The 227,500-nt window shown below is 44.1% G+C and overlaps 3 protein-coding genes, 6 long non-coding RNA genes and 3 other non-coding genes across 23 annotated transcripts in view; 9 read left to right on the top strand and 3 right to left on the bottom strand.

The window, feature by feature from the left end:
• The window catches only part of mylka (myosin, light chain kinase a), a 45,793-nt gene extending 42,256 nt beyond the window's left edge, over nucleotides 1-3,537 (bottom strand). For 2 of the 3 annotated variants that reach the window (XM_037109235.1, XM_037109236.1), the window contains exon 1: nucleotides 3,410-3,536. The gene's annotated coding sequence lies outside the window, so the exon portion shown is untranslated. Of the gene's footprint in view, nucleotides 1-3,409 lie in introns of all 3 variants that reach the window. The other variant, XM_037109234.1, reaches the window with a different exon arrangement.
• Nucleotides 3,538-4,944: 1,407 nt separating this feature from the next.
• On the top strand, nucleotides 4,945-23,419 carry LOC119026050 (bone morphogenetic protein receptor type-2-like). Of its 3 annotated transcripts, XM_037110137.1 has the most exons (19): nucleotides 4,945-5,320; nucleotides 6,425-6,586; nucleotides 10,780-10,968; nucleotides 11,438-11,647; nucleotides 13,039-13,146; nucleotides 13,262-13,353; nucleotides 14,271-14,504; nucleotides 17,946-18,060; nucleotides 19,151-19,311; nucleotides 19,390-19,537; nucleotides 19,665-19,801; nucleotides 19,881-20,017; nucleotides 20,514-20,706; nucleotides 20,787-20,865; nucleotides 21,192-21,271; nucleotides 21,364-21,480; nucleotides 21,565-21,744; nucleotides 21,853-22,969; nucleotides 23,071-23,419. In XM_037110137.1, exons 2-19 carry the CDS (start codon nucleotides 6,520-6,522, stop codon nucleotides 23,382-23,384), a joined length of 3,678 nt encoding a protein of 1,225 aa, XP_036966032.1. In that variant the 5' UTR covers nucleotides 4,945-5,320; nucleotides 6,425-6,519; the 3' UTR covers nucleotides 23,385-23,419. The 3 variants fall into 3 exon arrangements, with proteins under 3 accessions (XP_036966032.1, XP_036966033.1, XP_036966034.1); XM_037110138.1 differs by lacking the exon at nucleotides 14,271-14,504; XM_037110139.1 differs by lacking the exons at nucleotides 4,945-5,320; nucleotides 6,425-6,586; nucleotides 10,780-10,968 and adding an exon at nucleotides 11,043-11,177.
• Nucleotides 23,420-27,977: 4,558 nt separating this feature from the next.
• On the top strand, nucleotides 27,978-31,978 carry LOC119025242. Of its 8 annotated transcripts, XR_005076742.1 has the most exons (7): nucleotides 28,071-29,097; nucleotides 29,426-29,519; nucleotides 30,380-30,489; nucleotides 30,587-30,722; nucleotides 30,914-31,005; nucleotides 31,093-31,306; nucleotides 31,653-31,978. It is a non-coding gene; the product is annotated as an uncharacterized LOC119025242 (long non-coding RNA). The 8 variants fall into 8 exon arrangements; XR_005076747.1 differs by lacking the exon at nucleotides 28,071-29,097 and adding an exon at nucleotides 27,978-28,060 and having other exon boundaries at nucleotides 31,093-31,978; XR_005076746.1 differs by having other exon boundaries at nucleotides 28,010-28,146; nucleotides 31,093-31,978.
• A 2,248-nt stretch (nucleotides 31,979-34,226) lies between these two features.
• On the top strand, nucleotides 34,227-102,304 carry LOC119025426. The gene is made up of 17 exons (XR_005076818.1): nucleotides 34,227-34,644; nucleotides 39,630-39,677; nucleotides 49,388-49,580; nucleotides 50,070-50,246; nucleotides 51,179-51,302; nucleotides 51,749-51,836; nucleotides 55,052-55,176; nucleotides 86,875-87,085; nucleotides 87,894-88,021; nucleotides 88,537-88,642; nucleotides 91,662-91,761; nucleotides 97,431-97,669; nucleotides 97,956-98,089; nucleotides 98,596-98,752; nucleotides 101,738-101,811; nucleotides 101,905-102,033; nucleotides 102,148-102,304. It is a non-coding gene; the product is annotated as an uncharacterized LOC119025426 (long non-coding RNA).
• On the bottom strand, nucleotides 39,495-212,309 carry ttn.1 (titin, tandem duplicate 1). The gene is made up of 226 exons (XM_037108979.1): nucleotides 211,882-212,309; nucleotides 211,201-211,293; nucleotides 203,625-203,728; nucleotides 203,304-203,507; nucleotides 202,897-203,184; nucleotides 202,581-202,666; nucleotides 202,212-202,420; nucleotides 201,596-201,722; nucleotides 198,538-198,780; nucleotides 198,103-198,216; nucleotides 196,467-196,727; nucleotides 195,704-195,766; nucleotides 195,362-195,620; nucleotides 195,163-195,217; nucleotides 194,835-195,038; nucleotides 194,352-194,494; nucleotides 194,049-194,176; nucleotides 193,616-193,843; nucleotides 193,290-193,531; nucleotides 192,970-193,202; nucleotides 192,714-192,878; nucleotides 192,452-192,620; nucleotides 190,446-192,145; nucleotides 190,073-190,351; nucleotides 189,657-189,923; nucleotides 188,961-189,233; nucleotides 188,611-188,874; nucleotides 187,725-187,985; nucleotides 187,372-187,632; nucleotides 186,489-186,752; nucleotides 186,086-186,346; nucleotides 185,689-185,949; nucleotides 185,247-185,507; nucleotides 184,988-185,129; nucleotides 184,697-184,865; nucleotides 184,337-184,568; nucleotides 183,824-184,108; nucleotides 183,066-183,182; nucleotides 182,771-182,959; nucleotides 179,683-179,733; nucleotides 175,488-179,180; nucleotides 174,657-174,935; nucleotides 173,829-174,395; nucleotides 173,362-173,643; nucleotides 173,004-173,282; nucleotides 172,632-172,913; nucleotides 172,267-172,545; nucleotides 171,898-172,185; nucleotides 171,506-171,784; nucleotides 171,123-171,404; nucleotides 169,813-170,091; nucleotides 169,340-169,618; nucleotides 156,370-156,660; nucleotides 154,890-155,177; nucleotides 154,586-154,714; nucleotides 154,109-154,391; nucleotides 153,824-154,007; nucleotides 153,488-153,568; nucleotides 153,059-153,326; nucleotides 152,475-152,684; nucleotides 151,444-151,521; nucleotides 151,332-151,358; nucleotides 151,174-151,227; nucleotides 151,029-151,073; nucleotides 149,942-150,010; nucleotides 149,510-149,581; nucleotides 149,231-149,308; nucleotides 148,060-148,293; nucleotides 147,640-147,729; nucleotides 147,323-147,412; nucleotides 147,126-147,215; nucleotides 146,182-146,862; nucleotides 143,956-145,557; nucleotides 143,496-143,585; nucleotides 143,212-143,295; nucleotides 142,910-142,999; nucleotides 142,623-142,697; nucleotides 142,363-142,452; nucleotides 142,031-142,066; nucleotides 139,808-141,826; nucleotides 139,256-139,306; nucleotides 138,156-138,554; nucleotides 137,685-137,963; nucleotides 137,272-137,541; nucleotides 137,041-137,180; nucleotides 136,677-136,803; nucleotides 136,241-136,507; nucleotides 135,849-136,115; nucleotides 134,739-135,002; nucleotides 134,180-134,319; nucleotides 133,919-134,045; nucleotides 133,040-133,306; nucleotides 132,389-132,655; nucleotides 131,838-132,104; nucleotides 131,091-131,230; nucleotides 130,632-130,758; nucleotides 129,273-129,415; nucleotides 127,312-127,435; nucleotides 126,925-127,191; nucleotides 126,024-126,121; nucleotides 125,757-125,925; nucleotides 125,282-125,551; nucleotides 124,758-125,024; nucleotides 124,390-124,668; nucleotides 123,830-124,238; nucleotides 123,553-123,677; nucleotides 123,189-123,455; nucleotides 122,683-122,952; nucleotides 122,296-122,595; nucleotides 121,901-122,203; nucleotides 121,617-121,804; nucleotides 121,267-121,381; nucleotides 120,382-120,669; nucleotides 120,041-120,192; nucleotides 119,615-119,762; nucleotides 119,271-119,448; nucleotides 118,998-119,119; nucleotides 118,433-118,720; nucleotides 118,046-118,342; nucleotides 117,737-117,923; nucleotides 117,498-117,613; nucleotides 117,100-117,399; nucleotides 116,268-116,567; nucleotides 116,012-116,117; nucleotides 115,313-115,509; nucleotides 114,911-115,219; nucleotides 114,546-114,824; nucleotides 114,050-114,349; nucleotides 113,478-113,780; nucleotides 113,183-113,379; nucleotides 112,907-113,090; nucleotides 112,526-112,828; nucleotides 112,003-112,302; nucleotides 111,195-111,313; nucleotides 110,906-111,083; nucleotides 110,485-110,769; nucleotides 109,991-110,284; nucleotides 109,161-109,460; nucleotides 108,887-109,068; nucleotides 108,568-108,697; nucleotides 108,248-108,438; nucleotides 107,418-107,847; nucleotides 107,005-107,310; nucleotides 106,712-106,893; nucleotides 106,335-106,464; nucleotides 106,045-106,196; nucleotides 105,796-105,943; nucleotides 105,242-105,407; nucleotides 104,842-104,993; nucleotides 104,100-104,396; nucleotides 103,540-103,839; nucleotides 103,022-103,336; nucleotides 102,787-102,935; nucleotides 102,517-102,667; nucleotides 102,106-102,387; nucleotides 101,711-102,013; nucleotides 101,102-101,404; nucleotides 100,558-100,839; nucleotides 99,934-100,121; nucleotides 99,690-99,801; nucleotides 99,047-99,349; nucleotides 98,554-98,862; nucleotides 97,914-98,195; nucleotides 97,429-97,728; nucleotides 96,995-97,288; nucleotides 93,916-96,885; nucleotides 93,471-93,791; nucleotides 93,071-93,355; nucleotides 92,660-92,965; nucleotides 92,353-92,516; nucleotides 91,983-92,223; nucleotides 91,480-91,755; nucleotides 91,063-91,362; nucleotides 90,659-90,961; nucleotides 90,267-90,566; nucleotides 89,830-90,117; nucleotides 89,337-89,639; nucleotides 88,820-89,122; nucleotides 88,401-88,706; nucleotides 87,718-88,005; nucleotides 87,152-87,442; nucleotides 86,775-87,062; nucleotides 86,392-86,674; nucleotides 85,929-86,236; nucleotides 85,720-85,824; nucleotides 85,364-85,561; nucleotides 84,981-85,277; nucleotides 84,290-84,877; nucleotides 83,851-84,153; nucleotides 66,411-83,732; nucleotides 66,003-66,299; nucleotides 65,221-65,808; nucleotides 64,787-65,089; nucleotides 64,391-64,687; nucleotides 64,010-64,297; nucleotides 63,567-63,872; nucleotides 63,040-63,342; nucleotides 62,653-62,958; nucleotides 60,769-62,532; nucleotides 60,318-60,611; nucleotides 59,839-60,123; nucleotides 59,436-59,735; nucleotides 57,270-59,336; nucleotides 56,827-57,129; nucleotides 56,430-56,735; nucleotides 55,932-56,222; nucleotides 55,307-55,606; nucleotides 54,856-55,161; nucleotides 54,459-54,761; nucleotides 54,094-54,375; nucleotides 53,290-53,883; nucleotides 52,827-53,114; nucleotides 52,376-52,675; nucleotides 51,980-52,282; nucleotides 51,521-51,823; nucleotides 50,824-51,408; nucleotides 50,430-50,732; nucleotides 49,912-50,211; nucleotides 49,231-49,806; nucleotides 48,824-49,129; nucleotides 48,077-48,682; nucleotides 43,012-47,976; nucleotides 42,424-42,905; nucleotides 42,142-42,295; nucleotides 41,558-41,878; nucleotides 39,495-40,842 (listed from the first exon to the last, which is right to left on the bottom strand). The coding sequence occupies exons 3-226, from the start codon at nucleotides 203,713-203,715 to the stop codon at nucleotides 40,550-40,552; spliced, it is 90,012 nt and encodes a 30,003-aa protein (XP_036964874.1). The 5' UTR covers nucleotides 203,716-203,728; nucleotides 211,201-211,293; nucleotides 211,882-212,309; the 3' UTR covers nucleotides 39,495-40,549.
• LOC119025427 lies at nucleotides 102,968-103,644 on the top strand. Its single transcript, XR_005076819.1, has 3 exons — nucleotides 102,968-103,106; nucleotides 103,224-103,353; nucleotides 103,504-103,644. It is a non-coding gene; the product is annotated as an uncharacterized LOC119025427 (long non-coding RNA).
• On the top strand, nucleotides 110,995-112,844 carry LOC119025428. The gene is made up of 4 exons (XR_005076820.1): nucleotides 110,995-111,122; nucleotides 111,216-111,329; nucleotides 111,960-112,091; nucleotides 112,716-112,844. It is a non-coding gene; the product is annotated as an uncharacterized LOC119025428 (long non-coding RNA).
• LOC119025429 lies at nucleotides 166,873-183,057 on the top strand. The gene is made up of 3 exons (XR_005076821.1): nucleotides 166,873-166,983; nucleotides 173,180-173,326; nucleotides 182,940-183,057. It is a non-coding gene; the product is annotated as an uncharacterized LOC119025429 (long non-coding RNA).
• Nucleotides 212,310-215,865: 3,556 nt separating the features above from the next.
• Nucleotides 215,866-215,939, top strand: trnan-guu. Its single transcript has one exon. It is a non-coding gene; the product is annotated as a tRNA-Asn (tRNA).
• Nucleotides 215,940-216,269: 330 nt separating this feature from the next.
• trnat-agu lies at nucleotides 216,270-216,343 on the top strand. Its single transcript has one exon. It is a non-coding gene; the product is annotated as a tRNA-Thr (tRNA).
• Nucleotides 216,344-216,477: 134 nt separating this feature from the next.
• On the top strand, nucleotides 216,478-216,551 carry trnan-guu. The gene has a single exon. It is a non-coding gene; the product is annotated as a tRNA-Asn (tRNA).
• Nucleotides 216,552-224,428: 7,877 nt separating this feature from the next.
• LOC119025247 lies at nucleotides 224,429-224,952 on the bottom strand. Its single transcript, XR_005076750.1, has 2 exons — nucleotides 224,917-224,952; nucleotides 224,429-224,817 (listed from the first exon to the last, which is right to left on the bottom strand). It is a non-coding gene; the product is annotated as an uncharacterized LOC119025247 (long non-coding RNA).
• Between the last annotated feature and the right edge of the window lie 2,548 nt (nucleotides 224,953-227,500).

Genomic DNA, 227,500 nt, shown 5'->3' with positions numbered 1-227,500 from the left:
ACCACAGTGTCCCACCAGTGTCCCACTACAGTGTCCCACCAGTGTCCCACAGTGTCCCACTACAGTGTCCCACAGTGTCCCACCAGTGTCCCACAGTGTCCCACCACAGTGTCCCACTACAGTGTCCCACAGTGTCCCACTACAGTGTCCCACCACAGTGTCCCACCAGTGTCCCACTACAGTGTCCCACCAGTGTCCCACAGTGTCCCACTACAGTGTCCCACAGTGTCCCACCAGTGTCCCACAGTGTCCCACCACAGTGTCCCACTACAGTGTCCCACAGTGTCCCACAGTGTCCCACCACAGTGTCCCACCAGTGTCCCACAGTGTCCCACCAGTGTCCCACAGTGTCCCACTACAGTGTCCCACCAGTGTCCCACCAGTGTCCCACAGTGTCCCACCAGTGTCCCACCACAGTGTCCCACCAGTGTCCCACCACAGTGTCCCACAGTGTCCCACCAGTGTCCCACAGTGTCCCACCACAGTGTCCCACCACAGTGTCCCACTACAGTGTCCCACCAGTGTCCCACAGTGTCCCACCACAGTGTCCCACCACAGTGTCCCACTATGTCCCACAACCTAATGTTGATCAAATATTCATATAATATAATTACTTACTTCCTGTCACTGCTAGCAGAGTGACATAGATTGTTTTAACTTGTTTATTCCTTACAGTAACTTTTCGGCATGTTTGTGCTGAAAGGGTCGTTGTTCTTCCCTCAGTACTTTGTTAACTCAGTGTGTCACAGTTGTTTTTGCTTTATAATTTGTACTGAATGGTTCGTTGTGTTTGACTCTCAGACTGAAACTTGTTCAGGGACAGCAAGTGTGTTTGTATTGATCAGTGACTGTGGGAGCAGCTGGAGTCATGGTCAAATACTTCTGTTCTCACTGTCCTCGTCCTCGCCTGAAGCACTTTAATGAATCCTGGTGTATTTATCTTCATCTTTCTTCAAATTAAACTTCATCAACATCACATGATTGCTCAGAATTTCGTTTTCCAACAATAATAATTGTCTCAGCTCATAAGCAGACATCGATTGACAACATTAGGCAGCTTTTAATGCTTTAAAGCTAAATGATCCAATTTGTTTGAGTCATACCTTAAAGTTCAGTCACATTCACAATAATCCAGCCTGTTACATTAAACTGCCTCTGTGACATCTTTATACTTCAGTGACTGGAAGTATATTTATTGCTGTTGATGCTTCAGCACTTCAGATTTCTCCACCACAATTCACTACGTTTACTGCAGTTTACCACATGTACACAGTGACAGCAGGACTGTGGATTCATTAAGAGAGCTGTGTGTGAATCAGGAAACAGGAAGAACTCAGTGCTGACAGCTGACAGCAGCTGATCGACGATCAATAAAACAAACAGGCTGTACAGAAACAGATAACAGACGAGCTCAAACACAGAGCAGAGAGAGTCAGAGTGATGGGAATGTTTCAGTCAGCAGCTCAGTTGTCTCACACACACACACACACACACACACACACACACACACACACACACACACAGGTCATGACGCTCTCTCGTCTGTATTAGTCGTTAGTGGATCATCAGGAGGAAACTCTGCAGTTTGTCTCTGAGCTTCTGCTCAGAGTAAACAAACATCGTCCTCTCTGTGATTGGTCCGTTACAGTTCACCTGTTGGTCCTGTCAGCAGCTGATTTAACATCAAAATTCACAATGAATGTTTAATAACTAGTTTGTCTCTGACAGGTTTTACCAGCAGAGCTATGTAGCTAACATTAGCACCTGTTAGCGTTAGCCTCAGTCTGTTAGCATGAAACCAGACATGTTTATGATTATGATCATTACAAACAAATCTTGTGTCACATGTACAGCACAAATACAGGTGTCGAATTAAAGAAGAAGAATTAGATATTATACTGTTTCTGGTCAGAATCATCCAACTGAATCTCTGATCAATAATCAATAAACACTTTGGACACACAGCAGAAATTCACACTGCATTAACACAAGGGTCAAAATGATCAAATTAAAGCAAGATACAGTCAGAAACTATTGATATCTTATTTGAATCATTATGAAAAATAAATGTATAGTTCTTTTAGTTTTTCAAAATAAAACAAGAACCAACAGAAGATTAGCGGTGATAGGAATATGAAACATGGAAATGTGAAGTAGTGAAGTGAAGAAGACAGAGGAGTTTCAACTTCAAAGGTAAGTTACAGAAAAGTTCCCAGCATGCACCAGAGTTCATCTACAGCTGAATCTTTTGATCTGTAGAGATTCCTTCACGTCAGTCGAGCGTTTCATAAACATCCTTAAAGTCTGTTTCCCACATTCACACACCAGCCCACAGAAACCAGTTCACACACCAGCCCACAGGAACCAGTTCACACACCAGCCCACAGGAACCAGTTCACACACCAGCCCACAGGAACCAGTTCACACACCAGCCCACAGCAACCAGTTCACACACCAGCCCACAGGAACCAGTTCACACACCAGCCCACAGAAACCAGTTCACACACCAGCCCACAGGAACCAGTTCACACACCAGCCCACAGGAACCAGTTCACACACCAGCCCACAGGAACCAGTTCACACACCAGCCCACAGGAACCAGTTCACACACCAGCCCACAGGAACCAGTTCACACACCAGCCCACAGGAACCAGTTAAATGCATGTAAATTATATTTCATATCTATTTTATTTTAATCACCAAATAAACAACGAAAAAAGATTATAATAATTATATTATGATAATGATATAATAATAACATAATCATAATAGTATAATAATATAATTATAATATCACTACAACTACATTATATTGTAATTATATTATTATATTCATGATTTAAAAAATACTAAATACCTCAAACAAAGTTATAAAATCAGATTTGTGTTGATAAAATGTTTCAGTCAAACAGATTTGAAGGAATTTTAGAATTGATCCAAACTTTGTTGTAAATGAACTATGAACTAGGGAACTTTTAAATATCATAATTCAGACTTTTATTGTTTTTTTTTTAGATGTTTGTGTAAATTATTAGTTTTATGGGACCGAACCATGACATCATTCAGATTTACACAAAGACACACATGCTGACGGAACCGTCAACGTCACTCATCAGCCTGGTCGGACCCTCTGCAGTCATCGATCAGGATGGATCGATCAGGATGGATCGATCAGGATGGATCGATGACTGCAGCAGCTGTTTGTTTTGTGAGGCGGGAGAGCCGGCGGGAGTCGCGTGCGGCCGCTGACTCCGCCCCCCTGAGAGAGAGGGTCCGTCTGTTTACACAGAGAACTTTTCAAAGTTCAGTTAAAACGAACAGAACATGTGACAGAACCGACCCGCTGAGCAGACTGAGCCCGTCACAGTGAAGAGCAGCAGAAACAAACAGACATAAAGTCCAGACTTACTCAGGAAGGTTCCGAGCACCGACACACTGACGACTTCAGCCTCACAGCAGCTCCCGGTCCTGGTCCCGGTCCCGGTCCTGGTCCTGCACCTGAACAACCAGCACATTCATCACCGGCTGTCCTGCTCCTCCTCCTCCCGCTGCTGCTGCTGCTCCTCCTCCTGCTCCTCCTCCTGCTCCACCTCCTGCTCCTCCCCTGAAATCACTGAGCTGCAGCAGGAGGACGAGGAGAGCAGGGGAGGACTGACTGAGACCGGGCCCCCGAGGCCCCCGAGGCCCCCGAGGCCCCCTGAGGGCCCCCAAGGCCCCTGATCTGAGGAGGCCATATTTATTTATGTGTTTAGCTCGGGCTAGCTCGTTAGCTCAGCTGCTACAGAGAAGATGTTCATATCTTCTTTCAAATCAATCAGTCAATATCAGTTATTGGAGGGACGCAGCAAGAACCAGAAGAAAGACAAGAACTTAGATAAATGTGTGAAGCCTGACAGATGACAGAGAGATGATACAGAGATTGTTGATAGATTGATTATAGGTAGATTGATTGATTATAGATAGACATGTCAGATAAATCCACATTTTGATTTGATTCAAATCATTTTTAAAGGACTTTAATGTGGAAGTTGCTCTCTGGCCTCAGCAGACGGTCTGCAGCCATCAGACACTGTTACTGGTGACTCACTGAGGTTCTGTTGTACCACATGTAATCCATGCTGTGGTTCTGACCCAACAGCAATGTGTGAACGTGATGACGTTGTGTCTCACTGTCACCAGCAGAGGGCGCACTCAGCCTGCGGTACCAGGTCCAATCACCTTCAACCTGCAGAACACTGTAAATCACAGTCAAGGTGAAGCAGCTCCGTCACAGTGTGATCTGATGTGTGACTGCAGATGATCATTTACGGTACAAAATAAACAGTGTATAATTCAAATGTAAGAAATAAATATAATAAACTCTGATATACATATGAACATAATATTGTTATGTATTGTTATACATGAATGATAAACAGTGTGGCAGTGAATTGTTATTTACAGATAATGATAAATATGGATATTTATAAAAAAATGACCAGATGTGTGCTGGAGCAGAGCTGGTTCTACAGTCTGACTGCAGGACGGACCTGCGGTACCTCTCCATCACACACCTGGACCTGCGGTGTGTATATATATATATATGTATATATATATATATGTATATATATATATATATATACATATATATATATATATATATATATATATATATATATATATATATATATATATATATATATATATATATATATATATATAGTTAGTTAGTTAGTTAGTTAGTTAGTTAGTTAGTTAGTTAGTAGTTAGTTAGTTAATACATCTTGTGTGACCTCCACCAGACACCTTCTGACACAGTACTATGATCATTAAAACCATTTTATTACTAAAAGCACCAAAAGTACAAATTTTTGCATAATGTGTCATACAGATATAAATACAATAAATCTTTATTAGAGTATGAAACTTGTAATAAATGCACAGTAAGATAAGGAGCTCCTCCTCTTTGTTCCCTCCATTAAACACTCATGCTTTTGCCTTGTCGTCACGAGCCACAAGGCATTTTATTTTGAAGGCGTCGTCGTAGGCCTTTATTCTGAAGCTGTGAACCGGAAGCTGCGTGTGCGATGGTCTCCAACAGCTGACAGTCTGAGAGGCTGCAGAGAACCGGAGCCGCTCCAGTTCTGCGGATTTTCTGCTTCTGCTGAAGAAACCTGCTGCTGGATCCGGATCCACCCTGACCAGGAGAGTCCGAACGGAGCCGAACCGAGCTGAGCCGGATCAGAACAAACCCGGATACAGAGAGACAGACAGACAGAGAGACAGACAGGCTGCTTCATCTCCTCCTGCAGAGCCGGCCGGAGTCATCCTCATCCTCCCGGTAACACACACACACACACACACACACACACACACACACACCGTTACCGTGTGGCTGACGAGTTTGTGTGCGCGCGCGCGCGCGTGTGTGTGTGTGTGCCACTCCCATCCGTCCATCCTCAGCTCTGATGACGCCGCCGTCAAATTCACCTGCAGACGATCATCACAGGTGATCGATAAACTGATATCTGTCATGTGATCAGTCACAGCACACACACACACACACACACGCATAATGTATACTGCGTGTGTGTGTGTGATCATGCAGGTGTGTGACAGACAGGTGTGTGAGAGTCTGAAGGTCACACACACCATGAAACATGATCAATCACAGTAACTGGAGCTGTGACGTCAGTAATGTCGAGGTGTATTATGATGTCACTGATGCGTCACCTCAGCTGATCAAACACATCCATAATTACACACAACTTTAATAATTTGAATATTCAGTTCCAGCATGTCATACTCAGTAGATTATTACAGGCATTAAAATAAAACAAAAAACAACTGTTAGATATCATTTATATTTCACCTGACGTCACCTGACGTCACCTGATGTCACTGATCATCGCACTGCTGTATCAATAACTGTATCAGCTGAGTATGTATTCCTTGAGGTATAAATGCTCTAAAGTCATACTGATCATATTGTTTTTTAATTAAATATTTAAGAACAGGAACATGTTCATCTGCAGGTGACTGACAGCTGCCATAGTGTCAGAGTGATGTCATACGTGTCTGTGATGATGTGATAATCATACAGGAATGTGTTGTGATGATGCGTCTCACACAGACACAGTGAGAATATTGAACCACACAACAACATCAGGAATCAATACCTGTGCCGCTGTGTGAATAATACAGCAGGTTAAACACCGTCGGCCTCCTACATGAATACAAGATTACTAAATGCATAATCTTGTACATTGAGCTCCACTGTTCACGTATCAAACGCGATCGTTTACAGTTTATGTGTATGTATGGTGTCACATGACGTCGCAGCTCTGACACAGTAAATGTCACCAGGATCCAGGAAGTAGAAGGTGTGCTCGAATTTGAAAAGTATGAGTGACAATCAAAGTGTATTTTGTGTTTGTCTGTCCAGAGGAGGAGATGCTGTCAGGATAATCTGACCCAGGATCAGTGATGCTGGCCTCTGTTTCACAGCCTCCGGACTCGAACCTGTGAGGTGGATCCAACATGGCCGCTGTGTGTGGAGCTTCATTAACAGTGTGTGTGTGTGTCCTGCTGCTGCCTTCTGTCACCGGTCAGTAAAACATCTTATTATCACATGATGTCATATACTGTCCAGACTCAGTTAGCTTAGCTTAGCACAAAGACTGGAAACAGAGGGCTACTGTTAGCCTAGCTTTAGCTCACATGTTGGTGGTTTGTGTTAGTGGAAATAAAAGTAAGGTATTCATTTCCCACGATGCACTGCTATCAGCTCCCAAACATGAGAGAGTGGAGTCTGTTACAGCTCACATTCCTGACTGTTCAGATAACAAATCATTTCTGCAATTAACTCATGACACACACACACACACACACACACACACACACACACACACACACACACACACACACACACACACACACAGTCGTCAGCCAGTCTGTGTCAGTTTTTTGTGTTATTGTTGTGATGTAGTTGATAACACACACACACATGCTCCACCTTCCTCTCATTGTGTGTGTGTGTGTGTGTTTACAATAGACTAAACACAGTGACTCCTCCTGGCTCCAGCTCAGTTTGGGGGGGTCAGTCAGATTCCTGTGAGGTGACGCCAGCCAACACACACACACACACACACACACACACACACACACACACACACACACACACTGTGAAGACTCAGCAGCTCCTCGTGAATCCTTGAGTCTCATCTTCAATTTCAGATCAGCTGAATCTTTTTGCAGCATGAACACTGTCTCAGTGAAGAACCAATCACAACACAGATCAATATCTCAGGTAGAAAACACCTGCCTCAAGTTACTTAAATACTAATTGATTTTGCCATTATTTAAATTGTATGTATGTAAAACTCTTCCAGCTGGACGTCTCTGTCAGTGTCACACTGTCGGCCATGTTGTTTTAAACACACTGGCAGCTTTGATTTGGTGTACTCACCCTTTAATCACAGCTCAGCTCCCTCTGCTTACACCAGCTGATGTGAGAAAGTGTGTGTGTACACATCGGCTGTACACTTAGTATTGATCCCAACAGCACACACACACACACACACACAGCTGGTCTCTGCAGCTGTAACACACTCGGCTTGTCGCTGCTTTGTTGTAGTTCATCAAACAGAATGTGTGCTGAGCAGCTGCTGCTGTTGCTACGGCAACATGAAACCTCAGACATCTTGGATTATTCAAATAAAAGTGACTCAGCTGGTTTTAAAATCTAAAGACAACTGTCAGTGTATTGTGTGATGCTAACGTGATGCTAACGTAGCTTATTATCTGTATGGGAACACAGCTTGGCCATGATTAGCCCTGGTCTAACAACAGTCCTGAGCTAACTGAGCCCCTTCCCACACACACATGGTTAACCCAGGGGTAAGTGCTGTGTGCTTCGAAGCTAAGTTGAACATTTCACATTATGTTACTACTCTTCTGTACTTCAGCCCTGTTTCATGCTGACACCTCTGAGCCCTGGCTATTCTGGGCATAACCCCACAAAGTCAGAGCTAACCTGCTCTTGAGAAGGGCCAGCCAGGCTAAAGTCTGGGTTAGATTACTTTGGACAGCTAACAGTATCCTTAGCCCTGAGCTAACAGCTCCCTTAGCCTTGAGCTAACAGCTCCCTTATCCCTGAGCTAACAGCTCCCTTAGCCCTGAGCTAACAGCTCCCTTAGCCTTGAGCTAACAGCTCCCTTATCCCTGAGCTAACAGCTCCCTTAGCCCTGAGCTAACAGCTCCCTTAGCCTTGAGCTAACAGCTCCCTTAGCCCTGAGCTAACAGCTCCCTTAGCCTTGAGCTAACAGCTCCCTTAGCCCTGAGCTAACAGCTCCCTTAGCCCTGAGCTAACAGCTCCCTTAGCCTTGAGCTAACAGCTCCCTTAGCCCTGAGCTAACAGCTCCCTTAGCCCTGAGCTAACAGCTCCCTTAGCCTTGAGCTAACAGCTCCCTTAGCCCTGAGCTAACAGCTCCCCTTGACTGGAGCTGAAATGTGAAAAGCACTGTGCAGTTTGCTAAAGCTCCTCTGTCTGTTGTACTGTTGGCTACTAAGCTAACAAGTGTTCTCACTGACTGCTAACAGGTTGTCTAGCTCAGACAGCAACATCCATGTTCAGTGTTGGACAGTTGGACTCAGAACCAAACCAGTTTCATTTAATACAGCTTCTTAGTTCATTGTGTTTGCTGAGAACGTTGATAGCTGCTGTGAGGAGATTTAGTTCTCTGAACTCCAACTCAGTCCAAACTTGAGTGAGGAGACACGAGGAGTTAAGAGACGTGATGTTGGGACATTGGACTAATGGAGCTTCTATAACAGGACACCAGCAGCCCGAGGCGACTCGCACACTGTCACTCTGTTGTTCTCCGACTGCACAAAATGACAAAATGCATCATTATTTGTTGCTGTCAGACTTTCCTCAGCGAGGCCTGTGTGTTTGTGTGCATGTGTGTGTGTTGACTTTTCTGCTCAGAACAACTCTCTCTACACAGAAGGCAGGACTGAATACAAAGGATCATTAACATTAATGTGCAGTGGTGCCTATCAGAACTGGTCCTTCTGTCCCCCCAAAACAAATAACAAACGACAAATACATTTACTGCTCCATCTTCAAGATTGTGTTGTTCTAGTTACGCACATAGCCACACACACACACACACATAGCCACACACACACACACACACACACACACACAGCCACACACACAGCCACACGCACACACACACACACACACACACACACAGCCACACACACACACACACACACACACACACAGCCACACACACACAGCCACACACACACACACACACACACACACACACAGCCACACACACGCACACACACTATCAAACATCAGGTAGACAGTTACTTTATGAACAATCATTTAACAAGTGTGTGGAAACAAAATGCAACCAGTTCAACGAGATGCAAGACTGTGGCAAAACCAGCAATAAAAAATCAGTTCCACTCACCGAGCCTGTGAGCCAGCTGTATGTTCCCAGTTACGAGCTAAAGTGGAGCACATAACCTGCTTTTGTAGGTTGATTGAGCTCGAGGTGTTCGAGCGTTGGGCGGCCTTTTTTAACAATGTCCATCTTTTCATTAAATGGTCGTCTTGAAAAGGGCACTGATAATAAATCTGCTATAATATCATCTCCACCTGCTGTATCAATATCATCTCCACCTGCTGTATCAATATCATCTCCACCTGCTGTATCAATATCATCTCCACCTGCTGTATCAATATCATCTCCACCTGCTGTATCAATATCATCTCCACCTGCTGTATCAATATAATCTCCACCTGCTGTATCAATATCATCTCCACCTGCTGTATCAATATCATCTCCACCTGCTGTATCAATATCATCTCCACCTGCTGTTATGAGTGAGATGAGAGTTTACTGATGGACTCAGTGTTACAGTCACATGGTCACGAGGAGTCGGACTGATGACGCTCTGCTGCAGCGGTCACCAAACCTTCACTGAGAGCAGGTCGATACTGGAGACACGCCTTCATTTCCACTTCAGTCTGTTTGATGAGTGCTCGCTCACTGATCCTGTGACATTATTGTCACTGCATTAAGCTGTTTATACAAAGTCACTTCTGTTTGTTTCAATCTAAAGACTCTTCCGCCTCACAGTGAAGACGATTCCTCTTCTCTCCTTTCCCTCACAGGACTTTTATTTTGAAACATTTGCATCAGTGTGATGAAGAAGATTCAGTGATTTTCTCTGTTTCATTACATGTGAACATGTTTGTTTCGACAACATGCAGTAAAGCAGAGACGTTAGCACACATCATGTAGTATGACTGCGTGACTGAATACACTGAGGTTGTGATGCTGTTTGTCTCGGCTGGTACAGCAGCGTCCCAGGTGCTGGGTCTGAGTCCGGGCCTGGGTCCTCTGCTGCACGTCACTCCCCCTCTCATCCTGTTTCCTGTCTGTCTCCAGCTCCTCTATCAATGATAACGCTGATAAAAGGCCAAAAATATGTTGTTCCCCTCGTCTGTGTTCATGAACGTGATCTGTTGATCTCCGTCAGGTTGCTTACTGAAGTCTTGGTTTTCCTTCTTTACAGTTCAGAGGTGAATCACAGCAGTGAAGTAATTCAGCTATATTAAAACCTGTTGACGTCACTGCAGGGTCCACATCAGCAACACACCAGTCACATCTTTAGAGTGATGGAGGTTAACGACAGATTAATCACCTATGAATTTATTAATAATAATGATTGTTGACATTGATGACAACATGTGTCCTGTGTGACGTCTCTCTGCAGCGTTTCAGTTGAGGAACATCGAGTGCGCCTTCACCGACAACCTGCCGGACTCAGAACCTCACAGCGGGCTGACCAATGAGCTGCGAGGAGTGGTGCGAGAAAACAACACGATCCGCTGCATCCGCGGCTCGCGCTGCTATGGATTGTGGGAAAAGAGACCAGACGGGGAAATACACCTGGTCAAGCAAGGTGAGACACACACACACACACACACACACACACACACACACACACACACACACACTAGAGTTCTGAAAATTATGACCCGACCCGGCCCGCGGGTTTTTCAGCCCGACCCCCCCGCACCTGCATTGTTTCCCTGACACACCTGTTATCATGGTCAGACAGACAGCAGAAGGACATTCAACAGGCGTGAGGACGTCACGCAGCGGCGTCAGGTGCGTCTGAAGCAGCAGCCAGACTTACCTCACCACACGTCAACACGATGATCCACAACAAACAATATAGAATTTACAACCTGCAAGAAATGTGTTTAGAAAAAAGGAAGCCGAGGCCCGACCGGACCCGGCTCATTTGCATATTTTTTCAGGCCGAACCTGCGGGTCCGGTCGGGTTTGTCGGGCCGGCCACACACACACACACACACAGTTCACACAGGTTGAATCTTCATGTGTGGTTCAACCTCTTCGTCATCCAGGTTGCTGGATTAGCATCGGTAACGAGCAGGAGTGTCATGGCGACCGTTGCCTGGTAACAACCACGCCCTCTCAGATCCAGAACGGCAGCTACAGATACTGCTGCTGCAACCGAGACCTTTGCAACGCCAACTTCACCGAGGCTCCGCCCACCGCCGACACCCCCGCCCTGAGGCTGATGAAGCCGGATGGGTGGGACGACAGACAGACAGGTGAGCGTCACTCTGTCCCGACCAATCAAAGGCCTTGTAATTATTGTTGCTTATTTTCCTCTGGTATGGCAAGCCCTTTTAACATTTAATAGCTAGACTGGATATTTATTGCAGATATCTGTAATTCAATTCTTCCTAGTCAAAAAGAACATTTCAGATATCCACTATGACAATCTTCCTAGGACAAACGACGTCACTTTTGCCATTCATGTGTATTGGGCTTTCAGTTTCAGATATCCACAATTACATTCTGGATATCTGCAATAGAATTCTTACTAGGAAAATCTCCCATTTCAGATATCTTCAATCCAGTTGTTACTAGTCATAATTTTCATTTCAGATATCCTTAATGAAGAACTATTCCAGATATCCAGAATGTAATTTTGAATATCCAAAAATACTTTGTGACTAGTAAAAATGTCGTCATGGATATCCACAGTGTATTTACAGATGTCCACAACTGCACTTTTACTGGTCATAATACAGATTGTGGATTTCCATAATGACATTTTTACTAGTCACAATGTATTTTTGGATATTCAAAATTACATAGTTATGCATTTTTGACTAGTAAGAACTGAATTAAAGATATCGGCAATACATATCCATTCTAGCTATTAAATGTTAAACGGCCACTTAAACTTTTTAAGGATTTTTAGATATTTTAAATTTAGTTTTGACTCGTACAATCAAAGTTGTAGATATCTTGAACTAACATTTCTACTAGTAAGAATGTTATTGCGGATATCTTTAATTACTATTCTGACTAGTGAGAATACAATTTTGACTGGGAGAAATGCTATTATGGCTCTAAAATGTAATTACAGAGAGGATACTCTGGACTCTCAGATGTCCTCCATGTTGTTCGCGAAGTGACGTGGCTGAATGTAACTAAGTAACTTTACTTTATTAGCACCTCCATGACACACGACTTCTCTACAGCACCCTGGAAGTCTCTCTGTTCATTTAGTAATCAGCAGCTCGTTAACTCAGCAGACATGAAGCGGAGCAGCAGCTGGAGGCGCCCACACGGTGTGACATCACACAACGTGTCATCACACAGTGTGGCATCACACGCTGTGACATCACACTGCTCCGTCAGTTTGTTTATTTGTTTGTTAGTTTACGTCACTGGTAGTGACAACAACAACAGACAAGCAGGCAGCAGGAGGAGCGACGAAGAGCAGCTGAAACCTTCAGTCGTCTCGAGTCGTGATGTCACAGTGATCTTTTTTTTCCCACTTTTTTTATTGGGTTTTGCAGATTTATACAATTGTATTACGGGTTAGGGAGTATAAGGAGTTAAGTAAACAACAGAAAGAGGAAGTGGTCACTGAGGTATTGCTGTATGATGTCACAGTGATCTTAATGATGACATCATCATCCCACAGCTCACCAGCCACTGAGGCGGGAGGAGACAGCACTCATCGCGCTGGTAACCGTCGCCATAGCAGCCATTGTCATCATAGCGTTGTTCCTGGGATACCGCATGATGAGAGGTGCACACACACACACACACACACACACACACGCACAGGACATACATGATTAATAATAATTAGTATTAACTCTGTGTGTGTGTGTGTGTGTGTGTGTGTGTGTGTGTGGATGAAGGGAAGAAGAAACACAGTCTGTCTGCTCTGGATGTGATGGAGGCAGCAAACACAGACGCTGCTGTCGACCTGGATAACCTGAAACTACTGGAGGTACACACACACACACGCACACACACACACACCTTCACTCTGCTTTGTTATTTAGGCTCAAATTTTGTGACCTGAAGTCCTGATGACATCACTATGACATCATCAGAGTTACTTTCTCAGCCTTGACCACAACAACTGTTCTCGTTATCATCGTCTAATAACCATTTTGGTTTATAAAATGTCAAACAATGGTGAAAGATACTCATCAGAACCAGACCAGAACCCAGATGCTTCATTTACTGTCTGGTAAATGTTTGGCGGACATGTTTGTTTGAAGAGTGACTGAAGCTACAGAAGATGGTTTCACAGGACGATGACAGAGTTTGGTAGATTGACACGTTACATTGGTGGACTGTCCCTTTAAGAAGAGGTGGGACCATTAAACCACCCAACAGCACAGAACCAGCCAGCAGCACAGAACCAGCCAGCAGCACAGAACCACTCAGCAGCACAGAACCAGCCAGCAGCACAGAACCACTCAGCAGCACAGAACCAGCCAGCAGCACAGAACCACTCAGCAGCACAGAACCACTCAGCAGCACAGAACTACTCAGCAGCACAGAACCAGCCAGCAGCACAGAACCACTCAGCAGCACAGAACCACTCAGCAGCACAGAACCAGCCAGCAGCACAGAACCACTCAGCAGCACAGAACCAGCCAGCAGCACAGAACCACTCAGCAGCACAGAACCAGCCAGCAGCACAGAACCACTCAGCAGCACAGAACCACTCAGCAGCACAGAACCAGCCAGCAGCACAGAACCAGCCAGCAGCACAGACCCGACAGTTCTGGAAGGTCACTATGAGTGTTTCAGTGTGTTCAGGTTGGACATGGAGCGTGAACGTCAGCGGGCCGACACTTGAGCCCTGATGAACTCCACATGAGTCTCTTGTTTCTGTCTCCTCCTTCCCGGCAGCTGATTGGTCGGGGGCGTTATGGCACAGTGTTTCGCGGCAGTCTTAACGAGCGCTGCATGGCGGTCAAACTCTTCAGCTCGGCCAACCGGCAGAACTACGCCAACGAGCGCTCCATCTACTGCCTGCCGCTGCTGCAGCAGCACGACAACATCGCCCGCTTCCTGTCGGCTGACGAGAGGACGACGGCTGACGGGCGGCCGGAGTTCCTGATCCTGATGGAGTTCTACCCACATGTAAGAGAACCACGCTGCTCGTTAGCTGCTCATGCTAATGCTAATGCTTCTCTCTCCATGACATCGTTAGTAGTTGTTGTTTCCAACTCAGTTCATTATTTCATGTTGGTTGTTTCCTGTTTGTTTTCTAAACCTGTGTCACAGAGCCGACACCACCGAGTGTTCACATCTGTGACTCCTATTATTTTCTCATTAACACTTTTCATGTGTTTTCATTCTGGTTTGTTTGAAGATTCGAGCCGTCAATGATCCCTCGTTAAATAAATGTTCAAAACTGATGTTCTGTTCTGAAAACTGCCAAAATTAAAAAATATTCAAATAAATAAATAAACATTTTAATAAACAAGTAAATATGTCATTAATGCACCAACGATAATGTTCAATTAAATTAACAAATTGATGAAATGTGATTTAAGTTTCTATATTTGTACTTGTATTTATTTATAATACTAGTGCAGTGCCCATAGGAAGCATGTATTCCTATAGAAAAGTGGGAGGTCAAGCAGCTTTTTCATGGAGGCCAAATGAGGTTGTGTTTGAACGTGTCAGGTCATCAGGGATATAATTGGCTGTTTTTGACCACTTTCGATTTTACCATTATATTTCACCTTAAAACCTATTTACCTTGCCTTGTTTGGTGTCATTATTTTCAGCACAACCTCACATGTGTGACTGTACAGTTATTTTTTTCATTTTGACATACTGTATTAACACTATGGACCTAAAATCACAAAGTAACATAAAATCAGAGGAAAAAGTTAGATTTTTTACTGTAAAAAACACAAATACGTTAAATGAACCAATTGCATTAGTTGTAATGCAAATATTAATTGTTGTTTGCTAAATTTGTGCATAAGTTTTTGAAACTTACAAAGTTATATGTAACTATTTACATTTAAATGCAGGCGATGGGGTAGGGTTAGGGGTTAGGGGGATTCCATGTTGTTGTCCACGCGTCTCCAGATCTCCTCAGACCGGAACAGACTCGGTCCGGACTCGTTTAGTCTCATTAATCCACAACAGTCAGTATAAATGCACAGAACAGAACTGGACCGAACCGCCGGCAAAATCCCGGTCCAGCTCGCACCGCTGCAGGTATAAATCTGCTTGTTGTCGTGGGTTTGAGCTCTGCAGTGATTGGCTCTGGTGCGCACGTGACTGTGGTGGCTATGAGTGACAATGCTAGTGGAACTGGTAAATCATTTATGAAATCATTTATTAACGGTATCCTTGCAGTCCAAACAAATCCGACCAAACAGCAGCCATGTTGAAACTCTCAGGTCAGTCTGATCCTGATCTGCAGAGATATTTGAGGAACACACACACACACACACACACACACACACACACACACACACACACAGATTCCTTGCTTATATAGAGAGATAACTTTACTATTATTTTGCCAAATAATGGAATAAAACAAATTAAGGAATAAATACATTTTAAAAATATATAAATTACATGATTAAACAAATGGAAACGAATAAAAACAGGGATTAATACCAAGTTAGATAAATAAAGAACGCTGAACAGAAATAAACATTAATCTCACATTTTATAAGTGAATTACTGCCTTCATTTATTTATTTTTTTGTTTTTGTTCCGTGACATGTTGACTCGTTTATTGAGACATTTATTTATTTATTTTGTTTAGTTTGTTTATTATTCTGGCAGATCCATCAACAGGAAGTCACTGTAGCATCATGAGCGAGCACAGTGTGTGTGTGTGTGTGTGTGTGTGTGTGTGTGTGTGTGTGTGTGTGTGTGTGATGATGAAGATCAGATGATGCTAAGCTAACAGATGCTATTAACTAGTTCAGTGTTATTAGCAGAAAGTAATCAGAGTACTTTGTGTGAGTGTGGTGGAGTGATCACAGCAGGAACTCACTGAGGCGTCGCTCTGACTCCACATTAGTCTTGTTATTGTGCTGGAAGACGGCGCCGTCACTCCTACTTCCTGTCTGGAGCCACTGACCACACACACACACACACACACACACACACACACACACACACACACACTGCAGCAGATCCTTATTATCACTATCTCTCATTCACAAACTTACACATAAACAGTTTTGCTTCTTGTTTATAACCACACACTGTTTGCACTCATTGTCTAACACACACACCTATTATATAACACACACACACACACACACACACACACACACACACTGTAATGTGCGGTTGGTTGGTTTACTGCATTCCTCTGCAGCAGTCAGACAGTAATTACCGGCTTAACTGTCTGTACACACACACACACACACACACACACACACACACACACACACACAGGCACACACGCACGCACACACACACACAGCATATGTTTATTATTTTATTAAAAGCGTCCTCTGAATATAAAACTTTATAGATCCCAGCTTGTCTTCACAGCCTCACAGTGGAAACCAGCCTGACTGTCTCTCTGCTGGTTTTAAATAAAGTTTTAAAATGATCCTCTTCCTGTCGGCCGTCTACGCGGTCACAAGTTTCATTTTCAGGATGTGTTCAGTTCAGTTCAGTTCAGAATTTTCACTAAAGTATATTAATGAAGTCACCAAACTGCAGCATTAAGTCACTAATGAGCTGAACTGTGTTAGCTGGAGAGCTAACGTCATTTAGCTGACATGTTAGCTTGCTAGCTGCTAAGAATCACATTAAAGGGACATTTTAAAATTTAGAGGAACAGAGATCGATCAGGAGGAAACTGCACGCCAAATATAATAAGTTTCAGCCAGAATTATGATTCACCACAACAGTCACATGATACTAATGTTAGATAGCAAGCAGATGCTAATTTTAGAATCACAACTTTATTGTTTTTTCAGCTGCTCAAAATTAATTTACTTCTCAATGATCACTCAGACATTGGATGCTAATGAGCTTAAATGTATTAGCTTGAGTGCTAACATTTCAGTATATAGCAGATATGTTGTGTTGCTAGCTGAGGGTAACATTAAAGCAACATGACGTAAACCCAGTTAGCTTTATTCTGCATGTAAAATTGACATTAATTAAAGGAGCAACATGTAAAAATCTGTCACCGGTTGAAATCATGCTTCAAAAAATGTGTCACATCACATCAACAGAGTAGCTGCTAACTGTTGCTAACTGTAGCTGATAACTAGCTGTTTGGCGTTTACACAACAAGCACAAGAGCTCTGGACTCATCCAGGCCCGTGTTAGCTGGTTAGCATGCTAACGTCAGTAGATATCTCTGTAATAAAATACACATCCTCACACCAAGACTGTTTCTTCTTCACATTCTGATCATTTCAGATATTTTGACTGTTTTCTTAACTAAACTCTGACATAATGCACCTTTAATGAAATAAACTCAGATGTGCTTTGCTTTATAACACAGGTGGAAGCTGAGCTTTAAAGAATACAAAAGAAAAACAGAAAATAAGTCTCTCCCCTCATGCTGTCTGTCAGGGCTGCCTGTCTCACTACCTGTCTCTCCACACGGTGGACTGGACCACCTGCTGCAGGATGACCCACGGTGTCACCAGAGGACTGGCCTTCCTGCACACTGAGCTCTACAGAGGAGGTATCCTATCTGTGTTTGCACTAATCTATACTCTTTCAGTGCATTTGTTGGGGACTATTTTCAGTCAGGGATTAATCCGCTTCTGGGGTTCTGGAGGGTTCTGGGGCAGCAGGACGGTGTGAACCTTTCAATTGTAATTAGTTTCTAGTGCCTGAGCTCGTTGCTGAAGCCCAGCGGCGTCTCTGCAGCCACTCAGTGGTCAGACTGCACTGGTTGGAACTGTGGGTTGTCGGTCCAGAGGGTGTTCAGCTGGTATCATCTGACCCAGTTCCAACAGAGCTAACACCAGCCCTCATTATTCAGCCAGGATCCTGTTCTGTTAGGATCTGCACAGATGTTGATGCTAAGCTAACGGTTCTTTATCAGTGACTGGAGATGTCTGACTGAACAGTTTGTCTTTGTGGTCCAAAACAAACCAACAGTGACTATTTATAAAGACGACTTTCTACAAAATAAAAGCTCCAAAGACACACACACACACACACACACACACACACACACACACACACACACACACTAAAGATCATTAATTGTCTCAGGTCATTGTAACACAGCGGGGAGTCCAGGCTCATGTCACTGCGCCCCCTGGTGGTGACTCACAGGACTGTCTTCAGTGTTGTCATCAGTGTTTTACTCTTCTCACTGATTGTTGTGTTCATTGTGTGTTTATTGTGTTGCTGTTATTCAGTAACATCAGTCCGTTATTCTGTAGCTGCAGAACTTTGGTCACAGGAGAATATTTAAGACCTCCTGGTTTCTCTTGGAGAAGAGATAAACGTGTTGTTACCTGGAGAAAACAGGCTTTTGTTTTCTAATGACATCAATAAAAGTCATGTGTTCAGTTTAAACAGTCATTTACACTGAATGATATTAAACTTTCCTGTTTTAACATTTATTTACTCAGGTGAGTTTCAATGACTGAGGATGTCTCAGTTTTTAGATTTTATGTTTTAAAATTTGTGCTGGTGAAGAAACGCTGAAACCCTCCACGTTATAGAAGAAAAAGAAAAGAGGAGAGGACGGTGAGTCAGTGGTGAAGGTGGGGTGTGATCCAACAGAACCAGACCTGTGTCTCTCTGTCTCCTCTCAGACCAGTACAAACCAGCGGTGGCCCACAGAGACGTCACCAGCAGGAACGTTCTGGTCCGAGCCGATCTGTCCTGCGTCCTCGCCGACTTCGGTCTGTCCATGAGGCTGACAGGAAGCAGACCCTGTTGCCCCGGAGACGACGACACCATGGCCATTTCTGAGGTGAGGTCATGTGATGGTGGATGGAAGATGAAGATGAGTCACAGGTGTTAGCGTGTGTGTGTGTGTGTGTGTTTGCAGGTGGGGACGGTGCGGTACATGGCTCCAGAGGTTCTGGGTGGAGCTCTGAACCTCCGGGACTGCGAGTCGGCGCTGAAGCAGGTGGATGTTTACGCTCTGGGTCTGCTCTACTGGGAGAGCTTCAGGAGGTGTTCACACCTGTTCCCAGGTGAGACAACACTGTGACACAACACACAGCTAATTATATCATGCTAACAGACTGAGGCTAAAGCTAACAGGTCTCAGGTCATGATACTATGCTAACAGATCAGCTACACTCGATGCTATGTGTTCAGGTGAATCAGTACCAGAGTACCAGCTTGCGTTCCAGGCTGAGTTGGGGAATCATCCGACCTTCGAGGAGATGCAGATCCTCGTCGCCAGAGAGAAATTCAGGCCCAGATTCCCTGAAGCCTGGAAGGAGAACAGCCTGGTGAGTGTTTGTTCCGCCTGTCAGCAGAGTTTCAGCTCAGACATAAACAAACCTGTTAACGTCCTGAAACCACCTGCAGGCGCTACGCTCCCTGAAGGAGACGATGGAGGACTGCTGGGACCAGGACGCTGAAGCTCGGCTCACCGCTCAGTGTGCCGAGGAGAGGCTGTCTGAACTCACACTGCTGAGTACACACACTGCAGTACACAACCACAGGTACACACTCACACACTGCAGTACACAACCACAGGTAGCCACACACACTGCAGTACACAACCACAGGTACACACACTGCAGTACACAACCACAGGTACACACACACACTGCAGTACACAACCACAGGTAGACACACACACACTGCAGTACACAACCACAGGTACACACACTGCAGTACACAACCACAGGTACACACACACACTGCAGTACACAACCACAGGTACACACACTGCAGTACACAACCACAGGTACACACACACACTGCAGTACACAACCACAGGTACACACACACACTGCAGTACACAACCACAGGTAGACACACACACTGCAGTACACAACCACAGGTACACACACACACTGCAGTACACAACCACAGGTACACACACACACTGCAGTACACAACCACAGGTACACACACACACTGCAGTACACAACCACAGGTACACACACGGTGAGGAAAGGACTACACATCACCTGTTTCCTGTCTCTCTCACAGGAACCTGTCTCATGGCTGCTGGCCTGCTCAGGTTGGCTCCGCCTCCTCCTACATTGAAGATCTGCAGGTGGGCGTGGTCAAGAATCTCCAGGGAGACGGCCATCAAGCATCTCTTGTCAAAACGACTGCGATCGGAGCTGAAGGTGGAGAAAAGAACAGAAACTCCATCAACTATGAACGACAGCAGGCTCAGGTAGATGTTCCAGGTGAGAGAGTCGACATGATCAGCTTGTTCATGATGTTTAACCTTCCGTCTCTCTCTCTGTCTGTCAGACTCGGTCGTCCGGATCAGACGGCGCCGCCCAGACGCCTTCTAACATCCTGTCCAGCCTCTCTGAGTGTGAACACTCGGGTCAGTCGCACACAAACACTGAACACACAGTAAATGTCGAGACCAGAGAAGTGTTTTTGTGCCAAAACAAGATTCAACATTTGGATCCATCCTGCTGTTAAGCTTTTAGTGCTCTCATAAAATATATGCTAGCAGGCTAGGCTAACTAGCTGTTATTTGAAAAGTGAAAGTTAGTCAGCCTAGCTAGCTGCATGTAGTGTCCTGCATTACAGGAAGGATGGAGGCTCACTACTATGAGCTGAAATCACAGACAAGACCAACAAGATTTTGCACCAATCAGATTCCAGTTCTGGATGAGTCCTGTAACTGTCCCTGCTGTCCACCAGGTGGCGCTGTGTTCAGGGTCCCGGTCTGCCTGCAGCTGACAGAAGAAGACCTGGAGGCCAACAAACTGGACCCCAAAGAGGTTTTTACTTATAATTCTGTCTGTTTTTTGCGGTTTCTGCTCATCAGTTTCTGCACACTTCCACATCTGTCCACATCTGTCTGTCTCTGCAGGTTGACAAGAACTTGAGAGAAAGTTCTGATGAGAACTTGATGGAACATTCACAGAAACCGTTTGGCTCAACAGAGCAGAACACGCTGCTGTACCACCAGATACTGCAAACTGCTGAGGTACTTCTACTGTCACTACACAGTAATGAGGTGTTAGTACTGCTGAAGAGCGTCTGATAACATCTGCTGGTGTTGTTCCTCTAGGCGAGTCGTTCCACTCCTCAGGGTGAACCGGGGGAACCTCACTCCTCCACCCACCCCCTCCCCAAACAGCAGAACCTGCCCCAGAGGCCCACCAGCCTCCACCTGCTGCACAAAACCAAGGAGAACACTTCAGCTGCGTCTCGACTGAAGCTGGGAAAGCTCAAGTCAAACCACCGACAGGTACAACACCATGTGACCAAAGTTTTGGTTAGCCACGTGCTAACATCAGCTGTTACTGTTAGCCAACCAACTGATCAGGTCACTAATCCAGACCATAATATGTTTCAGGTGGAGACCGGCGTTGCTAAGATGAACACTGTAACAGTGGCCTCGGCTGTAGAGCCTCACACAGTGACCAACAGCACCAGCACTAGAGGCGGTGTCACCACTGGGAACCGAGCCCAACCAGTGATGGTGGTCGCTAACGGCTACAGCGCGGGCGTCCCCACCCTGGTGACGAATGGCATCGTAGGCGGAGGTCGGACCAATCCGGCAGGGCCACAGCTGGAGGACGAGGACAAGCTGGAGAGAGGCATGATGGGAGGAGAGGACAACTGTATGAACCCGCTCAACTTCAGCCCCGATGAACATGAACCATTGCTGAGGAGAGAACAGCCGCCGGCTGAGAGCGAACCTCCTCCTCCTCCTCCTCCTCATCATCATCATCATCATCAGTCCCGACCCGGAAGCATCCAGTCAGGACGAGGCTCCAACTCCAACAACAACAACAACAGGATACCGGTGGGATCAGACGTCAAGATCCAGAGTTTAGAGGTGGAACCCAAACCTGAGCAACACCTGGTGGGTCAGCAGATCAGTGGACCCACAGTTACGGCTCCAATATTAAATCAGGAGGAGCAAGTTCTGCCTTCTGGTCCAGCAGGAGGTGCTGACCAAACAGCTGAGGCCCCTCCCACCTGCCAAGATGGAGGTCAAGACTCAGGAACAGGTCCATGTGTCCAGAGAGACCTTTCTTCAGAACCACTATCTACCAGAAGCCCAAAATCTCATCTGGACCCCGGCTGCAGAGGTCCAGATCCTAGCTTTACTCCGAGCTCAGCAAGTTCAGCTTCAAAAGCACAAGAACTGGACACCAAAACCTCAAAATCTTCCTCAGAAACCCTGGACCCCCAGACCTGTGGTCCAGAAATTCAAGCCCTGAAACCTGCAGATCCAGAAGCTTCACCTTTAGAGGTTCCAGATTCTGAAACTCCAGCTTTGAAATGTCAAGAGTCAGAAGCCGCAGCTGGTTCAGGAGCTTCTGTTCCAGAACCAGTGGCTCTACGAGGTCCAGTGTCAGATCCACAAAGAGCAGCTCTGTTACGACCCCAGATAGGACCGGCCAAGGCCAAGAGGCCTGAGCGTCCCTGTTCTCTGGACCTGTCTTCATCCTGTGTCTCCTCAGGTGAGCAAAGATTAATACTCAGATTTATGTTTCTGGTCACTTAAGTTTTTTAGTTCCTCCGGATGAAATATTCTCCTCTTTCTTCCCTCTTCCTGCCTCAGACGATGTTTCTCTGACGGGCAGTCTGAGCGCTTCAGGAGAGAAAATAAAACGTCGAGTCAAGACTCCGTACACCCTGAAGAAATGGCGTCCGGCCTCATGGGTCGTTTCCACGGACACGGCTCTCGATGTGGACTTCGACTTCAACAACAGTGGTAGTAGCAGCAGCCAGACCCAGTTCTCTGGTCCCCAAAGAGCAGGAAGCTTCAGCACCCCCAAAATCAATCAGTCCAAATCCAGCATGGCTGTGTTTTTAGTTGGAAGCGGAGCGACGGAGACCACGACGTCTGAGCCCGACGGACTGACCTGCTTCTAAAGCTTTCCATTGTTAAAGAGCAGATTTATGTTTCACTTCTTTTGTCTTCCTCTCCTTTTGTTGTGATGATTTTTACTGTGTGCGCCGAAATTCAGCCCGATGAACTCCAAACCGAACCTTATTCTGGATCTGAGGACCAGGAGACGAACCACAAGAGTGAAGTCACGGCCATGAAGTCAAGCAAACTACAGGAACTGTTGGAAAGCAGAGAGTTGGAGTTCAGATTAATTGTTGCATCTGAGCTTTCATGACTCAGCTGTTCTGACGGACAGTCACTGAGGTCCAAAATATCTTTGTGTTGATGGTGAAGTTCAGAACCTCTTTAAAGGTGTTATTGCTTGGAAACTGTGATGCTGCTAATGCTAGCTAGCTGATGTTAAGGTTGCTAACACTGGCTAACGTTAACGCTGCGAACACTAGCTAGCTAACATCATGCTGTAGAAATCAGACATTTTACTGTTTGTCACAAACGTTGTTAACAAACTGAACCAACTGATAAACAAAACAATCACTTTGGGCCCAACAACATTTTAAAATGATCATTTCACAATCAGAATAATGTTTTTGTTCTTTAACTCTGCAGCTTTTCCCATGAGGTCAGAATCAATGTTAGAGTGTTTTTATTTCAAGTCCTCTCTAGATTTCACCTTTAGATCAGAATCAGGCCAAAAGTTTTTAATTTCCTAGAAAACATTTAAAAAATGTTGGTGAAAACTTTCTGAGAAGAGGCGGACATGAGCTTCTGTATATATATATATATATATATATATATATATATATATATATATATATATATATATATATATATATATATACATATTATAAATAATTACTGCACAAAATCAAATCTTTATAACTTTTTTCACTGACTGAGTAGGTGCTGGAGAAAGTGTATCCTTGTTTTGTGAAAAAGCTGCAGTGGACCCGACCGGGTCAGTTACAGCACAGAGGTAGTTTCATGATGGACGTTAGCTTTGTTGCTAATGTAGCCGCTAACTGCTGCTACTGTTGTTGCTGTTGTTAGTTTGGCTAACTGTGCAGCTGTTAGCGTTCCTGTTTGCCGACCCCAGGAGCCACAACGGACATAAAACCACGTCTGCGCTTTGTTTCCTGTTGTGTTCTCAGACGCTTTGTTGTTCTGATCCGGTCCGGCCGTGAGCAGACAGTTAGCTCTGTGCCACGTCCCTCACGAGCCTCCTGTTTTTACAGGAAACACATTAAAGTAGCACAAAGCACTTGGTCTCTGTTTCATGGGAGCTTCAACAGAGTTCTGGAGGATCCGTTTTGATGTTTGAGATTCTGCTGTGACTCAGCGGGTCACTGATGTCAGTGTGACATCACAGACTGAGTCCAGTCGGACATGTTGTTTAAAGCACTTTAAGCAGCGTTAGTGTTTTAAAGAACTAACAAACCATATAAAGAAACCTCGTCCCGTTGGAATAGTGACAGTGATGCTTCTGTAGTGACTCTGTGTCTCTGTACAGTTTTCCAATGATTCAAAGGCGTTTTTGCTTTAAATCTTTTCTCCAGCTATGCAGTCAGCTCCTGATGCCTCCTGCTGACGATCCTTATTCTTCTGATTTGCACTTTGTTTTGTGAAGTAGTCTCAACTGCCTTGTGAGATCTGCTGTGACCCCCGTGTTTGGGCTGGAAGGGAAGAGAAAGTCGAACAGATAAAGAACATTTAGAGGAAAGAGAAAAGCCACGTTCCTGCCGAGTTCATCCAGCCATCAGCCTCGTGACCTGCGCGACCTCGGCCATACAACCTGCTCAGGTACCTTTACAACACTAATGTAGAACCAGCCATCGCAGTTTCACTCTTACTGAAAGATGAGCAGAAGATCAAGAAGAGTTTTTGATCCAACGGACAAAACTAAAACTGCCCGTCAGACATCTGTGACGCCGTTTTATCGACATGTTGAGTGACATCACAGTTACCTGTTTATCAGGTAACGAGGTCTGAAAGTGTTGGAACGTAACTGATGTTGTGAATTAAAGATGCTCTTTGGACGTTCCTGTAAACCCTCTCATTATAACGACCCTCGTCAGCAGCAGTGTCGACTCATAATGATTCGCAGCACTTTATTTCAGTTGAACTACGTTTATTTAAGCTGCTCTCCGTCCACCAGGTGGGGAAGAAAATGTCTTTAAGTTCAAATTAATGAAATCCAAACACGTGAAAACCTCTGAGAGATGCTGTTTAAAATGTGTTTCATTACAACAAGTTTAGATTTTCATGTTATTCTTCACAAGGTCTCTGCATTAATAAGCTGTTGTAAAAAAAAAGTTTAAATGTCCAATTTTCTGAATGGAGTTTGGTGTGTTGTTTTTGAAACAAACAGTGATATTGGTGTGAGAAAGAACCAGAACTGAAGAAATTAACTTTAGCTCCATTTCTTCCTTTTTTAATGTCACTTTTTCATTTTGAATTTTCAAGTGACACGAATGTGTAACTGCTCCTTTAAATGTGCAATTTAACTTATGAAGTCCTCAGTGAGCCTCTCACTCTTTATCTGTCCTGTCTGCTGTTTATTTAACATTAACTCTCACCGACGACGTAAATATCATCCTGATTTACTTCTATTGAATTTGTAGATGCCTTCTGAACTGTATTTCTTTTTGTGATTTTTGTATTTTCTACTGTTTCTACTGTTTTTAGATATGCTGATGTGAACACATCGCTGTGATCTGATGATTATTTGTTTTAAAAGAAATGTGTGAAGACGTGAACATGTACAGATTAACAGTCCAGGAGGCTAACAGCAGCAGAATCACTGTTTTCTGGAACAAAGGCTGAACTATATGAATTATTACAACAGAGAAATGACACAATAGTTATTTACCACACACACACATAACTGAGGCCTGGTTGTTAGCTAGCTCTGGTTACCTGCTCTGGTCTATCTGCTTTTGCCTTAGCTAGTTCTAGTTTAGCTAGTTCTAGGTTAGCTAGCCTACTTATTCAATCTGAGCACATTTTCATCCACTCGTCTTTGTTTTGACTTTATTCAATCACATCTCCTTAAAAATAACTTCACCTAACGTCTGGATTCAGATTTAGCCTTCCTCTAACTGGCTGAGGGTGAAAAATAACATTTTAAAGCTAACACTGAACTGAAGATGTGACAGAAAGTGTCACACACCGGTGGTTATCCCTTTAAAGTCATTTATTGTAGCTTATATCGATGTCATAATGCTCAGTGAAAGCATCTACATGTCTACATTTATCCTCCTGCATGAAATCTCACACCACTGAAATGTTATTTACATGATTTCTGATGCTGGCGACGCTCATCAGCTGTAGATCTGTTTTTTGTAACGCTGCCCGATCATATCCAAGTGACTGTACGAGGTTTGGACAGTACAGATGCAGTATACAGACACAGGTGAGAAGGAGTCTCTGCCACAGCTAACATGTATATTGTAGATAAAACATTATAGTGACTGGCTGTATCCGTCTGGGTCCTGACTAAATCCTGGGATGTTTGAATTTCCCTGTTGTTGAATATATTGTGTATTTCTTTGGTTATTCATGTGTATTTATGTACGATAGTTTTCCTGTAGTGTAAATACTCTGATTACATTATTACACATTGTATACTTTCATATGGGACCAAGTAGCACCACTGTATCCTGTCAGTGTTGTATTCTCAGCTCAAAGACAAACAGCCTGTACTGTTCACACACAGCATGCTGTACAAGCCTGCAGATTATAAATCAACTGTGGTGGTTCATATAAAGAGATTCATCCAAACATGTTGTTAATCCATGTAGAGGAAATATAGAATATCATAAGCTTAATTCATCATTAAAGTGCAAAGCATTCAGTGTGTCAATGTGTTTATTCATGACAATAAATCATTTTCTTCCCTATTAAAGTTGTGTTGTGGTGATTATAGTCAGGTGTTTACTGACAGTTTAGCAGCAGATGTAGTGGTAGAATAGTGCCAGCAGCAACACAGACTGATGCTGAATTACAGACTGGATCCTCATTATTGATCACCTATTAGCATTAGTTAAACAGAAGGTGGATACATTTGGTGGGAAGCAGGAGAAATTAAACCTACAGATTTTTTTAGGGAGTTTGGTGTGACATGCCTTCAAACATCACTGTGAGGGATACAAAGGAGTCCTGTTCATTAGTTATAATATCTGAGAGCAATATTAACTATGAATGTACATATCTGATGCTGAATGAGAACAACGTTAAAGTGGCAGATTATTAAATGGAGTTTTGAATGGTATTCTCAACGCTCATAATTCATTTGGTACTGGGGTGATATTTCCTTCCCAACACAAACACAGATGTGAAATCAGTCTCCACGTCACAGGTCCAATGCTGTCACAGTTAGTTTCTCTGACACCGGTGCCTGAGAAAAAAAGTCCAAATTCCATTTTCTAAAACTGCATAATGAGCAAAGCGAACGCCGAACTCAAGAATCCATCCTCCCGATCAGGGAAACTCTTCCACGTTAACATCTATAAAGGCTGTAGATGTTGAGGCAGGGAAATATTAAAAATGCCAGATTTTTTTAATGGAGTTTGGTTTGAAGCGTAACACGAGACTGTAGATGCTTTTATTTGAAGCGACAACAGCGCCGCTCAGTGGCGCCAAACAGACAGTACAGCTGTTCTCTTCTGACGGTGTCCTCAGAGGGTCAAACAGGCGCCTTAAGGTCCTGCAGGGGAAAAACGCGATGAGTGTTTGTTGTGAGCGGAACCGGAGGGCAGGACAGACGGAAGACTCGGTCCAGTAGACTCGGTCTCATGTTCCTCACTGATTTACATGTTTGAGCCGCTGAGTGGATCTCAGTCTGCGGACGGCACCGAGCAGCTAGCGGCTGTTAGCATGTAGCAACCAGAGCTTTTACCTGGGCGACGCCGTACAGCTGTTAGCTTCATGCTAACATGTCAGTGCATCACAGCCGAATAACAACGTGATTTAATATCCTGAAATTAAAATGTTCTGGTCCACTGAGAGGAGAGCAGGTCGTCCTCTCCGACACACTCATTGATCAGTATCGAACAATTTCAGGATATAATCGATTTTGACGTGACTGTAGAGAAATTTGTACCATTATCAGACCATTAGCAGCGGTCAGGTGAGAAGTGTTGTAGTTGTGGTTTTTAATACACACAGACTGATGCTGAATTACAGACTGGATCCTCATTATTGATCACCTGTTCACAGAAGGTGGATACATTTGGTGGGAAGCAGGAGAAATTAAACCTACAGATTTTTACAGGGAGTTTGGTGTGACATGCCTTCAAACATCACTGTGAGGGATACAAAGGAGTCCTGTTCATTAGTTATAATATCTCAGAGCAATATTATCCACGAGATGTACATATCTGATGCTGAATGAGAACAATGTTAAAGTGGCAGATTATTAAATGCAGTTTTGAATGATGTTCTCAATGATAATTGTTTATTCAATTATTGACAAAAAGCCAAAATGTGCTGAATCTTTCAGGGTATAATTGATTTATTCAGTTAAAATAAATCACTTCCTCTCTGACGGTGGAATTCTGACAGATGTGGGTCTGTTGTTGTTGTTGTTGTTGTTATGAGACTTCACGGGGTTCAGAGGTCGAGGGGCGGGGCGATGGCGTCATCGTTTCGGAAAGTATGCTGATTCGCTGTCCACATGAAAACTGGAGGGCTGCGTTTTCAGGATCCGTGTGGACGGTCGACCACAACGATGCAATACGTGTGCGTTTTCACAAAAGAGCGTTTTTGTGTGGACGGCCCCTGAATGACACCAGTGATTTAATAATATTTACTATCTTTTGTTTACGTCTCGTATGAATTCATTTGAGCTTCAAAACAGTTTGATTTGTTTTGTGGTAGATTTTCCTCTTTCTCAGAGAGTTAAAGTGTCTGAACACTCAGAACAGTGACGTGTTATTGATCAGTGATCTGAACATGATAGATAGTCTCAATTCTTATTTATCCGATAAGCGTAATTTGTTATCTGGATGAGATTTATTTTTGCATTTTGTATCCCAGACTGAAGATCATCTCTGTGTTTTGAATGAAGGAGGTGGTGATGTCACACAGGTGACTCCAGGGCTGTTACCGTGGAGATGGATGCAGACGGAGAGAGTGACATCTGCTGTCCTGAACCTGAGCAGGTGAGTCAGAGTTATTATAACATTAAGTCTGTGATCGTCTTCTCTTATAAATGTTGAGTATAAATACGACTGAGACACTTTTGGTTCTGGTCCGGCTCAGACTGCCTCAGGAGACCCGACCCGTGATTTACACAGGGGTGGTTATAAAATGAAAAAAGTGAAACCTGACTTCAGAATATGTTGCTGAAGGTTTGACGGTCCAGCTCTCTTACCTCAGGTTCATCGATACAAGAGGAGCTTTAACCACAAATTAAATCTTATCTTCAGTCCTTCCACAAAAATTGTTTTTTTTGTGACTGTCGCAGCACGTTTTCTTAAAAAATGCAATCGAATATGCAAGATATTTATGCAATTTTATGCCATGAAATTGCAGGAATATGCAAAAATTGCAGTTTGATGAATAAGAAAAAAAAAGTGATTCCCTGAACACCCTGTTCTCACGAGGCTACTACCTCAATGTAAAGAGTCATTTCTAATGACTTCCTATGATAAGCAAGCATACTATAGAGAGTGCTGGGAATAATTAAGTTCTCATCTTGATTTAGTTCAGACCTTAATAAACACACGGCTCAAACTTACAAAATGCTGATGAGTCAAACAAGTTCTGTAGCTTCACAAAAAGAACAGCTACAACTTCTGGGGTTTGCAGCTTTCTGATGATGTCACTTCATAACGTTCCCAAGGCAACAGGAGGAAAATGGCTGCTCTAGTGTGAAGTAAACGCAGCATTTTTCAACTGTCTGTGGAAGCTGCGGTTCATTTTGTTCTATTTCAACCCGCTAATGTTTCTTCCAACAGACACCTTCATGAAGCTAAACGAGTGTTTTGAAATAACGCTGAGCCATCGCTGTTTGTTCCAGGCAGCAGTGCGTTTGTGATGGAGTATCAGTTCAGACCTCACAGGACTGCAGCCACACAGGACCTGTGGACACACACCTGAGCTCCCATACAGAGCTACCTGTCCCGCCAGGTGAACTACACACTACAAGTAAAGACACAGAGCAGCGCACACGTGTGGGGACCTCTCTGAGTGTTGAGCGTCATGCAGTGACTGTCGTCTGTTTCAGGATCTACATAAAGAAAGTTTCCGGCATTCAGAGTTCCCACGGAGCCGACAGCCAACAGGAGGACGGTGAGGCAGGAGCAGGACAAGTCCTTCCAGAGTCTGAAGAACTAGAACCTGGAGGACGGAGGAGTCATCAGGTCCGACTTGAACTTCTCCAGCTCCACCTTTGTTTATTGTTCTTCACCATGTTTGAATCTGTCTCTGCCTCTGTAGGTTCTACCTGCAGCTCCCCACAGAGAGAGCTCACCTGTATCACACACACACACACACACACACACACACACACACACACACACAGCTCCATCCTCATGTCTCTGTCTGTCTCCAGCTGTGGACGGCAGTGATTCTCTGTCTCCTGAAGCTGTTCAGCTGCTCAGTTCTCTGTCATCTCTGCAGCCGAAGATCTTCGCTTAGCTGCAGGTCAGAATCAGCAGCACTATTCAATAATCAGTCCCACTGGAGATGAAGTTTAAAAAGTATAAGTATAAAAAGTCTTTCTTCTGACAGGGAATCCTGCAGCCTCCTCCTCCTCCTTCTCCTCCTCCTCCTCCTCCTCTGCCTCTCTCCACCTTCCATCCATCCTCCTTCTTCCAGACTCCTGTAGGGGAGTCAGTGTGGGTTTCATGCCCAGAGGAGGTGCTCGACGTTGGGCAGCAGCTCAGTGGAGAAGCCCAGCAGCTGGTTGTACCGACAGTGCAGATCATTAGCTCTGCTGCCAGCAGTGAGGAGGATAATTAATCTGACTGCTCACTAAGCCCCGCCCCTGAGTTACAGTTGCTGCCCTGTCATCTTTACATTCTAGAATGTTCCATCCATCACCAAACTCCATTTAAGAAACGATCAATTGTTGATTTCAACCAGCTAGCTAGTTAAGCTAATATTAGCGCCATTTGGGGTTGAAATGTTAATCTGTAGTTGACTTTTAAAGTTTTAGGATGACATTTTAAAGTACTTGATGTTGACATGATACCTAAAGCTAAAGCTAACAGGTCATGATACCATACTAACGGACTGAGGCTAAATTGAACAGGTCTTGCCATCATGCTAACAGACTGTTTGGTTGTCAGCCTCTCAGCTTCAGGTGGAGGTGAAAGAAGAAGCGGAGGAGGCAATGAAGGATCTGCAGGACTCCACTGCTTCATATTGACTCAGACTCGTCACTTCACTGCTCAGAGTTCATTTAATTCCAGTCGCTTCAGTCGCTTTGCAGTTTTTATCAGCTGCTTTATCATCTCACATTAGATACTCTCCTGAAAAGGACGTTAACTGTGAAACATCTGAACTGTGTTCACTGAAGCAAATTAATAATGTTCAGTTCTTATTGTCTAAATGTTTCACTGTCATTCAAATAAATAATTTTTGTATGTGACGCTGTATAAAGTTTGTGACTCAGCCTGTGTTCACGGAGAGTTGTTCATGTAAATAATTTCCTGTGTTAACAGTTGATAGTGTTTTATTTTGTCTGAACTGCATCAGTTGTGTTTGTTCACACAATAGAAAAACACCAGCATTGATAAAAGCATGATTTCACTATGTACTTCATCATGACGCAGGCATGTCCTTAAATGTCATGCTGAAGCACGAGCGTCATGTCATCTTTCTCATCTCAATGCAGACAGTTCAGTTCTGCACTGACACCCCTGCACTGATTGAACTACTGCAGACAGATTATATTTAATAATCTTCATCAGTGCATTCAACTCGTCTGTCACCTGAATGTGTGTCATTTACATTTTTACATTTAGGACATTTAGCAACTGACATTAATAACCTTTGTCACAAGAAATAAAGAATGTCGTGATAATCACAATATTTCTCTTCTGACATGAACTCAAATTTGTAAACTGCAGTAAATGTACTGTGTTTATTATGTAGCATTTAATGGTGACGTCAGTGCTTGTGATTGTCGTTAGAGTAAGACACGCCTTCTGTGTGACATCATGCTGTGTTTGGGTTCCCTCGTGCATGCTGTCGTTTCTGATGTGCGGCGGCATATGGCAAGCCGTTTTTTAGAGCCATAATAGCATTTCTCCCAGTCAAAATTGTATTCTCACTAGTCAGAATAGTAATTAAAGATATCCGCAATAACATTCTTACTAGTAGAAATGTTATTTCAAGATATCTACAACTTTGACTGTACGAGTCAAAACTAAATTTAAAATATCTAAAAATCCTTAAAAAGTTTAAGTGGCCGTTTAACATTTAATAGCTAGAATGGATATGTATTGCCGATATCTTTAATTCAGTTCTTACTAGTCAAAAAGAACATTTCAGATATCCACTATGACAATCTTCCTAGGACAAACGACGTCACTTTTGCCATTCATGTGTATTGGGCTTTCAATTTCAGATATCCACAATTACATTCTGGATATCTGCAATAGAATTCTTACTAGGAAAAACTCCCATTTCAGATATCTTCAATCCAGTTGTTACTAGTCATAATTTTCATTTCAGATATCCTTAATGAAGAACTATTCCAGATATCCAGAATGTAATTTTGAATATCCAAAAATACTTTGTGACTAGTAAAAATGTCATTGTGGATACCCACAATATATATATAGATGTCCACAATCACATTTTTACTAGTCATAATACAGATTGTGGATATCTGTAACGACATTTTTACTAGTCACAATGTATTTTTGGATATTCAAAATTACATTCTTACATTCATTTTGGATTTAGGATTTCTGATTCTGATTCTGATATATATATATATATATATATATATATATATATATATATATATATATATATATATATATATATATGAATCATATTGAGACTCTACATGATTTATATATTTTTCATTTTCTCGGATATATAAATGTATCTATTACCTATATGGATAGATATATATGATTTATATATTTTTTCATATTCTCTGATATATAAATGTATATATAATATATATATGAACATATTGATACTCTACATGATTTATATATTTTTAATTTTCTCTGATATATAAACGTATCTATAATATGTGTGTGTGTGTGTGTGTGTGTAAATATATGTATATATGTATATATATATATATATATATATATATATATATATATATATATATATATATATATAGAGAGAGAGAGAGAGAGAGAGAGAGAGAGAGAGCCTATATGATTTCTGTTGTGTTTATAGTGTTTGCAAAATACCTATCATACATAACATATATCATACATCAGAATATTCTATTACTGTTAATCCATTTATACGCCGGCCCATGTGTCCTGTGTCATAGCTATAATGTATGACGTTTACAGCAAAAAAAAAAAAACTCGTGAAAATCAGTTTCTATATCAGAGTTACGATTGATTAAATGCGCTGACACCTAATCGCGCCTGCTGAACAGATTACACTGAGTGGAACGGGTGACCGCCCCAAGATGGCCGCCCCAATTCTCATCAGCGCCAACAGGCAGCAGCGTTCGACGCGGCGTCTACTCTTTATATGTCTATGGTTAAAACAGCTTGCCATAGCGGCAGGGGCTCCTATGTTCCCACCAGGGGCGGACTTACCATTAGGCAAACACAGGCAATTGCATGGGGCCCCCAAACTCATAATTTCACCACTCATAATCTCATAAAAACTGATTAATACAGTTGTCTTCAATTTAAAGCAATTATTATTGTTCTAGTCTTAATTTACCCGCTTAAAAATACATAAAAATGCTTAATCTATCATGGTCGTTTCGACTGCTCCCCCCTCCCTTCTCATGCAATGGACTATTCCATGTTACTGCGCATGTGCAGTCTTGGTTCAGGAAGACGTTAGCAAAACAAACTTTGGCGCGGTTTTGAGCTGAGAAAACTGAAGCGGAGTTACGCTAGTGGAGCGGAGAAGAGGAGAAGAGGAGAAGGAGAGAGGACAGCAAACTGTTTTTTATCAAAACTACCAAAAGAGTCAACTTTGTTTCCCAGTGACACTGAATGTAGCCGCAGGTCCCCGACAACAGCAAGAGCCAGAAGCTGCTGTCAGTAGCACCGCTGTCAGTGTCAGCCGAGGAGGAGATGAAGCGGAGAGAGACACAGGGACGCTTTTCATCACAAACATGTGAGTATTAAAGCTGTCGACATGGTAAACTATATTAAATATTGATTCATGTTCTTATCAATTACAGTAAAAGTGTTGAGATGATTCATGTGTTAGATAATAATCCTCAAGAAGGATTTTAACACTAGAACGGCCAAGACGACCATTTTGAAAATGTGCAGTGCTGCTGTTAACTTACCTGACTTTCCCTAAAAGTGTCTGTATTTGAATTCAGAATGGTTTTTTATATAAATTACACAAAACACAAAGAAAATATTATATGTTTTACCTATTTCGGCCATAAACAGTCATATTGGCCGCACATCGTTTCGGGCGGTTTGCTGCTTTCTTTGTCTCTCTCGTCTCTTACCGTGTTTGCGGTCTGCAGCTGCGCTTCTCTGTGAATTTACTTGTAAGTTAATTATTATTATATAGTTTTTTTTTATTATATCACCTGGTTGGCACCATGGGCAAACAGAAACGGGAGTTCCCCTCTGTGAAACAGCAGCGGAGCTGTTGAACACAGTGCGGTGACGCGACTCTGACTGTGTACCAGGGAAAGCCGAGGAACAATGTCTGTGTGGCACCCATGGGATGGCCACAATTTAATAAGAGTAAATGTATTATTTTTTTTATTATTATACTAAGTGTACACATTTATTTATTATTGTCTGAAGGCACACATTCACTACTAATTTTTCTAAATTTTATTTATTTAGCACATAGAAATGAGAGAGGAGAATATGTGTGTTTGGTCAGGTGGAACCTTTTTGTTTTCATCGTTGCGGTGGGGTACCTGTGGGGAGCACCTGAGGGAGGGGCGTTTCCGCTGTCTCCCCAGAAGCGATCTGGAGAGAGAGCAAGACGCATCCTGATCATTCTTCTCTTCTTTACCTGCTTTGTACAGGTCAGTAAATGGTGAATGTGTCTTAGAAATGTATTTTATGAGGTCGGGAAGTGTTTATGATTGTGTTTAGTAAGAGTTTGTGTTGCTATGAGAACTTTAAATATGTTAAAAAAGTCAGTAAAAGTAAATTGATTCTGACGGAGTTCACGTGCAGCGGCGCCATTTTGGGTGTGTTACTGGCATCATTTGAGTCAATCAACAGCGTCAATGTATCTGTAAAAGGCTACGTTCGGACTTAAATAATTTCTGGTTAATTAAAATGCCATTTGAGTACATATATATTTATATTTCAAGGCATCCTGTATATTTCAGTATCCTGTAATTATTACAGAGTGTATTTTGTAGTGTGTATTTTATACAGAGAGTGTACGTTGTATTTTGCAAGGATAGCAAAAAGGGAAATGGGTTATCTCATTGTATTTTATTTTCACTAAAAGTGAGAGTTAAAAAACAGGAAGCTGCCTGTGGAAAGAGAATTTGTTAAAAACATAAATATTGTTTATATGATAAAAAAAAGTGTATTTTGAAGTATGAAGAGATTACAGAGACCAAAGAGACAGATAACATGTTGTATTGAACCATTTGAGTTATTATGAGTACATGGACTTGCATAAAGAAGACAACTGAAATTTAAAGAAACAGGAATGTATTGAAATTCATGATTTTGATTGTTGTGAATAAAAACACCAGAAGTGATCTGAAGAGAGAGCAAGACGCATCCTGATCATTCTTCTCTTCTTTACCTGCTTTGTACAGGTTACGTTATTTGTCCACGTGGCCTGCTTCACTGAGGCCCGTAACATCTGCATCCTGAGCACCTGCACACAGGTGTGCACACCTTTAGTGGGGCGAAGGCAAAACCAGAGTCTGTGATTTACTACAACAACACCAAGTACGGCGAGTCCGTCCAAGGCGGAGGAACATGACCAGTGTCTTCTGTAACATCCTCGGCCTGGCTGGGATCAATGTCCGCATGTTATTCACGGAGCAGCAGCAGCAGGAGACCCGGAGGAAAGTCCCGCAGCAGCTGCAGAGGAGCTGAGGGCAGAATACATGGAGGGGAAAGGAGCCGCTGCAGGCGGCACAAGCTGGGCAGCAGCGGAACCAACCACCGCTGCAGCAGCAGACACGGACACGGAGGCGGTGCCGGTTCGAAAGAGCTGCAAACGGAACCAAACGCCGGACACTTGAAATGCCACAAGCCGTGTGTGGTAACTGTGAGGAGAGCGGAGGATCTGCAGACTGTGACCAGTGATCACAACAGCTCTTTGTTTTTGTTTTAGATCAGCTCGTTTACAGCTTTTTCAATTATTATTTATTTTATTATATAATAATTATTGAAATAAAATGTTTCATAAATATGTATAAATATATGTGTAAATATGCAGTAATTGCGGTTCACAATGTACAATGATATGAATATTGATGAATGTATAATTAAACTTGTTAAAATGTACATTTTGGTATTATTTCGTGAGTGTTTTTAAATATCCTGACACAATGAATGCATTCATCACTCAGTTGGGTGTTTACATGAGAGATTACAGAGTTTAAAATCTAGCAGTCAAAATGACTTACAGCCGTTCTAGTAGTGTTGGAGTTCCATGTCTTCTAGTGTTAAGGACTTCATCTAGCTCAACTAAGTAGTAACACAAGTGTGTTGAGGTGAGAATAAACCTTTTTTCAGTGCAGTATGTGGACGTGGAGGGCCTCAATGACTGGATTTGACTTGGGCCCCCAAATGACTAAATACGCCCCTGGTTCCCAGATTTCTAGAACATTTTCAAAATGAGGTTTCCCTTCAATTTAAGGGTCAGGGGTGAGGGTGAGGGCTAGCCTACCCTTACCCTTACCCTAAGGAAATGTGAGAACATAGGGCCTAATTTTGGAAAAAAAAACTTGAATTGTGGGAACAGAGGCACGCTCCCAGTGGCAGAGAGAGGACAACACATACAGAGAGCTGCTAGCTGCTGCTGCTAATGTGTTCATTCAACCAGCACAAGAAGACATGTCAGTGTTGGTTCCGAGTCGATGGGTCAGATGTCATCTTATCTTCATCATCTGTCAGAACTGGCTACATCTAGAGTTGCTGCTATAGCTACCATTAGCTAATTAGCCATGTGGCTAGTAGGCTGGATTGGGAGCTAGCACCATCAGGAGAGTGTTTGTTAGCCATGGAACGAGCTAACTACTGAGCTACCGTCTGGCAGCTTCTTAAAGGAATTCCATTTCCAGATGATGACACACCTGAACAGGTAAAACATACAGACTGATGCAGGACTACAGTTAGGTATCCTGTTCTGACCTCTGGGACCCAACCAGAGGTCAGCTGGTGTTCAGGAACAGTATTCTGTGTCATTTCAGACCTTCGTCACATCCATCACACACAAAACAGAACATTTAGTTAGGTTGGGTCTACCAGTAGAAATACCAATCATTCTGTTGACCAGAAGAAGAAAAGTATCTGATAAAGATTTGTTTTTACCTGCTCATACTTTAGTTTTTACATCAGAAACTGTAGAAGACGCAGCAGCTGAGAATCCAGATGATCTGATCTGAAATATCAACACTGAATATTCTCCTTCTTTGAAACCTGTTTGTATCTGACCTGTCTGATCAGCTGATGGAGGACCAGGTCTGGATGGAGGATCAGGTTTGGATGTAGTTTCTTCAGGACACGTAATGGAGAATAATGACTCATCACCTGATCCATGCTCATGGTCACTGACATGCGAGCTGTTTCTATTCTGTTGAATGACAGAATTTCTTTATATTAGAGTCATATTTTCTTTTAAATCACCACTTTGGAGTTGTTACGACAGAAGAGTTCATATTAATGTAATCAGATTACATTTCCCTGGATGAGCGTTCACTGACTGAAGCTGTTTAAGAAGTTCAACATGATGATTTATGGAGTTTGAGACGTTGAGTATTTTGTATAAAGGGGTGTTTGTTTTTTCTGTGACTGAACAGTTTCTAGATTTAAATCAGACTGAAGCTTGACACATGAGCTGTAACTCTGGATCTGTTCAGAGTCGATCCGCTGTATGTGTGAACAGTGTCGTCTTTATCTGCCTCAGTCGACAACATGAAATCTTCGTGATAGCTCTGCTTGAATCAACTGGAACAGATACTCAACCTTCTCATCATCAAAGTTCTGCAAAACATCTGGCCAGAATATTCCGCCCTGTCGCCCAAACCCCACAAAGTATTTCCAACATGTGCAAACACATCTGTGACGGACGATCTCGTGTTGTGTGCTGCATGTCAACAAATAAGTGGAGAAAAAAATCCTCATCTGATTCTCTGGATCGTGTCCGGAGTTCTTCTGTAGAAGTGACTACAGAGCCTGCAGTCATGTATCAGCTCTGTGAGGCTGAGCACTCACACACTGGTGCTTTGAGCTAAATGCTAACATGCTGATGGTTAGCTGGTATAATGTTTGTCCAAATGCTAACATGCATGTTGCTAACTAAGTGTTGCTAACTTTAATCAATCATAGTCATAGCGCTTGTGATCTCTGCTGTTGTTTCTGCTGAGTAATGTGGACAATAAGTTCTGTAAATGGTGAATGTCTCAAAATCTTGTGTTCAAAGAGCTTAGTCAGTTTTGTCTGCAGCAGTCACACATTAACTGAGGGGAAGTGAGGTTTGGATGCCAACAAACACCAGAATTAGTTTTACTGTTACTACCTGTGAGTAAACCTAATTCTTAGTTGTATAGTTAATGACATAACACACATGGTGACAGTTTGCACCTTTATCCTGTAACATCTGAACCAACGTTCTACTGTTTTATAGTTTGATAGGTGATCACAGATATATTAGATACATGTGGTGCAGTTAAACATACAAGATTTCACTGAATTGTAGCGAAGAAGAATAAAGTAAAAGGAAATACACGAGTGTTTCAAAACTGCAGTTTAGTACAGTTACTAGGAAACAGACACAATAAGGAGGCGAGATCATGTAGTGCTGAAATCATGCTTTATTAAATCAGTAATGCATAAAACTCGAGGAGGATCAAATATAGTTCTACATCGACAGATCACTTAACTCAAAGTGCAGGGTAACACGTCTGCTTGTCTTTCCTCTCACAGGAGATGGAGTCACTGTGGTGAAAGAAGGAGACCCTGACTACTGACAAGGTGAAACGACTAAAGCTACGAGCACTCACACTCAAAAACACAAACACATCAGCTATCTATCCTCCAAGAGATGGCGCTGCTTCTGCACAGCAGAGCCGGCATTGACTTCCTGTTTGTTTATGGCCAGGAGATGTTAAGCTTTAAGAAGCCAGTCCGGCCGTCCTGTGTCAGAAACAGCGCTCTTAATTAAAATGATCTATACGCTGAGAGTGCAGGCCGCTCGCACTCTGAGCAGGTCATCAAATCATGGTGGTATGACACAGTCAGTCTGAGCACAAGGCCGGTTCATGCTGCTTACATGAGGGTAATGCAAACAGCACTCAGGGTCTTACACTCATGGTACAACTCATAGGAAACTGTAATATCTCACGCATGGACGCGTGTCCAAAACAATAACTTTGTCTTTCTGTTTGTGGTTCATAACATCAACAGGGAGCCTCTCTACCTGTTGAGGCAATCTTAAAGACTTCAACTTATCGTTGAGGCACAGAGTTTAGTTTCGAAGTTTGACAGGGTATTCGTTTCAGGTGAAACTTTCTCCTGTAAAAACTTTTGTTCTTCTGTTATTATTGTCATAAATAACAATGCATACATTTCCCATAACCGTTAAATTCGGCTATATACATTATGTACATGTCACAGAAAAGTGGTTCAAAAATCCTAAGTCATAATTGTCCAATATGGCACATTTTATAACAACTTTAGACTTTAGTCTAGTTTGGCATAAATTAATGTCAAGTTTGGTACAAAAATAGTTCATATTTACAAGAACAGAAATCCAGATCTTTATCAAGTATTAATGTTGCTAATTCACTAAATAAAAAGGTTCTGGATGAGGGAAACAGGGGAAATAAATTATTATTTTTTTCTTTTTACATGGACCGAATGTGAACATTGACAGTGGCAGTGTCAGAGCCAAACTCGTTGGACAGTCGGAGGGTGTACGCTCCGGCATCGCCCTCTTTCACTGCAGAGATCATGAGAGTGCAGTGGTCAGCAGTGTTCTCCACATGATACCGCTCATCCCCGTTGGGGAGGGTCCGACCAGAGCGGACCCACTGGATGGAAGGCACAGGATCTCCGGAGAACACCCCCGCCACAGTGAGGGACTTCCCCGCCTCAGCACTGACGTTATCTGGAAGAGCTTCTATCTTTGGTGGAACGCCTGTTGAAGAGGAAAACAAGATCAGAGGCGAAGGTTGTTACATCTGTGAAATGATGATCATGATATCTGATAACATTACAGTCAAAGAAATAAGCCACAATTTTCAGGGAGATGGTTTGAAATCAGTGAAATAATGTCTGTCATTTTTTGCCACATATTAAAATAATCAGAGACTGGTTGCTAAAGCCTTGTTTCCATTACATGGCACAACTCGGCCCAGCTCATTTTTGTTACCCAGTAGTTCTGATCAATTTTAGGCAGCAAATGTAGGCAGCATTCTCAGCCTCAGACCATCATAGCAACACAAGATGTGCTGGTGCTACACAGCTAATAACATGACTCCTTTCACTGTCATCTCAGCACTGTCGACAAGACGGCCTGCAGTTAGAGAACATTTTCATGTAAAGATTGACTCTGCTAGGAAGTCCTATATGAAGAAATGATTTCAGTCAAATTACAACATAATTGTGTAACTGGTTTATTCAGAAAAATAATTTTACTTTCATTCATGGCTTATTTTTTTTTTCTGATTGGGATGTAAACACCAGTGGGAAAGTCTCAAATGTCAACTGATGATTACATGAGAAGAACTGACTACTTTAAACAAGCAGGATTCTCCTCTATCACATTCATCTTTACTTACAAAGATGCTGCAATCATTCAGGTTGAAGTGCAGGTTACAGACAGATTCAGGCAACTTGTAAATGCATCTCACCTCTTTTGACCCCTGTCGTGAGGGCCCTCAATGAGGAGGAGACCTCGGCATGCGAGTGAGCAGACATTTCCATCATTTGGCTGCTGGAGCTCATGGAAACCATTGACTGAGCCATCATGGCAGACATGCTAGTTGCAGACGTGCTCTCAAACGAATACTCTGTAGTAGCAGAACGGGAACTGCTGCTGTAACTGCTGGCCTGCAAGGAAGCTGCCTCCATACGAAGAGACGAGGCAGATAACATTTTCTGCATGCTGGCAGCAGCATCAGTAGAAGCTCTTTGCTCCACAACTATCATTTTTGCTGGTTCTTCAACAAGAGCTGTGAGAATGCAAATAACAAGCAAATGGCTCATATCACAATGTGCACAAGTACAGTAGACTGTATGCATACAGTGAGTGTAAGCTGGGATGCCCAAGTGCCTTTGATTTCCATGTAGGTTTCTCAATGTTAAAATAAGTTTAAAGATGTTTTTTGGTGAAATCAAAGTCTTAATATTACATTGCGAGCTTTAGTATCCAAGCCAATTAAATACACTGAAACACAGTGTGTTTAATTGTGTCAGAAAAGCAGTGGCAACTTACTGAGAACATTGAGGGAAGATGTTGCAGAGCACTGTCCAAGCTGATTTTTGGCTTTTATTGTGTATTTCCCACTGTCTTCAATGGTGGCTTCACATATCTCCAGAGTGTACACATTCTTAGAGCGGCTCAGTCTAATGTTTGATGTGACAGATATCTGTGAAGAAGAGTGTTGTGGTAAGTCAGCTGCACAGGCTTCTATTTATTAATTTAAATATATTTTGAAGGCCAACCTATACATTTCATCTCTTACAAAACAAGAAACTTCATGAAGACACTACTCACAATCACGTTGTCTTTTAACCACTCCACTTCAGGGGAAGGCTCTCCTGCGATTTCACATGTGAATTTGACATTTTGTCCCTCGTTCACATTCTGAGACCTGGGCTGCACCAGGAAGTACGGTGTACCTGGGCGCTTGGTTGTGACCATGGTGTCAAACTGACACTGGACTATGCCTCGCTCTGTGTGAGCCTGACATGTGATGACCCCCTGCTCTCGCTGACTGACCGACTGTATGGTCAGGGTCTGCTCGTTTCCAGACACTCCGTATCTGTACTGCTCCGAGTTCACCAGTTCGACCCCGTTTAAGATCCACCTGATGCCAGAGGCCCCAGGGATGCTAGCCCTTAGAGTTAGAGACTGCCCCTCTGTAATGGACATCTGGCTGTGAGAGGACTTGACCTCTTTCACAGACGACTGGACCTCCTTGTGGACCATTTCCTTTTTCATGACTTCCTCAGAGATTTCAGCTTTTGTTTTGGAGCCTAAAATAAAAACAGATGTAAGATTTTGAGATAGGAAGCAAGTCTGAATGTTTGTAGCTACAGATTAATGTAGGACATCGGCTTTCAGAAGCAGGTTTTGTCTTACCTTGAATTGGTGACATCACTCTCTTTGGTGACTTGATTGGAGAAGTCACTCGTTCCTTCTCAGATGGGGTTGGGGATTTGGGAGTAGGTGACTTTGGCGTTGGGGATTTTGGTGTTGGGGATTTCGGTGAGACTGGAGACTTGACTCTTTGAGGTGATTTGATTGGCTCAGGGGATTTGACTCTCTGGGGAGATTTGACTGGTTCAGGGGACTTGGCAAGCGGGGACTTAGCCTCAGGAGAAGTGACTCTGGGAGGGGCGACTACTCCCTCCTTTGTCTCAGACTTGCGGATGGTCAAAGTGAAATAGGCCTCTTGTTTGCCTCCAGCATTTTCAACCAACACAGTGTAGCTGCCTTCATCTGACATCTCAACAGCAGAGATCTCAAAGGTTGAGTTGTACTGACTAGAGACTATGTGGTGACGGGCAGAGGAGCCGACAACTGCTCCTTCATGCAGCCAGGTGACAGAAGGTGCTGGCTCACCATCCACATCACATTCAAATCTTACAGAACCTCCCTCATCAACAGTCAGGGACTGTGGCTTGGTCAGGATCTTGGCAGGAAATCTAGGTTTCTCCCTTGGCTTTTCAACAACAGTGGTGGATGTTTTCTCAGTTTTAGCATCAGTTTCCTTCATTGTTGCTTTAGAGGAGACATGATACACCTCTGTCCTGGTCATCTCTGGTAGATGGGAGGAAGGAGGCTCTTCATCTTTGCGGAATGAAGAGAAGGCAGCATATTCTGCTCCTGCTACATCCAACGTAGCATAGTCGGAAGTCTCTCCTTTGGTGTTCCTGCAGACGACACGGTAAGTGCCGGCATCTTCAGTCACACAGTTAATGATCTGGAGAGTCAGAACCCCACTGATATTGGTTATGTGATATTTTCTACTCTGATTAATCTCTTTTCCATTGTGGAACCACTTGACTTCAGGCTCAGGTTTGGCCTGGACATTCAAGCTGAAACTTGTGTTAGAGCCATAGGGTACGCGATGAGATCGCATCCTGATGGTAATACGTGGGGTGTGGTCAAGGCTGAATTGAGCCTGTGTCACCACTTCAACTGTCCTTTCCACTGATCTTCTCTCTGATCTGATGGCCTGCTTTCTTTCCTCATACCTGGATGCAAAGTCAACTTTTGGGAGCGTCACTTCTGCCTTGGCAACTTTTCCTGGAGTAGATCTCTCGGATTCAGGCATTGTGGGCTTCTTGATTGGTTTTGGAATATATTCTGATGTAAAACCTGTTAGGTGCTCAGATTCAACGCCCTCAGAGACCTTTGTAACAGTGACAGTTGTTTCCTTTTTTGAGGTTCGAGTTTTCTCTTCAAACTCAATGCGTTTGAGTTGACTCTTGTAGGAGGAGATTCTTTCAGCAGTTTTGTGTGGGCGCAACAGCTCCTGATCTTCTCTCTCTTCATACACCCTCTGCTTCTGTCTTGGAGCTTTGTAAGTAGCTTTGTCATGACGTTGACGGAGGTCAACAAAACTGGGGCCAGCCTCATATTTGGATGGAATTTTGTAGGAATCATATCTATGAATTTCTTTTCCCTCTTCATCATCACTGTAGGCTCTTCTAGGAGATGAGGGACGCAGGGCAGACAGTTCAAAGCGAACTGGGCTGAGACTAGGTGGAGAAGCAGAGTAGCCAAGCTCCAGCTCTTCCTCCAGACGAAGCCTCTCCTCCTCAGTTCTCTTCATTGACAGGTACTCATTCACAGGCAGCAGCAGCTCCTCATCTGACAGGTCACCCAGGGACCTTCTCCTGATCCTGTGGTAGGCCTCCATCTCAGGAGAAGGTGTGCGATGCCTTGCAGGCCTCACAGTCTCCAAGTCATCCTGAGTCATGGATGAGATGCGCCACTTAGGCTTATAGTGATCCTTGATCCTGATAGGCACCTCATAGAACTGTTCCCACCTGGAGAGACGAATGCGCTTCATTCTTTTCTGCTTGATTTTATCCATAGGCTCAGGGAACTCATACTGATCGCGCAGCGTCTTATACCATTTCATGTCAGAGAGTGGCTGGAAATGTTTAATTTCCACATCCTCCTCAAGAACGGCTGGATTAATGACACGAGGTGTGGGGACGACATAGGGCATACGCAGCCTCTTCTCATCTGCCCGCTTCTTCCTCTCTTCTTTTTCTTTCTGTATCTCAGCTTCAGTCTTCTCACCCTTCTTAGTTGTCACAGCAGGTTTGAACATGGTGGCTGCCTCCCTGACAGCTTGTACGGCTACAGGTGGTAGAGGTGCAATAACAGTGCCAGACAAAATCTGAGACAGCCTCACCTTTTTGTCTAATTCCTCCTTTCCTGATAATTTTCCCTTCTCCTTTTCACTGGTCTCATATTCCTTCTTCACGTGAGTGACACGCTCTACCTTTAGTGTGGCCTGGCAACTGGCAGATCCAGCAGAGTTTGTTGCAGTAACTCTGTACACACCAGAGTCCTCAGGGAGAGTGTCTCTTACATGAAGGATGAAGTAATCCAGACCTTCATGGACAACCTCAATAGATGGTCCAAAGGCTAAAGGCGTGCCATCCTTCTCCCACTTCAGTGTGGGATGGCCAGATACTCTGATCTCAAATCGCACATTCTGGCCCTCCCTGCACTCAACATTTGCGAGTAGGCGTTTGAACATGGGCCTCAAGGTAAGATCTGCTGGTTTAGGTCGGGGAACAACAGTAAGACGAGCCTTACAGCTGTCATCACCGTACCTGTTGCGGGCCACAACACTGTATTCAGCATCATCCTCTTCTTCCAGGTTGCGGATTATCAGCTGGTACAGGCCCTTGTCACTAATGAACGTGTATTTCCTGTCATCTTGTCCTGGGATGAGCTTCTGTCCAGATTTGTGCCAAATTACACGAGGCTCGGGGTGAACAGTGATTGTTACACCAAAGCGCGTATCCTCACCTATGTAGGCTGTTCGGTTGACCAGAGGAAGTGTGAACTCTGGTGGCTTCTGAAGCATTCTGGCAGTGTCAACTCTGCGCTTTGTTTTCTTGACCACACGGGTGGTGAAGAAGTCACGGTAAGATCTCACACTGTTGATAAACAGCTCTGCATAGGCACTGTCCTCACCATACTCATTTACAATCTTGCATCTGTAAGTGCCGTCATCTGCTCTTGTGACCTTGTTGATAGTGATTATAGCCAGGCCATCATCATATTCAATTTCATACTTGTCACCAGCTTCAAGTTGCCTGACACCACAGTACCATGTCACTTCTGTAGAGCTATCATAGTTTTCAATGTTGCAGATGAATTTCACATTGTCGCCCTCGTTCACCACAGCATGGCCAATCTGTCCTCCAACAGGACCATTTTCAAATGGAGCAATCTTCACCTTGGCGACAAAGACTCCACGCTGGGACCTGATGGAGCCGCCGCTGGCCACACGGGCTGCTGACACGACAGTGTTCCACTCTTTCTTCGCCATTGTCTGGTAGTATCTCTTATGCCTGCCAGTTGGGATCACTCTAGCGCTAATTTCCTCCTCAGGCTTGCTCAGCCAAGGATGAGCCAGAGCCTCGGCGGCAGTCATACGGTGCTTACGTTCCTTTGTCATTAGGCGGTCTGTAAAGTCCAGTGATTCAACACTGACCTGCTTGAAGGACTCATCATCATAGGTGTAGGCTGCATTGGAGATGTTGTCAATCATTTGTTGGTTGGTTTCTGCTGTGAATGGATTAAGTCCACTGAGGAGGACATAGGCAAGGACACCAACTGCCCACATATCAGTGACACTGCTAACCATGTCACACTGGTGGATTTCAGGGGCAGCATACTCTGCAGTGGTATACTGGATCTTGATTTGTTCTCCAGGAGTTAGATGTCTAGACTGGCCCAGCTCAATAATCTTAACATTAGAACTGGTTCTAGTTGTGTACACAATGTTCTCAGGTCTGATATCAAAGTGTCCATAGCTCTCACCATGCAGGAACTCAAGAGCTGAGCAGATCTGCCTGATGTAGTTGACAATCTCACGCTCATTAAGCTCAAACTCAGCTGTGTTGAGGCGCTCAAAGATGTCAGCGCCAGAAATGAAGTCATAGATCATCACCAGCTCCTCAGGACTGTCGAAAGACTCTTGGAGGAGAAGGAAGTTGGTGTGTTTGGCCAGATTCAGTGTTGCAATTTCCTTCTTAACTATTGCTTGATCAGCGCCTCTCACTTTGACAAACTTAGCCATGTATGTCTTCTCAGAGCTGGTTTCAACACAGCGGTGGACTATGCCGAACTGACCTCTACTCAACTCCTCTGCAATGGCATATTTGTTATGCAGATTCTTGGTTTCAGAGTGTGGAGCCTTGCCCCTCCGTACATGTCCAGTATCGTCAACCTCCCTGTCATACAGCAGAACTCTTGATTTGTCCTCCTTGGTCATTACAGGTCCGCTGGTCTCAGATGGAGCACTCTGTCCAAACTTGTTCTCAGCGATGACTCTGAACTGATAGCCAGTTCCTCCAAACAAATTGATAACGGTGTAGTGTGTGTCACGAGACTGGGCAACACGCTGCCACCTTTCAGCAGTGGTGGGGCACTTTTCAATGATGTAGCTGATGACCCTGCTGCCACCATCATTTGCTGGGGCCACCCAGTTCAGTGTGACTGAGTCTCTAGAGATATCGCTTGCTTTGACACCACGTGGAGGATCAGGCACGTCAGCTACATCAAGCTCAACTGTCTGCTGGTCAATACCAAATCTGTTCTTTGCACAGACAATATAGAAACCAGCATCCTTCTTCTCCACTCCATTGGGGAATACCAAAGAAGTGAAAGATCTGGTGACGATGACCTGGTAGTGGCCATTACTGTCAATGAGATCTTGTCCCTTCTGCCATGTGATGACAGGATCTGGTTTGCCACCGAAAGGAATCTTGATATTGACCACTTCTCCACGCAGGGCAGGGATGGCTTCCTTGTCCTTCAGGTTCTTCGGCAGGTGGATCTTGGCAGGGACTGAAAATAAAAGACAGTGGTAAGATATAATGTTTTATTTGAATTTAAGAAATAGTTTAATATGTTAATATTGCGCAAAAAGAGTGGTCTGTAAGCTTACTTTCAACATCCAGTGAGACCGTAGCACAAATGGAGCCTCCCTGGTTGGTAGCCCTGATCTGGTACACAGTTGAATCTTCATCATCAGCCTCGGTGATGACCAGCTGGTGGTAACCTCCCTTGAACTCCTGGATCTTGATCTTCTTTCCATCAGACTGAATTTCCTTTCCTCGTCGGAACCATTTAATCACTGGCTTGGGCTGTCCTGTGATCTTGCAGACAAGTGTTGCGTTGCTCTTGTACTTGACACTCATGTTCCTCAGCTCTTCCTTGAAGGCAGGAGCACGGATCTCAGTGGCTATGGCTGGAACAATGGGAGCAGTTTCCTCACTGTAGTCACTCTGTCCTCCAAGATTCTCACACTTCAGTCGGAAGATGTACTCAATGCCCTCGGTGAGACGCTTCACTGAGAAGACAGTCTGTTTGATCTCGTCTGTGGTCACTGGAGTCCAATCACTCCATTCCTTCTTGTCTTTCTTGTGCTTCTGCTCAAGGCAATAGCTCTTGATCTTGGAGCCACCATCGCTAAGTGGAGGCTTCCAGGAAACCACACAAGAGTCCTTGGTGATTCCAGAAACAAGTGGTGACAGAGGTGGTGATGGTTTCTCTGTGGACAGGAATAATCAGAAACCATTGTTAGATCTTTCGCACAGTGAACCTGTGTACACCATTGATACGGTGCACTGCAGTATCTTGATTACATTGTTAGACATTACTTCATAGAGTACTTGAAACATTTTAAATTTACCCAGTTGGCTCTTGATAAGTATTGGTGATGTGAGCTCCAGTGGTTCGCTGTTGCCATAGCGATTCTGAGCACAGACACGGAAGAAGTATCCGGCGCTGTCAATGAGGTTGGGCACACGGCAAGATGTGCCATTGATGGATGATGACACCAGTTCCCACTCAGTGCCGTCCTTGTCTTCACGCTTCTCCACAATGTAGTTGGTTATCATGCAGCCTCCATCATCCTTAGGAGCTTTCCAGCTGATGATTACAGAGTTCTTCAGGAGGGCATCCAGCACAATCGGACCCTGGGGCATGTCAGGTTTGTCTGTAAAGGGAGATATTAGGTGTTGATTATAAATTTATGAATGTCACCTTTGAAAAATCAGACTTTGTTGGACTCAATGAAGAAAATTTATATGAACATACCATAAATCTCAACATTGAATGCCGTGTCAGCCCTGCCGAAGTGGTTGTGCAGTCTGATCCTGTATTTGCCTCCATGGACTCTGCGTTTCACATTCTTGATGATCAGATGTGTGTAGTGCTCAGTGGTCTCAATGCTGATGTCCTCTGTGTTCTCCAGGGTCTTTGCTCCATGCAGCCACATGATCTTGGGCTCAGGACGGCCGATGTAGACGGCATGGATGCGCAGAGTGGTCCCCAGGCCGGCATAGTATGTTTCCTTCAGTGGGTAGTCTGGATGGAAGGATGGAGCAGCCTCCAACACCAGGACACCTGTGGTTTCAGCCTCTCCAGCATCGTTGATGGCCTTGCAGGTGTACTCTCCCTCATCTTCCTGTTGGTCGGTCATGATAGATAGGGAGTTGTTGCGGCCATCTGAGCTCATCTCATACTTGCGAGACTCAACAACCTCCCTTCCAGCATGATACCACTTAATGTCAGGGACTGGTCTGCCAATAATCTGGCATTTCATGACAGCAGGCTGGCCAAGCTTGGCAGTTACTTCATCCATTTCCTTTCTCAGGCTTGGTTTACTTTCAACTGTGTGGACGAATTTAGAAGGTACATTTAGGAGGTATAAATGGCTTACATGCAATTGAATAAATGTCTGCAAAGAGTTTACACAGTATATTTCACTGTACTCACCACTCAGTTTGGTCTTTATGCATGTGGCAGTCCTGCGAGGTCTACTCATTCCTGTTTCATTCTCAGCAAAGACTCTAAACTCATACTCTGTGGCTTCAGCCAGTCCAGGCATGGTTAACTCTTTTTCCTTCTGCCTTTGCTTGTTGCACTTCTTCCAGGTACTCTCGAAGGACTTCCTGTACTCTACCCAGTAGCCCAGGACCTCTTTTCCACCGTCACACTCTGGAGCTTGCCAGCGGATGGTAATGAAGTTGTTTGACACGTTTACTGTGTCAATCTCGCCTGGTTGGCTTGGCTTGTCTGTGAAGGAAGACACAAAAATCTTGTTATAACAGGTCAGTTAACAGTTGTTTTTAGGACCTAAAAATATCCACTTCATCATCCCTGCTTTTTTAAATTATCACCGATTGACTGAATTATCACTGGTTTGACTCCTGCCCACCAAAATTCAATCGACTATAACAATTACAATGCCATTGATTATCAGTAATCTTATAATATTAGGAAAGGACACTCACCGAATGGATCTTTGCATGTGACTGGGTCAGACACAGGACCAGCCTCGCTCTCACCAATGTTATTGACAGCAACAATGCGGAAATGGTACTCTGCATCAGGGGTGAGTCCAGGCAGAGTAAACATGGTGGAGCCAATCTTGGTCTCATGCCGAGACCATGTTTCAGAGGACACCAGCTTGTACTCAATAAAGTACCCGGTGATGGCAGATCCACCGTCGTCCTTTGGTCTGGACCATGCCAATGCCACAGAGCTCTTCGTGACATCCATAATCTCTGGTGGGGTGCTTGAAGGTTCAGGGGGACCTTGTTTGAAAAACAGATCATACTTTTAAGCATTACTCATACTATTCAAAGAGGCTTAGAATGGGACTTGAACAAGAAAAGGAATTCTTACAGAGAGGAGTCATGGGCACCAGTGGCTGCTCCGACTTCAGAGAAGAGCTGACACCAAAGGAGTTTTCAGCAGTGACCTTAAAGTGGTACTCTGTTCCCTCCCTCAGTCCTTTAACAACCAATTGAGTGTCAGTCACTCTAGAGTCAATGGTGTACCACGCATTTCTGGCTGCCTCACGTCTCTCTACAATGTAACCCAAGATCTCTGAGCCACCATCCTCTGTGGGTGCGTTCCAGGACACCTTGACAGAGTTGGCCTGGATCTCCTCAAAGACTAAGGGTCCCTCTGGGGCACTTGGGCGACCGATGACCTTCACCTTTATTTGTGCTTTTTTCTTGCCAACCTTATTCTCCAGCAGGAGGTCGTACATGCCAGAGTCACTCCTCTCAGCTTCCTTGATCACCAGCTCGCTGGCATCCTCATTGGAGGCAATCATGGCTTTATCGGAGACTTCACCACCATCCTTCAGCCACTTGCAGGTTGGTTGTGGTTTACCCTTGATGGGTACAGAGAGTCTAACCACTCCTCCCTGGCGGACCACGTACACATCTTTGTATTTGAGCTCCAAGTCATAGTTAGGAGATTCTGTAGAACAATAATAGTGATAAAGGCCAAATGTATAATATATTGATTCTTAACACATACAAATGAATTAACACATCTGCAATCTTAGTTAATGTAACCTCTGTCTCCTTACCAAGCATCTCAGTAACAATGACCGTTCCAGGCACTTCAGCAGGCTCTCCAGAGCCACCGGCATTACAGGCCATCACACGGAATTTGAACTCCTCTCCTTGTGGCATCTTGGTCAGCGTGTACTCACAGATTAGAGATGGTGTGGTGTTGCACTTGATCCAGGCCAAGGTGCCCACCTTCTGCATCTCAATCAGGTAACCGTCCACCCTTGCATCTCCCTCATCGTCAGGAGGACTCCAAGCAAGTGAGACAGAGGATTTGGTGGTATCAATGATCCTTGGATTCTGAGGACAGCCAGGTGGATCTGAGTGGAGAAGGTAATCAGTAATGTCAGTATTACTCATCGCTGCTTCACAAGATGCAATGAGCCTTTACTATCTCTTGTAATACTTTCAGTGCCACCCATTTTATCTATGAATTCTGAGTTTTATCAAAAATCTTTTCCAAATTGTTCTCTTACCAATGGGATCTGTTGCCACTGCTGGTTTAGATACCAGACTTGGTTTGCTTAGTCCTCTGGCATTGATGGCTGTGATTCTGTGCTCATACTCCAGGCCCTCAATCAGCTCTGTTGACCTGTATCTGGTCATGGTAATGGGGTTCTTGTTGGCACGCACCCATCTATCAGACCTGACTTCTTTGCGCTCAATTATATATCCAGAAACCTCAAGGCCGCCGTCTTCATCTGGCGGGTTCCAGGCCACGGTCATGCCGTCACGAGAAACATCAAAGATGGTTGGACGACCAGGTGGTCCAGGCACATCTGTGGAGGTGGCAAAACACATGAATATACTTCTGTCTACATCGTTACTTAAGTAAAATCTGCTGTTTAACATAAAAAAGCTTGAGATCTTACTTTTCAAGCTCCTGCACATGACGATGTCAGACTGCAAGAAGTCACCTGTGCCAAAGCGATTTATGGATGCTACACGGAAGACATACTCATCACCCTCAATCAAGTTTTCGAACTTGAATGTTGATCGGCTAACAGAGTCACAGACAGGCACCCAGCCAGGTCTGTGGGCATCGCGCTGCTCCACTGCATAGCCACTAATAGGAGCTCCACCATCTCTGACTGGAGGATCCCAGCTGCAGGTGACAGTGGTGGCATCAACTTCATCAAACCTAATGGGTCCCTTTGGTTCATCAGGTTTAGCTGGTAAAAAGGCATAACGAAAGTCATTGATTACAGCCAACTTGATTGGCTAATATACTTTGATTCCCTGCAATATTGGTAATCAATCAACTTTTGTTTTTTGACAAGCATAAGCAAAAAATAATGACTCATAGGAAAGATGGTTTCTTACAGAGGATGACGACCTTGATGACCTCTCTGATAACACCAACAGCGTTCTTGACCTCCAGGGTGTAGTCACCAGTGTCGTCGATGGTGGTGTTAGACATGGTCAATTTTGAGTACTTGCCGGTGCTCTTGATATTGACACGGTCTGTGATTTTTATCTTGTTATCATGGAAATACCAGGAGCAGACAGGAGGGGGCCTGCCAACGATGGGCAGGTCCAGTTCTAGAGTCTTGCCAGCTAGGACGTTGACAACCTTTTGAGGGATACTGGAGAAGTCCACCACAGGCATTACTGAAAGGAAAAAGAAAGACACAACTGTGAACTGAACTGTGATATTGTACTTAATGGTGCTGCAGGGCAGAAAGTCTTCAACATGCACCAGTCTTAAATTCCTTATAATCAAAACGACATACATGCTTTTGTCTAAAACAATGAAATGTGTTTGAATGCATATTGTGTTTGTTACCTCTTTGCTCCTGTACAGTGACGGCTGTCAGAAGCTCTTTGGGCTCACTGGCTCCTCTGCTGTTGACTGCTCTGATTCTAAACAAGTACTGCTCGCCCTCGTTCAGCTTCTCCATGGTGAACTCGAAGTCTGTGGTCTTAAGTGTGGCCACCTTCATCCATTTGTCTGTGCCAAATTTGCAGGCCTCAATGATGTAGCCTGTCAATCTGCTGCCACCATCATGTTCTGGCTTCTCCCAGCCAAGGATCACTGTGCTCTTGGTGACATCGATCACCTCCAGCTTGTGTGGTGGCAGAGGCACTTCACAAACCAGGATGATATCAGGAGTCTCGCAGGGCTCGCCTATACCATAGATGTTCTCAGGGAGCACCCGGAAGTAGTAAAGCATACCCTCCATCAGGCCATCAATCTTGTAGGATGTCTTATTGCACTTGGAGGTGACAGTCTTGTAGGCTCTCATGGAGGCCTCACGCCTCTCTATGATGTAGTTGTTGACAGGAGCACCGCCATCGACAGCTGAGGCTTCCCAAGAGATGGTAATAGAATCCTTGGTCAGCTCTTTGATCTTTATTGGTCCGGGTGGTCCAGGAGTATCTGACAATGGAAATACCTTTTGTTAAAACATAACTTCCAAAAGCTACTGTTTTACATAAAAATCATTGAAAAATAAATCAACCAAGTTTCTTCAAGTTGAGCAGCCTTTTTTGTTATATCAGTCAGTGTTCATTGATGTCTGTACATGGCACGTCTGCTCTACCAGCTGAGCTAGTGGGCGCCCTTCAATACTCATTTTTGTCAACTTACCGTAGACCTTGACCAGAATATTGACTTCCTGTTTCCCAGCAGAGTTCTCTGCCACCAATGTGTATTTGCCAGCATCATAGCGGTGGACCTTGTCGATGATGAGTGTGGTAGACTTGTTTGTGACTTCAATGAATCCTCTGTTCTGGAGGTCAACACCAGGCTTACTCCAAGTGAGGGCAGGAACGGGACGACCAGTGACCTTTACAAACAGGCGGAGGGAGCCACCAGCACGCAGGCAGATGGTCTTTTTCAGGTCATCATGAAGCTCAAAGTCAGGAGTTTCTGTGTGAGCATAGGGAGAGTTAATATAATATACCATACATGTACTGTATTTACAATCACTGAATCTTTTTCAAGATACTTACCAATTCTCTCCACTGGCTCAGTCTCAGCACATGGTTCACTGAAGTCTCCTGTGCCATTGATGTTGATGCCAGCCACTCTGAAGCAGTACTTCTTCCCTGCAGAGAGACCGGTCACTATGTACTCTGTACCACGCAGCGTCTTTTCATGGGCTTTCTTCCATTCCTCTGCTCCGGCCTCCTGCATCTCCAGGATGTAGCCGATCACATCAGCTCCTCCATCCTCCACAGGGCGGGACCAGGCTAGGCTGATGCTGTCAGCGTGGGTGTCAGTGATACGAGGAATAGAGGGAGAAGCAGGTGTGCCTGAGAAGAGAGGATGCCAGAATGAAGATCTATGGATATGTAGAGGCTTTACAGTCAAATCTTCAGTTTAGCATTTATCAAAAACCAGACTTACATGTTGGCACTCTGCAGACAACATACAGAGAAACATCGCTGGCTTCACTCTCTCCCGCCTTGTTGATGGCTGTCACTCTGAACTGGTAGATGTTGCCTTCAGTCAAACTAGACACCTTCAGCGTTGTGTCCAGGTGAGCTCCGTCCCTGTTCACCTTCACCCAGCGTGCACTCTTTCTCTCACGCCTCTCCACCAGGTAGTGGATCAACGGGCTACCACCATCACTCTCTGGCTTCAGCCATTCAATGGTGGCAAAGTCCTTTCCTGATGCCAGGATCTCGGGAGCACCAGGAGGCGTGGGCACAGCTGGAGGATAGAAAGGTAATTTAGTGATCCTGTTTAAAATGATTTAATTTGTTGTCTTATTTTTAAGTTGTTCTGGGGGCTCTCAGATTGATTTGATAAGTGAGGGATATTATGATTGTTAACCATTATTTTTAGTTACACTTACTGAAAGTGTTTCTGGCAACCATCGGGTCTGACTGGAGGTAGACTCCAGGTCCGTATTTGTTGACTCCACAGACTCTGAACAGATATTCAGTATTCTTAAACAGCCTGGTGATGTCACAGGTCAGCTCCTTGCACTCTGCGTGCATGATGACCCAGTTGAGTCTGTTGGTGTCACGCCTTGCCACAATGTAGTGGGAGATCTCATCCCCACCATCCTCAAGAGGAGGCTTCCAACTCAGTGTGCATGATTCCTCTGTGATCTTGCTGATCTCAATGCTGCCTTCACATACACCAGGGGTATCTGGAAAATGTATGTTTGTATCGTTAACACTTCAATCATAGCACTTATGCACTTAAAGAATCGCTGATAAATAGCAGTTACAATCCTCAGATGAGGGCTTGACAGTTTTTTCTATATTACTTTTTGTTCTATTGTTGGTGATATGTCGTGGTTTCTCTCTTGAAACAAATGTACTTATTGTAAGTCGATTTGGAAAATGCTAAATGTAAATGAAAACAGTTACTCATTGTAATTCACTTTGGATCACAATGACTAATTATTCAAGAATAATCTGTCAATCAAAAAAATGCTTGAAATGCTTGAAAAACAAAGCACTTCCACTTACCAAGCACTTTGACATTGACCTCAGCAGTCTTGGTTCCGCTTACGTTCCTGACCGAGAGGATGTACTTTCCTGTGTCATCTCTGTCACAGAACTTGATGATGGCCATGGCCTTGGTGGGGGTGTACTGCAGGTGGTACTTCTCACACAACTCTAGCTCCCTGTTGCCCTTGGACCAGGATGCCTTGGGGTCAGGCCTGCCTCCCACTGCAGCATCCAGTACCAGATCTGAACCGGCTCTGACCATCACAGTTTCAGACAGCAGTTTACTATCCAGCTGGGCCTTTGGCGGCTCTGTTGGGTGGAGAAAAGTGGACACTTATGAACCAATTTATGGGTCAAGAACTTCTGTATTGGAACTGTAATACACTGTATACACATTGAATTAGGATAAATAAAGCAGTTTTATCTTGAGGTAATTTTATTAATAATTGTTAGTCAGAAGTGTGAGAGTTTGCTCTATTAGTAGTATTGCATCATGATTAGAGATGTTGATCATACCAAAGTCAGTCTTGCACTGCACAGAGCCGGTGGACTCTGAGGGTCTACTGAAGACCTGGTTGGCATTCTTGGCGATGACTCTGAACTCGTAGGGCTCTCCCTCTCCCAAGGCGGTAACAGTGTAGAAAGTGTCAATCACATTGGTGTAGTTACACTTGAGCCAGCGGCCCTCACCAGTCAGAGTGTAAGGCTTACGCTCGATGATGTAGCCCACAATGGGACTGCCACCGTCATTCAATGGGGCTGACCATTTCAGTGAGACAGTGGTTCTTGTAACATTTGTGACTTCTGGCTTACTTGGTGGATCTGAAAATTACATTAAAATGGATCAGACGTGTCAGAGGAATGGAGCGTTAAATAAAAGGATAGTGTGATTCCAAACTGTATTAAAACTCACCAACTGGATCTTGAGCAACTGCTCCCTTGGAGGCCTCACTGGCTTTACTCAGCCCAGCGCTGTTCATGGCATAAACCCTGAACTGGTATTCCAAGCCTTCGACAAGACCCTCCATTTTGCTGTAGCACTCAAAGCAAGGGATCTTGTTCTCTCTCACCCACAGAATATTATTTCTCTCCTTCTTCTCAATCCAGTAACCAGTCACCTTGCTTCCACCATCATGATAAGGTTCCTCCCATTTCAGGGTCATTGAGTTGGCAGAGATGTTGCAGACTGTAGGCCTTGTTGGTGGGCCAGGAGGTGCTGTGATTAAAAAAAAAAAAGATTTTGTATTGAGCACAGTCAACTTAAAATTACTCAGTAAGGGGGTGTTTTTACAGAAGTCAACGATCCAGATGCACAACAAATGTGTAATTAAATAAAGTTTATGGAGTAATACTTACTGAAAGGATGCTCTGCAACGATAGTCTCCGACTCAGTGTGTTTGCTGACACCAAATCTGTTCTCAGCAGAGACCCTGAATGTGTACTGCATGTACTTGGTCAGGTGACTGACGTGAAGAGACGTGTGCTTTACGCTGGAGTTGATCAGTTGCCAGGCGGTGGAGCCAGACTCACGCTTCTCCACAATGTAGTTGGTGATGTCAGTGCCACCATCATCCTCTGGTGGTTGCCATGCAATGACACAGGACTCAGAGGTGATGGATGAGATTTCGATGGGTCCGGTTGGAGGACTTGGTCTACCTGTGACATTAACTTCAATAGTGAAGGTCCTGGTGCCTGCAACGTTTTCCAGCGTTAGGTAGTATTTACCACCATCTCCTCTCATGGCCTCCTTGACCGTGATGCTGGTTCTGTCCTTAGTTTCAATGATGGACACTCTGTCTGTACTCTTCAGCTTCATCTCTTCCAGTTTCCAGGAAACCTTTGGAGCAGGTCTACCACTGATAGGAACATCAATGGTAAAGGAACTGCCAGACCTGCTTGTGACCAGCTGGTTGGCGATCTCACTAAGGTCAGCAGCTGGTTCAATGTGAGGCTCTTTAACCAGCACAGGAGCCAGAGTTTCCCGGGGCTTGCTGTAGCCTGATTCATTCTTGGCCTTCACACAGAAGTCATACTCATCACCCTTGTTAAGCTTTTCAACCACATATGTGAGGTTAGTGGTGTTGCCAACCACGTGCCATTTGTCAGTACCCTTTGGCTTAGCCTCAATGACATAACACTGGATGCGGCTGCCACCATCATGCTCTGGCTTCAGCCAGCCCAGAACCACAGAGCTGTCTGTGGTATCCAGAATGTCCAGTCTCTTTGGAGCTGCTGGCTCTGCGGTGGCGATGACAGGTTCGGTCAGCTCAAATGCCTCACCAACTCCATGCTGATTCTCAGCTGAGACTCTGAAGAAGTATGGCACTCCCTCCAGCAGGTCCTGGATTTTCAGCATATGATTTGTGCACTTGCTACCAGACTGTTGCCAAGTGCGGCGGCTAGCCTCTCGTCTCTCAACAATATAGTGATGGATTCGAGCCCCCCCGTCATTTAGAGGAGACTCCCACACAAGTGTGACTGTGCCTCTGGACACCTCCTTTATCACAACAGCCTGAGGAGGTCCAGGAGTGTCCATCACCTTTACAATGAATGTAATGGCCTTGCTGCCACTGGAGTTCTCCAAGTTAATAGTGTATTTTCCTGTATCATTTCTTGAGCAGTTTTCAATACTTAGAGAACTATAGCCATCTGTCGTTGAGATCTCTGACATGACACCCAGTTCTCCTTCCTCCTTCACCCAGGTAGCAGTGGGAGTTGGCTTTCCTCTAAAGTAGATACCCAGGCACACTGAACCTCCAGCCTTGACAATGTGTGTCTGCTTGAAGGTGGCATCAATATCCACCTGTGGTGGTGTTAGCCTGTCTACAGCTTGAGCAGGCTCTAGAATCTCCTTGTCCTCACCTCTACCCACCTGATTGACACCAGCGACACGGAACTTGTACTCAGCTCCTGTCTGTAGACCTGTTACCACGTAATTTGTTTCTGTGACAAGCTGCTCATTGACTCTCTTCCATTCGGACTCATCTCCCTTCACCATCTCAATAATGTAACCCAGGATGTCCATGCCTCCGTCGTCCGCAGGCCTGGTCCATTCAAGGCTGATGGAGGAGTTGGTAGAGTCTGACACATGGATTACAGATGGAGCACAAGGAATATCTTTTGGCTCAGCAGCTTTGATAGGCAAAGAGATGTTGCTAGGAGGTCCAACACCAGCGTCATTCACAGCCATTACACGGAACTCGTACTCCATATCCTCTGTCAGGTGGAGCACCTTGTGAGCACATTCAACAATGGGTTTCTTGGAAATAACCTTGTAGAACCGGACAGTCTTCTTTTCCCGTTTCTCCACAATGTAATACTTGATGGCATTTCCACCATCGGATGTTGGAGGATTCCAGGACAGGGTGATGCTTTCTCCCGTCACCTCAGTTGCATCAGGAGTGTCTGGAGCTTCAGGAGTAGCTAAGGAAAATAATTTTGATAGGTCAGTGCAGTTTCTGCATTGGCTACAGAAAATTAGAGAGAATTAAAGTAAAAAAGCTTTTTGATCTTTCCACTCACTGTATTGCATCTGTGCAATGATGGGGCTGGATTCCAAAGGTCTGCCAACTCCAAACTTGTTAACAGCAGAGACCCTGAACTGGTACTCATTGGTCTTGATGAGCTTGGTTGCATTGAACGTGCACTCCTTACATTCATCAGACACCAAAGCCCAGGAGATCTTGGCTGTCTCACGCTTCTCAATGATGTAATGTGAAATCTCTGAGCAGCCATCGTTCTCTGGTGGGTTCCAAGACAGGGTGCACTTTCCTTCTGAGATATTGCTGAAAGTGATGGGTCCTACTGGCTCCCCAGGCGTGTCTGCATCAAATAGGTGTGTGAGATTAAAATTAGAACATCAATAAATACAGTAGTGTAAACAACTGTACTCTCATATATAGACAAAAATGTAAACACTGTATACCTTGGACTTGAACAAGAATGTTCTCCTTTTTACTTCCAGATCCATTGGTAGCCTCCACAGTGTAGAGGCCACGGTGTGTGCGATCAGCATCCCTGACAAACACAGTGCTGGATCCAGCCACATTGATAATGTCCATAAGCTTTTTGGTTATCTGCACGCCATCTCTGTACCATACGACCTTTGGAACAGGTCGTCCAGTGATGGTCACCTTCAGCCTTATATTGTCTCCTGCCTTGACCGTCAAACCCTCGAAGTACTCTGGGCCAAACTCAATATTTGGAGCAGCTGTTTTTGGGAAATAGGGGAGGCATTAGGTTAAAATGTGTCGCTTTACTGATGTAATTTTCAGGAACGATGACTCTAAAACAGCAGTTAGAGTAAATGCATCAAAAGCAGTACTCATCAGTTAATTATTTACCCGTCAGTTCAGAGGTTCAATATTACCACCCTCAAGGGTCTTGCATCCTACCATTACTCACCATTCTCACTTCTGACTACAATCAAGCCAGAGGAATTGGAGGGAGGACTGACAACACCGATGGCATTTCTGGCAGTCACTCTGAACTCGTAGCGTTCATTTGTTGCCAACCCGGTGACAGTGTATTGGCAGTCATGTACATCAGTCAAGTTGGCTTTGAACCAGCGGCCATGTCCTTGGCGTTTCTCGATGTTGTAGCTGGTAATCTTGCTACCACCATCACGTTTAGGTGCATCCCATTTCAGTGTCACCGAGTCACTAGTCACATCTGTGTAGTCAGGCTGGCCAGGAGGATCTGAAAGATTTAAGATACATTTTCAACTTGTTTTGTTTGACTGAGACAATTTGCTTTACTCCATTCTAACTACATATTAATCAGGTTTTGGTGCAGGAATGATTTTAATTGTTTTATTATAGTTCCAGTCTTTAATGTTATCTGAAAAAGCACTCACCAACAGGACTGACAGCCATGGTTGACTTGCTCTCATCACTCATTCGACTGTAGCCAGCATCATTCTGGGCGTAGACTCTGAAGGAGTACTCAAGGCCTTCAATGAGTCCCAAGATCCTATAATCTGTTTCTTTTATTAACATAGTGTTAACCTTTTGCCACATGATGCTGTTCTTTTCCTTCTTCTCCACATGGAAGCCCTGGATAGGGGTACCACCATCATAAATGGGCTGCTCCCACTGGATGGTCATTCCATCGTTAGTGACGTTATACACGACAGGTTTACCTGGTGGGCCCGGAGGCCTAAACTGGTGCTTGGCAATGACCATCTGTGAGACCAGAGCCTCACTGACACCATATCTGTTCTCAGCACAAACTCTGAACTGGTACTGGATACCCTTGATCAGGTTGGGAATCTTGAACTGAGTATCTTGTACACTGGAGCAGGCCATCTTCCAGTTAGACTGGGAGGTGTCTCTCTTTTCAATAGTGTAGCAGTTGATTTCTCCACCACCATCATCGTTAGGTTCATCCCAGGAGATCATGATGCTCTCAGCTCTCACTTCATCTAGCCGGATGGGTCCAATAGGCTTTGATGGTGGTCCAAGTGTAATGACATGGATGTGGAAAGATCTTCTGTTGACCCTATTGTCAAGTGTCAGGGTGTATTTACCTTCATTCTCCTTCTTCACATTCTTAATCATTAGAGTGGCTTTGTTTTCTGTCTTCTTGAAGCGGACTTGGTCACTCTCCTTCAGAGGTAGGCTGTCCTTCAGCCACAGAACAGCAGGTTTGGGTTTACCTGTGTATGGCAGCTCAATGTGCACATTGTGACCCAGGCGAACACTTATTCTGCCATCTGGGTATTCTGCAAGGCTTGCCTCAGGTGTTATAATGTAGTCAATGACTTTGATAGGTCCAAGCTCAGTGAAGTCGCCCTGCCCCTTCTCATTCCTAGCAGCAACTCTGAAGAACACATCTGAGTGCTCCTTGAGTTTCTTGACCTCAAACTCACACTGTCTGCTAGTTCCTCCCAAAGACCATTCCTCATCCTTGAGTTTCTTCTCAATGACATAATCAGAGATGATGCTGCCACCATCATAATCAGGCTTCAGCCACTGCAGGGTGACAGAAGTCTTGGATGAATCCTTCATAGAGACCTCTTTGACTGGTCCTGGAGTCTCTGTAGCCTTCACAGGTTCAAGTGTTTCACATGGATCACCAAGACCATTCTCGTTCTCAGCTAACACGCGGAAGAAGAAGGATGTCTTCTCGGAGAGATCTTCAATGGTGTATGTTGTGTCTGTGCATTTGCTTGTCACTGCAGAGTAGGATCTCTTGGACGAGTCCCTCTTCTCAACAACATAATTTGTGATCTCAGCCCCGCCATCGAGGAGTGGAGGCTCCCAGCAGAGAGTGACCTTTCCACGGGTCACTCCCTTTAGGACCAGATTCCTGCACTGAGCTGGAGTATCCTGGACCTTCACAGACAGGGTCAGCGTCTTGGGCTCTCCCACACCATTCTCTATCTTTAATGTGTACTTTCCAGTGTCAAGCCGGGTTACCTCACGCATAACAAGGACTGTATTAGTGTCTGAGTGGTGGAACTCATATTTAGGGTCGCGATCGATGCATTCTTCTCCCTTGCTCCAGGAAGCAGTGGGAGCAGGTCTGCCCTTCAGAGGAACAGACAGCTCCACATCATTGCCAGCCTTCACTGTGTAGTGAGTTCTCATAGCCACATCTGAATCAATCTGGGCTGCCTCTGTGAAATGAAAAATATTCAACGTCACATAGGGCCTGCTAAATGGGGGCAATGTAACAGCAAAACAAAAGTGTTGTAAGCTAATAACACATTTTATTTTGATATCAGTGATTCATTTACCCAGGATATCCTTAGCCTGCACAGGCTCAGTCATCTCCAAAGGCTCTCCACGACCAGCACAATTGACAGCAGAGACTCTGAAGAAGTAATTGACATCTGGTTTTAAGTCATGTACTGTGTATTCTGTTGTCTTGACCTCTCCCTTGTGGGTAATCATAGCCCATTCTTGCTCTCCATCAATAAGCTTCTCCACCATGTAACTGATGACCTCACTGCCTCCATCCCATTCTGGCTTGGACCAGCCCAAGGTAATGGATGTCTTGGTGGAGTCCACCACCTTCAGCTTGCAAGGCTCATCAGGTGGGTCTGTAAGTGAAATTTATTTGTTAGGTGGAGTTGTTTATCTATCTTGTTTTTCTTGTAAATCTGTGAATGCAGACTACATACCAACAGGGTCAGCAGCCTTGTAGAGGTCTGATGCATCAGAGAATGGTCCCTCTCCTGCCTTGTTAATGGCGCAGACACGATACTGATACTCATTTCCCTCTGTGAGATGGTAGACACTCTGTTTGATGTCAGTGACAGGATCTTTGTAAACTCTGATCCAGCGTGAGCTCTTCTTGTCACGTCTTTCCAAGTAGTAGCCTGTCACAGCGCTACCTCCATCTACACCTGGTTTATCCCATTCTACCACCATGGTGGACTTGGTGATGGTGTTCACTTCAGGAGTACGAGGCTGCCCAGGGGTTACTATAGAAATTCATAACGAACATGTTAAGAAAATTCAAATGACACTACAAAAAAATCATTCTAAATTTTATTATTGATTTTTCCCCTGGAAAACTGTTTTGGGGGATAATTGTTGCAGAGTATTTTTTTGGTGTTACCTCAACTACTAAAGCTAATCATGACATCTGGTATGACTTATTCAGATGAACAATCATATTAAAGGCACATTACAGCCCAAAACATACCAAAAGCATTCTTCGCGATGACCGGCTCAGACTCCAGTGGCTCTCCAACTCCATACTTATTGACAGCCATTACACGGAACACATACTCATTTCCACGCAGCAGCTTGTTGACAGTGACATGCGTCTTTTCGTGCTTGTCTGAAATGGTCGACCAGACCACTCTGCTGGTTTCACGCCTCTCAACAATGTAGTGGGTCACCTTGGCACCTCCCTGGTCAGACTCAGGCACAGGCTGCCAGCTAAAGACAATCTTTTCAGCTGTGATGGAGTTGAAGTTAATTATTCCAGCTGGGGGCCCAGGTTTGTCTAAGGGGAGGTTTAAAAAAAGGAAGAGCACATGAACATTAAATAAAGGGATGATAGTATCTTGATTTAAATTGATTCACATTTCAGAACTATGGAAATATGGAAAAATAAAGGGTGAGGCAAGAAATTCTTAATACCTAGGATTTCAATCCTGATGGTTGCAGAGGCAGAGCCAAGAACATTCTTGATCCTGATCTCATATGAGCCTGTGTGAAGGCGAGCTGCATCCTTGATCAGGACAGCTGAAGAATCAGTTGTGCTCTCAACAGACAAAGTAGAGGATGCAACCAGCTCTTTTTCATCCTTGAGCCACTCAATGGTTGGCAGAGGCTTGGCAATGATTCCGACTCGAAGCTTAATTGAAGCTCCAGCCTTGTACTGAACCATATCCAGATACTCTGGAGGAAGGTCAATGGCTGGTGCACCTGCGGGACGAGAGATATTAACATAAGTAATGCACAAATAAATCAGTAATACGAAACAAATCATTTAACCATAGGTATGAATGAAAAACTCACCACATGCATCAACACAAGTGACAGGGCCAGCAATGAGAGACGGGTTGCTGACAGATCCAATGGCATTCTTGGCATACACCCTGAACTCATAAGACTCATCCTGGTTCAGTCCAGATACAGTGAAGCCCAGCTCAATGATGTTAGTGAAGTTGGCCTTCACCCATCTTCCATTGGGTGCATCCCTCCTCTCCAAACTGTAACCGGTGATCTTGCTGCCACCATCATATGGAGGCCTCTGCCAAGCCAGGCTGACTGAGTTCTTTGTCACTTCAGTGATCCGGACATTTGCTGGCGGCTCTGTAAAATTGTAGAGAGTAAGATGTTGTTTCAATTAAATATCAGAAAAGAGTTTTTAGTGTGGTCCTCGTAAAAACTGAGATGTTAAGAAATACTTACCACAGGCATCAATAGCCAGCACCTCTTCGGAGGTCTTGCTCATCTTTCCAATACCAGCGGCATTTTCTGCTGCCACCTTGAATTCATAGATGAGGCCAGGACAGATGTTTGTGACTCGCCACTGATTTCCTGAAATTGCTGTCTTATTGACCTTCTGCCAGATGATGCTGCTCCTCTCCTTCATCTGAAGATGATATCCAGTGACAGGGTTTCCTCCATCATTTACTGGTTCATTCCAGCAGACTGTCAGGCTCTCTCTAGATACAAAGCTGAACCATGGTGTGGATGGAGGTCCAGGGATGGCTATATTCATAACACAAAGGCTTTGTCAGAGTCGGTAGATTTTTCATGTACAAGCTCTTTCAATTTGTTATTAATGAAATAGGAAAGCAACACTCATTCTTGCCAACTTGTATTAAAGTGCATCGACTTACTGTATGGAAGTTTTATCATGACTGGTTTGCTGTCAATGTGGTCGCTGACACCGTAGCGATTCTCAGCCTTGATTCTGAATTGATACTCCTCTCCCTTGGTCAGTTTAGTCACCTTGATTGAGCTTCTGGCAATATTAGTTGACACCTCGGCCCAGGTAGGAGTGCTAGTTTCACGTTTCAGAACAATGAAATTTGTAACAGGACTGCCACCATCATACTCTGGTGGAGCCCAGTTCAGACAAACGGTGGTCTCTCCGACCTCTCCAATTGTGACTGGACCAATAGGAGGTCCAGGTCTGTCCAGCACGACGAAAATAATGAAGATCTTGGTTGTACCTCCCACATTTGAGGCTGTGACTTCATACTTGCCAGCATCAGTTGAAATACTCTCATTTAGGGTAATGATTAAACTGTCTGGAGTAACTTCTGTTAGTAGCCTCTTGGAGCCCTTGATGACGACATTGTTCTTCGACATAGTCACCTTAGGCATAGGCCTGCCAGTGAGAGGAATCTCAAAGGTTAGGTTGGATCCTGCTCTCACATAAACTGTATTCTTGGGGTAGTTCTTCAGGTCAAACTCTGGAGCCTCTGTTGAAAAAGTAGACAGGAGTAGGGTTAGTAATGTCTCCATAAAACGTTCCCCCTCCCAGAAAAAAATCTATCTGCAAAATATCCAATCATATTATTTATACATGGCAACCTGTGTTATGGTGACAATAAAAATTTAATATAATGCATAATATAACTATTACAAAATGTAGTAGTGAAGCTGCAGATATTACCATGTATTTCCTTGACAAGAACAGGTACAATCATTTCCTTCGGTTCACTGAGTCCAGCATGGTTCTCAGCACGGACTCTGAAGAAGTATTCAGCACCCTCCCTCAAGCTCTTGATGGTGTGGGTCATGGTCCTCACAGTGGCACATTTCACCCACTTGGTCTGTCCCTTCTCCAGGGCATCAATAAGGTAACCCCTGACTCTGCTACCACCATCATATTCTGGTCTTGTCCAGGCAATTGTAATGCTGTCCTTGGTTACATTTGCAACTCCAAGTTTCATGGGTGGAGTTGGTACCTCTGTAACAGACAGTGGGACATTTTATCGTGCACATTTTGTCAAAATTAGTACAGGTGTATAAAGTCAAGTTAATGACGACTACACTGAAAAACTGTCAGTTCAAATGTTACCTGTAATCTTTGTTCCAGCCTTGGCTTCTTGAGGGACACCCACTCCATACTCATTTTCTCCAATAACTCTGAAGTAATAGGTGGCACCCTCCTGCAAGTCTTCCACCCTGTAAGTCATTGTGTGGCAGTTGCTGGTCACGGTTACCCAGGCCTTCTTACTGGCCTCACGTTTTTCAACATGGTAGGCCTTCACTGCATCACCACCGTCATTCTCAGGAGCTTCCCAAGTGAGGGTTGCAGAATCCCTGGTCACTGTTGTAACTTTTACATTAACAGGGGGTCCAGGTGAGTCGAGCACTTTCACAACCACAGGCAAAGTGGCTTTTCCCAATGGTGATTCAATGGTAACACAATACTCTCCAGAGTCAAACCTAGATGACTTCTCAATTGTCAGTGAAGTGCTACATTCTGTAGATTCAATGGTTCCTCTGACCTTTAGATCAATGCCCTCCTTGGCCCATGCCACTGATGGCACAGGTTTGCCCTTGAATGGTACATTGAGAGTAAATGCCATGCCATGCTTGACAAGAAGTACTTTACGCATCTCAATGTCAACATCAAATGATGGCTCAGCAGTTCTGTCAATTGCTGCACCTGGATCTGAACATAAGCTTCGCGCACTGCTGCCAATTTTGTTTATTGCTTTGACACAGAATTCATATTCTACATCTGTCTTTAAACCAGTGATTGTGAACTCCAAGCTCTTGGTAAGAGGAATAGCCTCCACCCATCTTGCTAGTTCTTCAGGTGATTCAGGAATCTCCTCTTCCTCCTCCTCCTCCTCATAATATTCTTCCTCCTCTTCCTCAATCTCTGGCTCTGGTTTACGGATGTGCTCTCTGTATTCTACACTGTATCCAAGGATGCAGGCTCCACCATCATTTGTTGGAGGTTTCCAAACAATAGACACACTGTCCTTAGTTGAACTGACAATCTTTGGCTTGGTTGGGCGAGAAGGAACAACCAAAGGATCCAGTGCTCTGAATGTTGCAGACTGTTCACTTGGAGGACTCAAACCAGCGGCATTTTCAGCATAGACTCTGAAGTCATACTCACAACCCTTGCGCAGTTTGGTTGCAACTGCAGTACATTCAACGACTGGATCTCTGTTCACACGCACCCAGCGCATACCTGTCTTTTCACGGCGCTCAATCACATATCCAGTAACAGGACTGCCTCCATCACTTGCAGGCTTGCACCAGGTAAGGGTCATTGAATCTCCAGTTATGGTAGTGACATCGACACCAGCTGGAGCAGTGGCGACTGTGTATGGATCTGTAATCTTTATAGCTTCACTCTCCAGAGCCTCACCAAGTCCATGCTTGTTGACAGCTAAAACCCTGAAGATATATTCATTGCCCTTTAGCAATCCTGTGACTTTGAAGTGTGTTTTTGTTATATCTCCCTTCACCATTGTCCATGCCAAGCGACTGGTCTCACGCTTCTCAACAACATAATGTGTAATGGTAGCACCACCAGCCTCATGAGGAGGACCCCATGACAGAGTGCACTCATCTGATTTCAGACCTGTGATCTGCAGAGGTCCTGCTGAGGGTCCTGGTTTATCTAGAATCACACAGTTTATTGGCATGGTAACTGTTCCAGCAATATTCTGGAGAGTCAAGGCATACTGTCCAGAATCTCTTCTGATGCAGTCCTTTACAATGACAGAAGTGCTGATATCTGTTGAAGCAACCTGGATTCTAGATCTCAGTTCAATTTCTTTGCCATCCTTGGTCCAGGAAATAACAGGGGCAGGACGTCCAGCAAGGTCAGCGTTAATCTTCAGAGTTTCCCCTGCTTTCACAAACACTGTCTCTCTGAACTTGACATCCATCATGATGCGTGGTGGATCTACATCATCTGTGACTGTGATGGGGCCAGTGTTGTCAGATGGTATACTGAACAATCCAGCAGCATTCTTAGCAATGACGCGGAAGTCATACTGGCTGTTTTCAGTAAGGCCTGTCACATCATAGTGGGTCTCAGGCACATTTGTGAAGTTGCACCTAGTCCAGCGTCCCTCAGGAAGGTCTCTGCGCTCAATGGTGTATCCTGAAACCTTGGCTCCACCATCATACTCTGGTTTATCCCAAGACAAGGAGACAGATGTTCTGGTAACAGCAGTGACCACAGGTGTGCCTGGAGGATCACATGGATCTCTGGCTGCCACACCTTCACAGGCCTTGCTACATTTACCAATACCAGCAATATTTTCAGCATAGACACGATATTCATATATCATGCCCTCTTCAATTCCATTAACTTTGTATTCTGTATCTTTGATCATTCCTCTGTTCATCTTCGTCCAAAGAATGCTAGTACGCTCCTTCCTCTCCAGATGGTAGCCCAAAACAGGACTTCCGCCATCATTGACTGGCTCATTCCAAGTCACCAACATGTAGGACTTAGTGGCTGACTTCACTATTGGTGTTGAAGGAGGTCCAGGTTGTCTGAAGTTATACTGAGCAGTGATTCCAGGTGAATCCAGACTTGTACTCTTTCCATAACGGTTGACTGCATAGATGCGGAATTGGTACTCTGCTCCATGTGTTAGGCGGCCAGCCTTGAAAGCTGTTCTGGCAACATTACTTCCTACCATCTGCCATTCCTGTGTGTTTGTGTCTCTCTTCTCCACAATATAATTACTGATGGAGCAGCCACCATCATAATCTGGTGGAGACCAGGACAGTGTGATGCTGTCTGAGGTCACAGCATCCACCTTGATACCTTTAGGTGGACCTGGTTTGTCAAGGACAATAACTCCAATATCTGCTGTGACAGTTCCTGCTGAGTTAGCCAGGGTGATCTCGTACTTGCCAACATGTTCTCTGTGGGCCTCTTTGATGATAATTTTAGATGAGGTTGCAGTGTTTAAGATGGTCACTGATGAAGTCTGCTTCAAAGGAAGGCCATCCTTCTTCCAGGATACAACAGGCTTTGGCCTGCCTCTTATTGGAACCTCAAGAGTGAGGTCATCTCCAGCCTTCACGCTGTATGTGGTAAACAATAAGTTGGTAGATGGTTCAATTTCAACATCCTTTGCAACCACAGGCAAGCCAAGATCCTTTGGCTCACTCTTACCTTTTTCGTTAATTGCAACAACTCTGAATAAATAGGTCTCATTAGGAGTCAGATTAGGAATAGTTGCTTCAAGCACCTTAACTGTACATGCTGTGCCCCATTTATCTCCACTTTTGGGTTTAAACTCTACGTTGTAGCACATTACTTTGCTACCACCATCATGAGCAGGTTTGTCCCATGTCAGTGACACACTGGTCTTTGTCAGATCTACAAGTGTAACCTTGCTTGGAGACAGAGGTACCTCGGACACTTTGACTTCTTTGGTTTCAACTATCTGTCCTTGCCCATATTCATTAACAGCACAGACTCTAAAGTAGAATATACCACCCTCAGGCAGGTCTTCAATCTTGAATGAGTTGGCTGTGCAGTTGCTGGTGACAGTAGTATAGGCTTTCCTGACAGATTCTCTCTTATCTACAATGTAGTTTGTTATTTTAGAACCACCATCAGTGAGTGGAGTGTCCCAGGCAAGGGTCACTGAGTCCTTTTTGAGCTCCTTGACAACAAAGTTTTGTGGAGCACTTGGTGTATCCAAAATTCTTACTACTACATTTGCAGATTTTGTACCACTACTATTCTCCAGTGTTAGTGAGTATTTGCCACTGTCAAAGCGGTTAACATTGTCAATGACAAGCATGGTGTATGAGCTGGTGGTGTCAATTCCAGCACGTTCTGTGAGAGTACCCTCAACCTTCTCCCATTTCACAGCAGGTTCAGGTCTGCCTCTGATGGTGACAAATAAACGCAGAGTTCCACCAGCACGAACTGATACCACCTTTCTGAGCTCAGCATCCAACTCCATCTCTGGTGCTTCGACCCTGTCAGAAGTAACCACAGTGCTGTGGACATTAGCAGCCTCCCCCACCCCCTCAGAGTTGATAGCACAGACACGGAACTGGTACTCTCTACCCTCCTTCAATTCCTTGATAGTGAGTTTAGTGGCTTGAATGCCAGCGGGTGGAGTACACATGGTCCATTCTTTTTCAACTGGTGTCTCTACTGCTGGTGCTACTTCTGCCTCCTCCGTCACTTCAGGCAATGGTGTATACTCTCTCATTTCAACTATGTACCCCTTGATATAAGCACCACCATCAAAGGCAGGTTTGCCCCAGGACAGGGACACAGAAGACTTTGTATAGTCTGTCACCTTAGGATGGTGTGGAGGTCCAGGTGGTGTTGTGGCATTACATGCTCTGTAGAATAGGGACAGTTCACTGAGATCTCCCATTCCAGCCTCATTTTCAGCAGCAACACGGAACTCATAGAAGTGGTCTGTCAATAGACCTGTGACCTTGAAGTGAGTGTCAGTTAGCTTTTGTCTGTTGCATTTTGTCCACCTAACACCATCTTTGTCACGTTTTTCAAGGTGGTAGCCTTCAATGTCAGCTCCACCAGTCTGTTCTGGAACGGTCCATGACAGAACCATAGAATCCTTTGTGATCTGACCTGCTTCTGGAGTTCCAGGGGCACTGGGTGGCTTGTAAGGATTGCGTGCAATGATGGGTTCACTCTCAAGGAACTCACCTGCACCATATTTGTTGACTGCCCTGACTCTGAATATGTATTCATTTGCAGGAAGCAAATTTTTTAGTTTATAGAACAGACCCTTTATGTTTGGTGCAGCCACTGTCCAGGACAATCTGCTAGTCTCTCTCTTCTCTAGGATATAGTGAGTGATACTAGCCCCACCATCCAGAGTGGGCTCAGACCAAGCAAGGACGCATCTGTCAGACATGATTCCTGTCATCTTCATGGGTCCAGTGGGTGGACCTGGTTTATCAAGGACTTTGACAGTGATAGGGAAGGTTTTAGTACCACCCAGATTTTTGAGAACGAGGTCATAGTGGCCACTATCAAGCTTGGTAATGTCCTTGATGGTAATGGCTGCACGTTTCTGTGTAGTCTTCACTTCAATGCGCAGAGCTTTGTCCATTTCTTTGCCTTCTTTTAACCAGACAACATCAGGAATTGGTTTTCCATGGATGTCTGCATCAAGAAGCAAGGATTCTCCTGCATTGACAACAATGACATCCTTGTATTTGGGATCCATTGAAGCTCTTGGTGGTTCAATTTCATCAGTAGCAGTGATAGGTCCAGAACTGTCAGATGGTTCACTGAACACTCCAGCTGCATTTCTCGCAATAACTCTGAATTCATATTGCTCACTCTCTGTCAGACCAGTGACGATATACTCAGTCTCAATTATATTAGTAAAGTTAGCTCTAACCCAACGCTTATCATCGGAAGCGAGATCTTTCCGTTCCACAATATAACCATTCACTTTGCTGCCACCATCATACTGAGGCTTGGTCCACTGAATCTTGATAAGGTTCTTAGAAATAGAAATAGCCTCAGGAGCACCAGGAGGGTCACATGGATCACGCGCAACAAAGGACTCAGATGTTTTACTGCATCTGCCAATGCCAACAATATTTTCAGCATAGACTCTGAATTCATATCCAATACCCTCCTCAAGATTGCAGATCTTGAACATAGTATCAGTGATGAGAGTCTTGTTCAGTTTGTTCCACATGATGCTGCTTCTCTCTTTGCTTTCCAGGTGGTAACCAATAACTGTGCTTCCACCATCATTCACTGGCTCATTCCATTCAATGATCATCATTTCCTTTGTCGCAGATTTGACATATGGAGTTCCTGGTGGCCCTGGTGGCTTGTATGGATATTGCACTACAATGGACTTGGAGTCCAGAGAAGCACCCTTTCCATACCTGTTTTCAGCTATAATTCTGAACTGGTATTCAGCCCCAGTCTTCAGCTTAGTGACCTTGAAAGCTGTTCTAGCAAGCTGTGTGGTGACTGACTGCCATGTTGTGGTGGTGGTGTCTCTCTTCTCCACTATATAGTTCTTAACCTGGCATCCACCCATGTACTCTGGGGGCTCCCAGGAGAGATGTACAAATGTGTTACTCACTTCAACAACCTTGAGGGGACCTTTTGGTGGACCTGGCTTGTCAAGAATAATGATACTCATATCTTCAGTGATTGTTCCGGCAGTATTGGTTGCTGTAATACTGTATTTGCCGAAATCTTCCTTGCTCGCTTCACCAATTTGAATTCCAGTTGTAGTTGGAGTGTTTACCACATTGACTCTAGATGTCACCTTCAAAGACTGACCATCCTTTGTCCAGGTTACTTTGGGTTTGGGCCTGCCCAGCACAGGGAACTCCAACTTGAGATCTTTTCCAGCTAATACACTGTATGTGTTAAATTGCATCTTAATGCATGGCTCCATGGTCATGTCACTGGCAACAACAGGTGCAGCAAGTGCTTTTGGTTCACTTTTTCCTTTCTCATTGTAAGCAATGATACGGAATAGGTATTCTGTTCCAGCTGTCAGGCCTGTGACGGTGCCCTCACATGTCTTAGTATTTGTCGCAACTCCCCACTTGTCTGTACCTTTGGGCTGCATCTCAATTAGGTAGCCACCAATTCTACTGCCTCCATCATGCTCAGGTTTGTCCCAGGCCAGTGAAGCACTGTTCTTTGTGACATCAGTAAGGGAGACCTTTCCAACTGGCAGTGGTACCTCAGAGGCCTTGGAAGCTGTCTTTGTTTCAACAGCCTGGCCAATTCCATAATCATTTTCAGCCATGACTCTGAAGTAATACATAGCACCTTCAATGAGGTTCTCAACTTTGAATGTTGTTTTTGTACATTTTGTGGACACATTTGCATAAGCCTTTCTGGTTGATTCACGTTTGTCAATGACATAGTTCTTGATTTTGGAGCCTCCATCAATTAATGGGGCATCCCATACAAGAGTGATGGAGTCCTTTTTGATTTCTTTTACCACAAGGTTTTGTGGGGCCCCTGGTGTATCCAAGACTTTAACAGCAACAACCTCAGACACAGTGCCACTGCTGTTTGTCAGGCTCAGGGCGTATTTTCCTGAATCACTCCTGTCACAGGAGTCAATAGACAGCTGAGTGAAGTTGAGCGCCTTCTCAACTACCACCTTTTCAGTCAGAACTCCCTCATCCTTAGTCCACTTAATCTCAGGTGTTGGCCGACCCTTGAATGGAATATGGATTCTAACAGATCCACCGGCTTTCACAATGATGCCCTTCCTCAGCTCAGAGTCCAGACGGATCTCTGGAGGGTCTACCCTTTCCTCTGGCTTAGCAGTTCCAGAGAGAGCTGCTGGTTCACCAACCCCCATTTTATTCAGGGCACACACTTGAATCTTATACTCCTGACCCTCAGTCAGTTTAGTTATTTCATATTTGTTGACACGCAGGCCAGTGGTTGGAGTAACCATGGTCCATTCCTCCTCCTCAGCCTTGCAGACTTCCACAATGTATCCTTGAATAGCACTGCCGCCATCAGACATAGGCTTACCCCATGACACTGTAATTGAAGTCTTAGTTGAGTCAATCACATTCACATATGCTGGTGCACCAGGTTTGTATTTGGGATCACTGGCCTTGAAGTATGAACTTGGAAGGCTGGGCTCTCCCACTCCCACTACATTCTCAGCAGCTACTCTAAATTCATATTCATGGCCTGTGGTTAGGCCTGTGACTCTAAAGGAGAGGTCAGTGACCTTCTGTCTGTTACATCTGGTCCATTTAATTCCATTTCTGTCCTTCTTTTCAATATGATAATTGGTAATCTCACTGCCACCATCACTCTCAGGGGCTGACCACGTGATCGTCATGCCATCATGGGCAATGTTGGATACGTCCTCAATGTGAGGTGGACCAGGGGGAACAAATGGAGTCTTCATGATCACTCCACCAGACTCTAGTGGGTCACTGACACCATAACTGTTCACAGCCATGACACGGAACATATACTCATTGCCTTCCAGTAATTTGGTAACTTTGTAGCATGTAGTTTCACAGCTGTTAGATACAACAGTCCAAGCTAGACGACTGGTCTCTCTTCTCTCGATGACATAGTGTTTAATAGGACTACCTCCATCATGCAGAGGGGCACGCCATACCAGTGTGCATCTATCTTCAGCTACTCCAGCAGTGTGCAGGGGTCCTTCACACGGGCTGGGCCTATCCAGAACCACAACCTTGAATGGAACAGTTTCACTGCCGGCCTCATTTGTCAGCTGGAGTGTGTATGATCCACCATCGAGTCTTACTGAGTCCTTGATGACAATCATTGCATGGTTTTCTGTATTTTTGATCTCTAGTCTGAGTGTATTATCAATTGGTTTTTCATCTTTAAACCACTTGATGGTCGGCAGCGGCTTGCCATGGACATCAGCATCCAGCTTGAAGGTCTCTCGAGCATTTACGATGATGGTCTTGGTGAATGCAGGGTCGATGGAAAATTTGGGTGCCTCCATCTTATCACTTGCAGTGATTGGGCCACTGTTGTAGGATGGTTTGCTGATAGTGCCAACAGCATTTTTAGCAATGACTCTGAAGTCATACTGCGCATTTTCAGTAAGACCAGTGACAATGAACTGGGTTTCAATCACATTAGTGAAGTTTGCCCTTACCCACCTGCCCTCTGGTAGATCACGCTTCTCCACAGTATAGCCAGTTATATTACTACCACCATCATACTCTGGTTTAGTCCATTGAATCACAATGGTATCTTTGGTCACATGGATGGCCTCTGGTGTTCCAGGAGGGTCACAGGGGTCACGGGCAACACAGCCCTCTGAAACTTTACTGCATCTGCCAATGCCGACAATATTTTCTGCGTAAACCCTGTATTCATACTCGACACCCTCATCCAAGGGATGACTCTTGAAATTAGTCTCATGAATAAGTGACTTGTTTATTTTGACCCAGAGAATACTATTTCTCTCTTTCCTTTCAAGATGATAACCTAGAACAGCGCTGCCTCCATCTGAGACAGGCTCATGCCACTCAACAATCTGGTGGTCTCGTGAGAGAGAGGCGATGAAAGGAGTGCCTGGCGGGCCTGGCTCTTTGTATGGATACTGAGCAACAACAGCAGATGAATCAAGACCATGACTCTTGCCATAACGGTTCTGAGCAATGATCCTGAACTGGTACTCTGCACCAGTCTTCAGTCTAGGCACTTTAATGGTGGTTCTGGCACAATTGATGCTGACATTTTCCCATGTTGTTGTAGTGGTATCTCTCTTCTGTACAATATAGTTTGAAATCTGGCAGCCACCATTGTGTTTTGGTGGGTCCCATGAAAGAGTGACACTTTGTGTTGTGATTTCATCAAACCTCACAGGGCCAGATGGGGGGCCAGGTTTGTCAAGAACAATTATTTCAACAGTTGTGTCCTTCGTTCCAGCTGAGTTAGCAACATTTATACTGTACATGCCACCATCATCCCCCGCTGCCTCCTTAATGCTCAGTGTTGTATGTGTTGATGTGTTGTGAATGTTAACTCTGGTAGTGAATTTCAAAGGAGCTCCATCTTTAGTCCATGATACCTTTGGTTTAGGACGTCCATAGATGGGAATGTCAACGCTCAGGTCTTTACCCACATGGACACTGTAATTGCTGAATGCTGGTCTAACATCGGGCTCAAAGACTAAGTCCTTGGTCATCACTGGGCCAGCAAGGACTTTGGGGTCACTCTTTCCCTTATCATTCATTGCTGTAACTCTGAACAGATACTCAGCTCCTGGGTTCAGATTGGAAACAGTAGCCTCCATTGTCTTAAATGTGTTAACACCATTCCACTTATCCTGGCCCTTCAGTTGCACCTCAAGCAGGTACTGAATGACTCTGCTACCTCCATCATACTCAGGCTTCTCCCAGGCCAAAGAGATGCTAGTTTTAGTTTGGTCTGTGACATTCAAGCTCTTTGGAGACTGGGGCACCTCTGAGACCTTAAGAGGGTCAACAGTTGCTGCGGGCAGGCCAACACCATGTGCATTCTCAGCAAGCACTCGGAAGTAGTAACTGCAACCCTCCTGGAGTGGCTCAATCTTCCATGAAAGAGCATGACAATTTGTTACTACAGCTGCATATGTTTTGCGTGTGCTTTCTCTCTTCTCAACAATGTAGTTTTTGATCTTGGCCCCACCATCTAACAGAGGTGGTTCCCAGGCCAGTGTAACTGACTGGTTTGTTATTTCCTTCACTTTCAGATTAACAGGAGCACTAGGTGTGTCTAGAACACGAACAACAACAAAAGCTGATTTGGTTCCACTGGAGTTCTCTGCAGTTACTGTGTATTTTCCACTGTCATTTCTGTCCATCTTGTCAATTACAAGTGATGTGTAACTACTGGTCACCTCGATCTGTGCAGTCTCTTTAAGTGCAGCTTCATCTTTATCCCACTTGATGGTAGGACTGGGCCTTCCTTTGATTGGAATAAACAGTCTAAGTGATGCTCCAGCTTTGATATTCACAATCTGTCTTAGTTCTGCATCAATGTCAAGGTCTGGCTCTTCTGCCCTGTCCTGTGCAACAACAGCTCCAGAGACATCAGCATGCTCCCCAACTCCAACTTTGTTGACAGCACACACTCTAAACTTGTATGCCTGGTTTTCCTTCAGATTTGGAACTTCAAACTTGGTCTTTTTGATCCCTGATGGTGGCGTGCACATTAACCATTCCTCAGCAGGTGCATCTGTGGCAGTTGCTTCTGTAGGGGCTTCGGCAGGGGCCTCAGCTGGCACTGTGGTAGTGCAGCACTCAACAATGTATCCCTGAATCTCACAGCCTCCATCACAGGCGGGCTTGCCCCATGACAAGAATACTGATGTTTTAGTTGTGTCAGTGACTCTTGGATGGTGTGGTGGACCAGGTGTGAAGATTGGATCAAGTGCTTTGTAGAGTACGGTTGGGGGGCTTGGTTCACCAACACCAACAGAATTCTCAGCTGCAACTCTAAATTCATAGTTATGGCTTTCCAGGAGGCCAGTGACCTTGAAAGTTACATCAGTGACTGTTTGCCTGTTGCATCTGATCCATCTTACACCTTCCTTGTCATGTTTTTCAATTATGTAGCCAGTGATAGGACTGCCTCCATCTTCAGAAGGAGCCTCCCAGGTGAGCACCATTGAATCCTTTTTAATATGTGAAACTTCCAAGCTCTTGGGTGATCCAGGGGTTACATATGGATCTTTAATTATTACTGCTGCAGACTCAATTGCTGGGCCCCCTCCAAAGTTGTTGACAGCATGAACTCTGAAGATGTACTCATTTCCTTCCAGGAGCTTAGTAACCTTCAAACAAGTATTTGTCACTTTTGGGTCAACAACAGTCCAAACTAGTCTGCCTGTCTCTCTCCGCTCCACAACGTAGTGAGAGATCTTGCTGCCACCATCTTGTTGTGGTGGTTTCCATGCAAGGCAGCACCGTTCTTTGGTTATTCCTGTAACAACAAGAGGTCCCTGTGGTTCTCCAGGTTTATCGAGAACAATTACATTAATCTGTACAGCCTTTTCTCCTCCTGGATTTCTTAACAGCAGAGTGTATTGGCCGCCGTCGGACAGTTTTGCCTCCTTGACAGATATGTAGGCTTTGGTGAGTGTATTCTTAATCTCTCTATGAATAGTATTGCCCAGTTCCTGCTCTCCCTTCATCCAGTAGATAGAGGGCAATGGTTTTCCATGAACATCTCCATCAATCTTGAAGTTGTCTCCAGCATTAACTACAACAGTCTGTGTGTACTCTGGGTCAATGCTGATGCGTGGTGGTTCAATCTCATCCATGGCAGTGATAGGACCGGTGCTGTAAGAGGGAAGACTGAAAACACCAGCAGCATTTCTGGCAATGACACGGAACTCATACTGATTGTCCTGCACAAGTCCAGTTGCAACGTATTCTGTCTCAATTATGTTAGTAAAGTTGGCCTTCAGCCAACGGCCTTCAGGAAGCTCCTTCTTTTCCACAATGTAGCCTGTAACCTTTGCACCACCATCGTACTCAGGCTTGGTCCAAACAATGGTCACAGAATCCTTGGTGATCTTTGTTGCTTCTGGGGTGCCAGGGGGATCACAGGGATCTCTAGCAATCTGTCCCTCAGACACTTTGCTTGCTTTGCCCATTCCAACAATGTTTTCAGCATAAACTCTGTATTCATACTCCATTCCTGGTTCCAGACCACTGGTCTTGAAGGTTTGGTCAGTAATAAGAGACTTGTTAAGCTTTACCCACAGGATGCTGTTTCTCTCTTTTCGTTCAAGATGATAGCCTAAGATGGTGCTACCACCATCATTTACTGGTTCATTCCAGGCAATCACCATGCTGTCCTTGTTGCAGGCTGCAATGGATGGTGTTCCTGGGGGTCCTGGGAGTTTGTATGGGTATTGAGCCACAATACATGCTGAAACAAGAGCTGGGCCTTTTCCATATCTGTTTTCTGCTGTGATTCTAAACTGATACTCTGAGCCAGTCTTCAACCTGCCTGCCTTGATTTTGGTTCTGGCAAGGTTATGAGATACAACCATCCAGTTAGTTGTGGAAGTGTCTCTCTTTTCCACAATATAGTGTTTGATTGTGCACCCACCATTATACTCTGGTGGGTTCCAGGAGATGGTTACGCTCTCAGAGGTGACCTCCTCCACCTTGACTGGACCACCAGGCTGACCAGGTTTGTCAAGAACAACGATGCTAATGTCTGCTGTTGTCTCTCCTGCTGTGTTGCTAAGAGTTATACGGTAATGTCCAACATCATCTTTAGTTGCCTCTTTTATGTTGAGGTTCAGCATTGTCTCTGTTGCACCAAAGTTCACTCGGGAAGTTCTCTTCAGAGGCTGAGCATCTTTTACCCAGGAGACAGCTGCTTTGGGACGTGCAACATATGGAACATCCACTGTCAGGTCTTCTCCTGCCAACACACTGAATGTGTTAAACAACATTTTGGCAACAGGTGCAATCACAAGATCTTTTACGATCACAGGAACACCAATTTGACGTGGGTCACTTGCTCCCTTCTCATTTTTTGCAGCTACACGGAACATGTATTCTTCACCTGCATTGAGTCCACTAATGGTGGCTTCAGTTTCTTTTACAATGACAGCCTGGGACCACTTATCAACACCTTTAGGTTGGATCTCAACAACGTAACAGCCCACTCTGCTGCCACCATCATGCTCTGGCTTCTCCCAGGTGAGGGTGACACTGTTCTTTGTAACATCCTTAAGAGTGATTTTGCCAGGTGGCTGTGGCTTCTCAGACACTTTGACAGATTCGCCAGTCTCAATGGGCAGACCAATGCCATATTCATTCTCAGCCAAAACTCTGAAGTAATAGTTGCATCCTTCCAGGAGCTGGTCAACTGTGAAAGTGGTGTGATGACAGTTGGCACTGACTGTGGCATACGCTTTTCTTGTGGACTCACGTTTTTCAACAATATAGTTCTTTATCTTAACACCTCCATCATTTATCGGTGGTTCCCACGTCAGAGTGACAGCTTCCTTTGTTACACTAGTTATCTTCAGATTCAGTGGGGCACTTGGTGTGTCAAGCACTTTGACTTGGACTGTTACTGTCTTGGAGCCAGAGCTGTTTTCAATTGTAAGATTATACTTTCCACTGTCAAATCTGTTGACGTTTTCAATTACAAGTGATGTATATGATGTTGTGCTGTCAATGGTTGCCCTCTCAATAGGCTCACCATCTCCTTTGGTCCATTTAGCCTGAGGAGCTGGTCTGCCTCTGATAGGCACAAAAAGTCTGAGAGAGCAGCAAGCTCTAAGACTGATAACCTTGCGGAGCTCTGCGTCCAGATCCATCTCAGGTGGGAGGAGCCTATCCTCTGCCTTGGGATTTCCAGGTACCAATGCTGCTTCTCCAACTCCTTCACTATTGACAGCAGAGATGCTAATCTTGTATTCCTGGTTCTCCTTTAAGTTAACGATAGTGAATGAGGTGGCAAGGAGTCCTTCTTTGGGTGTCACAATGGTCCATTCTTCCTCTTCCTCCTTTTCAGATGGGATGCAGGTCTCAACCATGTAGCCAGTGATGTCAGAGCCACCATCATATACAGGTTTGTTCCAGGCAACAGTAATTGAGGACTTGGTTGTGTCCAAGATTCTTGGGTTGCATGGAGCCCCAGGGTTGTACAGTGCATCAGTGGCTTTGTAGAATGGACTTGTGGCACTTGGTGCACTCACTCCGGCAGCATTCTCAGCAGTTATTCTAAATTCATATTCATGTCCAACAACAAGGCCTGTTACTTTGAATTGGAGATCTTTGACCTTCCTCTTGTTGCATTTGACCCAGCGAAGGCCAATTCTGTCTTTCCTTTCAATATTGTAGTTAGTGATAGGAGTTCCACCATCACTCTTAGGTGCTTGCCACATAATAACCATTGAATCTTTAGTTATAGCTGTCACCTCAGGATTCTCTGGAGGATCTGGAACCACATATGGGTTGTCTGCAATAGTGGGCTCAGATTCAAGAGATTCGCCAAGTCCATATTTGTTCACTGCCATAACTCTAAAGATGTATTCATTTCCTTTGAGCAGCTTGGTCACCTTAAATTGTGTAACTTGAAGGTCTGAAACCACATTGGTCCAAACCAGTCTGCTTGACTCGCGCTTCTCTATCACATACCCCTCAATCTTGGCACCACCATCATCAGCAGGTGGAGCCCAGGTAAGTAAACAGTTGTCAGCTGTGACATTAGAAACTTCAAGAGGTCCGACTGGTGGTCCAGGTCTGTCAAGCACTTTAACCTTAAAGATGTGCTTAGCAAATCCACCAACGTTAGTTGCAGTCAAAACAAATTCTCCTCCATCTGATCTGATAGAATCCTTGTTGGTCAGAGTAGTTGTCAGTTCTGTGAATCTGACCTCCAGTTTCATTGTGTTCTCAACCTCCTTTCCACCCTTGGTCCAAACCATAGATGGGGTGGGTTGACCAGCAATATCAGCATCAAGTTTGAAGGTCTCACCTGCTTTCAGGAGTACAACATCCTTAAAGATGGCATCAACCATAATGCGTGGCTCAATAATGTCATCTTTGCAAATAATTGGGTCAGAGGGTTCAGAGGGCACACTCACTGCACCCGCAGAGTTTCTGGCTATCACACGGAACTCATATGAGGTATCTTGAGTTAGTCCGCTGACAGTGAATGTCGTTTCAATGATGTTGGTGAAGTTGGCCCTCATCCAGCGGCCAGCAGGCAGTTCTCTCTTCTCCACTACATAGCCAGTGATTTTGAAGCCACCATCGTACTCAGGCTTTGTCCACTGAATTGTGATGACATTCTTGTTGACAAATATTGGCACAGGTTGACCTGGTGGATCTACAGGGTCCAGGGCCAGTATTGCTTCAGAGGCCTTGCTGGGTTTACCAACTCCAGCCATGTTTTCAGCTGAGACACGGAATTCATAGGCAACTCCATCTTCTAGACCACTAGATTTAAATATGTTTCCTTTCACAATACCCTTGCTGATCTTGTACCACATGATGCTGCTTCTTTCTTTCCTTTCAACATGATAGCCAATTACTTCGTTTCCACCGTCAGACACAGGCTCATTCCAGCCAATTGTTATTGAGTCCTTGGTAAATGCAGTGACACCAGGGGTTCCAGGGGGTCCAGGGACTTTGAATGGATAGGCAGCCACCACTGCCTCTGATGTGATTGGTGGTCCAACACCATATCTGTTCTTAGCCTTTACTCTGAACTGGTACTCAGATCCAGTGTTTAATCGAATGGCTTTGAACATGGTACGTATAATAGTTGAAGAAAGTTCTGTCCATGTTTGGGAAGTAGTGTCTCTGATCTCAACCACATAATTAGTGATTGGAACACCACCATCATTCTCAGGAGTGTCCCATGCAAAGATGCAATAGGTTCGAGATATCTCTACAATCTTAACTGGTCCCTTGGGTGGCCCAGGTACATCATGTACTTTGACAATGATGTTGTCTGTCACAGAACCAACAATGTTTTTTGCTGTCATGGTGTATACACCACTGTCTGCTCTGTTGGATTCACTAATGCTGAGGGTAACAGTAGCAGCAGCAGTTTCTACATTAGTTCTCTGCGTGAGTTTCAGGGCTGTGCCATCCTTCTGCCACGAGACAGTTGGTCTAGGACGTCCCATCACTGGGATTTCAACCTTGATGTCGTCTCCTGCTTTGACAATAACAGTCTTCTGGCATACGCCACGGAGGTCAAACTCAGGCAGGGAAGTAGAATCCTTTACAACAATGGGTTTGCTGTCACGTGGAGCACTTCTACCGGAGTGATTGACAGCCATTACACGGAAAATGTACTCCTCCTTCTCATTCAGATTTTTCACTGTGAAATCCATTGTCTTGACTGTTGTTACATGCGCCCACTGATCTGTTCCCTTCTTCTGGGCTTCAAGGACATATCCTGTAATTCTGCTACCACCATCGTGTTTGGGTTTTGTCCAAGCCAAGCTCACAGAGTTCTTTGTGATATCAGTAGGAATAATACTCTCTGGAGGAGTTGGTGCTTGGGACGCACGAATAGGATCAGCAGTTTCAACTGCCTCACCGATGCCATACTCATTCTCTGCACACACTCTGAAGTAGTACTCGCAGCCTTCACCCAGCTCATCAATCTTGACTGACGTAGTTGGGCATTTTGTGATAGCGGTAGCAAAAGCTTTGCGTGTTGATTCTCTTTTCTCAATGATGTAGTTTGTGATCTTGGCTCCACCATCGATGAGAGGCATCTCCCACTGAAGAGTAATGCTTTCCTTGTCAATCTTAACTGGTTTTAGATTAAGTGGCGGTCCAGGTGAATCCAGAACTCTAACATGTATATCAGCAGTCTTCTTTCCAGTCGAGTTTTCAAGGCTAAGTTCATATTTGCCGGCATCAATCCTTGAACTCTCAGGAATGATCAGCATTGTAAATGACTCAGTGCTGTCAATGACTGCACGTGAGACAGGACCACCTTCTTTTGTCCAGGTGACTGTAGGTGCAGGGCGTCCCTTGATTGGAACAAAGAGTCGAATGGAGCAGCCAGCTCTGACTACAAGGGTTCTTCTAAGCTCAACATCCAGCTCCAAATCAGGTTCAGCTGCTCGCTCGACAATCTCAACCATTTCCTGAGTTTCAGCAGGTTCACCTGCCCCCTTAGCATTTACAGCACTAATTCTGAAATGGTATTTTGCACCAGCTTCCAGATTGGGAACAACAAACTCTGTGATCCTAAGTGGAGATGAAGGGGTATCCTTCAACCATTCCTCTGTTCCTTCTTTCTTGTGCTCAATCACATATCCAGTAACTTCAAGTCCACCATTGTCAAGAGGTTTTCCCCAGTTTAGAGTGGCAGTGGTCTTGGTTGTGTCTGTGACTCTTGGATTAACTGGAGGTCCAGGCACATCTGCCAGAAAAGAAATATGGTTAATATCTTTTAAAACTTTATATGACATTCTGTAAAAGCTGGTGATTTGAAGTAGTATTTTAATGTTAGAAATACTTCAGTGCTTCTTTTCACTTACAGGCAACAACTACTGTTCTGACAGGCATAGATGGTTCACTTGGTTCTCCAAAGCCGGCTTTATTCTCAGCAAGAACACGGAACTCATACTCGATGCCCTCTGTGAGACCGGTAACTTCATAGCTGAGCTCGGCAACGGATTTCTTAGATGCCCTGAACCATCTCATACCCTTTCTCTCCTTCTTCTCAACACAGTAACCTATGATGTCACTTCCTCCATCCTCAGCTGGTCTCCTCCAGGTCACAGTGGCTGAATGTCCATCAACTTTCTCAACCTCTGGTTTAGATGGTGGACCCGGAGGACCTACATGTGTAGACAGAAGAAATACTTTCATAAATCGGCAGTCTGTATTTTTTTTCCACAAACATTTTATCTTTTAAAAATATGCAAAAATGTAGGCTGTAAGATGCAATGAGGAACATAAACTAACTGCACATACCAAATCTATCGACCATCTTGACAGCCTCAGAGTGAGATGGCTCACTGGCACCATACTGGTTAACAGCAGAGACTCTGAAGAAGTACTCATTCCCCTGGATGAGCTTGTTGGCTATATAGTGGCAGTCGATGACCTTCTCTTCCAGGATAGTCCAAAGCAGGCGGCTAGTCTCTCTCTTCTCAAGAGTGTAATACTTGATAGGAGAGCCTCCATCCTCAGTAGGAGTTGTCCAGGTAAGCGTGACCCTTTCAGATGAGACACCACTGCATTCAATGGGTCCAGGAACACCAGGAACATCCAAAACTGTGACCTTGACAGTTTCTTCCTTTACACCAAAGGGGTTGCTTGCAGTGATGACATATTCCCCAGTGTCTTTCCTGCCGGCATACTTGATGGACAGAGTGGAGGAAGTTGCAGTGGTCTCAATTTGAACAATATCTGAGGGTTTAAAGTACTTGCCTCCCTTTGACCAACATGAGGTTGGTGCAGGTTTGCCTAAAATGCTTGTGGCAGTGATGACAATAGTGTCCCCTGCTCGGACAGTTAGACCCTCCTTCACCTGGGCGTCAATAATAATGGTTGGTGCAGCTGTTGGGTGAAACAAGGAAAACTTAATATCTCATGCAAAAGATAATAATCAAACATATACAGAGTCACAAATTAATCATGTTAGTGTATGTTTATATCTCACCATATTCATCTGTGCAGAGAATGGTATCTGTCTGCTCAGAGGGTGGACTTAGAGCACCAGCAGCATTCTTTGCCCTGATTCTGAATTCATATTTGCAGCCCTCCTGCAGATCAGTTGCAGTGAACGCAGGATCTACAACATTCACATTGTTGGCTTTCACCCAGATCTTAGAAGGCAAGTCACGCTTTTCAATGATGTAGCCAGTCAGCCTGTGGCCACCATCAAACTGTGGCTCTGTCCACTGAAGGGTCACAGTACTTCTGGTGATGCTGATTACATCAGGTTTACCAGGAGCGTCTAATGATAATGATATAAAAATATCAATAGATTGCAGCAAATAGTACAATATTATAATCATTGCCATTTTCCCTTTTTAGACATACCAATGGGATCCAGGGCCACTTGTGGATCAGTGGGAGCGCTTGGTCTGCCAATGCCAGCCAGATTTATTGCCATGACTCTGAACTCGTACTCCAGACCTTCAGTCAGCCCAGATACCTTGTGTTCCTTCATCATCAAGGCAGCTGGGCTCGCCCTCTTCCACAACATACTATTTCTCTCCTTGAACTCAACATGGTATCCTGATAGTAGTACCAAAGAACATAACCACATTAAACCTACATAACACATGCGCATCTTACAGATATCAGTTAAGTAGCAAATAGAAAAATTTGTTATGTAATGTAAAACAAATAACGTAGATGACAGTATGTAGGTCAGGTGTTCTATCTAACTGCACCTGTGATGGGAGATCCTCCAGTCTTCCTGGGGTCAGACCAAGCCAGGTAAGTGGAGTCGTGGCGCATGCTCATGATCTGAGGTGGAGGAGGAGCATCGGGAACATCTGCACAAAAACAGTTATATAGTCCAGTGAGGAGAAGCTGCATTTTTAAGTTAGACAGCTAACACTCATCCTTTAAAATGTGAATTATTATATTATTTACTCACTGAATGGATGTTTAGCAACAACGGGCTCAGACTTAAGTCCTTCTCCAATTCCGTACTTGTTCTCAGCACAGACCCTGAAGATGTACTCTGTGCCCTCATGGAGGCCAGTTACCCTCATACTGTTGGTCTCCACAGCAGAGGAAACAGTCACCCACATGTTGGTGATGGAGTCCCTCTTTTCCAGGATGTAGTTGGTGATCTCTGAGCCGCCGTCATCTTTAGGAGCACCCCACTTCAGTGTAGCACCATCGGCAGTAACATCTTTGAACTTAATAGGACCAACAGGGATGCCAGGTTTACCCACGACCCTGTGGAGTGGATATGACATAAATTAGCATTGATCCAGTGTGTGTGTGGGTGGGTGGGTGGGGTGGGGGGGTGGGGGGGGGGGTGGGGGGGTAATATTCTGCATCTTGTATTATATTCTCTGGCATTGAAGGCCCTTGTACAGTCGAATTCATACCTGATGAAAATGGTGGACTCCCTGCTTCCAGCACTGTTCCTTAGGGTGATAGTGTATTTGGAAGCATCACTCCTCTGGCAGTCCCTGATCAGGAGGGTGGTGTTGACTGCAGAGGACTCTGCACACACTCGGCCAGTGTCTGTCAAGTCCTCATCCTCTCCCTTCTTCCAGGTGACCTTGGGCGTAGGTTTGCCGATGATTGGGATCTTTAAACGGACAGTGCTGCCCTCCTTGGCAATGTAGCACATGTTGGGCAGCTCCCTCAAGTCACAGCTAGGAATAACTGCAGAGGAAAGGAATATGTTTTTTAAAAAATCTACTTTTAGCACTTTACACACTGAGGCCTTTGTGAGTAAGTTTCATCAATATTGACAGTCACTTACTGATCTGGTCCTTGGCCACCACCGTCAGCTCTTTGGCAGCGCTCTCTCCTGTGTCATTCACAGCTTTGACTCTGTAAGTGTATTCTCTGCCTTCCACCAGGTCTTTCGCGCTGTACTGCATGTTTTTGGACCTCATCAGCTCCTTGTACTTGTCGTCACCATTGAGAACCTCCAGAACATAGCAGATGATGCGACTGCCACCATCAGTAAGGGGTTTCTTCCAGCTTAGAGTGCAAGAGTCCTTGGTAACCAGGAGGGTCTTGAAGTCCATAACAGGCCCAGGCTCCTCTGGAAAATTTAAAACAAGAACAGTGAGTTATGATATTTGGACAAACGAAAAACAAAAGGGCAACCACAAAATCTGTTATCCAACCCACCAGTAGCTCTGACTGAATCGGCTGTCTCGCAACACTCTCCAGCACCGAGCTTGTTAACTGCTGACACTCTGAAGCAGTAAGACCTTCCAGCATCCAGGTCTTCAACCTTGAATGCTGTCTTGGTGCAGTTGTTGGAGACAATGGACCAGGCCTTCCTCTCAGTGTCACGTTTCTCAACAATGTAGTGGGTAACCTCATGGCCACCGTCAATCAGAGGAGCATCCCAGTAGATTGAAGCGCTGTCTTTAGTTGTTTCCTTCACCATCAGGTTGACTGGTGGTCCGGGAGTATCTGGGGAGACAACAACACTTATAATTAGTGGCTCTTTGAATATGGACCTAAACCCACACTTTTTAAAACATACTCCTTTTTCTAATGATTGCAACTAGATAGATAGATAGATAGATAGATAGATAGATAGATAGATAGATAGATAGATAGATAGATACTTTATTGATCCCAGAGGAAATTCAAGTAGGAAGCTGGTCTCAGTCAGCCTCTATACAGTAGAATCAATACAATGAAAGGTTATAGCATTTTCTTAGTGAATAAATAACAACACTCACCAATAACTTTGACTACAATGGTGTACATCTTCATGCCAGCAGTGCTATCCAGGCTCAGGATGTATTTGCCAGCATCATATCTGTTCACATTATCCACCTTTACCAGGGTGTCAGTACTTGTGGATTTGATGATAATGCCCTGGCGGCTCTTGATGTTGGTGTTCATCTTTGCCCAGGTGACCTTGGGAATGGGACGGCCCTTGATGGTGGCCTGCAGCCTCATGGTGGCACCAGCTTGCAGCTCCAGGACCTCCTTCAGCTCAGCACTCAGCTCTGCCTCGGGAGCAACTGCATGAACACACAGGTGACAGTTTTATGAATGAGAAAAATACTGCATATTTTATGCTCTCTTAGGAAACATATACAAAGACATGTTTATCAAAGAAACATTCTAGCCAGTCAAGTTGAAAGTTGAAGTAGAAGTAGCCAAGGTGAAAAACATTTTTAAAAACCAAAACACAGTGAGCAAGGCTAAAATGACATCGGCCAGCTTTAATGATTCTTTTCATTTTCATTCAGTCTTAGTCATAATTCAGCTAACTATTAATAAGCTGCACTTTTCCACGCTGGAGCCAGTTTTAAAGAACTGCAAAATCTTGTTATTCTTATATACCATGTTTCGTCAATTATACTTTTTTGTACTTAAACCGACTGCAATCAGGTCATATCAAAATCATACTTACCAATTATGTCTTTGGCCACATGTGTGCCAGGTACTTCAGCTGGCTCGCTGAAGCCAACTTTATTGACGGCAGTGATGCGGCACTGGTACTCTGCCTTATCAATGAGGTTCTGGATGATGTAGTTGGTCTCCTGCAGGTTCCTGGGGACATTGCAGCGGATCCAGTCTGCAGTGCCGATCCTCTTGCACTCCACCAAGTAACCAATAATAGGGCTTCCACCATCATTGGCCGGAGCAGTCCAGGTAAGACTGATGGTGCAGTGAGTGGTATCTGTCACACTTGGGTTAATGACAGGGCTAGGAGGAGCTGTGGAACAAAAAAAATGAGTTGAAAATACCTACAAAGTCTTTGATCTCCAAGTAACAGGTGACATATTATCTCATTAAGACTGAACTCCACAAAGAGGTCATGGGACTCACTGAGGGGATTCTTTGCGGTGGCACCAGCAGAGGGTTCGCTAGGTTTGCCCAGCCCTGCCATGTTGACGGCAGTGACTCTAAACTCGTACTCAGCTCCCTCTGTGAGACCTGTAATCTCCAGGGTCCTATCTGTCATGGGCTTCCTGTTCACCTTGGTCCAGTTCAGCTCCTTGGTCTCTTTCTTTTCCAGCATGTAGCCCAGGATGGTGGACTTTCCATCATCTGCAGGCTCTTTCCAGCTCACAGTCATGTGATCCTTGGTCACGTTAGTAACCAGTGGGGCCTCACAAGGGCCAGGTACAGCTGGATATTTAAAAAAGATTACAAGTGTGAAATAACCAACAAAATATTGACACATTGTGATAAGAATCTTCAGAAAATTAAAGAATATGAAATTAGACAGTGAGCACTTTCAAGTTTTACAGCAATTTTAAACTGTAGTTCGTAATTCTAAAGTTTGCTATGGCCACTGACATGTGTGTGAATAAACTCAGAAGATATGCTGGTAATGACTCACTGAATGGGTTCTTGGCAATGACAGGGCTGGTGATGTGTGGGTCTCCAACTCCCCACATGTTTTCAGCACGAATTCGGAACTGGTACTCATGACCCTCAATCAGTTTCTCCACGTTGAACTCAAGGACATTGCCCTTGATCTTAGCGCAGACCTGGGCCCAGTTGGCTCTGCTGGTTTCACGTTTGTCCACAATGTAGTTGCTGATGGCTGCGCCACCGTCCTTCAGAGGAGGCTCCCAAGACATTTTGATGCTCGTTGCACACACCTCTACGTATTTGGCACTAGCAGGAGCACCAGGCACATCTAAAGAGACATAAAATAATGGAATATCAGCCATTTAAACACTGCATGTTGAATGGTAGACCTGCATGCACATCATCGAGAATTTAATGTGATTAGGGCTTCTAGCTTATGTAAGTCCCCCTTTTTATTTTACTTTATCCTGCAACAGTTTCGAACAGACAACCCCTAATAAAGGATGAAAAATTCTCACCCAGGACGTTGACCTGGATTTCAGCGGTCTTTGTGCCACTGGCATTCTCGGCTGTGATGGTGTAGGTTCCTGTGTGCTCCTTAGTAACTGCCGTCATCTCCAGCTGGTAGTGATTCCTCTGCTGGGTGATGACCTGGCCCTCACCTGACTTTAGGCTATCATCACCTCTCCTCCAGGTTACTCTGGGCATCGGTTTACCGAACACTTCAGCCTCCAGGAGGATTGTGGTTTGGGCCTTTACCTTCAGGCCCTTCTGCATCCTGGCATTAAGCTCCACCCTTGGGGGAACTTTGTCAAGATGAGATAAAGTAGTGTTATGACTATTACTAAGAGACAAAATCACAAGCTTACAGTTGTCCAGCCGAAAATGTTGTAATGTTATTATGGTCACTGGTTTATCAGCAGGCTCATAACAGTGTTAAACCAAAATATCTCACCATTCTCAGCACAGACCAGGATTGGGTCAGTGGGCTCAGAGGGTTTGCTTATGTTGACAGCAGTTTTAGCTATGACTCTGAACTGATACTGCAGGTCTCTCTCCAAGCCTGTCACTGTATACTCCTCCCTTGGGACATTCTGGCTGCTGGTGTTGCAGCGTATCCAAACATCTCCTGGCACCCGCATGGCCTCAACATAGTAGCCAATGATCTTGCTGCCACCGTCATTCTTTGGGCGAGTCCAAATGAGACTGACAGAGTTCTTGGTTATATCCAGGACCTCAGGTTTACCTGGGGTGTCTGTGACATGGAGAGACAAACAAGTGTAAGGAAAGAAGATTGAATTAATAAAACTTGTGGTGTGGGTGTTGTTATCTGGTTGGAAAACCTACCAATAGGTGTCCTGGCAGTGACAAAGTCAGTCTTTATGCTTGGTTTGCCCTGACCAGCACGGTTGATGGCAGACACTCTGAAAGTGTATTCCAGGCCCTCAATAAGGCCAGCACAGGGATATTCAGTTGTGCGGACGACAGTGTCATTGGCTTTCACCCACAGCAGGCTATTCCTCTCCTTACGCTCTATATAGTAACCTGTGATGGGACTGCCACCATCACTCTCGGGCTTATCCCAGGCCACAAACATACAGTCTTTATTGGTCTTGTTGACGCGGCAATTGAGAGGCTCTCCAGGAACATCTGATGACAAAAAACAAAATTAATATGGTCTGTGTTGAAAAAACATGCCAAGTCTAAAGCTATTAAAGACAGTACTGTGGATGCATTTCAGTTTATCTTACCGAAGGGGAACTTTGCCACCATCCTCTCAGACTGAATAGGGTCTGACACACCAAAACGATTCTCTGCACGGATACGGAACACATACTCCTTCCCGGGGATGAGCTTCCCAAGTCTGCAACCGGTCTTCCCGCAGGAAGAGAGAGCCGTCACCCAGTCGCCTCTACTCACATCACATTTTTCCACAACGTAGTTGGTGATATTGCTGCCTCCATCCTCCAGTGGTTTATTCCAGGACAGGGAGCAGGCATCAGAGTCGATGTCACTGATCACCACAGGGCCCTCCGGTGGACCTGGGATGTCTGAAACGCATAGAATAGTCAGCTTTAAACTAGAAAAATCTCCATAATGAAAAGTTACTTAAAATCCTTAAAATTCTTTACCTTTCTTTAAATAATCTTATTATGGAATATACTGACCTCTGATGACAATCTTCAAGGCCTCGACCACCTTTCCGGAGCTGTTTTCAGCTACCAGGCTGTACTCGCCACTGTCAGTCCTGGACACGTCTTTGATAATCAAGACACACAGGTTGCCAGACTGGTGCACAGCAAGACGGCTGGACGGGACCACTGCATTCTCACCACGCATCCATTTGCAGGTTGGGGCAGGTTTTCCGGAAACCAGTGCTTCTACTCTGAGCTTGGCTCCAGCTCTGGCACCTGCTGTCTCTGGCATGACAATCTTTGGCTCCACTGCAGGTAAGTACAGTATTTGAATTATTAGATGGAAGAGATAATATATAGAAGTTGAGAGCAGCCTTGAGATCAATGATTGTCTTATTTAGTGTTAGCCCTTGATATTGCTATACTTCATGTTACCATAAAATAAATGAACATAAGATAATTTAACTGTTGTCTTTTCAGAGGCTAATGACTAAGACTACTTAATGATCTCTTATCAATCAAGAGTGACAACTTACACATCTGTTCCTTAATCTCGATTGGCTGCCTGGTCTCAGTGAATGAGCTCATGCCCATGATGTTCTTGGCAGCAACTCGGAACTTGTACCTCTTGCCCTCCTTCAGGCCACTGATGCTGATTGTCAAACCTTTCACTGTGGTGTAGGCATTCCAGACTTCCTTTTCAGGTTCTGCCTCCTCTTCATCCTCTACCACTGGAGGTGGTGGAGGTGGTGGAGGAGCTTCCTCTCCCTCTGGAACCTGCAGCAAATTGAGCACAATAATAGAACATAAAAGAAACAAATGCAATCAAAAATCAAAAGATAATAAATTAAATCAAGCAGTTGATTAAAGCAGTCAGAGAATAATTAGTTTGATGACATGACAAACCTCCACAGGTGCTGGTGGCTCTGGAGGTGGTTTGACCTCAATGTATTCAATTACATAACCATCTATCTTGGCACCACCATCCCTTGCAGGTTTCACCCAGCCAACCGTCGCACTGTTTTTAGTGATATCCAGAACCTCAATCTTCTCACATGGATCGGGCTTGCCTGAAAAGGGGAAATAAAATGGGTGTGTTGAGGTTCTTCTAATTACTGATGAAAAAGAAAAACACAGCACAGTGGGCAGCTATAAGATGTGTGTGAGCTCTTAGTTTTAGTGTCACAGTTTGTGATTAAGAGACAATACGTACTGACAGGATCAGAGGCCAGGTAGGAAGTGGGTGACACTCTGGGAACTCCAGAGCCATACTCATTGACAGCTGTGATTCTGAAGTAGTACTCGGTGCCTGGCATCAGACCACTGACTTTGAAGGGAATCTTATCCTTCAAAACTTCAGCCTTGACAGTTGCCCAAGTCTTGCGGTCGATCTCACGCTTCTCAACAATATAGTGAGTGACTTCGCTGCCACCATCATTCTCTGGAGGAGTCCAGGACAACATGGCTGTTGTCTGCTTTATATCAGTAGCCTCCAGGTTCATCACGGGTCCAGGAGTGTCTGTCAGAAAATAATGATTAGAGGTTTTTGTAGGATAAGTTTTGTATTTTATGATGTTGATTGCAACTAGGTTGTGTGCAGCATTAAAATGAAACAAGGACTCACCCAGAACCTTAACGTTCACAAACACAGCCTTCTCTCCAGCAGAACTCCTTAGAGTCAGGCAATATTTGCCAGAGTCGTCACGGGTACTATCGGGGATCACCAGGAAGGTCATAGTGTCAATGATGTCAACTTTTCCCTTCCTGGCTACATTGTCAATGCCCATCCTCCTCCAGAGGACTTTAGGAGGTGGTCTACCTCTGATGGTGGCACACAGTCTGATGGGACAGCCCGCTCTGACTGTCAGTCCTTGCTTAAGGTTGGCGTCCAAATCAATCTCTGGTGCCTCTGTTGGAAGAAACAGTGCAGGTGTTAGCTTGATGTAAATCTAGTCCACCATATTGTCATGTCAGACTATTAAGCTATTTAATTACCATAAAAGCATCTTAAATGAAGTTCTCACCTAGAATCTCCTTGGGGATCACAGCACCCTCCAGGTCACATGGCAGGCTCATGCCCACCTGATTTTGAGCAGATACTCTGAATTCATACACAAGATTTTCATCCAGACTTGTTACTGTGAACTCGCACACTACCAGCTGAGCGGCCACATTGCACCTCTTCCAACCATCATCTCCTTTCTTGGCACTTCCCTGTGCCCTCATCTCCACAACGTAGCCAATGAGGGGAGCTCCACCATCTGATACAGGTTTGGTCCAGCCAAGTGTGATAGTGGACTTTGTGCTGTCCAGGACCTTCATGTTGGTAGGAGGTGCAGGAGGCTCTGTAAGACATAAAGATGTGTGAAGATGAAGCCATTGACTTTGTCTATAGTAATCCCAACATTGGGTACATTTGTTGACAAATAGATAATAAACGCAATTAAAGCATTATTACTGGTTACATACCAACTGTGTCCTTGGCAGTGATGGCACGTGAAGCCTTGCTTGGGCTGCCAATACCAATTTCATTGACAGCCTTCACTCTGTACTGGTAGTCATGGAGGGGCAGGAGTCCAGTTACTGTGAAACGGGTTGTAGGGATTGGATCCTTATTGATAGGAGACCACCTAACAGCATGTTCTTCCCTTTTCTCCAACAGATAACCTATGATTGGTTTTCCACCATCCTTCTCTGGCTCTGACCATTGCACAGTCATCTCCTCCTTGGCGATCTTGGTGACCTCTGGTGCATCAGGAGCATCAGGTACCCTGAACTGGGTGCCAGCAACAATGGACTCACTTTGCACTGCAGGGCCAGGACCCATTTTATTCTCAGCACGGACTCTGAAGATATATTCATTACCCTCAATAAGACGGGTGACTTTAGCATTGTTGGTGATGACAGCGTTGGAGTGGACAGACCAGACTCCTCTCTTGGTCTCACATTTCTCAATAATGTAATTGTAGATTTCACAGCCACCATCATCCTCTGGAACTTCCCAGGCAAGATGGCACCTATCAGTAGTGATACCAGACACCTTGAGATCCCTGATTGGGCCTGGCCTATCCAGGACATTGACCTTAGCATGAGCAGAGCAGGTTCCTGCACTGTTTGAAGCAGTGACAACATATTTGCCACTGTCTGTGCGCCTGGCACCAGTGAGTAACAGCTTTGAGAAGTCAGCCCCACTTTCGATCTGGAGCCTTGGGCTCTTCTTCATCTCCTCTGTGCTCTCATCTTTGGTCCATTTGACATCTGGCTGGGGTTTGCCCTTCACTACTGCCTCAATAGGAATGGAGTCTCCTGCCTTGACCATAAGTGTTCCATCAAGTTTAATCTTAAGTTCAGGCTCTACAAGCTGTTCCTTAACCAATACTTCAGCTGTGGTTACCCAGTTGCTCTCACCTCCCTCATTCTTAGTCTGAACTCTAAATTGATAGATCTGGTTTTCAATGCACCTGTCAGCCATGAAATAAGTCTCTTTGATGGCACCCTTGTGAAGCCTCTCCCACTCTTCAGCCTCCTTTGGCTTCTTCTCAACATGATAACCGATGTTGCGACTACCACCATCGTAGTCTGGCTTCTTCCACTTCAGGAAGCAGAAGGTCTTGCCAATCTCAGAGATGTGGAAGTCAATTGGGTCACCAGGCTTCTCAATGGGATCAACTGCCAAAACAGGTGTCTTGGTCTCAGTGGGTGGACCAGCACCAATCTTGTTCTCTGCGCTGACACGGAAGAAGTACTCGCAGCCCTCAGTGAGAGGAGCCTTCATCAGACGCTTGGTGCAGTCACTGGAGACGACAGTCCACCCTCTCTGGCTGGGCTGACGGCACGCAATAGTGTACTGAGTGATCTCAGTGCCCCCGTTATCCTCAGGGTTCTCCCAAGACACCATGCAGGAGTTCTTCGTCACATACGCTACTTTCAGGTTCTGGCAAGCTCCTGGTGTGTCCAGGACATTGACAATAATGGTGGCCTGTGCTTGTCCACTACTGTTTTTTGCAACAATGGCATATTTACCATAGTCTGACCTCACTGCGTCATTGATGACCAGTTCACACAGTGGGTAGTTGTTGTTAATCTCAGTGCGCTTGTCTCTGGACAAGGCTCTTGCATCCTTGGTCCATGTGATCTCTGGGTCTGGTCTGCCCTTCACCCTGGTAATCAAACTTATGATCTGACCTGCCCTAACCGTCAAAGCATCGCGGCAGGACACATCAACAACAACCTCAGGCGGCACAAGGATGTCCTTTGCCAAGACAGTCTCAGCAAGCTCCCTGGGTTCACTGTCTCCAACCTTGTTGGTGGCCCTGATGCGGAATCTGTACTCCATTCCTTCAATGAGGCCTGGCACTCTGTAGGCACATATCTTGATGAGATCCTTGTTGATTCTGTCCCACTGGGCGGTTCCCGACTTCTGAGCCTCAACCACATAGCCTAGGATAGGACTACCTCCGTCTCTTGTAGGCTTGGTCCAGCAGATGTCCGCATAGGACTTGCTCCAGTCCTTCAGTTTAGGATTGCCAGGGGGTCCAGGTTTGGTGATGGCGCGTGTAGCCTTAATGGGGTCAGAAGTAGGAGAAGGCTCGCTGACACCAGCAACGTTCTCTGCAAATACTCTGAACTCATAGCTGTTGCCTTCAAACAGCCCTGAGACTCTGTATCTGAGATCCAGCACAGGAGTTTTGTTGACACGGATCCACTTTCCAGTCATTTCTCTGCGTTCAATCACATAACCACTAATGGGGCTGCCTCCATCATAGTCAGGCAGGGGCCACTGCACTGTCACAGCATTCTCTGTGATATCAGAGCACTCTGGCAGGCCTGGTGGACCAGGAGGGTTAAACATGTGCTTGGCAATAGTAGGAGGACTCTCAAGCCCTGCGCCAATGCCAATCTTGTTCTCAGCACGGACGCGGACAATGTACTCACGACCCTTCTCCAGCCTGGACACTTTGGCCTTGGTGCTGGTACCACTGGAACTCACGACAGACCAGGGCTCCCATGGTTTCTTCACATCCTTCTTTTCCACCACATAGTTGGTAATGGGTGTGCCACCATCATCCTTAGGTGCCCTCCACTGGATCATCATGTAATCAGGGGTGACCTCCAAGATGTTGACTGGCCCAATGGGTGGACCTGGAAGGTCCAGCACTGTGACGTGCAGAGCCACAGTCTTGCTTCCTGCAGGATTGGCCACAGTGAGGATATACTCTCCAGTGTCTCCCCTCTTACATTCAGGGATACTGAGGATGGTGGAGGATCCAGCAGACTCAATTTGATAGTGGCCCTCAGATATGATCTCCTTGCCATCACTCATCCATTTGGCGGTGGGGATGGGGATGCCTGTCATCTTGGCTGGAAGGACAACAATACTGCCAGCTTTGACAACAAGACCTTCAATAAGCTTCACATCCACTTCAATAGTTGGTGGCACTGAAGGAGGACAAAACATCAACAACATTAGGATGTTTTCATGCCTGAAAACAAGAGAAAGAACACCATTTGCACTAAAAATCAACTCCACTTCAATTTTGTTTCTTACATGTTTTCTCCTGGCAAGTGACAGGGACGCTAGTGTCAGGACGGCTTATGCCAATTGCGTTCTGAGACTTCACCCTGAAGCGGTAAGTCTTTCCCTCCACCAAACCAGTGACATGAGCATGGTTGTTGCTGACTGTCTTGAAGGTGACCCAGTCAGTTTGGCCATCTTCCTGGTGTTCCACAATGAAACCGGTGATTTCACTTCCACCAGTACGGTCAGGCCACTCCCATGCCAACCACACCTCTGTCTTATCTGCGTCTGTGTGGTGCAGGTTTTTGGGTGGGCCAGGGGGATCTTAAAGGTGTGGAGAAAACAACAATTAATTGCTGGTAATTGGTATACAATTGATATTCCAGTTGCTGAACTTTTTTTAGAATTCAGATCAGGCTCAAGAGTTAAATTACATACATAACATAATAATGACTTTTACTCACAGAGAGGATCGATAGCCTTGATGGGTGTCTTGGTCACCACAAAGTCACTCCTGCCAAACTGGTTCTCAGCAGCCACTCTGAACAGGTACTGGATTCCTTCCATAAGGTACATGGCCATCAGACTCAGCTTTTTATTGGCGGGAGAGACAGGCACCCACTGATCGGCAGCCACATCTTTCTTCTGCACAACATAATGGGAGATGACAGCACCCCCATTGTCCTCAGGGACCTTCCATGTCAGGTAGGCAGATTCACTGGTCACCTCGGAGACCACCAGGTCTCTGGGTGGAGAAGGTTTGTCTGGTGGGAACCCGAGTGGGTTAGAGTAAATATCAACATAAAATGTCCTCAATTTAAATATATTTTCCCTAGTGGAATGATGAAAAAACTAAGCTCCTGTTTGTAAATGTTGACACAATCTTTACAAATTGTTTTGTCCAAGACTAACCAAAACCAAAATTTATGATGGTTAACATTTCACTTACTCAGCACAAGCACGGTGACAGTTGCTGATTTCTTTCCAGCAGCATTCTCCGCGGTGATGGTGTAGTTGCCAGAGTCTGTGCGGACTGACTTCGGGATGAAGACTTTGCTGCCGGTGGCGGTGACAGCAACAGTTACGTGTGAAGGAATGTCACCATCATTCTTCTTCCAGCTGACGGTGGGTGTCGGCACACCCTTAATGGTGGCACTCAGGGTGATGTCAGTACCAAGCATTGCCAGGTGGTCACGTGCCATGTTGGCGTCCAACAGAAACTCTGGCGCCTCTGTGGAGGAAAATAGGAAGACATTACCGCATTTTGTATAAACAGCAAATGTAATGCATGCAATACTAAGCCAGCAGTTTAAATAATTAACAATGACACAGACTATTACCAGATCTAGATTGTTAACTTGTGAGCTAACATTTTTTTTTTTTTTTTTAGAGAATTCCTGATACAAATATCTGAAATAAATGTAAATATTATTTATCAGTTTTAGGTCTGTCCTTAACCTGCATTAGCCACAAAATCATCAGCTACATGTGTCTCATAATGACTAAGCCAAAGCATTAATTTCTACTGAAAAAAATTATACTATATATAATGGATAAAACCAAAGAGGAATTGTAAATCAATCACTTACCCAGTCTGTCGTGGACCTTGATGGTCTCTTTGACGTATGCAGGGTCAGATTTGCCAGCAGCATTTACGGTGAAGATCCGGAAGACATATTCCTGTCCATCGGCCAGGCCTGTCACCACATAGTGGAGGTCGGGACACTGCTCTGGCGTCTCATTGGCTGGATTCCACTCCACGGCACCGGGCTTCTGGTACTCAACGAGGTATCCAAAGATCCGCCCTTTTCCATCGTGGCGGGGCAACTTCCACTTCAGGCTGACTGAGTCCTTGGTCTTATCATAGGCCTCAGGGGTCACTGGAGGACTGGGACGAACTGTGAGGATGAAGTGTTATAGAGGACTGTAAACTATATGTTTTTAAAATATGTAAAGTAGCAACCAGTGTATGTATAACCTTCCTTTTAATTGACCCCAGGGAAGTTTTTTTTAATTTAACTGTATACGGATATAATACAAATACAAATAATACATGTTTTCAATGATTTTTGTTAAACTGACCAATGGGATCTTTGGCTAGGATGGGTTTAGAGGGTGGACTAGGGTCTCCAGTTCCAAGCTCATTCTCAGCCATCACCCTGAACTCATACTCGCAGCCTTCCACCAGGTCCTGGACTCGGTACTGGGTGGCAGGGTACAATGGATCTCTGGTGGCTCTGGACCATCTCTTGGCAGAGGGCTCCTTCTTTTCCAGGATGTAGTTAGTGATGGGCTTTCCACCATCACGAGGGCGGTTCCACAGCACGAGTGCGTTGGTGCCGTACACCTCTCTGACTGTTGGCATCTCAGGTGCCTCAGGGACTCCTAAAGGGTGGCCACAGAAGAAAAACTGGGTTTATCTGAGTGAAATCGATTTTATTCTGCAGAGCCCAAATTTATTTAGATGTGTAATCGTTTAATAAAAACTGTCTGATCTGTAGATTAAAAAAGAATCTGATGTCACACAAAATCAGGATAATTTTGTAATAGTAAATTTGTCTTGTTATTTTAGCTGCTTTTTGTAATTTTTCCAAGAGGATTTTGGCACAGTGATAAAGATAAATAAAATAGCACCTAGATTTAGATGTATATAATCAAGTTCATTTCCTGAAATAATTTCTGGGAGAACTAAAACAAGTGTTTACAGGATTTGAGCAGAACATACTGAAGAGATCTTTGGCTCTCATTTCCTCAGACTCCAGAGGGTCACTGATGCCGTACATGTTCTCAGCAGAGATTCTCATGATGTATTCCCTGCCCTCAGTTAGCTTGGGGATCTGAGAGAAAAACAAAAACAAAGAACATGTCAACATCTCCGAAGTCCAGAAACATGTTTTGTACTGGGATAAACATTCTGAGTTCCGGATGATTGCCGACTGGATTTTGGTCGACAATCCTTTCGGACATACCTTGCATGTGGTCTTGGTGGTGGCAGATGTCACCGTGGTCCACATATCTCTGTTGGTGTCTCTCTTCTCAATGATGTAGTTGGAGACATCGACTCCACCGCTGTCCAGAGGGGGTTTCCATGAGATTACCATGTACTCTCTGTGCACCTCGTCGAACACCACTGGGCCAACAGGAGGAGTGGGACGGTCTGCAGAGAGGAAATAAACAACGTAAATAACAAATCTGTAATGTTGCGATAAACTAATCTCTTTTCTTGTTTAGAAAAGCAAAAGTAATTGCAGTAATGCTTTTTATCTTTGAATTGCAGCTTTCAAGTCTGCCTCAGACAGTCAAATTTTAAATGTAAATGAATAGCATGAATACTCGTAGCGCCCTGCAGGCGTCAATTCTTAGACCTCTTACAATTATCAGTAATCCATAATTTAGTAGCTGCATCTTCATCTTTAGTTCCATTACATTTAATTCATGAGACTGGCTTATGTCAGCCTAAATATTCTACATGAGTTCTTTTTCTTTTTTTTTCTTCCAGTTATTATATGATTTGGCATTTACTTTGTTAATATATACTTGGGAAAATAAGAGAAAGGGAGAAAAAAAAATCTACATGAGTTCCATCTACATACCGACAACTGTGAGGTTGCAGACACCCTTTCTGGATCCAGTACTGTTCTCCACCACTACTACATATCTGCCACTATGCTCTCGCTGTGCCTTCATCAGTCCGAGCGACATGGTAGTCAGCGTGTTCTTGAACATGATGTGTTTGTCAGCCTTCAGTTCCTCATCATCTCGGTACCATGAAATGGATGGTGAAGGTTTTCCTGTGTAGCGTCCTTGCAGCAGGCAGCTCTCACCCACACGGATGATTATCTTATCGCGGAAGTCCAGCTCAATAGTTGGCGGCTCTGTAAGAACAGAAAATAGAAATTCTCTGTTATTTTGTTCAGCTGTTTTTTTTTAATCTGTGAAGATTAATTTATTTTCTGCTAATGATACTGATTTTCTTTTCTCAAATCTAAAATCTCTCAAATTGAACAGCAATAATTCAAGTCTGCAAAAGTAGTATTTTACAGACAAAATCATCCAAAACTAATGACTCCAATGTTGCCAATGATTCTGTAAACTAAATAAACACACAAAATGGTCCTGTTGGTAAAAAGTCCTCACCAAGTTCGTCCCTGCAGGTGATTGGTTTGGTGCTGAATGACGGCTTGCTTGGACCAACCTCGTTGACGGCAATGACCCTGAACTCGTAGGTGTCACCCTCCCTCAAGCCGTCAAATGTGTACTTCCTCTCCATCAGCTTCTCCTTTGTCAGCCTGGTATACTTGTCTTTGCCAATCATACGTGCCTCCAGAATGTACATGGTGATCTCTGAACCACCGTCGTACTTGGGCGCCTTCCAGGTGACGCTGATCAAGTCCTTGGTGACCTTGGTGACCTCAAGCTCCTCAGGGCGGTCAGGCACACCTGAGAGTAGCACATGTTTTATTTCTGTTATCTGAGAACTGTAACAGTTGGATAATGTACACGTCACTGATGACTGACAAAGGTGCAGAAAAAGATTATTAAAGAATCCTGACTTTTTTTTTTTTTTTTACAAAAATATCTTGTAAGTTGTCTTCAAATTAAGTAAAAATTCTGGCATTATCTTAAAATCCCTTTCCAATTTCAAAATTATGTTTTTAATGGCCTTGTTTCTAGATGCAGATTAGACTAGATTCTAGATTAGCAGTAATAGACCAGTGGTCATTATATTTATGTAATTAAACTCACTGATTGGTTCCTTGATGATAACTTCAGCTGCAGTCTCAACAAATGGCCCAATGCCGATGGCGTTCTCAGCAGCCACTCTGAAGAAATAGGCCTTTCCGGTGGTGAGCCCTTGAGCGATGGCATTCTGTCTGCTTGCAGTGAAGGATAATGAGGTCCAGGCCTTTCTCTCAGCCTCGCGTTTCTCTATAACATAGTTACTGATGGGAGAACCCCCATCGTTCTCGGGGAAGTACCAGTTGATCTTGCAGGAGTCGCAGCTCAGGTTCTCTGCAGTAAGGGGGATGCCAACGGGCCCAGGGACATCTAAAGGAGGACACAGACAGGTTTTCGATTTAAAAAATGCAAATATCAGAGAGTTTTGAGATGTCTCAATAATACACAAGAAAACATTTTACCTAGAACTTCCACGGTGATGTTTTTCGTCTTCTCTCCTCCAGCATTCTTGGCAGTCAACGTGTAAACGCCGAGGTGCCTCCTGACACAGGGTTTGATGACCAGAGCAGAGCTGATAGCTGTTGTCTCTACTTTAGCCTCAGGAGGCAGTGCAGCTCCATCTCTGCTCCAGGTGACCTCTGGGGATGGCTGGCCAGACACATAGGCGATGATACGGATCACGCCGCCGGCGTGGACCACCATCCTTTCCTTAACCGAGGCATCCAGATCCACCTCAGGAGCAACTGTGTAGATCAAATTTGACATTACATTCTGCTTTTTCCTACCAAACTAGATAAATACATCTTCAAAGGCCACACTGTTGAGAGAACAGGTTTGAAATGTGTAACACTGAGACTTTCAGAAAAACTCACTGGTTCTGTCGTTGACCTCAAGCACCTCTGGGACCTCTCCTGGCTCGCCATTACCAGCAGCATTGAAGGCGATCACTCTGAACTTGTATTTTCCACCAGTCTTCAGACCAGTGATAACAAGTCGAGTGCCACGGACTTCAGTCTCCTTGGCCTGAAAAAACACAAACATGGAGTTTCTAAGGATGCTCGTAAGCAAAGATCTATCTCTATAACCAAGTCGTATTCCTCGACCAGTGAGGATTTAGGATGTTGTGACTGATTTCCTCTCACCTTGACCCAAGCCTCAGTGCCCTCCTCCTTGTACTCCACCCAGTAACCCATGATCTTGGAGCCTCCGTCCTTCAAAGGAGGGATCCATTCCAGGTCCACTGTGGACTTTGTCCAATCAGAAACCTTTGGTGTCGGAGGAGAGGGTGGTGCTGCACGAGGAGACAGATGAGTGATTAACATCCTGCTCTACGTATTTGAAACTTGAAGTTGTCTGATTTCAGTGAGTGGCTCTTACAAATGGGATCTCTAGCGAAGGTGGGGTCTGTAGAAGCACTGGGAAGACCAGGTCCTGCTGCGTTGATGGCGATGACTCTGAACAGGTACTGGGAGCCCTCAATGAGTCCACTCACCACAAAGGACTCGCCCATGCCCATGGGACGGATGGGGTCGCGGCTGACACGCACCCAGCGTTTCCCTGTTGTCTCTTTTCTCTCCAGCCAGTAGCCGGTGATGGGAGTGCCACCATCGTCCTCAGGCTCCTCCCAGTTAATGGTCATGGAGTCCAAAGTGATGTTGCTGATGGTCGGCTTCTCACACTGACCAGGGACAGCTGCAGCCGGACAGACGGTAAGGATTATAGGTTAGAGGATTCAGATATTCATCGTGTATCAATACAACTGCAGTTTACTGTTTAATAAGTTCCATTACTTTCAGATACAAGAGGATATGGTCTGTGTACAGACTTCTTAAGTATTTAATATAATTTTTTTGTTCCAGTCTGACAATCAAAATCCATCTTAAACTTTAACTTACTGAAGAGGTTTCGGGCGACCTCAGGCTCGCTGTCCAGTGGCTCTCCAACTCCATATTTATTCTGCGCCATGATGCGAAACACATACTCGTGTCCTTGCATCAGATTCTCCACGGTCCAGATCCGGTCTTTGGGCTCATTCGTCACAGGGACCCAGGACTTCCTGTTGGCCACGCGCCTCCAGATGACATAGTTTGTGACTTTGGACCCACCATCATCCTTGGGTGGCAGCCAGGATAGTGTGATCTTCTCAGCTCCGATCTCCTCAAACTTGATGGGAGCAGAGGGAGGACCAGGCCGGCCTGAAAAAACAAAAAAACAAGTTTAGACTCTAGAAATCATCAGAGTTAATCATACCTGTAGATCAAAGTGATTTGTGTTCATGGAGCTATTTATTGCTTCTTATGGGCGTTTTTTTTCATGTTTTAAAAAAAAAAGGTTGTCCTTCAGTTATGATTAAATAAAACATGAAACTTCAGTGTAAAGATCAATGTTTTTGCCATAAAAAAAGTATTTTAAACATAATAGTGAGGATATTGTTGAAAAAATTGATTGTTTGTACCAAGCACATTGAGTCTCATCTCCTTGGAGGCCTTGCCAAGGCTATTGGAGGCCACAAGAGTGTAGAGGCCGGTATCGGGACGTTTGCCTTGCTGGATGAGCAGCGTGCAGCTATCATCCGATACGATCTTGTTGATGTGCTCGTCATACTGAACCTCCACCTTGTCGTCGGGCTTGTGGGGCGGAGCCTTGTACCAGGTGAGATTGGGGAACGGACAGCCACGGATCTTAGCCACAATGCCGATGTCGGAGCCCTGTTCGACCTCCATGAACTCCTCTAGCTCTATAGACGGAGTGCCTGCAGCGAAAAATGAGATTATGACACATTCTTTAATTTCAAATTTGAATTTTTATCAAATTTGTGCTAAGTTGTCAAGATTAGACATTAAGATTCCATGAAGCTGCAGTACTTTATATCAGTGACTGAACTGGCAGTCACTGATATAAAGAACTGCAGCTTCATGGAATCTATATATATATATGTATATATGTATATATGTATATGTATGTGTATATGTATATATATGTATGTATATGTATGTATGTATATATATGTATATGTATGTATATGTATATATATATATATATGTATATATGTGTATGTATATGTATGTGTATATATATATATATATATATATATATGTATATATGTATGTGTATATGTATATATATGTATGTATATGTATGTATGTATGTATATATATGTATATGAATCTTAATGATTGTGTACTAAATAGTCTTACAGGTCTGGTCCTGGATGACGATGGGTCCGGCTGTGGTTGAAGGTCGGCTGGCTCCGGCTGCATTGTAAGCCATCACTCTGAACTCGTACTCATCTCCCTCAGTCAGGTCCTCAACCTTGAACCTCGTGGTGTCCACATCTCTCCTATTACACCTGAAAGTCACAGACAGACATTCAAGCTTCAGAGAACATTCAGCAAAAAAATACCACAAGTACTACTACAAATAGAAAAACTAGGAGTCGCATGGATTATATATATATATATATATATATATATATATATATATATATATATATACGTATGTATATATATGTATATATATGTATGTATGTATGTATGTATATGTATATATATGTATATGTATATATGTATTTGGGTTGGGTCTTAGGTGATGGTGTACCTTGCCCAGGACTCCTTCCGGGTGCCGCTGGCATCCCAGCAGAGCAGATCCACACTGTAGTGAGTGACAGGTGAACCGCCGTCATTCTTTGGAGCCTTCCAGGTTAAAGTTACAGTGCCCTTCCTCACGCTCTGGATCTTCAACCTTGTCGGAGGATCAGGAGGATCTGCAGACACAAAAGATAAGATCACTCAATCATTCTAATTATTGTTGAGAAGAAGGAAAAACAAAATATGCAAAAAACCTAAAACTCAGTTCCTTATGAACTTTGAGGCACGCATTTTTATACACCTGTGTGATTTACATTGTATAGTGATGAAAAATGTATTAAGATCTTTTACATATATAAAAGTATAAGCATACTGTCAGAAAATACTAATCAGTAGAAGTCCTTAAGTAATTAATTTAAATTATACTTATATTACGAATTATATTAGTTTTAATATTATATTAAGTGTCATAATGCAGGTTTTTTTTTTTTTTTGTTATAAAATCTTGTGTCTGTGGACACAGTAGAAAACAGAAGAATAAATAATAAAAGTGAGTGTACGTACAAATTGGATCTCTGGCTTTGGTTCCTTCAATGGTCTCAGCGTATGGGCCGAAACCAAAGCGGTTCTCAGCCTTGATGCGGAACAGGTACTCCTGGCCATTGATGAGGTCTGGAACCACCATAGACTGAGCAGCACAGGCTGGGTTCACCTGAAAGAGTTGGACTTTATATTAGAGCATTTTCTAATAAATAACTTTGTAGTGTATTTTCCGCTGGAACAGTTAACAGTTAGCAGCAGGTTTGATCATACCTTGGTCCAGGCTTTGCCGTCTACCGTCTTCTTCTCGATGAAGTAGCTCTTCACTCTTTCTCCTCCATCGCACTGTGGAGGTTTCCAGGTAAGTCGGCAGGTTCCCCTTGTCACATCGCTGACTTTAAAGTCTCTTGGAGGTCCAGGCAGGTCTGCAGGTCCACAAACCAAGAAATTAAAGACTAAAAATTCTCACAGGTGAAAAAGATACCTTATTTTTTTTATTTAGGACTGCGTAGCAAGTATTGAATGAGCTTGTGACAAATAAAATCTGTTGAATCTTTACATACCAAGCACGTTGACTCTGACTTTGACCACCTTGTGTCCAGCGGGACTCTCTGCGTTGATAATGTATCGGCCACTGTGGTTCAGTTTGGATTCAAAGATCACAACCTCTGACGTTGTGTCAGTCGAGTGGATCTGAAAGGAAACCAGCACAATGTCAGAACTCACTGTATGACAGAGGTCAATTCTTATTAGTGTTCTAAAAAAGTTTCCATTCACACTTCCTCCACAGGCAGTTGTGGTTATAAAGATGCTTTTCAAGATACAATGCAGGTTTTTGTCCAACAAAGCAAATTACTTGGTACTTTGAATTTTATGCCTAAGTGAAAAAAAATGACCAGTTACATTAATTTACAGTCAGTTAAACTCTGAGGGGTCTGACCTCTGAGTCGACAGGAAGTGTGTGCAGTTCATTCTTCTTCTCGGTCTCAGCGGTTCCGTCAAAGGTCCAGGTGACTTTGGGAATGGGTCGTCCGGTGATAGTGGCAGGAATCCTGATGGTCCTTCCAGCTCTGCAGTTCAGCAGGTCATGAGCACTGATGTCCAGAGTCACCGTTGGCTCAACTGGAGAGCAAACACACACAAAAACAACACTTTCAGACAGCTGATATCATCAACAGAAGCAGTGCCTGTATTAGGAGCAGATCCACAGTCTGACTGATGTGTTGCTCTTACTCAGGATGTCCTGAACTATGATGTCGCCGGTCTTGGCGGGCTCCGAGTTGCCAGCTGTATTCACAGCGTAGATCCTGAACTTGCACTTCTTGCCCTCCTTCAGGTCTGGGACAGTGATTTCAGTGGATGGGTGGAGCTTATCAGCAGGGTTCACCCTCCTCCAATCAGGAGAGCCCTCCTCATGGACTTCGATAATATAACCCTTGATGGGGCTTCCGCCATCTCTGTCCGGGGGGCTCCAGGTGAGTGTGATGCTGCTCTTGGTCTTGTCTTTAACCTCGGGAGATCCAGGTGGGCTGGGAACATCTGAGAGAGGAGGTGGAATGTCAGACTTTATAATGTAAAATATTTAAATTTCCCTGTTTGCATAAGGTCTTAGTTAATAACGAAAACCTTAATAGGGTAACACTCACTGCAGGGATCCACAGCGAAGCGGCACTCAGAGGCTTCGCTGGGTGGTCCAACACCTGCAGCATTGCAGGCTGCAATCCTGAACTGGTACTCAGTTCCTTCAATGAGCCTCAGCACAGTATACTGCAGACCCTTCACTGCCGGTTTAGTGACTGGAGCTCGGTTGACACGACCCCAGTACACAGCGCCACGCTCCCTCTTCTCCAGCCAGTATCCCTGGATGGTGGAGCCACCATTATCAAGAGGAGGATCCCAGGTCAGGGTCATGGTGGTTGCTGTGGCGGCAATAATTTTGGGGTTACGCGGAGGGCCAGGGAGGCCAAACGGATCCCTGAGCTGGACTTTCTCTGAATCGCAGCCATCACTGACACCATACTTGTTCTCAGCTTTGATCCTGAACTGGTAGGTACCATTCAGGTTCAGTTTGTAGACCTGCAGGAGCAAAACATTATTCTTTTTTACAGTGCAACATAAGATGAAAACACATGATTATGACGATGTAAATACATTTATTCTGAGCCTATATTTTATTGATTTGTTATTTTGTGATCATTTTCACTAATTACATTGAAAATAAAGACTATTCGGGAACTTGGTTCCTTGTTTCACACTAAGTTTGACCACAACCAAAGATCACAGAAACATTACATTTGGGTTTGTTTAATGTTCTCACACTCTTTCAAAGAAAACATCATTTACATTAGGCTATTAGTCTATTGAGTTTTGAAAGTGAGTTAAACCTTTTAAGGAAGTCTGGAGTTGGGATGAATATCTCTTCTGAGTGACAATTGAGTATCTGAATCACCAGCTGGTTAAAGAAGCTATAACTCACCCCAAATCTCCTGTCGATGAGGTTAATGGTCAGAACTTCAAAGTCGGACTTCTTCTTGCTGGCGTCTCTGCGCTCCACGATGTAATTGGTGATCTCACTGCCTCCATTGTCCTCTGGGGCATCCCAGGTCAGGTAGCATGATTCTGCCTTGATGTCTGAGACTACAACGTTTCTCGGAGGAAGAGGGCGGTCTGAAAATGCATGGTGGGGTTAATGTAATGCTCATTATGTTGAGATGATAAAACAATGGAAACTAAACCTGACCTGAACTGACCTGGAAACTACACATTCAAAATTTTGTTATTTGTAGATGTTCTTACCAAGGATCTCGACATGGATAACATGCTGAGCTTTGCCGTAGCAGTTTTCAGCCACCAACTTGTAGTTGCCCTTGTCCTGTCTGATGGTGTCTGGGATGGCAATCCTAGTGTTTATAGTCGTCCGGTTCACCTGAAGATGAGAAGGCAAAACACAAATGAATCGTACACAAGGCAGTTTAAATGTACTTAACAAACATCAAAACTCTAAGCATACTCTAACCTGGATCTGGCCTGTAGTTGAGATATCATTCTCTGGAACAAAATGTTGGACATACAGAATGAGCAAATTCCATGCCCACATGAATGAATCAGTTCTCACCTCCTCAGTTTCCATTGTCATCTTCTCTTCATCAGGCTTCTCAAGTACCAGATCGTCCTTCATCCATTGAAATGTTGGCAGAGGAAGTCCCTTCACCTCTGCTGGGATGTCGATAGCTGAGCCTTTCTTCACAATGATGGCATTGCTCTTGAAGAACTTCAGGATGGTGATGGTTGGAGCAACTGTGGACAAAAAAACATGTTTTTTCAAGAGTCTCACCTGGCCAGATCAGCCTCACAAAATCAGGTTTCTTTTACAAAAGTGAGTTCCGTACTTTCATCATCCATGATCTTGGCATTGATGGGCTTGGAGGGATCTCCATCCCCAACCTCGTTCACAGCTTTGACGCGAAACTGGTACTCTTGGTTCTCTGACAGGTTCTCAATGGTTCCGCAACACTCTGTGAAGATCTTGCGGTTTGCCACATCAAACTCATTGCTGTCAGACCTCATCTTCTCAACATAGTAGCCTCTGATTGGGCTGCCACCGTCAGTGCGAGGTGGTTGCCAAGCAAGGGTGATGGTAGACTTGGTTCTTTCAGTGTAGTGCAGCTTCTCTGGAGCAGAGGGAGTACCTGGAATGTTGTGGAAGAGTTCAGTCAACACTTAAGAATGGTGACTATGAGGAGTAACAAACCCTCTATGCTGTTTCTTTGATATATCCATCCATCATCTGTACATATTCTATGTACGCCGCATAATCCTCTGCAGGGTCGCGGGGGGGCTGGAGCCTATCCCAGCTGACTTAGGGCGAAGGCAGGGGACACCCTGGACAGGTCGCCAATCCATCGCAGGGCCACACATAGAGACGAACAACCACACTCTCATTCACACCTACGGACAATTTAGAATGATCAATTAACCTCAGTATGTTTTTGGACTGTGGGAGGAAGACGGAGTACCCGGTGAAAACCCACGCTGCACAGGGAGAACATACAAACTCCACACAGAAAGATCCCAGGCGTCCCAACCGGGACGCGAACCGGCGATCTTCTAGCTGTGAGGCAGCAGTGCTAGCCACTGGGCCACTGTGCAGCCCTCTTTGATATATTTTCTCTGAAAAATTGTATGATGTTAAATGTCAGTCAAATTTTAATGGAATTACCTTTGGGATCTTCGGCAAGGATGGGTCCCAGGTCGGCTGGAGCTCCATCGCCGTACTTGTTCCTAGCAACAACCCTGAAGTCGTACTCCTCGCCGGCCAGAAGACCTTGGATGTCGCACTTGCAGGAGGCAGTTTCAATGGGCTGGCGGAAGAGTTTCATTTTGGCATCCTTTCTCAGCACCTCGTAGCCGATGATGTCACTGCCACCGTTATCCACGGGGTCGGACCACGTGATTGTGATGTTCTTCTTGGTCACCATCACTGTCTTCAGGTCAACCACTGGTCCGGGAACATCTACAGAGACACAGGCCAGTATAATTGTCAGCTGTCATGTGCCTCGTTGTGCGTAGGATTTCTTGCCCTATAAGATTCATATTTATGATTCTTATAAACTCAGTGTAGTTTTTCTCTCATTTTTCAAAACATTTTATGTATGGGATCTACTGGACTTTTGAATGTGAAACCTTGATGCTGTGTATTCATTCAACACTGACCCATAACGTCCACTCTGGTTTCAGCAGTCTTGGTGCCACTGCTGTTGGTGCCAGAGATCTGGTACTTTCCGTGATCTGCCCTTACAGCCTTCTTGATAAACAAAGTGCTGTTCTTTCCCTCTGTTTCCACAATCATACGTTCCTTGTCGATTTCTGCTTCATCTTTGACCCATTTGACTTCAGGTTGGGGTCTGCCAGTCACTATGGCGGGAAGCTTCAGTGGCTCGCCAGCCTTGATGATGACACCGTTCTTTACGGAGGAATCAAATTCCACATTTGGAGTTTCTGAATGACAGAGACAGAAATATTATGAGTAGGCGTTTTTCTAGGCAAAACAACTGAAAGATTGTCTTTTCTTAGTGCTAAAAGCATCCAAAATAAATGTCTTGTTCTTCCCTGTTAATAATAAAACCATCAGTACCTTGAGGCTCTATGACCTGGACAGGTTCAGTCACACCAGGAGCTCCAGGGCCGGCATCGTTGACTGCGATGACACGGACATAATAATCTGCTCCTTCGGTCAAACCGGTCACAGTGTATGTCAGCTCTTTACACCTGAACTCTGTGCTACGAGTCCATTCTTTCTCTCCGACCAAAACCTGTGATTAGAAATCAAGGTTTTAACATCACAGTTCCAGGTAAAAAATTCACAAAATTTCCAACAAGTTATTTTGCATCCAAGAGTCAGGTACTGTACTCATTTTCTGTACCTTCTCAACATGGTATCCCAGGATGTCTCCTCCACCATTGTACAGAGGAGGCTTCCAGGCCACGATAATAGAGTCCTTCCCAGTGTCCACGATCCGTGGTGTGGGTGGGCCAGGAGGCACTGGATAGGAGAAAATGTGAGAGAAAGAATTAACTCAATTCGCATAATGAAAGTTTGTGTTCTGCAGCACACAGCCAAACAGTTGGTTTTGGGAAATATCTTACAGTTTTTCTTTGGTGTCTTTTTTGGCCTAGGCATATTTTAAGTAATTTCAATAAATTATAAAACCTACTACAGCGAATACTTTGAAGTAAAAATAAACAGCTGCCTGGAAGGACAGAAATCCAACTTAAGTCTTGACACTATGCCTTGGGAAATGTTCAGCATGAACAGTTTAAACCATGCAGAAATACTGGTTTGGTCATTTTAAGTTGTGTTTACATCATGCCAGGTTTTATTTCATAATCACTGTATTAGAAATGGAAGAAACCATCTCATCAGAATTTGTGAAAAGTACTTATTTGTTTCAATTTAATGCCTGCATTTACTTATTCTAGATAATTTAATTGCTTAGCCATTAGGGTTTGCTATCATTAAAGATTAGCTTTTTAAGACAGGGACAATGTTGAAGCCCTTGATAAAAGCCCAGAATAAAATGTATCAAATGCTCTTCAGAAAGTCTACTGGGATTAGGTATTTTGTAATTATTGGGCTGATCTAAAAGACTTCAGCAGTCTAACATTTTTAAATCACGATGATCTGACAGAAATTACAGATTCCCAAAGATTGAGCCTCCATTAAGAACTTACAGATGGCGTCCATGGCAATGGTGCGTTCGGTTGGCTCGCTGAAGGGCCCAGGCCCGGCCAAGTTCTCGGCACACACTCTGAAGATGTAGGTGAGTCCCTCCATCAGGCCGGTGATCTTTACCTCCAGAGAGTTGAGGAGGGCGCGGTTGACTCTGGTCCAGTGTTTGCTGTTCACCTCCTTCCTCTCGATCCAGTAGCCCAGGATTGGGCTGCCGTTATCCTTTGGTTCATGCCAGGAGATGTGGGCACTGCTCGCTGTAACCTCATGGACTCTGGGGGTGTTGGGAGCATCGGGAGGATCTGAGAGGGGAGGATAAATGTGATTGATGCAATTCTCATTTTACATTACTGGAAAAAAGGGAACAGGATAAAGGGTCATTCATTCTTCAAGTGCTGCGAAAGTGTGTGTATATATGTGTATATGTGTATATATATATATATATATATATGTGTATATATATATATATATATATATATATATATGTGTATATATATATGTGTTAATTTTCAGTTCTCTGCTCACCAAACTGGTTCTTGGCCACCAGTGGGTCGGAGATACAAGCTGGCCCGCAGCCGAACTTGTTCTCAGCAGTCACTCTGAAGATGTATTCCTTCCCTTCGATGAGTTTGGTGACAGGGAAGCTGGTGCCCTTTAGGGTGGAGGTGATGGTGATCCAGCCGATCTCATCGTTTTTGTTGTCCTTCTTCTCCAGGATATAGTTCAGGATCTCACTGCCACCGTCATCCTCGGGAGGCTCCCAGTTACAGATGACCGAGGTGTCCCTGATCTCATCGAAGATGAAGTTAATAGGAGCGCCAGGTTTGTCTGTGACAGAGCAGAGTCAGGTCAACATTGAATCTCAGGAGGATTGAAGGAAACTCAAAGAAGAAATAAATGTTTTACCGAGGACGTTGACAAAGCAGGTGGCAGAGGCAATGCCATGAGTGTTCTCCACCTGGATGGTAAAGTTGCCATGGTCGGCCCTGACGGCATCACGGATCATCACAGCAGACTGACCCCTCTTGGTCTGATCCATACCCAGACGCTCACGCAACGGAGTCACAAACTCCTCCTCTGGTTCAGGAACCTTAAAGTAATGAAGGAAAGTGTTATTAATTCCTTTAAAATATTGAGAATAGAAACACACAAGAATATTCAGGACACACAGATGTCACACACCTTGGCTTTCGTCCTCTTCTTCTTGATGATAGGGACAATCGTTTTGGCTGGCTCTTTGGTGACATCCTCGTTATTCCTCATCCAGGTGACCTTCGGATATGGAGACCCCGAGATGTAGGCATCAATGCGGATTTCTTCACCCTTCTTAATGCAAAGACCAGACTGCACACGAGCATGGAGGGTGACCTTTGGTTTATCTGAAAGTGGAAGTAGAGTTATGAAATGTAGGCAATTTTTATTTACATTTAAAGCTCAAAAACACTTAAATATATATATGTTTTGTAGTATTTCTTACCGACAGGGTCTGCAGCCTTGATGGGCTGTGAGCTGCGGGATGGCTCACTGACTCCGGCTGCATTCTCTGCTCTGACCCTAAACTGGTACTCCATGTCCTCCTTCAGGTCTGTTACAATGAATGAGAAACCGGGGACCAGGCTTGGGGTGACCCTCTCAAAGCGGTCACCATCCTTTTCAATCTTCTCCACAATATAGCCTTGGATGGGACAGCCGCCATCATTGTCCGGAGCCTTCCAGGTGACCATGATGGACTTGGAAGTTGGATCGTGGGCTTCCACCTGGATCGGTGGGTCTGGTTTCTCTGTGGAGTACATGTAGCATCTCATTTTATTGTCAAGATTTTGTGATATAGACAGTTTCTAAGACAGAAAGTAACAGATAATTGTGTTGCGTCAGGTTAATTTAAAAGACTATTCACTTGTATTGACCCAGTTTTACAGAAGATTTAAAAAAGACTTAAGTCTAGCAGATCTGTGAGGCTGTACTTGCTAATATCAGTATGCTAACATGATCACACTAACAAAAGAGTTAAATCCTATCTGATGTTACTGAGTTGAAAACATGACTTACGTTTGACTTCCTCTGTGAGGACGGGGTTGCGTAGCTCTAGATATTGTCCGGCTCCGACCTTGTTGATGGCCTTCACTCTGAAGTAGTACTCGCAGTTGGTGTAGAGTTCTTTGACGATGTGGGTCATGACGTTCTCTCCAGACATGACAGGCATGTAGGTCTTCTTGGAGGCTTCGCGGCGCTCCAGGGTGTAACCGACAACCGGGGTGCCACCGTCGTCCTCTGGGGCTTCCCAGCTGATCTTGCAGGAGTTCTTGGTGATGTCACTGGAGGTGATGTCTTTACACTGACCGGGGAGTCCTATGGAGAAGCAAAAATGTGTCACGAGATAATATCTCACTAAATGAGATTCCTCCATTGACAATTATCAGTAGGAAAAAAAAAAAAAGTGAGTGTTTTACAAAAGGACATCATTAATGGACTGCACACGTTTTACAACATATAACACAGCACAGTGCTATATATCTTAAGCACAGTTTTATGGAGGAAATCTTACCAATGACTTTGACGTTGACAGTGCCGGTGGCGGTTCCAAGGCTGTTCTCCAGGGTGATGGCATAGGCGCCGGTGTCGGCCCGCGTGCACTTGAGCAGCTCCAGGTGAGCGCTGTTCATCTCCACTGTCATGGATAAGCGGTCATCAGCCTTGCACTCGATCGCGTCCTTCTGCCAGACCATCTTGGGTGTCGGAATCGCTCTGTAGGGGATCTTCAGGTGCAGCTTCTCACCCTCAATCACAACCACATCCTGTGCCTCCAAATCCATGGTTGGAGCACCTTGGGACCAGAGGACAGGATTATTATTTAAATTATCAGTGTTTTGATTTTCCCTCTTTTAAAATTTTAATTCCGTCAATGCTTACAGTCGGGATCCTTGGTGAAGACTTTGTCAGAGATCTCAGAAGGATCGCTCACACCAACAGAGTTAATGGCACGGACCCTGATGACGTACTTCTTCTCTGGTTTGATTCCGTCATCAATCCTGAACTTGAGTTCCTTGATGGGCCTGTTGTTGACCCTGAGCCACTTCAGCTCAGGACGGGCCTCGGCCACCTCCACATGGTACCCGGTGATGGGGCAGCCGCCGTCTTTGGCTGGAGGCTTCCAGGTGACGTTGATGTGCTCCCTGCTGGCGTCAGGGATGGTGACTTCCAGAGGAGGAGATGGAGCACCTGAATAAAGAGGAGAATGTGGGGTGTGTGAGTTTAAACCTGAAATGTTTTTTTTGTTTTAAATTATCTATATTCATCAACAGAATAACTCACTGGTTGGATCCTCGATGGTGAGAATCTCAGTGGGTTCGCTTGGGTCTCCAACTCCAGCCTCATTCTCAGCTCTGACCTGGAACTGCACCTCAGTGCCTTCGTCCACATCTGTCACCTTGAACTGAGACTGTTTGTCTGGAGTCTTGCAGCACTTCAGCCAGCGAGTTCCCAGCTTTTCTTTCTTCTCAATCACGTACCTGGGAAGTAAAAGGTGATTGTCTTATTATTATTTTTTTATATACTATTATAATCCCAAATTGGGAATTTCTTTTTTCCACTCACATTACACACAGGCATGCAGTGAAGAGGAGATGAATGAAAGGGCTACCACACATGCTACGGCGCCCAACGAGCAGTGTTAGGGGTCGTTGCTTTGCTCAAGGACACCTCAGCAATGCCCGGGATATGAACTAGTATTCTCCAACTGCCAGTCCACATCGTACTTGTTTTGGTCCGAGTGGGACTTAAACCGGCGACCTTCAAGTCCCTAAGCCAAGTCCCCAAGGACTGAGCTATATTAAATAGTTTTTCAACTGTTCAACAGCAACACAAAAGGTGAAGACAAACAAGGAGTATGTTTAGATTGTTAGCTGTTGCTTCATGGCCTTATTATCCAGAATGTCTCTATTAGGCACATTATGCTAAACGTACACTGTTTCATAGCAATCCAAGCACATTTTCAGCGGTTTCTAGTCTTACTTGGTTATGGGTCTTCCACCATGGCTCTTGGGGGGTTCCCATTTCAGCTCCACATGTCTCTTGGTGACCTCAACCACCGTTAGAGCATAAGGGGGTCCAGGAGTTGCTACAGAGAGAATGAGCAGCATTAACATCCATGCAAGACTGCTTCGGAGACTTGCAGAATAAATAACACTTAAACTCTAAATTTCTTCTACTTTCCAGTGGGCCTGGCCTATATTTGGACTCACTGTCCAAACTCCTGTTGAGAACTTACTGAATGTGTCCTTGGCGAGCACGGCGTCCTCCAGCTCACAGAATTCTCCCATTCCCGCGGCATTCTCGGCAGCAACACGGAACACATACAGCGATCCTTCGTTGAGAGGAGTTACTGTGTACTTGAGGTCCTTAACGGTGGTGTCAACGGCCTGCCAGGCTTTACGCCTCACATCTCTCTTCTCCACCACATAGTTGGTGATGGGCGAACCTCCGTCGCTGCTTGGAGCCTGCCACTTCAGGTCAGCATTAATCTTGGTGATGTTGGCCACCTCCAGCCACTGAGGAGCAGACGGAGGGTCTGCGGAAAGAAAAGCAAGGTAAAGGAGAATGAAAAACAGGCACCATTGGTCTGATTGTGAATTACTTTATTTTATGAATGTATTTCTTTAAACCCAAACACATAAGATATGTTTTCAGAGTTATTAAGTCCTGGTCTTACATGTCCTTTGCCAAGGAATATTTGTATCCCTAGTAGAAGAAAGGGAAATAATCCAAAATACCATCATTCAAATCTTATTCAGGACCTTCACAACTGCTCTATAAAAAAACTTGACTTTCTGTCATTGAGTTATGACAGAGAGGTTTATTAAGTGGTCTCACTGAAGGAATGGCACATTTTCCTTCCTAAAAAGTAAAATTCTCTTAGAGAAAGATGGACTGTACTGGCCAGAAAATAGTAAAGAAAAACAGAGCAAATGCTGCTCCAAGTAAGTATTAGAATATTGGTCATAATAATAATAAAAGAGACCTGAGTGCTGATATTTTGGAATTTTTAAAAGACTGTAATAGTCTCAGACACACCCCTCCTGCTGCCCCAAAGTTGGACTTACAAAGCCTCTCCTTGCAGACCACGGGGTCGCTGGGCTCACTGGGTTCACTCTCGCCAGCTTTGTTGACGGCCTTGACACGGAACGAGTACTCCTGCTTCTCCATCAGGCCCTGCAGCTGGTGCTCTGTCTGAGGAATATCCTCTGCAATGCGGATCCATTCCTCACTGCCTGTTTTCTGGAACTCGATGATGTAGCCGTCAATCTTAGCACCGCCGTCGTGCTCTGGTCTGGTCCATGCCAGCAGGGCTGAGGTCTTGGCAATATCCCTGATGACGGGTTTACCAGGAGCCCATGGAGGATCTGAAGAAGATTGTGGAGTTATACATAATTAAACTGTGATTATGATGTAACAGCCCTTAAAAATGTAAAACACATTGTTTTACTAATTTTCGACATACCAATAGGATCTTTGATTAGGATGGGATCAGTTTCTGCACTTGGTTTTCCAGGTCCAGCCAGGTTCTCAGCCAGAACACGGAAGCGGTACTTCTTCTTTGTGGGGAGTCCCTTCACTCTGCAGCCACATGACATCAGAGTCATAAAAATATTCCCCATATTTCCTCTCTATATAAAAATCGTTCACTTTGTTGGCTGATGAATTTTAATCATGATTCCTGTAATCTAGCAGTGTATTTACCTGAAGGTCGTGTCCTTAATGGGCAGTTTGTTGCATCTGATCCACTTGTCGCTCTCGGGATCAAACTTCTCGACCCAGTATCCGGTTATTGGACTGCCGCCATCCTCATCTGGCTCGAACCATGTCAGAGTCACGGCATCCTTCGCAATGTCTGATGGAGTGACTCTGGTTGGAGCACCAGGGGGATCTGAAACACACAGAGAATGATGTGATTTATCATCTTATGATTCATCATCTTATACTATCTTATAGCAAGTCTTTAAAAATTAGCATTTACGTTAGATAAATCCGTAGAATAAAGAAACCTACCAAAAGAATACTTTGCAATGATTGGCACATGCTCTGCAGGCTCGCCGATGCCGTACTGGTTCTCAGCACTGATCCTGAAGATGTACTCTTTCAGGGCTATGAGCTTGCAGGCCTTGAAGGTTGTGTGTTTCACCGTGGCTGACAGCTTTACCCACTCCTCTTTGTCAGTCTGCCGACTCTCTACAATGTAGTTAGTAATGGGCGAACCGCCGTCATCCCTGGGAGGGTTCCAAGCCATAACACATGATTCATTGGTGATCTCGGAAATGTCGAAGGCAGCTGGAGGGCCAGGTTTATCTTAAGAGGAGGAGAAGGATGATGATTATCTCAGTTTAGTGTTTTATTTATTTTACAACATTGCCTTTTATTTCATTACAGCATCAATACCAAGAATGTTGACATCGATGGTGGCGGTGGCGCGTCCACAGATGTTGACTGCCTCAATGATGTAGGTGGCGGTGTCTCCTCTGGTGGTGTTGCCAATGCTCAGCTTGGAGTGTCCCGGCTGGGTGTCAATGGCGATGCGGTCATCAGCCCGTAGGACTAGGTCGGCTTTTGTCCACTTCACTCGAGGATCAGGCTTTCCTTTGACATCAGCAGGAAGCTCGATCTTGGTTCCAGCCCTGGCCGTCAGACCAGCCAGCAGCTTCACATCCAACTGGATCTCTGGAGGATCTTTTGGAATTTTTACAAGGAGTGAGAAAAACATAGCTCAGAAAATTACTTATAATTCCCAATGCTCTTACTCCCAATCTGATTACTCCTGATCCCATTCTATGCCTCAGTACGAGCTCTTCATAAACAGGTTGTAAACGTCTGCATAACCGAGATATTTTATGTATGTTGCTTTTGTAAATACTAACCAGGTCCCACAAATAACATGTAATCTAATTCATGTTCCTGCTCTGAATCCAAAATCTAGTTCAGAAGGATTTGAAGGTAGCTGGCCTACCTCTGGCGTCAACAGCCTGGATCTCATCGGTGGCCCGGCATGGTCGGCCAGCACCCAACCGGTTGAAAGCTCTGACTCTATAGGCGTACCACTGACCCTCGATCAGGCCGGTCACCTGGAATCTGTGAGCACAGAGCAGTACCTTATACACAGCTGACTGGAAATGTAGGACTGGGAAATAGTCATAAATGGGCACTAAAAAACAGTCAAACAAGGAAACGCTCTGCCTTTGTAGAAGCTTTTCATAAGCATAATTTTCTGACACAAACTTACTTCAGTTCAGGGAGAGGGTCACCACATGGTTCCCACTTATCCGTACCACGCTGACACTTGTCCACCACGTAACCTTTGATCGGGGCACCGCCATCGTACCTTGGAGTCTCCCAGGACAAGAAGATGCTCTTGCCACTCTTATCGCGCCATTTCAGGTTCTCAGGAGGATCGGGTACAGCTGGGGCAAAGTGAATACACGTAGATGAGATTTTTTTGATGTTTGTAAAAAATATATGGATCTGGTGATAACGTTACATCTCCACAACTTAATTTTCTACAAAAATAAAGGAAACCCTTGTTTTTAGCCTTGATGTACTAAGTTCATCTTCAGCAGAAATACTCACTGGCAGGAGAGGAGACATTGACAGGCTCGTCGATATATGCCGGCTCTCCCGGTCCACATTTGTTGCAGGCAATGACACTGAACAGATATTCCTTTCCTTCGATCACATCTGTGACTGTGTGCTCCAGGTCTAAGATACCAGTTGCCACCTGGAAAAAGCATCATTGCAATTATGAGGGGCAAAAGCTACAGTACACATAATCCTCTTATTTTGCATAAACACAACATTCTTTAGTGCTGTTGGGGAGAAATTTTGGGTTTATCTGTATTTTAACCCTAATTTCATTGCTGCTGGCTTTTTAATTGTTTTGCATTCATTAATTGAAACCCAAAAAGACATTTAAAGAGCTCCTGCTGATGAAGCTGTTATGGTTCAGTCATGTAGATTCTTTGACAGCACTACCACTAATGAGAAACTCAGACATACTTTGGCCCAGGTCTTGCGGGACACTTCTCTCTTCTCGATCTGGTAGTGGGTGACTGGACTTCCTCCATCGTGCTCCGGAACCTCCCACATCAGGTGGACATGGTGTCGGGTTACCTCAGCAACCTTGAAGTCCTTAGGAGCACTGGGGCATGCTGGGAAAGTAAATGTACCAAATAATATATTAGCAAAAAACTTGCTTAACTGTGAATCAGAGTTTTTGTAATTGGTTGACAAAATTCATATAAAGTCTGTTTTTCATTCATTGAAAGCATCAGAAATATAAATAAATGTTCCATTTGCTTGTACTTCATATTATTATGAAATGTATATTTTGAAATTACCAATGACGTTGACTTCGATCTCTCCAGAGACAGACGAAACATCGTTCTCCAGCTGCAGGGTGTAGGTGCCTTTGTCTGGACGGACACTCGGCATGATTGTCAGCTCAGTGTACGTGGGCTTTGTCACCATGGAGACACGCTCATCCGCGGCTGTCAGCTCCTTCTCTCCAAAGGTCCACTTGGCGACAGGGGTTGGGTATCCAGTGATGGGGACTCTGATGGTGAGAGGCTGAGGGACGATCACCTCCAGGCCGTTCCGGAAGGCACTCAGGTCCAAGGTTGGACCGACTGCAGGGAGAGAGAGAAGTCAGGATTCAGAGACTTCCTGAATTCCAGTTATAGTTCTAAACAAAAAAAAGGGCAATGAAGTAGTCCTTAACTTTTTGTATAATTTCCTAGAAAGTTTTCTGGTAAGAATTATGTACATGATACTATGTACCATATACTATTTAATACAGGAAACTAGACAAAGCTCTTTTACTTAGCATGTAGTTGAATTTATGTGCAGTTGAACTGCATGTTAAATTCATTTATTATATTTTAATACTAATACTACTACTACTACTACTACTACTAATAATAATAATAATAATAGTAATGTATTGTGATAATCTATGTCCTATTATTGTTAAAAATTACTGTTTCAAGTTTACTTCTTTTACAGTGAACAACATTAAGATTCTTGTTGGTTTCTGCAAACAATCACAATTTTAATACCATGATCAAACCAAGACTTACTGATTCTCTGTCTCTGTCTATAATATTATAGATTTCTTGTGTCTGTTTACTCAAATTCCAAGATCATCTTTGAATATCTTTAGGGTCGTTAAAGGAATTTAAAATAAAATTCTACTGATTCTTGATTCTGCTCCATTTATTTCATACCGTGAGGATCGTCAGCAAGTAGTGGTCCGACTTGCTCAGCTGGATCAGAGCAACCGGCGGCATTCTCAGCAAAAACTCTGTAGAGGTACTTCTGACCTGGTTTCAGACCAGACACCTAAAGAGAACAACAAAACAATAAACACAATGGTTATCTCTGATCAACAAATGAACACAACCCAACTGTAACAGAAAATGGGGAAAAACAGGAAATAAAGCTTCATAAAAGACAAACATGGAAAATGTATAACTGTTTTTCTTAATTGTTCTTACAAACAAGTAAATGCAAATTTGATAATAAGGCAATAAAAATGAATTTAGAAACAGGTTAAACTCTGCAATAATCTCATTACTCTGTAGGAGAGGTCAGGACACAGTCTGGCATTGCAGCGGAGCCACTTTTCGGTGCCCTCGTCACATTTCTCAATGATGTAGCCAGTGATCATGCTGCCACCGTTGCTGGTCGGTGTCTCCCAAGTCAACGTGACTGCTGTCTTAATTTGGTCGCAGTAGTTCAGATTCAGAGGTGGGCTTGGCCTCTCTGCAGACACAGCAGAAGTGGAATAAATTAAGTTAGACTGAATGTTTTTGTCATCTCATGCCTGAAAAATACATCAAACATCTGGTTTCTACTCGCCAATGGGATCCATTATTTTGACGGGGCTGGTTGCGGCGCTGGGCCTGCCGATGCCGGCCTTGTTCTCAGCGCGGACTCTGAAGATGTACTCCTTGTTCTCCACTACATCATTCAGTGCTGCAGAGCGATCCTTGGCGTCACAGACCATGGCTGCCTCCCACTTCACGGAGGTCCTGTCACGGAGCTCGATCACGTAGGCGGTGATCTCAGAGCCTCCATCAAACTTGGGGGGCTCCCAGGCGACTGTTGCACCAAACTTATTCACAGAGGCGACTGCAACATTTTCTGGAGCGTCAGGAACATCTGATGGTAGAAAACAAACACATGAAGGACTTGATTGGATTGAAGTGTGGGTAAAGTATGGGAATGTAACAGCAGGTTTGGGTATGTCTTACCAAACTTGTTCTTGGCCTGGACAGCATCCTCTGTGGTGACAATGGGTCCACTGCCGACACGGTTACGTGCGCAGACTCTGAACAGGTAGAATGATTCTTTCTGGAGGCCGCTGACGCTGTACTCTGGAATATCAGCACGGTCTGTCGCCAGTGTCCAGGTCTTGCGCTTTACATCGCGTCTCTCCACCACATAGGCCACAATCTTGCTTCCACCGTCAGTCTCAGGTTCCTCCCAGGCCAAACTAACTTCACCATCAGCAGTGTCAACCACTCTCAGGTTCTTGACGGGTCCGGGCACGTCTGGGTAAAACAACGTGACATTAAAAACTCTTATGACATCGGCAGGTAGACCTCAGATCTAATCATCTGTCAATGATTTAGACTCACCAATCACATCCAGGTTGATGAACGCCTCTCCCTGACCGTGCTTGTTCTTTATCAACACCTTGTACCGTCCCTGGTCCTCCTTGCTGGGGCTCTTCAGGCGGTACTCAGTCTTATCGGCAGAGGTGTCAATGTTCTGGATGGGCAAACTGGTCCCCTCGTAGAACCACTCAGCGTCAGCGCGAGGGTAAGCGTCATAGGGCACTGTCATGATGAAGGGCTTACCAGCATCTGTTACCAGATTCTGGTCGGTAGTTTTGATCTTTGGAACAGCTGCAGAGGATGAAAGAATTCATTCAAAGATGTTTTATTTTTTTCATATTTAACTTAAGCAGTCTGACGAAACTGTAAACTAAAGGCATGATATTTTAAGATATATTTTAAAGAGGGTGTTGCAGATTTTAACATTTGAATGCAGCTTCTGAAACCTTGTTTGTGTTTGTCATGCTACATGCCATGAGCTCAATCAGGTGTTGTTAAAACTGTATTGTGTCTTCCTGTCAACTCACCTGCCAGCTCCAGCTTGGCTCTGGCATCCTTGTCTTTGGCCACAATCCTATACTCTCCCTGATCTCGAGGTCTGATCTCACAGACCTGAAGCCTGTGGATTTTACCCTCACTGATCATCTGGTATTTGTCTCCTTGGACGATGATCATGTTGTTCCTCATCCACTTGACCTCCACTCTGTCTTTGTTAAGCTCCACCTCAAACACGATGTCTGAGCCTGGAGGTTCAAACATGTCCTGAGGAGGTCTGACGATTTCTACTGGGGTCTCTGGAGCACAGAAATACACAGATCCTCTGTGTGAGGATTTAAAAGAGAAATATTCACCTCTATAGTTTGAGAAAAAAGAGATTTGAAGAGTTTTTACCTTCAACAAACAGTCTGGCTCTGGTCCTCCTCTCATCTACACCACAGGCGTATTCACATTCATCATCAGGTCTGCACACCTTGATGATCAGTCTGCATGTCTTGCCTTCTTTTTCCATGTGATATCTGAACACAGGTAAAATAAAACATCTTCACTGAACTTCCTTTAGATTGGTACTTTTATAGATTTAAGACCACACATTTCTCATAGATATAGATACAGAGGACATGCCCTCACTGTTGTAACTCTCATTTGTAAGACTAAAGTTCTTTGGTACCTTGGTCCTTCTCTGATCTCTCGTCCATTCCTGTACCACTTCACTGCGGCCTTCTCCTTGCTCAACTTGCAGGTGAACTCAGCATCCTCAAACTCAGTGATGGTTTGGTCTTTGAGCTGCGTGGTGAAGTCAGTGGGCGCCTCGCTGATAATCAGCTCGGCTGCGCACTTGTCGTCTCCGACCACAGCGGTGTACTCGCCCTCGTCGTCCATCACGCAGTCCTTGATGGTCAGCGTGTGTTTGAGGTTGTCGACTCTATAGACGACACGTTTGCTGAGTGTCACCTCCTCGCCGGCCTTCATCCACCTCACGGTCACATCAGGTCGGTTCACCTTACACATGAAGCTGATGGTTTTCTTCTCTTGAGTCTCGATGTCCTCGATGGGATCCAGGAATTTGAGTTTCTCCTCTGTGGAGACACAGAGTCAGACAATGTGAATAATTCTGTTTTAAATTCTTACCTTTTGCATCTCTTTTAAAAACATTTTAAAAGTAGAAGTCAAAATGACAGAGCGCATCAGACACACCTCTAAAAAAAAGATAAAAATCCTGTTGCATACCTGCGACTGTGGCCTTGGCAGTGCACTTGGCATGTTCTGCTCTCTGATTAGTCAGGGTGATGGTGTAGCTGGCCTCGTCGGCCTTACTGGCATCTCTGATCCTAAGAGAGAAGACATTGTCCCTCTGTGCCATCATGTACTTGCTGCTCTCGAATATGGTCTCCTCGTTCTTTAGCCACTTGGCCTTCGCTCCCTCCGTGTTCGTCTCACAGTTGAACACAATCTCACTTCCCTCCTTCACCTCCGTGTCTTTAATTGGTGTGATGATCCTCAGTTTTTCTGAAATTAAAGATTAAATTATTAGAACCTCAAACTTTTTCTCTGAAATAACCAAAGCAAGATGCAGGTAAAGAAAATAAGAGTCTTACCAATCACATACAGATCAGCTGAGGCCTTAACGCTGCCAATGTGAGCAACGTAGCTGCCCTCATCCTTCAGCTTGCAATTTTTCACAATAAGAGCTCTTCTCTTTCCTTCACTGACAATAGTATACTTGTCCCCAGCTTCAACCTCCTTGTCACCTCTGAACCATTTGACCTCATAGGTTTCCTTGGAGACGGAGCAAGAGAACTCAGCCTTCTCGCCTTCCACCACTTCCTGGTTCTGAGGGCGGGCAATGAACTCAGCTGCAAGTTCTGAAAAGAAGACGATGAAGAGGGAAGCATTAAAGTGGTTCTTAGTCTCATCTGTTTTTACATTTTTCTAGCTCTTCCATAGTGACAGGACAGCTTAGAGGGAGTTGACAGGAAACAGCATGAGAGTGAAGGGGGATGACCTGCAGCAAATGACCACAGGTCAGATTCAAATCCTGGGCCTCTGGCGCTCAACAGGAATCACATCTTCATATCCATTAAGTAAAAATTTAACCTCAGGGTACTCCTTGTTTTCTCACCATTGAGTTTGAGCGTGGCAGACGTCTTGATGATGGGACTCAGCCTGCAGTTGTACTCGCCACCGTCCTCCATCCTCAGGTCCTGGATGATCAGGATCCTCTTGCGTCCATCCATGATCTGCTCATAGCGGCCGCCCTCCGGCAGCTCCTCGTCTCCTCTGTACCATGTGACCTCAGCAGAGGCCTTTGACACCTCGCAGATCATCTTCACGCTGTCTGTCTCCGTTCCCTCCACGTTGGACAGGTTCTTGGTGAACCTGGCTGCCTCCTCTGTGACCCAAACACAGCAGAACAGCAGAAAGGGTTAATGTGGACCCAAAGAAGGGGTGAAATCTGCCCTGAGTTTTGACTGTCAGGCATTCTCTGCGGCATTCTCAGAGCTGACATCTTGCCTTCTTATATTTTCTCCACTTTTGATGCTGTTTTTCCCCAAAACAGCTGATACATGATAACAGTGAATATGGATTTTTCTCACCGATGACAGTGAGCAGTGCGGAGGTCTTGGAGGTCCTGGCATCGCATTCGTACTCGGCCTCATCGTCAAACACGGACTTGTGAACGACGAGGATCCTCTGGACTCCCTTAGCGATGATCTCGTACTTCTTTCCTTTCCTGATCTCGCTGCCATCCCTGAACCAACGAACCTGCATGAGATAAATTATATCCAATCATCGACTGAAGCTGAACTGATTTGACATATTTTTATAAATCTTGTTGTGGGTGGACGGTCAGCTGGTCTCACCTTGGCAGACTCACGGGACACTTCACATTCAAACCTGGCAGATTCTTTCTCTTTGACCTCTACGTCCTGCAGAGGCTTCGTGAACTCCACATGAGGAGCTGCAACACACAGTGGAGACTTACAATACGCTGTTAACAGGTTGATACAGGAGACTTTAGTGTTGATTAAATATGTTAAATTCTGGCTGGTTTGATTCCGTTTGATTTAAAATGTATGGAAGATAATTTGTGCCAGGAATATAAAGATAGAAAGCAAAAAACCCTTGTGGAACCTAATCCAATCTATTTGTTTTTCATTTGGGTAGTAAAAAGGTTTCAGTAAAATAAGCCTGGCAAGCTAAATTTAATATAAATTCTAATCATTTTCACCAATTTATATTATAATACGTTTATTAATTACAAGAAACTACAGAAAGTGGCCCGAACTACTTTTCTATCATTAGAAGAAACTTTTTCCTTTGCTATTGATAATTTTAATCAACCACAGCATTGTTAATCTCTACAAATTTAAATCACTGTGATAAATTACATTTAAAATAATTGTATCATTTATTTATTTTTATTGATTTATTGCATTGATATGAATTCATAGAATTAGAATTTTGGCACAAATGAGCTTCCACACTTCACCCTTCCATTTAAATAAACTACTGTCATAGTGCGACATGTTGTAATGTGTGTAATCTGTAATAACAGTATAAATAACTGGACTTCACCATTTATCATTTTTAACTTCAGACAGTGAAGACCTTTCTGTTTTCTTTATGGGAAATTAAATCTCACTTTGAAACAGAAGAATCATTTGTTTTGAAGATGTTACGGGTGACACAAGGCCAGCTGAGAGGATGTGATGTCAAAAAATATATATAATAGAATAAAATAAAAAAGGGTTTCGGTCTTACGTGTAACCTCCAGGAAACAGGAAGTCTTGAACTCTTTGGCGTCACACGTGTACATCTTGGCATCGTCCGGAGAGCAGTCTTGGATGACAAGCTTTCTCTTGCGTCCGTCGACGATCGTGTCATACTTTTTCGTCTTTCTGATCTCCTGTCCTTCTCTGAACCATCGTACCTCTGCATTCTCTCTGGAAACTTCACACTCCAGGGTTGCCGTGGCTTCCTCCTCCACCGTCTGGTCCTCCAGAGGCTTTGTGAACTCCACCGGTGACTCTGAACACAAAACCACACGTTTTGTCAGGTATTAATACAAAAATACACAGATATCAGACTTCTAATCCTGGCGTGATGTGTTCACTGTTGAACAACACATGATGTGTTTGAGTGTCAGACCTCTGACGATGAGCTGAGCCTGAGTCTGGAAGTCTTTGGAGGTCAGTTTGACCTCGCCGGCCTCCGACAGCTTCACGTCTCTGATGGTCAGAGCGTGGTCACGACCCGCCACCCGAGTTTTCACCTGCAGAGACAGAAAGTCTTCAGTTAAGTCATTTAATTTAAAATCTCACTTTCATGTTTGATTGAATATTCTTTTGTTGTGTGCTGCAACTAAGGATCATTTTTTTCAATTATTCAATTGTTTTATTAATGAATTCAGAGGTAACTCCCAAAGTCTCCTGGAGACCAAAGAGACGTCTTAACGTCCAACACTCAGACATTCAGTTTGCAGTGAAATTCAACAGACTTCTTGTTTGATAATGAATTTTTCATTGTGTTTTGTTGTTTTATTGTGACGAATAAAACACCTAATTGACTAATTAATTTTACTCAAATACAAATGCAAATCATCTCATTTGAAGTATTTACAAAAAATGACATTTACCTGCAGTAACTTTTCTTATTAACGTCACATTTATCTAAAAGAGTTGAAACGAGTTGATTTCTTTTGGAAACAGGTTCTCTGTTCTGACTGTTGGAGCAGAGATTTTAAAATGGAATCATAATTGTAATATTCTTGTAATATTCTTGTAATATTCATTTTCAAACATCTGAGAAGATTTCAGATTTTGCTGTTTGGGTTTGAAGTTGTCAGACTGATTAAAAGTCAGTTTAGCACTTGAAGGTGATGATCTGATCAGTTTTAACATTAAATGGATTCATCAAACGAATGTGTTGTAAGAAATGTGTCACTCTCTCATTATTATATTACTGATATATGATTTGTTAATTATATTAACAGGGACAGAATTGTCATCTGGATTTTTTTTTTCTCAGTTTCTCAAAAAATGTCCTGCTTTCTGGATACAAAGTTCATCATACTGACACTTATTCATTTATTTAAAATTAAAAAAAGAATGTCAGCCCACTGAGACACTGTTATTATTCAGTTATTTAACTTTTTACTGAGACAAATCTTCAGTATTTTCTCTTCAACTTGAAATATTCACAAGTGACTAAATCAAGGTTTGGAGCAAATTCAAAAACAAGGAAAGAGGAGCTCGTCACTCAGAGAGCCTTTAAATGTCTCCAGCCTAATGCTAACAGGCTAATGCTAACAGTGTGTGTGTCTACATATAAGGTGCTGGCGACCGGCGGGGGTCTGCCTGTTAAAATAACGGCTGCAGTTAAAAATAGTCAGAGATAGGAGAGCAGCTGCTGAGAGGCAGAAGCTTCAACGCTGTAAAAGAAAGGCGTGTTTGGTTTATAAGAGAAGCTTGTTGTGGTTGTTGTTTAAGAGAAGGACTGCTGACAAACCACTGCACTGTTTAAACCAGAGCAAATCAGCTTCCATGCTTACTGTTTAAAATGTAAGTCAAACGAAGGAGTCACTAACAGACCAAGTTAACTGTTGATGATTGAGATTAAAAGAATGAATTTAAGATCAGGCAGATTTTCCATTTCTATTTTTTAATGTCTTACTTTCTTCTCTCTTCTTGACCTGTAAATAATAATAAGACAAACTGACCAAGTTATTCATTTTAATTTAGTTCAAGAAAAACATCCAGAAACAGCCTTCATGACATTTTTTACAGTTTGCAAGCTGATCTTTGTGGACAAACTGAAAATAGATATGAATTAAACCAGAATGACTTGGATGCTGATTTTCAACATGAGTTGACTGTGAATGTATTTTTTTATTTCCACCTGCTCACTTTTTAATTATTAAGAATGGAGATGTGGTCAGAAATACTGTAACTCAATACATTCAAACAAAAATCTCTTTTCAACCAGCACCAAATCACAGCTTCAAAAACAAGAGTCACTTATTAGAACAAAGTGATTCTGAAAACATTTCAGGGCTCGAGAAGAGACAAAAATCAGACTTCTTCCTCTGAGGTTTGGCTGACTGGACTCACCCGCTCGCTGGCCTCCATCTTCTGTCCTCCCAGGAACCACTCCACCACGATGCCCTCATACGACAGCTCACACTCGAAGGTCGCCGTCTCTCCGGCCGTCACTGTCACGTCCTTCAGAGGACGCAGCAGCCCGATGGACCGAGCTGAAGAAGAAGAAGAAGAAGAGGAGGAGGAAGAGGAGGAGGAAGAGGAGGACATGGTTACAGGGACCAGCTGGACGTCCTGATCTGTTCTGTTGTTTCCTGTCACAAAGTTTGTGAAGCAGCAGAGAGTCGAGTTCCTGTTCGTCCAATCAGAGAGCAGCCTCTCACTTCAGATAATGCATCTAAAATAAACTCAGGAGCTGATTGGCTGAAGACCGACAGGGACACGATGTCAGAAGTTACTGAGATATCAGACGAGGATTTTAAACTGACTTTTCATCCGCCTGAAAACTTCAAACCTGAGCAGTGAAATCTGAAATCATCTCAGATGTTTGAAAATGTTTAAACAAGAATATTACATTTGCAATTACCATTTTAAAATCTCTGTTCCAGCAGAGATTATTTATTTTTTCATTGATCTAAAACATTTTGGTCATTTCAAGAGTCTAAATTTAAAAAAAAACAACAAAAAAAACCCCAACAGTGTATTGGGTCATAAATTAGTGAATCATCAATAGTCATAAATCATGATTTTCTTGCTTAAAGATGAAACAATGACTCAATTAGTTGTCAACTATTAAATCAGTCTGCAACTATTTTAATAATTCTTTTTATAAAAGAAGATATTTTCTTCTTTCTTTCTGACTAACATGTTTCAACATTTCAGACATTTTAGAAACCAAACAATGTGTCGATTAACTGAGATTATAATCTACTGATTAACCAACAATGAAAACAATCATAAATTGAAGCCTCATTCTTATGATGTATTGACAAACACAAAGATGTTTTATTAACAGATGGATAATAAACCATAACAACAAATAAAACTAGTTTGTCTTCATATGAAGATTTTTTAAACAAACAGAAACTTTTACTGGCTTGATAAATTTCCACGTTTTTATGTAAAGTCGACGCTTTTAATTCATTTTTTCTCTTTCTATCTTTGACCTGTTTCTGATTTCTTCTTCTTTCTGTCCGTTAAAGCTTCGACTTGTTTATTGCTCATGTATTTATTCTTTTTACTTTTTTATTTCCTAAGATGTGATGTTTATTTATCTCTTATCTACTTTTATTCCTTTTTACATGTAATGACTCAGAGTGCAAAGATCTGAGCGACGCAAAAAAGAAAAGCTCTGCTGTGTGTGAACAACATTCAGACGAAACAAACAGTTCTTCAGTTTAAATGAATGAATAAATAAAAATGTTCTCGGACCTTTCACTCTGAGCTGAGCGTTGGATTTTGCATTGGCCGCTGAGAAGTCGACGCCTCCTGCCATGTCCATACGAACGTTATAGAGGATTAGCATGTGTCGGGTTCCTTCCTCCTTAATCTCAACATCCTGAAAGAAAACAAGAACATTTGATTAAAAACTCCTCAGCAGTAGACGAAGACTTACCTGTTAAAACACTTAATTACAGGTGAAAGTCCTGCTTTCAGGATGTTCCTGGAGTTGGAGTACATGAGGGGAATAACACTGGTGCCACGTGGATTATCGAACAAAGCATGAAATAATTTCATATACTTACTTATGTGCACAATTTAAGTCTGTAAAAAGAAACTACAGCTGTCAAACATATGTAGTAGAATTAAAAGTACAACTTTGACTCTGAGACGTTCTGTAGCAGCAGAACGAAGCAGCAGAAATGAAAACGCTGGAGCAAAACAACTCACAGGAGACTGATGCAGAGCTTCTCCCTTCAGTTTCCAGTTTCCGTGGACGTCCTCCTCTGAAATCTCTGTCTCAAACTTGGCTGTTTCTGTCTCAGTGACCTCGACGCTGTACAGCGGACGAACAACTTTGATGTCACGCTCTGCAGGAGAGAGAGACAGTCCGTCACATCAGGACCTCTGGAGGCAGAGTGAGACCTGAGGGTGGTACCATCAGTCTGCGGTGTTCCTCAGGGCTCCGCCCTCGGTCCTCCGCTCCTCCCTGTTTACCTCACACTCATCGGTGTGGATTTAGATTTGATACAAATCAAACTGAAAACTCCAAACAACTAAAAGCATCACGGACGATTTCACTCTCTGGCCGCCTTATTTGCAGTCTGTACATTTCCGATGAAATTTTGCTTCATAAGTCAAAAACAGAGATATTTCCACATTTGAAAGTTTTTAAAGACTTGATCATACATCTTCATATTTCTAAATGTGAAAGGTCTGAAATGTTCATCAGTGCAACATGTTCATGAAGTGTCAGACTGGCGTCGATGGTTTTCAGAATGCTGCTGCTGATATTTTAACAGCTGTTTGTTTGTTGGTGGAGTGGATGAAGGTTGTTGAATTATCTACACAAACTTAACTTCCTCAGGCCTGATTACTAGCTGTGTAAAATTTTAAAAGTAAACTACTCTCAGTCATTCTGCACTGACTGTTACCTGAACACCATCTTCTCCCTCACGTGTCTCCCTGGATAATTACCTTCAATGTTGAGGTTGGCTTTAGTTTTATCGGAGCCACAGTCGCAGGCGTACTCTCCGATGTTTGCCTTCTCCGCCTTCCTGACTGTCAGGATGCGCTTCTTGCCGTCGGTGCTGATGGCAATGTTCTTGGAGGGCGTGATCTCCTTCCCGTCCTTGAACCATTTGACCTCGGCGACAGACTTGCTCAATTCACACACCAGCTTCACCTCATCCTTCTCCACGGCAGTGTAGTTCTGCAGCTTGGTGGTGAAATACACGTCGCCCTCTGCAGAGAAATGTTTTCATGTTAATTATCAAGAAACACAACGGACATGTGTCTGCTCCAAAATCTGATTTCTGTTCAAAACATCAAAAAACAACATGTTAAATGTACCTTTAACAACTGACAACAGTCTGGACTAATGTGACGTTCATGGAAACAGTATATTGTCTGCTGTTTGTTTTAAGTCCACAAATTATCTCCAACATTTTACCAGCAAATAATATTTTGAAAATAACTGAAACATCCAAACATGTCACACAAATGCAAACAGTTTGTGAGGCACTGACCGATGACGGTGAGCATGGCAGTCACGGACTTGTCCATGGCCTCGACTTTGATCATGGATGTGTCATCGATGGTGACCTCCTTGAAGGCCAGCATGTGGACCTTTCCGTGGTCCGACATGTGCACCACCTTGCTGGGATGCAGATGGACGTCGTTTTTGTACCAGACCACTGGGATCTTGTCGTGGGAGAGTTCGACGCTGAACTCGGCTGTTTCGCGCTCCTTCACTGTCACGTCTTTAATCGGTTTGACAAACTCCAAACGAATACCTGCAGCAGAACAGACAACACAGTCATTCACCTGACTAAGATCCAAAGTAAGACACAACCTACAAATGCAGGTGAATCGTGACATGACATGACATGACATCTGCTAAATACCTCAAATCTGGACACAAACCTGTACATTTGAATTAATATACTAAAATGCAGCTACAAACTGACAAATTGCAGAAGAAAGTCCAAATTAGAAGTTCAAGGAGGACCAAACACGAAAATGTGTTTCAGTATTTGTAAAAGTTGCAAAAGTTTATGTTAAGTTAGAAATGTGAAAAAACACTTTGAGAAAATAGAAATGTTCCTTTGTGTCATAAAACCTGTGTAAAACAAATATAAGCTCTTGAGTTTGATATGTTTGATGAAAACTGTTGTCACCTTGTATAACGAGTTTGCCGGTCGTCCTCTTGTCCTCGGCCTCAAACATGTACTTGGCCTCGTCGTCGAAGGCGGCCGAGCGGATCACCAGAACGTACATGTTTCCTTCCTGTATCATCTCGTACTTGTCGTCGCCCTGCAGCTCCTGAGAGCCTTTCAGCCAGCGGAAACTCTTCGGGGGTCTCGACAGCTCGAGCTCGAACCTCGCCTCGTCCTTCTCGTACACCTGAACGTCACTCAGCGGTGTGAGGAAGTTCAGTGGAAGTTCTGAAGGACAACATGAAGAAAAGTTTTCCATGAGTTCTGCCGCCAGACAGTTTTGGGCCTTGACACAATTAGATCCTTAAATAAAGGAAAGAAGAGCAAACTGCAAAGTAAAACTCAAGTTAAGACAAGATTTGTCGCCAGTTCAGAGGATCTGTTGTCAGTGCAGGTACAGACCAGCTCATGGGTCAACCAGGATGTGGACCTTTGACCCAGATGTACAAAATACTTTCTCTTGGTGTTAAATAGTGGTAATGTTTAAAAAAGTCACCAAATGTGACAAATCTTTACGCTTTGGATGAGTTGAGCATTATTTAATAAAGTATACGATGAGCCTGTCCGACAAAACTCTGTGAAACTGGAGATCAAATGTTCGGTTTAATTCTCAGGAGGCAGGAGACTTGTGAACGCTGCCTGAGAAGACGACTTCAGGGGAACCTTTGTGGCTAACTCTGGTTCTGAACGACTTGTTGAGTGAAAATGTGATTTTCCACCAATCTGACCTGTTTGTTTTTATCTATAAAATATGTTCAGGACTGACCCAAATTATCATGAACTGGTGAGATTTTTCTCTCTGGACTGACGGAGGACAAAGTAACTTTACTGTCGGTTTACCTTTGACCTTCAGGTTAGCTGAACATTTGGCGTTGGCGGCCGCGTACGACACCTCGCCGGTCATGGCCACTTTACAGTTGTAGAGGATCAGTGTGTGTTTGCCTCCCTCCTCGATGATGTCAATATCCTGTCAGATAACATCAGAAACAGCCGTTAATAACTGAGAAGATCCTGTCATTGTTTGTGTTGGGACTTCACATCACACAGAGGTGCAGTGACAATAAAACAAGAGAAATGTTGAGTAAGAGTTGACGATCTCACCGAGGACGGGTTGAGGACTTCTCCGTTCAGTTTCCACTGGCCGTGGACGTCGTCCTCAGAGATCTCCACCACGAAACGAGCCGTCTCTCCATTAAACAGCTCCACGCCATAAATCGGCCGAACCACCTTGATGTCACGAGCTGGTACAAAAAAAACACAATTTAAGAATTTAAAAAATAAAAAACACAATTTTGAACATCAGCTGTAGTGAAAAATATTTGCAGTCATACAGACTGGATTCTTTTTTAAGAGTCTAAATTGTAAGAAGAAATCAACGATTTGGTCTTTTTCAGCAAATGATTAATCAATATTCTCCCTTCTGAAATGACTCGTTTAAAACTGAACATGTACTGATACAGTTCAAACCATCGCCTCAGTGGGCTTTATAATCTGCACAGTGGACGACATCCTCTGTCCTCAGACCCTCAGGGTGAGGAGGAACTACAGAGGAGGATCGTCTCCAGACAGACAGATGTTGTATGTACAGAACAGAAAAACAAAATCACAATTTGCAAATTTCACAGATATATCTGATACATTAGATGATATAACACTGTACCTTCAATAGTGATGTTGGCTGTCGTCTTGTCTGTTCCACAGTCACAAACATAAACGCCTCTGTCGCTCTGCTCCACTCTCTTCAGGACCAGAGACCTGCGAGTGCCCTCAGATTTCATGACCACCATCTTGGAAGCGATGATCTCCTTCTCACTGTGATACCACATGACGGGGACATCTTTGCTCAGTTCACATTCCAGAGTCACCTCGTCTTTCTCTGTGGCCGTATAATCCTGCAGTTTCACCACAAAGACAGCGTCGCCCTCTGGAACAGAGCCGGGACAGAAGACTCAGTCAGTTTCAGGAAAATAAAGTTAACGTTAGATCTTTACGGAAGCCACAAAGGCTGAGCTCTTCCTTCAACTGATAACAAAACAAAGTTTAGTGACAACCGATGATTGTTGTTTCAACAAATACCAACATCAATGTCTACTGTAATATTACTGCAATTAACTGTAGTTCATTACAACTTTTTGTTAATGTTTATTGCAAACCCTAAAAAAACAAAACAACTGTCGGAGAAGATTTTAGAGGAGAAAAAAGAAGGTGAAGTCGACGTCGCACCTCTGTCACACAAAAGTTAATGTTAGCATCCAACCACTCCAACATTACTGTTTGCTTGTGTAATTCTAAAACATCAAGCAGTACATCTTGGACACATTTATTTAGGCCTCGAGATGAAGCGCACTGGATGAGAACCAACAGTAACGTTAGCTAGGAGGTGGTTGAAAGCTAACAATAGCTGATGGTTTATCTGATATGTTGAATTATGGACAGATTTCCACTGTCTTTCCAGTTGCTGATCCATCTGGAAATGGTGAAATGATTAAAAAAAAGATCCTGTGTGTGATGTCACAAAAGTATCAAGTATAAAAATGAAAGACAGATTCATCAGAATTATTGTTTAAGCCAGATTAACACAAAAGTAACAAAAACACATTTTAGATATTAACTTCTAATTAACAGTGCTTTTACTGGCTTACATACATACAAATGCATAAAAGAAATCAATACAAAAAAATGTCTTCCAAGATATTACTGGCAGATATCTGCTGTGTGACCAATGAAAACAAAAGACAGTGAGAGAACAGAGAAGAGTGTGTGTTGTTACCTATGACAGTCAGTTTTGCAATGGAGTAAATTCCTTTGGCCTCTGCCTTAATCTGGCAGGTATCATCTAGAGACATCGACCTCATTTCTAGAAAGTGTCTCCTTCCTTCGACACGAGTGAGCACCGTTCGGCTCACGTGGAGCTTCACTTCATTTCGGTACCAAATCACTGGCACGTTCTCATGCGACAGCTCTAACTCAAAGAGAGCTGTTTTACCTTCTTTCACCGTTTGGTCTTGAATCTGCTGCGTAAATTTGAGCCTCATGCCTGCAATACATGAGGTCAGTGCACACAAACAAGGGGAGTTTGTCGCCATTGTACAGTTCAAAGCCACAAACATTGAATGACAACACACAGGAAACAGGAAGCGATGGTTTCTGTCTGCCACTTACCTTCCACCAGCAGCTGAGCGCTCGATTTTTGGCCCAACACTTCGATTGTGTACTGAGCCTCATCGTCAAACTCACAGTTGTTTATTATCAACATGTGTTTCTTTCCATCATCAATGATTTCATATTTAGGGCCTGGAGTGATGATCTCCACCCCCCTGAACCACATGACCTTTGACACCTCCTTGGTAATGGTGCATTCAAACTTAGCCTGTTTCTTTTCAGGCACAGAAACGTCCTTCAGCTGGTCAACAAAGCCCATTTCGATCTCTGCGAGGTGCGAATAATTTGGCAGTTATTCACAAAAGCAAAAGCAAAGCTGCCACTTTTCTTACCACTTTCCTTTTTGAATTCCATCCGTTTTCATAGACCGGCAAATGCAACAGCTTGCAACAGACAACATCGACCAAAATCAGGCTTGTGTGCAAGAGATTTGTACCTTTGACGGTGAGCATGGCGCTGGTGTTGGCGTTCAGAGCCTGATACGAGACTTCACCAGCCTGATCCAGCTGCACGTTTTTCAACGTGAGGAAACGTTTCCTGCCTTCAGATTTAATGTCGCAGATCTGAAAAACAGACAATAAATAAACACTTGAGTTGAAGAACTAATACAAGAACTATAAAAGTATTTTTATACAAAACCCTTAAAAATAAACTCTTGACTTCATTAGTCTTTGATTTAATTTCCCCCAAGTAGATTCATTTCCCATAACAATTCCATCTTTCTATCAAAAGGATTTTCTTTAAGTTACAACAAGATAATTGTTAATTTCACAACATGATCATGTTTTTAAAAATCTTACCGGTGTTCTCACCAACACCTGTCCCCTCAGCTTCCATTCTCCAACTACATCATCCTCAGATATTTCAGTCTCAAAGTTGGCCTCCTCCTTCTCGACCACCTCGATGCTGGTGAGAGGCTTCAGGATCTCAGCCTCACGTTCTGAAACAAGATGCAGACACAGTTAACAGGAAATACTACACAAATGATGAGACATTTGTAAGATTTTGTGATGAGGATTTGTTCAACCAACCTCCAAGTGTGAGTTTTGCAGTGTATCTGCGATCCTCGACTTGGATGGTATAATCTGAGACGTCACTGGGCTGGCAGTTGTTGATGGTGAGCGTCACGTCCTTTCCATCCTTGGTGATCTCCACCTTATCAGAAGGAGTGAGCTCGTTTTCTCCTTTGTACCACTTCCAGTTGGGAGTGTCCTTGAACAACTCGCCTTTGAACGTGGCCTTGGCCTTTGGTTTTACATGCTGGTCTCTCAGAGGCTTCACCAGCCAGTCTTTGATGATTTCTGAGGACAGAAAGTTTAAATTGTTTAAAACAAAGTCTACTTGAGGCCTGAGGTTTGAAGACTTCTGAGGTAAAAAGACTGGGTTTAAAGAGAAGCCTGGATCTGCGTTTGTCCATCTGGTCTACCCGAGGAAGGCTGCTTACCAATCACTTTCACATTGGTTGAAGTCTTGACGTCCTCTTGTCCTTCTACCTCGCAGGTGTATTCGCCAGCATCGTCATCAGTGGAGTTCTGGATGGTCACAGCGTGCTGCATGCCAATGATATTAATGGCCACTTTTCCAGCCTTTTTCTTCAAGAGGGCACCGTTACGCTTCCAGACCACATCTCTCTCTTTGTTCAGCTCACAGGTCAGGTACATGGGCTGACCCTTCATACATGTCGTCTCCGGCTCCAGTTCCTTCAGCCATTTTACAGGCAGCTCTGCACAAAGAGATGATGTCATTTAAAAAACAGTATTTGCGATACATTCAAGGTGAGGTTTCAATTTCTTCCATTCTGATACCATACCTGAATTGAGTACTTTATGATGCCTACAAAAAGCTTTTTTTCAGTTAACAAAACAATTTAAACTTCTTTTTAATGTGACATTGACAAAGTTTGGATTTAATTTACCTTCAACAATGAGCTTGGCTGTGCATGTTATTTCCTTGCCAGCATTCTTGGCCACACAGGTGTATTCACCGGTGTCAGACAGCTGGACATCAATAATGTTCAACTTGCGGTCTTTGCCATCAGCAGTGAATTTGTGCTTTGGGCCCTCACGCAGGTTGCTGCCATCTTTCATCCATGAGGTGATGGCAGTGGATGGAGAGATCTCACATTCAAACACAGCTGATGAGCCGATGGACTCGGCCTCCTGCAGCACGATGTCTTTAATCTTCTTGACAAACTTCAGAGGGACGGCCTTCAGTTTGAATCCTCCGAATGGTTCCTCTGGTGGTGATGGGCCTTTACCACCGGGCCTCAGGCCCCGACCCCTGCCCCCATCACCTGGTGATGGGGTTTGTCTCGCTGGAACATCACACACAAAAACTCAGAAATTAGTTTCAGAAATCATGGTGAGTGAAGAATCAGTCATTGGACAATGGGATGTTTTGAATCAGACCTCATTCAGGTGACATAATGTCACATTTAATAAAACTCTGTTTTAACAGTTTTTATTGTAAGAAGTATACCGAATCTTAAATTCTGTTGAGACTACGGATCATGCAGAGTCACTCTTTGTGAGCAACAAGCAAAGAGAAAAAGATTTTACAATCTCCACACAACACAACACAACACAACACAACACAACACAACACAACACAACACAACACAACACGTAACCTACCTACTTGTGTGAGACAGCAAATCACACATAACCCATATTGAACATCAATAATGATGAAAAAAGCCAAAGCCAAACATTTTCCAAACACATACACGAACTCTGCCTGAATAAAAGAGTCTAAAACTAGAAAATGCTTATAGAAATATCTACATGATTGAGGTTCCGTACAGAGCCCTATTGTTGATCATAACAAAAGTTTCGGGCCAAGATTTAAAGCTGAACACAAAACATTTGTTTGATTTTTTTGGCAAGGACAAGAAAAGAAAACAACACACACTTCACAACGACCGTGAGGACAGCGAGTGAAATTGCTTCACATATTACTGAGCACAAACAGCAACACCGTTAGTACACTCAAGGTCTCTTTTTATTCATTTCATACCCCCAAATCCTCTGCCTCTGCCTTTTGGTGCCTCCTCTGATGGTTTTCCATCTGGACAAGAAACAATAAGTTTTAAGCATGTTTCTGATTAAGCTTGATGTTTAAGCAGAACCAAGAGAAAGATCTGAGCAATGCTAACAGCAAACATGCTAAATCAAACACATCACGAGAACATGGAAGGGACATCGTACAGATGATGAGAAAGAGGATAAAGATGAGTGAAACGTTTGATGAATGGATGAAAAATTGAACAAGATGAATAAATAAAAGACAACACGGATAAAATACAATTCAGGAAACTTAAAGGTGAATGACATGAATGACATGACATTTGGTGAAGACGAACAGACAACTTTATGACTGATGTTGATGACACATTTGAGGACATTATACAATGGACGACATGAGAACATCACAGTGGACGGATGGTGGGTGAACACATGAGCTGTAGATGAAGAAATGAAGGATGTGATGAGGATTAGATGAGTCATCTGAGATGGATGAGGGGGCTCCAGAGTCATCAGACGAGGAGTTCGTCTGCCTTCGTCTCACCTCGTTTACCGCCAGGGACGACCGGAGTCTCCACCGCCCCATCAACAACTTCATCTTCCCAGTCGTCTGGAGGAACCAGCTCCCATCCCCAGGCTTCCTCCTCTTCGTCTCCTTCCACTTCTTCTGACTCCTTTTCAAACACCTCCTCCTCAGGCTGTGTTGGCACCTTCTTCATCTGCACGGCTCCAGGAGAAACCTCCTTCACCAGGGGGATCCGTCCTTTACTGGTCTTCTCTGGTTCTGGAGCCTCCTCTGGTGACAGCTTCTTTGGCACCTTCTTGAGTGTTACAGCTTCAATAGAGTCTTTTGGTGACTCAGTTTTAGGAATCCGTTTGACTTTTTCACCACTTGGCCTCTTCTGAATGGGGATTTGCTCCAGCTCCTTTGGTTTTGGCTTATCAACCTTTGGTGATGGTGTCTTTTTAAGCTCGACCTTCTTTAGTTGCTCAACAGGTTTCAGTGGCTTTTCTTCTTCTACCTTATCTTTAACAACTGTTGGTGAAGAGGTCTTTTGGAGCTCAATACTGTTCTTGAAGTTATCCGTTTGTTTTGGTGGAATCTCTTTCTCTGCTTCTTTCTCGCCTGGTGGACTGGGCGTTATGGGTGGAACAACTGGCTCGTCTTTCTCCTGCGGTTTCTTATCCTCTTTTTTAGGTGTAAGCTGCTGCTTTTTCTGCTCTCCCGGAGTTTCTTCCTTTGGAGTTCGGCTTGGTACCTTTACGTCTGCTGGTTTCTTTATCTCGTCCTCGGATGCTTTATCTGGCTTTTCTTCAGGCTTGCCGGCTTTGGTGAAAGGCTTCAATATGACCGTCTCTTTCTCTTTATCTGGTGTGGAAATAGTTTGAGGTTTTCCTCGAAGCTTATCTGCAGCTGTAGGTTCCTTGTCTTTGGGTACTTGATTAACCTTTGTCTTCTGTGGGAGCTCATTCTGATCATTGCTGACATCAGGAGTTGCCTCTGGAGTCATCAAGGGAGCATCTTCATCTTTTTTGTGTTTTATAGCAGCAGTTGGTTGATCTCGCTGTGGCGTCTCAGCTTTCTTATATGGAGTGCGTTCACTGTCCATCTTTGCCTCAGTTTCCTTCTTAGTTTTCGGAGGTTCAGCTGCATTGGATTTCTGTGGTTTTTCAAATGGTTTAAGTGTTACCACTTCAGGCTCCTCCTCTTCCTTTGGCAATTTCTTTATTTTCTTTTTTGTTAAATCTGGCTCAGGTTCTTCATCTTTCTGCGTTTTAGGGGTTCTTATCCATCTCGATTTTTCATCTACTGCTGCTTCCTCTTCAGGTTCCTCCATATGACCCAGTTCTTGTGCCTCTCCAGCTGCAGTGAAGATTCGGTCAGTTCTTTTAACTGTTATTAACTCTCTATCTTCCCTTTCACGAAGCTTCTGAACTGTCAGTTCTGTATCGTAATGTCTTGTCACTTCAGCTTTTTGCGTTATAACTTCCTTCTTGGGCTCTTTGGCTTTAGTTGGCACCTTTTTCAGCTTGATCTTTTCCAGTTCTTCCTCTGGTTTTCCTGGTTTTTCAAAGGGCTTTAGTTTGACAGACTCTTTCCCCTCATCTGCCTTTGGCAGCTTAGTTATTTTCTTCTTTTCTACTTTTGGCACCTCTGATTCTTCCTCTTTCTGTGGCTTCTGGGTTCTTGTCCATCCTTCTTTCTCAGTTTTTGGTACAACTGTAACCCTTTCAGTCTCCTCAAAGTAGCCAAACTGAGCAGTTTCCTCCTCTGCAGTAAAGACCCGCTCAGTTCTTCCAAGTGTTATTACCTCTCGATCTTCTCTGTCATGAAGTCCGTGAACCATTAGTTCTGGATCATGATGCCTCGTCACTTCTGCTTTATGAGTTTTGACTTGTGTCTCGGGTTCTGGAGCTTTCACTGGAACCTTCTTCAGCTTAACGACCTCTGGTTCTGGTTCCTTCTCTTTGGGTATCCTTGTAAACTTACTCTTCATCTTAGGAGATTCAGATGCTTTTGCCTCTTGAAGAGGAATCTTACCCTTTTGCTTAAGAGTTGGTGCTGTAGTTGAGGCAGTAAATACACATTTTATAACATTCACAAAGAGACATACAAGAAACTCATCAGTTCATCTGACATTTTTACAACACTGGACACACAAACCACTGAAACATATGAATAAAAACATCTTTTACAGAATAACGAGCATAGCAATATATATTAAAATGTTCCTTTTTAAAATAAAGACACTAATATTTCATATACCTTTGGTTGGTCCAGGTGCGGAAACTGGTTCTTTGTCTGCAAGAATTTAAATAAGATCAACGTAAGTAGGCACTAAACAAAGAATAAGGCTAAATCAAAGACGGAAAAGCTTAATTTACTTTTTAGACAGACACTTGAGTTAAGAAAGTTTTTCATTTTGTTTCCAGGATGATTTGGAAGAAAGGATTTTAGTTTATACAAACATAAGACAAACAGAGTTAAAAAGTGACAGGATTTCTTAAAACAAAACTTAGTATGAAGATAGAAATCCTTTAAAGTTTGAGACAAACAGAAGAGAACAACATAAATCAAAGTTATAGAAGAGATGTTACCTTCAGGAGGAGAGATTTTCTCTGATACAGGAGAGGGTTCAGCCTTAATGGCAGGTGGAGATGGAATCTTCTCCACTGGTGCAACTTGAGCTACAAGAATGCCAACTTGATTAAGTCACTGGCAAAGATCAGGTGAACATGCAACAACTGACAGATGCTTAAACAAAACAGACACATTTGAAGAATTCAGACCAACAGATTTATTTAAGGCAAGAAGAACAGGAAATTGAACAACATGGATGACAAACAGAAGAAACTACCTGCAGGAGGAACGACTTTTTCTGCTGGAAGCTTTGTTGTTGGTGGAGAGGGTTTCTTTTCCTCTGGAGGAGACACTTGGAAGTACAAGATACCAATGGTCATGACCAAGAGAACAAAAGATATGAAAGTGACAAGACATAATAACAGAATAAAGAATTTAAGAATGAAGACAACTGAATGTGAATCAGACAGACAGAAAGTAATCTGTAACAGAAACAGAACCAGACAACTTAAAAACAAAGGACATGGTTTTTAGGTACCACAAAACACAAAGTGTAAGAACTACCTGGAGGAGGAGTGACTTTGGCTGCAGGAGCAACAGGAGCTGAAGGCTTTGATGCTGGTGCAGATGGTTTCTTCTCCTCTGGAATGGACACTTTAAAATACAAGATGCCAAGATCACGACCAAGACAACAACATGGTCAATCAAGACTGACATTTGCATTGAAACAATGCAAGATAAGACTGAGGAACGATTAGGCAGCAAGTTAAGTGGCAATTGAGTGAGTGCCATTTGAAACACCCAGTAAGAAAACAAAACAGACAGACATTTACTTTACAACATACAAAACCAAGTGAACAAACTACCTGCAGGAGGAGCAAATTTCTCTGCAGGAGGAGGAGGTGAAGGCTTTGGTGCTGGTGCAGGTTTCGTCTCCGCTGGGGGAGATACTTTGGGGATACAAGATGCCAAGATCATAACCAAGAAAACAACACGCTTGGTCAAAACATAATAAGACAGTTAATAACAGAAAACCTGAACAGAAGGGAGACAGTAAGAACAACACCAACAAATGGACAAAAAGAAAAACAACATAGCTGAATCTTGTTGAGCCAGCAAAGATGATGAAAGTACAAACTGAATAGAGTACCTGCAGGAGGAGCAACTTTGGCTGCAGGAGCAGGAGGAGGTGAAGGCTTTGGTGCTGGTTCAGAAGGTTTCTTCTCCTCTGGAGGAGACACTTTGGGAATACAAGATGCCAAGATCACGACCAAGACAACAACATGGTCTTTCAAGACTTATTAACAACACAAGATGATTCAGACATGAATCACTTCAAACTGCAAAAACACGAAGTAGATGTGAGAGAATGCCAACTAAGGGAAAGCACATAAATCAACAGCGAAAGATGTGAGTAGACCAAGAAAGGTTCTTTAGTACATGGTGTACCTTGCAGAGTAGTATCACACAAAACATGTAAAACAATGGACAAACAGGACTAACTATGATGATGTGATGATTAGTGTAAAATATAAGAGGTTAAATCTTTTTAAAGAGGGGGTGATCTTTTGGCGATCACGAGCCTGTGCAGCTCAAATAAGAAAGAATACCTGTCTGAAGAGTTTGTTGTTCAATCTCCTGAGTTCCCTTCTTTGCTTTTTTGTCATCTTCTCTTGTTGGTTGAGGTTTCGTTGTCTTGGTTCTTTCTTCTTCAGAAGAATCCACCTTGGGGGTGATTATTTTCTGTGTCAGAACAGCAGGTGTCTTGGATTGAAGAGCTTCTTCTTCAGATGGATGAGGTTTCTTCAGTAGTGGAACTTGGGATTGTTTAGTTAGAGGTACCTTGTCTTTAGTGACAGGTTTCTTGGGTAGACTCACATCTTCAGGAGTAAACTCTGCAGGGGAGGTCATCTTTAGAGGCAGAACAACTGGTTTTGGAGAGGAAATGTCTTCCGCAAGGCAGAATACCTTCTCTGGTGACGGAATTTGTGCTGTGGCTGGAGGGGACACTGGTGCTGGGACAAGTTCCTCTTCAAAGGACACTTCAGCTTTCAGAATTTCTGCCCTTGCAGACTTAATCTTTTTAGGGGTCATTACTTGTTGTTTGGGGGGAACAACTGTTACGGTATGAGGAAGTATAGTTTTGGGAAGATTTTGGGGTAAGTCTTGATCAGGTGAAGGAAGTTGTGCTGGAGGGAACACTACTGCTGGGACAATTAGTTCTTCAAATATTTCGTCTGACACAGTTGGTTTCTCCAGCGGTACAATGTCTTTGGGATACATTTTTCTGGTAGATTTGGGGATTTTTTGCCTTAAGGTTTCTACTTCTTTTTTGGGAGGAACAGTAGTCAAAGCATGAGAAATAATAGTTTCAGGAAGACTTTTGGGTAAGTCTTGACTGGGTGGAGGTGAAACAGTTTCTCTCCAAGGCATGGATCTTTCAGATAGAGCTTCTTCTATTTTGACAGACTCAGCTTGCTTCATATGAGCAATTTCTTTAGGTACTGTAGGCTGCTTTGGGAAGGTGATCTCTTTAGATTTATCAGAGATCTGAGGTTTAGCAAGATCATCCAACACAGTTTCTTCTTGGTATACTGATACAAACGATTCAGTTCTTCTTCCTTCTTCTTTCTGCTCGACATAACTTGGCTGAATGTCTGCTTCCATGAATTTTCTTTCTTGGGTAGTTTTCTTGTAAGCCCTTACATCTTTTTTGATTGTCAACCCAGACGTTTCTTTCTTTGTGGGACAAATCATTTCAGATGGAGGTGTGACTGGAGATGTGACTTCCAGAATGGCCTCCTTTAGAGGTGGAGAGACAAACCTCAAAGACATTTCTTCTCTCTTTTCCACAGCTTCTTCATCCTGAGATTCAGTGTCCTGCAGTTTTTCAGCTTCACATTCTGTGCATGCTTGTTGAATGTCCTCTAATGGCTTAACCTGTTGATCTTCTTTGTACCATGTAGAATCCTCATCCTCTTCTTTTCCAATAATCATCTCTTGTCTTATCTCCCTTTTCAAATTGCTTTCTTCTCTCACAATTGACCCCAACTTTCTTTCACATGTCCTGACTTCTTCTTGCCAGTGTCCTACTTCTTCTTGTAGTGAAATCCTCCAAAATTCACCACCAATTTCTCCATGACCCATCTTTGAAGACGGCTTCTTGTTGTCTTCAAGCACTTCTGTTTGCTTCAGCTCAATCTTCAAGGGATCTGAGGTATTTTTTTAAGATATCACCAAAGATAGAAGATTTGCACCATTGAGCGGTGGCCAAGAGGAAAACAGCACAAGATAAAAATCATCAAGACACAGAAACACAAAAACACAGATATCAGTCATTGAACTGTGGTCCTCGTTTTAAAACTAAACTATGCATATTATGAATCACTACCTCTCTGCTGTGTAGTTTATTTAGACTTTGATTGGAGTGATACTTCAGAAGGAATTATCTCATCTGGTTTCAAACACAAGTAAATACAACTTGTCAAACAACAAAATACTGATGGACACTTGTGCTGGCTGCCTAAGACTACCTGTGAAACAGTTCTAAGTTCAAGCACACCTGTAATGGGTTTGCCTCTCTCCAGCATTGGATTAACAAGTGCTGTTTTAGTGCTGCAGTATCTCCCTGTGTTTTACTGTTTTGATAATTGACATGGGGTTGCACAATTTCAACACATGACAGAACAGACATGAGAACAAATCCTTTGTAAAGTTATAAAAAATAGTTAAAAGATCAAAACGAGTAAGGTTAAGTTAATGAGATTGAGTAAGATTAGTTCATAAGATATATAAGATATTGATGCATAAGAAGTCGTGTTGTCACACATATCTACCTTGTTGCTGAAGCTTTTTAGCCTGAGGAATTTGTTTAGGTGTTTCTGGAACCATCTTTGTTTCCTCCACAACCCTTTTTGGTTCCACTGGTACCTTCTTTGGTGTTTCTGGAACCTTCTTTGGTTCTTCTGGAACCTTCCTGGGTGCCTCTGGAACCTTCTTTGGTTCTTCTGGGACCTTCTTGGGTGCCTCTGGAACCTTCTTTGGTTCTTCTGGAACTTTCTTGGGTGCCTCTGGAACCTTCTTTGGTTCTTCTGGAACCTTCTTGGGTACCTCTGGAACCTTCTTTGGTTCTTCTGGAACTTTCTTGGGTGCCTCTGGAACCTTCTTTGGTTCTTCTGGAACCTTCATGGGTGCCTCTGGAACCTTCTTTGGTTCTTCTGGAACCTTCTTGGGTGCCTCTGGAACCTTCTTTGGTTCTTCTGGAACCTTCTTGGGTGCCTCTGGAACCTTCTTTGGTTCTTCTGGAACCTTCTTGGGTGCCTCTGGGACCTTCTTTGTTTCTTCTGGGACCTTCTTGGGTGCCTCTGGAACCTGCTTTGGTTCTTCAGGAACCTTCTTGGGTATTTCTAGAACCCTCTTTGGTTCTTCTGGTTTTGTGTCAGGTATATACCTCGGTTCTTCTTGCTCAGGTTTACCAGTCAGCAGATGTGATGGAGATGTTGTTGGTTCTGAGACAACTTTGGAGAAGATTTATTTATAAGATGATTATCTTGTTCAACATATTTTGACAAAAAGTGCAAGTCACACTCTAACGAGTGCTTAGGAAGTTCAAAGATATTCACAGAAGATTTTTCAGGAAGATTACTTTCAGTCTGATAACTAAGGTGGGTTCCAAAAGCAGAAACTGATACCGAACAAGCTTAAAACAACACAAGAAACAACACAAACAGGAAACAAAACAAAAGAGCTAAGAAACCTATCAAGAGCATCTTTACAGTACCTTTAGTTGGAACGGTGTCAGCCTTGGGTGGAGGAATCTTGGGTGCTGATGGTTGAATTATAGGTTCCTCTGGTCTGGGTACATCTTGCACTTAAGAAAATATTATGTATTGTTTAACCTTCAGCAAAAATGACCAAGACTAACAAAGATTACACTCTTTCACGAGTGAATTCAACAGCAACGTCAAAGATCAATACCTCTCGATGGAACAGCTTCAGCCTTGGGTGGAGTGACCTTGGCTGCAGTTTGGTAAACTACAGGTTCATCAGGCTTTGGTTGTTCAGGTGCTTTAAAGAACATTATATACAGCATATTTTCAGTAACCTACTGATAACTGCTAAGACTTCAACATTAGTGTCCACTCTAACGAGTGTTAGGCACAATGACAACTACAAAAACTGCTGAATACATAAAACATACAACATGGACCGGTTTCAATCACATGACATATAAGACATATGATAACACAGATCAAAGAGTTCAAAGATGGGAAATGACACCGTCTTTCCAGTACCTTTTGTTAAACTATCTTCAGTCTTTGATGGAGAAATCTTGGCAGCAAATGGCTGAACTATGGCTTCCTCTGGTTTGGCTACAGATGGCACTTTGGAGAACATTAAAATGTTTTTATTCTACAGTTATCATAAGGTTATTTCAAGTGTGAGCTTTGTTATCAGTGCACCACAGCTGTGACATTAATGTGTAGAATTAGCTTGTGGAAGGATCTAAATCTATTTCCAAACATCCCAAATTCTACTGTCAACTCATACATTGGAAGATGTTAAAAGATCAAACTCAAGAGTTTTGCAGTGAAGAAAACATCACAGAACATTTGGACAAACATGTTAAAGAGTTACAGGAAACACACAGATCACAGCAACATGAAACAAAACAAGAGAGACATAAAGTTTCACACAATGTCTTTCAAGTTTACCTCTTGTTTTAGGGGCCTCTGGTGTTTTCTCTGAAGGTTTAACTTTCAGTGCTTCAGTTTCTGGTTTAATTTTGGGCACTTTTGGCTCAGGCACCTGCGGTTTCTGAGGTGCCAGTTTCGGCTCAGGTGGAACCACTTTAGGCTCCACTGTTGGTTCAGGTTGATAAGGTTCAGGAATGACCTTTCTGGTCACTTTCTCCTGTTCAGGTGCTGGTTTGGTGTATACTGAAGGTTCTTCAAGGTTAACAGAGAAATATAACTGTGAGTTGACACAGAGCACACACAGCTTTAAGAGTTCAGGGGATAAAAGAAGGAAAAGATCACACTTTAAAAATAAAAAGACAGACTGACAAAAACCAAACAACTAACAGATGGACAGCCAAGAACACAATGCTCTGTACGCACTGTAAGAACGCTGAGATAGAATCACTTCAGACAACATGAAGTTTTGCTCAAGAGAAACCTGAAGGAGGTCATCTGAAGAGTTGGATTTGATAAAGAAATGAAGAGGAGGATTGTTGAAATTGAATTTCTAAGTAAAAATAAATAAATACTTATTTAAATTAAACTAATAAATTGTGTAAAAATGTAAAAGGTATGAAAAATCTAGATCTATGATGAAATTATCTATAAAATGATTACTGATTAGGATTATCCAATCTTCTGTTCTTTTACATTTCATGATAAATGTGTTTCATTGTAGTTTACAACAAATCCTAAATATATTTATTGCATATATAAAGAAGAAAAACCTGTCAAAAACATTTCAAAATTCTTTTTTTTTGTATCTCATCTATGTAGAAAAACATCTCAAAAATATGTATTGATATGATTTTTATACACATTTAAAAGTCTCTTATCTTGGATTTTTTTTAGTTGCATTATGTCTCAAGACTTAAAATGTTAAAAAATATAGAATAAAAACTTTGTGTAAAGAATCGTAAACATTTAAATTGAAAACTTTTTTAAAAAAAGTTTACAAAAATATAAGTGCATTTAAAAAATATTATGCGACACGAAAATGCAGTTCATACAATATTCTGTGTTTTTGAAAGGTTTTATGTCTCTTTTTGAAAGTTTTAGATCAAGAATCAAGAATGTGAGTCGATGAAGACTCTAAGATGACAAACAGACAAACAGAAATCATCAGTGACAAGATGACAGTCGTTACCTGGAGCGGCCGGAGCTTCCTCTCTGCGAGGCGGAGCGGCGACAGTTACTTCGGGCTGCGGCTTCTTTGCTTCAGGTACTTTAAAATATTATCATCGATTTCAGTTTTCTGATAAATGCTCACATCAAGACTCATCAAGAGAAACAGAAATACAGGAAGAAAGGAACAAGCAATCTGAGCAAGGAAAGTCTAAAAATATGACACAAGAACATAAATAAGAGAATATTAAGGAGGTACAGACAGGTAGTGGCAGAAATAAGAGGAGGTATTTGCAAATACCTTTGACCGGCGCTGGAGGCGGAGCTGCAGGCTCAGAGGGTTTCTCCTCTGGTCTCCTGTCAACCTCGGGAACTTAACAGATCAAGAAAGCTCACATTAAAACTGATGGTCAGATCTGCAGTCTACTCTACTTTCTGCAGTACAGAAAGTTGTAGTGAGGGTTAACAAGAGCACAAGAGAGAAGTGAGAAGCAGCAACATGAATAAGAAGAATAAACATGAAGAAGAAGACAGACAGGATTGAAGATAATCACACACTGAGTTACAGCGTAGAGGAAGAAGGTGTTCTGTAAGCAGCAGCTGATGGAGTTTGAAGCGTTAGATGACAAACATGATGGCGAGCTGAGCAGCAGTCCTGATCAGCTGCTCCGTTACACTCAAAGCTTTGATCAACAGCCACAAGCCAGTTCGCCTTTTTAAAAAGCAGTTGTACCTTTTGGAACTTCTTCTCTTCTCTCAAACTGAGTTCTCTCAACTATCTCTTCAACAGGTTTTTTCTCTTCTGGTGAAGAAGAAAAATTAATTTAGAATAAAAACAAGCTGATTCTGACATGTGAGGATGGTCATTAAGACGTTTAATGATCAGAAGTTATGAGGATGAAAGGAACTGCAAAGAAAATTCAATCAGTGAAGAAAAACAGAGACAGATTTATGAATGACATCAGTACAAACACAGACAAACACATAAAAGATGATTTAAGACACAGACAGACAGACTGACAGTTTTTATATCAATGATGGAGTTATTTTATCAGACAGAAGGAGGTTTATACCTGTGACGGAGGAGAACCGAACAGAAACTGTCTCTTCTTGAACGGTCAGACTTTCAAAAGCTACAGTGGATCATTGAAGGATAATCAGCCGTTAGAGATCAAATGTTCAGATGTTTCTTCACTGCAGAGTTACGGTTTGTGCAGAGGAGGATTATGTGAGACAATCAACACACTCGTGGGATAAAAACTCAATCTGACTTTGAATCTGTGAAGCTATTGAATAGTTCTGGTTTTCAAATTTGATTTATAATATTTATAATATATATAAAATAAAATATTCCTTTTACCTAATTTCTGAGAATAATGTGATGTGGGTAAATAAAATAACGGAACAATCAATTCTTAAAATTACCACATTCAGACTATACTTTCATAATTGAGATTAAGCTAAACTTTTTCACATAATCCTCTTCTCTACATTAGTTTCCATTTTGTGACATTTTAAATATATGTACAGATGGTGAATGACTTGTTACTGGAGGTAAATGTTTGAGTTGTTGAGGTGGTATTTGAATTATTAGGAGGGATGATGACTTAATTAATATTCACTGAATTCAAAATGATCACACGGTTATTGAAGGTGAGAGTTAAAGGATGATGATGATGTGATGATGATGATGATGAAGGTTACATTTCAGATGGTTTAAAATTGAATGTTGATGAATAAAATTCAGGAACTTCACACAGAATAAGAATTGACAGTGTTGGAAGTGAATACAGTTAGTTAACATTATCTTGTTTTTGTACCTTTCACTTCTGTTCTTTCTTCATAGTGATAAAACTCAGAGGAATCTTTAGGTGGAAAAAAAATGTATGAATAAAACAAGTGAAGTGAAGTTAAAGTTTAAGTGAAATTGATTAACTTTATCAGTAGAAACTGTCCCTGACTCACCCCTGACAACCAGAGAAGCTGTTTCTGGGATGTGGATTGACGTGTCTGGGACGTCTGAAGGTTTAACGATAAACACTTCAATTAATGCTGAACTCAACCAGAATATTATGTTCAGGTTTACTGTCTGGACAGGTACATGGGCTTTTAAAAATACTCACCCTGAGGAATCTTTCCTAACCCAATCTCTGTAAAGGACAAGGTACAAATGTTATTCTAACTGCTAACTCGGTTTAACTCGAGTATCTTCAGCTGTGTTGTAATGGTACAGACCTTTGCCTGACAGGTAAAGCTCAGCTGTGCTTCGAGCTTCTCCCATCGGCTCCAGACGAGCGATGACCGAGTAAACGCCTGACAGAATGGACACGTGTTACATGCTGATTACATGTTTCGCTAAAATACCTTCAGAAATTATTATTTTTTTACTTTTAAAAATGACAACAAAGCGCTGGTCACACATGTTTCTGTTTATCTAACATTCATCGATCACAACATCTTTGTAATAGTCTTTGTACTGGATTGTTTGCTGTCCCTGACATTCTATCATAACTGTTCATAATAATCTATGATAGTGTCCTCCATTTCGGACTCATGAGGTCTCCATCCAACAGCATTCAGAGGCACAAAATTATCACATTTTGGGGGACAATTGTTGTACCCAGGTCCCAATAATACCCACGGCAAAACATATTTCAAAAATATTATTTTACAAACAATTTCTTGACACCCCTCCAAACTAAAACCAGACTACAGGAAAAAACAGCAACTAATATAAGCATCACAAAAATGGTGAAACCATTGTACTTTATGGCAATAATTGCAAGTGATAATATAATGCAAAAATTATCGTATTTGGATGATAATCATCAAAATTCAGCAAAACTGACCCAAAAGATTTCATTGTATTTTCTTAAACTTGTTACTTAAAGTGACTCCATTGAAATTTGCTCACTTTGCAACAAAATGTCACTATTTTGATTTCTGGTGTGACCAGCTCTTTAATCAATTACACCTCATATTCATGATTGAAGATCATTTATGCTTTTTGATGGTTAAAACATCGTGATCATCATGATCACGATGTTTGGAATGGCCTCAAACTAAATGCTAAAACTGCATAATTAAAAAAAAAACATTTTTATTTGTCAGACTTGTGCAGCCCAAAACCTTTTTTGCAAAATAAATTTCACCCCTAAAATCTTAGATAGCCAAACAGATAAAAAGTTTCTTCTTCTTAAATACTTAAAAAAAGGGGGAAAATACTGTCTGTAAAATCTACAGTTTAAGTTGATTTTTTGACAAACCTTCATCCTTCGGGGTTACGTTGCGGATGGTCATAAAGTGCCGCCGACCCTCAGTCCTGAAGTTATATTTCGGGCTCTCTTTAAGCTCCCATGAGTCTTTGTACCATGTGACGGTGGCGTTGTCGAAGGACAACTCGCACTCGAAGGTGGCCGAGTGGCGTTCATTGACCTCGATGCTTCTGATGCATTTAGTGAACTGAATTTGGTCGGCTAGAACCAGACAACCAGAGTTAACTGCTGATTTCACAATAATAGAGGCATGTTAGTTTATTACAGCAACTATCTTATTGATTTTATGTTATTATTTACATATTAGGACGCTCTTTTGAGGAGTTTTGACTGATTGTTAAGTATAAAAGAAACACAGAACAAAAACAGGTAACAGACAACCACAAAACACAGAAATAAAGTCATCAGATGAGAACCAGTTGGTTCAAAGAGGTCAGTCGGAGTTAGTTTGGAGTTGTACTGCTTACCTGTCTTGTAACCAGTTCCTGATAATAAAATAAAAGATTGGGACATGAGGACACATTACAGACGACAATCATTGGACTGACAAGAAGTCCAAAAACTCAGACTCCTACCTGTGACGGTCAGCTTGGCGTTGGAGATGTGAGGACCACACACCACGCGGTAGTTGCCCTGATCTTTGACCAGGCAGTTCTTGATCTTCAGGTAATGGTGGTCCCCAACACTGCTGATCTCATACTTGTCACTGTTGTCCAGTTTCTGTGTGCCCTTGTACCAGGTGAGTGTGATCTCTGGGTAATTGATCTTGATCTGACACTCAAAGGTGACACTCTGGTTCTCGGGGGTCGTCTGGTCGCTGATGTCCTCTATCACAGAGACGGGCTGAGGGTTTAAAATTGGTAATAATCGAGTCATTGAACTCCGACAGGTTGAACTTTACAGACAAAGCTACATGGTTACATTCAGTCTCTACTGTGATGATCTGATCTGCAGAAATCTGTCAGAGGAGTGTTGAAACAACGGTGTTGGCTGTGTTGAGATACCTCCGTGCCGACGCGTCCCTCCAGCTGCTGAATGAGTCGGGCCATGTCCTCTTCTTCAACCCGTCCGCCATGCTCCACCTCCTGCGATGGGAACAATATCGATTGGTAAATCTTGAATTCTTTCTATACAACAATTGGGGTTAGAGGCCTTTGCTTGTTCTTTTATACCTCTTTTAGACCCTGTGCTAACTTCGCTTTAGTCAGAGTCAAGAAGTGTGCTACACTTCTTTTTGAATTTCATTTTCAAAACAAAACTATAATCCTGACATGACATTTTTAATTCCACCCAAACCACTGCAGATGACCTGTCATCAGGACCAGTTAAAAGTCTCTCACCGCTCTTCCAGTCTCCATCTCCTTCTCCCTCTTCAGGAACTCGACGGCCTGCAGGATGGCACGGAAGTCGTGGATGTTGTGCTCACGCAGGATCCTCTCGTAGTCTTTGGGGTCGTGACCTCTCAGCAACTCCACAATGTCGATCTCTCCTTCTTTCTTGGGACTCTTCTGCTTTGAAGGAGTCCTGACAAATAACAAATAGACAGTCAGAGAAGGTGTCTTCCTCTCAACAAGACCCGTGTATGGATTCTTTGACAAAAATCAAATCAATCAATTATTTTTTACTTCTTCAGCTTTGTCCTTATGTCTCCAAATCCTTCCACGTCTTCTTTTTTGGTGACCTCCATCTCAGCGCCACACTCAATCTCTCCATGTTTGTTGGTTGCAACACATCTGTAGAGACCGGCATCAGATTTGGTTACCTCCTTGATCTCCATTTTGGCATCCTGACCCTTGTGCACGATGGAGATACGACCACCAGGGGTGATCTGCCTCCATTTGCCCTTCATCCACTTCACACTGGGGATTGGGTCACCTCCGATCTTGGCGATGAAGGTTGCAGTGCCCTCTGAGAAGACAAAATAAGAATGTATGAAGAAGAAACTCTACTTGTTCAGCTTCTTAAAAGAAACCTCATCTGTCCTACAGTTCTTTAAAGGTCAATCTACCGTTGTGCAAGAGGGAGCATAACCAGAGACTGGAAATGATTATTTTTGTAAATGTTGATCAGTAGAGCTCCCAGGTCATTTACAGTCAACTTACTCTCAGTGACAGAAACATTTTTAGGTTCCTCGATGAAGAAAAGGTTGTCGAGCCTCTTCACAGGGGCACCTACAGCCGGGGCTGCAGCCGGGGCAGCAGCCTCACCCGGGGCCACCGTGGCTCCTTTGTCTGAAACGAAATCTCAAAGGTGAGTTGTCACATTTGACCAACACCAAATGGCCCAATCAGAACCTCAAGCCTGTTTTGTTGTCAATAAAGTAGTCAGATTCTTTATTGGGCACCATAGAGCACTGAGGGTAAACAGTCATCACAAAAACTGTTTTCTACAAACTGATGTTGTTACCTTTCACAGTGACCCTGGACTTGCAGAAGTCACTGCCGGTAGGATTGCTGGCTTTGCAGAGGTAATCTCCTGCATCAGTCTTTGACACTGGACTGACCTCCAGACAGGCCTGTCCACCAACAAATGTGATTCTGGTATTTCCACTGGATTTCAGTTCCCTCCTGTCCTTCATCCATTGGATGGTAAGAGGAGGAGAGCCGCTGACGTGGCATTTCAGGCTCAGCTTCTCGCCCTCGTTCACCGTTACCGGCTCCAGAGGGATGTCGATTTTGGGAGCCTGGCCAGATTCTGAGGGAGTGATGGGAAGTAAGAAAGACAGCTACAGATACTTTCAAACAGTAACAGGATGGACAGAACATGGAGACTCCTCTGCAGTATTTCGCAGAAACCTTTATATGGAGTCTTTGTACTCAATTCTGCAAGAACCTTTCATTATCTGACTAGAACCTGAAATGGACTAACCTACACAAATCTCAGGTTAAAGTTTAAATCTCTCAGTTAGTTACCTCTGTTTCAGATTCTTAAATGGTCTATTCCATGCAAAATGGATTCCTCCTGGACACAAATGCAATGCTTTGCAGCTTCATCCAGTTTTAATCCTGCTCTGCATGTAGCATAGTCTGTAGTCAGCTAACAGATGGGAGTTGATGTTAAAATGTTATAAATATCTTTTGAATGAAACATTTTAACTCCTTTCCAAGCAGTGACCATGTAAGGTAACTTACTAAAGAAACCAGCTATCTTAGTGGCCTTTTTTGGCTGGCAATTGACTGCAGAACAAAAACTGAATAGGTCAATTCCCAGTGACTCCCAAAATGACATATGTATATCACTGTTTCCAAAATAATATGGCTATTACAGCTGACAAGTACCGACTTACCAGACCTTCCTTGTAGAGTGGCAGTTTGGTTAGGCTGAGGCAAGAAAACCTCTTGGCTAGGTTTATGGAAACATCATCGTTTCAGTTGAAATAATGATGTCACTTATGTATTTTGACTTAAGAATGCACATATGTAATGTATGTAACTTCTCCACACCACACACCACCTGACTCTTGATACTACATCACCTGACTTTTTGCTGCCATAATTATTACTATGGCCAAATGTAAATATGGGTCATAATTAGTCGGAACAGCATGTTACCTTGCCAGCCAAGCTCACCAACCAGCCCCAAAAGATCACTAAGTCAGAAAGCTTCCATGGCACCAACATAATCAAAACATGTTCATGACTGCCATTTGTTTCATTTTGATTGGCTGAAGAAAGATACAGCAGTTGCTGCTCATGTTTTAATATTTTTCCTGATGTCTTTAATTAAAATGCCGCAGAGATCCAGAACAATTTAAGGTGGAACAACTAGGAAAAGATTCTACCTGACAATCTTTTGACTTTCAAAGGGAGTGCACTACAGATAATAAAGCCCCGTCAATATCAGTTTCAACAAAATGACAGATGAAGATTAACTGACACAGTCGTACCTGTGATGTTGAGAGAAACTCGACATGAAGCCTGTCCGGCCTCGTTGGTGGCAGTGCAGGTGTACACACCGCTGTCAGAGGACAAAGTGTCTCTGACACTCAGCGTGGCCAAGTTGTTCTGAAAACTGACATCATATTTGTCAGAGCCATAGATTTCGCTGTTGTCCTTAAACCAGGTGACAGTCAGTGGCTGGGAACCAGAAACCCGACTCTCCATCTTCACCGTCTTACCCACAGAATCCACCATGGACTCAGAGGGCCTCTTGGTGAAGTTTGGAGGGACTTTACGCTCTGTTAGTGGGGGAGAAAATGAAGAAAATTAAACCACAAAGTGACACGAAGAAATGTTTCGAAAATTTTAATTAAAATATCATTCACCAGGCCACTGGGCCTTTACCGTTGCATTCCGGGAAACATAGAGCCACGGCACTTAAGACAACATGAAAGTGCGACACAAAGCGAACAAATTCAGAATATTCACCATTGACAAACACATCGACCTGTCTGTGAATCTCTTTTTTCAGCAAGTAAATATTTATCCGACCCAACCATCTAAAACATCATTAAATCTTTTTCTTTCCAAAACCAGCCAGCTGTACAAACAACAACAATGTCACCTGGACTTTTTAGATGTTACAACACTCCTTCTGGTTACCAACAATCACAGGACCACAGGAAACGATAACTTCACTGGAGGTTAGCATTAGTAACTGGGATCATGAGTCAAATGAAGGGAAATGTTACTGTGTTACCTATTTTAACATGAGCATGACAGGTGTCAGTTCCTTCAGCATTGGAAATTTCGCAAGTGTATTTTCCTGCTGCCGCAACCCTGTCGCTGTTTAGGACCTCCAGAGTGCAGGAAGAGTTGGTGGTTTTGACATTGTACTGGTACGAAGCCCAGATCGGCTTGTCGTCCTTCTTCCATGTCACGTAAACCCTCTGGCTGCCGGTGTACGTGCACAAGAGCCTCAAGGGTTTACCCAGCTCGTGGCTGACGTCCTCCAGTTTCTTGACAAATCGAACAGGTTCTGAGAGAAGCAATGTTGAAATCAGTCATAGAAACCACTGATCTTTACATGCGAAGGACGAGAGACTATGTGACTGCGCAGTATCCAGGAATCCAGGATGTTCTCATGTAGAAAGAGAGTCTATGTGGAGAGAGGAGGATTTACCCGTACGTGAAGGTGAGGAAGGTTAAGTTTAGCATTGGATAAGCTATGTGAGTGCCTTTGTTACCTCTAGCAATTAATCACTTCATGCATGAAAGAACTGCTGAGAAAAAAAGCACTGTGGAGTTAAGGTTAGTGTTACCTAGCTTGACATATGCATGGCAGATATCAGAGCCTTGGGTGTTGGAGATTTCACAAGTATATCTTCCATGAGCTTCTTCTCGGTCGCTGTTGAGGACGTCCAGCACACAGCTGCAGTCTGTGGTCTTGACATTGTACTGATAAGAGGCCCAGATCGGCCCCCCATCTTTCTTCCAGCTCACGTTCACTCTTTGGCTGCCGGTGAAGGCGACTCTAAGAGTCAGCGGCTCACCGACTCTGAACGTAGTGTTTTCCAGCTTCCTGATGAAGCGAGCAGGTTCTGTGAGGAGCAGTGAGGGTTGTTAGAGGCAAAGGTGAGCAAGCAGAACTATTAATGATAATCAGTTAGCCTTATTGTAATTATGTAAAGTGGCGTAGAGAGTATGGCATATAGAGCCAGAGTTTCATCCTACTCCTGGATTAGTAGCTCAGTGGTGTTACAGACAGCCTGTTTCTTCCATTTGTCGTTCTGAATGCATGACTGCAATCTAAGTTCATGGTGCCCTTTTTTATTTTATCACATTTATCTGTCAGTGTCCATGACAAAAACCTTCAAGCACAAGCAAAGTGTCAAAGTGCTTTATTCTAGATTTTACTGTTTTCATTTGGAGCCCAGAGGGACAAAAACTTCAATTTATCTCAAAGATTTCCGACACGAACCGGGAACATTAACATGTCAATGGGTCCATGTTATCAGCACTTGGAAAGAATCTGCAGACTGTACTGCAATGGGTCTGTGGGGACACATCCACTTATACAGGCATCCATTTCCACCTCTCTGACTACATACTTAAGTAGATTCAGCTTCAGAGATGGACAACATCCTCACTGAGCTTCTATGGCTCTAGTGTTTGCAGTTTGTCCTGCAGCGTTGGCATTTTCAATGGATTGTTTGGACAATGGAAGGAAGGAAAATATCCTTGAGGCTGTTGCTGTAGTACCCGCGAGTCCACCAATTTGGTCAGGTTTCTTGCAGAAACATTTACGACTTTTGATCAGACATGTTCTCGATTAGAAGAGCGCTGTGATGGTGGCAATGGGGACAAAGGACAATGATAAACACAGACTACTGCCACCTGGTGGTATGGCAAGTTATTACTTCTCAAGCAGGCGCAGAACATGGAAGCTAGTTGGCTGTTGGTTGTCTCTGATGTGTGAGCAAGTGCAGCTTTTTGGCCAAGACACAGGCGACATTGAGGTGGTGCAACAGTAGGCCTTCGTCGCCACTAGTTTCTGGAGGGAAACCAGTACAACAGAGGCTAATCTGGGAGTAAGATGAAACTTTAGCTTTCCATGGCTAGCATTAGCAAATGTTTATTGATTAGCATCCTTGAATGTGGGCGCTGTGGTGGGTTGTGGGGGTTGTACCTTTCTTGGGGGTTTTACAAAAGACATAAGCGTCACAGATGGCAGAACCTTCTTTGTTAGAAACTTGACATGAATAGAGCCCAGCTGCTTCTTCTCTGTCACTGTTGAGGACTTCCAAAATGCACGAGGATTCTGTGGTCTTGACATTGTATTTGTATGAGGCCCAGATCGGTTTGCTGTCCTTCATCCAGCTCACGTGCAGCAGCTGACTGCCAGTGAACGTGCACGTCAGAGTCAGAGGATCACCCAGACGGAACGATGTGTCATCAAGCTTTTTCACAAAGCGCACAGGTTCTGAGAGGAGCAACATTATTTTAGTCATGTAATGTAGCTACAAATGTTAGCTGATCAGTGAGTGTGTTAGGAGGCAGTTACCCAGTCTGACATGAGCGTGACAGATAGCAGAGCTGCTAGCATTGGATATTTCACAGGAATATCTCCCAGCAGCCTCCTCTCTGTCACTGTTCAGAACCTCCAAGACACAGGAGCTGTTTGTAGTCTTGACGTTGTACTTGTAGGAAGCCCAGATCGGTTTGCCATCTTTTGTCCAGCTTACGTGCACGTGCTGGCTGCCCGTGTACATAACCTGAAGCTTCAGAGGCTCGCCAACCCTAAAGGTCAGATCATCCAGCTTTTTCACAAAGCGTACGGGTTCTAGGAGAGGCAAGGACGTTAGTGGTTAGTTGCTTGTCAACTACTGAGAAAAATTAGTGAGATTTTGTGATAAAGGATAAGCAAGTAATCTATCATCGTGATCAAATAGGGCTCATTGTTTTCAGTTTTTAATGACTTTGAGCAAAAACAAAAACAACTAGTTTTTAATATTCCACTTCCTGAAATTAACATTTACTGCACTTAACTGTAAACTGGGTTCTTTGGAAAGTTGAAGTGAAAATAAACTTGTGCTGCAAATTTGGTATTTTTGTAATCTTTGCGTAAAATCTGCTTCACTAATATTTTCTGATGCAGTTCTTTCAATATTCAGGAGGCAGAGGTCATTACAATTTCTGCTTTTGCAAAGAATTTTCTGGAGGTTTTGGATCCTCGAAAACAAAACAAAAAGAAATGTGCACATGTTGGAAGTGGCAACAATTGAAATCAATCATTTTGAATGTATTTTGAAATTTCTTGGTATTTTTGGGCATTTACTCCAACAAACTCCTTCGAGGAGTTGAATACATTTCAACTTAAACTTGGTCAGCTTATTCAAATGACCTAAGCAATGAAAAGTTGTTAAATGATTGCACAATTATTGCAGTGTTACAGATAATTGTTAATTGTTACTCAAATATATATTGTTCATTCTGCATATCATTTGTTGTAATCTAAATTAAGTTGGTGTTTGGTAGCACACAGATATTTTTTTTCTTTTTTTTAAAAATAAAACTGAAAACATGAACTCTTTGTCTGACCCTTTATTTTACCTAGTTTGACTTGTGCGTTGCAGATTGCTGTGTTCTGAGAGTTAGAAATTTCGCAGGAGTATTTTCCTGCTGCCTCCAGACGATCACTGTTGAGGACTTCCAAGACACAGCTGTTATCTGTGGTCTTGACATTGTACTTGTACGAGGCCCAGATCGGTTTGCCGTCCTTTCTCCAGTTCACATGGACCCGAGGGCTGGCACTATAAGCGCAGTACAGCGACAGGGGCCGACCGAGCATGAAAGTGGTGTCTTCCAGCTCTTTAATAAAGCGCACAGGTTCTATAGGAGGCAACAGTGGTGTTAGTTGCATGTTTATTACGTTACAGCAAGCAAATGCAAGTTTATGTGACAGGACTTATTTGCAGAGTAAAGTTCTTAAATAATCTAAAACCAGAAAAAGGATGGTGCAGTTGTTAGTGGCTTTACCTATCTTAACCAGAGCATGACAGATATCTGTGCCCTCCGAGTTGGAAATTTCGCAAGAGTATTTCCCAACAGCTTCTGGACGGTCGCTGTTGAGAACTTCCAGGGTGCTAGAAAAGTTGGTTGTCTTAACGTTGTATTTGTAAGATGCCCAGATGGGTTTGCCGTCCTTCATCCAGCTGACATAAATCCTCTGGCTGCCAGTGAATGTGCACTCCAGCATCAGAGGATGGCCGATTTTATAGTAGGTGTTTCTCAGTTTTCTCACAAAGCGAACAGGTTCTGAGAAATCAATTAGCAATGGTGGTGTTAGATAAAAAAGCATGCGCAAATGACTCAAGTGATTTTTATGCTGAGGTAATGAGGTGAGTTGCTCAGGAGCTTTACCTAGCTTTGCATTAGCATGGCAGATATCGGTTCCTCCAGCGTTGGAAATTTCACACGTGTATTTTCCGACAGCCTCTTGTCTGTCGCTGTTGAGGACTTCCAGGATACAGGTGTCGTTGGTGGTCTTGACGTTATACTTGTATGAAGCCCAGATCAGTTTGCCGTCCTTCTTCCAAGTCACGTTTACTCTCTGACTGCCAGTGTACATGCACTTAAGGGTCAAAGGTTCGCAGAGTCTGAAATAAGTGTCTTCCAGCTTTTTCACGAAGCGAGCCGGCTCTGAGAGGAGTAATGGTTGGGTTAGTTGCATGTTGCTGACATTATGTTAGCAGGCAGGCAATTGAGATCTTATAGGAGTTTCAACTGACTGAGATCATTTTTTGTCCTATTAGACTCCTGTATCTATTAGAAAAGAGCAGGAGTGTTAGTTGATGAATAAAAGCAAATTTGTGACTTTACCTAGGCTGACACAAGCATGGCAGATGTCAGTTCCAGCTCCGTTGGAGATTTCGCAAGTGTATCTTCCAGCTGCCTCGGGCCTGTCGCTGTTGAGGACGTCCAGGATGCAGGTTGAATCAGTAGTTTTAACATTATACTGATAAGAAGCCCAAATCAGCTTGCCATCCTTTTTCCACGTGACATTGACCCTCTGGCTTCCGGTATATGAGCAGACTAGTTTCAGTGGCTGACCCACTATGAAAGTTGTGTCCTCCAGCTTCTTGATAAAGCGCACAGGTTCTGAGAGAAGCAATGTTGATGTTAGAAAAGCGACCATTGTTATGCTTGCATGCATGCATCTATGCCTCTATGCCAAAGTTAATTCTTTAAAGGATGAAATGTAACAGAAGGCACTGCTAAGAGAAGGCTACGTTAGTACTTGTACATATTTAAATTGAGGCAATCTTTAGGTCTCTAGTGAGGGACTTTACATTATAGAAAGTTCTATCAACTGAATAAAATATCTGTAAAACTTGATGCAAAATCCCAGCAGGAAAAGAAAGTGTATAAAATGAGCATCACCTTTCACTGTCACTTTACAGCTGGCAGAGGATGAACCGACCCGGTTCTCTGCCTTGCAGATGTAATCACCATGATCGAACTTGGTTGATTTGGCTAGTCTCAAAGTGGCGACACTGTTTGCAAAGTCCATCGTGAAACCGTTGGACCTGCGCAACTGTGTATCAGCTTTAAACCAAGAAACGGAGATGTCAGGCGTTCCCGCGATACGGCATTTCAGGGTAACCGCATCACCCATGGTTACCTCCACTGGCTCCATCTTTTCAACAAAGTATGGTCGTTCTAAAGTGAAAGATGATGATGATGATGATTTAGTAAAACTACAGATGTTGAGTTGTGGAAGAATGAATGAATGAACTAATGAATGAATGAATGAATGAATTATAACAGCTGAAAACACATTTATGTTAATGACTTTACCTAGAATTGACACTTGTGCTTCACATCTGTCACTCCCAACTCCGTTGTCTATCTCGCAAGTGTATCTACCAGCTGCTTCCATCCTGTCAGCATTAAGAACCTCCAGGATGCAGGAGGTGTCTGTGGTGATCACATTGTACTGATACGAGGCCCAGATGAGTTTACCGTCCTTCTTCCAGGTCACATTTACCCTGGGTGTTCCAGCAAATGTAACCTCAAGTCTCAGAGGCTTTCCCTTTTCAGAAGAGATGTCTCTCAGCTTCTTGACGAAGTGGACTGGTTCTGAGAGAGGTAATTCCATTATCAGTTACACAAAATTCACTTTATGGAAGTTCACAGGTGGATAAAAAAAAAAGATATCTTTTATGCTAACAAACCTTTCACAAACAGGTAAACTGGGCAGCTTTCCTTCCCTGCATCGTTAATGATCTGGCAGGTGTACTCTCCAGCGTGGGACTTCTCGACTTTATGAATCACCAAAGTGGCGACATCACTCTTCAGGGAAATCTCGCAGCCTCTTCCATGCTGCATCTCTTTGGCTCCCCTGAACCACTTGACTTTCAGGGGGGCACTGCCCTTCACTTTAGCCATGAAAGAAACATTTTTGCCAGGCAATGTTTCCTTCACTTCAGGTGTTTCCACAAAAGATGGAGGTTCTAGTTCCAAATAAAAAAAGACATGTTTTAAGATATTCGTTACTTCCTGTAAGGAACCTGATCCCGTGCGTATGAAAACATCCTTGAAATGTTCTCGACTTTATTTACATCTACTGACCTGTCACATTCATTGAAGCACTTGTCTCACTGGCTCCTGCAGTGTTTACAGCTTTACATGTGTATTTGCCAGAATCAGACATCTTGATTGCTGGTACTCTCAGTTTGCAGTTATTATCGGTGCAGCTAATGTCATAGTTTGGCCCACTCTTGATCTCCTGGCCGTTGTGGAACCAGGATGTCGTTAAAGGAGCAGAGCCAGTGACCTTACACTCCATCTCACCAGGCTTACCCACAACAAGGTGGGTGTCTCTCAGCTTCCTGATGAAACTCGGTGGAATCAACTTATCTATTGTCAAAAGAACAAGAAGTTTTAAAGCATTGCTGAGCTAACTGCTGATTAAGAGGATAATAACACTTTGTGAGAGGGCAGGTACATAATGGTCACCAACCTGAGATAGAGAGCTTAGTTTTGCAAGAGGCTGTACCAACAGGGTTTGAAACCTCGAGCTTGAACTCTCCAGAATCTGCTTTATCAGCAGATCGAATCTTCAGTGTGGCAACCTTCTTTGTAAAGGACATCTGGTACTTTGCACCAGCAGAGAGCTCTTTGTTATCCTTAAACCACTTAGTTTTCAGTTCTGGTGAGCCAGATACCGTGACTTCAAGAGCTGCATTTTCTCCTGACTTCACGCTCAAGGACTCTGGGCTATCCACGATAGAAGCGGGTTCTAGAAATTAGGGAAGAAGTCGTTAAGCTATATGGATCCTTACACTGCCAATGGTGGTGATATAATGAAGTCTGGAGTTCTACAAACCTAGAACAGTCACTTGGGAGACAGACTCCACGACTCCAGAGTCGTTCCTCAGCCGGCAGGTGTATTTACCAGCTGTGGTTGACTCGGCCTTGGGCACTACAAGTGTGACCACATTGTTTTCAAAGGTGATCTTCCTGTTGTCACCGTCTCTGAGAATATGGTCTTTATCTTGAACCCAAGACACAGTCAACGGCTCAGCGCCCTTCACTGTAGCAGTCAGTGTCAGCTGCTGCCCGACTCTCACTGACTGATCCACCAGTTTCTTGACAAATGCTGGTTGTTCTGAATATCAATGGAAAGATCATAGGTGAGGGAAGGTAATCGCACTAAAGCTAAGCTTGAGGTACTGGCCACTGATTCTGTACTAACCTTTGAGGCTAATGGTAGTGCGGCAGGCTCCAGTTCCTACACTGTTTGACACTTTGCACTCATAAAGACCAGCATCATCCTGCTCCAGTTTAATAATGTGAAGCGCAGCAGAGCTGCCCTCATTGACCATCTTATATTTCCTGCTCTCCTTCAGTGGTCTTTTGTCTTTGTACCAGTTAACCTGGAGAGGTAGAGTGCCGTACATCTCACAGTGAAGGCTGGCATCTTTCCCTTTAAATGTCTCAACTGGGCTTGGAGTTTTAGTGAAGGATGGGGACTCTGTAAAATATATCGACACATATTATGGGATAGAAATTCTTGTTGAGGATCATGCTTATGTTCAGTCCATGCCAGAGCGATCCATCCAAGTGTAGAAAAACAAAGAGCACTCGTGAGAGGAAACACGCGCCTATGTTCATGCTAGGATAGGAGAGTAGGTCAAGTCATACGGAGATCTGAGAAATTAACATGAAAAAGGTATGTCACTGGTATACTAGACTGGATCATTCCATCATCAATAGGGGACAACTTATCTTTAAAAAAGAGGTCACACTCAGACTCATGCTATCCAACACACTGGAGGACAAAAATCTCATTTTTGACCGGAACAGAAGGCCGTTGGGCTCCATGCTGAAGTTTTAAGACAGGGTACCAAATGCATTCAGCGAAGGTTTATGTGAAATATCAAAATCTGCATCATGGGGGATTTTCATTCCTTCTTTTTCATGCTAGTTCAGAGGTGGCAAAATCCACAAGACTGGAGATTGAATATATTCAATAGCTGACCTTGAACCGTGAGAATGGTGCTGCAGCTTGCACTGCCAGCATCATTATGAGCCTCACAGGTGTAGACTCCGTTATCCTCAAACCTTGTGGTGCGCAGCTGGAGGTACGCAGTCGAGTCCACAAACATTACTCTATAGTTGTTTCCGTCAGTTAGCTTTTGCTCATTTTTGTACCAGCACATGTTCAGAGAGCGTGAGCTGGTGAACTTGCATTCGAAACGGTGTCCCTCACACTGCTTCACAAAGGTAGTGGGAGGAAGTTTCTGGACGAACTGTGGAGGTTCTGCAAAGTCAAAAAAAGTTCAAGTTACAATCATCAGCATGAAGTAACACGTGAGCATCAGAGGAGCGAATGGAGGTTGCAGACTGGTGGCTGGATGCTGTAACAGATGAAGACATAGATATTCCTGGTGTGAAAAGAGAGGGTAAGATGTTTGGGGAAATGAAGAATGAGGAGCTGTAAAAATGGAGGAAAAAAGATGGAGTTAATTGAGTGGTGATGGTGGTGTGGACAAAAAAAAAGAATAGTCCAACCTTTCACCAACAACTCTGCGGCACTCTTCACTGTGCCTGCGTCGTTGCTAACTTGGCAAGAATAAATCCCAGACTGCAGAGTCCCAACTGAGTTCAGCTCTACAGAGGAGGAATATTTCTGCAATCTTATCATACATGATGGCCCTGTGATGAGTTCGATGTCATCCTTGAACCATTTCACTGTGAATGGAGGCGTTCCTTCAAAGACACTTCTGAAGAGTACCGAAGACTTTGGGATAACAGCCTGAGACTCAGGCTCAGCTACGAATCTTGGTGGCACTAAAACCCACACAGAGAAATGATTACGATACATGACTAACATCCCGTGAGTAAATAAATGTGATAAAGTCGACCTCTGGATGCTAACCTTTAGCTGTGAGCACTCCGCTGCACAGACAGCCCCCAGCATCGTTGATAACTTTACAGGAATACTCTCCAGTATCAGCACCTTCAGTCAGCTTTAACTCCAGTGACAAACTGTTTTCAACATGCGTAAGTTTATATTTGTAGCTGTTGGTGATTTTTTGTTTCCCTTTGCTCCATTCAACCAACAATGGAAGAGAACCGGCCACTTTGCACTCCATGGTAACCACCGAACCCATAATTGCTTGAATGTTTGTTAATTTCCGAATGAACATCGGAGGAATAACCTCGTCTGTTTAGATTCAAATTAAAAGATCATTAGAATCAGAGAAAAGATGCAACTTCTACAACTTTGTCCAAACAAAAAATATCTTACAAACCTAAAACTACCAGTACGACTTTACAGCTGCAAGTCCCGACAGCATTCGTGGCTTCAAACCAGTACTGTCCCGTGTCTTCCACCTGAGAGGACTGGATCTTAAGACTGCTGAGGTTGTTTTCATAGCAGAGATTAAGTTTTCTGCTTGGCTGGAGCTCTTTGCCATCTTTGCTCCACCTTACACTGATCTGAGGAGTTCCAGCGACCCTGCACTCAAGACTAACTGGATCTCCACGAGTCACTTTGACTACCTCCGGCCTCTCTTGGATCATAGGCGGTTCTACAACACCAAGACAAAGAGGTGAGTGTACTTGTTGTAACTGTTAGAGTTAAATATAATGTTAAGCAGAAGAGTTGTGCTGGAAACAGAGGTACCTTTCACTATGAGGGTTGCAAAGCATTTGTCCCGCCCAGCCTCATTTACGACCTGGCAGGTATATTTCCCGCTATGTGTCACCTCACATGAAGGAATCCTGAGAGTTGCCTCTTTGTTCAAATCAAACGCTCTCTCAATCTTTGGATCCTCTGGGATCCAGTTCTCGTCCTTTTGCCATTGTACAGAGAGAGGCAGAGAACCTTCCACGGTGCAGCAGAAGACCACAACATCTCCCAGAATAGTGGAGACATTTTCTATCTTCTTAACAAATGTTGGAGGGACTAATGCAAAGAAAAGATGTCATTGCGATAGCTGAAAGTAAACAGTGCTGTATGCCTGATGTTTGTTAATATGATGAGCAACCAACCTTTCAGAGACAGAGCTGCACAGCCTGTGCTGCTGCCAACATCATTGGCTACCACACACTGATAAGCACCAACATCTTCCACTTCACAGTCCTGGATTTTCAAGCTCACATTTTCACTATCAACAATAAGATACTTTTGGCTGGATTTGATTGGCTTTCCATCTTTGATCCACATGACTTTAAAAGGAGCACTTCCTGCCACTTTGCAAGCAAACACTGCTGTCGAACCTTTAACAACTTCCAGAGCCTTCAGCTCCTCAACAAACGAAGGAGGCTCTGAAATAACAAAGCAACTCAAATTGAAACAACCTTTGATTTGCATTTGTAACTCTGATGAGATGTCAACATGTAAAGGAAAACCAACCTTTCACTTCTAGCTCAGCTGTGCAACTCTCTGTGCCGGCTTCATTGCCGGCTTCGCAGAAGTAATTCCCGCTGTCATTCTCACTGACTTGACTTATCTCTAAAGTAGCTGCAGAGTTGATAAACGACATCTTGTGTTTGACACTTTGGTGAATCTCAGCTCCATCTCTGAACCAACGCACAGAGATCTCTGGAGTACCACCGACTTTACACTCGAAAACCTTATTGTCTCCTACTCTTACGACTGACACACCTTCAGGTTTATCAATGAAAAAGGGAGGTTCTGCAAAAAGTACATACAAAGGTTACCTAAGTATGGTGAGCAAAGGTAGTGAGGTGGTAAAGTAAAGAAATCAATAAAGGTAAGAGACTAAATATGAACCTTTTACAAAGAGTGTTGCATGGCATGAAGTGGAGCCAACATCATTCTGTATTTCACAAATATAGTCATCAGAATCAGAAGATTTGGCAAAGAAGAGCTCCAGTGAGCTCGAGGTTTTGTCTTTGATAACAGAGCAGTCGGCGCTGGATAAAATCTCTTTCTTGTTTTTAAACCATTTGATGTTCAGTGGCGGTGTACCAGAGAAACGAACATTTAATTTCACCTTCGACCCAGGCAAAACATTCATGGATTCAGGTTTTTCAAGAATGCGTGGTGTTTCTGTCAGTGGACAAAACCCAACATAGTCAGAATTCATAAAATGCGATTACACCTTAAACTGCAAGAAAGTTCTGAGGATGTAAGCTGAGTTCTAACCTTTGACAAACAAAGTCCCGGAGCACTGGGCAGATCCTGCTTTGTTTTTAGCCATGCAGGTATAGATACTGCTGTCTTTATCGTCAAGACGACTGATTTCCAGGAAAGCGACATTTTCGAAAAATGTGCATCTGTGTTTCTCATCAGTTTTGATCTCTTTCTCATCTTTGTACCACTGTATTGTCATCGGCAGGGAGCCAGATACCAGGCACTCCAGGTGAGCGAATGATCCCCTGATACCTTCTGTCTCCCTCAGTGCTCTCGTGAAAGATGGTTTAATGATCTGATCTAATATAATCAGAGTGCAGAAACAATCTTAAGTTGTTTATATAAATAAAACAGAGAAGAAAATCTCACCAAAGATATGAAACTTTGGGACAAACTGACCTAGCACAGTAACGGCTGCCTCACAAGTGCTGCACGCAACCTTGTTCGAAACCTCAAAGGTGTAATCACCGCTATCTCTCTTCTCTGTTTTAATGATTGTGAGCACAGAGCTGGAGTCTGTTTTCTGTATTCTGTATCGCTGGCCTGAGGTCAGCTCCTTTCCTTCCTTCATCCATTTGGATTTGAGTGGTTTGGTCCCTGAGAATCTGCATTCAAGCCTGGCCGGGTCGCCCTGCGTTACACTGATGGACTGTGCATGTTCAGAAATACTCGCTGGCTCTGGCATGACAAAATGATCCAAAACTAAATGAGCTGTGAACACTTACAAACATTAATGCAACAGATGAAGCTTGACAAAAAAAGCAACAGCAGTTAATACAAGTAAGAGTCACAAAGATCCTACAAACCTGTCACAATGAGCACAGCGGCACATCTGTGAGTCCCAGCTTTGTTCTGTGCCTGACAGACATACTTCCCGCCGTGTGATAACTGAGCATTTTTCAAATTCAACACAGCAGTTTTGGTTTCATAGGAAATTTTAACATGCTCGTCCTCTGTTAGCTCATGATCATCCTTGATCCAGGAGAAAGTCATGGGAAGTGTTCCAGACAACATGCACTTCATAGAGATCTCAGAGCCCACCATGCAGGACATGTCCTCTAGTCTCTGTACAAATGATGGTGGTTCTAGTGAAAGAAGACCACAAGTCAGACTGCAGGCTGAAGGAGGGTTTACACAAACACAGAAGATCCACATTGCAAGTCTTTATCTCTCTGGTCTAAAAACAGGTACAGCAACAGCTATAATGGCTGAAATTTGCAGAAACATTTGCGGCATGCACAAAGATAACCTCTGTATTTGACATTGGCCTTGGACTAACCTTTCAGTGAAATCTGGCAAGAGCAAGATGTCTCCCCCACATCATTTGTAACAGTGCACTGGTAAATCCCAGCATCTCCGCTCTCACAGTTTGAGATCTGAAGAGTAACTGTGTCATTTTCGACACTGATCTTATGCCTTTGGTTGCTTCTGATCAGCTTATCATTGTGTAAGCAACTTATTTCAAATGGAGGGGAACCTGAAATGGTTCCCTCCAAGAATAGATCGGATCCCTTTACAAGCTCAGCTGATTCGAAAGGCCTCACAAACAAAGGAGGTTCTATAAAAAGAAAATAATAATGTTATATTTAAAGTTGTTAAAGGATTGATGAATAAATTCTAGCCTCATGAGGCCAGTCTGGTCCACAGATTTCATTTAGATGTTCAGAGCCTTCAGAGAAGTTAAGACATTGATTTTATCGTTAACCTCTGAGACCGAGAAAGTTAACGAGGGGAAACACTGATCCTTCAGCGGGTTAATGCAGGCTGGAGACAACTCCAGGTAACCACTGGGCGAGGGGTGTACACGGGGAGATTATAAGCCCATTTACAATCAATGTTACATGGATAGATTTTTTTTTTTTTTCATTTTATCCGTATTTGTGCATGTTTTCTGAAAGCTTACAGATGCGGACAAAATGGCGCAATATCAGCGGAAATCATGAGTGGAAGTGTGGCCAATAGTTATGCAGGACGACCAATGGACACAACAAAGAAGTCTGAACACTGGAAGAAACCCTTAAGGACTCTCATTGGTGATATTAGCTCAAATAATTCCCTGTCGACATGCTTCGATGGATTTAATGACTTCATAGACCACCGCCGTCTGCCTCTGCTTTTGCCTCCTTCGGTGGTCTTCACAACCTTGTCCATTGTTGGCATGTTTGTTGTCAGAAACTCTTGACTCTGAGCTGCCCTCTGATGGTTGTACTGATTACACCTACAACTCTATGGGCAGCTACATCATGTGAGATGTGTGATGGGTCTCTTTTCATTTGTGAAGGAGGCATGAAAGACCCCTTAGAGTCGCCAATCAAGCTAAACCTTCAGGTTGGGTTCAGGAACTAATGGGAGACACACTTGCAAAGAAAAGCGGTGTGATGCCTAACTGGCTTCCAAACTGTGATAAGTATAAGCAAACCAGATGAAATTAAAAACCCAGCTCGTTGCTGTGGTCTGCAATGTAAGTTCTGTAGATTCCTCAGACTTTCTGTCAATGTAGGCACATTAAACATGTTAATGAACAATGTGGACCAGACTTCATGCCGACAGTCTAAAGATTCTCTTTACGTGGAGAACGACCGGACCAACCTTTCACTGCCACTGAGCTGCTGCTCTGGTCTCTGCCGGCCTGGCTGGACGCCACACAAACATAATCTCCACCGTCCTCTACAGAGCAGTTCTCTACCTCCAGAGTCACTATGGAGCTGTCGAAGGACATCACGTGTCTGTGGTCTGAAGCAAGTTCAGATCCATTTTTAAACCATGTGATGCTAATAACAGGGGTGCCCTGTACTTTGCAAGACAGTTTCAGAGGTTGTCCAGTTTTCAGCAACAGTGAAGGCTCAAGCTTCATTGTGAATGTTGGGGCTTCTGTAAATTAGCAGTAGGAGTAAGAACAATAGTTTAAGTAAAGAAAAAAAACAATTCAGTGAATAATTTCCTTAAAAAAAAAACAAATAACAAAACAGCACCTTTCACAAAGAGAGTTGCAGTGCAATCCACCTTCCCAGCCTCATTGGAAACTTGGCATGTGTACTTTGCAGAGTCACTGGGTTTCACAGAATGAAGCTCCAAGGAGCTTGAGGAGGCGTCTTTCTTTATGAAACACTTTCCTCCAGTGAAAATCTCTTTCTCCTCTCTGAACCATTTAACAACCAGAGGAGCTGAGCCTGTAAAGGCTGATAATATCACAACATTTGATCCAGGTGAGGCATCCTGGGATTCAGGTTTCACAGTGAAGACGGGAGGTTCTGGAGTTAATTGGGAAAAAGAGAGCAAACATTCAAACCCTACCATTCATTTCTGATCAGCTTGAATGTCTGACATATTCCTGTTGAATCTTCGCTAATCCAACTTCTCTGACCTTTGATGGACAAAGTACCACTCGTCTCTTTCTCTCCAGCATCGTTAGAGGCCCGGCATGTATAAACTCCACCATCGCTTTTCTCCAGGCCAGTTACCGTCACAGAGGCTGTACTCTCACTGAAATCAACCTGATATTTGTCATCACTGTGGATTTCTTTGTTGTCTTTGTACCAAGAAATAACCAGTGGCTGAGATCCAGCAACTCTGCAGTCCAAGGTAACATTACTACCAATACGTGCATCCACTTTCTTTAGCGCTCTGGTGAAGGATGGTGGAACTGCACGATCTGTGTGAGGAAATATATCAAAACTGTCATCAAGGGCCAATCCTTTCAGTTGCTATTAAAGTGTTCTTGGCTAAAACTAACCTATAACATTGACTGAGCAGGTGCACTGATCTTTTCCGACTTTATTGGACACCTCCATCTTATACTCTGCAGTGTCGCCTTTTTCTGCTGTGAGGATCTTTAAGATGGCAGTGTTCTCCTTCACTGTCATTTTATATTTTCGGCCGCTGATCATCTCCTTGCCGTCTTTGAACCATTTTACTTTGAGTTCTGGGCTTCCAGAAATCCTGCACTCCAAAGTGGCCGAATCTCCTGCAGTCACACTGATGGATGCTGCTTTCTCTAAGATCCTAGCAGGTTCTATAATACAACAGGAGTTACAGAATTTATAAACATCTACGTCTGAACTTTGAGAATATTGCCAACAATCAGAAATGTATTCTGACCTTGAATCGTTAAGACAGCTTCACATTTCTGCTGTCCTGCCTCGTTTTCAGCAAGACAAGTATACTTGCCGCCATGCTTTAACTCAACAGAAGAGAAGGAGATGCTAATGATGTTGTTCTCAAATGTCATTTTCACATTTGGATCATCATCTCTGAGTAGCTCAGAGTCTTTCATCCACTTGGTAGTGATGGGAGCTGAACCTTTAAGGGTTCCCTGTAGCTTCACTGTATTCCCCACCACTGCTGTAGCACTCTCAATCCTCTTTGAGAACATAGGTGGCTCTGAAATAACAGTATTTATAATAATTATATGAATAGTAAGAGAACTACAACCATAATCAGTATGTCCTGTGTTCTTTTTACATTACTAACCTCTTTGTTTAGCCACTGACTTTGAGGTTACTGACCCAACCTCATTTGATACAACACATTCATATTCACCAATGTCAGTGCTCTCAAATGATTGGATCTCCAGAGAGGCCAGGCTTCCCTGTGTCAGTATTCTGTATTTCTTATCTGATGACAGGCGTTTCTTATTCTTTTTCCAGGCAACATCGAACGGTGCAGAGCCTGCAATCTCACACTCCAACACAGCTACAGATCCTCTGACTGCCTCTAAGGAGAGCAACTCCTTTCTGAAAGATGGTGGTTCTGAAGGGGAACAACTTCAGTTAGATAGTTATTCTGACTCAGAGGTTAGTTATTAATCAGATGTTCTAAGTCTGCACACCTTTCACTGTTGCTTTAGTGCTGCAGCTTTCACACCCAGACTCATTGAGAACCTCACAGGTGTAGTTTCCACTGTCACTCAACGCGACATCCTTTATCTCAAGAGTGGTGACACCATCCTTCAGACTGAAGTCATATCTGCCACCAGCAGACAGCTCACTGTTATTAAAGAACCAGCTTGTGTGAAGTTCAGGGGATCCTTTGACGGTGCACTGCAGTCGAGCAGTGCCACCTTGCTTCCAAACTGTTGTGGCTTCCAGCCTCTTTACAAAGACTGGTGGCTCTGCAGAGGTGTGTGGTTAAAAAGAGCCAAAGAGGTCATTTAAAAATTACAACCCAGCATTGACAGAGAAGAGATGTAAGATTTCAAGACACCACAGAATAAAATGATGTTAATTTTCAGTACTGCAGATTTGTGACAGCTTCAAATTCTGCAGTAGCCATGAAAGTTAACTAGATAGCTCTTACCTTGGACCTTCACTGCGGTGGAGCAAGTTGCACTCCCAGCTTCATTTGTCACTGTGCACACATAATTTCCACAATCTTTCAGTGTGGTCTTTAGGATATCAAGAGTGACTGTCTTATCCTCAAAAGACAGTTTACAGTCCGGAGACTGGTGCACTCTCCTACCATCTCTGGTCCAGGTTACAGTTACTCCAGTGTCCTCATCCACCTGACACTCCAGGTGCAGAGGAGCTCCGACCACAGCAGCGATCGGACCCAGGGGCTTTACAAAGTTGGGCTTATCAGTAACACGCAGGTCCATGCTGCACTCGGCCGTCCCAACATTATTAGACACCTTGCACACATAGAGCCCCCTGTCTGCTGCCTCAAGCGTGGTTATACCAAGAGTGTGCTTATTCTTTTCACAAGAGGTTTCATATTTGTTTGGCATACTGGGTAAAGCCATGTTGTCTTTGAACCAGACAACAGTCAGTGGGGCAGATCCTGAAATCACGCACTGCATCATTGCCCTCTTTCCAACATACACAGTCTGAGAGTCAGGTTTAGTTATAAAGGAGGGAGGGTATTGCTCTATAGAAATTAAGAAAAACAGAAACACATTAGTTAATGTTAAATGTTAAACCCTGTTAACCAAAACCTGCCAGATAGACAAAAACAAACCAGCAGAGCGAGAAATCTTGACAAACAATTCACAGTTAAGCCTAAAGCACCAACGTTTCTCAAAAGACAACCAGCAAAGAACAGCAAAAGGTGACACCTTGTAGGAAAAAGGAAACAATAATAGCTCCAAACTCAACCAGCGAAGAGGAAGAAAACATGCCTTGCTCTTACCTGTCACACTGAGGGTGGCGGAGCATTCATCGCTGCCATGCTTATTTGATGCTTTGCAGCTGTATTCACCGCTATCGTCCTTGTTTGGGCTCAGAAGTTCCAAAGAGGAAATGCTGAGGCGGCTGATAATCCTGTATTTTTCCCCCTCTTTGATGGGGTGTCCGTCTTTGAACCACTTGAAGTTCACATTAGGAGCGTCCTCGATTTCACATTCAAACTTGGCAATATTGCCAATGTTGATCTCCACAGGGACGAGTCTGTGCCTGAACACAGGTTTCACTGAAAGGAAAAAAAGATGAAAAGCAAAATAAATAAACAGTTGTAGTTGAAATGGAGGCAAAAAGGAATGGTTGTGCTGGAGGCGGAGATGATCCTGGGATGGAAAAGTGACATGAACAAGTTATGCTGTGGTGACTGTGGAGGAAGAAAATGGTGTTAGATTTGGGTTGAAGGTGTCATGAAAGAGATTCTGTGATAAGGAAGAGAAAGCATGCAATGAAGAGTGAGGACTGATGGATGTTTAAAGATTTGAAACTCAAAGGTGACTCCTTGAAAGGAAAGTGAAATGGATATGGGGATGATATGCATGTGACGGAATGAAGGCTTGAAGGGAAAGTGAGGATGTCACTGCTGTCTGGTGAAAACCTCAAGCTTAGAGTTTAGCTTGGAAAGTAGCCAAAGAAACATGAAAAGGCCTTGTGTTTTTCAGTTTAGTTGTTCAAATGATATCAAGTTTTAGTTGTGGTTGAGGTTTGCAGACAACAGATTTGAAAACTGATCGATGTGTGACGTTAGTTGATGATGATATCAAATAATGGTCCATCATCAAACCTCTTGAGACCACAGTGAGTCTTGAAGATGTTGTAGTCTTGCCGGCTTCATTTTCAGCCTCACACACATATTCTCCTTGATGCTTCTCCTTGACAACTTTCTCAATAACTAGTGTGTACGTGTCGTGGTCTTTAGAACACTTGAACTCTTTGCCAGATTTCACCAGTTGCCCATTGAAAAACCAGTTCACTCTGGCGACAGACTTAATGGTGGCAGTAAAAGTAGCCTTGCCGTTTTCCTCAGTGCAAACATCCTCCAGAGGATCAAGAATAACAGGATAATCTACCAGACTGTCTGAGGACTCGCTGATCATAATTGCCTCTGACAGGTACTCTTCTCTGCTTTCTCTCTGGACAAAAATGTCCACACTTTGTTCAACAGGAACCTGATCCAAAGGCATTGTCATGGTCACTTCAGCAGCGGTAGCATCCCTTTCTGACCGGACTGTCTTCCTACTCACCTGCACAGACTCATGAATTTCAGATCGACTCTGAATGGCTGTGCTTTCAAAGGAAGCCCTGGCTTCAGTTTTGATGGCTGCAGACTGAGATACAGCAGGAGGAAACTGGACTGTGCTCTCTGCCACCATCAAGGTGTCCACTACAGAGGACAACACTTCTTTGGAGGACTCTGAGCTGACCATCGCTTTCTGAGGCTTTTCAACCTGCATGGCACCTGGTTGCTCTGATGTAAGACTTTGCTGGTCGTGGAAGACCATAGCATGCAGAGCTACCTGCAGTTCAGACCTGAGATCAGCTGTCTGAGGGTAACTGCCTTCAAAAGACAGTGTGATCTCCAGAGGGGCACCTGGTGTTGTGATCAGGTAAGTATATGCGGCCTGTCTGGACTCAGTCTGAACCTTAATCTCCTGCACCTCCACTGCCTCTAACCGTCCTACAACATCGGCTAATAACAGGGGTTGTTCACTGGCCACAGCAGTCTGAAGAGCATCTCTGAGTTGATGTCGTATATTTAAACTAAATGGTTTGGGGATCTGGATTACGAAGTTGAGTTCCTTAGGTAGAGTCTGAGCGTCCTGAGACTGATGAACAAACAGAACTCCTCTAGGCTGGGTCACGACGCTGACAGTCGATCCCTCCGATTTATGTATCTCACATGACCGCTCTCCCATAATGACCTGCTTTTGTTCTAGCAACACAGACTGTCGGACTGACTGACCCTCTTGAATCGCGACTGCAAAGTCTTGCTCAGTGGCTTCTAAGATTGTACAGCTTTCAGTGGCAACTGCCTTCTCCTCGATAGAAACAGGTTTTTTGGTGATTTTGGGCTCAGTTTTGATCTCAGGCTTGAATTGCTTCTCAGTTTCAATGCTGATGGTGTGACCTTCCTCTAGAGTCCAGTTATCTGTAACATTCAAAGAATGCATGATGTTCCCATAATCTTCTTTCTGGATGAGTGCTCGCTGCTGTTTGACATCAGTGGTGAAAGGCGTCTCCTTCGGCAGCTGCACGGTCTGAGAGGAGACGGGGAGGACGCTGGAAGGCCTCGGCTCAGTTCGCAGCTGAGACTGAACTCCAGTCACCGACACAGTAAGATCTTTGTGATAATCTGCTGTGAGCTCCATTCTCTCTTCTGATGTAGCTGCATGCTTTCTAGCCTTTTCCTTTTTCTGTGATGCCACCTGATGATCAGGTTTAGTGATAGTAAGTATGCCTTCCTTTGGTAAAACTGTTAAAGGTTGAATGGACTGAAGGTATTGTGTTTGTGGTAACTCTTTCTTCGGCTGAACTGTTGTGGCATCAGTCTTTATTGAGAACTCACAAGTCTCCTCGCAGACTGCAGGTCTTTGCTCCTCTTGAGTCACAGAATGCAACAAAGTTGGGCTCTTCCTGGTTTCTGCCTGCTCTGTGGAAGGCTTTTCACTGCTGAACTGACCCTCAGACTGTAGAACATCCTGATCACTGATCACTTGAAGATTCAGGAGTCTTTCCCCCTCTCGCTGAGGCTGAAGACTCACAGAAGATGCTATACCTGGCACCTGTCCTGCCTGTTCACCTTGGAGCTCATATTTCTCTTCAGCAGTTACAGCTAACTTATAGACCACATCTTTGCATGGGGTGATACTCTCCTGCTCTGGTTTGTGTATTTCAAATGTCTGCTCCTTTGATAAAGCCACTCTAGCTTCTCTCACTGGTGCTACAACTGGCTTATGTTGCTCTTTCTCAACCAAGACTTTAGTGGCTGCAGCTACAGGTGGCAGAGGCTCAGCGTGTCCCTCTGTGACTGGCAGCTGCCCTGTAGACTGAGCAGAGTATAAAATCTTTACCCCCTCGGTGACTATGAAACTCCTCTCTTCCTCTGGTCTGTGGGTGATGCCTGAAGTTTCACCATGAATAGGCAGCATGCACTCAACCTGATGACCAGTGACAAGCTGCCTGGGTTCGGTCAAGACCTTCATGTGCTCTGGAGCCTTGTCTGTTAAGGCCTCAGCTCTCACGGTGGTGAGTGGGAGGACCTCCTCAGATGTGGCTGACATAAGTTTTGATGGCTGCTCTTTGGCTAACGCCAGTTCTACAATCTCAGGGCTGAGGATGCGTTCAGAGTGCTGCTCAGTGATCCTTTGCTTCTCCTGGACTGAAGATAAGAATGTCGCCATGTGAAGCTGTTTAGCAGGAACAGCTGAGACCTGGGGTGGATGAGTGGGAGCTAAAGAAACCCTCTCCTGGATTTCGTGAGACTGCAGCACTGCTGCCTGGTGGGTCACCTGCTCTCGATGGAGGGTTGCAGCAGAGATATCGACCTCTCTGAGGGTTCCCACCTCTTCACTTGGAATAATCTGCCGGTCTTCAGTGCTAATGGTATAAATCATCCGATCAGACAGAGTTCTCTCCTGGTGTAATCTGGATTCTGTGGTTTGTTCCGTCATAGATATTTTCAAGCCTTTTGTCATCTTTACCAACTCTTCCTGAATGTTCTCTCTAAACACCAACAACTCTGCAGTACAGGAGGCTTCTCCATACTGGTTGGAGGCCTTACAGGTGTAGACGCCAGCATGCTCATGTTTGACACTCTTAATGTTAATAAAGCCTGATCCGTCTGGGTTGTTCACAATGATACAGAACCCGCTGGGCTGAATTTTGAAGCTGCCTTTGAGCCAGTGAACCTCGGGAATAGGATCTCCAGTCACAATGTACCTGAAGAAAGCCTGGCGTCCTTCAGACAACTGAAGAGACTCGATTGTTTTGATGAACCCTGGAGGTTTGCCAGTCGGCACAAATGTTATCTGTTCAGCTGTTTCCTCTGGCTCCTTCACATGAACATGCAAATAAGAGATGCAAGTCGACCGACCGAATCTGTTACTGACAGTACAGGAGTACTCTCCTTCAAACTCCCTTTGAACTTTGGTAATGATCAGACTATACTCATCACGCTCATGAGTGAACGTGTACACAGATGAACTTGTTATAGTCTGCCCGTTATGGAACCACTGAATGGTGGGCTTTGGGAAACCAGACACTTTGACCGTAAACGTAGCAGTTTCTCCAACAGTCACTGCTGCTGGAGAAAGTTCACTGAGGAAAACTGGTTTCTCTTTTTTCTTCTCCAAAGTGCTGGAGTAGCGTTTGGACTCTGGCTTAAGTTCAAGTGTTCTGGTTGTATCTGGTAACTTTAGGCCCGTGTAGTACGACTCCTGGGTTTCCTCTTCTACTGTGATGCTTGAGGTAGAGAAGGCTGAGTGGAACAATGACAGTTTAAAGTGAGACACACATACAATCAGCTGCACTGAAAACAGAATGGTTTATATATTTACAGACTCCAACATGAATTAATGACAACCCAAACAGCACTATTTACGCTGGACACACATGGTGTGGGGAGCGTTTGCTATTTTGGAAGATATCACATCACCCATTTGCTGACATCTCGCCAACATTTTTACAGTTAGCAAACGCTCCCTATAGCTGGACTGCTAGTTACATTTGTTTTGCCGAACTGAAAAAATAGTTCATTGCATGGTTTGCAGGAGCATGGAAAATAAGATTTGGTAAAACGTCCAAGGATACCATTGACACATTCTGAAATATAAAAATTCAATTTCTCGCAATCGAACAGACATTTCTTACCAGGACAACCTGAGGACAAAGTCAAAAATGTTAAAGTAGGATCTGTGTTCAGGCCACTCAGAACTACATCATGGTCAGAGACGTCCCTGCAGACATGAAACTATATTTACCTTTCTGCTCCTCTTGGATCTGAACTGAAGGTTCCTTCTCCAGTGAGGTTACTGTGAAGACACAAACATTTACAAATTAAAAACATTCCCAAAACTGCACATTAAGTCTCATATGGTGCAAGACTGTTAGAATCAGTGACAGGTCGTGCAACCATATTATCGTTTTTTTTTGTTTTGTTTTGTTTTTTACTGATATTCTTGCATGCGTCCTTGTGGTCTTTAGTGTGCAGCACCTCTGGCTTTTCTTTGGAAAGTGTTCAGTGATATGAGTGTCCCTCGCTCTTTGTCGCTTTCGTTGTTTCTGTCAGTAAAGTCGGACACAAAGGTCAGCGACCTCTTCTAAACACAGTGGTTAAACCTTGTAGAAGAAGTGTTGTCGCCGTGTGGAGAAGTGTGCCTCTGCTGGCTGTGTAGGTGGAAAGCAGTGTGGATGAGTGGTGGGCCAAACAAAGCCCAAGCGGGCAGAAGAACCAAATGCATGCAGATGCCAACCTTTCATCACTGTGCTGCTCTCAGCATCTCCGGCTGAGTTGATATTTTTGCAAGTGTAAGAGCCCCCTTGTCCGGGTCCCACATTGTTAACATTTAAACAGCACAGGGGGCCGTCGTGTTTCAGAGAGTAAGACACAGAATCCTCAATATTCAAACGGTTGTAAAGCCAAATGACAAACGGAGTGGGAACCCCCTTCATAACGCAATACAGGGAGCCGCTGTCTTTGTTTCTGATCAGCAGCTCAGGGGGGAGTTTGATGAGGAACTCGGGGCAGCTGGAGAGGCGTTGACCTCGCTTGTCATGAGGCAGGACATCAGGGAAATATAGGTGGCTGATGAGGTTGTGAGGTCTCTGGGAAGACGGAGGCAACCGTCCCGGCTTCTCCACCTCCTCCTGCTTGTCTTGGTCAGGGGGATCTCTAGGGGTCTCCCTGTCTGCCTGAGACACTTTACGCACAGAATCGGTAGGGATGGGGGTTTCTGCTTTGAGATTTGCTTCTTTAGCTAGGTGAGAATAAAGTTAGGGAGAGTAATTAGGGGTCAGAGTTTAAAGGCTATGACTAAACACTAAAGGGGTTAGCAGGATGGATGGATGAGGTTAGCGAGGCAAAGCTGGCAACAGCAGGAAGACAATAAAATAGACAACAAAGCTTGTTATTCTATTACAATCTAACAGGTTACAGAGGAATATTAAATCATGAGGGGAGGGGAGCAGCAGGAGGAGCAGGTGGAGGGGGAGGATGGACCAGATGGTGACACAGACTAATAAAAAAAGAAAGATTAACCACCTTCAACAGTGAGCCTGGCAGAGGAGCTGTTCTGGCCGTGTTGGTTGGTGGCGGTGCAGCGGTACACACCCTGGTCCGCCACACCAACACCCTGGATGACCAGGGACAACAGACCCTCATTATGAGAGCTCCTGACCCGCTCTGTGTCTGCCAGATTCTGGCCGTTATGATCCCATACCACCCCAGTGAAGGGCTGCCCGTCAAACGAGCAGTTGAACTCGGCCATCTCACCGCTCTTCACTCGGACGTCGCTCATTTCCATCAGCAGTTTGGGGCTGGCTGAGAGTTTGATATCAAAGCTGCTCATCTCCACCGAGCTCACACTTTCCATCTGAATGTCAACTGTCTTCCAAGACGTGGAGGAGCTCTCAGAGACCATCTCAGTAAACTCAACACTGTGGACTGTTTGTGCCACCGACAGAGAGCTGAAACTCTCACTGTGAGCCTCCAGACTCTGACTTATAGTCTCAGTCCCAGTGCTTGACACACTAGCTAAGGCTTTTTCATCTGGGCAATAAAAAGAGTAGAAGAATTAGGTCAACACATCATTCTGGTGACTTCTTCAGGCTACTTGTGTCACAGCTTGTTTTGCCAAGAGTGCAGCTGGAGTGGAGCGTTGAGGATCAGTCATTTCAGTGAGGAAGTGGACAGTGGCTGGTTTCCACTGTCAATCATGCATGCTTGACTGGAGCCAAAATTTGAAATAAAAAAACAGCTATGGATTATATCCGTGCTTGAGCATGAGGAACCAGGAAACCTAGATTTCCTAAGTTCAGCTCTGGTTTTGACCATGCTGCATTCCTCTGAAACAAAGAGTCATGACTCAGAATAAAGACGTCCCTACTGATAGTCATGGAGGGAGAGAGGACAGTCATGCATCACGCAAGAGACACCTGCAAGATTATCACCTGTGCTTATGGTGAGGGCGTCAGAAAACAGAAACAAAAAGTATCAGAAGACTTTCTAAAGGGCCAGAGGCTGGTCGCAATAAGATGTGTCGGCATGTCTGAAGAGAAACTACATTTGTTGTTATTGAGAAATTGTGTTTTTTTTTTTTTTTTTTGTTTTTTTACTATACATGACATGAGTCAGTCAATTGTAAAGTTGTTGCAGATTTTCTTTTCAGAGTTTCTCATTGTTTCTCTTCTTAGCACATGGAACTGACAGCCGCTCATCTGATTCTCTAATAACATCATTTAGACATTGTGGAAATTTCCACTTGTCTCCATGACATTTACCTCGTGACAGAGTGACGCCATTTTGAGGTATTATGGAGGAGAAAACAGGACAATAACACAACTAACATCTATGTGCAACCAGCAGAAGTTGATCCCTGGCCCTCTGTCATGCCGAACACACATGCCTGAAACCTCGACACGTACATGCAGCCTTCTGTTGGCTCAGTAAAAGTCGTGTGGTCAATAGATGCTTTAATTTATATTTAAGTGAGTGAGCATGAAGCCCCTGACGTTTTACAGCAACATCATTTTCTAAATGTAGCCCCAGATTATTATATGTGAGTATAATTACACTTTGCTGATTATCTTGATACTGGGTTATTCACTGGCTAACCAGCTAACCATGCTAACAGAGAATTTGAGATTTAGTTTAAAACACACTTCACGATGATTTTTATGATTCATCAGAGTTTCTTATCACATAGAAACCAACAAGTTAGATTTAAATTTGGGCTGAAAATCACAGCTTCCTAATTAAAACCATGCTGGCAGAGAAGGTCTTAGTTTGATTGTTGAAGCACATGCAGTGAGCATGCATATCATCAGCAGGCGTACGTCTGAATTACTCACCATCGATATTCAGAGTTGCAGCGCATGTGACCATGCCTGCAGAGTTTGTGGCAACACAAGAGTATTCTCCTTCGTGGTCGAGGAGAGCTCTGGAAATCTCCAGCTGGCAGGTGTTGCCATAATGAGACATCCTGAAGATGTCTGACTGTCTGATCTCTCTGTCATTAAGGAACCAAGAAACCTGCAGATCTGGAGACAGCGTTTCTCAACAGTCAGGATCATGTCAACAACATCTGCCTTATAAGCCTGTATTTATGCAATCAATAACCATAAGGGGGTGAGCTGTGCTGCCTACCTTCCCCTGAGACGGTGCACTGGAACTGTGCAGGCTGTCCCTCTGTGACCAGGATGTCCCGTATGGGAGAATTCAGGACGGGAGGAGCGACCCGAGCCACCTCGGCCACCTCCGGGACTGGAAGGAGGATGACAAGACACAAAAACATAAGTGATGACAGTTTCTGTGATCAGTCAAATTACTTATCATGTTTACAAATCAAATCATTTAAATAGAAGCTCTGCAGACATGACACTAACCCACCAAAGAAAGGAAAGAAAGAAAATACAGAACATTTTGCATTAACAACAAAGAAGCACACAATGCAGCAGCTGCACTCGGGATTAGAAATCCAGTTGGGGAGATTTCTAAGGCTAAATATAGTTATTCATCCCCCAGATGTATCTACTATCTGGAATAGATTGTTTTCTATCTCTACTTTTGACGCAGATTGGTTTGGTTGAATGAAACAAGTTAGCTGTCGTAAAGCATGTTGTGCTCCTAAATAAAAATGTGGAAACATCATGAAATAAATTATGATTTTCAAACATTTACAACTATGGAAAGAAGTTTTACTTTGACTTTACATGACTTTTTCTATATGCTGCTAATAGTTTGTTTTATTTTATTTTTGTTCACTTCCTAGTTTAGACTGAATTTGTGTCTAGTTTTCTGTTTTGAGAACCAATTCTGCTTTGAAATGTACTGTGTAAATATGTGCAGTGGAGGAAAAACAACACAGATTCCAGCATCTTGATACCTTGCTGTGAAGAACGTACCTTCCACAGTGAGAGGGGCGGAGCTTGTCACCTCTCCGTAGTCGTTCTTGGCTTCGCAGCTGTAGACGCTGGCGTCCTCGGGGAAGACCTCGAGCAGCAGCAGCGTGTGCTCATCTCCGTCGTGGAGGAACTTGCACTTGTAGCTGGTGGACAGAACCTGGGAGTCTTTGTACCAGGACACCTGGGGCTGAGGGAGGCCGCTGACCTGCACCGAGAAGCGAACAGATCTGCCTGACAGTGCTGCCTGGGGCTCCATGGGGTGGACGATCTCAGGAGGCTCCGGCACTGCGAACAGACAGCAGGAGAGATGAAGCTGAGTCAGATTTTTACAGACATGAGAAAGTATGCCTGTGAAAATGTTGCAACATACGTGTAGTTAGCATCGGCTGCTCTGCTAATGGAATAAAGAACATTTCTTTGGTTTATTTACCACTTTATTACCTCTAACATTAATGTAACTAAAGTACATTTCTACTTATTACTGATCAGTTGTGAGATTCTGATGATTCTTACGTCTGACATGAAGGTTCATGGTGCTCCTGTTTTTGCCGGCTAAGAAGGTGTACTCTCCTGCATCGCTCCTGTACGTCTCAGAGATGGTGAGGCGGTGGAGCTTCCTGATGGTGGCGTAATTGAACCTCTTCTCCACCTGAAACTGGATCTCAACTCCGTTCCTCATCCAGCGACCCTCCACATCATCCTCACTCACCTCGAACTCAAAGGTTGCTCTTTGTTTCTCAACAACCTGCAAAAAAATGTAATTGAGTTGATTACAGAAAATTATCAGACAAATTGAATATATGTAGTAGCTATGGTTAACTATCTGCAAAATAATTTAAACTGCAGTTGTTCATAGATAACTATATAACTCACAGTGACGTCCCTGCTAGTGGGTTCTGAGATTTTGATGTCCCGTCCCTCGACACCCAGGTGGCCCTTGGACATACTCGAGCCGGCCACGGCGGTGTATTCACCAGCATCAGACAGACGAACTGATGGCAACACCAGACGGTGCACAAATTTCTCTGAAGTCATTTTATACCTGCAGGACACACAGACGATGATTTAGGAAAGTTGATTAAGAAATTGTGTTTGCTTATTAGTTTCCATGATGTCGGTATAATTAGTAGATGTGATTTATCAGGTGAATGTGAGCGATGGTACCTGTCGGACATCTCCAGCTCCTGACCGTCTTTCATCCACATCACCTGGATGTTTGGTTCAGAAACTTCACATTCAAATGTTGCTCTCTTCTTCTCAGTGATCTTCAGGTCTTTCAGCTGTTTGGTGAATTCAACCACACGGGCTGCAGCAGAAGACAATAAACAGGGAAATAAATAAACAACCCAGCAGAACATCGAGCAGCTACAGATATGTTTTACAGGGAGGGGTTAGTGACCAGATATACAACAATAAATCTTACATTCAACGTAGAGTTTAGCTGTAGTGACTGCGGAGCCGGCCATGAACGTGTACTCGGCGCTGTCTCCAAAGTGAACATTCCTGATGCTCAGGGTGTGACTGAGCTGTTTGCAGCGGGCCTGACATCTGTCCGTGGATCGGATCTCTGTGCCGTTCTTCAGCCATTTGTATGCAATTTCCTCATAGTTGACATTGACCTCAAACGTGACCACTTCTTTCTCCTGAGCATTCACGTTCTGTAGCATTGTTGTTATGAGGATGGCTGGAAAACAACAAAACTGATGGTAAGTTCAATGAACTTTCAGACAAAAGTATAGAGGAAAACACTGCTAACACTGTAGAAACAGGATAACCGTAATAATCCTTATCTAACCATGAAAACACCGAAAACACTTGAATGAAAATCAAGGCGTCAAGAGATCCTTGTAGCTCAGGGAACTTACGGTTAACGGTCAACGTTGCAGAGACTCTGTCGCTCCCGCAGACAAAGGTGTACTCTGCAGAGTCGTCCCTGCTGCAGTTCATGATCCTCAGCTGGTGGACTTTTCCTTGCACCACCATGCTTAACTTCTCGCTCATCTCCAGTTCCACGCCGTCTTTCAGCCAGGTGGACGGCACATTCAGGTGAGAAACTTCACACTCAAATGTGGCCACCTTTGTCTCCGGGACTGTTACGCTCTTCAGGGGCCTTGTGACGCGCAGGGCTGAGGGGAAAATGACATTTACATCTATCTGACTATGAACATGATGCTATTTTAGGTTGGCTTTTTCTTGAATGACCCTTAACTTTTTGGGGGGACAATTTGAAAAGAAAAGAGTAGTTTTCATGCCAACACTTACACTCGACGTGGAGGCGAGCGCTGCACTGGAGGTGTCCCACCACAGCAGTGTACTCTCCCTGTTTGCTGTTGTCCACGTCCTGGACGATCAGTTTGTGGGTCTTCTTCTCAGAGAGCATCCTGTAGTGATCGTTTGGCTTCAGCTCCACCTTGTTGAACAGCCATTTCACGGGGATGTCGTCCTCGGAGATGCCCAACTCAAATACTGCAGTCGCACCCAGCAGTGACGTCACATCCTTTGGCTTCTTCAGGATCTTGATAGCTGTGGGGAATACATGATGAAGCTTAAGACTTTGCTGTGTAACTGTTTGCCCTTAAACTGTTCTTCTAGCCACTTTTGTTTTTCAATTTTTAGAAATTCAATTTAGTTTTTATTCTATTTTCTTAAATCAGTGGTTGCTTACTTTCAACGTTCAGCCTGGCGTTTGCAGACAGTTTTCCCAGTTTGAAAGAGTAAACAGACTCGTCCTGTGTGCTGCAGTTCTTGATCTTCAGGGAGTGGATGGTGCCTTCAATATTGATCTCGTATTTATCGCTAGGCAGAATCTCAACGCCGTTCTTAATCCACTGCGCTCCTCTCACATCCTCATGGGTCAGCTCCAAGCTGAAGATGGCATCCTGAGTCTGGACCACGTTCAGGTTCTTCATGGTCTTCTTCACCTTCACAGCTGAGGAGATAAACAATGTTGTTAACCCGGGTTTTGGTAATTTGTGTGTTTGTGGGTGCCTTAGATTAGTTGCTCAGCTTGGTTCCAAGTAACACATACTGTGGGCAGATGTTTGTCAGCAAACCAAATTTGAATAAGGTGAATCTGTTTTTAAACATTTTGAATTTGTGCGTCACATGTTTTGAAATTTTGAATTTGTGCTGCGCTAACTGCTGGTACGCCAAAATTGTCTTACTTTCATAATGTCTCTCTTTGGCGAGCAAGCTTGTTGACTAGCATGTTGATGAGGGTTGTTGACTAGTTTGCTCGCCAACAAGCTACGTCATGTACATAAGGCAACATATCCATTCAAAAGTGAGCTGGATTTCATCTTAAATCAGATTTAACTTTCTATCCAGGAAAAATAAACAAAAGAGCACAGATGTCTCTGATTAAATGAATTTGCATTCCTTATGTTCAATCCTACTTAGATCTAGTTTCAAATTTTGATATATAATTACATATGATTAATTACAATTGCAATTTAAATACATCAAATATTCATTTCAGTTTTCCTTTATAAACTTTTCAAACAGGATATACTCTGTATGTCTGTGTCTTTCATAAAAGCTTGACCTACCCTCCACTTTCAGGGTGGCTGAGGTCTTGGAGGTGGCGACCTGATAAGTGTACTCTCCAACGTCTGTAGTCTTGGTGATGACCAAGACGAGGCGTCTGACGGCACCATCCACCTCGCTCAGTGTGTTCTCGTTGAAGTCGACAGACTGGCCATCTTTCAGCCACTTGCCCTCAGCAGAGGGGTTGGCAACTTCACACTCCATCACAGCAGTCTGGGAGTCGGCTACCACCAAATCCCGGAGGGGCTTCTTGATAGCACCGCCTGGGAAGAGGAGATAAGTCCAGTCAGTGAATCCTTCATCCAGTCAGTCCAATAGAAACCTCTCAGATTGCTGAATAATTGTGTTAGCTTACCTGCTACGGTGAGTGAAGCACTGCACATCTTCTCACCAGCAGCAAACATGTACTCGCCCTCCTCATCCTTCATTGCGTTCATGACAGTCAGTTTGTGGATCTTGTTCTTGGACTCCATCTTGTACTTTGGACCGGCTTTGAGTGGCTGCCTCTTAAAGGTCCAGAAGGCATCAATGCCGGGGTGAGAAACCTCGACTTCAAATGTGACATTCTCAGATTCGGAGCACTCCTTATCCTTCATGGGTTTCACAATCTGGACAGCTGTTGAGATGGAACAAGAGTTAGGCCATTTAACCAATGATCAGCTAGTGTTTTTGATCAACATTGTCTTTCTCATGTCCAGCACATACAATTGTTTCACTCAGTCTGATGTCAGGTCAGAGCAGGTTTTGGCCAGCTGAATATTGTGGAGTTTCATATTGTTTCTAGCCTACAAGTCACATGTGTGTCTGCGCTTAATTTTAACTGTGAATTAGGAATTAAGAATATCCATTTATTTTAAATTTTTTACAACCAGGAATATATCGCTCTTCTCCTGTAATAAAATCTCCTGATCCTCCAGGTGTTTTTCACAGAAACAGAGAAAGAGTTTGCTGAGAATTTCCAGAATACCAGGTTCTTTTTACCTGATCTTTTTAGCTTTGGTTTCAAAAGCTTTGTCAATTACATTTTCTTCATATTTGGCATCAATCTAACCTAAATCAGAAACTGTGTCAGAAATAATTGAAACATGTGATGCATGATTTTTATTTACCCATTTAAATCCAACAATATCATCTGTGTGTACACATCGTACAAAACTAAGTAACAGTCCTGTTGACCACTAATGATCTTCAAAGGTCAACACGTGGTTAAACCTTGCTCAGTCTTTCTTGGATTTACTTACTCTGAACAGTAAGTTTGCAGCTGGTGTCGGCTCGGCCAACCACCAGTTTGTAGTGTCCTTCATCTGAGGCGTAGGTCCTGTTGAAGACCAGACGCTGCTTGGCTCCCTTTGCCACCATCTGAATTCTGTCGCTGGGCGCCAGCTGTTTGTCATTGTGGTACCATTTGACTGAGCTAACATCCTGAGCAGAGATCTTGGTCTCCATGACAGTCTTGGTACCCTCAACAGCGCTAATGTCCTTAAGTGAGATCAAGATGCCGATTGCTGCAATGCAAGAGAAACATTTTGGTTTGTAACATTCTGGAATGGTAAATCCTTTAGAAAACCTTAATGCATCTGAAGTGTCTTACTCTGAATGACCAGCTTTGCAGAGGTTGAGATCCCCTGAGCAGGAACCTCAAAGGTGTAAGTTCCAAAATCATCCTTGCTGGTGTCTTCAATCAGAAGTTTGTGGATCTGTTTGTCAATAACAATGTGCACACGGTTTGAGGCTGTGACTGGCTTCCCATTCTTCAGCCAGTTTCCTTCAACATTCTCCTGAGAGAACTTGACCTCCAGCTGAGCGATGTCGCCCTCACACACAGTCATGTCGGTCAGAGGCTGCAACAAGGTCACCGGGCGCACTAAGGCATCAAGAAAATCGTATTAGGCACTGGAGACAACTAGGATAAAACCTAAAGTAGTGCTTTCTAAAGGCTTTTTACACCCCAATATATGATTCTTGTAAATGAGCCAACAAAATGGCGCTTTAGCTATTCTTACAGGCTTTGGATTATAAACTACCTTGCAGTGCTACTAAATCTTAAGGGTTCGTCCTCTGATGAGATGGATGGCTCTCCACAAATTTCATGGCCTGTTAGTTTTCTATGTTTTTTGCATACGAGTGGACTCACCGTCTTGGGATCATTAACTTTTAATGTTAAATTACACAGGAATGTGACCGAAAGTTATCAAAATGTCTTTTTTGGAACATATTTGTGGATGACTCCAAATGTACTACAAAGGTACAAATGTCAAAGTTTACAATGTTAACAAAGTTTACTTACATTTCATTTTCAGTGATGCACTTGTCTTGAACTCGCCACATTCGAAGGTATATTTTCCCTGATCCTCCTTCTTGACATCTTTTACAGACAGAGTGTGTCTTCCACGACGGGAGGATATGACGTATTTACTGCTAGCAGAGAGAAGCTTTTCTTTGAAGAACCAGCTGCCTTCAGCGTCCTCACGAGACATAACACACTCAAACTCTCCAGAGTACGTCTCCGGCACCTCTGTGCTCTCCAGCTGCTTCAGGATTTCCAGTGGGGCTCCTGTTGAAGGAAACCAATATTAACCCATGTTTACTGTTGCCACTGTGTCAGGACTTGAGACTACTGAACTGGTGTAAAAGACCAGTTCAAAGAACTGTAGAAGTGTAGGTGTTGTCCTTTTGACAGATGCCAATTGTTAGCCAACCCACCTTCAACATTGAGCTTGCCAGTTGTCCTGACATCATCGTCTACAACCATGCAGGTATATTCTGCATCATCCCTCATGTCAATCATCAGTACAGACAGGAAGTGAACCTTTCTGTCAGAGTGCATTCTGTATTTATCTCCAGAGAAGATCTCGGTGTTGTTCTTCAGCCATTTGACCTTGACAAAAGGCTCATTGGTTTCACACTCAAAGGTAGCCATGGTGTCCTTCTCCTTTGCATTGATCTCCTCCAGTTTCTGTGTGAAGGTGATGACTTGCTTGGCTGTAAAAATGAAAAAAACAAAAGCAAAAAACCTCTGTTAAACCTCCACAATTCAGGTAGAGAATCACATATAAATTGTAGCAAGTGTTGTTACCTTGCACCAGTAGGAAGGCATGGCTTGATGTCTCCCCAGCAGTGCTTGAAGCTTTAACCATGACACTAGCAGAATCCTCTGCTGTGACATTTCTGATCACCAGTTCGCACACATGATCCTCAGGCCAGTACCAGTAAACACGGTCAGACTTCTCCAGCTGAACACCGTTCTTGAACCACTGGCACTCAGGTTCTGGTCTGCCAACAACTCTGACTCTGAACTTGACTTCTTCACCCTGTGCGACTGTTTGGCTAGTGATACGCTCCAGGATCTTAGGAGCCTCCATGCTGGCTGAGAGCTTGACCCTCTCTGGTTTTACAGCTTTAGTTGTAACCTTGAGGCGCTCCTCCTCCTTCTTCTTCTTCTCAGCCTCCTCTTTTTCCTTGGCGTGGTGAAGCAGCTCCTCCTTTGTTTTCCTCAGCAGATCCTCGTAGGACTCATCCTTCCTGCGTGACTTGAGCTCCACTGCGGTGATGGACTCATAGTAGCCTTCTTGTGTCCTGCGCTTGAACTTGCCCCTCAGCTCCTCCGACTCTTCTGTAGCTTTCTCATGGACAATTCTCTGAGCCTTCCTCAGCGTGACCACTTCTTTTAGCTGGGAGTCCTCTGCAGGTTTCTCAGCCTTTACAACCTCAAATGGTGTTCTTCCAGGTTCAGTTGTGACCTCAGGTGCCTTTCCCTCTGGGGCGCGGCGCAGATGGGTTCTGAAGTCCTCTTTCTGCTGGATCTCCAGCTTCACAGTGTACTCGGCTGAGCCCAGGTTGTTGTCAGCCACCACTCTGACCTCTCCTGAATCATAGGGTTTAATATCAGTGACCTCCAGGTAGTAAATACCATCATAACGAAGTCTGTATCTCTTGCTCTTGCGGATTAGTTGTCCATTGAGGTACCAGTTAACTTTGGGTGCTGGATAACCGGTCACTCTGCAGCGGAATCGTGCAGTGTCACCTTCCACGACTCTGGCTGGTTCGGGAAGAAGGACAATCTCGGGTTTCATTTTCTCAGCTTCCTCTTCAGCAGTGACTCCATAGGGCCCTCCCTCGTGAGCCTGGCGTTCGATCTCATCAATTCGGTGAGCTCCCTTTCTGCCCTCAGGAAGCTGTGATTCCTCAACAAGACCCTTCTCATCCTTGACGACCAGGGTAGCTGAGGTCTGGTCAGCTCCAAATTTGTTTGTAGCTCTGCAGGTGATGACACCGCTGTCTCTGGCGTAAGCAGCTTCATAATCAAGACTGCAGTATCCAAATTCATTAACCATGCGCAACCTGTTAGCAGCTTCCAGAGGTTTGCCATCATGCAGCCACTCCACTACCATGGTGGGGTCACCGATAGGCGTCAGTCTGCACTCAAAATGAGCGGGACCGAAGCGCTTCATGCGGACAGAGGTCAGCTTCTTCTTGAACTGTGGTTTCTGCTGCTTTTCTTTGTCGTAAAGGTCACCCTCCTCCCACTGCTCCTGACCATATCGCAGATGCAGGGGCTCCACCTCTGGAGGGGCAATCTCTTTGGCTTTGTAGGTTCCTTTGGGAATAATTAGCTTCCTCTCTGGTTCAGGTTCAACAAAGTCGACCTCCACATTGACTCTGCAGCGAGTGGTGTCTCTGCCAGCCTTGTTAATGGCTGTAGCAGTGTACCAGGCACTGTCTGAGCCAGCTGCTGAGGGAATCTGGAATTTGGCCTCTCCTCTGGTTCCTTCAACCCTGGAACATCAATTTGTCATATTAAAATTTATCTGACATTTTGCTTTTTTCCCTTCAATGAAAAATTACAGTTGCTTTGATGAACTTGTCTCATGAAGTCAAACAATGGCGGTCCATTTCAGGACACCATCTGCTTCCAGCTTTCAAGGTTGCAGAAGCTGATTTGATGCTATCCAGTGCCAAATAGTTAGGAGTTAAAGTTAAGTGACATCCAGCACAAAAAAATAAACACTTGTTTCAATTTTAATGTCAGCAAGCCAATTTATAAAGACTAATAACACTAACACTAGCTAATATAAGACATACCTGATGTTCGGGTGCTTGTGTGGGGTGATAATGTCACTGTTCTTCAGCCAGACGATATCAGGCAGGGGGTTTCCAATGGCTTTGACAGCCAGTTCAACCAGAGTGCCCTGTTTTACACTGATGTTCCTCAGTTTCTCAGTGAACTGTGGACGCACCAAAGTTTCTTTAGCTGAAAACCAAAGAAAAGATACCATCAAGTAACCGTAACCTTACAGTCAGTGTTCTCCAGTATCCTCTTGGCTGAGATGAGTTGTGGTCTTACCATCGACAGTGAGAGTGACGGAGATGGACGACCGTCCAGCTCTGTTCTGAGCGACGACTGTCCACTCTCCAGAGTCCTGTGGAGTGGCTGGGACGATGATCAGGGACTGTGTACCGTCCTCTTTAACTACTATCTTATGGGTGTAGTCACTAACCACTTGTTGTCCTGAGGAAGTGACATAAAGATTTTGATTATTGTAAAATCAACAAATGTTAATCAAGAACCAGTTAATGAATACTGATCTCTTTTTACTCACCGTTGTGGAACCAGTATGTGTCAGGCATTGGTCTGCCAACGACCTTCAGGTCAAACCTTGCAGTTTGACCCTCAGAGCATTTACATGAGGCAGGCTTCTGGACGAACACAGGCTTGTAGAGTCTTTCCAGCTGAGCCTCATCTGTCTCATCAAGCCGGCGAGCAGGAGAGCGTCCTGGTGAACGGCTAGAAGAACGTCCAGGAGAGCGACTCAGAGAACGAGGAGATGTTGACCTGAGTAAGAAGCAAAGGCGTCAGCACCCAGCTGTCAACAGTTCGGCACATCAGAAGTACTTCTTAGTCCTTTGAATGAAGCCTTACCTGATCCGCTGCATTGCTGGCTGTGGTGTGTATCTCTGAGGTGCTCCAGCACCAGAAGGCTCCACGTAGAGCTTCCCGGAGCTGACGACATTTCCTTTCATGTTGGTGGCAAAAGCTGTGTACACGCCCTCATCTTCTGGCTGAACCACTGGCAATCTCAGGCTGGCTCGTCCATCCTGGAGGACTTCCATCTGGTAACGGTCACCAGACCTGATTCGCTGGCCATCTTTGTACCATGCAATCTGGTAGAAAACAAAATGTCATTATAGGACCCTTAACCCTTAATCTAAGTTCAACAGAGACAAACTATTTCTTAAATTCAGTACCTTTGGGAGCGGCATTCCAGCTGCCTTGCAGTGGAAAGTGACGCCCATTCCTTCCATTATCCTGTAGTTTTTGACAGGAGTGTCGAAGGAGGGCTGCACAGCCTCAGCGGGGGTGGCGGTCACCATCAGCTCTCCGTCCTCTGTCACTATCTGTTTGTAGGTAATTGTCATAATGCGGAGTTCAATTTCCTGAATGATCCTCAGCTCAATGGCTGAAAGATGGAATTCCTGCAGATGAGATAAGAAGTTAGAATCTGAACACAACAAACATTTAATTGTTTGAGTATTGGCTATCAGTAACATACAATTACTCTTTATTGATTTTTGAAACAAAACCCTCATTGCCAAGGAAGCTAGAAAAGGGTTCTGTTGAGAAACTAACATCACCCAAAACCAAAAGACAACCTCCAACCTTGACTATCGATGCTCCTACCTGTCCTGAGATGATGGTGGTGGTTTGCTCCATTGGGGGAATGTCTCCCACTCTGGGCTCCTGCACCACAGCTGTCACTTCAGTCTTAAAGGTTGCTTCTTGTTTCTTCATGTAGACTTCATATTCCTCTGTTAGCACAACAAAGCATTTTAAATGTTATGTGAGTTCAGGCATGGAAACACTCTGACACCAGAGAAGAACCGGTTGGATCTTGTTCTGAAGTCACTGTCATCATATCTTGTCTTCCAGTCTGATTTCTTCTAAACATGAAGTTCGACTGTTCTGGTGCAGATGTTCTCTTACCTTCCTCCAGCAGGCTGGCGGAGGCTGAGACCTCTCCAAGCTGGTTCTTGGCAAAAACTGAGTATTCTCCGGCGTCATCAGCGAAGGTCATAGAGATCTCTAATTTGCATTCTCCAGTGTCCTTCTTGTAGGCAACTTTGTATCTAATGGCCAGAGGAAGGGAAAGAACATACTGAATGTGAGTTAATGACTGGTACCACCTAGAGGCTGGAGTACACATTACAGACACACAGTTTGCTCCAGAGATTTCTAATGCGAATTTCATGTGCTGTCTTGTTTGTCTGTATTAGTTTTTATTTAAATATGAGTATTCACATCCAAGACTTCATGTTTGAAGGCTGTACATTATAAATGCCTAGTGCAGCATATCCAACACATTTCCCCAAATTCAGCATGACAGACAGTCTGTCACACTTATATTCTTGGAAATCATCCTCTGGGAAACATCATAACCTGCTAAGTAACAATTATGAATTTACATACCTGTATCCAGTAGTGAGCGGTACGCCGCTCTTCTTCCAGATGATGTGAGGTTTGGGACTTCCTCCAACCTGGCATTCAAACACGACACTTCCACCTTCCACCAGCTTCTGGACGGTCGGCTTCCTGATGAAGAAGGGAGCTGCGGCAGCAGCGTCTGTCTCACTCACCTGAGACATAGTCTCCTCTTTGGCTTCTTCGGTAACTCTGGAAACACAATTCTCTCTTTAAATCTCAACAATTTAAAAATAAAGAACCTGAAGAGTCCTTCCTGATCAGTGCTGACAGGGTGGATTATCTTTTAAACTTTAAATCAGCTTTATTGACTCACAGTTTCACAACAGTTTCAACATGTTCAGTCTCTCTGCTCTCGATGTCCTCAGACACTGAAGGAGAAAGAAGACATTTAAAGATTTACCAACTTTAACTGGAGCATAGTTCATCAAAGAGTATAATATCAACTGAAAACAAAACAAACAAAACAGAACTTTCTAATATTTGAATGTTCATTAAAATATTCATGTGCTGACCTTGGACGAGAAGGTAGCAGGAGGTGCTGACGGTTCCCGCCTCACTTGTGGCGGTGCAGGTGAAGCGCCCGCTGTCTTCAGCGAACGCCTCGCGGATCACCAGCTGGGCGATTCCGTTCTCATAGCTAATCTGGAAATCAATGGAGCTCTCAATCTTGTAGTCCTCTCTGAACCACATGATGACGGGTGTCGGGTTACCACTGATCTGGCACTCCAGGGTCACCGACTCACCCTCGGTCACATTCGTGTTTTTCAAGCTCTGCAAAGAAAATGCAACACTTTAAAAAATGTCTCCTCCTGAAGAGGCTTGAATATGTTTTGTGGCTTTGGGGCGACACTTACGGACACCAGTGTGGGCGGGATGACGCCGGCACCGGCAGAAGGTACGGCTGCTGCCTCTGCCACCTGTCAAATAGTCAGAGGCTACTTAGAACATTCAAATTTTACAAACATTTGCCAATTTCTAAAATCTACAGCATGGACACAACAAGGCAAACACACACGGGACAAGACTTTGAATGTTTACACTGAACAGCTAATGAAAAGACATGACATACAACAGCACAGAAAGATGGAGAGGAGGCCGGATGGATTGAAGAGGTGAGAATGATGTTGTCAATAGCATCGACGAGCATGTTAAAGTTTTCATGAGAGGGTTATTAAATCCTGGATTTTCACAGAAATCAAGAAAACCGGACTTCTTAAAAACACTAAAGGCTGCAGACCGCCAACAACATGAAAACACCAATATATATAAAATGATAATTAGCTTATTCTTTTAGCCTAAAGAGTAAATTACACCTTAAATGCAAAGTTTAAAGGATAGTATAATCACAAAGGTTCAGACTCTGGGCCGAGGGACACTCTGACTTACAGATTTGGTATTTCTTGAGTGATATTTTGCCCAGTTGGAGGCAATAAGATAAAGCTCATCAAAACTATTAGGAATCATTTCTGGTGACACCCACAACACATTTCTGTCATGGAAAGACAAAAAATAATAAGTTCTTAATTGCTGATTTGGTGTACAGTCCATCAGACTTTCACCTACTCATCTGGTTTTCTTGTCCTGTTCAGATCCAGCCCGTTGAACTGTGTTACAAACCTGGGCTCCCCAGTCCTCATACATTTTCTCCATGCCCCCCGAGTACACCACCCCCGTCTGTAACTCAGCACCAAAACGACTCTGATATTTCTCAGCAAAGTCTTTGAATGGTGGTGGGACGGGCTCTGGTGTCTGTCTGGTCGCTGACACTCTCCCAGACGGACTGGGAGACTTGACGGGCCTGATGATCTTTCTAGCTGTGGCAGCGGATGAAGATAACTCTTTCTGCAGAGTAGCGATTGCTGAGCCGGCGATGGAAACCTGACCGACCCAAAGAGGACACCAACACTATGATCAAACAGTCTGTCGGCTTGTTTTGAATGTTTGAGTCAAACCACAGCACAGGGAGGGATCTATGGTTAGTTTTATTAAAGCTACAGCAGGGTAGAATTAAGGGAATTTGAAATGAAGCTAAGTGGATTATTGACTTATTGATTAAGAGGGTGAAGAAAAACAAGGTTAAAATTAGATTAAATTTGTTATTTTATAGAGATTATTTTATCACCTCTAAACTACAGTTCACAAGTTTGCATTTCAGGCAAGCAGTAATAACCAAATGACCGTTCACTAAACCCCGCCTCCAAGTAGCAGCTGTCCAATCACAGTTTAGCAACCAATTAGTCACAGCAGGTGTGTCAGTGTTTGCATCTCTTCATTTCTGTCAGAACAGCTGTACATGATCTGGTACTCTGATCTGGCATAAGATGCTAGTGTTTGCTTGCCAAGCTTATTGCCAACGTCAGCTAACTCGAATTAGCCTAACTAACACGAGTTAGGACTTATCTCATGACATTCTAATAAGATGCTAATGTTAGCTTTCCCAGCTAATTAGCTTACTGCCTATAGTAGCAACCTAGCCTAGCATAAGCCTACTTCCAAGGCTAGGAGTTAGCACATATTTATTTGACTTAACTATGTTACGGGGTTCACAGGTTACGTTAAAAACAATCCCCATTCAAGACTGAGACCCCGACCCTGTAGGAGCCGGTCCTGGATGCTATCAGACTTGAAGATAGTTTTAGCAGCTCTGTCCTGATGTTTTTTTTCTGGACTTGGGCAAATTTTCACACTAGCACCCCGACTCAAAGTCGAGAAAGCATTAAGTTGCTGAAGTAAATTTGCTTCTGTGTCTTTATTTCTATTTCTTCTATATGGATCACCAATTATTTGCGAGGTTCCTGCTGGGACCAGTTAGCATGATATCATGTATGTAGCATCTCAAGTGCTCGTTAAAGACCACGCTTCAGGGGTCCTTCCTGAAAATTGGTGACCTTTAAAATGTATCTTTATGGAGTTTTTTACCAACTCAGAAGTAGCATAAGTCAATGTGCTAATGCTAGCTAGCCAAAGTAAAGTGGTCGTTTCAGCAGACAAAACTGATATCTGTCAGCTGGAAATTAAAAGCTTGAAGACTTATTGGTGGAAAAGTTACTATATATCTTGTGATGGGATGTGTGCCTCCGTGATTGTAAAATATGAGAACTGAAAGATTGACAGGTTAGCAACAGTTAGCAGGGAGGTCTTAATGAAGGCTTGATTAGCCTACAGGTTGGATTACTGACTGATTGTTTCTCAGTCCACGTTTTCTTTCTATGCAGGTCATTTTGTTCTGCTTGCCTGACGTTGCCTCTCTTACCTCAGAGCTAGACTCGTGTTTTGGGACCGAAACTTTAGAAACTGTGAAATGTGGAACTGGAGATGGAGTGAAACCAGTGTCCACTTGGGTGGAGATTTCTGTTGTTCTCTGAATCTGGAGTAACCAACAGAGTTCACAGGAGCGTTACAACCTCAGGAGGAAGAGCTGGACAATGGATATGAGATTGTACCGCAAATAATAACATGCCTATCAAGAGATTTATAGTTTTAGAGAAATCATTAAAGCACTGGCAAATCGTTTAGATAATTAAAAAGGACTTTTCTCACAACATGATGATTGATTGATTATTTTGCACCAGTCATTATCTTCTCTGCATGAACTTTATAAAACCTGAACAACCCTGAGGTCATCTGATCATCAGGTGTAAATCTCTTGATAACGCAGGTGTTTGTTTGCTCTGGAGCCTGATCGAACCTGAGGCAGCAGCAGGGTGGATTCAGTTGTAAACCCCTGAGCAGTGGGAATCATTTGACCAGCCTGCACTCTCGTCGTTGTCCGGCTGGCTCGGTATTGCTGATCGGCAGTCATAGCGGCTGCCTCTACAGCCTCCGCCTCTTCAGCTCGACCGCCCTCCACATGCACAGGCAGACGGACCCGAGCGAGGTCGACGGCGGCCATCACTGTGGCCACCGCCCCAGCTCTTTTCCCGCCCTCGGCCTGGAGACACAACCAGCAGCACATAGATCTCAGGACATCCATGGCAGGACAGAAACAGGAGGATGGACGCAGGGAAATCTGAGTTCATTCTTTACTTTTTTCAATTGGTTTTTTTTGACATAATCTGCTTTGAATGCTTGGGGTGATGACTTTGTTCCTGGGACTTTCAGATTTATTGTTTTTATTTATTGGACTTATGAACCAGCACGCAGCATTAGTTAACTGTCTACCAGCACGTTATTCATGCAGCTCTTCAGGCTCTGGTCGGCAGAGACGCCACAGTTAACTGGTTGGTTGATAAAAGTTTGAGGTAATTGTTCTGATTTCAGGCAATCTGAAAGAGTCATCCAGTGACACTAACAAAAAGGAACAGTAGGAATTGCTTGAGCAAAATAATGGAAGTGTATGTTAGTGTTTGGCATGAATGAACTGTAGATTTCCCTCGACACCTTCCTGCTTCTGTGATCGACAAAACTTTTCACAGATGGAGTGTCTGTACACACACACCAGCATCACTGTCAGTGTGTCCACTTCACAGGGACGGTGAATAAAACAAAAGTTATTATAACTGACTTATTTAACTTCTCACCACAGACAGGATACCTGTGTGCATGTAAATGTACTCAAATAAACAGTGAAGATCACCTGATGAAGACAACACGTGCTCGTCAGTTTGACATGCAAGAAAATCAACTTTTAAATCAGCTGAAAGTCGATAAAGAACGACATGAACAGAAGTGCTGAGAGTGAAGAAAGTTGAAGTGGCAGCTGCAGAAAGAAGGCAGTGAAAACGCTCAAAGAAGACGATGGAGCCGTCGTGACGTGTCCACTCAGGACGGAGGACGAGCTACCTGCTCCTGCTGCTGGAGGACCGGGCGGACATCTTGGTTCAGATCACAGTAACACAGCGCTGAAGGAAGCTCGTCATCAGACAAACGGAGCGAGACATGGCAGTTCTGAAGTCTGAGTGTTTCTTGGGTTGGATCTTTACAGAGGTGAGACGGCCTGGAACACTTCCCCTCCTCCGTGTTGTCAGAGCTGACATCATCCTCTGCTGTCTCCATGTAAATACCAAAAGCATCACTGGACCCCTGCTGGTCCCTGACGGAGGGCATGTGATGGAGGTTATGGTCACATGTCGTGACTTCATGGCTCATAGCATTATCCCATCCCTCGGCATTCTGGGTAAAACTCATGTCATCTGTCGTTCCAGATGATTCTGACTCCATGTTGACAGTTTGAGGCTAATAACCAAATCAAAAGCGTTAACTTTGGCATCCATACGGCTGATGAAGTGATGAAGACAAACCTGATGGTCAAACACAGTCCTGTTGGTGTGAGATGGATGAAGGAATGAAGAAGAATAGATGGTTTTAATAAGATGGAGTTTTCTGAGGGAGGTTGTTTCGGCCCCGACTTTACTCCAGGCTTCTTTGAAATACATGATTGTAAAAACTAATTTGTGTGATTCAGCTTAGCTAGCGAATGTTGGAACTCCACAAACCGACTTCACGCTCTTTAAAATGTGCAGTGCTCAGAGAGACGACGTGAGGACTTCATGGAGGTGAATTAAATTAGCAGCAGACTGTCAGTGTGGATCTGGTGGATTTGCTTTAGATAAAAATGATCCGACATCTGTTAAAACTTGACTTAGTTGCAGTTAAAACTACATTTTCTAGATTATAGGTTAGATAATTCTTACATGTTAACTCTTGGTGATGTGGATTCATCTATAAATTAAGTTAGAACATTCATTTTGTTTTGTTACTTTTTTAACCTTTTTATTAAAAAAATAATTCTTGAAGTTCTCAGTTAACATTCAGATCCATGACAGAAGCTGCAGCACAGCTCAGCTGGGACTGACGTAGATGTTCAGATGAATTAAGTGCACCAAGAAATAATTAACGTTTGTCAAAAGAAGATGTCGGGTAATAAGTTGTGACGTGGAAACGTTTTATCAGCAGCCAGTGAAGACAACGGAGGGATCACATGATGGACGTGTTTGTTATTTTTCTGTCACCGTGACGACAGGCCTGACCGTCAGCGGGCGCCATGGCGACCTGTTTCCATCGTCTTCATCTGCCGCCTCTGAATGTCAGTTAGTCACATTCAAAACAATAAGACAGAACACCAGGGTTTTGTTTCTTGAGCTGAACAACAGTGTTGACAGACAGAAGAGACTCTCAGAGGAGGAAACAGTAAAAACATAGAAATGGAATAAAAGACGTGACAGTTGTTTGACATGTTTGACATACAGGCCAGTTAACATCCACTCAGGAGCAGCTTGTTCAACAGGAAGCTGGACGTGTAAAGGATCCGTGTTTCCTCTCTGTCTTCAGGTAGAACGTGTCTGTATCTAAACTGAAGTATCTCCTCAATGAAGCAAGAGAGATGAACAGAGCAGCTCAAAGATCTGAAACTACACATCCCACAATGCTTTGGGCAGACAGTATAATGTTGGACCTATATTTGAAGACATTTTAACCACCAGAGTGAGCCGAGGCTCAGTGGCTTTGGTGTGCAGTGTGGTCTTGGATGAACTGTCCTTGAATTAATTCTAATACTGAGGAAATCTTCAGAACATGATGGAGGTTCTGATGGTCTTAGTTCTGGTTTCTAAGTGGATTTATGGACGTGACTTCTGGACGGAGATCAGAGGAAGTGATCTCGTCAGGAAGTAGAAGACAAAGATTCAGCACCACCTCATGTAGAGGTCTCACACGTCCCCTCCAGGTTTTTCAAACTGCTCCCTGACCTTCCCCTCCCTGACCACCAGGTGGTGCTGTAGACCCCCCGCCATGCGTCCGCCGCTCACCTCTTTGACGATGGTGACCTGCTGCTCCATGCGCTGCTGCTGGATCATGCCGGCGACCTTCCAGGGCGGCAGGACATCAACGCCGGCAGCTTCCTGTTTGCGTGCGGTGATGGGGGACTTGACTGGCCTGATGGGGGAGACTGAGAGTCTTGAGGTGGGAGAGGCAGGCCTGGAGACGGGGGAGGGAGGTCACAGTTCAGGCCTACAGAGGGCCAACCTCCGTAACACCATCACCCCGCCGCTCAGTTAAAATCACTCTGACATGTCACTCTGACCTTTACTGCTCGCAAATAAAAGCTCATATTAAAGGAACAATTCACAGAAAGATGAAAACAGTGTTTGTGTGTCTGGTCTGAGATCAGGTTGTGATGTGTTCTCTCCTGCAGACTGTGATCACGTGTTGCAGCTGTAAATCTGGTCTGAGATCAGGTTGTGATGTGTTCTCTCCTGCAGACGAGCTGTTGGAGACGTCTGATGTTTCTCTGTTTTAAATCAATCTCCAGAACTGTTCTGTGGACTACGACACTTCACTGACTTCACATCAACATGGATGGAGGAAACTGTTCATTTGAAATATTGTCTAGACTCAATTAATAGTCGGCAAAGCTCCACCCACCTGACAGGTGTTGGCGTGGGTGCCTTCACGTGTCTGACAGGTGACGGCGACTGTTGGCGTCCTCCCGCCACCTTGGCGACCAGTGAGGTCGGAGACTTGGATGCGGGTTTGGGCGGGACTCTGGGCGGAGTCTTGTGAGCCAGCTGCTGAATCATCTCAGCGCTCTCCACCTGCATCTGCATGGAGGCCTGGAAACTGGCCTCCATCCTCTGAGGAGGGAGGAGACGAAGGGCGGAGTCACTGAGAGCTCATACAGTCATTAGACTTTAGATTTAGTGACAAAATATGATCCGATCAGAAAGAAATGTTACATATGATGATATTAATTCAGATTTAGGTTTTGATATTTGACAGCTGAGTGTTTGGTACCTTTTCCACTCGGGTCTGACGGGTCTGTGAGATTGCAGAAGTTGAAATCACTGTCTTGGTTTTCTTTGCTGGAACGGGTTCTTCACCTGAACACACACGGCTTGAGATTAGGAAGTGATCCAAGAACCAAGTCTCAAAGTTTCCAGATCACATTTAACTTAGAAATAAAAACAAATACACAAGAAAACACAGGCAGTTTTTTCCTCTTTTGACAAAGTTGGACTCATTTTTCTTTTCACTCTCCCTCAACAACATGAATCACAGTTTGTCCTCCAGCACAGCAGGAGGCTTCAGACAGGTTAGTTGAGGGTCTCACCCTGAACCAGCAGTTCAGCTGTGGAGGTGGCCCGTCCGCTGCTGTTTGTTGCAGTCACTGAATATGTCCCAGAATCCTCTGGGAAAGCCTCGGCGATCAGCAGACTGTACAGGTCTCCCTCCTGGAGGATCCTGAAGTCGGCTGAGCTCTGGATCTCAGCTCCCTCTCTGTAGAACTTCACCACAGGTGTTGGGATTCCTGTGACTCTGACGTCCAGCCTCACCTGGCTGCCCTGTCTCACTGTGGAGCTCTGCAGTCTCTGAAGGAAGCTGGGCGGCGCCGTCTCGGCTGCAGGAAAGATTAGTGACAGCTGTGAGAAGCCACCTTGTGTCTTCACTCACACACTAGAATGAATCAGTGACTAACGTATCGCTCTGCTCTGTCTTAACGTCCACCTGTGCTCTCACCTGTAACGAGGAGTTCAGCGGTGCTTGTTGCCTGTCCAGTGGCATTGGTAGCTCTGACGGAAAATCTTCCGCTGTGTGCGGCAGTCACAGCGGGGATTCTCAGAACAGCGCGGCCGTCGCTGAACGAGATCTGAACGCCGGGCAGAGCGGCGGCGGAAAGAACCTGGCCATCACGAAACCAGCTCACCTCAGGAACTGGAGAACCTGCAGGACAGAGAAGAACCCGACCGGTCAGAGAACCAAACACGATCCACTGATTTCTAATTATTCTTTTCATCTGTCAGATGTAAAACTATCAGTTGTATGAGTTTGAGTTCTTACCACTAACTTGAGCCTCGAACGTCGCGGCACTACCCTCTAGTGCCACGACGCTCTGCAGCGGCTGCGTGAACGTTGGTGCTTGTGTTGACATGATGGTCGGCACCCTGCAGACACACAGAAAGAAGGACTTCAATAAAATACATCAAACTAACAGGAAACTCTCTTCAGCGTCCGTCTGGATTTCTCCTCCTTCACTTTAGGAAACACAGACGCAGCTCGTCTCATAACTCCAGAAATAGACGACCACAAGCATCTGTCCCGGCTCCGATGACCAGCGAACACCAGCAGAGCTCAGCTCAACGATCCTTATTCCTCCTGATCCAGTCATCACACCAGAATTAACTTTACCCACCAGAACAAATCGGACCGAGAGACCAGAACTGTTCTGGTTCTCTGAAACTTCAAGATTCAGTCGTCAGCCACAGCACAGTGTCACATTTTAGTTTTATTCCATTTAATTTTCCTCACGCTGCTCTGTTCTGTGTTGTTTGCACACTGTTGGTCCATTAAATGTCCAATAATAATAATAATAATAATAATAAAAGTACCTCTGACATCATCTGAAACATTCATATTTTCTCTCAACTCACAACTTTTCCTGGATGAACTATTCAGTACAAACCAAATGTTGCAGTCATGTGATGAGGTTACAGTGCAGAGAGAAACTGAGAGGCTGATGAAGGCTGATCACAGAGCAGTTTCAGATGTGTGGAGCTGATGGGTCAGAATCAGCCGCATGGATCCATCTGGAGAAAAAGCTCACGAGGTTTGAAGCCCAACAGCCGTGTGAGTGTTCAGTTTGAGACTGAGCTCTGAGCTCTGACCTCTGACCTCTGACCTCTGACCTCTGACCTCTGAGCTCTGAGCTTGTCTCCAGGTTCAGAGTATTTATTGGTGCTAACTCTGATAAAATGACGAGTTATATAAAGAAGTTCCCTCAGCGTCTCTGAAGGCTTTTAATGGGAGTCATGTATTTTTCTGAAAGCTCCGAAACATCCGACTCAAAGTGTCCAAACAAACATCAGCCAACAAACTTTAACTGTGGAGCAGAAGAGACGACCAGCCGTTACAGAGAGCAGACGAGTGGATGTTCACTTCATGTCCTGGTTTCTACCTGCAGCCTCTGTGAGTTTCTTCTTCTTGCAGCAGGAACGAACCTGAGATCACTGCAGCTACACCGCAGAGATGACAGAAGAAGAAGAACTCCGCTGAGACGCTGCTCACTCAGTGTTTCAGCTGTTTTTCTGTTGGTTTTTATTGATGCACAGATTATAAAGCTGCTGGATGAAAATGTGCTGAGTGTGTGTTCTGCTTCACTCAGCTTCAGGTTTGAGTTTCACAAAGCAGACAGGAGCTATAAATGTCAGGAGGCGGAGCTTGTTGGAGGGCAGGCGATGCTGATGGACGGCAGCAGCTGGAGGTCAGCCGCCTGCTGGAGTCATCAGAGGAAGAGAAGAAGAAGAAGAAGAAGAAGAAGAAGAAGAAGAAGAAGAAGAAGAAGAAGAAGAAGAAGAGGCCAAATCTCTGCAGCAGGTTCAGATATTTTAGTGCCACTGTTATTATTGTCATATTATTATTCTATCTTTCCTGTAGATCATCTGTAACTGGATCTTTATCTTTACAGCCAGAGTGAAAACTGTAGATGTCAGATAATGAGGAAAAGTGACTGTCGTGATCAGACCGATGAAGCAAATCTGAATCGCTCCTGATAATGACGAACACAACCTTTGTTTGTTGTAAAACGCTGCAGCGACAGGTCACAGGAGACGAAGAGGACGACAGGAGACAGAGAAGGAAGATGAAGAGATGAAAACAGGTGAAAGAATAATTTAACGAAGTAAAAATCTGAATGAAAATCAGTCTTCAGATGATCGATCACTGATAACTGAAGCCGTATTGATGCGACCTTGCGGTGACCTCGGTGTAAACGTGGACTCGGCTCTTCCTGCGACCACCTGACTTCAGATCAGAGCCACATTTAGCCTCAACTGCACTTTACTGCTGACAGCTGCGCTCAGATCAGTTAAATATCTGCGCGTCTCAACAAGATGACAGTGCAGATATTTTGTTATCTACATCAATTAATCAGATTAATGATGAGTAGATGATTAATGATCAGTCAGGAACTTTGTGTTGTATCATAAATAATATTCTTTCTACCTTTGCTGAACATCAAAGCTCCATATTTTCTTCAGACTGTGATATTATTACATTTACTGTGTTTGTTACTGACAGACTGAAGCTTCACCAGCCTGCTGATAAAGATATTAATTATCATTTTAAGATCACACTAAAGTAACATCTTTAATTTGTCATCAATTTAGAATTCAGCACTTTTTAAATGCAGTCTGGTTTTGTGCACGTGGTTGAGTTTGTTAAAGTTACGAGACGTGTGAAGAAACTGCAGAATATAAATAATTTCTTCATGTTTCTGTTCTGTATAAATAAAATGTTGTTTGAATTAATGATTCTCTGCAGGTTAAACTCTGAAGTAAACAGATTTAAAGAATCTTTGACAAAAACAAAGTTACTTTTTAACACTTTTGTTCTGTTTGTTTGTACAAACACTGAAACAGGTTTTAATTCTGTTGTGCTGTAATTAACTGTAATTAACTGTAATTAACTGTAATTAACCAGTGAACACGTGCTGACGGCTGCGGAGCCTTAAAGTCTCCTGAATCTAACCAATAAACCTCGTGGCAGCTTTTATGACTCTCTTTGTTCTCAGAAGCTGCAGATTTAGTTTCCACTCATTCATTTCAACATTAAAACCTTTTGGATGTATTAAAAATATCCACAATGTGTGTTTGTTGAAAAAAATGCTGATTTCCTGTATAATTTAGTGTTTTTTTATGCAGAATATTTGCATCAGTAACTTGTTGTCACGTGTTACGACGTCGTCACACCTGAGCAGGAAATTACTTCAAACAGGAAGTACCGAAAAAATCAGCTGATCAAATGATTCAAATCAGGAAAACAGAAACTTCTTATTTTTAAAACTTGTAATAATCAGTTATTTACTATGATAGTTTACTTTTCTGTGTCATTAAATCTGTTAACGGTTCCTCACACGTGTGATAATGAACCTCAGAGAAGCTCAGAACTCACAAACTGAACATTCATGCAAAATGTTTAAAGGACGAGTTTTCATGTTTATTTTAGTTTCAGTTGTTGAAACTAAATCACATGTGATTCTCATCAGATTTAAACTTATTAAACTGGACGTTTAAGTTCACTTTAATGATCATTATAACTCTTCTTCACATTCCTGCAGAATAATGAAGTTTTTAAGACAAAGATAATAACAACATAATGATGAATTATAATAAACATAATAAAGAGCTGAAGTCATATAAAGTGTTTCACTCTCAGTGAAGTAAATGAAGGTAAACTGGATTATTTTGTTTCTCTTCATTTCATTTTCTGAATGAGGATCATATGAACATAATATATCATATAAACTGTGTTTTGATTTGATTTGTTTTTAGAAAACATCATCTTTGGCCATTAATTATTATAAATAAGCTGCATGTTTTATGTTGTTTTATTGTTGTTTTATCATTTTCTAACATTCTGTAGATCTAGAAAATCATCTGCAGATTATTGAACATGATGTTAATTTGAAGGTTTGAAGCTTCAGTCTGAAACTGACCTGACAGCAGCTGCAGCAGTACTACAGTAATACTACAGTAATACTACAGTAATACTACAGTAAACTGCTGTAATATTACTGTAGTATTACTGTGGTACTGCTGCAGTATTCCAGGTACTTTTACTGCAGAATCAACAACATGTGTTTATCTGGGTCACACTTCACACTCGACAGCTGCACAAACATCTTCCTCCTCTGATGAACCGTCAGTCTGAACGCTGAGTCGGTCAGAGACAGAACCACAGATATACTTTAATGATGAATTCATTCATTCATTCATTTATGAATTAATTAATGTATTAATTCATTATTTAAGTTTGATTCAAATCTAATTAAACCTGTTTAACTTTCTTTAAAATTGCTGTAATGTCATTGTGTGTCTGGCCTGTGATTGGACAAACACACACACAGTGAACATGTGGATCCAATCAGGATCAATAATAATCCAGTCAGGATCAATAATAATCCAATCAGGATTATTGATCAGTTGAAGCTTCAGTCAAACTGAACAACAGAACACAACAGAACAGAACCGTCTGTAACAAAACTTCCCCGGGAAACTTTTTCAGATCAAACTAAAGAATCTTTTTTCTTTTTCTTTTTTCAGTTTCAGAAACGTTTCCTAGTGAACTCAGTCAAACATGTGAGAACGTCCTCAGAACACAGAGAGCAGCTGTCAGCTCAACTCACAGCCGGAGATCATAAATTATGTTCCGTTTATTATTAACTCGTCGGCTCTGACGCACGCAGCAGGAAAACACACGTTCATCAAGATCTAAATGAACTCTGAAGACGATAAAATGTTGTAGTTTTTAATCTGTGTCAGGGATTTAATGTCAATATTTATAAGACTGACATGTTAAATACTGACCAGCAGCAAACAGCAGTCGGTTTATTTTTGCAGCTCTGAGCTCATGAATGATGTGACAGAGTTCCTAACATGTGACAGGAGCTCACAGCCAGAAGCTCTGAGGCAGCTACAGCTCAGCAAGCAAGTCCAGGACATGAAAACATCTTTTAATCTGTATAATGAAACGTTTGTCTGAACGTTTCCTCTCCAGGGCTGAAATCTGAAGACGTTCTGCTGTTTCCTGTTACTGTTACTGATTTGTAATTCAAAACATTATTTTTAGAAAATGTGAATAAAAAGCAGCGACCGCGATGGAAACAGACGTGATCTCCACACAAAACAACTCAACAGGAAAATAAATGTTTATGAAAGAAAGTTTACAAAAAGTCTGAGGACAGAAAAACTTCCTGTTGATCTGATTTGCTTCAGATATCTTTTTATATAAATAAATAAATGGACCCTGTGTGTTGAGATCTTCTCTTCTCATTACCGCTGATTTATTTCTTTAACTCTTGAGGTCTTTGAACGCCTCATCAGGACAGCTGCTGTTTGTTTCAGTGCTGTCAGCTGATTGGACAAGAATTTCAGCCATCACCACCGAGCCGATCGCAGTCCGATCCACCAATCAACGATCAATACTCTTCCTCCTCACGAAGCCCTCAGCCAGTCGAGCTCAGAGGATCAAGCGAGCTGATATTTACAGAGCTGAATGTGAGCGACAGATATGGCAGTGGCCAAAAATACACCGCCCCCCCGCCCTGACCCGGCCTGTGATTGACAGGCAGCATGTGGCACATAGCTGGAGGTGAGAGTGATAGCCCCGCGGCTGATTCCCTTAAAAAGCCATCAGCCAGCTGACGGTCCACTCTCATGCTCTCAGCAGCTATTCTTAACCTCCGTCTGATCGCTGCACAGTCTGCTGCACGCGGCCGGACCACCAAAATACAGAAAACCAGCACAGAAACACAGAACAGCGGCCCCAGTTCACTAAACACCAGAATCCTGACCCGGTCCGACCCGGCAGGTTGACACCACGAGGACACACGGTGGAGTTTACTCACTTGTTTCCACAAGAGTGCCTCTGACTGATGGGACGGAGCCCCGGGGACCCGGACTAGTCTCCTTATCCAGAAAAGAGTTTCCAGAAAAATCCAAGATGAGAACAGTCGAGCCTCAAAGTATCCCCACAAAACAAAACTACACAGAAACGGGCCGTGTAGTTTTGCTTTCCCTCCTGCAATCCCTCCACCCGAGGCGAGGCTGGGAATGCTCCAACTGCTCAGAAGGGCCCAGACGGTGCTGTAGGTCTTTATACCAGGGGGACAACCTGCATCATCACCTCACCGACGCTCCCCATTGGCTGCTGGGACCCTCAGGGGGGCATGATGGGACATGGCAGCCATTTATGCAACCTCCACCCTGTCAGTCACCGCGTCAGTGTCGATCAGCTTCGATCTGATCGATCGCTGATCGACCGACAGCGGCTCAGTGATATCTCACATCTGATGTCAGATCAGTTTGATGAGTTAAAGACGTTTGTGATGTCACAGTGAAACAGAATGTGAGTCATTAAATAGCTGCTGACCAAAAGGAGGCAGAGGCTGTCCCTGTCACTCAAAGCCAGCAGCACCACCCCTCCTCCACCTCCAGCAGCCTGCGGTTATAACACACAACAAGCTGTCTGTTTACACACTTCTTCTTCTTCTTCTTCTGCTTCTTCTGCTTCTTCTTCTGCTGCTGCATTAATTCATCCCTCATACAGTGAGTGTGACTCTGCAGGCTGAACGTCTCAGTGTTTAATCCTCGGAGTGATCGAGCAGCCTCACTCTGCAGCTCCGTCATGGTTTGGTAACGAGGTTTGGTAACCATCACTCAGCTGTCAATCATCCATCATCCATCCCTCCACCAGGAATCTGCTCCACCAGGAAAACTGAGCAGCAGCGTCTCCGACAGCTGCCGGCTTTACATCCAAACACACTGAGAACGCTTTAAAACACCACGTGACGTTAATGCTTCCTGTGAGAGAATCACTCAGGAGGTTCTGTTGAGTCAAACCACACAGAACTAACAGAACTGTACTTTACATTAGAACTTCCCTCCTGTTACTTTGTACTTCCACTACATTTATTTGATAACTTTAGTTATTAGTTACTTGACAGGTAACTGACACGCTGCGTCAGAGACAAAGTGGCACATCTTTAAATTCTTATCCATATTTTTTTATCTGACATCATAGAAATATCCGATCCAACAATCACCTGATCCAAAGTTTACATACATGTTAATATACGTCTCCGTACTTTTACTAGTTTAACTTTTAATGAACTGATGAAGGAAACGAGTGACTGCCGTCACACAACTCTTCTGTTTCACTTCCTCCATACAAAAGACAGGCAGGTGTCCTGGAACATTCATTTACAAATGCAAGATTAAAGTCTGTATCTTAACGAGAAAAGTAGTGAAATCTCAGAATAAAATAAAATCAACAATTTAAGAAAAAAGTATAAATTTGTTATTAATCTAGAAATATTTGTGTCATGTGTTGATTTTGTTCTTGCTTAGTTGTTTTTTTTTGTATAAAATGTCAGAAAATATAGAAAAATATTGATCAGTGTTTCCCTCCAACTTGTCATATTTCAAGTTACACATTTACTTTCAGACTTTTACTGGATTTCTCCTCGTACAGGTGAGTATTTTAACACCATGTCTATCTGTACCTGTTACAACACTGTGTGAAGCCCTGTTAACAAACAGCTACACTGCACACACACACACACACACACACACACACACGCTCTGTGTGTGTGTGTGTGTGTGTGTGTGTGCGTGCATGTGTGTGTGTGTGTGTGTGCGTGCGTGTGTGTGTGTGTGTGTGTGTGAGCTCTGCAGCAGCTGATTTATCACCTCTCGGCTGTTTGACTCTCACACAGTTCATCAGAACTTTTTCACATCTCACTTGGTGCAAAATAAAACAAAAGACTTGAATATTCAGTGAAACGTTCATCATCTGACGCTCTGAGGCCCAAAATACTTTGTCTCACAATCCACCAGAGAAGCGCTGAGTGTTTTTATACCTGCAAGTCAAAGTGAGCAGCGCTCACAGGAATGACGGCGCCTCCTCCACCTCCTGCGCTGTGCAGATCTCATGTCACATCCTCAGTCAGCAGCTGCAGCTCACAAAACAGTTCTTACATTGAGATTGACTGTTAAATATTTACAGTGTTACAGTCCCCACCTGAATCAGCTGACAGCTGAGCTAACGTTAGCATCCTAATATCTGACCTGTTTGTAGTGTTGAATAATACAAGTAGGGTTAATATGAACAGTCGACATGTGTGACTAGAAACTTGATAAATGCTGTTCAATAATGATTTGATACGGAACGTTTTAAATTACATTTCACAGACGTAACACAACATCAGCATGACAAGTTAACATTATGCCAATACTCAAACATGAGACTGGTATGATGTTTCATTTTCTTGCTTGTGCAGCAATGTGAAACTACGTTGAAGCTAAAGGAACCAACTTCCAGAGCTAACGTTAGCATGAAGTAGCTTGAAAGCTAGCCAAATATGCAGCACAGCTCACACACAGTCACTGACCTTGAACCTAAAAATGTCTTTAATAATGATTCACATACATCAAATTACCCCAAAATGCTAATTACTTAATGCTAAATAACATCAGTTAGCTGTTAGCAGATGGTGGGTGAATCTGAAACAGAATGAATCCCTTCATGTCCAAAGATTTACCTCTCAGCCTAAAACCTGTCGCTAACGTTTGGAAGAAGCGCCTGTCATGTTTCAGTGACTTCCTGTTTACATAGTTGATTTCTCTTGATTGGACGACTACGTTTGTCTCCTAGCAACAGATTTACACATTTAAGTCCGAACCAGCTGAGACGTAACAGTTCAACTAGTTTACATTTGACTTTGTGTTGAGACTGAAGGATTCAGGAGGAGCTGCTGCAGATTCATCAGCTCAGAGAAACAAAGAAACTGATGCTGGTTTCTCCTGAGTTCATGTGTCTCGTCCAGCAGGAATCTGACTCCAGATCAGATCAGCACACCACAGCTGCTGACCAGGAAATATGGCTGCTGTCTCAATGTGGACCAGGAGTCTCCCGGAGGTTATTTCTGTCTGCCTGGGTGAGGAGGCCAGGCAGGGGGGAGTCAGAGGAGAGGAGAGGAGAGGAGGAGAGGAGGAGAGGAGAGGAGGAGAGAGGAGGGGAGGAGGAGAGGAGGAGTGAGGAGGAGAGGAGGAGAGAGGAGGGGAGGAGAGGAGGAGAGGAGGAGAGGAGAGGAGGAGAGGAGAGGAGAGGAGGAGAGGAGGAGAGGAGAGGAGAGGAGGAGAGGAGGAGAGGAGGAGTGAGGAGGAGTGAGGAGGAGAGGAGGAGTGAGGAGGAGAGGAGGGGAGGAGGAGAGGAGTGAGGAGGGGAGGAGGAGTGAGGAGAGGAGGAGAGGAGGAGTGAGGAGGAGAGGAGTGAGGAGGGGAGGAGAGGAGAGGAGGAGTGAGGAGGGGAGGAGAGGAGGAGAGGAGGAGAGGAGGAGTGAGGAGGGGAGGAGAGGAGGAGAGGAGGAGAGGAGAGGAGAGGAGGAGAGGAGCGGAGGAGAGGAGGAGTGAGGAGGAGAGGAGGAGAGGAGAGAGGAGGGGAGGAGGAGTGAGGAGGAGAGGAGGAGAGGAGAGAGGAGGGGAGGAGGAGTGAGGAGGGGAGGAGAGGAGGAGAGGAGGAGAGGAGGAGAGGAGTGAGGAGGGGAGGAGAGGAGGAGAGGAGGAGAGGAGGAGAGGAGAGGAGAGGAGGAGTGAGGAGGAGTGAGGAGGAGAGGAGAGGGAGCTAAAGTGAAGGAGCAGCTATGGAAATATTATCCTGGTCCTGGTGGGCTGGTCCAGGTGGACTGGTCCTGGTGGGCTGGTCCAGGTGGACTGGTCCTGGTGGGCTGGTCCTGGTGGACTGGTCCTGGTGGGCTGGTCCTGGTGGACTGGTCCTGGTGGGCTGGTCCAGGTGGGCTGGTCCTGGTGGGCTGGTCCAGGTGGGCTGGTCCTGGTGGACTGGTCCTGGTGGGCTGGTCCTGGTGGGCTGGTCCTGGTGGGCTGGTCCAGGTGGACTGGTCCTGGTGGGCTGGTCCAGGTGGGCTGGTCCTGGTGGACTGGTCCTGGTGGGCTGGTCCTGGTGGGCTGGTCCTGGTGGGCTGGTCCAGGTGGGCGGGTCGGCACCTTGCAGCCGCCACCATCAGTGTGTGAATGTGTGAATTACTGTGAGTCACTTTGAACAGAAGCTTCTGATAAACATCCCGACCTGGTCACAAACTGATGATCTGAGATTAGAGGACGGCCGTTTATCAGAAGCTTCTGTCCAGAGAATTGATTTGAATAAGACCTTTAGATAATGTTGTGTAGATGTTTTCATGTATGTTAAACTGGTGTCTGCTCCACATTGACCATCTACAGCTGAAACATGCAGCCACACTGAAAACATCAGAGAAATAGTGAAACTCTGACAGGGAACAGTTCACTGCTGAGCTGTGATGTCGACTTAAGAGCTGCGGATCAGTCATATTTCTTCTACCTGTAGTGTGTGTTCACAGTGTGTAGTTTGTAGTTGTACTGCAGTCAAGGCTCTGAAGGCTTCCTCCACCTCTGCTGCCAGGAGGCACCTGGAGAAATCTGCATAACGGCTCAAAGCGACACAGACGTGGTCCAGTTAAGAAGTCCTGTTGGTCCAAACGTCCAACACACAGTCTGTGTTCACTGGAGCTGTGAAGACACTCAGGGAGCTCAAATCAAGGTATCCAGGTGCATCATGGGAAATGTAGTATGTGTGTTCTCGGACTAAAAGTCATGAGATCATCTCAGATTCGGACCGTTCTGCTTCGTTTCCTGTTTGAGAGACTGATGTTGTTTTTAGTGAAACACATCCTCTAATAAAAGTGAAGCATTAACCTGCCAGTGTTCCATTTCACTGAGTAAAATGGTTTTACTTCAATAAACAAACATTTTTCACAGTGTTTTTTCTTTTCTTCCATACTCAAGATGAGAAGCTACAAGTATGGTACAACTTTATGCAACAACAAGCACAACCATTTAGCCTTTAGCTGTTAGCAACAAGCTAACATTTAGTTAGAACCAACTAAATCCTGGTGTTGGTTCGGACGGAGAGGATAAAGTCGGCACTGTTTCGACTTTTCTGCAGATTGGATTTTTATTTTGTGAATAGCTGATTTTGTACACGGATCCTGTTAGCTCCTCATTCTGAGACTAAACGTGTACGAATATAAAGAAAAGAAATAACTAGAGATGAACACCTTATTTTAATTCTACACATGCTGTTTTACTTTTGGTTCACAGACCTGAAGGTCTAGAAACTGATTTCAAAAGAAGAGAGCAAAGAGAAGTCAATAAAAAATAGTTTTACAGGGTTACTTTTGCTAATTTCATATCTCATTACATACATTGTTACCCCATCAAACCTTTAATTGGTTTAAATTCTCAGATCAGAGCTGATGTTACAGGCTGAATTGTTCTGTGTTTTTAATCGTCTTGTCTGATTGTTGTTGCTAATTTCACTGTAACTTTTCAAACTTTTCCCCACCTGTCAGTTGTTGGATCTGACACCCACCATGTTACACTCATGTTGTTAGACATCAGTGTTGATTAATGTGCCCTGCCCTGATCAATAAACTGATAGAGGGCATCAAATACATGAGGAAAGGAGTGTGTGGGAGGAGGAGTGAGAGCAGAGAGGTGTTGGTGGCGGCTGAGTTCCTTTGCTGATCCATTTCTGTCTCTGTGTTTCGGGGGTTTTGCAACAGTCTCAGCTGGCCGGCTCGGGTGTCAACAGAGAGGACAGCTGCAGGACACTCAGGAGACTCTGGTAAACCTGGAACACACGTCCATGAAGCCGGGAGGTGTGTTCAGACCAGCAGCGCCCTCTACCATCACTAACAGGTACTAAACACACACACTGCTGCACGAAGACAACAGAAACTAACAACAGTCCTGCTGATGTAAAGACATTTGAAAGGTTTCATTGTCTGAAGTGAATCTCTTCATTAAATGCAAATGTATCATAAAATTGTCAGGAAAACTAATGCTGTCACATTTAACACCATTCAAGGCTTTAAAGGTTAGCTAGTCCCGCCCCCGATGTGCCGCTGTTAACCTGTCAGTCTTTATGATGGAGGCTGGGACATGAAGAGTTTGTAGTGAAATCAGCAGTAGATTTAAAATCAATTTGAAAATATTGTAACAAAGATCAAAAGGTCTCAGATCAGCACAAGAAGTAACTTGGTTACATTTGATGGTTCAGACACACTTTCTTGTTTTGTTTTTTCTGTCCCTGTCGTCAAACACATTTGTTTTGATTGGGTGTGATGATGTTCATGCTTCATGTAAGACTCTGTGAGAGGACTGAAAGTGATTTAGTGGCTTAGTTGGTCAAAGTGCCTGTTTAGCAAAATACAACCGATGAAGAAAGTCCTCTGGAAGAACACGGACATTAAAAACAGAGACGTGATTGATAAGAAAACAAACTGATGTTTTGTGTTTTTGTCTTGGAAAGAACAATGAATGGTGTTTTTTCTTTGACAGGTAGTTTGTTGGCACTCTACTAGACTGTGGGATCATTCCAGTTAGAGGAGATTCTTTGATGACATCAGTAGAACATGTTGTCTGATCATAGCAGAACCGATTTCAGAAGAAGACGAGCCACGATCAATCGAGTGCATCAACCAGAATGTGTCTCTGTGGCGCAATCGGCCAGCGCGCTCGGCTGTTAACCGAGAGGATGGTGGTTCGAGCCCACCCAGGGATGAGGACTCTTTGTTCCTGTCCAAACACACTGACAGGCAACTATCTGAAGTTAGCTGTCCATCTTGAAGTCGAGCAGGACTCTTGTCCAAAGACTGAGATCCTTGATGTCTCTTTACTTGACAGGGAATTTCACCTTTTGCTCTCCAGAGCCCTGAAAGGTTTTTCCCCCACTGGATGCCAGTGTCCAGCTGAAGGTCTGTCTGCTGAGTCGAGATCTGGACAAACTGCTCTGATCAAAAAGCTCATCTATGATCTCTCACCAAACACATTTGTTTTGATCTGGTGTGATTTCATGCTTCATGTAAGACTCTGTGAGAGGACTGAACGTGAGGGCGCCGTGGCTTAGTTGGTCAAAGTGCCTGTCTAGTAAACAGGAGATCCTGGGTTCAAATCCCAGCGGTGCCTTGCTTGGCTTTTTTCAAAGAGGTTAGCAGAGGAATAAAACCTCTATTATCTGATGTGCATTCAATGCAACTTTGTGCAAAATGCAACCTTGACAAAGACGAGCCACGATCTGTCGAGTGCATCAACCAGAATGTGTCTCTGTGGCGCAATCGGCCAGCGCGCTCGGCTGTTAACCGAGAGGATGGTGGTTCGAGCCCACCCAGGGACGAGGACTCTTTGTTCCTGTCCAAACACACTGATAGGCAACTATCTGAACATAGCTGTCCATCTTGAAGTCGAGCAGGACTCTTGTCCAATGACCCAGTGCCATAATGTTCCTTGACTTCACAGGGAGTTTCTGTTGTTGCTCTCCAGAGCCCTGAAAGTCTTTTCCCCCACTGCATGCCAGTCTATGAAACACACCGGCCCGACCGTTGGCCCTCTGAAGCATTTGGGGCGACTCGGGCGAGGTCGGACAGGAACAAATCTGTTCAGTGTGTTCAGCTGCGGGAGGCGATATGTTTCAGTGCAACGCTTCTGCTGAACGGGTCAGACGAGAGGCAACAGAGAGGTCGGATTAATTCAGCTGGCTGTTGGTTTGAGTCTGGACGGTGTGTGGCGGCCTTCAGAGTCCTGCTGCTGAGTCCAGATCATCTTCTAGAAAAACATCTTCTAGAAATTTTTTTTTTTTTTTCTCCAGAATTTCAGGTTTCTTATTTTTTTTGGAAGAATAAAGTCTGACCAAAAATTCAAATTTTCTTTTTTATAGATTTCCTTTTGAAGCGTGAAACTGGTGGCGAGACATCTTATAGACACGAGGTTGAATTAAAATTTCTAACATTTCTCCTGAAATTTCTTTAAAAACAAAACAAACAAAAAACAAAAAACAAAAAACAGGAGAGAAGGGAAAATATGAAACATTTCTTTTTCTGTTTAGTTTTTATTTAGTTTTTTTTAGGCAGAAAAACATGACAGTATTATAACATTTACTAAGAGAGTTCATTAATAATAATAATAATAATAATAATATGTATTATTATTATTATTATTATTATTATTATTATTAATGAACTCTCTTAGTAAATGTTATAATACTGTGTATATGTTTCTCTGACAAACAAACTTCATGTACATATTAAACATCACAGATGAAACTGAAATTGGAATCAGGTGTTCCAATCACTGCCATGGCCACAGGTGTATAAAAGCAGCACCTGGGCATGCAGACTGTTTCTACAAACGTGTGAAAGAATGTGTCGCTCTCAGGAGCTCAGTGAGTTCCAGTGTGGTGCTGTGATAGGAAGCTACCTGTGTAACAAGTCCGGGTGAAAAGTTTCCTCACTCCCAAATATTCTGCTGTCAGCTGTCAGTGGTATTATAACAAAGTGGAAGCGATTGGGAACGACAGCGACTCAGCCATGAAGTGGCGTAAAATGACGGAGCGGGTCAGCAGATGCTGAGACACAAAGTGCTCAGATGTCACCAACTTTCTGTAGAATCAATCACTTCAGACCTCCGAACTTCATGTGGCCTTCAGATTAGCTCAGAGTGTAGAGAGCTTCATGGAATGTGTTTCCATGGCCGAGCAGCTGCATCCAACATAGCCAGACATCTGCAAGTGCAATGCAAAGTGTTGGATGCAGTGATGGACGAGTCGGGGTTTGGTTCTGCATAGAACACCTTTGGGATGAAGAGCCAGGCCTTCCCGTCCAACATCAGTGTGTGACCTCACAAATATGATTCTGGAGGAATGGTCAAAAATGACCATAAACAACTAAACTTTGTGGAAAGATTTCACAGAAGAGTTGAAGCTGTTATAGCTGCAAAGGGACCAACGTCACATTAAACCCTGTGGATGAAGAGTGTGATGTCACTGAGTCACAGCAGGTGAGAGAATACCTTCAGCAGTTTAACTGTAGTGATGCAGTTTGTCCAGCAGGGGGCAGAGCAGCACTGTGGATGTTACCAGACTACAGAGCTGTCTGTTAACCGATTCTATTGATTAGGGTTATAAAATAAAATGGAGGTCGGACAGTGATGTCAGTGTGATGTCACAGGCGTCTCTGTCTGTCAGCAGGAAGTCAAACTCTTCATTTGTCAAATCAAACGAATTCACTCGTTTTTCATTTCAACATCCTCAAACTGGAAAATTAACTTTTGGCTTTGATCCTGACGAGGACTGAAGATAACTCTCCTCCTCCTCCTCCTGCTCCTCCTCCTCCTGCTCCTCCTCCTCCTCCTCCTGCTCACCTCCTCCTCCTCCTCCTGCTCCTCCTCCTCCTCCTCCTGCTCACCTCCTCCTGCTCCTCCTCCTCCTCCTCCTGCTCCTCCTCCTCCTCCTCCTGCTCACCTCCTCCTCCTGCTCACCTCCTCCTCCTCCTCCTGCTCCTCCTCCTCCTCCTCCTGCTCACCTCCTCCTCCTCCTGCTCCTGTTCACCTCCTCCTCCTCCTCCTCCTCCTGCTCACCTCCTCCTCCTGCTCACCTCCTCCTCCTCCTCCTCCTCCTGCTCCTCCTCCTGCTCCTCCTCCTCCTCCTGCTCCTCCTCCTGCTCCTCCTCCTCCTGCTCACCTCCTGCTCCTCCTCCTCCTGCTCCTTCTGCTCCTCCTCCTCCTCCTCCTCCTCCTCCTGCTCACCTCCTCGACCTCCTCCTCCACCTCCTCCTCCTCCTGCTCACCTCCTCCTGCTCCTCCTCCTCCTCCTCCTGCTCCTGCTCACCTCCTCCTGCTCCTCCTCCTCCTCCTGTTCACCTCCTCCTCCTCCTCCTCCTGCTCCTTCTGCTCCTCCTCCTCCTCCTGCTCCTTCTGCTCCTCCTCCTCCTCCTCCTCCTGCTCCTGTTCACCTCCTCCTCCTGCTCTTTCTGCTCCTCCTCCTCCTGCTCCTCCTGCTCACCTCCTCCTCCTGCTCCTTCTGCTCCTCCTCCTCCTCCTCCTCCTGCTCACCTCCTCCTCCTCCTGCTCCTTCTGCTCCTCCTCCTCCTCCTCCTCCTGTTCACCTCCTCCTCCTCCTGCTCCTTCTGCTCCTCCTCCTCCTCCTCCTCCATCATCACCATCAGAGATGAGGAGTTTGTCCCCACATGATTTTCCAGCTGGTATCGGACCTCTCTCAGACGGGTCGGTCCGGCCCGGTGTTGCTGAGTGAGTTCCAGTCACAGTGAATCTTTATGCTGCAGCATCTGATGTTATTTAAATAATTTGTGCATAATTTAACATTACGAAGTCTCTTTTCCTGTTTCAGCTTCTCTTTACTATAAAGAAAGAAGAAATAAAGAAATGTGAACATGTGACAGCAGAATCATTTCCCGGGTCAGAACGTGGCTGTTATTAATCTAATTTAAAGTCCGGTTCATGGAGAACACTGTGCTGAAACAGAACCGGAGTGGAGGACGAGGCTCGAAGATGAAGGTTGTTACTAAAGCGTAAAAGACAAACTGTCGTTTTACAAAAGTTGTTTTTAAAATTTCAGATTTCACGTTTTTTTTTTTCCAGCAAGAAAACATTGGTACGACTGAACGTAGTCTGCTTTGTGATGTCACGTGTTGATGGTTCTGTGAGGACACGGACCGTCTGTGGTCCAGGACCAGAACACAGTTCAAACATGAAGTAACGATCTGAATGTTTGTTCTGGAGGCTGGGTTCTGCTCTCAGCTGGGCCGGGCCGAACATCAGGATCAACATTTTAATGCTGTGAGTCGTGTTAGTAACGGCCAATCAGAAGTCAGCTAGCAAACTGAAGCTAACGCTAACATCGACCTGCTGCGTTCACTGACCTGTTTCTTTAAGCTTCAGACCAACCAATCAGATCGCTTCATCGGACCAAATCTTTATATGGAGCGACGACCGTCTGATCAGTGAGGGGAAGTAAAGCGAGCTGAAGGTTCTGATCCACTGACACACTGTGAGGTTCATGATGTCATCTTCAGAATGGTAATAATAATAATAATAATAATAATCTTTCTGGTTTTAATTCAGTTAAATGTTCTAACTCTGTTTCTTTCTCCGTCTGAGACGTGTCTTTATTTTCCAGGTGGTTTGAGACGATCTGAACAAATGAAAGTGAAACTTCATCTCGTTGTGAGAAATCATGACGAGCGCCGGTCGGTTTGAGTCTCTGGAGCTGCTGATGTTCACAGAGACACAAACAGAGAGAAGAGACAGAAAGTGATGAGTGGTTTGGTGGGGGAGAGATGGGAGGAGGGGAGTGTGTCTCTAAAATGAGCTTTCATGGTTTTTAATGAAGCTCGGAGGACTTAATCAAAGCCCTCTGAGCCCCCCGAGTGTCAGGCTCTCTGTCCAACACTTCATTATTGCAGAGCGACAGTTTGAGGCTGGGTCACAGCCACGCTCTCCTCCTCTGGATGCAAATCTTCCACTCGTTCTGCTTCATTTTGGGGTAAAAGTGGAGCTGAGAGCTGCAGGACTCTGTGTGTGTGTCAGGTGTCTGTTCACACCTGTTGTTCAGGTGTCTGTTCACACCTGTTGTTCAGCTCCTCTGCACCAAACTCCAGTCAAAAAAATAACAATTCTGTGCTGAGCGGAGCTGATTTACGGTCGAGAGAGCGACAGTTCTGATAATTGTCAGCAGATATTAAACAGTCACGCTTCGTTTTCAGCTTCAGTCGAAGGTTTTAAGTCGTCTCCATGGTAACCAGAGACTTCCTGCTGTTTTGACGTCTCTCTGTCTCCTTTAGTGGAGCGTGACCTGCAGACTGTTTCAAACACACAGTCACGCTGTACGTGAGGATGGTGGTTTCACCCTGTGGAGACTGTTGGACTGAAACTAAACCTCATGAGTGACAGCACGACCACGCTGTGTGACGGCAGGTAACGAGGTCACGACGGTCCTGCAGGTGTGCGACTGTTTGCCTCCTTAGTTACTGTTGCTACCCAGTCAGTCTGCACGCTGTCGATCACTGAACGTTTAACTCGGCTTCAGTACGACCTCACATACAGTCTTCACTCTGCTGCTGAAAAACATCTTCTACTGTTAGAAATCCAAACACACACACACACACACACACACACACTGCTGTAATCCCTGACTCAGGTCTGCTGTCAGCTGTCCGGCAGATTGACTGGGGTCAGACTCGGTGTTTTTCGGGGATGGAGGTCGAACTCTCTGCTGTCCTGAGATCAGCAGTCTGCAGGTCCCACATGAGGCGGCAGGAAGTGACCTCAGCGACTGGCCCCGGTCCACTCTGCTGTCCAGACCAGGCTAAAGGGCCATATGGCTAAACCTCTGTCCCCCGAGTCCTGCTCCATCATCCATCCATCCATCCATCCATCCGTCCGTCAGCTCTCCTCCATATTCACCAGCCTGCACAGGAGGCCAACGGACTCATCTCAGATTTATGAGCCCCCCTCCTGAACTGGAACATCCCCCCCGGCTGCGACACGAGCGGCGTGTTTGTCTGTTTGCTTTATCGTGCCAGGTTCCTCAATTAGTCCAAAGATCCCTGATGGTACTGTGGCCTCGGAGGGAGGCTGCCGGGAGAATCTGTCCTGCTGCTCCGCTTCTCGCTCTGCAGCCTCATTATCATCCTGAGTGCCGCTGCATGCTGCTCCACGATGCACTGACAGAAACACAGGACGTAACGGACCGGCCGGGTCGCTCACAGAGAACAGGATAGAAACTACAGACGGGCCGTGACTCACAGCAGGAGTCAGGTTCTGCTCAGGTGCTGTTGGAGCCCGACAGTGTTGACGGAGACATTTAAAGCTGTGAAAGTCTGAAATCAGTGAGAGTCGATGACAGAGTTCATATTATAATAAAGATAAATGAATACAGTACAGAGCTGTCACACATCAGCTGATCATCCGTTCAGAACCAGAATTCTCTAGTTCACACAGAACGATCCAGGACAAACTAACCCTAACCCTCAGACGGATGTTTGACGAGTCAAAGAAACAAAAGCAGTGAAGAAATATTTCACAGAACAGAGAAACATTTGGGTTTAAACCTTCGTCAATTTTCCTCATCCGTCAAAAAACCATCATCTCAGATAAATCTGACGACTGCAGCCGTCTGCAGGCCCGTCGGCCAGTAGGTGGCGATGAAGTCTTCACCAGAGACACGTCAGCACCCGGAGAAGAGCAATGTGAGCTTTTAGCGTGAGACAAACAGCAGAAGCCGATCACCAGCTGAGGGTCGGCTGAGCAGACGGACGAGTCGAGGTGAGTTCTCGTGTTTCAGATCCGTCAGCGCTGCGTGTGACTGCAGGCTAACGCTCGCCTCGTCTCGCTCTCTGCGCCGCTTCATTTCATCTCTGATTGATTTTCCAACGCTCCTGGAACTCCTTCAACGTAGATTTTTTATCTGATCATCGAGGTGATGCTGCCCGTCACTTCTTCTAGCACGCAGCTTTAATGCTAACATGCTAGCTGTGTTCTTCAGAGTGCAGCGCTGTAAGTGACATTAGCCAATGCTATGCTAACAAAGTGAGACTGACCCAACAAGTTTTCTCTCCGTGTCATCATTAGTTAAAACATCGAAACCGACCCGAACAGAACCACGACACAGATTGTCTTCTGTGGTATCAGTGAGATTCTGATCGGACCTGCAGGACCGCCCTGTGTTTGACCTTTGACAGGCTTCGCTGTGAAGCCGCCGAGTTGATGAAGAAAAAGGTGAAGCTGAAATTCTGTTTTTTCCTGGACAGCCAGATAATCAACCTGCAGCTCGGATCAGTCGTTAATCCCACTGAGGAAAATCTTTAATTCGTCCTCGCAGCCCAAATTTTCCAGTAAGTGTTTTTTAATCTGAATGTGAACAGATGTCGGTCTGCTGCTGTTCAGGAGCTCTTTGACTCAGACACACAGAGAGGCTGATGAACAACATGTGGACCGGCAGCTTCACACCAGAGACCCCGACAACGTCACCGACAACACGACAACGTCACCGACAACGTCACCGACAACACCGACAACGTCACCGACAACACCGACAATGTCACCGACAACACCGACAACACGACGTCACCGACAACACCGACAACGTCACCGACAACACGACAACGTCACTGACAACACTGACAACACGACAACGTCACCGACAACACCGACAACGTCACTGACAACACCGACAACGTCACCGACAACACTGACAACACGACAACGTCACCGACAACACCGACAACGTCACCGACAACACGACAACGTCACCGACAACACCGACAACACCGACAACGTCACCGACAACACGACAACGTCACCGACAACACCGACAACGTCACCGACAACACCGACAACACGACAACGTCACCGACAACACGACAACGTCACTGACAACACCGACAACGTCACCGACAACACCGACAACACGACAACGTCACCGACAACACGACAACGTCACCGACAACACCGACAACACGACGTCACCGACAACACGACGTCACTGACAACACCGACAACGTCACCGACAACACCGACAACACGACAACGTCACCGACAACACCGACAACACGACAACGTCACCGACAACACGACAACGTCACCGACAACACCGACAACGTCACCGACAACACGACAACGTCACCGACAACACCGACAACACGACAACGTCACCGACAACACCGACAACACGACAACGTCACCGACAACACCGACAACACGACAACGTCACCGACAACGTCACTGACAACACCGACAACACGACAACGTCACCGACAACACGACAACACGACAACGTCACCGACAACACCGACAACGTCACCGACAACACCGACAACACGACAACGTCACCGACAACACCGACACAGACTGGACGTCACAAAGAGCTCTGAGTCTGCAGGAGAACGTGACGTCTTTACATCCACAGAACTGATGATCAACACTCATCTCAATATCAATATCAAGGTGTGAAAAATATTGTGATATTTGATTTTGTCATCCATCCAGAACATTTTAAAATATCAAGAGTTATATGGTGTAAAACATGGCAGTGTTATATGATACACACACATATTATATAATATATACCATCTGAAAATGTAATGTTGCTTAATATAACAAAAAATGTGATTTCATCAGTAGATTTACATATTCAGCAGTACAGTAAGTACAGTAAGAGAGAAACAAAAACAAACGTATGTCAGAAGTAACTTCACATCATGAAGACTGTTGTTGTTTTATTTAGCTCAGTTTAAATATATATAACTAATAATATACCTGACAAGGTGATTTACATGACGAAAGTCAAAATAATTCAGAAGAAGTTGAGACTTTCTTGTTTTTACCGAAGCTCACAGCTTCACCTGTCGGAGCTCCAGGTTCCTGCAGAAGGACTCGATGTGAACATCAGTGTGGGTCGTTGTCGGGTCGGGCTGCCGCTCACAGCTGGTACTGTGACCGGACGTCGTACCAGCGACTGATTCTGTCACTGTGTTCACTTTAAATTCTGTTGGAACTGTTAGCTGTTAGCTCAGCAGAGCTACCTGATGCTAACACTGTTAGCTCAGCAGAGCTACCTGATGCTAACACTGTTAGCTCAGCAGAGCTACCTGATGCTAACACTGTTAGCTCAGCAGAGCTACCTGATGCTAACACTGTTAGCTCAGCAGAGCTACCTGATGCTAACACTGTTAGCTCAGCAGAGCTACCTGATGCTAACACTGTTAGCTGTCAGCTCAGCCGAGTTGTTTTATTAATGAGGGAGTAAGAGAGAGTAAGGCGGAGTTATGGAGGTGTCTGACTGTCATGTTAACATGGTGGAGGTGGAGGTGCAGGCGGCCTGGTGGCTCCACATTCCTCAGAGCTTCACCTCCAGCAGCAGAAGGTCAGGCTCCTCCGCTCCCTCCCTGAACGTGACGCTCCATCTGCTCCCAACTGCCGGCGTTTGGCACCGGACTCGTTCATCTGCCACCTGCGCCGGCTGCCAGCTCGCCGTACACGCAGACATCTGCTGCCGCGGCGCTGGAGGGGCTCGCTCCGTCAGCACCACAACACACAGACGGACAAACAACGTCCCCAACGACCTGCTGCCGTCAGGGTGGAGCGCTTCACCTGCACACATGAAGTCGCTCCGTGTTTGGCAGAGAGCTGCTGCAGACGGAGACGCCGAGCTCGAGCTAAACGAGCGGAAGTAAGATCGTTTGAGCTGCGGAGGATGAAAACAAGATGTCTGACAGAGTGAGGATGATGATGATGATGATGATGAGGCTCGTCTTCGTCTCTGGTCTGAACTCTGACTCTGTGTCGGCTGGTTAAACATCTCCGGATGTAATTTAGTGATTTTAAAGTGAAACAGACACTTTATAGCCACCATCAGTCACACATAGTGACTTTACATTAAATCATTTATTTATATTACTTAAGTTTTTTTTTTTTTTCTATCACTGGTGGTTATTATAAAGTGCAGTCACTCTGTATTTAGTGGATCTGTTTCTAATTAATGTTCTGGTTCTGGTTCTGAGTGTCCTCAGTTGGACCTCAGAGGGACGTCAGGCTGAACGTCTCGCCTCTGCTGGACAGCTAACCAGCTAACGTTAGCTCGTTAGTTAGCTACGAGCTACGGAGACTTCACGTATTTAATTAGATCACCTGGGTTTGAATGTTTAGTCATCAACTGACTGACACAGTCTGAAGATAAAACTCATTCATTTGGCTTTTAATTAAACTGCAGTTTTATTCTATATGTGTGTTCTGTCAACACTGTGTTGTTATTATTATTATTATTATTATTATTATTCCTGCTGCTGGCTTGAACTTTCTTTCCTTCTTTCTGTGTTTGTTCTGTTCGTCTATGTGAAGCTCGTCTTTGTTCGAGAGGTGACGTATCAATAAAGTTCTGATGGGCTGAGGTGATGATGATCTTCACCTGAGTGTCTCCTGACAACATGTAACATCCAGCTCTGCACATTAACTGAAGGAAACGGAGTCACACATGAAGTCGGATCCAAACGATCCAAACAGGAAACTGTGAGCAGAGAAATATGAATGTGGCACAGAGGACATGATTCATTCATTAGTTTTGCCGTTGGTGGCGACATATTGTTGATGCCCCTCAGCCGCTCGCTGAGGACAGATGGTGGAGACACTGTCATTAATTTAAAACAGGCACAATGTTGAACACTGAATCTGCTGAATCACTGCAGACAAACAACACAGGCTTTTATTCTGAAAGTCTTAACGATCTGCTCCAAAACAAAAGAACAGAAAAGAATGATTCTGTTTGAACGGGTCCGAATGGGTCAGCACGTCACCGTGAAAGAGTTCTGTCAGACTCATCAGAGCCGGAGAAGGATTCAATGTGTTCCTGTCACATTACATGAAGACAGACCGGGTTCAGGACCGGGTTTCAACATGTCCCCCCAGTCCGTCCTCCAGGAGACGTTCAGGTGCTGTAGAGCAGAAGTTCTGGTCCAGCTTGTTTCCTCCAGCACAGTAACAGAGTTCAGGCTCTGACATGGACTCAGAGTATCAGAGTAAAAAGTCTCCCTCTGAAGGACATTTGTGCTCAAAGCTAACTGAAGCTCACGTCATATTAATAGAATTCAAAGACTATTAAAGTTAAAGGTAGAATCAGTAGGATTTGTCCCAGCTGTTCCTGAACGCACCACAAAGACAGTTGATTGTTGAGTCTCATTCCCAGGACGTCAAATAGACACATGTTGGGTTGGTAAAGCGTCCCGAGCAGCAACAGAGAGAGAAAATCAGAAACTCTCTGCAGATACGAGACACTAACACGCCTTTTCTCCACATTCCAGCCTCCCTCTCTGTCTGTTTACGGCTTCTTACGGCTTTTACGTCTTTGTCTCGTCTCGCTGCGTCTGATTGGTCCACATCAGTCTGCTGATGTTGGGAGTGGAGTCTCTGAATTTGATCCTCAGAGGAGTCTGAACATTAGTCCCACTGATTTATGGTCTGTGATGACAACCGGCCATTAACGGTCCCTGCTGAGCTGCTGCACCACAACCAACACACACACACACACACACACACACACACACGCACACACACACTGGCTTTAACAGGAAGTGACCTGGAGGACACACGACTACTACACACCAACACATCCGTCAGTGTCGATGGATCTCAGATTGATTGTTTTCTGACCTCACTGAGGAAACTCACCATTTTCTTGTTTTTTTTTTGTTTTTTTTTTTAAGTTTCTACAATTAAAAACATATTTAGTTTGTTTAGTTAGTTGAGTCCAGTTTCAAATTCACACTCACACAAACTCAA

Source organism: Acanthopagrus latus, chromosome 9, assembly GCF_904848185.1.
Source record: "Acanthopagrus latus isolate v.2019 chromosome 9, fAcaLat1.1, whole genome shotgun sequence".
In the NCBI taxonomy this organism is placed as follows: Eukaryota; Metazoa; Chordata; class Actinopteri; order Spariformes; family Sparidae; genus Acanthopagrus; species Acanthopagrus latus.
Note: the sequence above shows the minus strand (reverse complement) of the source record. Positions and strands in the feature narration are given on the sequence as shown.

Bases quoted from the DNA above. Each gene is read 5' to 3' on its own strand.
- ttn.1 (XM_037108979.1), bottom strand. From the start codon at position 203,715: ATGTCAACACAAGCACCAACGTTCACGCAGCCGCTGCAGAGCGTCGTG. The intron at 170,092-171,122 runs GTTGGTCCGGTC...TTCTTTTTATAG, and splicing joins CAGCTCAGTGGCAGTGAAAG to AACCTCCTTTGTTTGTGAGG. The intron at 136,804-137,040 runs GTAAGATTTTTA...TCTGTTTTTCAG, and splicing joins AGGTGTTGGTGAGAACACCG to ATCTGCGACATTAAATCTGA.
- LOC119026050 (XM_037110137.1), top strand. From the start codon at position 6,520: ATGGCCGCTGTGTGTGGAGCTTCATTAACAGTGTGTGTGTGTGTCCTG. The intron at 13,147-13,261 runs GTGCACACACAC...GTGTGGATGAAG, and splicing joins GGGATACCGCATGATGAGAG to GGAAGAAGAAACACAGTCTG. The intron at 19,802-19,880 runs GTGAGTGTTTGT...AACCACCTGCAG, and splicing joins CCTGGAAGGAGAACAGCCTG to GCGCTACGCTCCCTGAAGGA.